The sequence below is a fragment of the Onychostruthus taczanowskii genome, unplaced genomic scaffold (assembly GCF_017590055.1).
Source record: "Onychostruthus taczanowskii isolate IOZ18803 unplaced genomic scaffold, ASM1759005v1 scaffold38, whole genome shotgun sequence".
NCBI lineage: Eukaryota > Metazoa > Chordata > Aves > Passeriformes > Passeridae > Onychostruthus > Onychostruthus taczanowskii.
The window spans coordinates 13,639,834-13,928,191 of NW_024501237.1; the positions used below are offsets into that span (position 1 = coordinate 13,639,834).

Below are 288,358 nucleotides of genomic sequence, written 5' to 3' on the forward strand. Positions count from 1 at the left end.
ATCACTTTTACAAATAGATATGTAAAATTTCAATTACTTTCAATTACTAAGGGGAAACATCACATAATAGATATTTATCACACCTAAAAAAATTATGAGCATCATTCTCTTAAAAAGCTATTGAAATTATTTGAAAATCATTTGAACTCATCTACAAAATACACCCCAAGAAAGCCTTTAAGATTATTTATCGTGGTTCAGTAGAAATAAATGCTCTATTGAGTCCGTGTTTGAAAATATTCAGTCCCAATACACATATTAGAAACATACCACCCTTGAGGTGAGAAATCTATTTTAGGTTTTTCCCGTCACTTTCCAAAAACAGCTTAGAAGACAGTGGTGAAATCAGCGCGAAAGTGACCATCTGGGGTTTGTCTGAGCAAGCAATAAGGTGTAAAAGAGAAAGAGAAAAAAATGCATGGAAACAAGAGGTCCACCTTCCTGTATGCAGCAAACCTCTAGCAAATCTACATCCAAGAAAAGGCAATGTTAAAACAAGGCAAACCTCTGATTTTCACAGACACTGCAAGAGGCTCATTTTAAATAGCTGTTCACCCCTTCCATCTAGTAGGATCAGTCTTGGATATTTTTTAAATGTCCCTCTAAAATTAGATTTACCTAAACTGTGATGGTCCCTACAGTGAGGAAAAAAATACTGGGGAAGTACATGTTGATTCCAGAACTAGATTTTGATTTTACCGTAACTTTTTATCACCCATCTTAGCTTTCCTTTGGTTTTCAACTATTACTGACCAGGACATGAGATTCCCCTGCTAAAACTCTTATTTTCTCTTTACACATCACCACTTTTTTGGGGGCAGGGCCACAGCTCGAAGCCCCGGGAGCTGCCCTGGAGGCTGAGCGCACTTGGCAGCAGCTGGAAAAGTGGGTCACTCGCTGGCAGCTGAGTGACCTGGTTCCAGGCGGGATCGCAGGATGTGTCCAACCTTTGGGGAACGGCAGGGTTTGTTTGCTGTCGGGGAGGTGCGGGTTATCAGCTCGGCGGGGAGCGGAAACAACCCAGCGGGGCAGCTTTCCTGAGGATAAGCAAAGCTCCAGCAGCCCTGGGGCGGCCTCTCCCCTTCCCACGGGAGGCTGTCTCGGCGCAGGTATAAAACCTTATTAACCGGCGGCAAAATTGTGACCAAGCCTTCTGGCCCATCTGGAAATAAATAAGTGAAGTCTGGGGCGCCATCCTCCCCACAGGGACAACGGGGCGGGGGGGGAACACGACTCTGCACATCACCTCAGCCCTGAGCACGGCTGGGCACCGTGACCCCGAAATGGCACGGCAGACAAAGCTGCAGCCGGGCTTTTCACGCCTCCCGGTGTGGTGCCGGCGAAGAAGGCTGCTGGAAAACACCCGATTCCAGCCATTTCAGCTCCGCCAGGCCCTCCGCGGGTCGCCTCAGGCTGCGCGGGCCGTGAGGGAGCCGAGGGGCGGGAACGCCGCCGCCTCCGGCCGCCCCTCAGAGCCCCGGGCCGGGCGGGCGCCGTGAGGGCGCACCTGAGGCGGCGCCCACCGAGATGGAGATGGCGCCAGGGCCCGGCAGCATCGCCCTCCGTGCCCCTCAGCGCCTGCAAGGGCCACCTCCACACCCGTGCCCTGGGAGGGGAGGCGTGAGGGGGAAAACCGCTGTGTCACCTTTGCGTCCCCTTTGCGGTGGGCTCGGCCCTTCAGACAGAAAGCAGGCAAGGAATCCGTCGAGTGCAGCCACTGACTCCAATTTGTGTTATTTCAATACCCACTTTGTTCGCTATGGCATCGCTTTCTGAAAACCGGGACAAAAAGATCTCTCCAAGAGGCTGGCGGGTGCTTTTGGCACATCTAGGCAGTGCCAGGGCTCCATTCCAGCCTCGCACGGCATCAGCCACACAGAAGTGTGCTTCCTACAGACTTCAGTGCATTTAAAATCACCTCAGACCACTTAACTTCACACAGATAAAATCTTCACGCCACAGTGGCACTATGTGCCGCATTAGACATTACTGCCTCGAAAGGGAACTTGAACATGAAAACAAACCCCTTCAACTTATCCTTAAAAAAACCCCCAAAACATTAAAGTCTTTAAAAAGCCCGAAAGTGCAATTCAAGCATCGAGAGATCACCACTTAATGGTCACGCGTGTGCACGCTGTGCTGCAGCCTGTGATACTGGGTTGTGTCCTCAGTGACTCGCAGCATCATTTCAAACCCGTCCGCATGCCAGGAGCTGCTTTAGGGGAGATGCCAACGATTTTCACCATCGTTCTTTCCTCTCTCCCCTTCCCCACCCTGCCCCAAAGAGCCAGCTTTCACACAAACCCCATTTTTCTTCAGGTCGCTCTGAAGAAGACGCTGTTTTGACAGCATCGTGCATTTTCCCTCTTGCGAGTCCATGGAAGCCCTGCCAAAGAAAGTGATACATGGCCAGAAAGAGACCCTCAACCTCACCCTAATTAGAAGCCTTCACTATTCAGCAGGGTTTCAAGAGGACAGAAGCCCGAGGCAGCTGGATGGGAATACGAACCATACCATGCTCCAACAGCTTTCTCATATTCATCCAGTGACCGAGATCCATCTGTTTATCATCAGCTGCAATACAGTCGGAGACAAAGTGCATTGTTAATAGGGTGTGTTTGAGAGAAAAGTCACAAGGAAGTGCCCTAAACTAAGTGATTTCTGAAAGTAATGGCTATGGAGCGCATACCACACAGTAGCTCTGTGCTAATGGATATTTTTCTTCAGTCATGGCCATTAACTGTGTGGTTTTGCCAGAAACATCCAAAAATAAAATAGAAGGTGTGAATATCTTACCGAGATAAGATATTTCAGTTTCTAACTAGTTCTAACTTTGATTCCTTTTTCTTGTGAGGATTTGCCATACATTATCAGTACAACAGCTCCTTTTGGCCACAAGCTTGTCACTGGCAGTAACCCTGGACAATGCTTCAGAGCATGCTGAATGTTCTCCAAGTAACATGATTACATATACCAATTCCAAAGCATTTATTTGGCTTGCTTCATCACCCTCACTCAAGTTCCTGTCTCTAAAATAACAAGTCATATATTATCACATATGACTGTTATATGAGCAACTATTATCACACATGGCATGTTGTTGAGAAGCTGAAGATTGTGCTTTTAAGGCCATAATCCTGTTCTGTTCAGCACTGTATGGAAAGGAGAAGCAACCAAGAGACACCACCACATTTTCACAAAGGCAGCGTGAAAACGCAGCTGACCTGATGCCACTGAGGGACATCCCACTCTGAGTTTGGATATTGGATCTGTGGACACCAACAGATTCTCTGCTGCTGAAAAAGCACTCAATGGCCACCAAAAGTAAGTAATTTTTTTTTAATTAAGTGTAATGTAAGGGTATGTCAGAGTTCTTCCTAGTCCAGGCCTTCATAGAGCTGCTTAGACTTGTATTGATTAGGTATGGTGCCCCTTGGAGATGGGATGAAAAGTTGGACACTGTGGAGCACGCAAAATGCAATCAGCTCTGCAGAAGCTTTCAGTCCTTGAAGCCTCTAAAATTCAGAAATAGAGACACCTTGCAAGCCACACACCCAGGGTTATTTTAAACCCAAAGGTTGCAGGGTGGATCTCTTTTTTTTTTTTTTCCTGTTGCCCTTGCATCAGCTTTCAGAAATTTAACGACGTTCCACACTATCAAAGCATTCATTCATCATCTTGATTTCTTGCCCCTCCCATTGTAAACTTTATTCTACCACCTTTTGCTCGCTTCCATGCAGTCACTGTTCTTAGCAGGCTCACAGAGAAGATTGTCTGGAGGCAAACAGACACACTGGGGTAACTCGAGCAGATTAGTTCATCTGGTACCAGAGGTCCAGAGGTTTTATAGGGATGCTTGTTTTATGAATGTTTGTGTGCTTATTTCATAAAAGGTAACTATAGTAAAAATCAGCAGTTTTCTTTTCTAATAAAAAAAAAAAAAATAAAGATGGTTTTGTTTGCTGAAAGAAGTTTGAGTTTGAAGTCAGGGTAGAAGTAAAAGTTGAGCTGGACCTTTTCCAACAGGACCTAAAACCGGAAGAACTACAGTAGCCTCGTGATCCAGCGAGGAGTTATGTAACACTTGCCAGTGCTGTGTGGAGTTATTTCTAAAGATGATTTTTGCTCTGTGGCTCTGTCCTGTGAGGTGATTTTCACAGCAAGGTTCAGGCTGCCATCTACTATTGGAATGGACTGCGCTCACAATCCTGTACAAGAGGTCATTTAATCACGGTGATCTCTCTGCTCATCCCAGCAGCTCATGTTTGGTTTAAGCACCGCTTCCAAGCAGGGCTGCAGCCCTGACCTGAATAAATCAGGAGCTGGGGAATTTATCACTCTCCTCAGTGGTTTATTATAGTGGTTATTAAACATCCCTGCTAAAGATACATGCCTGTGCTCTGAGTTTTCTGGTTTCAAGTTCAGTCTTGTGACTTAGCCAGCTAAATTGCAGAGCCCTTTAGTGCATATTTCCTCTCCACAAAGGTGTTTAAAAGTGCTGTAATCAACTCACTCCTCAGCCTTTCTTTGTGATAAGCTAAATACATGGAATTCTTCATCTCTTTCTCGCAATGCAAAACACAAGCCTTTAAACCAGCTCACAATCTCTCCTTTCTGCAATCTGCCATCTCTCAGCATCCTCTTAAAAGCACGGGCAGCTAAAGGGAATGCTGTACTCCAGTGCAATAAGTGCACTTGTGTCCCCTCTGAGCTCCAAACCCTTTCCCAGATGTTTTATGAGGTACAGGTCCCCTTTAAGAAGCATTAATCTGCCTCCAGACTATGCACCCCTTAAATCTGTGTATTTTGTTTTCTAACAACCAAGGAGTCTCCTCCACACCCCTTCCAACAGCACAGCACTGCACATGTGTGGCATGGCCCAAAAAGGACCTTTGAGCTCTGTCCCATTGCGACAGTCTTGACACTTTTCCCTTCAGCTTCCACCGGAATTGCCACCAAAACCACCATTAAATGGCAACGCACTTCAGATTAAAGGAAATAATCTCCGATTTAGTTTGTGTTGCAGATGACTTTGGGAGGAAAAGCACATTCTGACAGCTGCTTCCATTTCATTGTGCTTTTTTGTTTTTGAAAGAGAGAAGACCATTTGTTTTCAATTTGTCTATAAATAATAGAGGAAAACACAGCTGAGGGGCCCAGTGTGATTTTTATAGAACATTCATTTTTAGAAATCCGATAAGCTTAACCACATATGTTTGAAATCACACTAATATAAAATAGAGAAATCTAAAAAAAACCCACCCTACTTGTCATGCAATCTATTATTTATTTTATCTAGTACTTAGCAGCATTTGTCAAATATTTGTGTGTTGGGGGCAACTTTGGTCCTAAATTCTGAACACATGGAGAAGTATCTTGCGGATGGAATTAACAGATTAGGACTTAAATCTTTATGAGGTCAGAACTGGGGAGTTTTTCCCTGGATGGAGAGTGACCTCACAAGCCAGCATGACAATTAATTAGCTTCTGTTTTTCCAAATGAGCCAGGAAGGCAATGGACTACACCTGAATTCCACTCATGCTGTGTTGGTGCAGGTCAGATCTCAGAGACTACTGGTGACATTGGTGATGTGTGTTCCTCGGCCAGGGCACAACAACAAACCCCTTATTTCTAGTCCCCTTATTTCCTCAGAAAGACCATATTTATAAACAAATAAATAAATAAATAAAGGAGGTAAATTATGCCACTCGTGTACCAAGAGAAATGCTGATCTATGGTACAGCAATCTCAGGAGTAAAGGGGAGGAGGACATATCTGTAGCTCAAACGTAATATTATGCCTTTGAATGTTAAATTCTCTCTTCCCATTCCCAGCACTATAAAAATTGTTTATGACCCTATTTGTCTTCTGCTTTCCTGAAGTACAATCATGTCATGTCACACCCATGCCATTTAACTGATATATCATGAAGTGTTTGTTACTAATGAGGCATTAAAGAATATCTCTGATCTGACTTGAATTTTTAATGCCAGTGGGTGAAGCCACTGGAAACAGTGTTGTTGGAGAAGGGCTGTTTTCTGCTGGATCATAGCGTGTGAAAGCTGCAGGAAGCCAATAATAAGCAGAAGGGTTTTATTACAGAGGCTCTGGCCACTACCTTGTAAGGTCTCCACAGCATCAGAATCCCAGCCTGTTTGTATCAGCACAGTGCCTGGAAGAGATACAGCAGCCTGGAGAGGCTCCTAAATCTTCACAGGAGGTTGCACTTCTAAGTGCAACTTCCTATTTAAGGAAGCAGGCTCTGTGTTAAAGGAAAAGCGAGGCTTACGGGAAGATTTGAGGACATGAGAACACTTCCCATGAGACCAGTTGGCTGGAGCCATCTGTCCAACGTGGGGAATGCTCATAAGAGCTCATAGGAATGACCAGGCAGTAAAGAGAAGTTTGCCAAGGGGCTCAAGGCGCCACAGCAATCATCCCTGTCCTCTCACCCATGTCAGATCCCTCCTGAAGGAGCAGTGTGGGGTACCAGAGGTGCTTATGAGGGAGTTTGAGGGGAAGAGAAGGGGACTGCAGCCATTCCACAGCTGGCTGTGAAGGGTAAGCTCAGCTTTCAAGCCTTTTAAGAATTCCTTTCTCCTCCGTTCCACAGAAAGGCCTGACAGACTAACAGTGATATACAAAGATTCCTGCTTTTAAAAAAGTGTATTTCCTACAGTTTTAATGAGCTGGTGTTTGCCCAGTACACTCAGCTATGGTGTGTGCTGGCCTGTCTAGCTGATGGCACAAATTGCAGATATATATCACATCCAGACTTTCAGAGAGACAGAAGGGGAATTGCCATGTCCACAGCCTTCTCAGACTTCCCTCCAGGTGCTGTGCTGGCAGCAGGCCCTGCTGCTCCCTGGAGAGGCAAGCAGCGCTCTTGACTCAGAAACTGTTAGCAGACAATAACTACTCATTTCAAGAATATGTTCTGTTTTCAGATAAACACACACACAGAACATGATGAAACAAGACTTTTTTCGCAAAGGAAGCTGCCCTGCTCTCACTGGACTCAGCCCTGACTGTGCTTGCTTAGACATCCAGCCATTACTGGAACCTACGGGGAGTGTTTAGCCAAGTGCATTAGGGCTGGAGGTCGCTTCAAGACCTTGGCTTCAGCCACCAGTGATTTCGGAGCACTGAGTTTAAAACCACCCACCACAATGTCCGTGTTTGTAATATATTGATTCACATTGCCCACGTACACACCCTGGGAGGACATGACAGATTTGTTCCTGTCATCTTTTACCACTCCTTAAGGAAAATATGTAACCAGCATCCCACCTGTCACATACTGAGTCACCTCCCGGTTAAATACATTTCTTACTCGTATTTCTTTCTGTTCAGCAGATAAACATGCTTCATTTGTCAGTACAGTCACTTCCTCAGGAAAGGCACTGAAGGTTATGCTGTAGGAGAATGCAGATCACCCACCAAAACACTTGCTGTAAGACAAATGCTCAGACTTGGGGAACAATAAAGGTGCTGGGACCAATTTCCATCAGGTGCTGCAGGAAGGGGATCCTCTCAGGCTGGAAGGGGAATAGCTGAGCTGGCGTGGAGGCTGGCTTGGTCACCCAGAGTGACCATCCTGCTGTCACGCAGAGAGTGAAGCGTGGTGGTTTTACAGCGCAATGTAAGCCGTGCATGGAAAGCTGTCCGTGAGTCATGGGAGCAGGTAGGCTCCCTGTGGATCTCAGCAGCTCTCAGCATCCCACAGGCACCAGGTCCCCCCCAGGCCAGGAGGTCCAAACCAGGAGCAGGAGTGGGCTTCATGAGTTCCCAGCAGCATTACACAAGTTACTGTTAAATTTTATTTGCAAAGTTAATTTCGCCCCCCCCCCCCCCCCAAGAATCTCCATTCACCAAGCCTTCTCCACACATTACATGGAATTATTGTCAATTCATAGAGGGGTGTAAAGTTTAGGGATTATAAATGGGTTGTTTGCCACAGCTTGTGGGGCAGTCTGGCAGCAGAATCAGAAGCAAGTTTGGCATTCCCACTATCTTGGGTTTGTGCTTTAATCAAACTTTATATAAGATGCAGGAGGCCCAGGAACTCGCCATATTATCTCTAATGTCAGGAACTGATTAAGAAGGCACCAGTGCTTCTTGTTTTGCCAACACAGCTCCAGTCTGATAGAAAATTATTTGACTGAGGGCTGGTTCAGAAAGGAGCCATAAACAGATAATACCCACATGACTACAGGAACCAAGAACTTAATCTCTGATGGTTATTTCCCAAAGTAAATATTTAAATAAACTAACATCTAAAAAATAATAAAATGTAATTGGAGATAAGCAGGTTATAAAAGTTATTTTCCTGTAGGCTGCAGGAAATTTTACTTCCAATCCCCTCAGCATACAACGGGATTAAAAAGTCACTGCGATAGAAATAGACATTTATAACCCAAGAGCAGATTTTCTCTGAATATCAAAAAGCACTTCCTGCAATGGGAAATTGTCAACAGACCCATGTAGCAGCTAAGCAAGTGTTAGTTTATTATATGTGGATATCCTGCCTATAGATTTGCACCTGCTTACGGCCTCTAGACTGATTTACAATCACAAGGGAAGGCTTCAACTCCCTCATCATGAGAGGTGCATCTCTTATCCATTATGAACCTCCATACATCTTTACTCTTGCCTTTTTTGTCTCTTAACGTGAAAAAAAAGTTTTATTTTTCTGCCCTAAAATTTCCAAATCACCATTCTTGTATTTCAAAAGTCACCATTAACCTGTCTGCCGCGTCTTTCCTTTATGTTCTTTAAACCCTCCAAAAACAACACGCCGACAAGGGGAGGAAACAAAAAATAAAAAGAAAAAAAAAAAAGAAAAGAAAAAAGAAATAAATTGGTAGCAAGGCATTTTATCCCCATAACTGGGGAGCAGAGATCGCAGTGAGGTGCAGCCAGGCCGAGCATCAGCCGAGCTCTGCGGGCTGCCCGCTCCGGCGTCTGAGCTCCGGGAGGAAGAGGAGGAGCAGAGGCTGCGGCAGGTGCTGAGCTTGAATTCACAAGCGCAGTGACCCTCCCTAGGAGCATGGCAGGAATTTCAAATGGGATTAGCCACCCGGACAAGGGAAAGGTCATACTTGACATTTCCACTGGAAATTCTAATGCAAATAGACCTCTGATACTCACGACATTTTTTCACACACGTCTAACAGCCATACATATGTAAAAGGAAAATGATAAAATGTGATGACTAATTTATGTAAATCTCATAAAGGCAATAAGACCGAGGGCTGAGCACATAGAAACATTAGTCAGGCGAAGGAGCACATGATTGTATTCCTCTTTTATTTGCTACCATTTTAAATTGGTTTATTTTGATAGGGTTATTATTTATTTAGCTTTCAAAAAGTGTTCAGTGCCTGTGCAAGGAGTATAGGACATAGAACCCCTGCTCATAGTAAGGAGCACAGTGATCCCCTGGCTTTATTTGGAATGGTTTTGGTTATTGCCATGAGGGTGGGAGCTGAGCAAGGCAGAGAGGTTCTCTTTGGAAGCCAGGGATTTTTACAGCCTACCTCAGGCTTCAGTATTTACACACTGAGAAATCCTGGCTGAACACCCAAGGAAAACCTGAATTTTTGGAATTAGATCCCAATGCAATTCAAGTAGGATACTTAAAACATGAAGATTATATGGAAAATAGTGCTACAGCAAAGCTTTTCTCACCTCAAGGAGCCTTAACAAGAGCATGAGCACTGCAACATATTCTCACACTTACAGCTATTTCCACCGTATATCTTGATAAGAAAATTTCCTTATCTGTTGTGTTCTGAGGTCACCAAATTAGACTGAAATAGAGTGTTTTGGCTAATCTACCCAAAGAAGAAAATTAAAGCTATCAGGCTGAACGACAACAGAGTGGCTGGAAATTCTGGCTGTCGAGCTTTTGTTGTTGCTTTACACAGCAGACTACACACTCAGCGAACCTGTGGTCAGCAGAGCTCCGAGGTATCTGCAGGTCCCCCAGTACATGCAGGAAAATAAGTCAAAGCTAAATATAAACGAAGTAGAGAAAACCCAATTCTCTCAGCATCCTATTCAAAGTTTTGCTTTCAACACAACCAGGAGCAGTTTTACCCCATCGTTGCCCATTTTATTTCAATATGTCTATTTCTGCACTTCTGTATTATTCCAAAGGACAGTGCCTCATTTTCCTCAGTTGGGGGGTTGAGGAAAACATTTATTAAACTCCTTAAGCCTTGTTTATTTTTCTTAAGCCTAATTACCTGCTCGCAATGACTTAATTTTGTTTATTACGGGTTTTAAAATGACAAGTTCATCTGCCACCGGAAAGCAGCGCTGCTTTAGTGACAATGAAAGGCCGCAGTCCTGCAAGCACTTATGCATATGCTTCACGTTTTGCATGTAAATAGTCCCATTGACTAAATCCCCGTTCTCTGAAAGGGAAGAAAAGGCTGAAAGGCAATCATTGTTTTCCCAGGCAAACAGTGCTGGAGAAGAAAGGAACAAGTTAGGAATATAGAAAATTAACTCATTTCCCATCGCCCACCACATGCATGCATATCCTGAAACTCCTGAATTTACTTCAAGTGTCTAAAGTCTCTTCTGTATGCAGCCCAGTTTTTCAGCATCGTAATGCTTTGTTAGTTTTCCAAGGCAATTTATTTAAGCAAATCTAACATGGCACAAAAAAAACTTCTAAAAGATAATTAAGGAGAAAACATTATGAGCAAGCAAAGACCAGCTCTGATATTCAACCTCCTCTATAAGTACAAAAAAAAAAAAAGGGGGGGGGGGGTGGAATTCAAACAACAGTCTAGGAAGGAAAAACGTATTTAAGCACTGTAGAAATTAAATAATTCAATGCACTTTTCCCCTGAGCTTCCCAGTTAACTCCATCTCCCTTTCATCTGAGCTGGATAATAGCAGGTGTATTCTTCAAGTCAAAGTCACCCTAGGCTAGACATGGCAGGACTGATCACAGAATCACAGAATGGCTTGGTTTGGAAAGGATCATGTAATTCCAAACCCCTGCCATGGGCAGGGACATCTTCCACTATCCCAGGTTGCTCAGAGCCCCATCCAACCTGGCCTTGAACACTTCCAGGGCTGGGGCATCCACAGGTTCTCTGGTGGATGAGGGCACCCTGTTCCAGGGCCTCAGCAGCCTCACAGGGGAGAATTTCTTCCTTGTGTCCAATCTAAACCCAGCCTCTTTCAGTTTACAGCCATTCCCCCTTGTCCTATCACGTGCTGGGAGTGCTCTCAGACCTGGTAGCATCTTAGAGGATAAGAAATCTCCTGGGTTCCCTCTCTGACCGAGGAGGAGGAGCAGCTCACAGCCTTGACCTGAAGCCCCCCACACAAAAGACAATGGAGAAGACCGAGCCTTTTTTCCCTGTCTCTGCCCTGCAGCAGCCCAGCCAGAAGCACTGAGGTCCATTTGAGAGCCTGACACTTGGGCGCAGCCTGAGAGCCCAGCCCAGCATCCCAGCAGGTGCAGTCTGTGGGCAAAGAGGCGTGGAAATCTGAAATCAACGTTTCTGAGGGCCGTGGGCAGCTCATTAACAGCAGCACTGACAACAGCAAGTGGAAATAGTCCCCTGTTACAGACACACACACACGACACACGTGGGTTCCTACGCCAAAAACCAGATCTGCTGCTCTGCCTCAGACTGGCTCATGTTTTTTCCGCTTGATAAAGAATCATGAGTTACTCTGAAGTTTCTTCTATCACAGACTTCTTTCAAACCTGTCTGAGTAGCTGTCGTACCACCATCACTGAACCCACATGAGAGATGGGGCAAGTGGAAAGAATTAAAATAAATTTGCTAGTATGAATTTTCTTATAGCTGTTCTTCATCAATTCTTATTAAAAAAAAAAAAAAAAAAAGAATCCTTTACTTGCCAAAAGTGAATTTTCCTGTAGCTGTTCTTCATCAATTCTCATTAAAAAAAAAAAAAAGTATCATTTACTTGCACAAATGAAAACCTATATAAAACCAAATTAGGCTGGAACTACTGCTTTGAGGTTCCTTCCAACCTAAAATATTCTAAGATATAAATTGCTTATCACAGCAATGACTTTGGCACAGGGAAGAAGACAGAGCAGCAGTCATTGCTGTGATTACAGCCAACAGTTATGGGTTCAATTAACACAGCCTGTGTTAATTGAAGAGTTCTTGTAGCCCGGAGAGCTACAGCTGATACAACCTTTGCCTCTCAGGTGCCCTCAGGTTACCACCTGACAAATGTTCCAAGCAGTACAACTGAATCTGTACAAATATTTCAGTGTTTCTTACTGCCCAAAGATAACACTTCAGTGGCTAAAATAGGGGCATGAGGGGAACAAATGCATGGAATGAATTAACAATCATAAGCAAACTCTTCCTCACAGAGAAGTCCTGTGACATGTACCAGTGGTGAAACCAACAGGAGTGTGGAACACATTGCTCTGAGAGCCAGGAGAACGCAGATGAGGGTACCTGCTGTGGTGGCCACTTGGCTGGACACCATTCCTCACTGGGCCCAGGATTCCAGCAGCTGGAGCCCAGGCAGGCCGGAACAGAGCTCCCAGGCTGCCTTCGTGACACAGAACGTGTCCAATGCACACCACAGACGTTCGTGCGATTTGCCAGATGAAGGGGTGGCCTTGACGGAATTAAAAGCTGCTGATGAATCCGTGAGGCCAAGAGAGCTGATGCTTATTTTTTTTTTTAAAGGTTACTATTCAAGGAAGCAGTGTAGTGCACAGCAGTAACAAAAGGATTGTGGCAACCAGCAAATTATTCCCTGGAGAAAATTCCTCCAAAATTGGGTAGTGATAGAATCCGATCAGGGTAAAAAAAAAAAAAAAAAAAAAAAAAAAAAAAAACACACCCAGACAAAAAAACCCACCAGACCCAAACACAAAGAATAAAATTCATGCAGAACAAGGATCTTTCTCCTTTCCTGGACTGGAAACCAGATGTACTTTTTTTTTTTTTTTTAACTGATTATTTTTTATTTTTCCAGACTGCCTAAGACTAAGCTGTCTTGAACACTGAAAACCTAACTCCAAAAATATCCCAAAACCAGCTTTCTTGATTTTAGCTTACAGATTATTGAATAACCCACAGGCCACCAGCTTCTCTCCTGCTATTTCTAAGTCAGTCCAGACCAAGCTGGATGGGGAGGGGAAAGGCAGGTTTGCGCTTTGTTTGATTTGGTTTTAGGCTAAAGCTCAAGGTCCGTTTATTTAGGAAAGAGATTCCCACCCCCCAATGCAGTGTATTTTATGTTCAATAGCAAATAATACAGGAGCATATAATCCCTATGCCAAGTGAGGTGTAATGCACACTCAGTTCTAGATTTTGGGGTTAAAATTTCTCACGAAAGAATTTTCTTTTCCTCTTTCACTATATTTTACACAATTTCCATTACTTTCCTTATATACTGACTTTTTTTGTCTAGAGGTAACTAAGATCCCACTTTCTAAAGCTATCAGAGCTGCTTTTTGGAGAAGGATCAGTTATTTCCTCCAGGGCCTGAGAGCCTCTCCCTGAAATAACTCTCCTCCATCCATCCCATGAGTAAAACACTGAGCTGGAAGCTTTGGGGGCAGGTTTCAGCTCACCTGCCTGAGCAGCCAGGCACAAAAACCCCGTAGGAGAGGAACAAGAAGGAGCAGTTTTGCCCCTTTGCCTCCGACGGGGATCCAAGGGCTCGGAGAGGAGCTCACAGCGATTCGCATCAGTGCGCAAGATGAATATAAAACCCAAAGCAAAACACGATTTGTTTTTCAGTTTATTAAAGGAAATGTTTTCATATAATTAATCATGGTCCGCGAGGCCGCTTTATCCAACGCCGTCCCTCCCTACCCCCGCCATCCCACATGGAGCCTTAGCCGGACTAAAATTTTGCAAAGCCTTGCATTGTTCTCCCTGACACCGGATCAGCGGACACAAAAAAGCAACTGCCAGCTCAAAAGCAATCCGGCGATAGAGCCTGGTGCTATCTAATCAAGGGCAAAAGGTCACTTCCGAACAACTGGGCAATAAAAGATTATTTCCAGGCGCAGAACAGAAAGGCCCAGTGGTGGATGCTTGAAAGAGGGGGGTGGAAGGAGGGCAAAAGGGCTCCCGTCTGTGGGAGGAAGTGCATTGAATAAAGCCAGCAGACGGGAACCATCTGGCTTTGTGCGTGGTCTGTTCTTCAGAGGAGAGAGAAAGCCCCCTCAGCGGGGCCAGTGACTCCATGCAATGATTCAAACTTTTCTTCTTCTTCTCCTTTTTTTTTTTTTTCTCTCCCCCATTTCCCCATCAATTTTAAAGCAGCTTTCCCAGGCACCAAAAAATTGGAAATGGGAACTTTCCTAATGGGTGGACGGACATGTCTTATCAAGTGCAAGCTGCAAGATGGAGCCCATGTTTTAATTTGGCCATGAGAGATGGCTCTTATCAGAGAGCAAGGCCTGTGGATGACCAGACAGGGCTTTTTTAATTTGTTTTGGTTTTAAGGATGGCTTAAAGAAGAAGCCTCCCAGGGACCCAGCAGACTCCAATTCCCAACCCATGCAATACACTGGGTTTCGGTTGCATTTTTAAACAGCAAACGGCATTTCCAGCAGCATCACCTTTATTATGTATACTTCATGCATTTCCCCCTTTCCTCTCTCTCCCCACTTGTTATATGGCCTCACTTGAATGAAAGCAAGAAAAGAAAAGGGCCAGATTTCATTCAGTCCAGTTGCCATGGCCTGTGGGAGGGCAGAATTGCAAACACTTCAGTACAAATGGTACAATCCCTCCTCCCGCCTCTCAGCCCCGCAGTTGTCCTCCATGTCCTCACTTTCCCTCGCTCCGTGGCTCGCACCGGAGGCCTTTGGCACTCGGCGGCGAGGAGCTGAATCTATTCAAGCTCCCAGACACCTCCTCCGTTCACCAGTGAATTAACTTTAAGCATGCAAATCACACTAATCCAGAATTCACAGGAGAGGAAGTCAGGAGGGTTCCCAGTGGTCTGGGAAATATTTTTCCTCTCGGGAAGGGAAGGGGAGGGGGGGTCATTGCACTCTTCTTTAGAGCTCGCTGCAGGTCACTCTGGCTCATCTCAAAGAAAGTTTAGTTCAGAGGCTCAGCTTGACATTCATTGGTTTCTAAATCGGAACCTCTTGAGCGATTGTCCCAGCAATGCCAGGGATTGGGGCCTGAGCAAATAGCCCCCGACCAATTCTGCTGTAGTAGGGGGGAAACGAAGCAGTTAAATGTCCAGTTTATCAGCAGAAAACAACAACTGAGCCTTTGTCCTAACAGGGTGCAGGAGGAAACCGTTTTGCCGGGCTCATCTGCATGAGAAACCCGGGCAGCTGGGAAACACCGACATACGGCTCTCTTGGGGGCAGATCCATGCAGACACTGGAGGAGAAAAATAATCCATACATCGGCTGTCTGTACCACCACCTTCAAAAAGGAAGGAAACCTCAGGAATTCTGAGTGAGTCAGATGCAGCTTGACAATTGAGGGGCTTTGTTTTAAAGGCAAAAAAAAAAAAAAAAAAAAAAAAAAAGCCAACACCAAAAAAACCCACAAAGCAAAAGTTAAAACTGAGAACCTACACAGCAGGTCCTCTGCCACAGCCTACTTGTTAGAGAATGAAAAAAAACCCCACTATCAACAGCAAGGTGACCAAATGGCCAAGGCAACTGCTCTGCTATTTCTTCTCTACAGCTCTACAAGCTGAGGCAGTGCAAAGATAGCAGAGTTTCTGCTATAGTCTCACCAGACACAGAAATGCAGGATGCAGTTTGGGAATGCAAAGCCAAAATGCAAAACCACAGAGTTGAAATGGACCTACTATAAAGTGGGTTTAAAAAACCCAATGTCACTCCTCTTGCTCCTCACTTTTTTTTTTTTTTTGCCACTCAGTGCTGATCTATTCTCAGTTTTCTTAGCTAAGGGTTTCTTGGCAGTCACAGGCATTTTTCTCTAAGGATTTTTAGACACCCAGAAGTGGTTGGAAAAGCACAGGCAAAGGACTTGCCCACCACATTCCCTGTCTCTATGAGAGCTGAGCAAAAAGCCTTGCCCTATTACTGCCCAGGGTGAGGCCAATAACCCATATAGCAGACACGGAAACTGCATTCCACTTGCTCATCAAACCCAGTGGGAAAACAGCTTGAAGGTGCAGGGGAAAAAATCCCAAATGTAAAGCAGGTGAGCCCCAGGTTAAGGCAGCTGCTGCTTTAACAGCCACTTTCAACACTTCAGAAAGTGAAACCACTTACTGGAACAACAAAGCTGTGTGCAAGGAGGAGGGGATGGCTGAGAAAATGTGTCCCTGAAACAGACCCTTTAGGGACAGGCCAAGGCGACATGATGAGGTTATCACCAGGAAGATCACAGCCCCAAACTGCAAGGTCACAACCTGCAGGAACTTGGACAAAGCTTTTAAAGAGAAGCAAATCCAGCCTTTTTTGGAGTGCCCCAAAAGAGAAACCCATCCAAAGGGCTCCATGGCCCAGCAGTACAATATTCACATTCCAGCCACAATGGAGCCAAACTGCTTCAACTGCAGTGGGGGCAGCTCCTACTCCCACGTACCATGATTAAAAACCTCGAGACTCACAGTTGTCTCAGAGCTCCACTGGCATTCTTTGAGGCCAGAGCGTGCCCTATGCTGAGCAGCCACCCTGCTTTCCACTCCACTTAGCATTAATTACAAGCCTCTTTCTTGGATAGCTTGGCAGCTTTGTGGTTCAAGGGGGAAAGGGGGGAAGAAAAAAATAAATATCATCCTATTAAGTGTAGCCCAGCGACCAAAAGACTCTGAAAGATAGGAAACCCTTCTCAGCGTGAACAAGCATAAGAACTGCACTTTAAAATACAGGTTTTAATTGCAAGTGGCATTTCCAAGCTACCCTGCTCCTGGGGCCACCTCGATGAGGGCCAGGCGTGCTACCAGACAGTTAATACCCTCAAACAGCTTCCCACTCCCAGCACAAACAGGGCTTTAAACACACCCCATTTGTATCACAAAAGGCAGCCAAAGCCCCTGTCCTTGCAGGAGGCTTAGCTCTAGTTAGGCACCCAACAAAGACTAAGTTGGTAAGAACCTCCATTTGGTGTCTCTGGCTGACTCAAACCCAGTGTTTTGCTGGGAGCAGATTCTGTAATTCTTGTACCAAACCCCTGTAGCTTGATCACGGATCACAGGCCAATTTTAGCTGCTACCCTTAGCACAGACTCACCAAATCCACTGGAGCTCCAGAAGGGATGCAGGAGAACAGCACAGCTCTCCTGTCTTAAACCCTTGGGTTTAAGGCTGCAGGTCCTGGGGCAAGCCAAGGAGATCAAGACCATGCTGTGACCTGCCTCAAGAAGAGCAGGCCTGCTTAAGACCCCTCTGCACAACCAAAGGCTCTTGTCCTGGGTGTCCCTCAGCTATGGGGAGTTTGGGCCTTCTAATTCCGTGGAGCATCCCAGGTGCTCTCAAGGGGCAGAAAGGAGTTTGCCACTAGCTGAGTTGCTCAGAGCTTTCCAGGCAGATTTTTTTCTTTTTACCCTGAATTTACAGACCCTGGAGCATTGGTCTGCCATGTTCTCAGCATCCTAACTGGCTTAGCCAACAACACACACTGCCAGTGTCTTGATGATGTGGGATCCTTTAGGTTTGTAACCTAAGGGAAATATATGCCAGCAATCTACTGTGTGGGTGAGGTAAGCAATCTCTATTCCTTACATCCAGTTGTAAATCAAAGGGTTTCCTGCCTAAGTCTAGATAAGAATATAACCCCCAGGCTATGGACCACCTGACAGCACGAGTCCTTTTGTTAAGAAAATTATTGCAGATGACTCAGTACTTTCTCTTGCTCTTCTTTGCCAAGTAGCATCTCCTCTGGATGGCTGGACTGAGCTGAGGCTTCAGCAGAAACTTGAAGCTGAGACTCCTTAGATGAGAAATTCCATCTGGGGTCTGGCTTTACAGGCCATCCCTGCATTTCCAGCACAGGAGGGCAATGAAGACGGAGCCACCTCCACCATATCCTGGTGAGATCTGGCTCCTTCACTTGGGGTAGTGCTTAACTCCAGGTTTTGCTGAGCCTGCCAGCCTTAAGCCTCCAGCCCTTGCCATGGCCTGTGGCAGTCCTGTTGTGAGAGACTGCTTTGAACACAAGCTGATGGCAGAAGAAGGATGTAGGGAATTTTTAAAAGCATTTTCCGTTCTGACTCTGGTGTATTACTGTACAACCATGTCCAACTCCTCCGTTGCTTTGTGGCTGTTGTCACTCACACTTTTCCTGTCTCACTGCTGCCCTGTCTACCCAGGCAGTGGGCTCGCTCCGTGGGATGCTTCCCACCAGCGCTGCAGGCACAAAACCGAGAACTCTGATGTCATGTCTCGTAAGCCATCAAAAAGCGCCTTGTTTGAAACAGGGAGATGGGATGAGGTCATCAGAAGTTGTAACCATTCTCTTTCTTTGGCACACCACCTCCTTATCTGGGAGGCATTGCAGGGAGGGCATTGTAAAGGTTACATAAAATCAAAACAGAATTGTCAGGCGTTCCTCTCCCCGACATTTGTTTTGGCAAATTTACATCCTCTGAAAAACATGAGGGAGGCATCGTTTTCCCAGCAGAACATCACGTAGGAGCAGGGCTGACACAAAGAACAGCCTGCCCAAGGGCACTGGGGAGGCCTTAGAGGCAGGAGGGGAAAACCTTTGGTGTACACTGAGTGCATGTGCAAATACCCCCAGGTGTCCCTCTGCCCACAGAATGCAGGAGGAGGAAAGGATTATCCATCATACAGCTCCTGTCATGGGAGACATTTTCATTATTGTTTTACTATATTATATAATTGCATCGCCCATAAGCACAGGACAGCCAGAAAAACCCTTTGTGCTGCCATCTCATGGAAGCAGTGCTGCAGACTCACAGGTGGGAAGGGTGGTGGGCACATGCCTTGTTCATTCACATCGCCTCCATCTTCCTAAATTATCTACAAGGAACTGGAGAAAGGGGGAAATAACCATAATCTCCTAACAAACCTACCAGTGAGGCAGTTTTACAGCTTGGCTCCAAGCCTCTGCTCAGAATCTCTTCCTCCTCTTTTTCAGAGCTCAGTGAGGATGAGCAACAGAGGGCATGGGAATCCTCCTATCTCCTCCCACTCTGGAGCAAAGATACCTCCAGAATGCTGCAACTCTGCAATCCTCCTCTCCTTCTGGGATGGTTTCAATGGTAAGATTTACAGCCTAAAAGATATCACTGAAGCCATGGCAGTAAGAGGGGCAGCTACAACAGGAAGGAGGAGAAACAGAAGTATTTTTCTGAGTCCAAGCCTTGCAGATGGTGAGAACAACAAGCAAAAGCCATGCTCGCAGTTAAAGCTAATGAAATTCTGCAATCCCCATGGGAAACTCAGAAACACAGGTATGAAATGAAGTACTGCTTCTTGTTTTCATTTGTTATTTAATACTTTGGTTACACGTTCAAATGCAATACATGGATGGAGTGCAGGGACTGAATTTCCTCAGATGCTGCTGGGCACGTCCCATTTTTGGTTCATAGCCCTGCATCCACATCTGCAGTTCCAGTAGCCACCTACAGTGAGGCGCCTTCAGGCAGGGAGGTTAGGAAGGAGAGCGCCTCTAAGACAGAGAGGCATGAGCATCCCAATTCAGACAGTGTCCATCTGCCCCAAACCATTTTTTGATAAATTTTAACATTGCAAGAGGATCTCTTTGTACCTTCTTGGTAGGCATCCACAGCCCTCCATTAGCAAGATAAGATTAAACAACAGCCACTTCTATCTTTATGTGGTAAAACAAGCTTCTGTATTTAAGATAAACTTTACAGGACAGGTGGTTTCCTAGAATGGAATATCCCCAAGAAAACATTTAACTATCCTACATAAACGTCAACAAGGTATGAGTAGAGCGCACCTAATAAAGGAGATAGAGGCTACAATAAAAAGGGGCCCTAAATCAAAGGGCAGGTTCACACCAGCAAACACTCACACACACTGGGCCGATTGGAACAGGCCCTTCAGCACTGCTGGCAGCCCTTCTGGTGTGGCTTTCCCTGCCTTTGCTTGGAGGTTTGACACACACCATCACCTTGCTGGGGTTGTGGCCGGGACTGCATCCACAAAACTGCCCCTGCGGGTTCTGTGTTGGGAGCTCGGTGCGGACTTCTACCTTTATCAACCCCTAAAAAAAAAAAAAAAAAAAAAAAAAAAAAAAAGGGGGGGGGGCGGCAAACGCAGAGCAAACATTATCTATTGTTAATTACCTGTAAAGTAGAGCTTTTGCCACTTCCCCAGTTTCTAAGAGCTCTGAAGTGAAACCTGAAAGAAGCCACCCATTGTTTCCAATTGTGCAAGAGCCAGGAGCAAATAGGGCTCAAATTGCAGCTCTGAAAGGCAGCAGGAAATTGGCAGCCCGGTAATCTGCTCCCCACCATTCAGGGGAACAAAGGCGACATTCCTCCTCAAGTAGTCACCATTAGAAACCCAAGGCTGATCTATTTAGTAAGGCCCACAGAAGAAATCTGTGGAAATAAAGAGTTTTAATTAGAAGGCCATAGGATATGGCTCCAGTTTCCAGCCCCTCAAGTAACATGTATTATTTAGGCCCTTACCGCTTTTCCCACATAACCAAACGCTGACACCCAGACATCAGCACCGCTGCCATTAAAAAACAGCCCAACAACTAATCAATGTAGAAACTGTTCATTACAGGTGGATCATACCGTACAGTGTGCTGTACCAAGAACATTTCAAATTGGTCCCTGTCTTGGGATTATATATTTTCCCCCTAGAATATTAACAATCCTCCTAAACCACCACACCCCCCCATCTATGGCATGTTTTAAATGTTCTCCAGAAACTGTTCTCCAGTGCTACAGTTTCCAGCGGGATGGGTTTTTTCCCCTCTCTCCCATCCATCCATCTGCACAGAATGACTCAGTAATTAAACACTGCTGGCCAAAGGCTCCTGGCTGTGCCAGCGCCTCACAGCGTGGCTCCACACAGCCCTGCAGCCACAGCTTTCCCAGCAGCCAAAGAGAAGCATTTCCTTCAGAGCTGTTTTATCAGGCACAGTTAATTTAAAAGAATTTAAGTCGAAGTGCAAAATGCTCTGAGATACTTTGCAATTTTTGCCACCTGAACAGATAAAGTTGTCCCAACCCCAGTGTGTTAGAACTGTCAGGAAGGAGAGCAGATGAGGTTAACTTTTCTAGGGGATGTTATCTGCACCTGGCAGCAGTGATGGATGACTCAGGAACTACCATGGCAGGTGCTCCTGCTCCACTACAGGGTAAGGGATGGAAAGTGGGGATACAAGAACACAGGCCCTACAACTCCAGGTTTGAAAGCCCATACAAAAACCTCTGTGGAGACTCCAGAATGGCACCTTCGGTCTCTACCACTTGCTCCAGAGAGACCTTTGGCTATTTAACACAGCAGAACTGGCGCATTTTCAACTCTTAACAGTATTTCCTCACATACTCTTGGCAGTTCAGTAAATTCAAGCCCAGGTACAGCCAAAGTTTGGCAAAGTTCATACATGGAGTTGAATTTCAGAACAAAAATTCATGACATCCAACTATCCTGTATTTCTCACCCTGACTAACCAGGTTTATCCTCACCTTGAATTGGATGAGATACAGGACATGTAAAAATGTATTAAATCAAAAAGTGCCTCAGTGACAGCACAAGTGCTCCTGTAGTCATAGCACATTTCATCCAGAAGAACTTTGCATGCCATGTAGGAAAATTAACAAGTGGACAATTATTCCCAAAAAGAAGGGGTCAGGTAAATGAGATTGGATTTAGATAAGGCTTGGGGATAAAAAGAAGGTACTGTGCAATCGCCCAATATCCAGGTTAGAGGAAAGCTCCAGCACTTCCCCCTTCCTTTCAGGCAACTAGTTTATTCATTTTCATCTGGAAGTGTGCTTCTCCAAGTGCACAGATCAGACATCAGAGAAGAAATGAAGCTTTGGAGAGAGCCTTCACCAGGCCAGGTAAACTCATCTCTTCCTCCTGCTTGGAGTGTGGAAGAGGAATCCTCACAGCACTGCAAGAACTCTCAGGTGGTTTGGAAATTGAAGTATGTGCCAGAAAACAGGAGGTTGCATTTAAAATAGACATTAAGTAGTTAATCAGTTATGTAATTTCAGCCTATTTAGGGAGCTCCAGCTACTTCTCACAGTCACTTTATCCCACAAACTAAGAACATCCTCAAATTTATGAGCACTGGGCATTCCTAAGGCAGTGCAAGCACTGTCGCCTGGCCAGCTCATTCACTGGTGTAAATCCATCAGCTCCATTCAGAAGAAATATTCCATGGAATAAACCCACTCATACTCTGGCAGCGACCCTGCGGGGTCAGGCAGGATGTGCCATTGTGCTCCTTCTTGCACAAACACAATGGGGTTCAGCCCCTGGGGGCAGAGCCTCTGTCAGGCTGTTTGTGCCTCCTGACATCGTGTTCTGCAGGATGTTTGTTTTCAGGTCGGGGCACCCAACCAACGTGTAGACAAAGGTTCACAAAACAGGGCGTGCTTACAAGGCCAGAGCCATGGCTATCAGGCACACCTTCCTCCAAGGACTGACCAAATGGATGCTTCTCTGCTCCAAAATAAAGAGCTACCACACTTACAAGCTAATTTTGGAATATCTACTTCCCCTGGAAGCACACTGTTTCTCTTATAACACTGCCCCACGCATGTATCAGGAATATTACAAAATCCAGGTGAATTTCTGGTTCTTTTTTGATGCTAAAATCAAAATTTATTCATTAAGACTAGTGTCTCACCCATACATACTTAAACTAAAAAGCCAAGCCATGTGTGGTTTGCAGGGACACTTTCCTGAATTTGCATTTATTGGAAAGTAAATGAGGCAATATCTCAAGCTTCACCAGGAGGAGCAGGAATGGCAGCTCCTGAGAAAACCAGCTGCACTGCATTCATTTATCACAAACATAAACCAAGCTGTAAACATCACTCTGGAGATCACAAGGTTTTTTGAGCAGATCCTTCAAGTGACCTTTTTGAGCAGCTCCTTACCACAGGCTCCTCATGGCTGGGCAACTAATGCCAAGGGAAGAAGCCATGCCTTGGCTCCTCCCACCAGCCAGAGGAAGGTGAAAGACAACCACAGGGAAGAACTACGAATGATCAAGAGCTGCCCTAAAAGCAAACTGCCCTGCAAATGAAGGGTCATCAGAACAAGACCTCTGCGGCCCCACGTGCTGTGTAAGGCTGCTAAATCCAGCTGTGTGACAGCACAACAGAATTTTATTCCAGGTTTTTTTCTGAAGCACCACCATGACTGACACAAATGCTCCAGCTGGAAGAAAGCCAACGATTAATCAGGATTCCTTAGAATTTGGAGGTAATTTTAGCAGAACAAGAAATGCAGAAGTATCAGTGAGTCCTGAACATTCCTCCAGGACAAAAATCTATTACTTCATATAAGTCCATTAAAACACTTCATCTAGCCCCTTTAATCCCTCTTAACAGATTTGCTTTATCACAGACAGAAGAGCTAATCCTCTCCCACCTGTCTTTATGATATGGAACTGTAAATAAGAGCAAGCACTTTTTTTTGCTAGGCATTATCCCCCCTTGCATAACGCCCTCACCCACCCCAGCATTGGTGTAAGGGAGCTGTCTTTGGAAACACCCCAACTCTGAGGGCAAATTCTCATTTCAGCCATGGAATCCTCCAGCATGGAACATGGAAACTTTATCTATCCATTGTGTTTGTTGCTAAATTACTGTTTCCTAAACTCATCTCTTACCACAAGTTTCGAGACACTAAGCAAAGTGAGAATTCCAGCTTGCTGGACTTCCCTTTTTCCTTCAACCCAGACCTTACATGTCTGAGGCCTTCGCTGTTGGAACCAGATGGCAGCCTCGGCCAAATCCATCACCCACCCGTGCAATTAGGTCAGTAGGTCAGCTGAACTTACTGCCTAATTACACCATCATTATTTTACACAGAGTGTAAAACATAAATGTAAAATTCTTGGCTTCTCAAAACAAGATTTCAGAAATATCAGGAAAAAAAGTAATTTTTATGAGCCACATTGCAATAGGCTCTGCAGACATGGAGGAGTAACCTCAAGCAGCCCCCCTGATAAATTTGGGGTTGAAGGACTAAAATGTGCACTTCAGTACCCTAATTGCTGGAAATCTCCTCAGCAACCCCCCTTCCAACACAACACAGCATCCTTGGATGGCCATTCCACTGTGGACAGTGGAACAGACACAGCAGCTGACCACTTGGGGCACATTGAAAGCAACCTGTGTCTCTTCAGGCTGTGGAAGCTTCACAGCTTCACTTCCTCCAGCTGTCAGCTTACTCTGCTCTTTCAGGCAGAAAGAGAATTCACATGCTCCCATCCAAGCCTGTGTGGTTCTACACCACAAAATCCAACTGCCTGAACGAATCCCCAGCCCCTTCCATGGCACAGCGCAATGACCTCACGTTCCAGAGAAGTCAGAAGCGAGCTCGGATAGATTTGTGTCGCAGTTGAGACGGCCGCGACACACAGAGTATCACCACACGATTTCAGGCAGCTTTCAGCACTTGCCCAAACAGAATAACACCTTACCTCATCAGAAGGCCTCTGGTGTCTGCCCACACAGAGTAACACCCTGTCACTTCAGAAGGCTGCAAGCATCTGCCCTTCTTGCCCTTCAGCCCAGCCTTTTATCCCCTGATGCTGATGCCCTGCCCCTGTGTGCCCTCTGCTCCCTTTGGTGGTTGGTCAGTGCCCCTGGGCACTCCTTACCCTCACTGCTGCTCACCTGCTCTGCACAGCTGTGGCCCATTGGGGATGAGCTGCAGCCCTACTCCCAATTAACACAAACTGTGCACCCACACATTTGTATGTTAAATACAAAGCATACAGCATCCAACCCTAGAGAAAAACACGTTATTCTCATTTTTCTAACACTGTCTGCTCTACCTGGCAATTAGAAAACCATGTAAGACCCGCAAGGAACTGTTTTCTTCTCCTTGCTGTGTAGGTCCAAGTAAATTTTTTCTCTAGAGGCACTGCAACCTCAAGTTATACCCAAAATCTGATTAGTAAAGGGAGCATTAGTATGACTAACTAGAGTGTAGCTGTTGTTTTAAAACAGAGATCTGAAACAGTGTCACAACATGGCTCCTGATGGAAGACAATCATTAAAGAATGGAGAACACGTGGGTCCTTTGGGATTTCTTCTCTTCTGCTAGGAACCAACCCAAACCCCCAGATAAGTCAGTCACTGGCTGAAAAAGGAGACAGAGGGCAGCACCCTTGGAGCAAAGGCCCTGAGCAGGGGCTGGCTGTGATCCAGCAGTGGAGGCAGTTGGCTCCGCGTTCCCGGGTGTCAGCACGCAGTTACCAGTGGACATCCCTGGCCAGCGTCGGACAAGGCCCCCATTGTGTCGCGGGGCCATTTGCAGCTGTCGCTCTTCGAGACGCGTGGTGACAGCGAAGGAGCGCAAGTCCCTGCTCCTCAGGAACATATCCCTCCTGGAAATTCCTGCTTCCTTTCGGGAAATCTTGGAAAGCAGAATCCGTGTGCATCCGGTGCTGCCCCCCAGCCTGTCACTTCTGTCACACAGAGGAGCAGCACCGCCCTGCAAAGCCCTCCTAGATGTACTCAGATGATGATTTCTCTTTGTTCCTCTCAGGGGTCATCTGTGCTGCTTAATATAAAAGCAGCTTCTCAGTCAGCCCTGTTCCATGACACTGCATCACCTGGGATGGAATTAACTACAAAAAGGCGAGCTTATTCAAATCACCACCGTGCTGGGATTAGAGCAGCTTGAATATGGTAATTCAAAGCAGCAGGACTTCAAAAAAGAGCAAGATATGACACATTTGTCAAGACATTGCTCTGTTCTGAAGTGGAGTTTCCCTAGAACCACTTACTCTGAACACCATGTGAAATTTCATCCATTTAAAACTTTTAAAGTTCAGGAGAATTGTGATGTAACCTTGACCCACATGAGGAAAAGAATGAGGTCTCCCCATTCACTCTTAATGAAAAGCTTTTTCTGTTGAATGTGTGTTAAATGGCCACAAGTAGCTGTGACACTTAGGTCACCCTTAAGAGCCTTTAATTTAAAGACAGAAGACTCAGTTGACATTGGAAAACATATGGGAAAAGACCCAAATAAGTCATAGACATAGGCCCAAACACACACACACATTCCCAGATTTCAAAGCTACCAAACTACAGCAACACAATCACTATTTTTCATCCTGGCTCCAAACTTTTTATTTAGAATCGAGGTGGGGAGATTAAATTCTTCAACTGCCGCACAATTTAACCAGCCATGAAGTTCTATATAGGAAAATTTTCAATGGCTTTGCATGTTAATGTGGTATTCCTTAAAAAAAACCAAAAACAACAAAACAAACACCAAAAAAGAAACCAACTTGGAAGTTGTGGTTTCCTCCTCCACAAATGTATTTCCAAATGCTTTGGTAAATAAATAGAGCCTCCATTTCTTGGCACTGTTAAGCACAACACAAATTCAATTGTATTAAACATCCCTTATTTGATATATAGTTGGCTTGAACTTAAAATTAGGTAAACTAAACTAGAGCACAGACTAGTGGCTTTGAAGTATCAATAGGAGGTTATTTGCCACCTGACAGACCTGAAGGAGGAGGAACAGCCCAGCAATACACACAGGTAGCTCACAACCTGCCAGTTGTAACAAAAGAACTCCAGAGGCGTTTTCATTAATTAATATATTTTCTGCATTATAGTTAACATATGTACTTTCTTCGTGTCATCCTTATTTCGTTAAGTATTGATATTTTGTTATATTCAGACATGAGTACATTTTCGAAGTCTTTTGCAATAAATATCATAAAATAATAGAGATTCACATAATAAATATTCTTTACAATAAAAAAAGTTTTAACAGACTTTTGTCTTAAAAATAGTTGGGATTCAACTTTGTGTTTTATACATAAAATATACAAAAAAGGACCACAATTTGTGGCTAAGGCAATAAAACAGGGACAGAATAAAATTATAAAGTACAGAGCAGAGCTAAACTCACTAAGCCAAAGGATCACAAGAGACTTGAAGGATTCAAGAACATTTAGGTGACTCAATGACACCTGAAGGCTGTTTGGATATATGAACACCACCAACTTTAATATCAACTGATACTGACAGACTATAAAAACTGGATTAGGAGGGTGGAATACGCAATATCCTTCAAAGACTGGACAGCAAAAGAAACAAATGAGTATGTTGCAGCCACAACGTCTCCAATGTGAAGATCTACACAGTGTAGCAAAAACTGAAGTTACATTGAAAATGTAAAAAAAAAAAAAAAAAAAAAAAAAGAAAAAAAAAAAGGCTGGGGAATTCTCAGGTCTGAGAATGTTCCAAAAGTTAAGAGAAAAGGAGAGGGAGAAAAAAAAAAAGATGCAAAAAGAAGCAGGCTGCTTATAGAAGAGTCAGGCCTTTCATTTGGTGAAGCCTTTATTTTACATCCCTCTCCAGAAAGAACACACACAAAAAGTTATTTCACAATCCAGCTCACTCAGGAAAATTATTCTTCCTTGGCACCCAGGAGGTTAAGGAGAAAAAAACCGTAACTTGCTGAGAACAAAAAAAAAACATCTTTGGGAAGATATTCACAGAGCAAGAAGCTTCAAGAGCCCAGTGAGCCCTCACTGTCTCTTTCAGGAGTGGTTCAGTTACAAACTCAAAGACCCTGCCCGAAGGAGCGGCAGGTGCAGATCCCAGGTCCACACTTACCAAAGAGCAGCAGCGACTGCGTGAAACGCTCCACACTCAGCCAAGTCAGTAGGAGGAGGAGAGCAAAGATGCAAGGGGAAGAGCTCATGTGTCTGAAGCTGGGCAGACAGAAAGGAAAGGAAAGCAACAGTCCTCCCAAAATGGGAGAGGAGGGGGGGGAAGAAGAAAAGATGGGGGCAGGGAAAAAAAATCAGCTACAACCTGAAAAACTGAAGTTGGAGGAAGTAAACCTCCCTCCCAAAATCATGAGGGCTTGCCCTGACCCCGGGAGGGGCAGCTCTCCAGTTTACAATAGACCGTGTTGGAGTTCTTGCACCGGCACCCCGGACGATTGACGCGGTCGTAGCACCCCCGGCAGAGTTTTAGGCATCCTTTGGCCGGAGGGTAGCAGAGCAAGCAAGGCAGGAACAAGGACATGGCTCCCATGCACAGGTACCTAGAACAGCAGTGTGACTGGGAGCAGGAGCAGGGATTATCCGCGTACGAGTCCCCTTCATCGTCGTTGGAACAGTGGTAGAAGATCCCTTTGACCAGGCACATGCAGGTGCCGTACTCCACCATGCTCTCGGCCGAGCACAGGCACTGCCGGTTGCAGGCCAGGCAGGAGGGCAGGGCCCGCGGCGCCGTGCACTCCCCGCACTTGCACTTCCCGCACTGCTCGCAGATGAACTTGTGCTGCGTCAAGTCCTCTTTCAAAGGCCCCTTCAGATCGTCCGCGATCAGCGCCGACTGCTTGGGCTGCGCCCGGATTGTCCGGTCGGATCTGTGGCCGGAGCCCGGCCGGGAGGGCGGCGAGCGCCCCAGCAGCCCTTGCTCCGAGGAGGCGCTGCTGTTGCTGCCGGAGCTGGCCGCGCTGCCCGTGCTGGTGGAGCGGCTCAGGACGGGAGCCCTGGTGTTATGCTGATGGACCACGTGCCCCGCGTGGCCGGGCCTGTGCTCGTAGTTATTATTCACATTAATCGGTATAATCTCGTGAGTCCTCTCATGCTTCTCCTGCCTTGGCGCCGTCCGCGGACCCGACTTTTTCACCACCGACGGCCCCTCGGTGTATTCGTTGCTGCCCCTGATGGCCTTGATCTGGTCCAGTGACAAGATGGTCGTGGGCTGGCTGTCCCTGTCATAGTCCAAGCGCTGCCGGCTGTCCAGGGAAGGCTGCTGAATCACCACCAGGGAGCCGCCGCTGCCGTGCTGACTTTGGGGCTCCATCTGTAGTGATCTCTGCTGCTGGCATTCAGCGGGAACCTGGCATGCATCTGAAATCCTGAAACAAGGAAGGAGACAGAAGGTGTAAATAAACACTGCGTGTGTACATATACACACACGAGATCAAGGGCAGCGGAGGGATAAAGCACCGGATACTTTCTGAAAACAGAAATGATCTGGCAAAGCCCAAACTGCCCCAGCCACCTGGTACTGATCACTTTCAGCAGGGGATTACAGCAGTGCTGAGGATCTGGCCAAAGTCCAGTAATGGGGAGAGTCTGGGTATGGCATCATGGATGAGGAATGCAAAGGAGACCCCACGCCATTTAAAAAAAAAATAAAAAATAAAAAATAAAAATCCAGTATTAACTTGTATGCTTTCTTGGCAAGCCATGGGAAGTGCCTCTCCCTTGCTACTGAGCTCAACATCTGTCTCTAGCAACAGCAATTCCGAATGCCCCCGACGCTGAGCTGGAAACAGCCAAGAACACCACTACATTCATGTTTCGTATGGCAGAGTGAGGAATGAGCCCAGTTCTCACTCTTCTGCCTGAATCTGCAGCATCAGAAAGCTCCACAGATTTGCTTCCTAGTGCATTTGGAAAGTCTCCCTCTTAAAGTGACGTATGTGCATTACAGAGTCCTGAACTAAGTGCTGTCAAGTGGCCAAGACATTTTCTGTGAGAAAGTAACTCAGTCTACACATCTAATATGCTCCTTTATAAAATTAAAGCAAGGGTGCAAACAACCTGTTTTCAAATATTGCCTGACCACAGGCCAGAGTGAGAAAGAAAAATGGGGTAGAAAAAGGTTTAGATGAACTAGGCGTCAAACAAAAAGTACCTGAGCATTCAGGAGAATGTTAAGAGCAGATAAAAACCCCTCAACAAGAACCTCAAAACACAAACAGAGAACAAATCCATTTTCACAAGACAGATTAAAAGCTTCTCAAATAAACAGAACATCTGCTCATCTATCTTTTAAATAGTAGGAGAATAGTAGAGATGTTACACATTTCCATCCCTTTCCATCCTGCCTAGCTAGAGCTATGAAGGTTGCCACACTGAGAAAACTGCAGTGACAGTTCTGCACCTACACAAAGATGTAGCTGAGTATCTAAGTGCCACATTTATGCAGGGACCCAAGACAACAAACTGCTTTTCTTTACTGCCAACCAGAGGAAAAGTCCCTTTTCACTCCCCCCCGGGATGCCACAAGTGTTCACCTGAAAGCAAAGAAAGCTAAGTGCTATCAAGCATTTCAAAAACTCATCCAATAATGCTATGAGAGTGTCTTGTGTACCCAGACCACAGCCAGCATGGAGCTGTTCCCCACTCCAGAGAGTAAAAGGCACCGTGGTGTGGAAACACAGGAAGAACAAGAAGAGGAAATGTTTCTTCTAGCAGGCAGTCACCATGGGCAGAAAGTGACAGCTTCTGATGTGACACAAAATCTTTGTCCTCATCCAGTAGTCAAAGATTTCATTTTACATCTAGCATCACCTGTGTGGGCTTTGTGGTCACCAGATTAAACAGAAAACCAAACACTCTCACTTCTAATTTACAGAATAGAATCACAGAATGGCTTGGTTGGAAAGGACCTAACAGACTCTGCAGGCTTTGGGACTGGCCATGGGCAGGGACACCTTCCACTAGACCAGGTGGCTCAGAGCTCCATCTGACCTGGCCTTGGACACTTCCAGGGATGGGGCATTCACAGTTTTTTCCTGTGCCAGTGCCTCACCACTCTCCAGCAAAGAATTTCTTCCTACCCCACACAAGAAGCAGCCTTCTTCACGAGCACTGAATACAAATCCACAACAGACCAAGGGTGAATGAATGCGAAAAGGGAAAGATTTACAGCTGTACCAGCCAGGAGCTGGGCTCCCTAGGGGATGAAAAACAATATCCCAAGAAAATGCGAAAGACATCCAGTGCCATCTTTGGGGGGAAAGCGCAACATCAACGCGGCGCAGACTGACAAGCCCAGCTGCAGACCGGGGCGATAGTTGAACCAGCCACCTCCACCCCCGCGCAGATCGCTCGTAAACTGCTTTCCCCCCGGACAATGAAATAAAAATGAGTAAAGCAAAATAATAAAATAACGTACGGCGCAGGCGGCGAGAGCCCTCACGGTTCTGCACCCGGGGCTGCGCTCCTTCCCCGCACCTCGGGGGTGGGATCCCGCTTCCCTCCCCTTCTCCACACCCGCTCGGACACGCCGCCAGCGCCCCCGTCCCGCCCTGCTCCGCCCCGCTCCCCGCAGCCCCGGGCAGGCGGCGGCGGCGCGGCGCCCTCTGCGCCCCGAGCAGAGCGGAGCGGATCACGGCGCTGACGGAGAGGAAGGAAGAGGAGGGGAAAAGGGGAAGAAAAAAAAGTTATGAATGAAAACACAGGCTTTTTTTTTTTCTCCCTTTCCTTTGCCTCCTTGTCTCTCTTCCTCAGGGGAAGGCAGATCTTAGCCCGGCGCTGCCTCGGGAGGGCGGATTACCTGGCGCTTAAAGAGGCAGCCGAGCGGCCGCTCAGCCCCAGGGTTTCCCCGCGCTGCGGCTCGGCACCCGCCGCCTTAGCCCCTCCGGCCCCCACCTGCGAGGAGCGTTTGGGGCGTGTTTTTGACCTTCTGCTCGTTCGCACCCGGCCACGGTCCCCAGCAAGCCTTCCCGCAGCAGCCCAGTGCCTCTATTCCGGAAGGGGGATGGTGGGAGGGTGGTCGGGGCCGCCCCTCACCGGGCGGGCGCCGCAGCGCCCCGCGGCACCTGCTCGCTGCGGCAGCGCCGGCCCCGGTGTGAGCGCACGGCGGGTCCCAACTTACTGATGTGCAGGGAGCCCCTGGGAACGGCAAATCCAGCGGGCGGGGGGCGGCGGGGCCTCGGCTCCTCGCTCTCCCGGCCCCCGGGACGGGGAAGGCCGGCGGGCTGCGCTCCTCGTCCCCGCACAGCCCTCGCTCGCCGATCTCCACGTCCTACTGGGCCAGCGGAGAAAAGACCCGCTCTCCTGCCCACCGCAGCTCCCCTCTCCCGGGGGTCAGCATGCAGCGGCCCCAGCCGCCCGTGGAAGCGGCACTCTCCTTCGGCCGCAGCTCTCTCGGTCCGGAGGCGACGGGGAGCAAATCCAGCCCTTCCTGCAAAACGGAGTGTCTGGATCGAGCCTCAGGCGGCTGCAGGCTGCGGCAGGCAGCGGGGCTTGTTGCGATGCAGGTCTCCGGGAAGAGGCGGCGGGTGCGCGGCTCCTGCTCCGGCTGTTTGTTATTCCCCTTTGCGAGCGCAGAGTGCAGGGCTGCGGTCCCGCTCGGCTTCACCGCATGGTCCTTGCCGCAAGTCCCGTCTGGCAAAGTGCAACCACAACCTCTGGTGCGAAAGATTTGGTTGGGTTTTTTCTTTTTCGTTTTTTTTTTTTTTTTTTTTTTTTATTTTCTTTTTAAAACGATCAAGAAGCGGCTCTGGCTCTCCAGGCAGAGCTCAGCGAACTGCGAACGAAGCCAGAGGCAGCGCAATGCAATGGCCCTGCGAGCTCCCCGCACACAGCCATGTGCTGGCTGTCGCTGCCGGGGGCCGAGTGACAGGCTCGGGGCAGGGGCAGGACGCGGCGGGGAGAGGCGGCCCCGCACGCCGCAGTCCAGCACCGAGGTCTCTGCAGGCTCGAGAGGGTCGCGCAAAGCTCCGACGCGCCGGAGACCCCGCGTCGGGCGGGACGGGCGAGTACCGACCCGGAGCTTCTCTGTGAGCAGCGAATCGCGCCCAGCTCAGGGCTGCCGGCCCGGGGAGCCGAGCCCCGGCTCTCCCGCCCGCTGCCCCGCGGAGCAGCGAGCGCGGCTCGCCCGCACCTCCCGCACGCCTCGCAGCGCGGCCGCCCCCAGCGCGGCGCGCCGCCCGGGCTTACCTAGGGCCGGGGTGAGCGCCCGCCTCCCGCGGCACATTGGCGGCGCGGATCCAGCCCGGGCAGTGCCGGCAGCCGCTCCGCGCTGCCCCGCCGCCGTTCCGGAGTGACTCGGGCCGCGCCTCGCCGCCTTTCAGCGCGCAGCCCCCGCCCGCCGCCGGCCGCGCCCCCCTGATGTCAGTGTGCCTCCGAAATCCCGGCGTGGATTCCCCGCCCTCCCGCCGGGAGCCGCTCCCGCGCGGGCACCGCCGCTCCCGCGGGCCGCCAGGGAAGGAAGGAGGGAGGGAATGAAGAGGGAAGGAGGGAGGACCTGCCCCTCTCTGGCCCCGGCCCCGCGCTGTCCCGCAGCCGCGGCTTCTCCCGGGGCCCCGCCGGCAGAGGGAGCGCCCCGGGGGCTCGGCCCGGCGGAGCTCATGGAGCTGCCGCGGCACCGCCGGGCACTGGGCTCTGCTGAAGGGCTGAAGTTCTGCCACGCTCCTCTGACAGCGTTACAGAGAGATTCTTGTATGTGTTTTACCGTCAGCGCCCTTCAAGCCAGGTGGAACAGCCCTTGTTTATATTCACAAGATATTTTCTGCTTCCTTCAGACTATTGCAGAGCCAGCTGAGGACCCGAGAACAGCATTCCCTCTTGTCATCCTGCCATGAGGTAGGAAGTGGCTCTTCTCACCGTTTTACGGCTGACATTGCAGCACCAGAGATGATACGGGTTATCGACCCGGCTGTCTCCCTCCCGCCTTTCCAGCCCTGCCTCGGCAAGGTCCCATCCAAAGCTCATCACTGCATCTCTGTCATGGTGCCAAAGAGATACAGGGGTGCTTTCCAAGCCAGTAGTTTTATGGCCAGATATTACCTTTAACATAAGATTTTTTGGGGTTTGGTTTGGTTTTTCTCAGTGAGTGGAGTATTTAAACAGGCCACCAAAATAACATGGGAGAGTGATATAAAACACATCCAAATTCTGAAAATTATTTCATAACAGCATGTAAAGTATTGGAATAGTTGAGACTTCCAGTACTTGGCTAACCACCACTCAGCCTTATCTGAAACATACTAACAATCTCTCACAAAAAAAAAAAAAAAAATATTCTCCCACCTTTTGCCCCCAAGAAAGTTTATCTGAAACATACTAACAATTTCTCACAAAAAAAAAAAAATATTCTCCCACCTTTTGCCCCCAAGAAAAGATGTGCTAAGGATATGTGGAGCTGCTTAGCAGGAACATACATCCAAAAGCAAACAATCCCTACAAACAGGATTGTACCACAAAGGTAGTACTCGGTGATAGTCTGTGCACCCAGCCCACTCTTGTGGATGTAGCACAGTTATTTTCCATCCAAATTCACAAAGCTTGGAAAGAAATCACCTAAACTGCATTTTTGAAATTTTCATAATTTTGTATGCGTTAGAGGTTCTATATTGGATACTAGGATATAGTACTAGTGGTAGTGTGACTCCTAATACTTCTGAGTTTGTAATTAACAGATTGCTGATACAGACAAACCATAAATACCATTCTCCAATGACAGAGGCTCAAAGGACAAGCTACGGCATAAAAATCCTTGGTGTGGAATAAAAGTATTCCAAATCAGCATTAATATTGCTGTGGGATTTAGAAAGTGTGATTGTTCACCAAAAGCATTCTCAGGCACACCTTGAGCACAAAGTATAAAATCACTTTCAATGAAATCCATCTGAAAACTTTGGAACCTATGAAGAGTTAAAAAAACCTATGAAGAGAAAAAAAATCCAACTGAAGAACCAAAATGACTAAGAAAATTTTAAAAAACCATTACTCCTGCAGAGCAGTCTTAGTGGTGCGCGTTCATCTTGGAGACTTTAGCAGGGCTCTGTTCTCACAGAAGTCCGTATGCATTTTTCCTAGGACATGACCACAAAAACACCCTAACACCTCTCCTTTCACATCTCTAAAGCCAATACCACCTTAACAAACCTATGCCAAGTGCAAGAGCTTGATTTTAGAAACATAATACCAGGCTTAAATGGGTCAGTCAAATAACCAGGAGTACTGGCAGGTGTTCACTATCACCTGGCACCTGAATTAATACTTCACTGAAAGAAGGGAAAACCCTCCAGCAATATCCAAAGGCTCTCCCCAGGCTCAAGCAAACATTCCTGCACCTCACAGAGATTCATCTCACTAGATTATTCCTGGAAATTATAGGAGTGAGAAGTTCTGATTAGAAAAAAGAAGAGCTACATCCTGGAGAATGAACTGGCACCTATGGCTACATCCTGGCATGGCCTTAATTTGAGGATTGATGCACAGGCAGGAATCTGATGCAACCAAGTTATTTTCTGTCTCCAAACCATAATCTAGAGGTGGCTCAGCTGACACCAGCAGAGACCAGCCCTCTACGCCTGAAGTAAATTCTTCAGAAAAACCTGCCAGAATGGGGTTCCAGAGACTGAATGATGGCCAAGAGCAGTGATCCAATCCCTGTTTCCAGTTTCACTTTGAGAATCAGGTACTGGACATAATCCCCACCTTCTGCAGTCAGATGCTACTTCTCCCTCACAGCAGCCTGAGTGCCAGAAGGTGCTTTGGACAGAACAAAAGCACAATCCATCCTTAGCTTTTTGTTTGGTTTTCTTCTAATCCACACCTAGAAGCAACTTTTATCTTTAGGTGACTTAAGTGATCTTTGTGAAGATGCACTGGATAAACTGTGATCCTCCCACTGTCAGTTACAACTATTTCCATGGTGCATCCCACCTGGGAATATTATTCTATTTCTCCCTAAGCAACATCTCTTAGCCTTACTAAGGCACAAATCCCAATCCAGAAGGAAGACACACACTCAGCCCCAGCCACAAAGCCAACATGGCTTTGAGGAGACTCAGCAGGGGAAGTGTTTCCCTTTATGCATGTTACTTGTCGCTTCATAACCAATCTTCACAGCTGCAACAACATTTCTAAGGTTACAGAGGAATTCAAAGGCAACTAAACACCCCCTCCATTAGCATTTATAACAAAATTATGAACCAAATTGTTGTGCCACTCTTACCTGTAGCATGTGTAGGTCAGGTACTTCCCTCACCAGTGATGATCTTGCAGAGGTGGCGTCAGGAGAACCAACTGGAAGCTGCAGCTCCCCAAAGCTTTGTGTGTCAGCAACTTTGAGTTTGTGTCAGGTGGAACTTTGTAGTTGTCAGTGCTTGAACAGTCTCAGAAACTCTCAGTGCTTGTTGGGACAAGACCAGCATAACTAATTTTTTAACACACCATTGGGCCTATATATACTACAAGGCAAGAGGAAATGGCCTCAAGCTATGCCAGTGGAGATTTAGATTGGGGATCAGGAAAAATTTCTTCACTGAAGGCACTGGAACAGGCTGCCCAGGGAACTGGCTGAGTCACCAGCCCTGGAGGGATTTAAAAGATATGTAGATGTGGTGCTTAGGGACTGGTCTAGTGGTGACTTGGCAATGTTGGGTTGATGGCTGGACTCAATGCCCTTAAAGGTTTTTTTCCAACCTAAATTATTCCATGATTTTAAAACTCTCCAACAAACCAACAAAAGCTATGGAACACTACTGTAATAACAAGTGCTGTGGGCAGTTTCTCAGCAGCTCTCATGAAATCTTGCTGGCCCTGGCTTAAGCTGGTGCATGACATGAATAAAGCTGCTCCCAAGAGCCAAACACCGGGGGTGCCGTGGTGAAGGCATACCTGAGATGTACAGTGAATCACTTCAGCGTAAGGAAGAGAAAGCGAAGGCTGATGTGGTAGAGTTTCCCATCACACTTTCTACCAGACAGGTTGACCTTTATCGGAGATCAAAGGCACGGGTGCTGGGGATTTCTTCAGCTCCTGTGCAGGGGCTGTTCTCAAAGCTCTCTGAAGGCGCAGCCCGTGCGCCGCTGCCTCTTGCCGTCACTGCTCGGGCTGGGGAAAGGCACACAGGAAATCCTCAGTTACAAATAGAACCTGTAGTTTTCACTTCAGGAGATAACATCAGTTTTTCTTAGAGGCAGAGGAGACAGTAAAAGGCAGCAGCCAGGCAAACCTCCAAGAACAAAGGGACGAACCTCGACGTGAACCTGCCTCATGAATGTGGAATCAAAGCACCGGGGAAACGCTGCAGAGAGATGGGTTTAGTCTGTGCCCAAATTAAACAGGAAGAAAATGCCAAGGTCTGTAAAATAGACTGAGAGTCTGAGAACATACTTTCCCTTCCCCATCTCCTGAATTGTATCAAAGAAACCAGTATTTTCCTTGCTTAACCACAGGCAAAACTTCACTCTCCTAAGGGTAGGCCACAGCAAGTCTCTTCATTTTCCACCACTCCTCTGACATGCAGGCAACTCTCCTTCAGGTACCCATAGTTACTGTTTTCTGATCAAGTTTAATCTTCCTTGGAGAACTGCCTCTGTAGCCTTCATGTGTAGCTGCTACACGTGTTGCCTGCATGTGCACAAGATATTCTAAGCTACTGACCATATCTTCCTTACTTTGTATTGTTTGTTAACTATTTTAGCTAATATGACTTCATCTGTCTAAACAGCTTTGTGAAAAAGTAAAATTGTCATTATTACTGAATACCAATAATAACTTACTCTCATCTACCACAAATTATCTGCAAGTCTTTGTCTCCTGTCCTAGTGCTCAGCAAACTGCCTTTTCGATTCCACTGGGACACAATTCCTTGCACAGACACAAACCTTTCCCATTTCTGCTGGAGAAGTGGCCGCTCCCCAGGAGTGGGCTGCTTTACTGGGGGAAGAGGAGAAGCTCTCTGCTAATTTGAATATATGGCTCTGTGCATGTTTTTATTGTCTAAGCACTTGTGGCGACTCGGGTGTTAGCACAGCTCCAGGAATGCCTCCTGTTTATCAGGTTGTGCAATCCGTCACTGTCAGCTGAAGGAGGTCTCAGGAGCAGCGTTTCTAATTTGATTTGAAAATATACATGGAAACCTGAGCCTGCTTTTAGCAAGAATGATGGGGTTGGCCTAATGAACACAATCTCTCTTGTCGCTCTCGAGAACAGTGTGTCAACAACCAAAGTTTAGGTTCCCTCAGTGGCTGCAGCAGCTTCTGTGGGAAAGCAGGAGCCTCACATCTGTGTCATGTTCTTGGTTCTGCTTTACCATTGAAAGGCATTTCAGTGAAATTTTAACAGGCAAATGCAAACAGGGAGGAAGTTCTTCCATGGATCTCTTGAAGAGAAGTTTGCAACAAGCAATTTTTTTTTCATGGCAGCTTCTTCCCCTGAGCCTTCATACACTTGTGTGGTACCAAATGGTGCTAAAGAAAGCGTGTATCTAGAGAGCCAGCTCTCAGATAGCTCAGAAGCTGTCACTGCTTTCCCACCAGAAACAGGCTACAGGAATAGGAACAGGAGCCACACAGATTTCTGGCCACAGCATCATCCACTTCAATATTTACAGATTTTAACTTCTCAGGGGAAAAAAAAATAAACAGCCCCATACCTTTCTTTTAGTCTTCTATTGCTGAAAAGATAAATCTCTTGCCACAAATCTACAAGACTACAGTGATGTCACTTTGCCACATCCCAACAAGAAAGTGTTAAAATATTATGGGCTATTACCTCTATTTTTTCATCCTTTTCCCATTCTCTGGGTCTTACTTCTCTGACAGATTCACACTTGGCAATTCAAGTATAAAGCGCCATGACACCCCCTGCATGTTTGATGTGGTTTGTTGTACTCTAGAATAGCTTGCCAGGCACATCTTGGAATTTTGCTCCATAGTAACAACGACCTGCCAAGGAATATTCAGTGTCAAGGGCCGGATTCTGTACCTGGAGAAATCAAAGTTAACCTTGGTTCCCTTTGAGATTGAGGAGACTTTGGTATTTTGGAGACAGTGTAAAAAATAATATCCATCAAGAGCCTATGGGTTGAAAAGGTCAGATTTCTCCCACCAAAAAGGACTGGGAAAACCCTTGACAGTGAAGAACAGAAACTACACATGCCCCTACACATACTGTCATGTTGCTGATGAAAGCCCCCCTCATTTCCATCGGGGTGGGAGACAGGCTGCTGTAGTTCCACACAAGCCATGGGGAAAGCTTGCACTGCCTCTCCTGCTGGCTCCCACCCAGGAGGACATGTACAGACACACACTTAACACAGGGAGGTTGTGACATCAGAAACTCTGTGTTTGTGTGTGTTGGGGGGTGATCCCTCTTTTAGATTCCCTCCATGACTCTTTATTTTGAAACCACTTCTGGGATTCTTTCCTGAGAAAGATTCTTTCCCTGATCCATTAAACATGCTGTCTTTGAGAAGCCAGAGAATTTCCATCTACAAAGACTACATCTATTACTGAAACATACCCTGTTTAAAGTATCTTAAAGCCTAGTCAGGATCTGTCTCTATTGCCTCCCAAGGTCAGCAGTTTTGAAATTTATGCAGAAAATGGAATTTCCTCCTAAATTAGCCTGCCCACTAGCCTTCCAAAACACTGCAGTGATGCTGCTGCAAGGTGACATTTCTTGGAGCAGCACTGTAATACCAAAGCATTCCCAAGGGAGGGATTGCACTGTTGCCTACAGCAATCTTTCCATAGATTTCCAGTAGTATAATCCAGCCTAAAAGAAGCATCTGAATAAAGATAAGAATGACAAGTGTGCCCAGTTGAAAAACAGAAAACACACATTTTATATTAGCTTGGAACTGTGGACATCATTGCCTGGCTGAACTCAGTGTTTGCAGCAATTCCTTGTTTATTAAACAAAAGAAAAAAAAAATCCCTGACAACAATTCCCTAGTGGGTTCTAGTCTTTTCTACATGGAAGGCCAGACAGAGACCTCAGAGTATTCCAGAAAGGTCATCTTCAGCACCAGCAGATACTGAGGTCAACTGCTCAGCTATTATTTATGTCCATACCTCTCAGAGTAGTGAAATAGGTGTCACCACCTGGCTGGATTTCAGTTCTGCAGAGGGCAGTTATCAAAACCTAAACATCAATCTGTTAGAACTTCTATACCACTCTGTTCTCATAGCAAACCAACATGACTTTTCTAATTCTCCTCCATGTGTCCCACTTCCAGAAAATTTAAACCTTTATGCACCTAAGATCAGTATTCAATATATTTTACCATATTCTTTGAGTCTTTGCTGCAGGTACTGTATAGGGGGGAAAACAAACAAACCAACACCACACCTTTCTTTTACCCTTTTATGGTTGAAAAGACATGGAAAAGATCTCTCACCACAAGCCTACAAGAGCAAAGCAGCTCAGCAGTAGCACTACTCGTATTTCATCACACACCAACAGTGTGAAACACGGGAAGCAAATGGAAAGCAACATTTTTGGAGCTGGACTGATGTCAAGAATTACCTTTCAAAACCATCTGCTGGCTTTTTAAAAACTTGCCACATGAAAAAACAACAACTTTGAGACAATTACAAACACTCCTGTAGATTCATTAGCTCCTGCAAACTTAAATTTTCCAGGGTGCCAATTGCTATAAAGTGAAAGGGCTCAGCACTTCTTAGGAAGACACAGAAAGATCATTTGCTCAGACTTCTTTCTAAGGCAGGAAGGGACAATTCCTACTGTCAGACCTCTCTGGGTAAAGAAAAGAGAGCCTGAAATGGAGGATCATGTCAGGAGAACCAAGCTGAGATGCTGAAAACTTCCAAGGCATACATTTTCTAAATCACATCCCTCTTTCCACATGCTGTTAGGTATTAGGATACCCATATATATCCTAGTTTCTGTTTATAAAGATTCAAAGTTAATGTGAGAGAGATAGTAAATGTGGAATTATTCACTGTCTGTTCCTTGAGGAACAGCTAAACCAGCCCTACTGGTCCTGTTAAAGGTAGCTTAGACAGGAGACAGTTGGTCCATCAGCTCTGTTTTAAACTTACGTTTCAGACTAACATTTGAAAAGACTGAAAAAGATATTTTCTCAGTGTGTTTCATGACAGGATAGCTCAGCCAAAGCCCACAAATGTAACTGCATTACTTGTTTGTTTGAGGAAATTTGCCATGTTCCAAATCACCTCCACATCATCAATATTTTCAGTGCCAGCAGCTGCTCTGCTGAATTGTGTAGAGAAAAACAATCCTTCCTGGCAGGGAATGGGAATGAAGAAGCACAACAACACCTCTGTCAAGAGAGATGACTTCCAAAGGTGTTACAAGAAGAGCTGACCAGGACAGTAGCTCCCGGGAAGGAGGAAGGTGCAAAGTACAGAGGCTGACAAGAGCTCAGCAGGAGTAGATACAGTCGGACTGATGTTTTGTCAGAAAAGTGTAAAAAGCTTCTTTCTCAATTCACAAGGGGATTTATCACTACAATTCCTCTATTTTCATCAGCTTTTCTCCTGTATTCAAACACCATGCTTGAAAGCACTTTGTTCCAAGTTATTCTCTGCTGGGAGGTAAGTGAACACCATCTATGCTGAGACAGGCAGTGACCGAGCTCCTGGAAAACAAACAGCCCTGTGGCATAGCCCATATCTTATATCCATTACTTATTAGCAGTGATTAAATTAATTGCTGTATCTGTAAGCACCTAAGAGAGGCTGAGAGCATCTGTGCTGAGGGGGTGGCTTGGTGGGAAAGGCCCAGGAAGGAGCAAACTATCGTGTGTCCCTGCTCCGAATGTGCTGTTGCAGAAAGGCTTTGGCCAGGCTACATTCTGTTCCTACTTTGTGTTTCTCTGTTTCCCCACCCAACTTCACACAAATTCTTACAAAGGTTATGTACAGACTTGTACAAAATGGAGACTGACACTGGCTCTTGGAGGGTTTCCCAGAGCAAGTTTAACAGAGATTATATAATACATTACATCTGTGTTGGTTGGGGTTTTTTTATTTTTAATATAGATGTTATTACACTACCAGTTTGTCCTTCCTAGATTAACCCTCCAACCACCCTTTCAAAACAGTTCATTATGTTCTGCAGAGATTAAAAACGTGAGGTTATGATGTGAGTTTTGTTTCCAGCCCTCACTTAAGACAGGACAAGTGTGTTACAACTGGAGGGACTCAGCAAGTCACAACCACCATTATTTTCCTTCCACACACACTCTACTATCAAAGTCATGAGGGGGGGTCCTTAACTGATGGAACAGTGGAATTTTAGAGCTAACACACAACTTTACTTCTATATCCTATTTTTAAATCAGAAGTCTGTACAGCTTGGGCTCAACTTCTGTGGCAGTGACCCTTCCTCCCAAGACAACCCAGCAGGATAAATCCAGCTTAAAATCATAGGGCACTTATTAAGGATATTAAGTATTCCCAAAAAAATCTGGCTAAGTCACATCCTAATAGAACTGACTGCAAGATATAAAGCCCACCTTTGTGCAAAGCTGTCTCCAAGATGCTCTTCCTGTTACTGCTGCTGTCGGTTGTTTTTCTTGTGGAGTTTAAAAATTAACAATGAGCAGACACAGGAAAGGAGGAAATTTTTCACACATGCTTTCTACTAATTTCTTTTCATCCCCACTTCTCCTCAGATTTTTATTCCCCCAACTTTTCTCATTGAGAAAAGGGGCACAAATCCCCTCCTCTCTCTTGATATCATTGCTGAACCCTAAATTTCTGGAAAAATCAGAAGAGGAAGGTCTGTGTCTTACCTTTTTTTTGGTTCTGAAGTAATCTCTGGCACTTCCTATATACCTCAAGTGTCTTAAAGAGTAAAGCTACAGAAACACACCTGCTACTCCAGTGCTGATGGGGTTAATGAGATCAAAGCCAGACTCCACTTTGTGCTTAGCAGTGAGACACTTCCTACCACTGGCTAGGGTGACTGCAGCCCTCCTTCAGCTCACCTAAATCAGCATCAAAATAACACAAATCAGCCCCTACTCTGATTAGAATCAGTATTCCCACTTTCTGTCTCCTTCCAACTGCATCAACCCCCACGCATTTCCACAAAAATCAGTCAGTGAGGAATTCCAGAGTAACTTTTCTAATTCATATGTTTATTTTCAAGCATTTTCTCCATCTATCCCCTCTCCCACCCTCCTCTCAATGTCCTTAATCGATAAGGGCTTCATGTGCTCCAAAGCCAGCTCTTACCTACTCACCCAGCAGACAAAGTGATCCCAAAATTCAGCTCCCCAACAGCCAAGTAGGTAAAGAAGAGCTCTCCCAACATCTTCTCTTAAAGTCTCCCCAGCCAGCCAGTGCAGGAAGGGGCCTAACAAAGCTGTATGCAGCCAATTGTGTTATCAGGGCACTTGGCACTACCAGCTGATCCTTGATTACTATTCATCCCTCGGGAAAATAAAACACCCCTTTGTAGTAAAAGTGTAACCGGTTACTATGAGGCATTACACATTAACAAAAGCAGCTTTTTACCAAAATCACAGATGATGAAAGCCTGGAAGTGGAATCAGACCAAGGTAACTGGTTGTTTCTGAATGTTTCAGATAGAAAGCTGACAGTTTAACCAAGATTTTCACAGTGTTAAGAAGAAAGTAGTGGGCGAGTTGTGTCACGTATTTGTACATAAAGTGGTAGTGAGTTCTGTAAAACAAATTTTAAGGATAAAATTGTAGCAACCTCTGTGGTGTAGCATCCTACATATGCTACTGCCTGCACTGCAGCAACCTCAGTTTTCACAGGGTCTTGAATATTTTTAACAGCTCTTTTTATAATTTTTGTGCTTTTCTTGAAATCCACACAGACACTTTCGATACGCTTTCAGATTTTCCTTTTTTTTTTTTTTTTTTTTTTAACCTAAGAGTACAAATCATTAAAGAGCACAGCTATCTGAAAGGCAGACTTTTCACTAGGCAGAAGGCTTGGTGGAATAATCCCTACTTAGGTGGTGAGGAAGCATTCCAGAATATTAAAGGCTTTGTTTGTTTGCTAATCTACTTAAGCACCCATAGGCTTTAACACCCACAACTTGTGTGCTTTAGGGATCTCTCATGTCCATGGCCACTCTCACTGCCACAGCTCTGCATTAAAGCTGCAGATTCAGACTGCAAGCTGCTGATGGGACACCTGGAAAGAGCTGCATGGCTTTGGTCCACACACCCACAAATCCTGCTCCACATTCTTGTATTTTAGGTGCAGGTCACTCTGCTTCTCATGTCCTGTGCTCCCACATCCCAGCTACCCAACTCTGGGACAGGACAGCAATCCAAGCACCAGGAGCCCCCTCACAGGCCCTGCAAAGGAGGCTGTGTAAGCACTTTTCACACCGTCAGCATGGGGAGAACTCGCTGACAGGGAAGCAGTGTAGCTTTAAAGGCATTAAGTAGAGCAGGCTTGGTGTAAGCAGCTGCCCCTGTGTGAAATCTGAAGCTCTTGCCAGCGGTGGGGAGGAAAGACATGACCTCATTATTCCACAGCCCAGATAATCCGTTCCTGGATAAAGTGAGAGCTGACAAGTGTTTCACCTTGAACGTTATCAAAGCCCTTTCCACACTTGGCTGATGGCAGAGCCATTTTACCAAACAGGGATGTGAATACTCCTCAGTGTTAGCAAAAGAGATTAAAAAAATCCCTGGGGTGCATGGTTAATGCCACACACACACAGGTGTGAGAGGAAGAGACCAGCAGCATTTCCAGAACCATTTAGGCAAACAGGATATATTTGCACAAGTTGATAAAATATTTTTCTCAATATATCGAGGGTTGCTGCTCTCAATTTCTTCCATTTACTTCTAGGCACTTTCTCTAGGTAAGTGTAGGGGGCCTCTCCTGACATCAGCTGCCCCATCAGCACTTCCAGAAAGCTAGTTCACTTTTCAGCTGGGATAAATCACTGTCTGGACTATCTTCTAGTATCTTCCCAGTGGCTGCCAAGAGTGATTCCACTCCCCTAATCTTTTAGTCAGAGGAACCCAAGCTTTAATGTCATGGATTTTACACAGGCACACGCAGACAACACTCCAATTTTGTTGGAAGGGTACCACAGAATCATTTAGGTTGGAAATGAACCATTAAGATCATCCAGTCCAACTGCTGGACCCACAATCAGTTTGAGCAATGGCTCCACGCTAGTCCAAGGGGAAGGAATGTCAGCTGGTTGCCATTGCCTTCTCTCGCAACACCTGTGCTCTCGCTGGAGTCCTGCCACGCAAACACAGAGAGGGGCTCTCCCCCCTCATCCCTCCTGTCCTTGGCAGGCCAGTTAACAGAGAAAACACACATCTCCTTCTCTGTCAGGGCTCTGGAGCTGTTGGACCTAAGTCTGCATGGAAGAATGACGCCATTTAAAATGTTTAACACAGAACACATAAAGCCCTGGTGAAAACGCTCAATGAAGTTTCCAGCAGAGGAGGTTAATAAATGAACAGGTAGCATTTGCAGAAGGAGCAGACACAAACCCCAAGATCAGGAGGAGGTTTCAGCTGAAATATTTGTCTTCCTGATGCTGGCCTGCCAAATGGGCAAAACATGCCCAGCCACAACAGCAATTCTGCCTCTTGCACCTACTACTTTGGAAAAGCTCCTTATCGAACTGCACACATCAATATCACCTGTGGTTTTGTCTTCCATGTCAAGGGAAAAAACCCATCAGCAAAAGATTTTAGGGTCCTAGGAGACAAAAATTACTGTAATTCACTACAACCATAGCAACAATATTAAATACAAATACAAAGGGGTCCCAATGTAAAAATGATTTTCCAAATGTAACTCTGCCCCCCTGCAAACCACTTCCCATGCCCCAGACTGCATCAGCACAGGAGTAATTCCAAGGTTCAGGAGTGTGAATGGAAGCACAATCGGTTTTATCCCGACTGTGGGATCATAGGAAGCAAGGCAAGTTCTTTGTGCCTGCTTTTTACTAATTCTTTTAGGGCCTTTCACCAAGGTTATGACACCTTCTAGTGGGTGATTCTTCATCTTTGAGGTCCAATTCCTCCCAAACTCTAGCACTACATACCACATACCACAGTCCCTGGACACCAGCATTTCTAGTGCTGGCAGTTTTGTTTCACCCAAACATCAGCTGCTTTCTCTGGCAGAACCAGAAACAACCAAAACCCTTTGGGGTCAGGCTCCTTACAGCCCTGACTGCAATAAGCAGAGACAGTTCTCCTACCCACCAACCCATGTCCGTCACTGAACTTCATCTTCCTGGGCACTACAGGGCAAAACGCCACATTTGACTTCCACTTTTCCCCTCTCCACATCCCATCACCAGAATCAGACTCCTGCTTCACCAGGAAACATCACTTCCATGGATGCTCAGTTCCTGGAGCATTGTTTGGAATGTGTCCAGCTTCCAGAGGCGAGTCACCACACTTTGACATTCAAAATGAGTAAATAAGCTGAAAGGAAAGAGCCAGGATACAGAATCCACAAAACTCAGCTTTAAGGACATAATATTTAAAAGGCTTGGCAAGTCTAAATTCAATTATTTTGAATAACCAGCTTTGAAATAAGTGATCTTTATTCTGTCTGTGATGTTTGCCCTTGCACCTGAGCTTGGTAAAACTTCTGTTCTGCTCTCATCTAGAGGCTACAGGAAAATTATCTGTAATAAACCTTATTCTTTCTTCTAGGATTAAGAATTGTATATCATGCTTGTGGTGAAAATCTGTTTTATGCATTAGGTAGAACACAGGACTGAACTTTTTTTCAAGAGAAGTGAAGACAATTTTGCATTTTTATCATATATATTCTCCTGGTCATTTCTGGCCAAACTGTCAAAAGACATTTTATACCATTTTGCAAGAAGTTGTTATTGGAAGAAAAAAGGAAAAAAGGTAGATTTTGTATTTAAACAAAGTGCCTGAAATGTTGAGGAGTTGATTTAATGTTAACAATTCTGCAACTCAAGCAGTGTTTGGGCCAAAAAGCAGCTCCAAAAGATAACAGCAGGCAGGAAAAAGACTGTGTTTCTAAAAAACTTAAAGAAGTAAGCCTAGGAATCTAAGCAGTTACAGAGAGGATGGGACAGAGATATTCTTCTCAGATGCCTTCCCTGTTGACATTCACTGAGCCTCAAATTTTTATTAAAATTAAATCTCATGGAAACACAACAACAAAACCCAGCAGAAGAGAGAGTGCCTCTATCTTTGAGCTGCTCTGCAGCACAGAGGTGTTCAGGCTTTTATGGGCTCACACTGCAAGAGATCTGAGAGGGTGCCAAGGCACGAGGTGTTCAGCAAAACACATTGTGAGGAGTCAGCTCTGAATCAAAGCTTGCTCCTGTAAATGACAGGAGATGCTCCTGGAGTGCTCTGTCCTACAGTGCCCTCATCAGTAAGTTCCAACAAGAGGCTCAGGGTGCAACAGCTCTCAGCAGGCTGCATTATGAAAGGGCTACACTGCCCCTGTGTTTTGATCAAAACCAAATTTTTGGTCATTTTCCAGAATTCTGGTACCTGGGTTTCAATTTGCTCATCCACAGTAGCAGGGATCTTTCTTTAGGAAAGAGACAGGGAATCATCATACTGGCAAAGTTTTACAAACAGAATTTTCTGGGAGCAACAGACACCTCCTGGGAGCTTCACATATTTGTCATTGCATTTTTTTTTTTTTTTAAGAATATCTTACTTTTTTAAAAAATCAAATTCCACAAACCTGAGGATAAAAAGGGGAGCTTCCAACATTTAAAATCACTTCAGGCGTATGGGTGTGCATCCTGAGATTTGGTGCCCTGTGGATAAATGTGGCACCATACAGGTACAAGGATAAATGTTTGCAGGGATGGGATTTTTCCCAAGGCACAAACAGCAGACATGGGCCAGCACTGTCCTAAAATTTGATGTGCAAAATTTCCCTCTGATGGCAGCAAGGTTCCACAAAGGACAGGGCAGCCAGCTCCCACGTGCCTCTCTTCTAGTTTCTCAGTTCACTTTCACTCCTTGGTGCATGTTCCCAATAAGCCTGAGCACTTCCCAAGGAATGGCCATCTAGTTTTAACACTCATCTGGAGCAGCACGTAGTGTTATTTTTAGGCTACAAAATCACAAACATAATTCATTATTGGCAGTGAAAACTGCAGTCTCTCTTTCCTCCCTTCAGGAACAGACACTGGAGTAAAGTGCCAGGGGATAAAGGTATGGCATTTAATTTCTGGAAACTTCAAAAATTTAATGGTTATGATGAATGGTTCACATCCTGAACTCTGAACTGGAGTATGCAGAATTTAGAAAAGAAGGATAAAGTAGTTTCAGATGCAGTCTTGATCCCCAAGGCAACTCTTCCAGTTTATAATTTTCTTAATTCTCTCTGTCTGTTGGACTATTAAAGAGTCAAACAATGAAAAAAAGAAAAAACCTCATACACATCAGCTAAACTAAGTAAAGGACCCCCTTTTCCTCATCCTCTAATCCTTTACAGTAATAATAACATTAAATGCAAATTACAGCAACACTAGGTTAGAATGAGAGTAAAAAAAGCTGTCATTTAAAAATAGTAGATTTTTGTTAAAAAGCTACAAAATGGGTACAGTGTGGAAACAAGTCAAGAGAGAAAAACCATAATCAAGGTGAAGAAATTACCTTTCTGTGGAAGTTTGTGTTGGTTTTGGTTTATCTTTCCCTCAACTCTTTATGTCTGGACTAGAAAAGCTCAGCCTTTCTGTTGTGGGGAAAAAAGCTGAATATTAGTTTGCATAACTGCATTTCATCCTGAGTGCAAGAGCAGAGAGCCCACAAGGACCTGTCATCATTTCAACAGACGATACAACAAAGAAACAACCTTTGGTTGAGGAGATTTTATCTGTCCCTGAAGTATTTTGTGGTCATTTATAACAGTTTTTGCAAGGAGGTTTTCTCATCCATTAATTAGGGTTCATTATGGATTTTAAGCAGCCAGCTTTAAATAATCTACTTTATCAACATTCCCATTTATTTTGATGGAAACAAACATGAACAACAAGAATCTTTTGCTGACACCTGGCAGTGAGCTCAGGTCAGTGAAGGGCTGGACAGTTTTTCAAGGTGCCCACCTGCCAGCATGTCTAAAAAGAAGCTGGTGAAGACCAAAGATAAATGTTTGGCTGTAATCAATCAGGATGCCTTGGCTTTATCTCAGAAAGCCTGTTTGGCAGCTTTGCTGGAGATCATAAATCAAAAAATTCACAATAATTTTATGCATTTTTTGTAATGAGGCCACTCACTGGGATGGTCCCTGGGATCAAACTGTGGTTGAGGCAGGAACAAATCAAAGCAATAACAGCATTTGTTGCTTCTCTCTTTAGGGCTGGGCAAAAATCCACCAAAATTCAGAATTTGATCTTCTGGGGTTTTTTTGCTACATGGATAAACTGACTTACACCAGAAATCTGACTACCGCTAAAAGGCAGGTTATACCACTGAAATGGTAAAATCTAAAGTTTAGGACAATGTCTATGACACTCAAAACTTCCACAGGGACTTTTATTACAGCAATTCCGCATTCAGTTAACTCCAGACACTCCACTCGCTCACAGTACAAAACTCTTTGGCTTCTGACAGCTTCACAAAGGAAATCTTCCATTCACACAGTGAATGGGGTATGTATTAATTTGCCTTTCAGAGCGTGTGCAGTCCACTTTGCTGCTGGTAATCTGCATAAAACTGGATTAACGAATCGGGAATCCTCGGGCTCACGACCGTCAGCGCGCTCTGGAAGTGCCGGCCCATGATAGATTTGGCATGGATGTCTTCCTGAAGAGCTAGGAGGGCTGCTTCCCTGCACACTGCTGTTATCTGCAAAGAAACAACAAAAAACCAAGCACACTGCATTAATTATTATTACTATTATTATTATTATCATTATCATTATTATTTACATTACTTGAAGAAAGAGAACCCAAGAACATCAAATTGTTCCAAATGCCAATGATCACAAGTAGAGTTTTTCCAACTTTTAAATTTTTTTTAAATAAATGAGGTTGTGGGCGATTAGGACATCCAAAAAACAGGATGTAGCTCGAACTTCAAACCACAGTTACATTACATTTCACATAACAGCATGCTGCAAATTAACTCGCTAATCATATTACCTTGTGTTAAACTCCCCACAACACCTGATAAATTCAAATCCCGGCAATACAGTTTTCCATCCCCAAAGTGCAAGAGCAGATATTCCCAGGCTCTGCAGGCACTTTTCTTTCCCAGCCTTGCACTGGTAAAGAAATAAAAACAATTAATTCCAAAAGGAGGCTCGGAGGAGAGGGGTGTGTGGAAGGGGAGGAAGGTTAAGGTCTCATACCCTGCAATGTGTTTTTAAGCTCTCTGGACTTCAGACAGCGGAAACAGACTGATGCCAGTGTCACTCTAAAGACACATTACTGTGGTGAAAGGAGCTTGTGGAATGAAAAGAGATATTGTGATTTCCAGTGCAACAGGGAAAACAGTGATTGATATTGACTGCTCCCTTATATCTGTAAATGAAAGAGCCAACTGAAACACATTTGTCCGGCTATTCAGCATATTTTCTCTGTTTGTTCACTTACTGAAAGGAGTTCCCTCGCTTATGCTCTGCTAATGGTTGCCAAAGCCGTTTAGTAGCTTTTTAGGGGATTTAGCAGCATGTTTAGGAAGCTTTCACAAGAAAACATGCATGGATTTAGATGGCTTTGTCAAGTTACAACAATATTACTATTAGTTCTGTGCTGCTCTAATGAGCACCAAAGCTAAACACTGCTGTTACGCATTTTAATGCTTTTCAGGACTTCAGAGACAGCTGAAAGTGGAAGCGCAGCTGAGATTTAGTGCACCAGCTTCTTGTGGAGATCAGTAATACATCACCCAGAAAGTTAACAGAGAGGCCCTAGTCTTTCTGTACAAGTTTTTCTCTAAGCAGACATTGTGTCCCTATCTCTAACAGGAATATTAAGCTACTTAAAGAAAAAAACCTGCACCAGATCAAACACCCCTTGCACTCCCTGCCTACCACTGACCCCAGAATTCTATCACAAGGGAGAAGACTGGTGATGGAAAAACAGATCCCAAGTATTCTGCACTCAGAACCCGTGTTGGCCTTTGAAACAGGAGTTCATTTCCCCTTGATAAGTACTGCAGTAAGCCCACAAAATGAAGAGACTCTCTGGAAGTTCTCACAGGCATTATTCAAAAAACCCCAAATGCAGTCTAGCAGGTTTTGACTGTCCTGTTCTTCTACAGAGACCATCACCTATCCACAGCACAAAATGCTGAAGTAGGGTGTCACTGACAAGGAGTTCACTTGTCAGCAGCTGGTTTAGTGAAGAAGAAGCTGAAGGAGACGCTGTCAAGCTGTCACATCCAAAACCGAAGGAACACCATTACCAATCCTATTTCTTCCTGTTTCATTTGTACACCAATACACTCAGGAGGAATTCACCCATAGGCAGATAGCTCTGATGAAGCTTTCACCTGTTCTCTATGCTCTGCCAACACTATCAGTAACAGTGATGACAACTCACCTCCAAAGGATTTTTTAAATTTGCTTTAATTTTATTCTTAAACACTGAACCATAAGTTCTGTGATAACTGAAAATCACTAGACATGAGGAAGCACCAGAAAACTCATTATTTTTGGCTTCTTAAAAGCATTTCAGCTGCTTTTAAAGGAAAAGGAAAGGCATAAATTTAAGGCATAAATTATTGTTCTCCCTTTTCCTGGCCGCACTCAGAATTTTCATGGACTAAATATTTTCTATATTATTGAGTAATAAACAGCAGGCGTTACGGCACAGTGTTGAAAATGTAGGCCCTTGTGTCTGGTCACAGAGTCACATGGAGTTGTTTCCATTCCTTGGCTAACCCAGGGGATCAGGTTTCTGAGGTAAGAGATTCAACAAGGCAAGTTTGATTATTTTGCTTTGTTCAGTATGCAAACTTCAAAAAAAAAAGAAGTCCTCACAAGCATTCTCACTAGCTGATAAAGCTAAATCACTCATGGAAAGCAAACACAAGTAGTGGTGTAGCCACAGTGAGAGGAGGGTGAATTCATCTGGTGAATTCAGACCTTATTGGCCTAAGGTCACTGGTCTGTCATGGAGACTCCTTGTCACAGCCACACTAGGACATTTGTTACCAGAAGGAGCAACAGAAGGACTTTTAAATGTAATTTCTGTGGATTGAGGAAAAAAGGGAAGGGCACAGAAGAGGCTGTAACTGACAGCAGAGGAAGGAGACCCTTAGAAGCAAGACATGGATTTTTCCTAGGCTTAGCAACACTCTAAACCCAGAAGCTGCATCCACACCATCAGCTTTAAAACCCTGCAACAGGTCTATTCCCAATGAGCTTCTCCTGGGACTTTCTTAAATCACTTCTTCTTTTGGCCTCTACAAGATGACACTGTATCAAGTGCCACGGTCCAATCATGCTTTACATAATAAAGCACTTTTGTTTGCATTAAAACTGGCAAATTCAGCAAGTCCTCCTATCCCCTATCCTCCTATCCTATCTGTGTTATGAGAATGGTGATTCATCTGCTCTTCCCTGTACCATTGATGATTTTACAGAGCTTTATCTCCTTCCCTCCCAGTCAAGTCTTTGCAAGCTGCAGAGTCCTCAGTGACTCAGACCTTGCTCCTGCTCAACCTGTCCATTCTTCCTCCCATCTGCCATCGCTGCCTTGGCCAGTTCTGCCCTGGCCTCTCACTGCTCAGTGCCTGAAGCTGTGCAGGGCACACAGGGGGCTGTACCAGGCCATAGCTCCATCCTTGGGCTGCTTGCAGTTCCTTTCTTGTCTTGTATTTGTGCTGAGAGGATTTTTCTCAGAAAATTATCCACACTGCCTCCAGCATCTTTTTTCCCAAGTGACAGTACCTAATTTAGGCCAAATTATTTGTGAATTTGAAGCTTGGGTGATATTATTTTTTCTCCATTGCATTTAGTAGGATGAAGAGTATCTGCCTACCTCAATAAATGAACGCTAAGAACCAGCATTACCTACCTGCAAGGCAATTCTTAATGAGTTTCAAATAAAAATACTACAAGGTATCATCATTTTTACCTTTTCAGTATATAAAAAAGGACAAAAGTGCAATCTTTTGGATCTCTTTGTGTTGTGAGGAATAGGAATAACATCCTAGTCCTGTTCCAAAGGCAAAAATACATCTCACTGTATGGAGGGACAAAATAGATATTTTGTAACTGCATCTGAATCCAGAGTGGCTTTCAGCACCCACTCTAGGGTAGTAATGAAGGCATGACGTGATTGCCAGAGACAGCAGTGATTAAACAGCAACACATCAGTCACCAGATAATCAAGCTGTACTGTAACTACATGGGTGCTACTACAGCAGTAAAAAAGCAGCCAGGTGGGATAAAAAGCTGCTGAATCTAAGAGTACCAGAATATCCCCTAGTTTGGTTATTATTAGTATCATTATCAAAGGAAGTTTACCAAACAGAATTCTCATTTTCAATGGAGTAAGAGCAATTTACCGACAAATGAATTCATCTGCTGTCTACAGTCATCACTTATCATGGTAATACTTTTGAATTCATATGTAAAAAACAGTGCATTGATTTTTTGAAAGACTGATTTGTCATCTCAGGAATGATCTTTAAGATCAGAAAATAAACAATTACTTTAGAATTCTGCTTTAAAGTGAAAAAGGCACCAGAATCAAGCATTCCTGGGAGGAAAGAAGAATGAAAATTTGCCGTCTGAGCCACACATACAGGGATCAGTAAGAAACAAAGCCACATACCAGCCTAGAGCTATGCTACAAACAACGATGAGCCCCCCAGCAGAAAAAGATTCACACCTAGTCGTTCCCTCCTGCCCCATTCCACTCCCAGCAACAATAAAATGCCCGGTGCCAGTTACTGTTCCCTGCATAACCAGCATTGAGCCCAGCCCATCTTTCCCCCGAAACCAATGGTTACACTGGCTGCTTCAGCTGGGCCAATTCTCCCCCATTCTGGCATTAAGCACCAATTCTTTACAGCGGACGCGAAGCTCTTTTCAGCTTCTTTGTATTTAAAGTGCTCTAAATAGCTTTAAAGAACCTTAAAAAAAAAAAAAAAAAAAAAAAAGAAAAGCTCTTCTGTGTTAAAGCCTTAGGTATTTTCAAGAAAGTGGTTTTGTTAGGGCCGAGTGTGCAGGGAACACCTGTGAATGTCGGGTTTAATTGGGCTGCAGCTGGTGCGAATTGTGTGCGCCGTAACTGGCAGCACTGCCTGGCCCTACATTGTGTTTCATTTTCCTTTTTCCTTCCTTTTTAACTCGCTCCTCCACCCCACCAGTTAAAGTTGTAAGGGATTGTGCGTGAGAGAGGGATTAGGAGCCTGGAAACAAGAATAGTGCCCTGCGGGTTGTGAATAGCGCAAATTGGGGCGCTTCCTGGCGGAGCAGTACCTGCGAGGCTGAGCGCCCGCCGGGCACCTCAAAGGGAGCCGGGACCAGGTCTGGGGACTCGCCTTTCCCGCTCAGCCAGGGAGGGATAAAAGCTTCACGCACAGCATTTGAAAAAGACATGAATAACCCCCGGGTCTCGACATCTGTGTCTCACTCTGGCGAATTCCTGCCCTACCCCTGTGCCAGGAGCTGCCCTGTGAGAGCAAAGGACTTATCCCCACAAACAGGGATAGCCGGAAAGCTCCCAGGACCCACCTGAGACTAAGGGAAAAGGTGGGCACGGATGCCTTTCCAAGACGAGAAGCTGCTCCGCAAGCAGAAAGCAGATGAGAGGTTGCTGACTGTATTCTTAAAATCCACATAAATAATTCAACGCGGCTTTAGCAGCGCACAACTTCCCCCAAGGGATTTGTAGCTCAAAGCAGTGCTGGGCAGAGATGTAAAAATACCTCGAGGTTTGTGCCACCCCCAGCAGGTCACTCCTGCCCAGTGTGGGACGCCACGGCCCCGCTTTCCCCCCTCTCCTTTGTGCAGGCACCACCCGCTGCCGGCTGCGGGCTCCCGCCCCGCTCTTGTGCTGGCTCCGGTGCTAAGCTGGTCCTTTCATTCACCGATTCAATGCACCACATCATCAGAAAACTAATCCAGAAATAAAATAAAAAGAGCCTCAGCTTGCTGCTGAGGTATTGAGATGGGCTCAGGGGGGATTCGACAAGTCAGCATGGGAGGAGTGGGGAGCACAGCAAGTGGGATGCGTTATGCTCCAGGAGCTGCTGGGGAGACCTGCCCTAGATGAGAATGCTATTTTAAGTCACAAATATAATTTTTTCTTTAAAATTGTCTAAACTGAGAAGGTCTTAGCTGCTGAGAGGCAAAGTTTTTGACGTGTTTCAAAAAGGCTTAAATGTGGTACTTCTCTTGTGTTTCACCTTCCCCTGTTTTATGTATAAACCAAGGAAAGATAAGAAATCAGCTTTTTCCTCTTGTCTGCACAGAGAGATTGTTACAGATTGCTAAAAATCTTGTTCTGTACAGAGGAAAAAGTTTCCAATACTATGGAACTATTGAACACCTTGTGATAAATTTTGACCAATGTTTGAAAGACAAAGAATCACCCTGTATGTGCATCTCTTCATTCTGCTCAGCTCTATGATCTATGTAGATTTAAATGGGATGGGTCACAGAATCAAATAATGGTTTGGGTTGGAAGGGACCTTAAAGATTACCTAGTTCTAACCCCTCTGCCATGGACAGGGAACCTTCCACTAAACCAGGTTGCTCAGAACTTGGCTTTGAACACTTCCACAGATGGGACATCCACAAAATTATACAATTATACATGTGGGCATTTTGCAAAGGGAAAATAATCTGTTCTAACCAGAAAATGATGAAGTGTATTTGCATCATGCTTTTCAGACAGTGTCCATTCACTTCTCAGATTCATGTACTGAACGATGTGATCTATGGAGTGATTTACTTAGGATATGACTGTTGCTCCCTAAAATTTTCCCAGCTGAAGTGTGCAAGGCCCTCACAGGCTGCACAAATGCCTCAGTGAGACAGAGGCTTCTTTGATCTCTAAGCAGCTATGTTGTAAACTGTTATTAGCTTTCCTCAAGTTAAAGCACTTACATCTCTATGGCTCTGTATTTAGGAAGAGTTACTTGGAGTGGATGAGCTCTTACCCTCGGCAATGATAGTCTACAATTAGATATAAAATATAGACTTCTTTATCCCTTGTTTATTAAAGAGACATTCATTATGAGCAGACATTGGGCTGCCTACTTTAAAACAGGTCTGTACTAATGAGGCCACATCTTTGCAATTCTTAAATGGAAAGACAGGTATTACTTTTTGAGCAACCCAGCCTAGTGGAAGGTGTCCCTGGCCATGGCAGGGGTGTGGAGTGAGATTATCTTTAAGGTCCCTTCCACCCCAAACCATAACCCAGGATTATGTGTATCCTGTGTTTCTGAGAGCAAATGATCTCTGCTATTCCTGATTCCTGTAATGAGAAATTGTTAAGCACATGTAATTGAATAAAACCAGCTCCTTTAATGATGTCTGTAAGTGACCTTAGTTCAGAGCAGTCTGCCCCAAATCTACACAACTTAATGTACCATTTGCTTATTTGTGTAATTTTGTGGCTTGATGTACAGGTGACCATGTGTGTGGGTACACCATGTGAATGTCCACAGCTTACCTGAGGTGCTGCACTGGGACACAAAGCCATCCTGCTCCCTGAATACATCTGATTTGACCAGGATGGGGGTTCCCACTCACCCTTTCCACGGTGGCCACAGCAAAGACCAAGTCCTCTTGACCTCTCCTGATCTCAGCCAAGCTTCAGAATCAGCTGAAGGTGAGAGCCAAGAGCTGAGCCAGACAACTGGCCAGCTGCACTTGTGGGACAATAATGGCAACAATTAATGAGGCAAAGTGACCCCAAAATGCTGCCTTTAATTGTTCTTCCAGTACCAGATACTGAGCAGGAGCTGTGCCCGGGCAGCAGACAGCATCACATGTATCAGTAGCTCCTGCTATTCTATAAAGCTCACACACGCCCAGGGAAGGGAAAGATGAGGTATGTAGCCAAAATTAGGTGTATGTATCATAACTCCAGCACATGATGACAGCTAAGGGGAATAAAGCAGAGCTCTCAGTGGTACATGCTAAGTGTCATCACACATACCTCTGCTCATCCCGACATGTTCTAACAGAGCGAAGCCTCGGCTCCATCTGCAAGCTTTCTTTTTTTCTTCCTTCCACTCTCTTAAAAAACATTACTAGATGTGGTATCCTTCCAAGCAATGTATAAAACATGTAAATTCTGATTTCAATTTTGTAACTACAAGCCCAAAACGCAGCTATTTTCCAAGAGGCGCTCCGCCGATATGGCTCCCATCACTTTGGCAGAGACATGGCATAGCTACACCTCTCACAAAGGAATTCCGTAACAGAACGAGTTTTTACATGCTGGGACTAAATATTTTTAAACAGCACTCTCTGCCAACTTCAAGTTTCAGCTATATTTGTGCAACTGAAAAAAAACCCAAAAAAAACAGCCCCCCCCCAAAAAATCACATGCGTGTTTCTATACAAGATTAAGCTGCATTTCTGGTTAACCTCAGAATTATTTCATTTTTATATAAACATTTAATGGGAAAGTTTAACTTCTTCCCTTCAATGAAGAAAAGGAAGCCAAGCCACTAGAAAAACAGAGTCTTTCTATGTGTGTGTGTGCACACGCACTCATTTTAATTAAAAGTAATTAAGAGAATCCTGTGTTCTCACTCACAGTCTGCTGGTGCTGCAGAGGGCCTGGACACAGAGCCAAGGGTATTCTGCCGAACGCCGCCAGCAAGAGAGATTGGATTATGCAACTAAAAATTTAAAATTAGAAGACTTCATCATTAGCTGTGGCTGTCATGAGTTCCTCCCAAGGAAAAAAAAAAAAACCTGTATTAAACAGATTGGGCAGCTCCCACCTTATGAAACCTATCAGGGTGGAGGTGTTAAGTGGTTGCTGTGTTTGCTTTCTTGCTTTTTCAGATTTCTAAGCACTTATGAGGCTGGGTGATATGTTCAGCATATTCCCTATTTCTTGCACTGGAAGAGAATTCTTGCCTTTCCTTTCTCAAGTTTAACCTGAGCAGAGGTCTCAGACTCCTATCAAAACAAAGCAAATAAAAGCAACTCTGCAAAAAGAACTGGGAGAAGTGCTCTCCCTTCCCTAAAAATATTTTTTTTTGGCCAATAGAACAGAGCCAGTCTAGAACTGTCTGTCGTTTCTCCTTTCAGCTCCAGCCACATTTCTATTACATTATATCACTATTTAAGGGTAGCTACAACCCTAAATTTTTGAATCCAACCAGCAAAGAAGGAAGGTAAAAAAAAAATTTCTTTTTTCATGGGTTCATTTAAACTCTGCCTTTTGTCTTGTCTTTGGAGGCATGGCAAATATTGTCCTGATTTGGATCTTATACACCAGGTTAAAAATAGCAAGTGCAGTTACCTGCATATGAGCTATCATAACACAATACAGTAAAAGCAAACTCACTCAGTTAAAAATAATTACAAATCTTCTAGAAATTTAGTTTTTCTGTCAATTTGAACAGAAAACACATAAATGCTACAATAGTAAGAGTTATACTTTCTGGGTGACACATGCATTCACATCCCAGGTTGAGGCAGGAGGTGAGAAAAGGCATTTGGGGAGAACACACATAATGTCCTTAATGGAAGCTCTCTAGCTTTTATTTATTGGGTTCTTCGTTCCTGGAAGGCATGAGATGTCTCCTGTGGAGTATATATTTCCTCAGCGGAAAGCTAAAGGAATTTCAGGCTGTTTCTAAGTTTACCTCTTGGAGCTTCCCATGGCACCAGCTGCTCATGTTTCCCAGGAAAATCAGGGAGGAGGACTACTGCATGCCTGTATTCCAGGGAGGCAGAGTGTGGCTGGGAGGACAGGCAGACCTAGAAAGCAATGCCATTAAGCCCCAGCAAAATGCCTTTGTGTATGGTTATTACTCCTAAAGGAGGAAGCAAAAAATGCTGGAAAAGAACTTAGTCAAGTTTTAGTGCAGGGTTTGCTTGTGCAAGAAAAGAAATAAAGTAAGTACAGCAAGAAAAGGAACCATGAATGATGCAAATACATGGAACAAGAAAAGTGGGGTACTGACAATTACCTTAAGGATTGATGGGCTACATTTTAATGGAACAGAAAGTCAGTTAAGGTGTCTGCTTTTGCACTGTTAACATTACAGCTTGTAATTTGGGTGTCCTCCTGCAACTGAGGAAACTGAATCTATGTAATGTCTGAAAGTCATCCAGATCTGCTTACTCCATGGATAACAGACCTAATTAAAAAAATTCTTCTCTTCCATAGTTGTAAACTCCTTCTCCATTTGTGCCATGTTATTGCAAAAACCTCCTTGGTCTCTTGGGTTTTTTCCCCCTCCTTCCTTGTCTAGGCAAGACAATGTAACGCAAATTTCCAATACTATGAAGACTTAAAAACAGGTCACTTGAATTTCTCTTCACAAAGATGCTTTACGTTCAAAATTTACCCTCAGCATTTCTGCAAATATGCACAGGAGGAAGCAGAGGAGTCTCCCTTCTCCTTCCTCCATGTTGTATGCAGCTTTACTTTTTAATGTTAACAGCATTTCAACTTCCTAGAAGTTGCAGTCTAGCATGATACTCAAACAATTTAAGGCCAGAAAAGTAGCAAATTTATGCTTAACAGTGTTCAAGGAAGGTGGGGATGAAGCCCAAAGGAGGATGCCACAAGAGTGAGCTCAGAAACTGCAACACAACTAAGGACTACAGCTGAAAGAAAGACCATAAAAAGGCCCTAAGAAACATGAATCACTTACAGGACAGTCCTGAAGTGATCCTGACAGACACTTTGAGGGACATTTACAAATTGAAGTCACCATCAGGTTTTTTGCCTCCTATTGTAGGGCTGCTTTGCCTACCAGAGCCTGAGTGAATACACAGGAAAAGACCATCTGCTCCTCTTACCTGCAGTGTTGTGGGTGCATTCCTCTTGCTAGCTACAGCCTGCAGCACACATATACCTTTGCCTGAACTTCCATAAATATTTTACTATGCTGAATTGTGTGGCCAAGTTATATAATGACACAATAAAGCACAACAGCTCTCCCTGAAGCCATTCCAGGCTATCTATCAGGTTCAGGAATCACCCAGCAGCGCACTTTGCATGGCACAGAGGATTCTAAGGAAGACAGCATCCAACAGCTTGTGTCAAATAGACATGAGTCTGTGAGGTGGAAAAAAAAAGGACACCTTAATTGTATCATTGACTTTGTCCTTAGCAGATGCTGCTCTGTCTGCCTCATGTGGGTATCCACAACTGGTATTGTTTCCAGATCTTTGTCAAGAGCTGAGTTCTGATTTGCTCAGGAATTGCCTGTATGCATGAGAAAGTGTGAATTTTCCACTTCCCGCTGCATTGTATTTACTTATTTCACATTAGATGACAGATAGTAGGACAGACAGAAAGTCTTAACGCCTCTGCAAAAACAATAAAAGGTGACCAAAAGAATGAGGACACCACATCCAGGATGCTGCTATAGAAGCACAGTTTTCCATACTGAACCAAAAACCAGATGCTATTTTCTCTCAGCTTTGTAATTATTCAGTACTGCAAAGACCAGATGGTTCTTAACTTGGTGTCATATTTAATACTTTTCATGCTATCTGGAAGATTCTTTGATATCAATCATTTGTTTTTGTGGGGTGAGCAAGTTTTAAATGCATGACATGTCACGGGGAAGCTGGACTTTATTCCTTCCTTTCATTTTGCATGACACCACACAACTGGTACTTTCCTCAGCAGCCCAGAGTGGTGAAGGTGCTTGTTTTAGCTCAAAGGGCTGTGATTGAGAAAGCCTCTCTTGTGCTGCAATGTGCCCCTACCATTTAACAAGTGACTTCCAGATCAAATGGATGATACTAAGATCTGGAATGGGCACAGCACCACAGTGACACTCTGGCACTGATGCCCATTCTCCCCTCACATAACCATGCTGGGAACAGCAGCCATAGCACCAGGGAGCCTGAAACAATGTGAGACTCTAACTCTGCGTCATTAAATGCTATTTTGCTAAATTAAAGGCCATAAGTAAGTCATATTGTATCTATAAGCACATGCATGCCACAGGCCTTTCCCCTTCCTATATTTCCCTCAGCTGTGGATCATGCAAAATCCCATGGAAGACATATTTCAACTTTTTGGTTGGGTTTTTTTTTTTTTTTTTTTTTTTTTTTTTTTTTTTTTTTTTTTTTTTTTTTTTGTTTTTTTGGTGAGAGCAGGACTTTCTACCCCTCAGTGGACACAGCACTCAAACTACACTGCCAAATATTATATGATGTCCTTTCCAGAGTTAATTTTTAATTTCCTGACTCCACTGCATGAGAAATTGAAAATTGTCTTGGTGGTCACTTAGAGGCATGTACAGACCTAACTGCAGGAGTGAATGCAGTGTCAGCCCAAATGCAAACCTCCAGACTTAGTGAGAAATTTCTGCAGAATTAGTTCCTTGGTTGAATTAAGTTCCAGAGAGTCCAAGGATCGACTGCAAACGTAACACAAAGGGTGAGAGCATTTCTTGCCCCAGCCTGCAGCCAGGGGAGGCAAGTGTTTTCAATGTGTCACTCAAAAACCTGGTGATGTTCTACTTCCATTTTTTAATGCCACAATTCATAACCCACAGATGTTGTGCACAGCTATAAAACTTGGCACCCTCTCCTCTGCAAAAAAGTTTCTCCTCTTATTCAATTTTCTTTGCTTTACCTTAAGTCACCCTAATCATGCTGACATCTACTATCGATGATTATATTAGCCCTAAAAGATCCTTAAACAAATGAAAAGGACTGACTTCCACTCCTAAAGTTCTGCTTCCAATTTTCTAAAGGAAATTAAATAATGTATAAATCAAATGCTGGGCACAGGCCCAGGCAGCTGAACATCGCTTTGTCCTTTCAAAGTGAAGACGAAGTGTCTGCTACAGAAGGGACAAGCCAAGAGAAATAAAGCTTAACCTCAGCTCCATGTGAAAGTGATTTGGGATAATTGGGGGAATCTGCAAAAAGGTTAAAACGGGGACCACATACTAACAGGGGCACTTCACACAACAATCAAAAATATATCAAGAGCTGACCTTCACCTGGAGGAGCTGCACAGCCCTGACAGCTTTGTTACACCAGAGCAGAGTGCAAAGGGCAGGAGAAAGAAGAGATGAGCAGGAAGTCAAAAATCTATTTATGGCTGCCTTTTGTCATGTTTTGGTAATCTTATCAGGGTGAATTTTTTTCAGTTTTGCATGATTTATAACTAAGTACTGCCTGACAACCTTGCAGTGAGTGTGCACACTACTTCCCAGTTTTCCTTTAGCTAGTACACGCTACTTAGATTATTAAATCAACCACCAAGGGACTTCCGAATTATGTACTATTGATGGACTGCTGATCCTTCTCTTTAGCACAGTATATGCATCTAGGAGGGGGGAAAAAAATCACTAAAATGTGCTATATTTCTTCCTGGAATTGTTTACTGAGCAAGCAATTGCTTTAATTGCCACAAGGCATTTCTTAGAACTATTGGGGAAGATGTACTTTGTAATATGATTTCTCGATTAAAAGAAGATCCTAATCAAGTCTATACTGCTTCAACATGAGTTCACGCTGACATTTTTGCAAACAAGAGTGGGTCTGAAATCTCTGATCAGCACTAGAGTTCACGGTTAGGGTCAGCTTAACCCTATCCACATAAACCAAACTTCGGTGGAGAGAAAAAATGTGACATACAGCTGTCAGTGCCCCAACTATGTACACTCATATTTCCAAAATATTCCTCTCCTCATCTTTACAAAGAACAGAATATTTCAGATGTGATGCACATGGCCCTTAAGCTCAGATGGTGGAGAAGTCTCATCTTTACACTTTCTTGAGAAACCTGTGAAATTGTTTTCAGCGCTGTCACTTAGCCGTTGTTTGGTCTGTCACCACACAAACTGAGCAGCTGACAAAGCAGGGACAGCCACGTAACACTTACATGTGAATGTGAATTCAACACACATCTTGCTTAGCTGCTGTAAACCTGTCAGGGAATGCTTCACTGTTTAAAAAAAACCCAAACCATAAAACCACAAAGTCCCTATAAATTTATTTTCCTTTTAAAAAGAAGAGTCTATATACACGCTCTTTTATTGTAGAGTTGAAGCACACGATGAGTGCAACTGCCATTTAATGGGATACAAATTCACCTGAACATCAAGCACCCTTGATTCAGAAGAACCAACAGGTTTACTGGGTTCACAGACTTGTAATTTAGCGACAAGTATCCATGTCTTTCACAAAAAGCTGTAAAATATTAGAACACGCTTCAGCAATGTTATTACCTTAAAAGAGGCAATTCAACCAACCTGTGAGCTGGGAGATTGTCCCATCCATCTCCCTGTCTTCTGACAGACCCCCTGCAAATGAAGCACCAGCCCAGCTTCGGCTGTGTTTGAAAAACCAAAGCAAGCCGTGGAACTGAGGGGGATTTCATGGCACCACAGGGCTTCACACAAACACTGCCAGAATAAATTCCTCTGTCAGACCTCCAAGTTTCACATCACTTTGTCTCCACAGGTTCCCAAATATCAATAGCAAGAAGAAAAAAAACAAACCATAAAGAAGGATGGGAAGAAGTAGGAAGTTTTCACAGAGTGTGGTTGTTTGCCACCCTTGGATTTAAACAAAACCAGGCGCACAGTATGTTACTCACACATGAAAAGAAGAGAGCCAAGAAGGGAAGGAGAGGCTTCTCTCTTTTCCTCTCCCCTTGCTTCAAGAAAGCATCCCTGAAAGCACACAGGCATCTGTTTTGGGTTCCTCTGACGTCAGCAAACACCACTGAAGTAAAGCACATGCTAAAATATGTTCCAAACCCCTTATCTGCTTTTAATAATTGGAAGCTAAATGGAAGCGGTAAGTCATTGAGCAGGACAAGTACCATGAACAAACAATACCTTTTTTACCTTTAAGGTGATGGTACTTAGTGGCTCTGCAAAACTTTGGACTCAGTAACATCCACTGTCAGAAGTAGAGATGGATTTTAATGCAGGATTCAGTCAAATTACAAATGCTAAAATTCATGTTCTGGTTACAGAAAGAAGTTGTGATTAATGACAGTGTGTCACATTCCTTTGTTGCTTTATATTTCTACCTATTGTTTATATATTGGTGTCTCCAGTAAAAGGAAAATAGGAAGAAACTCTGGCACAAGGCTACTCATCCCTGCCAGGTCATTTTGCTGTGGTCAGCAGCTCAGGCAGCATGTGGCTGGTGCTCTTGGAGAGTTTGGGAAAGGGATAAGAAATGTGGGAGAGGAGTATGAAACATGGTCTTTTCCACCAGACTATGTGAAACATTACCTGCCAAGGATCCCAGCAGAGTTAGGCAAAAGTCACTCCTAACAGGAGTCAGCCATCTGACAATCCCTGAGAGGGACTGAATGTAGGATTATAGTCTTAGCTCTGTCATGAATTTCATTTGCCACCATCTAGCAAGCTCTGCTGATAGGTGTTCATTCATGTCCCAAACCTCATGGACCATCAGCAGTGGAGGGGTTACAGCCAGTGCCTGGCACAGCAGGGACTGCCATGGGAGTTACTGCAGTGGGATCTAAATCCTTGGTAACAGGCAGGATCAAGTCCTAAATTAGTGATTCCCAGATTTCATTAAGTTTATTCATCCTTAGGCCAATTTACCTGCTGGCATAACTCCCCTGGGTATTGTGCCAGCAAAGACTTGGGCCTAATAATTTCAGATAAATTTCTGTATCATCACCTTCATGTGGCTTTGGGAAAACTATTTGTATATCCAATATAGATTGTGGAAGCAAACACTAATTACGAAGGAAAATTTTTGACTCCACAACTACTCTTTCAAAATTAAAAAAAAAAAAAAAAAAAAAAAAAAGAAGTAGTCTAGACCATGGACAGGAATTCCAGATGGAAATATGTTTAACAAATATGGAAAGGTAATACTTTCCTGTATATTGCTTTGTGAGTTATTAGCACCTTAATAGTCTCCACGGTCAAAAGTGTATTAATGAGCTGGAAGACAAAGTGATGTAATCAGGAGGGATCAGCAGTAATTTCTCCTGCATAAGATTTACATGGAGCGGCCATGTGTGTTTGTTTATGATCTCTACATCTGGTAATGAGCTCTCGACACGATGGAAAGCTGCAGTGGAATAACGCACCCTGTTCCTCTCACGCACTAATTAATGCTCTATTTAATCTGGGAAAAGGCACTTTAAAAATAAACACTAATTTCCAGCAGACCATAAAGGATAGGTAACAACTGAAACACACCACACAGGCCTAAAAACTGGTGTGTAGCAACCTCTCAAGCATTAAAAAAGCTGAGTTTTAACTCCCAGACTACCACAGGAAGAGTGTGTGCACACACCAATCTCTCCAGCACTACAAACGTACACTAAGAAACCCTAGATACTCACAGAGACAATCAAAGCCAGAGTGATAATCTGTAGGAATGACAAAAAACAGTAAGAGAAGGCAGAGCTAAAATATTGCCCATGACAGCAGGTGTTAAACTATGTTTTGTGCTCACAAGACTCCTGTGGTAACGCTGTTGGCCATCACCTCATTCTGACAGTTGATAACATGAGCAATAAATCATGTTTTCTACAATGACAGGAAAAGCAACCATTGCAAAGATGGTTAGATCTTGCATTCCTACTGAAAAAAAAAAAAAAGGCCTGGGAGATGGTGTCCAGCCCGTCCTCTGCCTGCAGGGCTGGCGGCTGAGGGGGGAATGCAGTGGGTGCTCACCATCCTCAGCTGCCACTGGAGTCATTCTACTGCTTTTAGTCACTTCACCAAGGCCTTGTCTCCACAGGATGTTAGGCTGGAACAGCTACTGCATTTACATTCACACCCTATCTCATTCCAGGATAACTTCCTCACACTGACATGCTCTCAGAAGTACAAGAGCATAAGTCTGTGGCTGCATTTAGCCCTAGGCTGGAGTCTCACAAGGTAACAGAGAATAGAGATTTGGCTTTATCTTACAAACTGTGCTAATATATCTCACCACCCTTTGGATTGGAGCCAACTTCTCTCTAATCTCCCAATCATTTCCACAGAAAACTTGTACTTTCTTTAGTCTGTGAAAGAAGACAAAAATCAGGAAAATCACAGGGATTGCAGGGCATGGAAAGCCTGCGTGAGCTGTATCCAAGAGAAAATTTCCCAGTCTGAGAGACCAGAGCTATGAAATGGCCCCTTTCAGTGACAGAGAAATTGCCATGGTGGCTAAAAGAAAGCCTGCTTAGGCTTTCAAGTATGGAGAAGCAACACTTCAGAGACTTGGGATGGCTTTAAAGGTAAGTCAGGTAAAACAGATAAACACAGAGCAAATATATGAGTAGAGATTGAAACTTTTCATGTATATTGAAATGGCAGTGTGAAAACACATTTTCTCCTGCCAGGCAGAACTCCTACCCTCCCATTCACACATCCAGGGTACAGAATTTGCAACTCAGGACTTCTTGTGTGCTCTTCAGCTGCAACAAAAAAAAAGGCATTTTTGCAGTGCTTATAGCTCAGACCCTCATCTATACCCACTGAGACCATCTGACACATCCCTGCCTCCCCTGTTTGGATTTCCCAAAGCAAGCAGAGAGGACCAAGGGAGAAACACATGTCTGACAGGGACAGTCTGACATGAATGGTGAGTTGTCAAAATGGAAATAGCAATCGCCTAAAACTAGTTTGGTTTCAGGAAAAGAATGTGCAGGCTGCAGTCTGCAGAGGCATGCCAGGCTCTGCCACAGCAGTTAGTGTAGGTGGGCAAATAGCAAATCATTTCTAGAGGTGGCCAGTTGACTGCACTTCCACCGAGGCTTTTCTGATAAAAAATGTTGTGGTTTTTTGTCAGTGCCTGAATCTCCATGGGTTCCTAGGTCTGCAGAGCATCTTTGTTCTGTTTAGACTTGCTCTTTTTTTTTTTCCTTCAGAGACAAAACAAGCTAGGGCTTCAAACCATGCAGAGTTTTAATGCTGCAGAATCCCCACATACCCACTTCCTCTCTTTCCTCAGCTCTTCTCTATCTGATTTACTGTTTACTTACAGACCATATGGGAAACATGTCGGGAAAGCACGCATCCGGGTTCACATTCACAGTAAATACTTTTTATGACTATTCCCATGACCTGCAGCAACAGACTAGATTAGTCGCCCACAACTATGTATAATCACACAATCATTTAAATACATTTTCAAAACAGAATACGTTCTGAGATACAGATCAACTAAATATTCCTCTTTCTCAAATCTATTGCCTACAACTTTACCATTGCCACCTGAGACAGAAAGTCTTATCTTTCAACTGTGGAATCAATATAAACAGACGAACATGAACACCTGGGTCCATGTAAAAGTGCAGCCAGCAAATTATCAGTCCGGGCTGCTCAGTTTTCTTAGCAAAAGAATTATAAATTTGCTTTGAGCAAAAGAGACGAAAATAGATGCTGATGCTGAAGTGTATCTATCAAAATGTGAAAAAAAATTCTCCCTTTTTATTCTCTGTTTCATAAAACCAACTCCCTCTAATTTTAAGTTAATCCAAAAGCAGAATTGCAGAAGTATTCTATTCTGCTGAATAGAGTGTAGAATACTTCCCGAGCAGAATATATTATTTAATCCAAAGCCAAATAAACAAAGGGTCAAATTCAACCTCACCCATTCTATTTAGCAACAAAATTGAAAGGAAATCTTGAAAGTCATTTTGAATTGAAATATTTAAAATCTTTTCAAGGTGAAACATTCCGAATTCTGTTTCTAATTAAAAAGTCAATGATACAGAACTAAAGAAATTATTGAATTTAGTGTTTCTGAATAAGTTTTTTTTTATCAGAAGGAAGTTTAAAGGAAAATTTATAGAAGTAAAATGAATATCTACATTTTCCCCAAGTAAGTAATGAGACAGCTATGTTGTGTACCACTTCAGCTTATTCAAAATGTAATTTTTTTTTCATTTCCAATCAACCTGTGGGTTGAAGAAAAATTTGCTGTGTCTCTTTTGCTTTGGGAAATGGTTCTAATAGTCTTTTAATTCACAGCTGGCAGGAGCAAAGAATGCTTGTAGCTCTCCCCCCCCACCTCCTCTCCCTGCGGAAGCTGGCAAGCTCATCTGCTGCAGGATACTTGGAGAACATCTCCTCAGCCAAACTGACTTATTGCATCATGTTCCAACACTTAACCACAACACATGGAAATATTCCTTTTGTTAAATGCATAAAGATTTTAAAAAATAGAGATTTCACAAGGTAATTTGGATTTTTAGAGCTCTATGATTTTATTAAATGGAGGTTGGGTGTTGTTTCTACAGACAGATATTGGGATACTGTTGTAACCTCTGAAAATGAAAAGGGGGTTTGTTTTCCTGCTTTTTAAGGAATGCTTTACCCACAGGTTTTTGAGATTAAATGCAGAGCCTGTCAAGTGTTTTCATCTCACTGCAATGTTGGCATTCAGCAAAGCCCTAAGCCAGGGCTCAGCTGTAAGCACCTGAGTGAGCCTCTGCTGTCAGAGAAGGGTCCTGCAGGAGGAGGGCCCTGGTGAAGCACCTGGGGAGCAGCTTTCCCGGGAAAGCCGAGCACTCGCTGTCAGGCACCGCCAGCCCCGCTACTGACCCTGCTTTGCAGTCAGGCTGTTCCTGGAACAGCCAGCGATCCATCTCTGCCGGCCTCCTCCGCCAGCTCCACTCCAGCTCGGGAAACATCGGATCTGGAAAACGGTTTAAAACTGCACATTTCCGTTCAAAGGGCCCTCTTGTTGTTCTGCTTGTTTGGGGGCAGGAGCGGGAAGGGTCATTACACGGTGGAAAAGCAAAAAAACACATTTTCATGAGCAATTGCTATATTAATATGTATCACTTTACATACACAGTACATCTACATATGGAACCTATTATTACTGAGGAAATGTTTTTTTAATGAGGAAGATTTAACAATACTTATGAGAGAAAATGTTCAAACCAATGTTAATTTGCAGGAGAAGTAACAAAATATTTTAATAAAAAACAGTAACAAGAACTGGCCTTCCCATCCGGGATCAGCCTGCTTCTATGTTCACACCTTGAGAATAGAATTCTACTTTCACAGCTTTTGCAACCTTTGTAAACCTCCTAAAACTGAAGTCTAAACTCTGACTCAAGGACTTTTAAGAGCAAGACCTGCTTCAGCTCTACACAGAGACAGCTCATTATATTTCTCTTTTCCAGATCCCTGGAAGCATTTTTTCCCCCCATGACTTCTTTTTACCAAGCCTGTGCCTGCCCTCCCTTCCTAGCCCCCAAACTCATCCAAAATAAAGAAAAAGGGATTTTTAGGTAATACAATCACTTCTGTATAAATGTTGCTAAATATATTCTCAATTGCTGAGTACTGTTTCCTTTCCCTCTCCCTGCATGCTGGGATTAATTAAGCTTTCATTAAATGTTGCATATGAATTAAGAAGAAACAAACAGCAAAAAGCTCCTCACTATTTTCAAAGTCTGATGCTAAAAAGTCCTGGCAGGCTAAATACTAGTACAATAAAACTGCTGGATTTCAATTGGTAAAAATAAAGTGACTAAAAGCTCTCTGTTTGAAAAATGACAGACATACAAGAAAGACTGTTCCTGTAGGAAACAGACAGTTTCTTTCAAGAATCATCTCAAACCCAAGGATGAATTATTAGTACCAACTACAAACCTCAAAATAGACTCTTCCTGTTATCATAATGCAAATATTAATGTGTATTTGCTATTCCTGCTAAATGTTATCAGCGTTGTTCCAACTCACAGGGAACAACCTGTTCCATGCAGATCCTGACTGGGCTAGGACTGGACTTGGTTTATCATTTCAACACCAGGATCATTGTTTTGTTCACCTTGGGAAACCACAGCAGGAGCAATGATCACAAGGGAATACTGCACAGGTCTCTGCACTGGCTCTGCTGGGAAAGCCTGGAGAGCTCCAGGGCTGTCAGAGGAGCAGAGCAGCTCCTGTGGTCCATGGAGTTATCACTGGTCAGGGGTCCCACCACCACGTTAACTGACCCCTTTATTTAATTTATTTCGTTTGCTTTAAGCCCTTTTTTAATAGGCTGAATGACTTCTGCTGTACAGTACAGGTTCAGAATGGCACCAAAACCAGCACCAGCCATTCCCAAGTGGCTTGATGCAACCTCCTGGAAACACCCCTCAGGAAACAGGTCCCAGAACAAATGGGCAGCCACAAAACATACCATCTGTAATAAAGCCCTACAGGTATTTTGAGTATAGGTCCTCATTTTGAATCTGCGCCCAGAAAAAACAGTCCTACTTTGTATATGGCAAGCAGTAAGGTGAATTGTCATTTGTTCTGCCCCTCAGGTTGCACACAGACACCACTGAACACAACACTGAATGTCAAGTCTTATGTAACAACAGATTTCAAATTATAAATGTCACTCAGGCATCATTTCAGGCTTTGAAATACATTTTCCTTATTACCAAATACAATGTGTCAAGTGATTTATCAAATCCATAAGAAAGAAGAAACCAACAAGACGATCCAACAATCCATCCTATCTCCCAGCAAGTCCAGGACTGTCTCCAGTCAAATGTACACTGGAAGAAGAAAGATTTATTACCACTGTTTCCTAATGCTATGTTTTATATTTAGCAAGTGTTCCTATCATGAACATATGGTACTTTCACCCAGCACAACAAGCCCACCTGGATTTCCACCACCTGCCCAATTCAGTGGGTCACTCGTTGCCTGCACATCTTTCATGCTGTGTCTCTGTGGTAAACTTCCAGAGATGAAGCTGCTAATGAAAAAATTTTGAGAATAATCTCTTTTCCTGCTCCAAAAACATATAAGATTGGCAGATTTTTTCCTAAAGGTGAGGCTGCTCTTTCATATTCTGACACTAGCATTGAGGACACACTTGGGTTTTTCAAGTGCTGATTAAAAGGAGAGGGAATCCTCTGGCCACTGCTCCTCACAAACACATGCCTCTCATCAGCAATCTGTAAAAAGCAATACTAAAAACAACTGGAAATATTTAGAATGGCTTAACTTGGGACTAAGTGACACTGAAAACACACCTTCACTTTGATACCATTAAAATGCAAGAGGTTGTCTTGGGTATGGAAAAATCATTTATACAAGGGAAGGGAAGGGAAGGGAAGGGAATGGTTTGAGTTGGAGCCATTAAAATGCAAGACGTTGTCTTGGATATGGAAAAATCATTTATAGAAGGGAAGGGAAGGGAAGGGAAGGGAAGGGAAGGGAAGGGAAGGGAAGGGAAGGGAAGGGACTGGTTTGAGTTGGAAGGGATCTTAAAGATTGTCTTGTCCTAATGCCCCTGTCATGGGCAGGGACACTTTTTACCAGACCAGGTTGCTCAGAGCCCAATCCAATCTTGCCTTGAACCCTTCCAGAGATGGGGCATCCACAACTTCTCTGGGCAACCTGTGCCAGGGTCTCACCACCCTCTTCTTCCAGATGCCCATTCTAAACCTTACAAGTTATTTATGAAATGCTTTGCACATGCAGAATTGAAAGAAGCTGACTGCTTTAATTCACATCTAGTACCCAGGTAATGAAAATACTTTGGTTTGAAATGCCTACAAAAAGTAGTACATCTCCAGGACGAATTTCTGAAAATACATTATCATACATTTAATATTTCTTGAATATTAAGTATAAAAGATAAAAGCTTCTCCATGGCCGCAAAAGTAAGAAAGGAGATACACAAATATATATATACACATATTCACATTTACACATTTGTAAAGAAAGGGTAAAACAAGTAGGGCACAAATCTCAGATGAGCAGCATCTGAGTGATAATACTACCAATTAATTTCTAAAAAGTCTCTAACAAAAGTTGAAATCTTTTTCCATCACACAAAAGATATGTTTTGGCTGTATTTATACATCATCCTGAGTAAACTGGCTGAACTGCAAAACCAGAACACTATGTAAGAATAATGAAAGGAATGAAAAATACTTCTGCCCAGGCCTGACATTTATCAATATAAAATAGCTACCTTTGCTATTGTTTGAAGTAAGGGAAGCAATTAAAGTGCACAAAACCATTTTGATACAGCACCCTATTTCCTGCACATGTTGGTAACCCAGGGGCTCCCCCTCCCTCCTCTGGTGCTGCTCATTAGCTCTCCACAATAAACACCATCCTCCCATACCACACATTTGAGAGCACTCCGAAACTGGGAGATTGGGCAACAGCACTGCTCTATGCAAAACCAGCCAAGTCCAGTCAGGAAACAGATTAATTTGAAAGCCTTAATTAATGACTGAACGTTTATACAGCCAAGATTTATGAGTTACAAGGAAGTAAGTCCAAAACATAACACTCCCTCCCGCATGCAAGCTCCCTCTTTAATGGTAAACAACTAGCCTAGGGTAAGATACTGTCTCAGTGCTCCAGTTCCCTTTCTTATTTCAACTTCCAAGCACTGACAGAAGACAAATTAATTTCCAACTTCTTTTTAATTTTTTTCCTGCTTCTCTACAAATATTGTTACCAATAAACACGGTTTAATGAAGAAAAACTATAGATTATTTTAATAAATAAACAAATATATTTTTTTAATCTCATGGATGCAAGGATAGTACATAACAAAGAGGAAAAACAGAACCTTTTTTGTATGGGTAAGTTAATGATATTTATTTTCTTGTGAAGAAAATCACAAACAAGAAGAGAAAGGTCTTTATACATATAACCATATGCAAAAAAAATCTCCTAAAATCCCCCCAAACCCCAGGTTTTCAGCTTACTTCACAAATGCTTTTGCAAATTTAGTAGCAACAAATGTTAGAAATGAGCGCAAGTTTTCAGTTTTTAACATTTTGACTATATTCCCTATTCCACTTCTGAGAGCTGACATCTCATTATGATGAGCTCTTGCTATTTGAATATTAAAATGAGACTGCCAGCAACACTTCTAAAGAAGTCCTCAGGCCTTAAAGTAGAAAAATCAAAATCAAGAAAAGTTTTGCTCTCTCCTTTTTACAGAAAACTACTGTACTAATTTTCTTGCCTTGCAAATTCTGTTATGCTAACAAAGGAGCACGGTTTGGTTCACTGCCCCTTGGTTTATACGACAGAGAAATACCCAGAAATGACCACAGAAATGGCAAGATCCCATGAAATGAGGAGCTTGTGATGAACCCTCCAGCCATACTTCACCCTCCCTGGCAAGAGGACTCCCCAAAGCCCCTCTCTCCAGGTACACAGCCATGACCACCACTTGCACAGGTTACCAGAAATACAAGTGGCACGTGGCTTTTGGATTTGGGGTAGGTGTTTTCTGCTTGCCTGTGGCAATGATGAACACTCAAGCCCCTGTTCTTGCCTATGAGAAAACCCCCCAACAACCCATCCTACTGGCTCCTGCTCTTTGGTCCCTCATCCCTGGCTGAACAACAAAATCCATGTGCAGCAAGGGAAATCAGCTGCTTAAGAGACTTAGCAGAAAAAGATCTCCTTATACAGACTCACAAATACAAACACACAGAGTCTGAACTATGAGCTGGGTAAAATTTTTTTTAACCCCTCTTCATTGGTTTATCATCGAATGAGAGCTCACTGGGAGCAGTTCTGGAAAAAGACAGAGTTGGTTTGTCCCAGTGAAAAGTGGGCAAGTGGACAAAACAGAGGACAAATTGCTGCTCTCCCCCTCCTTTCCCTCCAACAGTGTGTTTCACTGTGCAATGTTAACGCAATAGTAATTTCCTAGTTTTATCACAAATTCACTTTGTTTGCTAGGAAATGAAGTAACAAACACTACATTTGTAAGACACCAATTACTTTCAGAAAATAACTCCCATCCCCAGCTTCCCAAAATAAGAAAATAAACCATCAAACAAAACCCAAAGCAGCTCTTTTAAACTGGACAAAATGCTCTTGGTTCTCCTTCCCTGACAATGGGGATGTCAAGACCAATTAGCACTTGCAGTCATCTTGGGGTTTGCTCTGTTTTCTCCCACTGCAAGTGGTCAGGCCATATCCGATGGCTCCCTTCTATACATGTAATGCCATGGACAAATTACAGAAGACTAGGACCTGAAAGGCTTTTTTCCTACCCAGCTATCCTTGACATTTTCATTACTCAAAGACAGGAAACAAAAAGCCTAAGCTGAGAACTAGGTGATAGTTTGAAAAAAGTTTAATTAAAAAGTAAAACAGACCACGGAATTGCTTCTAACATAGCTAATAATTTGCTGCAGAGTTGTTATTGTGCTGCTTCCATTGGCCAGTAACCTTTTAATCCTTTTGCCAAAGGCAATTCAAAGCTTTTCCATATGTATGTGAGGGTAACCATAAAAGATAACTTGGAAATAAAAACTTCCAACTTCTGCTACGCAAAAATCTGAGCTACAGCAGTGCTTGTGCCCATCAGCTTTCCAGCAGGGCTCTGGAAAACAGAAGTTACATGGCAAGAATTGAAACTGCCCTGTTTGACAATGTACGTTTGGCTGCAAGATTCCCTGTTCCCACATTCAGCATCAGTGACTATCTTAATTACCAACAACTTCTCAAATGGTTTCAGAATTAACACTAAGAAGTTTAATCTCACCAAAAAGCCACCAGCTCCAACCATGCCATTGCTAAAGTTTGTGGATAAAAAAAGAAAGTGAAACAAAAGCAGACATTTCAACTATTCTATCCCCCAAAAATCTCACTTATATTAAAAAAATTACACATAACAAAAACCTCTTTGGAAGGAATACAGTAGAGTGCATTTTCGAACCCAAATAACTTTATGGGATGACAAGTGCATAACCCTGTGCCTTATATGCATTTTTAGGGACAGGAAGTATCAAAGCAAATCACAGTCAAAAAGTTAAGGAAGAAACAAAAAAACTCTCCCACTCCAAATGTTTTATCAATAATGATCACCCCCCAGAAAATAAACTCAAAATTCACTTTACACAAGTGAAATTTCCATCATGGGAGAAAGCAATGGAAGGTGAATAGTTGGTGTATGTACTACACAATGGTAGTTTTAATAGTGAGAGGATTTAAGCTTGAAATTAGGTACATTTATTGTTCAAGAAATTCACAGCCTATTGTGATTTGATTTTATTAGATATTATTATTCATTATTAGGTTCCAAATTTTTGCAACAGAAACAATGACTTTTTGCAGATGACTGCCAAAAGCAAACATCCTATTTTCCCTGCACACAAAGATACCAATATATGTTCAAACGTTTTAATTCACACACACAGGCCCAGCTCTCCAATCTTTGCAGTTCAGTGAAGTGTAAACAGTCAGTGTTGCCATTAAAATAACATGTTCTTCATTCACAGCAACAATAGCCAGGTAGATTAACAGGCTTTTACACCTGGGCCCTATTATTCCTCTGCCATTCATTAACATTTCTTCTACCATGACAGCAATTGAACTGGCACAGTCCCAGAAACACAAGTAGGTCAGCACAAGGTGTTCCTCTGGATGCTTTCATCTGGTATAAACATCCTGAATTAGCCTTCAGGTACTACATCTAAATATCCCTAGTGCTAATTAAGATCACAATCAGAACCATTTCAGATCTCACTGACCAAGTTCAACCCATGGTTTTGGAGGGCTGATTTTACGAATGTTGGAAGGTAATTTCACTGCAGAACTGGGGAAACTTTCTGCAGCTCTCCTGGCCAAGCTGATGCTGGACATCGTGGCTTGGTGCTACCTCCTCGAAATCACAGAATCATGTAACGGCCTGGGCTGAAAGAGATCCTAAATATCACCTCTTTCCAATTCCCCTGCCACTGGCAGGGACACCTTCCACTATCCCAGGTTGCTCAGAGCTCCACCAGCCTCGCCTTGGACACTTCTAGGGATGGGGCAGCCACAGCTTCCCTGGGCAAGCTGTGCCAGGGCCTCACTACCCTCAGAAGGAACAATTTATTCATAATAATCTAATCTAAACTTATTTGCTTTCAGTTTGAAGCCATTCCCCCTTGTCCTGTCACTACAAGCCCTGCAAACAATTCTTCTCCCTTCTTGCATGGTCCCTTCAAGTACTGGAAGGCCACGATTAGGTAATCCCAAAGCTTTCTTTTCTCCAGGCTGAACAATTCCAATTCCCTCAGCTGCACCTCATAGGAAAGGTACTCCATCCCTCTAATCAACTTGGTGGCCCTCCTTTTAACACAGCATATCCAAGGGAAAAATGAATATACATGTAAAGAAAGAGAAATTGAACACTGAGGACAGACAGTCAGACATTGCATACTATTAAAATTATTCATAACAGGCACTTAAGCAAGTCAGACACTTGCTAACCTTAAGGGCATGAGAAATGGCAATGAATATGTAAGAATTTACTTACTTTATTTACTTTCCCCACCCACCCCAGTTTATTAAAAAAGTGGATACAAATCAATGAAACAAGAAAACTTCAGACATCACATACCTTTTACTACTGTACTAAGACATACTCAGGATTTACAGCAACTTGTGTATGTTGAGAGGATGTGGCCCTGAACTTGTCATATAAGAGCAGAGGACCAGAAATAAGTTTTCTCTGAACTGCAATAATTTTTTGGTGACTTTGTCCAATTTGTATGCCTTGTCTTATACTTTAGGACTAGAGTTGAGACAAACTCCAAGCAGCAAGTTCACTCCTAACCACATACCCTGTGACACATCATAACTTACGAGATCAATTGCCAGCACTACAGGTTTAAATCAGAAAAACAGGTCAGTGTGAGGAAAAACTTTTTATCTTTTATTTTCCTTTTTTTTTTTAACATAAAAGCCAATTCTTCAGCTCTGAGATGATATAAGCATTTGTATTACACCAATGAAAGTACTTTTAAAGGCAGAAATAAGCCAACACTTTCGATTCCTTTCTGATCACTGCAAATGCAATTTTCACTCTGAACTTTACATACCCCCACTTGTGATCATTGCTACACTGAGAGAGTGTGCTTTAAAATGTTGAAGAACAATCCCCACTGTCTGATTAAAAAAAATTAAATTAGAAGTTGCTAGAAATAACTCACAGGCAAAAAAAAACTCAAAGAAAACAATAGCAGTAGGCTAAAGAGACATATTTTTTCCTTCAGGAATGAATTCCCATCTGCTTTTAAAGAGCAACATGTTTTTCCATTGCTGGGAATTGCAGCCAAACCCAGGACAATAAAGCAGCAAAGCCAGAGGCAAGAGCAGAGGGCAAGTAAAGCTGGCTGACAGAAGCTGGGCCTAGGTCCCTCTTTTATAAGCCTGTGTGACAGTGGCAGCTCAGCAGTGCCCTGCTGCGCTGGCAGCACGCACCCCTCTGCCACCCTCAGCAACTGGGAGCTCCTGGTTACTCTGCCGTGGGTGAGGTTGTGGGAAAACGGGAAGGAGAAGACAGGGAAAGGAGGCAAACAGCACAGTTGGTGCTACTGGCAAAGCCAGGCATCTCCCCTAGCCACAGCTGGTTTGGTGAAACAACAGCTGCTTTGTGCAAGCTCAAGGGAAGGGAGCTTGCTCCTGACACAGGTGATGCTCCTACTCATGTTCATTTTCCAGACACTGGACACAACACAAAACAACGCTGCAAAAGCACAAGAGTGCTCACTTACAGAACCTGGGTGGACGATACCTTTAAAGTCGTTAATGAAGAAAAACGTGTTGAAATCAGCTGTAAAGTTCCTGCATCTGAACTGTTTTGGCATTTAAAGAATCAAAATACCAGTTCTTTGGGCTTTATGGGGGAAAAAAAGAAGCCAGGTTTGAGAAGCAAGCAAAATTTCATACCTCAGCAGTGGCTGGGGCTCATTCAAATTCCACCTGGCTTTTTTCCCCAAGTTCCTGTGAGGATCACTGTTCTTTGAGTTCCTTAGGAAGCAGTGTCCTCCTGAGCTGTTAATGTGTCTGACCTTTTCAGAAACACTAATGTCCCTTCAGCCAGATGCATTAAATCTCCCCTGCTTGATTAAACTATTAGCAAATCATTATCTCACTGAAGGAGAAAATGTTCTTTCCCAGAAGAGCTTGCCATGCATGCATTTCAGTGCCAATGCTCCCCTCTGCACCAAACCTTACGTTTGGCATAAATGTGCTGACTGCCAGCCATGCTCTACACCCTCACTAGGTCAGAGCACACAGCACTTTATCAGGCCTCAGCTGAGACACAACGTGATGAAAATCCACCCACTCTGGGCAGCACCTCTGAAAAATGGGCGGCAGGAACCAGATCTTTCTGAAGTGACTGAAAAGAGCAGGAAGAGGCAGAGTAAAGCCCCCAAGTCCTGCTTTCAGCACTGCCACGCCAATACCATTCCCAGACAACCCCAGGTGCTCACACTGCCCTCACTCCCAGTGTGCCCAAGCACATTCCGCACGTAGGAGCCTCCTGCGAGACCAGCAGCAGACAAAATCCCATGGGAAGTCCTATGTAGTTACTTATTTCCTTTCCAGTGATTCATCTCCTTTATCCCAAACACTAACATTTGGAAAACATTCCCAATGCCAGGTATTTCCTCACCTTCCAGACACCTGTGCCAAACACATCCTTAGCACTGATAAATGTGTGTAGGAAGGAGGTGATCCCATGCTATATTGGATGAAGGCTGAGACTTTTCCTCATCCACCCACACAAAAATGTTCACTTTTCAATGAGTGATATAAATTAACAGATCCTCTGCACCAGTCCAAGAGAAACATTAGTGGTTCATCTGAGGCCTTAATCTTGCTACATTTCAATTTGATGGCATTACTCACCTTGAAAATCACATTTCACTGTAATACTTCAGGCTACTATATAGGATTGAATCCACTGCTCTTAAAAAATGTTAAGCAGAAAGCCTTTTCCTTAAATCTGGAAGATCTTTTCCTTCATGTACAGCTAGATGCAAAGAAGATAACACACCCTTATCTTTTGAATGTCCATTTTTTCCCCTCTATCTAAACCATCTCTCTCCTTTACTGTAGATGCTCTTTACTAAACAGACAAATCTTCCCCAGTCTCTTAAAAGGGTCTTTACCCTCCTGTGAACCTATGGTGGAACACATCCTCATTCCTTTTATACTTAGTATCTTCCTCTGTATGAAACAGAGGATTTTGGAGAGGTTTGGGTGTTTTTAATTAAAGTTACTAGTTCAAATATGTCAATATCTGGTAAACAAGAACAAGCATGTTTTGGAATACATATTTTAGGAGTCAAAGACTTGAGTTGATTTCAGCTACTTTGCTGCTGCACAGATCTTTTTGGCATCACATCTGCTCTTATTTGAGCCAGAGCAAACCTTCATCAGCTTGCTTTTCTTCCCTTTCATTTTCTGGGCTCCCATTGAGAGTTATTGCAAAGTGAGAAAGATATTTTTTACATTAACTGTTCCACTTCGATTCAGAACCAGTGAAAGATTTACAGGTTCCAAGATTCCCACTCTGCTCTTGTGTCCCGTAAGCATGGAAACTGATAATACTATAGAAACCATGCCAGCCTTGGCTTTCACCATGACCTGCTTTCCACCAGTTTAAAAGCAGTCAGTCCCCATTATCTTACTTTTATAAGCACACTCATCTGAGGAATATTGTCATCATACCCAGATTGTTTAATTTTTTTTTACTTCCAACCAACTTTAAACTCAAAACAACTCAACACTTGATTTCAGTTTCTGCCTAAAACCTCCCTCTCTGCCTTTTAAATTGTAACAAAAACTTCATCTGACTGCGGCTCAGACAATAAAAGAACATCTCTCACTCTGCTGAGTTTGTTTTCCTTTTTATCACCTACTTTCTGGAACAAAATATTTCTCCAGTGGGGAAACACTCTCTTTATCCCTTGCTTGTCTAACTCCAAACTGAAAAATGGAGCACCTAAGTTTGTGGAAAGCTCATCTTTCCTAAGGATAGCTGGCTGTGGCAGCACCATGAAAACAAGCAGTGTGAGCTCTTTGGGTCTCATTTGCTTGTACTTTAAAACATGGCTTTCAAATACTTCTGTGGTCAGATCTAATCATCCCTACTTCAGTGGGAAATGAAACAGATAAAACTTCTCAGCATGAAGTACAACAGTGAAAATGCTCTAGGAAAAGCTGTGATCAAACTGTGAACAAGCTCACAGTGCAGATATTCTAATTATGTAAAACCATTAAAAAATTATCAGTTTTATAAAAGTTGGACCTCCTGCAATTTGGCCCAAAATAAAATGCAGTATCCCTGAGGAGGAGCCCAAGTAGTGCTGCTGAGCACTACTTCAGAAAGGTCTGGAAATGAAGATTGCACTCAAATTCAAGTATTTCCAGAAAACTGTGGATTTCTTCAACCTAAAAGTTAACCGTACAAACATTGCTCATCTAATGTCTTTTTTCATATTAAACTTCACTGACACACAAGAGAAGGAAACTGTAATTCACCCTCATAAATTATCTTCCACCTTCCCTCACATGAAACAGTGGGAAGTAATCACCCCATTTTGCTATCTTGATGTATCTTTAAAGGTAGTCATTAAGAGAAACGTACATCCAGCAGGTGAACAGAGATAACTGGTCATAAGCGATGACAGGCAATAATACACAAGTATCTGATCTGAAAAGGGGCCAAGTTGGAAGCCAGACGCACACTGAACTATCCACTTTCCTGGCTGTTTATTCAGCTCATGTCAGGATGATTCAACGCATCTTTACACGCAGCTCCCTATTCATACAGCATCTTCTAGTCACAAAACCAGGCATTTTCCATTTCTTTCTCTGAACAAAGGCTAGAACAGTGGAATGGGAACTTGCCATTCAGCAGCGGAAACTATTTGTAAAGCTGGGAAGCTGGAGACACTGGGAAGAAAAGGCTTTAATGAAACTGGCCGCTGTGTGTGCCAACTATCAAGAGTTTATATATTCTTCCAAGGAACCCTGACTGAGGCTTTTTCTGTATTTACTCTTTACATCCCAGTTATTACAATACTTCACAAGATGCAAAAGAACAAAATTCATGAGAAATGCCATATTAGAAACAGGCAGATTTTTTTTTTCCCCTGAAACCAGCCTGTAGCTGCACTCAATGACCCATTAACTTATTTTTGGTTCTGCACAAAGCCAGCACCAAGACATTTGTGACTCATTATCAACCAGGCACTGGAATTCACTACTAGCTCTTCAGCTGATCCAGATCCAAAGGAAATCCCCATATGCTTGGAATTTCTAAAATACAAGCACTGCAGTTGTTGCCTGGTAAGGCGACAGTTACCATATGCAACAGAGGAGATGTTTATATTTATGTTTTTGGAGGCTTGTAACTCAGCCAGAGGTAGATAAATTTTCCCAAGTTGCATCACTGTCCCCGAAATATAAACATAACACTGTTACAGGTCACTGCTCCAAAACGTGGAAGCAGTAGAGCTGTGACAATCTTCCAGACCAACATTCAAGCATGAAATTCTTTTTATTGTTGCCTTTTTTTTCATTGTGAGAGCCCACATTCTGGGTAGAACGATATGCTACATAAACCAGCTCGGCTCACTACATGGTGTCCAATCATTCATTCACTCATTCATTCATTCCCAGAGTGCAGTCTGCCCTGTGCTGTGGAGGAGGAAAACTCTCGTGGGTTTGGCTTTGCTGTCTACTGTGACACAGCTTCCCAAAATGACCCCACAGCACACACAGCAGTGCCCACACCAGCCAGAAGTTATGAGTAGGCAGCACAGCATTTTCCAGCCCACCAGCATCTAAGTGACAGCTAAATGAGGAAAAGCCTAGCCTGGGAGCACCAGCAGTCCTTTGAGAAGGGCCTTCAAGCAATCACACAAATCCTCCACAGTCACCCAAGACAAAAGTTTAGCTTATTTTCCTGCCCTTGTAAACAGCACACAGACAGATGGGGAGCCAAGGCAAGCACACCACATTTTCCACTCTGCTATGGAAAAAGCAGAAGGTGGCCATGTAATTAGATGGTGTGATAATGGAGACACTAGGGCTGGCTACAGCAAGGTGGAAATTCTGGTATTTCATACCTTTCAAGAGCTCAACTTGGCAATCTTATTAACATTCTTTGAATTTTTGAATTAATATAATTACTCTCAATTAATTAAAATGAGGAAAGAGTGAAACATCCTTTCACGAGACACTGACATGAATAACATTCAGGGAGCAGAATGGTGACCACTAATGTACTGATCCTTCTTATAACTGCCAGGCAGCAACACCTGAGAAAGTTTCTCCTTCTGCCCAGGACAGGAAATAATTGTCTGACATCACTGTCAGAAGCTAAGTAATAGCAATGAGCTATAACAGTAAGTGCTGCTGTGAAGTCTTGATTATATAGAATAGGAAAATACAAGCTTCAAAGAGACTCCTTTCAAATTCCCCTGCATTTCTTACCTCCATCTCTCCTCTCTCCTCCTGAGGCTCTCAGTCACAATATTCCCAGAGATGTGGGGGAACTGTCTGGGAAATCTGGAAGAGCTTGCCTCCACCTCCTCCAGTCCTGGCAGCACATCCTTAATGAGGCTGCCTGCAACTGTATGAAGGCTCAACCCAAAAAAGACCCTTCCCCTGGCATCACTCCTCTGATGGGGACCTTGAAGTAAAAAAGTCCCAGATTGCAAAAACACAGGAATATCTGAAATATTCCCTTTCATAATTCCCACCAGCACTCCAAGAAAGCTCAAGTGACATTTGAATTCAACTTTAAACACCATTTGTGCACCGACTCCAGGAAGTTTTACCTCCGCTCCCGAGTACTTGTGCGTGCGCTCCACGAGCTCGGCCAGGCAGACTTCATTGCTGACTGGCATGGACTGGAAATGAAGCCTGAAGATTTCCTTGCGAGTGGCTGCATCTGGCAGTGGCACGTAGATAATTCTGTCTATTCGCCCCGGCCTCAGCAGGGCCTGCAATGAAAATGTCACAGCAAAAGTTACAGCACATCAAGGAAGTAAAAAAACACAACTCAAAAACAATACCACCACCACGACAAAATAACCAACAGTTTAAACAAAAGCATGAACCTGCACAAGAAAAGACAGTAAGGCTACTCAGCTTGTGAAATACCAGTTTATGGAAAAAAAGAATCATAAAGGAACCACAGTCATTTTCCCAAAACAATACCTCTAGACTTGTTGCAAGGTGTGCAGGAATGTTAGGACTTGGCAGAAGGACAGGTGGCAATGGACACATCCCAAGTTCAGATCTTCCAACAAGACAACAAGCAGAGAAAATAAGGGTTTTGTTGGAGTGAATCTTACACTGTGGATCCACGTTGCTTTATCTCACAGTGTTAGAGCTGCACATGCTTACAAACAAGCAGATTACTCCAACGAGGTTTTTTTATGCAAAATAAGGTAACAACAGAGAAAGGCCAGTGATGCACAGTTTCAGGCACATGTGTTTGGCCTTGCACTTTGGGTGTTCAGTTTATACTGGGGGTGGGAGGGTGGCAGAGCAAACAGACAGAAAATGTAAGACGGGACAATGCCCACGATGGGCAGCATGGAGGGTTCAGACTGGATGGGAGGAAAAAAATTCTACAAGAGAAGCACAGCCTCAGGGCAGGTTACTGGGGAGGCTGTGGAAATTCTGCCTTTGGGGGTTTTATGGCTCAGCAGAGGAACACAACCTCTCTCTGATCTGGTCTGGTGAAAGTCCTGAGCAGGAGGGGGATCACTGGGCCTCTGGAAGCTCCCTTCAAACATCTTTCTGGACAGGGTCAAAAAGTAAACTTTATCTATATATAAAACAATTATATCCAATATAGAGGAGAAGCCAAGCTCTTAAATTTATGGGAAGGGAGGAAGCTCATTTCCCTGTTTATAAAAAAAATCTCCAAGATTTTTGAAAACCATCTACAGTAAAAAAAGTAAAAACCCTCGAACCTCTCTTACTTAACATTTGGAAAAAAGAAAAGCAAAATACAATAATCCTATGCACAGCAAATGCACATAAATAGTATTTAAACTAATTTTTAGAAACGGAACAATGTTTATAAGATTCAGCATGTAACCTAAATTGTTTTTATGTTATGGTTCTCCCTTGGGTAGACTAGTTTGAGTTCCAGATGACTAGAGATATTGCATGGCTGTCCTGGGCTGTCAGCCAATAAGTCTTTTCCCAGCCTGATCATGTCAGTGAAAGTCATGCTGAAAAAAATAGTAGGAAAGAGCTTTCCTTCCTGCACAGCATTGATCAAGTTAACACCCTTCCTAGAGTTTCTTTAAAAAGACTGTTGTGGTGCTTCAGAGTGGAAAAATGTATCCTGAATGTTAAGAGACATCTTGTTATTTTTAAAACAAAACACAAAAATGCTCAGCAGAAAGTGCACGGTCCTGTGGTGCTGCATGGAGCTGTGCAAGGACAGAGCAAGGCTGGGAAGCCCACATGTCCATACCCAGCCCAGCACCCTGTGTCTGCAGCAGCCATTGCTGGATCCCTACAGAAGAGAGCAAGAAATAAGCTGTCCACTGATATTTGCTGAGCAGACTGTGCTGTTTTCCACACCGGGTAAACCCACCCAAGAATTCAGCTCACTGACAATGTCTTGATCAGTGTATACTTCAGTGTCTAAATCGTGTGTGTATGAGGATGTTGCTATTTTTTGCCAACACACTTGAAAGAGAAATGTGCATGTTTCAAGACTAGACTTGGAGAGAGTGGAATTACATTGCAATTGTGTTCTGCATGCTCTTAAGGAAATGCCCATAGCTAATTCTATTATTTAGAAGAAACAAGAAATGTTCACAAGAGTACGGTGGTACCTCTTTCAAAGCAAGACAGGTTTCATCAGGATGCCCAGATAATTAGAACATCTTCTAGAGCCAGCTTAACTTCCCACTGAGGAAGGACCAGGGCTGTGGTGCAGGTGGGACTGGGAAAATGCTCAGTGCCAATCAGCTGGGAGCAAGCACTCATTGCCTGGCTCTCAGTTCCAAGACACAAAAAGCACAACTGCAGATTGAACACAGTGAACATACTTTTTCTGGTCAGTGACTAAAATCTGTGTTTCCTTCAGTTTGTCCCCAGTGCTTTGTGTTTTACATATGTTGGTAGTTGAAGGCCCAAGTTTTAAGCATGCTATCATTACTTTTTTGCTACAATCAGGCCCAGGGACCTTATCCAAGGCGACCAGATGTGCTGGGAACTGTACAAAAAAAGCACAAGTCAGTTGCAGCAATGCATGCTGGCTGTATCAACACAGACAAAAAGGAGAGAAAATATTCCATAAACTCAGCTTGAGAAGAGAGTCAGACTCCCTCCAGCCCCTGCAGACAAAAGCAGATTGAATGGAGAGCTGGTCTCCACCAGCCCTCCCAATGTGATGACCCTGGGAGACCCTGGGCACAGCCAGACTGCCCCTGGCTCTGCTGCCATCACTTTGGCCCCTTGGCAAGCCACCAGTCTCCCCCTCTCCATGCTCCTGAGGAGCTAAAATCAGCACAAGAGGATGAGGAAGGGGCCTGCTTTGACCTGTCCGGTGTTCCTGGAGGAAAAAGGCCTGGTGAGGGGCCAGGGGTGGGCTGCAGAGCTCCTCTGCTGCTGGATGCTCAGAACACAACGGCAAGTCAAGGCTTCTCTCATTTGCAGGACATCACACTGCCCTCCCAGGCTTTTCAACTCTGCACTCTTCTCACAGAGATGCTTTTCTCTTCTGGCCAAAATAATTCAGAATTCAGAACCAAGCTGCATGCAGAGGCTGGCAGTAAGAACAAGACATACCTCATGATGTCTTTGCTCACTGGAGAGAGGTGAACTCTTCTGGGTTGCTTAAGGAAGCCTGCTGGGGCACATGATGTGGGCACCTGCAGCACTTCAAGCCCAAGGCCCAGGTCATGCTAACCAGCAGGGTTGAGTTGGATGGGTGCTGGCACCACATTTCTCCTCAACACCATTTTTTGTACAGACCTAGAAGCTACTGCTTTTCTCAGTGGGATGTTGTGGGATCCAGCCTTCACCATAGGTAGGGCTTTGGAGATGGCAGCTCCAAGCACGCCATGACTTTCACAGGCCATTCCAGAAGATGGAGCTTCAATCTTGCAACAAGCACTTGAAAATGGGGAGAGCAATAAGGACAGCCAGGTCACCTCTGGGCCAGCTCCACTGTCCTAGGCTGGGTGCAATGGGATTAGGTGGTGACCCACCAGCAAGGCACGAGGATGGCTCCATTCTGTAGAACGGGAGCAGGAGGGATTCAGCAGGAGGATGGACCCAAGCTGTGGAGCAGGAGGAGGAGGGATTCAGCAGGAGCAGGCGGTGGCTCAGCTGAACAGGAGCAGAGGTAGCAGGGGGAGGGTGAAGAGTTGAAGCGGGGCTGCAGGCCTGGGCAGATGCAGCTGCCGGGAGCGAGAGATGAACTGCTCGCGACTGGGAGATGCAAACCCGATTCGGGGCAAGCAGCACACAGGAGGTGGGAAGTTGATGGGGCCAAAATTAATTGATGTGTGCACAGAGCTACAGAACTCGCTGATGTTGAGATGCGAGGGCTGCATAATTTACTGCAACCAAGAAGGGCACAAAATTAAGCAATTGGGGTTTTGGTAGAAACCAGAATACCTCGAACCTAGAATACTTCATACCACGGAGCAATTCTTCTGCAGGTTCAAGTGATTATTTTTTTGTTGTTACCACAACAGTTCTGAAAGGGCTCTAAGTACTCATGCATTGAAAGGTTATGAGTGGTACACGGACACAATGCTCCTCTGGGGAAGACTAGGAATGTGGGATAATTCTCATGTAATATAGAGTACCATTGACAGCAAAACCACAGTTTTTAAAGGAGAAACTGCTCACCTTTCAGAAAGAAATATTTCATTTTGCTGTAATTAAAATGGAGTATTTTCTCAAAATATATCATTGGAAAAGACAGCTAGGTCAAAAACATGTATTTTGTGTGCAACTATGAAGACAATTATTTCAGGAAAGAAAACATTAATAGATAAAGCCTGGAAAATATTTGTGGTTCCTGTTAAGAATGGACCAGATTTAACCTTAGGGCTTTGCTAATTTTCCGCCTCTTCTTTCCCCCTTTTTTTTAAGCATCTACCTTTAGTTAGCTTTGTCAAAGGTTACTTGGCCATTTTAAAAATCACACTGTCACAGAATGCAGAACTACAACAATGGCAGAGGCATAACTAACTGAGCTCTCTATGGGATGGGAAAAAAAATTATTTTCCTACTGATAGGAATCTAGCAGCCATGCTGAATTCATCAAAAGCATTCTTAATCTTATAACAAAAACTCACACATGAACTGTGCGAGAGAGTAACCTAACTTTAGCAAAAATAAATACAACTTGAAAACTCCCAAGCAGTAAGTGGGATACTGAGGCAAGAGAAAGCGAATCAGTTCAGGAGGTAGAGAAGCTCATTTGGAGAATCAGTGTTACTGCATATTCTCTGCTGCAATTAATCTCCACAAGTAGGAACAAAGTTTTATACTAAATTTGTTTCCTTTCAAGCAAATACATTGCTTTTAATGCAAAACCTAAACAATGCAACTAAAAGTTGAATTTTGCCTCTGGAGTCTGTTGGGATTAGATCACTGATGAAAATGAGAGAACTGGGAATAGTTTCTTTGTAACTCAATCCTTCCAATTTAGATTAACAATTGCTATTTATGAACTGTGGTAGGGGCTCCTACTTACATGGACTCCTCAATACAAGAGATGCTCTATATCTTGTAACCTTATTGGGTAATTGGGCAGTTTTTTGGTTTTTTTTGACTTTCATCATTACAGTATTTGAACATTTCTAAGTCATTTTAAAGAAACAGAATCATAGAATGTCCTGGATTGGAAGGGACCTTAAAGATCATGCAGTTCTGCCACAGGCAAGGACACCTTCCACTAGACCAGGTAGCTCCAAGTCCCATCCAGGCTGGCTTGGAACACATCCAGGGATGGGGAATCCACAGCTTCTCTAGGAAGCCTGTGCCAGAGCCTCACCACCCCATCACAGCCTTCCTGCAGCCTGTGTAAGCAGTAGCTGTTTGTGAGATGTTTTCCATGGTTTTGCCCACATGTCAGGACAGATGCATTGCAAGTGTGGGAAGTGTTAAGGCCTTCTTGTGCCATCATTTACCTCTGCCAGGAGTGAAGGCAGCTCCCATCAAGGTGCTTCCCCTACGCTTTTGAGGCTCACCTTAGTGCCTGATGTTTCCATTCTCATTCTGTGCCAGAGCAGGTCATGCTCCCAGCCCAACAGATCAGGAAGTGCCTGGCATTTTAGGATCTTTGAAAGTTTCAAGTACAGGAAGCTCATCCATCCTGTTTGAGAGATTACTGGAGGCTTTTTTGCAACCCTGGCTTAATTACCAAAATTAACAGAAGGTGCTGAGGGGAAAAGACATACAGGAGTATTACCATTAAGGACTTTAAAACCATAGTCCAGTGGAGATTAATTTTATTCTCCCACAAAGTTTTTACTCCCGCTCCATCTGGCATGAGCTGCTTCAGGAGGCAACCCCAAATTCCTCTGTTCCAGGTGTCACACTTATTCACTGTGTCACAAAGCTGGAGTCTTGTAATTACAGGCTCCCGAGTCAAGTGATACTGCTTTGTTCCTGCCAAGAGCCCCTTTCCTCACACACTCTTCCACCTCCCCACCTTCTTCCTTCTGTGCCAACGTCTGTCACCACCATCAGTACATGCCAACATCTCTAACCAGTTCCTCTCTTTGATGACTTTTTTTGCTGGTCACCACCCTTGTACATCTCCCAAGATCTGTGCAGATTACTCTCTGCTGTCATTACACAACATCTACTACTCCTCTCAGGGTGGAGCACTTTGGTTCCATAACCTATGGTGCATCCACTACTTCATAAAATGCATTTTTAACAGAATTTTACCAAATATTATTAGAAACCAGCTCCTAGAAAATGCTGCGGTTCCCTATGTGAAGGCTTCGCTTTCCACACAGATTTATAAAAGCCAGGCTGTGCAGCCTTTCCGTAGTGTCAGTCTTGCTCAAGACCTGGAGCGTTGTGCAAGCTGACAAGAAAGGACATGATAGTTTGACAGCAGGTGTTCAGCAGGAACACGCTACCGAGCGGCAGCCGCGCGGCAGGAACCCTCTGCTCAGGCATCCAGCAGGAGCATGAATTAAAGGCAGAGAGCAAACGTATGCTTTGATACCCTGGCAAACAGCAAACCAACTCCAACTGGGAGACAGCTGAGGTGATCCCAGTCCAAAGCAAGATGAAGAGATACAGAGAGTGAACAGTCTCCAAAATAAGAACATGATCTGTCCCTCAGATGCCCCTGCTTGTGTAGCAGCTACTCCCTCTGCCTATCCTCCAGGTACACATCTTCAGTTAATCTTTTCCCTTCAACTACTAATTCATACCTGTTTCCGGTTTGTCACATCAACAGAGAGAAACTTCTCCGTGTAATTCCATGTGTCCTCTGGAACTGCTCTTTACTGGCTACCCACACGAATGGACACCTTCAGCGAGCACCACAGATCAGTCTCTTAGCTATTACAGCAAAACAGTTTACACTACAGTGTGCACGAAAACAGCAAAATCATCCTTCCGTACAAAATGAAACCTGGGGAAAGAACTTGAATCAACTGAAAACACTGTCATCACCTGCTGGAACAACATGCCCTGCTTCTGCATGTTTCACAGCACTGAGTAATTTCTAAGGGTGGTGATTTAAAACAGATACCAGTCTAACTTCAATAACTACAAAGAGGCAGTGCTTTAAATGCTTCAAGAAAGCAAAAATTTCCAGAGTTGATGTGAAAGCACATCAAACCTCAAAAACCTCTAAGAAAGGCCAGGTTTGGCTTTCCAAACCTGCAGAAAGCTGGATGCCACAAAATATTCTCATCTTTTTAATCAGACTAACAGCAGTGCCCTGACCACTGCACACCACCATCCTGCCACTGGAATTTGATTGATACAGCCAATTCACATGGAATCACGGAGAAAGGAGACTTGAGGAGACTTGTTCTGCTGCAATGAGACCGTGCAAACACAACTGTGAGGAACAATGTGCTCCTTGGCCCATGCAGACAATACCAAGGCACGTTTTTATGTAGTTTTGTTCAGATAGGATTAAAATATCTCAAGAAACCGAGTTTCAACCATTTCTCTTGGCAGAAACATCTGCAGGCAGATACTCCCCAGCTGCAGAACCCGTATCTCCATCTGATATTTCAAACAGTTAAATTGGCCAGTTGGCACAAATCACTGCAGTGCTCATTGGGAGCCAAGCTTTGCCCGGGCCTCCATCTATAAAAGTCTAAACCTGTCAGAAACACGGCCCTTTTTCAACGCAGTAAAAGCAGTGCAAACCCAAGCAACCATGCTGATACAAATCCAGTTTGGCATCACAGAAATTCAGCTCCAAATGACGTGAGTTCAAACCCACTGAGGCACTGCCAGGGAATCAAGCTCTCAATCCCCCCTGCTTTGTCAACATGGCCTCAGAAAAGCAAGATACTCTTCACAATCTGCCTGTACCTTCAGGACACTCAACCACATGTTTTAAAGCCACAAACTTCCTTTGCAAAGGGGGTGTCAGACACAAGGTTTTGTCCTCTCCCCATGTCCAGTCTGAGCACAATAGCACAGAGGATGTCCCAATTTCCAGCTGTTTTCCTGCAATTTCAGCAAGGAGCAGGAGCGATCTAGTCCTTCGACACTTTCCGGTTCTCACAGTGAGGTTTGAATGTGGAGAAGACACTGGAAGGTGCCCACTCCATGCAGCCTTTTCTCCCCCATTTCTAATAAAATGACTTTTAGTAAAGTTAAAATTAAGTGAAGGGGAAAAAAAAAATCTATCATCAGCTAATAAACGACATAACACACCCTCTTCACTGTATGTTTACATAAGAGAGTCCTCCATGCTCCTGTCTAAGAGGTGCAAAACCTCAGGAATGTCAGCTCTTTTCTTTCTTTCCCTTCCTTTTTTTTTTTTTTTTTTCTGGTGGGGGTGAGTGGGGGTTTAATGAAAGAACCCCTTTAGAAAAAGATAACAATTACATGTAATGGAACCTGGAACCAGACTCTTTTGGCAATTAATCACCCAGGAGCCGTTGCAATCCTGCAGGCTGTTTCTGACAGATTTTGAGAGCTTTACAGGAATCACTGGGATAAGATGTGCCTGGGCTGGCTTTTGACAGGGACCAATCATGTACAAAGTGTATTGTTGGTTTTGAGTTTTGCACTTTTTTTTATTTGTATATTCATACACACACACACAAATATATATGTGTATATATATATATATATCTATATATATATATCTCTACACACATACACACAGATGTGTGCACCCATATCTACATTTCCACAGGAGTCTTTCTTTACATACATGGAACAACTGCAGAACTCATTTGTTGGCCCAGAGGCAAAATAAGAAAAAAAAAAGAAAATAAAGAAAAAAAGCCTTTTCTTCCTCTCAGCAAAGTAGAGCTATCCATCACTTAACAGAGATACTTCCTGTTTTCAAGCAGTTGGGAAGGCATGACTTCCAACCCAAATACTTCACTTGGCAAACCATTCCTGTGTTGACAGATGCTTTTATAACCACTTCATTCCACCTGAAGTTTCAGTATAAAAGGAGGTGGTTTTCATTGCTGGGCTTTTTTTTTTTTTTTTTTCTGAGGGGAGAGAAAGGGAAAGCAGAAAGGAGAGGAAAGAGAAGGAAAAGGAAGGAAAATACCACAATTATAACAGCTGGATGACAGAGGTTAGCATAGCTCTGACAGATGTTACCATGTAACCTCAAAATGACATGTTAGAGAAAAAACAAACCACCGAACCTGTTCCTTGTAGGAAAGAGAATTTTGAACTCCTGCCAAAATAGCACAATTCTCCTCAGAAGATTTTGAACACTGCAACAATGATCTACCACATAATACATTATTTTCCATACATAAGCTTTACCTTTATATTACCAGTGCTCTGACGGATTAAATTACCAGCATGGGATGAGATGTTTTTCTGAGATACAACTCAGCCTCAAATGACAAAAACTAACAGCACGTCAGCTCCATCAGGACCTGCCTTGTAACAGCTTTTCATCTCCTATTTTCTGTTTTCCTGGGATTCATCCACAGGACATGCTCTGAACACTTCTTGAGGCCACATACTTCAGTGTATGACAAGGAGAAGTTAAACTGTGCTGCAGACAAGAAGATGTATTTCTAAAAGCTGCACGATTCATTTTATATAACCTTTTGTCATACCAGTTTCTGTATTCCTTACACCTGGTTACTTCAGTGACTACCCTACCACAAAATTCTTCATGATTTTTCCTGGCTTGTGACCAAACTTTACAGACCTGTCTGACAAACTACAGATAGACAAACTACAGATAAACAATGTGCAAAAGAAATATTCCCAGAACAAACCATATATGTGAAAGCAGCGGCTTCTAAAGAAAGAAATCAGCAGAGAGGTAGGCAACATCAAGGAAACAATTCAGAAACAGTTTCAAAAGGAAATCAATGACTTTCCGTCATTACTGCCAGCACTGCGGCTGAAAAAAAATAAATTTCTGGTTTTCATTATTTGAAAGATCTTATTTTACTACTGTGGTTCTGGAAGACCATTTAAAGCAATAAAGTAGATACCAGTCACAATAACTGTAAGCCAAAGGAAAAGTCATTCAACTCAGAGAGAGAATAAAGCCACTATACAAAAAATATCACCCACCTGTACTCGAACACCAAGGTGATTATGCGTTTTACAAACCCATCTTGAGGCCTATATTCCAAACAAACAGGGAGCGAAAAAAACAAACCCTGGTTTAAACCCCTCTCTTTGGGAGACACAGCCCTCCTGCCCTTTCACAGCTAACATATACTGGGGACAATGCAGGTGCCAAACCCATTTGAGACTGACTAAGACCAAACTTGGGAACACCTGGCAGCCTTGGGGAGAGATCCAAGGGGTCTTTCTCCCTGCCAAGGGCATAGCTGGTGGCCAGGCATGAGCCTGCTGAGTAGAACAAACAGCACAGGATGCCTCTGTTCATAGGATGCCAACTATGCTTTTGATAAGGGAACAACCAGAAGACATACATGGGTTTTAATTTACTACCTGTTAGTGGAAGAATTGCAGAATGGTTGAGTCGGAAAGGACCTTAAAGATCATCTCATTTCATCTCCTCTGCTATGGGTACACGCCTGAACACCAATGAAGACCTCTTCTTCTTTCAAAAGGTGCATTCTTAACCCATGTTTAAGTTATAAACTGAGCAGAAAAAGAGAAACAGGTGGGTAAGAAGCCTCTAACCAGCACCTGCAAAGTGATGCTCATACAGTGAAGCACTATTTGATATAGAACATCTAGCAGCAGACATGCAGCATGAGTCTTTAAGCAGTTAAAGAACTTTCTCAGGTCCAGATGAGCAAAAAGACTTTGGGAATAGCCAAATGAGGTCAGTGAGGCTGCTGTTGGTACCACAGAGCAGGTGACATGGTTCCAATGACACAGAAAGAGTGCGTAACACTGAAGAATTGCACTGCTGACTCCAGAATCCCAGATAGCTGCATGCCAGGATATTAATGCAGTCAAGACATGGCTAATTAAGAACAGCAGTGCACTGGCTGGGTCAGAAGCCAAGACACTCTGCCTGGAGAAAAGGCCCCACAGACATGCCTCCTCTTATTAGTGCAAGCAGACAATCACTGACTTCCTCCACCCGGATGCAGGAAGACAACCTGGTGGTTTTCTCCCTCATACCGGCAGAAACCACTTTGTGTGTTGATCTTGGAGTCTTGTGGGTGGTGCAGAGTTTACATAAATTACAGAGCTCACTGCAGCTGCCAGTTGCAAGCGACAGAGCTGCAACTCTGGGGTTAAAATACATCCTTTCAGCTCAAGAGGATGCAGGGGTGCTGATAAAAGTCCTGAAATCATTCTGCAGGTCTGCCAAGTGTTTATAGCCCCCAGCAGACACAATATATTAGAGGAAAACATTTGGTGCCACTGAACTCACATTTTTTCCCTACACTGCCAAGAGTTCCATCAAACAAATGCGGGACCCTGCTGATTGTTGTCCATCTGGCTTTCTTCTTGACTGTCCTCCACATTGTGAAGCCACCTGTGATGTTTCTGGCACTAAGTACTTTCCAATAGAGGAATTATTTTGGTCAGTCCCTTTTACATGTTCTACAGTCAGCCTGAAGGCATTCCTGCCATGGCAGACAGTCTGGCATCAGATCTGGCTTCATTCTTACCACATATCCTAGATATTTCCATCTTCATTTCTGGATAATTTAGGAGATTAAGTCTTGTTCAACTCCCCGACGAATCTCAGTATTTGTTATAAATTCATTCCATTTAATACCTACTATTTCCCCAAGGCATTTAATTTCAAAAGCTTTTAGACGTCTGTCTGTACCTTTGGTAGATTTCCAGCTTTCACATCCAACTGTTAAGGTGGAAACAGAATTTCAGTGGAAGACTCCTACATCAGTTTTAGATTGTGGATTATCAACACCTACATCTTCTTCATGCTGGTCAAATACAGCTGCTGCCTCATTGATGCATTGCACAATCTCCTTCTGGACATCCCTTCCATCCCCATCTTACTGTCATGCAAAGTAAGGATGCCTGGCTTGTATCTTGCTTATTTTTGCATCACATTATCAGGGCTGAAAATTACTGTGGTTCTCATTAAGTCCATTTGATTTTTAACTCACCTTCTCTTTCTTCTTTTCTTTCCCCTCCTTTCTTTTGCCCGTGTCTGCTGGAAAACAACTCAGCTGTGGTTTTTGTTAAGTAACATAATGTGTGTTCTACCTAGGTTACCTTTTTATCTCCCACTTTTTCCCATTTAAATGAACAGTGGCTCCAAACAGCAGGGGTGAAAGATTGCACCTCTACTTGTCTGTATGAATGAATATTCATCCAGTCAAGCTGTACTTCAGCCAGCAAAGCTGCACCTTGACCTAAAGCCTCAATGAACTTCCCTTAACATACCCTGTCATTTCAAGATGCTACAGTACCAGTCCGGATGGACAGATTCAAATACCTCTAAAATTATGAGTACAACCTAGATTTTAAAACACTAGGGAAGGTGTTACAAAGAAGGGTTTAGTTGAGTTATGCTCATGATTAAATTTGGTCAGCATATGACCTTCTGTTCTACTGAACTTGAACTCATTCCTTTATCCTTGCTGAAACACTACAGGAGAAGACTTTTCTAGCAACAAAAAAAAAGTACAGAATCAGAATAATTACTACAGCAGGCCATCTTTAATTTCTGTTCTTCTTTTTTGTTGATTTTTTTTCTCCTTAATTACACTTTCTTAACACCTAAAAATTCATTTCTCTGCTGTGAGCTTTATGATAGTCTACTTACAGCTTATTTCTTTGCCAAGATTTAGAGATCATTGCTCTGCTCAGCTCTTTAATATTATCATTGCTTATTTCCTTCTCTTCTTGTTGAAAATATTTAGTTTATTTCCTGAGGAAGTCTCCTGAGGTGTAAGCTATGCTGGTAAAGTGCTTTCCTATCACCTTTTTAACACTTGTTCATGCTCCTTTGATACAGTCAGCAACATATCTCATTTCAGACTGCATTTACTTATAGTATAATTCACAAAAATTGGGGTTTCTCCCTGAAAGGGTCTGTTTGAACAGTTAATTTGCATAATTTCAACAACTTTTACATATATAAACCGACTATGATTTATTAGCCCTTGGCTGTCTGGAAAGCTGCATTCATGTGCCAGCTATGAAGCTGTCAGGCAGAAAGGCCCAAAAGAAGCCACGCTGAGCTCCTGAGGTGAATCTTTTCCTTCAGCTAAGCTTTCTTGTCAAGTGTTGAGGGAGGTTTACTCCCCTTCAGTTTACAGGCGTCCAAATAGGTGTGAGCTTCCTAAATGAACAAGCCTCTTCTCTCCTCATGGAATGCAGATTTTGGAAACCATAAGCAATTTCCAAGCACAAAGAAGCTCTTGCCATAACCCGAGCTGTACATTTTGTCAGCTAACAGAGTAAACAGCTTGTTACATTCCCATCCTGTTGCCAGTGTCACAGAATCCCCCTCTTCAGCACCTGGGAACTGCAATGTATTAGATAAAAACCTCGATCGCCCCATGATTTAAAAGAAACGGTAGGTTTTTCCTACCGAATTCCAGTGGTAAGTTATTGCAACGTGGAAACAGGAAATATCTTCAGTGTTCACGCTAAGGTCTTCCCGGAATTTAGCAGTGTTTGATCCTGAAAGCTTAAGTGACTTGCCAGGGAGTCGCTTTGAACCACCAGCTTTATCTTGGGCTCTAATCACTGTTCAGAGGAAGACTCAAACCGTAGTCAATTTAACATAACTATCTGATTACTCCTCCCGACTACCATTTAAGACAGACAATAGCTCAGTTCAGGATGCAGCTCAGGAATGGCGTGCCCAGAACCTGATGTTGCCCAAGGGCGATGTGGCTCTTAAGGAGACACCTACCTCGATTTTCTATTGATCTGGAGCTTCCCTAAGCATTTGCAAATTGCAGGAACCGCACCGAGACATTTAAAATTTTAATTACTCTAACTTCACAGGGCCATCAGTATTCAAAGCTGCCCTCTAACCAAGAGGAAATACAAATTGCCCTTTGAATAGAGACAACTCTTGGGCTCTAGAGTTAGGATTTATCAAAGGAATTGAAGGGAAAAAAATCCTACTTCACATAGCTACATTTCTAACACAAGACCTTCACAACTACCGACATTTCCTCCCACGTATTATTTAGCTTTCAAAATTATATTCATTCTTCAAGTTTCTGAATTCATAAAGCCATGCTTTGGATGAAGGCCAGAATATGCAGGAGGAAACAGAGAATCTCATTTTGCTCAAGATGCTCTGACGGAAAAATCAAGAGTTTTAGGTTCTTTCTGGGGATGCAAAGATCTTTTTGTACCAATAGCACATGTATGCAAAAATTATTCTATGGGAAATTTGTGCCAGGAAATTCAGTTTCTCTCATGATGAGTGCCATTACAATGGTCACAAACGGTGCTGACAATGAATCAAACCCTATTTTAAACACAAAAAATGAAGACAATTAAAATGTAAGTGGAAATAACTTGCTCCCTGGACAGAGCTGGGGATTATGACTGTCAGATTTTTATAAAACTACAACTTTTTATCTGCTTAAGGCAAGTTAAAATTCACTTAATGCACAATTCAAATCCCCCCTTTGCAAACACACTTAACATCTCTTTTTCACAGGCAGTTATTTCAAAACCAGCGCTTGTATAACAGAGAACAGAGTTTAAAAGCTCAGAAACCTTCCATTCTTCAAGTGTAACTTCAGAACTGCCAGCATTCAAAGGTACGTGAATCAAAAAAATGCCAGACCACAATAATCTACACAGATGGGTGGTGGGATCTGTGCTGGAGACCCACTCAGCAGCAGAGACAGTCTCCAACTGCAGCACTCAGAATCTCTGCAGGTTTTACCCTCACTTCTGGTATACCTGCATACAGCCCAACACGAGTGTTCCATAACTCACAGGGTTTCAAAATTCCTGGAAGACTTATTTGCCAATGTGACAGTTTTTAGCCCCTCTGAGAGTGCAAACATCCACAGACAAAAACTTCAGGGGGGCTGAGAGGGTGGAAACGAACCTCCCAGTTAACATTGCTTTTTCATCCCTCTCTGCTCATAGGAAAAATCCTCCCAGTCCTTGCCCATAATGCAGTGTTGCACACACCTCGATATTTTATTTCCTTATGGCAATGCAGTCCTAGGATGGACAAAAGCCTGTTTGGCCACAGCTGTGCAGAACCGCAGGGCTCTGCTGGGTGAGCATCCCTGGTCCTCTGCCTGCCAAAAATGCCAGCCATTGGCCAGGAAACATTCTATCTGCAGAAATCCAGAGAGTGCTGAAAGCTCTCTCAAGCACTAGGCTTCACCTGTCTACAAATTGCTGGGATTTCATCACAAAGTGTCCATTTCCCTCCTCTCAGTTCTGTATCCACAAACCAGCTCAGCCAGGCTGACAGAAAAAAGCCACATCCCTACCTTCCCTCTCTGTGACTGGAGGAGAGCAAATATAAAAGAAAAAAAATCCCATCACCTTTACAATAATCACTGCAAAACTATACTGAATTTATCAAAAGGAAGGATGATTTCTCACTCATTTTTTAATTACAACTTGGCAAGCCTGGAATAAAATAAAAATGCCTTCTAAATTTCAATTCACTACTGTATAGTAATGCATGCTAAATTATCATAATGCAGCTGATGTTGCTATTCATATTGCTGAAACGAAACTTGACACATCCCAGCTGTATCAGAGACAGTTCCTTTAACTTCCTACTTGTATTTTCTTTTAAATTAAGTCAGACTTTTTTCAATTATGTATTTCCTGCTGTTTTTTTTTTTTTTTTCCAGGTTTTCTTTCTTATTAATTTCAGTGAAGCAGCAGTAAGAGGTAACAATTACAGCAAAAATGTTTAATTACCCAACTACCTTTTAAACAGTACCTGTGGGCATATACACTCCTTACGAGAAGTTACTTAAAAGTAAACCCACAAGAATTATTGTTAAATAATGGCATGATTATCAAAGAAAATTATTCTCTCTGAGTCATTTCACATTAATTACAATGTACATGCAGTTCATTCTGCAGTGTTCCTAGGGGAGTTTAACGAGGAGCTGGTCCTATCAGGAACCAGACTGACAAGGCCCTTGCACAGAATCTCTGCAAATCACCTCACCAACACCAGAGTCTGCAGCACTCTTGGCAGGAATGGACTGGAGCAATAAAACTAATGAAAATCAGTTAGAAGAGGCTACAAGCAGCTGTAACCGATTTAGAGAAAAGCATGGAATTGAAGACCTGATCAGATTTCCAAACCGTGTTTTCTAACACTCTTAAAAACACCCGCTTCGCTTTTGAAAAATCTCTCCAAACGAGTCTGAATTAACAGTGTGCTCTAAAAATCTGACAATTCATTCAGAAAAAAGCTATTCCAACACCATTTATAACTGATGAGAGAATATAATTCAGGTGACTTTTTAAATAAAGTAGAAAAGTAGCTGTTAATCTCTACAATTTTCATTCTTCTAACAGGAAACTGCATCATGGATGGGTTTTGGGTTTTTTTGGAAGACAAAATCTCTTCTACAGCAGCAATCATTTTAATGAGATTTAATAATACAAATAGTGTACATATCACAGGTACTGTCTTTTTATGCATCAAGCTCAGCTGGAGTGCTCATAGTCAGTTCTATAACAGACTAGAAATATGTTTTGTGAGAGCTTGGATTATTATTCACAGTACCCTTCCATTACCTTTCCAAATTTTTCACTGATGAGTGCAGTAAAGGGAGAATCACTGTAACAATGCACACTTGCATTTATTAAGACATTAGAGCCCCAGCCTGCTGCTGTAAACTTCTGCAGCTCCTCTCTCCTGGCACTCTGTTAAGATTTACAGCAGCAAAGGCTGATCCCAGAAATTAAACAGTGGCCAGTGGCTTTCTCATCACATGAATCAGCAAATTTAAATAACCTCAAAATCCTAAAACTTGGGTGGTTCAATCTTGCTCATTATCCTGTCACTGAATCCTCCTGGCCAACAAGAAATTCCAGACTTTGAAAATTATATCCAACTCACTGTGATCAACACCCAAGGATTACAGATGGCTTCACCCTGCTCCAGGGAATTAAAGCCCAGGTTAAAGAGCTTCCTCACGGAGGAATTGTAGCTAAACCAGCATTAATTGTTTCTAGCACAGAGGAAAAGCACCTGGAGCTGGAGCCAGACCACAGAGAAAGGGACGAGAGGAAAGTGGGAGAAACATAGGAGGCAGAAGATAATAGAAAAAGTCAGAAAGAAAGAGTATTTTCCATTAAGGTAAGTCAAGAGAGTCAAAGATGTCAATAGGATTCACACACAAAAGCAGCTCTTGGAAGGATCTGCCCCAATCAGCACTGCAGCTTGACTGTGAATTGGAATGAACACCGGCAGCTAGAGCTGCACAGGTTTTGCAACCTTGCATTTTCTGGGAAAAACTTTAGGCTAAAAATATTTGGGTCAGAAAAGCAAGTTAAAGACTCAGAAATGGTCATATGGTACCTCCCTGGGGCTCTGCCTGGACGCCTTAAACTTGGTGGAAACGTTCTGCAAGCACAACAAGAGCATTTCCAAACCAAAGTATAGCCTCCCATGACCAGATGTCTCTTGTAAAAACCCCAACTGGCTACCAACGAAAACACTAATTTCTGTTAAAAGAAACCAATCTGAAACATTGATTATTCATAGAAAAAGCTCCATTTTTTTTTTTAACCTACAGCAGCACCTTCCAAAAGGTATCTTTTTCTATCCAGGCTAGCCAAAGTCAAACAATTTTAGAAATTATTCTTGCATTTTTTTGAGCATGAAAACTATTTGCTAATATTTTGCTGAAAATTAATCTGAAGGATTGAACACAGTAATAAGTGCCTATTCTTTAAATTTCACTGATAAGCACTTCCTAGATCTCCTCCAGGGAATATGCCCAGCCTTCCCTAGTGCCTGAACATGTCACCCTGAAGTCTCTGCTATCATGCTCACACAGCATACAGGGATGGGTTATCCTTGTATGGTTTGACAGAACAGTAAAAGCAGGACGTGGGAGGGCAGCCAAATACCTGAGGCTAAATTCCTGGCACATTAAAAGCCTATTTACTATTGCCCATAATGCTATTTCATATATAAAAATACAAAAGGAGATCCATGTGGAATTAACTATATTGTTCATTTCTGTGGTTTTCCCTTTGCCTTTTTGTTTTTTTCACATGAAAGAACTAGGTCAATATTTTCCAGAATTACCCAACTTGTTTTATACTATGAGAAAGGAAAACCATTCCTAGTATGAACATTGTTTAGGTGAAAACAACATTATTTATGGGAATTTTTCCCATGTGACATTTTAGAAAAGGAAGTATAGCAGAAAACCCCTTTCACCATATGGAATATTACAGTTTTTTATGTGAAATATCAGTACAGACATCTACCACTGGAACTAATAGAGCAGTAGCAGTCTGTTAGGTGGGCTACTCAGCAGAAGAAAATGAAGATTATACCCTGCCTTTGGGTTTCACATCTCTGTTTTGATTTCGTAAGTGTGCAGAGTAATCTAGATTCTCTGTGACATTTAAAGTGCCCCTTACAAGATCCATCTGCTTGATTTTCCCAGTTTTGACTTCTACATCAGTTGTCTCCAATTTGTTCAGCCACCTGATACCCAGCTACAGGGATGCTGTCTCTCTCCACGCTTCCCCTACACCTCTGGGTGCCCCACTCTCACCTTTCAATCCTCTGAATGATAGGGGTGAGAAAAGCAAAGTGTCAGCCACACCAGAACGGATCACACCCAATGACAACTGTTTAATTTAGCTGCCAGACTCTGTCACGTGTAGAAAAGAAAGTTTACCTGATGTAAAATCCACCCAAATCTGGATAGAACTTTCCAAAAAGGTAGGAAAAGGTACACACATAACAGAAGTTTGAAGTCTCTCCTCTACTGTGCAAGGGGTGAGAGAGTTTATAAACCAAACCACAGTACAAAAACCCAACAATGCTGGTATGGGCAAAACCAACGACTGTAGTAAGAGATAATCTATTAGCTTTTCTTGAGAAAAACAAAAGTCTTTTTTGTTGACCCGCAGAAAGGTTGAAGCAGACAATGGTCCAAATGGTCCAAGAATCATCATTATAAAGATTCCTACAACCAATCCATTTGACCAAGAGTTGGACAACTTTAAGTACAGACGTCACTATCTAGATTACCTAGAATAATTCTACAAAGCAGCTAGGACTTCAGCTTCACTAGGGCAGGCTGCATGGGTGTGCCATTCCACCTTGCCAGCAAAGACAATAATTTCAGAATTTCAGAATTGGCTGCAGTTCTTTTAAGGTACATTTTCTCTCTTTTCCCAGAAAACTGACATTCCAGCTGATAGCTCTGGAAGCATGTTCACATTCCACTATCTCTACTTAAAATATTTAAGAGGGGAAAGGTAGCAGATACAGGTAAGTGTGGTGAGTCACATACTCACCCCAAGGAGAAGTGTTGCTCACCTTTGATGAGGGAAGAAAATAATTAGCTATACTTAGGGCACTTCTCTTCCAGTCTCAGAACAGCACTACACAGGCAAAAGCTTCTGAAGGCTTTAAAAAGGGCAACACTCAAAATTCATAATCTCCTGAAGGCAAAATGTCCCTGCCAAATATCTCGAGATTTGATCTTGAAATATTAAACTGATTAATCATGGTAATGATTTACCTTCATAGACTGACCCAGAAATAAAATCGATAATTTTGCTACACTCAAAAAATACTTCTCAGGAATGTACTCACTTGGATGAAAGACTTCTCCTTTCAGGATTGAGGGTATTTGTCTCTCTGTTGGTGAGAAGCTATGGCATAATCATGTGAGACCAAGGCTTAAAGACACTTCTCTTTAGAATATTCCAGTGCTTTCTTTTCTTCTTGTTTAAGAGGAGGGTAAGTCAGACTTGTGTCATGACCATGAATATTTTAAGTGTCTGATTATGAACCTCAGTGAATGGGGGTTCCACATAGGTGCTTGTCTTAAAGTTAATCACTGCACACACCACTGCACATAGCCAGGGAAGTTCAAGCTCCGGTTCTTTTTTTCATTAAAAGAGATACCGAAATAAAATTATTTTTGCCTTCAAAGTTTTAATTGACTATAAAAGTGCAAAAGACTACACAGGAAAGCACAGAATTACAGTTTGAGTTGGAAGGGACCCTAAAAGACCACATAGTTCCAACCCCCCTGCCATGGGCAGGGACACCTTCCTCAGACCAGGTTGCTCCAAGCCCCATCCAACCTGGCCTTGAGCACTTCCAGGAATGGAGCATCCACCAGTTCCCTGGCCAGCCTGTTCCAACCTCACAGTAAATAAAAAACCAGTTTGGTTAGCTTAGATGAATCCTTGTTTGCTCTTCACTGTTGGAATTTATTTCTACCCTCATCAACACCATTACAAACCCAAGGTAAATATGTAAGAAAACCCAAAAGCATTTAGCATGATGTGCTTTTACACCAAGAAAATTATCATCTTATTTGTGTATCCCTTAACACTTAGCCTACAAAATTATTGTGGCCTCTGGATATTGAATTATTATATATAATCAACAGCAGAACTAAAAAGAAACACTATTTAAAAGATCTGACTAGTGGCAAAATGCTAATGTAACAACAGATATTAAAAACAGGTGCAATATTTTAAATTATTTGGTATGTTCTACATGAAAATAGAGATTATCTTAGTCCAGAAGTACAATGAATATAATTTTGTGTAGTCATAAGATCAATGTATATAATTAAGCTGTCATAAGGGGTTTTTTCTCATTTTATTCAAGTTATTACTGTTCAATCCTCTGGAATGACCATTCTTCTCTGCTTAAAGGTCATTCTCTATAGTGGCTTATTTAGAGAAATTCTACTGAACACAGACACTCCATATAAGGCTACAAAATCTAAAACTCTATGAAAACAAAGGGTGCTCGGAGGATGGGGGAAAATTTGCATCAAGAAATACTGAAAGATGCAGAATAAATCCAAGTTACTGAACACAGTTTGTAAAGCTGGCAGGGCTTTACAAACCCTGTGCCACCTCTTAACCTTTTGCCTTGGGTGGCTCCTGGCTCTCTAGGAGCTACTGAAAGAACTTTTCAGCTCCTATCAACATTTGGTTGCAACTGCAGACCCTAAAGCTGCTAAAGAATTTGCACGCATACTTGTTCTGTGTGTTACTGACTGAGTTTTTGTGTAAAACCCTGGCTTTCACACAGCCTCTCTAAACCTCAAGTAGCATCTCACCAGTCTGCAATATTTTGGTGCAGGCAAAGAAAATTATTTTATATATACTCAAATACTCATAATTAAATGACTAAAAAAAACCCCAAACTCACCCCACCAAACTAATTAACATCAGAGCCTGATTTAAGACCAAGGGAGAAACATCAAAAGACATTACAGCATTGTTTGATGCTCCTCTCTTGGCAATAATTTCACAAACAGCAGGAAAACAAATGTTTCCAGTTACACGTAGGCTCTCACACTCGTTCCTAAGCGAGGCCACAGCTCTCTCTGCTAACTATGTTGGGGTGCCTTAGTTGCCAACTTGCTCCAAATATTTCTCAGAAACACGAAGTTCTTCCTGCAGCAGGGCCTGGATAATGAGGGACAATTATGAGATGAAAACACGCTGACTTCCAAAGGAGAATAATTACCGTACAATACAGTGTGAAGGATTTTATTGCCAAGAAGGCAATCATATAGCATAAAATTAAGGTATTATATAAAATTAAGGGATAGTTGAAAATCTGAGCTTCATTCAGATGAAGGAAAATTCAAGATTGCCTCCCATCATTCATATAAGGGAGAACTACCAATGAAAGACAGAATTTTGTCCTATTTGTTTCTGAGAGACAATAATGACTGCTCCTCAAGAGAGAAACGAAATGGTCAAGGTGTGGAAGGGTGCAGCTGGCTACTCTCTTACCTGGAGGGGTTCTCTCTTTGGAAGGACAAAGATTTTGGCCAGGTGCTGAGGGCTCGGCTCTTCTCCCTCTCTCGCTATCGGATGGGAGACAGGCCACGATCGCTGTGGGGAGAATCTGCCACTACTGTGGGGTTCTGTCTCCTGCTGTCCTCCATCTGAGTGGAGCTTTGCTCATTAGAGCAGCTGCTGAATTGGGACCTTATCAAAACCCAATCTGACTGGAAAGGCCCCTCACCATCCATTAGGGTGCCTCAGGGGAAAACCTGGGACGCCAACCCCTTCCCCCTTCCCAGGGAGCATGGCTCCCAGCTGTGGGCAGCAGCTGCTACAGAGGAGCTGGCTGCCACTGCCTTGGGCTGTGTGTCCACCTGACCTCTGTGGCTCCTGCTACGGCTGTGGACTTCTCTGTTACATTCTGTTTGTCACTATGGGGAGGTGCCTGCCTCTCCCATCCCAGCCATCGCTCCGAGGTTCCCGCTGCAGCCGGCTTCACGCCCACCATTACTGCATGAGGGAGATGCGCTGAGCCATGGCGCCCCCTGGCGGCACACGGGAATCGTGAGAGGCGCGCTGCCCGGCCAGGAGCCACCAGCGCCCCTGCTGGCTGTGCCCGGAACTGCACCGTAGCGTCACCACATCCTCACAAATCTAATCTAATCTAATCTAATCTAATCTAATCTAATCTAATCTAATACAATCCAATCCATCTAATAATGAAAAAAAATGACATTTCAGAGAAGGTGAGACTGCAGCAGGCAATGCCAGAAGAAAAAGGCTCTCAACTGCATCTGGACCAGAGGTGGAGCCATTTGTTTCAAATTAAATAATGGGCACCTTTTGCCGCTAATCAAAGTAACGGTTAATTATTGATAACTTCAGAGCATCAATCAGTTGCTTGAAAAAAATGTTCTCCAATCCAAGTCAAGTGCAATAGCTTCTAGATCTTTCCATGCCCTTGCATGGAGAAAGGAGGTAAAGTATCAGCAGCTTCTTAAGCACCCTGTAGATGTTGGTGCCTTTATTTGCTTTCTAATTTTAAAAAAGTCTGTTGATATATTAAAATAACAACTTGTAAATCATTTAAATTCAAATGAATATTGGATGTGACACACAGGAAATGTTCTACATAGCCTTGTCAAAGAAAATGAACTTCTCACCTGAAGGGAGGCAAAAGTAGGGGGAAAAATATGACAACCAATAGAATTTTGTGCTATTTTATATCTGTTTTCTCTAAAGCATTCCACCAAAAAGCCAGCAGGGATCTTTGGAATAATGACCATAGTTTGCTTAACTAGAATAAATCATAAAACACGAACACTTAAGTCAGCTAGGGAATGTGTATTTGAATTTCATATTCTTGCATTACAAGATTTTTCAAGGTGCTTTAGAAGTGTGAGTCCCAAATATGTGATTCTTTCATATTCCCAGTGACAAGTGAGGCTCTCCACTCTGAAAAAAGACTCGGCGAAGTACTTTTGAGAGTTTCACCTACAGTGAGGTCACATCATACTGAATTAATGATATAGTATTATATAAAATATCTTTATTACCTAGAGAAATGACTACAGCTCAGGCAATTTTCTGAGACACCTTCAGCACAGTTGCTAATAACATTTCTTCAGCTGGAGGGCAAGGGGGAAGAAACAAAAAGAAGAGTCCTTTCAGGAAAAGCAATTTTCAAAAAATTGTTTCAGGAATAAGTCACTCTTGAGTGCCTGCAATCCAGGATGTACCACACATGATCTTATGCTCAAACTGCAACTGAACTCCAAAGAGGAGATGGACACAGGCTGGAGAGATTTATGTGGCAACAAACTTGCTGATTTTACTGCTGGGTGGTGTGCAGCTCTGATTTAAGATGTGCTGAATGGGCCTTTATATAAAATAATAAATGAGTGATACACATGTAGATTTATGTAATGAGTACAGAGTGCAGAATGCACTCTTAATGAGTTTTAGAAATCTGTATCAATAAATATAACGGAAATCACACCATGGATGTCCCTGTCTTGTGTCTCTCAATAGGATCTAAATTAGATGCAGTCTGTTTTCAACATGTATATAAATATGCTCACAGAAACACACTAATTATCAGGCTGCAAAATCAGCCTGGGTTTTGAGAGCCGATTAAGATCCCTGTGGGTTTATTTTTTGTCAGGAAAGTCAGCAGAGACAACTCAAAACATACACAGGAAGTCTATCTGCTGCCTAAGATGAGATTTGTACAATTGCTTTTCTGACCGTAACTACGCTTACTTCATTTCTTTTTGCTAACTTTACATTTCCCATATATGATTCATGGTGTTATGCCAAGGTCACCCAGGTCCCTGGTATTAAAAGGTTACACAAACACATCCCTGGAGGAACTAAAATGAATCAGATATGCAGCAGACAGACTGCAGGCCTGGACTTGGAGAGAGAGGGAGTGTGAAAGCCAGACCCCTGACAAAAAAGCCAAAACAACTTCACTTTCATTTGCAACTTCACACAAAACACACAGAAATGCATCATTACTGGGAAGGAAAATCAGCAGAAAATGTTTCCTCTGGGGGAGGAACAGGAAGGCAAAAAGGTAAAACCCCCAACATCTGCACTTCTAGAAACCACCTGAGAACCTCTCAGTGCTCTGCTTTCTCATGCTGTCCCCAAACCCAGCACCCACACAAATCCATGCCCTCAACTGAGCACTGATAAGGACTCAAAACTACAGCCTTTCTCAACCTGCTGATTTGCAGCTGATATTCAAAAAATCAGAGAAAGCCTCAGGTTAAAGATCACCTGGTTCCAACCCCTGCTATGAGAAGGGATGACATTCACTAGACCAGGTTGCTCAGAGCTCCATCCAGCCTGGCCTTGGGCACTTCCAGGGATGGGGCACCCACAGCTTCTCTGATTTTCTGTCAGGCAAGCAGTATTACATGTTAAGGCTAATAATTTATCACTCTCCATCTTCAAAATACTGTAATAATAACAGCAACAGCTTCTAATTGTTACATTTCTGTGAAACAAAGAATATCAGAGTTTTACAGGTGTGGAAACTGGGGAGAACAGACTTGGAGATAGTTTGCCAGAAGCATCATAGCAATTTTGTGTTCAAATTAGAACTAGCATACGGTTTCTCACTTCTGGTCTTACACTTGTGCAGCTTTTTAACCCTCATAGGTCTCAAGCAATTCCTGAGTTCTTACAATCTTTTATGTCACTGCCACAGAGCAATCTATGATAAAGGCAGGTAGACTGCACTTCAGCAGCAGACTGGACCAAAGAAATCTCAACAATAATTTTCCTGATTTTGTTGCTGTATGCAATTGCAAGGTTCTGAGCACAGCTCCTTGAACTCTATTAACCTGCATTTCTTCTTGCCCCAGTTCTAAAAATCTCTCTCCCTCAATCCTGCTTCACTTCGAATGCCTGTTCTTTCTATTACTCATCAAGTAAGATTTAAAACATAAATGGAACAAGCTGGCAGAAACTTGCTTCCAGCTCTAAATTCCTGACAGTACAACCCAAAGTCTGTAATTTATAGTTGAAAAAAGAAACAATAAGGCAATGACTTCTTGTTATTGTTACCTTTACTTGAGAGGTTACAGCCAAAAACTGTCCAAATTCCAGACAGTGCAGGAACAGTCACACCTTCTCCTGCCAACTCCCAGCATGTTAGGACAGGAATAACTTTTGTAAGAGAACAACACGGTTGAGGCTTTTTCAGAGAAACAATTTTCTAAACAGTAACTTAAGAAACACTATCTATATTCACTGACACACTGATAAGCCAACACCTGGCACGAGGCCTGCATGTTCCCAATACACCAACATCCGTTTGCTCTGCTGCTGTTCTTGTGCTATGGATCATGTGGGCTGGAAGGCTCAAGGTCTGCCTGCTGCCCTCCATTGCACTGTTAGTTTTGCCACAATCCTAGCTCAGTCAGCTCTGTTTCTCTCACTTAAGTAAAAGGAACTTACAAAATCTTAAGTCTTTTTTTCCAACTTTTCATTCGCTGCTCCTCTTTGGCTCTACTTCCTTCCTGCCTATAACCTGGGAATTTTCTTCCATAGAAAATACAAAAATATAATACTTTCAGCTTTCCATTTTTCCATCAACATTTATATCTTCAAGTCTTTCCTCTTGTATTTCTGTCCATGCCGCAATTTCCCTTTGCTCATCCAGCTTCTTCCTTCTCCCTTCAGTCTTCTTCTCGTCCTTTTGAACTCATCCAACTCATCTGCTCATCTCCTTCAAATCCACATCCATCTTTCCTTCTATTCTATTCACTGACCTCTTATTCCATGAAACACACCCCTGATTTCTACCATCCTAAAAATCTCACTCTTCACTCCCTCTGGCCCAGCCTCAACCCTCTTCCCATATCTGCATGACATCTTGATCTGACATTTTCCACCAGTCTCTTTCACACAAGTCTTGTGAAATTAGGTTCCTCACCAATATTCAAACAAATTTTTCCCCATTTTCCAACGATGTTATCTGACATCCATATCAGTATGCATATTTGTCTTCCCAAAACATAGATGGAGATTCTTTACCAACTAATACTGGTAAAACAAATTTTATTCTAAAACTGAGTTATTGAGAATAAAGTCCATAGTACTGAGAATATTCTCAATGAAGTTAGAGGGGAATGAAAAACTTTTGGTTTTAAGGGCAGGCTTATCACTAAGAATTCAACATCACAAGCTGTGCTTGTGCTTTTCCATCTACTAGAAAAAAATGGACCTAGTGGAAATAACTGCACAGAACCCAAGAAAAGTATGAGGCCTCACTTCATACCAGGGACTCCTAAAGCACAAGGTACTGCATCACTGCATGCAGTACTAAGTCCCAGTCACCTCCAGGGTAGGACCTATGTCAACACCATCTTTTGTACAGACAATATAAATTAACGCTTTCCTGTGAAAAGAGTCACCTGCTAAGGCCAGTCCAGGTGAGACTGCCTGGGGTCCACATCACTGGACTGCACACACCTTTAGGCACAGACCTGTCTCTCAAACCAGCTCAGGAAAGGAGCTCAGCTTCTGCCAGGGACCACTGGGCACCTTCCAGTGCCCTCCCCTGATCTGTGCTGTGCCTTAAAGCCAAGCCTGGATTGAAGTCTGTCCCTTCCTGAGGCACACAGAGCCTGGCGTGCACAAAGCCAAGCCAGCCCCAGCTGCAGGCACCGCTGTGGAAAAGCCTCCGGCTGCCTCCTGACAGTGCCATCAGGTGAAGCCGCCTCTCGGAGCCCTGAATTAACACAGCGGGATGAGGGAGGGAATTCCTGACATTTCCGGGTCTGAGGGGAGATCTCCGGAGCCTCGGCTCCTTTCCAGGTCAGACTGGCTGCCGCCACCAACACTGATGGCGAGGGGCTGTGCTGCTGTCCTTAGGGTGAGAGAGAGCTGCGGAGACAGCAACAAGAGAAAAAAATCTTTCCAACAGCTCACAGACTTCTGGGTTAGAGAAACCTGTCAGGGGGTTTTTTTTTTTGGTTTTTTTTTTTGGTTTTTTTTTGGGTTTTTTTGTTGTTATTTTATTGACAGGATTAAGATTCTTATCTCAGTAAGTTATTTTCTTAAAGCTGAAAAATCAAGAAATGGACTGCAAAGCTCATAGCTGTGTGCATGCCCAGGATACCAGCGCAGGGATGCTCTGGTTCGATGGGGGAATCTCCGCTGCAGGCAATTATCAGCTTGGATCAAGTCATTCAGAAAAACTAATGAATGAACAGAAGATCTTATTCTAGCCAATTCCAATTTCTGTACCCAAAAAATGCGGGTTTTACAGGGCAGACAGATGGAAATGGAAAAAAATGAAACAGTTCAGGGCTGTCAGGAAGCCCCCTCCAATCTATCATGCAACTTATTTTAATAGCACTTTCAGACAAAGACCATGGTATCCAAAGCTTTTTCAGTGTTCCTGGGAACCTTCAAGCTGTACTGCCCCCATTTCTCTGGCTACAAGCCTTAGCATGAAGTTGGAGAAGAATAATCCCTGGAAAATATTAGCAGTTCTGATATGCAGAGATACATCCCCCTAGTCCTGGAGTCCTAGACTTCCAGTACAACTTACTCAGAAGATGCAAAGTTTCATCAAGCTATAGAGGATTAAATGGAGATAATTTCACCTTTCCAAACTGCCCTTTTCTCCCTGTTTCATCTGTGATGTCTCTCAGACCGCTCCTTACTCTGGGGACCTGAGCACAAACTACTGTGCTTGAGATGATGGGCACAGGATACCCTGGCCTCTCTCCGTGCTCATGAAAAAATTGTTTAGCAGGAATTTTTGGCCAACTTAAGGTCCTTAAAAAACCAATTATAACCTCTCATCTTCCAGAGAGAGGTTGCCAAACTCAAAATGCACAAAGCATCACGGAACACTTTCAATATATTGAACTACTGAAGTGTTCAGATGTCATTAAAAACAGCCTGTTTATTAATAAACAAGTAAGCAAGAGGCAGCTGTCAGACTCTGCAGAGCTTGTCACAGGCAACAAGGCTGTCCCTGTGCTTAATTAACTCCTTGAACTGCAGTTTCAGCTGAGTATTTCCCTTAAATTCAGATTCTGTTTACATCACCCTAATTGTTACAGCTTTAACTAATGGTCAGGATAGAAACTGTGTGCACATCTCTGTATAATAATGACTTTTTTTTTTTTTTTTTGTCATATTACAGGCACGGAACCAATTCTTTTGTTTGGTTTTGAGCTGTTTTTAACATACCATCACTCATCTATGGTTTTCCCCTCAGAGCTGTCTTGACTTGACAGCAAAAGTAACATTGCAATTTTTTTCAACAACAAAAAAAATCCAATCTCCCATACTCTTTCTCTGACCCAGTGAACCTCTTCTGTAACTTTACACCAGAGAACAGCCCTGCTCTGTGTTTCCATCTTATTAAATGCTTTTAAGATTTTAATCATTCATTCATTGGCTGCTAAGTGAATATTATATCCCTTTCCTGTAGGCAATCAGATACCATAATGCTTTAATGTTAAAACTTGTTGCTGCTGCAAACAAAAAGGTAACAAATAGTTTCTTATTCAGCGCTGAATCAGTACCCAGAACACCACCTCACTAGCTGCAAATACCCTCAGGGCACCTTTATTAATAGAGCTGATCCAACAATATTTGAAAACAAAATAGCCAAAGACAATGTTCATAATGAAAACACAGGCAGAGTTGCAAAACAATAACTTAGGGTTGTGACTTTGCATTTTTATGGGCAAAGCTAAAACTTATCACTGCCATCCAATGATATTTTTAAGTCATAGTGAAAAGCTTCCTTTATGTCTTATTTTGTTTTGCAGTTCTCTTGGTGAAGAAAACATTTGGTTGTGTGTATTTTGTCAATTACTCGAATAAACAAGAGAGTAAAAGTAGTGATATTGCTGATAAATGTTTTGGTGCTGTGTACCTGCAACGAGCAGCAAATTGGGAATTGAAGTCATTCTGTGCTCTTTCTTAGGCATCTGCTAGAGACTGGAAGCTGGACTAGATGAATCCTTAGCCTAGCTACTCTGCCATGCCTGAGATTATTTTAAAACTATCTGATAAACTGGTAGAGTATCTGCGCATGACACAAAGTTTTTCACATCACGGTTATCCAGCAAAGCTTTCTTTTATGAAAAATGTCAAAATTATTTCTCTCTACTCAGGACTAAAATGCTTGCTCTGAACTAACCTATAATTTCACACAGCAATCAAATGACAAATTCTTTTTCAAGCCTCTGGTTTTCTTCTCCTTTCCTGGATTTTTTTTCCAAACTCCAAGGATCTGACCTCAAGCATAATAAAGTCAACAAAAATCTTTCCAATATCTTCATCAGATTCTGGGTCATGACCAAAGCTGACTTCCTCCCTTTCCCTGTTCCTTCCATAACAGTTACAGGCCAAACAGACAGAATAACAACCTGTTGACAGGTAACACTAATTTACAGTCATGTGAGAGGCAGAAGCATCACACACAGCTCTGCTGTAAACTGAGCTCAGTGCTGTTTGCAACTTATATAACTTCATGGCTCAGGTTTCTCCACAATCATAACAACTTTTTTCTTTAAAGGCCAAGTACTCCTCCAAATTGGTATGTCCTTTACATCACTGGGTATCTCCTAGTCTGTCATCAAATAATAAAAACTACAATAGTTGTATATAAGAAGTCAGAAATGGATCCTTTAATAGGCTTTTACAAAGATGATTCTGTCAGTTTTGCAGCTCAGATCGCGCACTAAAAGTTATGAGGCACGTGACAATTTCTGAATTACAATATCTCTAAAAAAATTGTTTGAAAAACTTTCTTGCTATAAAGCCACCTGAGTTTAGAAAACATGAAGGTTGGGGAACAGGGAACAATTCTTGCCCTACCAGCAATCTGGTGAAGGTTTCCTTTCAACACTTTCCCAAGCCTCTTAATTCCTGCACCATTCAATATTCCATGAAAACAAACAAAATAATGCATTAGCTGATTGTAAAGTCTCACATATTTCTTAGCTTTACTGCATATCCCCAACTACCGTTCCTAAATTTCAGTATGCACTACCAAATTACAAAGGAGCTACTGCTATTTATCATTTTATAGTCAAAGATAATGCCTTCATATTAGATGTGTCTTTTTTTTCTTCTGGTAGTGGAGCCCCTTTATCCCTCAACAAACTGTTAAATGATTACAACCAGAAAGGCAGCCATAACTTCGGGGGGTGTCACAGTTTCACCTACAAATACAAGCAGACACCATCAGGCTCCTTCCTTACACCATTATATTACTGGATTTTTTTTGTGTGTGTGAGTATGATACATAGTTCTGCTACTTGGAGAGGGGTACATATGCCACTTGCCATAAAAAAAAGTATTATCATTTGCTTTCACTGAGAAAGTTTGAATATTCTCAGCATAGTGTTTGCCTTTCTGACATCACTGACTGTAATATTTTTAACTTAAACATCAAAATATACAAACATATTTTGGTCCATCAGGAACCATACAAAATCAAAATGAAAATAAATAAATTTGGCAAGATAGTAAGATGGAAGTTCTCACGAACAATTACACCCAGCCTGCAAGATACACCAGTGCAGAATTTCAGGCAGATTTATTATTTATAACTGAAACTCACCTTGAAACAATGCAAGGGAAAAATGCAAACTTAACCTTAAAAACAGATTTTTACTGAAGTACACACTCCACCTCTTCTCTTAGCAAGCAGCTTTTGAAGGACATCCTTGTGTAAAAACTACACTAAACAATCGCAGCAAAAGGGGGCTCAGGAGAATTTTGTGGCTTAATTTTTCTACCTGTAATAGTCATACTGCCAAAGCAATGGGAAAGGTATGAGCAATTCCCGAAACAGTTGCGTTTTAATTCTGATGCCAAGTATTTTGGTTATGAAGAATTTTTTCTGACTGAGTTGAAAGTCTATCGCAAGCACACAGAAAGTCCTAGGGCAAGAACAAAGGTGCAGGGCAGAAGCTAGTTTATTCAGGCTTGTCAAGTTAAATCTTGTAAAATATGTACACATTTAATTGTTTTCATCATTTATATATGTTTCAAGCATGGAGGGTGCCTCCTGAATCTTTTAAGTAGAAGGCAAGTACCAATTCTAGAAGTCCTGTTTGATCAGGGAAGAAGTCACTCATTTCTGAAGCTTTAAAAGATTGGGTTGGTTCGGGTTTTTTTGGTCACACTAAACACAGACAATTTGGAACCATTTCACTTATTTCAAGCAAAAACATCTCAAGAGCAGCCTGACCTTTGCAAGCAACCCTTGCAGTGGGTTAGACACATTATAAAGGATTAAACAAAGCAATAAAGTAATGAGGAAGAAAATGAGGGGCAATGAGTGTGTGGGAGACCCTGTAATTGAGAAAGCGTTATAAAAGGAGGTACCACTTGCAGTAAAACACTCAATGAAAGCACAGCACAAGCCTGGCTTCTCTCTCTTCTTGTCACTTACTTCTCTGAATGACTGGATGTGCTGCCTCTTCTAAAAAAATAGTGAAATATTACAAAAGAGACACCTGGAAAAACACGGATGTGATCCTTTTAGCTCCAGCCTGCCTTCCTGACCCTCCCACCCCCAACACACACTCACCACTGGCCAGGCTCCTCCCCATCTCCATTCTTTCCTCAAAAGCAGTTCTCCTCAGCTGCAGAAATGCCAAGCTATTCTTCCAGGTAGCTCAGCCCCACTACTTCTCCTTTCACATGTCAGGATATGCCATTCAACAGAGCTTTGTAGGTACATGTTGGGAGGGGTTTTTTCAGGATCACTACCAGGAGTGCACACAAATGCTTTTAGAACCAAACAGGGAGATCTCTGTACCAGTTTACCAGGCCCCCTCATTCCATCTTATCACTTTTACAAGTGTTGACTGATTTTAACACTGTAAAAAGTGGTGGGAAAAAATGCACAACACATCCAATATGTCCCTTCTATCAAGACTGTTTTTTATATAAGCCAAAACTCTGCAGCATCCTCACTGACAACAGAATGCATTTTAGGAGTGGATTCTCCTACGAAAGATGAAAACAGTGACCTGACAGAATAATTCTGGGACAAGAGAAACTTCTGTACAACCTTCTGCTCTAGCAAAAAAAATCCCCAGGTGTTTTGGGGAGGTCTGTTTTGATGATGATTGTGAAGCAGCAATTAGGAAAGCATCAAACTTTTCAGGCTATTCTCAGAGTACACTGGAAATCACAACAGCGCACTGGGACAGGTGTTTGAAACAAACCATTCAAAACAATTCCGGCTTTTAAAAAAAATTCCAAGGAGAACTGAAGGTCTCTGAGTCTTTTCCCAAAAACACAACTCATAGGATTATTAGCATGCCATGTTACCCCATAATAAATATCACATGGCAAGCCAACAGCAGCAGCACTCTCCTATTAATTGCTCACCTCGCAAAGAAAAAATGGCTCTGCTTCCTTTTCCAGTTTTAACAAAAGTGTACTGAAAGAGGATCCTCATATCATGCCTCTCTTCCAAAATTCAAAACAATTGCCAAAAATAAAATCTGCATATCGTTAGTGGGGGAAAAGCTTCCTGGGGGAGAAAAGTAATGGGCATGGAGTTCTCACTATCTACCACACGGAATATTTAGGAAACAAACATTCTTTTCCCTGTAATGGCAAAACAAGTAAGGTGAGCAAAAGATGAAATGATCCGCAAGCTTGGGCTTTATTCCAAACCCCCTGTATATGAAACCCAACCATCAGTTGGATCATCCTGCCTGCTTTCTGAAGAATATAATAGATGGAAATCTGCTCCTTAAACTGTTTTTCATGCAACAGGAAACCGACAAAACAGCATCGCAACAGCAGCGCTCACAAGGGCTGCAGAAATACCTGAGCCTGGGATCAGAGCCCTCTCTTGCTCAATCTTTTTCCCTTTAACAAACATTGGAAGTATCTATAAATTAAAGAGAAAAACTTTTTGTCACAACCTGCTACACAAGGCTTTTAAACCGGTCAAAACACACAGATGCAATGTATACACAGGCACCTATGTGCAGGAGCACAGACACACACACAAGGTTTAAAGTTTTAGGATGTTCTAAAATGTGTTTTTAAGTAAAGTAGTTGCTGCCATTTATGATGGAGAAATAGAAATCATTCCTGTATGTTCCCCTGTTTTCTCCACTATTTAAAACTAACTTAAGAAAAGTTAGAACTTTGATATGTAACATTAAAAATAAAAACAGCTTTCCTCAGAAATTTCATTATAATGCAATCAGGTGATCAAAACATGCCTATCACTGAAAAACACAGATCCACTTGTCCCAAAATAAAACCCGACCGTGCAGCAAAGATCAATGAAGCTATCAAACACAATCTGCTAACTTCTTAGCCTCTACATTTAAGCTACCAACACTATTACCCTCTTGAACAAACACAGCTTTTGGAAAGGTTAAACCTGTGAGGTCCTCATCGGAAAGTCCCTAAGTAAATTATAACATGTGATGATGACATTCCTGTGTCTTTTGGAAGCAGCAAGGGGAAGTAAGGGTAGGTCATTATAAGCCACTTGCCTTTACAACCGGCTGTAAAAGACAATGAGGACAGGAAGCTTCCCACCGAGATCAAGGTGCACAATCCCCAGCTAAAAATAAACAAGCCCCGAGAGTCACATCTGCTGGAAAATATCATTGGAGCCTGAATTCCCAGGTGCCGAAGCAACGGGAAGAGAATGCCTTGGTACAGCAGGCTCCCAAAGGATCACAAAATAATAATTGCAGGGATTGGCAACGATTACTATTCGTGCTAAAGCTGTAGATAAAAATATCAGAGTGTGCTAACTTAATAAACCATGGGGAAAAAAGGAAATTAAAATAAAAGTCAGACTAAAATAATTTAAATTTACTTTACATTTACACTTGCCATCATTTAGCTCCCAGACACAAGGCCTAGGATTATTCTATCACTAAACTTTCCTATCAAAAACAATTGGAGCAGTAGAAAAGAAAACTAATTTCCACCCTTTCTCACCAGGCCTCACCCATTAGACATCACCACCTCCTGCACATGTTCCCCGCTCCCAAAGACTCCCAGGCCAATCCCAATTGCTCTGGGGATCAACAGCCATGCCTGTGCCAAGGAACATGTACTCTTTGCAGAGGGAACTGGGTTGCTGGAGCTGCTGAGATCTCTTCCCTTAAAGCAGCCACAGGCATGTACCCAGCATGGGTGGGCAGTTCTAGCACAGCTGATCAGCAGTGGGGAAAAAAAATTGGACAACCTCATTCCTTAGGGACAGGGAAGCTCTCTGTGCTGGCACAGCCATGTTTTGGTTGAGGAATGGAGGAGAGTTTTCTGCCTTCAATATTTATTTTTTTTCTCCCACAGGCAGGCTCCCGTGAACAATGTGACGACAACTTGAGGCATGTAATTCTTTCCTATTCTGATTTTTTGGCAGCTCTGTGTGCACAGAAATGCCTGGTGAGAGACCACAGTCTGGAGACTGCAGTGGGAATAACGGAAACCCAGAAAGCTCCAAAACTTAATGCTGATACCACTAATGAGTAAATTTATTGGACCTGAGACAGTTTAATTTAATTCATAAATAGCCTAGAAAACTTTTAAAAACCATGGATTGGAAACCATTTCTGGCTGTCAGTACTAGGAAAAACTACGCACAGGAACATACCCTGCAACCTGACATAAAGATTACCTAAACAAAAACAAGGCCTGGGACTAAAACACAAAATAAAAAATATTCCAGTTGTGGGAAGGCAGGAGGAACATCTTGTTTTAGGTCTTTATAATGCCTCAATTCCTTACATTTCCTACTGCATGAAGCCTCCTTCTCCAAAGAACTTTTCACACTTCCAGTGCTTCTTCCCTTTATGCTTGGGTGGCTTCACCATTTCTTTTGCTTCTTGAAACAGCTTTTAAAAACCACTCTGTTTTTCAGTGCCACCCAAGGACAGCTACACCTGGTGTGGAAGAACTACTTTAGTGACTGGTGGTAACCAAAACAGTCACTATATAATAATAGAACTGCATAATTATACAGATAAGTTCTTCTTTAAAATAGTGCCCACATTCTAAGAATCAGCAGGAAGGGGTGAAAAATAGAACTGGTGGAGAAAAATAATTAGCCTTCTTTTCTTTTATACCCTTTCCAGTCAGTAACTATTTTTGCAGGACTCATTTCTGTTAAGTGTTAATGGGTAATACATGTTCCTCTCCTGCAGACTCCACTGCACTCTGTAACCTGAGAGCTATCACACACTCATTCTCTTGGACACCTTTTCCACATTATTTGAGTATATCCTTCCCTTAAAACTACTTTGGCATGACATTAAGGAAGTTGTGGCTCAGGTGGTAAATCCAGGACCATCTTGAAAGGCAAGCTGGTGAATTAAGCTATATTCAAATTAAACGGGAAACCACGGGTTGTTAAGATTTTATAAAAATACCCCTAAGAACAAAAGGCATTTAAAATTTTTGTTGACTGCCTAATAGGAGTTATATTCTGGTTCCAAAGCATTCCTATTACAATAGAAGCAGCCCTCACATATTCCCATCTGAGACACAGTTCAAGCTGGTGCAGCTCTAAAGCCCAAACCACCACAATCCAGCCCACTAAAAATGAAGCATTCCAGGTATAGACACAAAATTAAGTTCACTATCTGGATTCTTCCATGGCTTTCCCCCCAGTAACTTTACTTTTGCAGGATTCAAATCTGCTGCATATAAAATGCACAGAGCATCACCTCAACGCTTCCAGCACAGCACAGATCATCATAGCTTGAACCACAAGTGAGGGAAAACAGAGGGGCAGTTTCATGGCCTCCACAAACCAAGATTATCAACCAAAAAAGAAAAAGTTTGTTGTGTGAAAATGCAAATATGGAAAAACAGGTGAAGGTCTTTTTCTAACACTTTTGATTTTTGCAGCAAAAATCTCTGCTGAATAACTTTATGCATGAAAACTCCCATCCCAGAGGTTTTACAGAAAAACCATCAGAATTTATTACAACAGTAATTCATTCCAGTATTTTCATGCAAATCAGATTGGTTGCCTTCAGAGCCCAGTTATCTTCTCAGCTGCTTTTCCCACTTCTCTTTTACCCCCAATTTTAAAACAGATTAATATTAATACATATTAATTAATATTAATGCAGACTAACACAAAGCATGGGCCAGATGCAGGAAGAAACTTCCCTAAGACAGAATGATTAGGAGGACAGGCCCTTGAGTTGGATTGCTGGAGTGATGGAGATCAGACATAGAGCTTTGGGGGAAACATCTAATTTCACGTTTTAAACACCTGCAAGAAAAAAAAATCGCACCGTGATCAGAGGAATCAGGGGACTGGGATTTATGAGTAAGACTGTCAAGATTGTAAGAAACAGAATACTGTGTTTCCAGGTCCCTTGCCAAATATGTATTATGAGTTCAGTTCATTTTACATAGAGTCAAGCAAGCAACAAAAAAGTAAAAAAAGAGAGAAATAAAAAAAAAAGTTCTTTCAGTCTACAGAAACATCAGGGATTAAATGTCAATAGCAAATCTCTCTGTACTTCCTGCCACCACGCCAAATAAAGCCTGCTTCCAAGCCAAACATCTGCTTTGTCTGTCCCAAACAGGAACTCATGAGAAGGAAATGTAGCACCCTGTACACTGTGGTCAGGAGACAACATTTTAAAAATTCTACTCTATTCAAAGATTTACCTGTAAAATCTCTGAAAGACTAAAGTATTAAAAAAAAAAAAAATCCTGCTATTTGCACTCTGTTCCTCAAGGGCTTCATGACCAAGGCATCCTTCATCAATCACACAAATGTGGCATTGGAAAGAATATTCACCGTGCTAATGCCTTTTACAGAAGTTCCAGTCCCACATACATTAATTCTGAAGGAATAAACCAGACTGACATTTATTATGTGCACATGTTTAGAGCACCCTCTCTCTCATTTGCTCTCCAAAATCTGAGATTATACAAAAATCAGGTGTTTCAATGATACTAACACTACTTTGGAAGTACAGTTTTCTCTGTGTCCAATGCTACCAAACCTCCACAAAAGCTAGAGGTTTTACAGAGCGGTCATATTTTCCTGGTCTTGGCTAGAGCTAACAAATAATATTATTGTAAACTGGAGTACCTACTGAAAATTGAGGTGGAAAAATAAAGTATAGAAACATTTTTCTAGGCCAGGATTTCCAGCTGACAGCATCTGAGCTTTTGGATTTCTCAGGTAGTGGAGGCCCCTTGGGAACTGCATTCAAAACTCCCTGCTGAAGGCTGATGACACATTTTGCTGAGACAGGATAAGGCACCAATCTCTATTTTTACAATTTCAGGTAACAAACTGCACTCCTACCTTTCAGAAAAAAAAAGTCCTAGTTGGATTGGATGGCAAAACAGGTGCAGGCAAATTTCAAAATCTGTATTTTGTGTATTTTGAACACTGAGAGACAACAGAAATTGTTCCTCCACATTTTACAGGGCTAAAAACATTTCAGAACTATTTCCATCAGACAGTTACATATTTCTTCAATTTTCTGTTTAGTTCAGTTGAACTGCACCAGCTGAAAAATCTTGGTGAAACATTCCCCAGCACCCATGCAACAATTTGTGTCTGCAGTTAATTAATCCTCACCGCAGCCCTGTGAGAAACTCAGGTCAGCTCTCTCCTTTCACAGGCAGCCTAAACTACAGAGCCAGGAAGGGGTAAAACCCAGATTAGCACTTCTTGTTCCTTAATCCTGTGATGGCTCTTACAGATCACAGTGCACTTAAGAGCCTCAGAGAGGAAGGACACAGGAACTCTCCCACTACTCAGAAGAGAATTAACATTCAGAACAGTTATTTGGCTAGGAACTTTAAACAGAATTCCAAATGGTGCTGAAAACACTGCCATGGCATGAACATTAATATAAGGGAGGGAAACAACACAAAACTGAGATAATCGACACATGCACACAACCACACACACCAACTCCTCTACAATAAATAAACCCAGAGTATTATCAGCAAGTGAACAAAAAAGTTCAGTACATTTGGCATCTGATATGACTGTGAGATCTCTTTTAAAAGCAGATAGTGAATTCTCAACTATTCCCAGCAAGAGACCAGAATTTCACACCACATTATGAGATATGGCTACATCTGTAATTCAGTTTCTTTCAGTTTGGATAAATCAAAAGATTAGCAATGAATAAAGAAACACTGACTTTTCAGAAGAGATAAAAAAACTCAGATTTTTTTTTTTTTTTTTTTGTCTCCCAGAAAATAGTACTGGCATTGTTATTCAGATCCTAGAGAAGTAAACAGCAAAATAGACTCTAATAGGGAAAGGGTTTCCAATAAACAATAATATTTACTTAGTGTGCATTACTTAGAGTATTTTGTTAGGACTTGCTGGAGTTTTCAGGTTTTTTATCTTGTAAATCTCTTGTATCAGTTTCAAGCCAGTCATGTTTCCACATGAAATCCTGATACTCTCATTTTACACTAGTGGGCATAGTGCATTTCAACAAGCTACAACTTGCTGTCACATGGAGCTCACATTGTGGGGAAATGTTACATATTTAGATCAACATTTGAAAGAAAAACAGCCACTGAGCATCTTTTTCCAAAACAGGACCAGCAGATGGTCACCCTCCCTTAAAACATAGCCCCGTTAATCTTTTCACAGATTGAGAATTCAAGGATTATTGGGAGATATTCCTTCTTACTAAGGAACTATAGGCTGTTGGAATTCTTTGCTCTTTATCTAGATAATGAAGAAACAGGTAGGAAATAGAAGCTGGGATTTGTACAAGAGTTGTTAAACGATGAAACACAGAGAAAAAAATTAAATCCTTCAAGCCGTCAGTCCTGTTTCCTCAAATTTGCTGCTACCATGGACATCGGAACATGGGGGACTTAGCTCCAAGTCAGACCACCTGGAAGGCTGCTGAAAAGCCAGGAAAGCCTGGGAACTTCTGTATCTCAGTGAAATGAAAGCCTTTTTCTCATCCAGCCACCCTTAATTGCTCCGTGTATTTCCTGGTGATTGCAAAGGAAATGAGTTGTTGCTCAATTCACTAGAGCCCTGTTCTATAGCTGACTTAAAGAAAAAAAATCAACAGGGAGAGGAAAAAACCGTAAAAGAGTAGTTAAGCAAAATTGGTTACTGGACTTGAAGAAACTTGGATGTAATTCTCAGCTCACCCTGAGTTTCCTATACAGTTTAACCTGCGCTGGCCACAGCTGCTGACTGCTTCACCTGTTTCTTAGATGTACAAACACCATCCATGACTGTATGAATGTGAGCTCCTGAGCCATTTTACTGAAGAGAACCATCTATATTTTTAGGTATCACTCACAGGCTCAATGGTTTGTATCTTTCCAATTGAGATTTATTTTTTCACCAAGGTGTATTCCAGAATACAGCCCCACAGTTAAGACGGCAATATAACAAAAACCACCTGAAGTCTCTTTAAAACCTGCAGGAGAAGTGCACAACACCTACCTGGCATGTGCTGGAATTAAATCAGGGGTTGGCAAGTATAACAAAAACCACCTGCAGTCTCTTTAAAACCTGCAGAAGTGCACAACACCTACCTGGCATGTGCTGGAATTAAATCAGGGGTGTATTTTGTTTTAGAACCCCAATAAAGTTTCCAAGGCTCAAGGGAACAGAAGACCACAAGAAAAATCAAGCAGTTAAATTAACTTACTTTCTGATGTAAGACCAATTTTTATCAACTTACCTTGCCACCAATCAATTCCCATCTTTTATGGGACCTTTTTTATCACAGCTCATTTTTAACTTGGTCTTTGGAATATTTTCCAAGAGTAGCCCCTTGTAATTAAAAGAAAAAAAAAAAAAAAACCAAAAAACCAAAAAAAACCTACCATAAACAAACTTTGACCAAATTGGAAATTAATGAGACACCATTTATCAGTTCACTGCAAGTGAGAACTAAATTTGCAAATGTGAATAATTAGGAAATGTGTACATCTAAAATGAAATTAATTTCTGTGCACCTTTTCACATGGCATATAGTGAAAGACTTCTTTTTAGATGTGCTAAACTCATAGAGAATTCCACTACCACAAACCAAATAAAGAATTTTAATGATACCTGGTTACTCTTCTGAAGTATCTTCACATGATGGCAGGTAGGAAGAATCTATTATTTTCTAATTAATGTAATTATAAGCTAATTTATTGAATCTGTTTGTTGGAGACAAAATAACTTCAGAGGAGCAAATCTTTCAATAGGCCCTTGGCACCATTCACTTGATAATTCCTCAAGTATTTGAGTAAAGTATCAACCACAAAACTGTTGAATCAAATGTGGTCTGTTGGTGAGGGGAGTAAGGAAACGAAGAGGGAGACAATGGAAGAACATTAGGGAATGAGGAGAAGACATAGTGATACCTTAGAAAACATATCAAGAGTAAAATATTCATAAAAGGGGGGAAAAAAATAGAAAATGTGAACGTGCTTAGTTAAAGCTAACATGAACTTAAGCTATGCCACCAATCACATCCCATCCTTTTCAGCAGCAACAGCAAATTCTGATGTTCAGTTTTGAAGGAAGAGCTTTCTCCAACTGCTATAAAAAGCCTGCAACAAATTTAATTTAGGAACACATGATCCTTTCGCAGCTGGAGTATCAAGAACACCATCTACTGACTCCATACACAAGCAAGCTGCCATGGCAGAACATGGGTGACACTGAAGTGCAATAAATAGTTAAATGTTAGGATTAGATTCCTCCCTCCCCTGGTGAGTGGACTATTTCACTATCTCAGTTAACCACCCAGGGCTGAGGGAAAGGGCAGCTTCACATCTTGCACTGTTTAATGACAAGTAATACACATGCAACCTAGGATCATGCAGTGAAGAACAGACATCCTTGCATGGCTGTCTAGAAGTTCTGGATCTGTCTCATTGTCTAAAGGAGAAAGGAAATAGTTTTCCTTTATTTGCATCTGTTATTTTTCAGTTAACTGATTGATGAAATCAGAATTAGACACTTGAACAATGCCTTTCAATTGGTTGGAAAGATTTCCAGCAGAAAACTCTGATTTATTTTGGGCTGCCTCTGTGGTCTGTGTACTGCTGTCAGGAACAAAAGAGATTTTGAAGTGACTATACAGCTAAGAACAGACCCATCCTGTGTGATCCTCTAGTTATAGTAATTTCTGAAATACAAATAGAGCTAATCCAGCAAAACATTAACAGCAGCTTCCATGCATCCTCTTCTCACGCAGAGTTAGGATTACATCAATTAGTTCACATAATTTTAGTACCCACAGAATATTTCATATTTACTTTAATCATCTAATACTGTCTATGATCTAAAGATAGCACTACTGGATTCAACCACTGAGTCAGTTTACCTATATCATAAATTAAAAGTCCCAACACAAAGGATGGGCACATTACGTTATCCACTCTCTCCAACTCCCCTGCTCATATATAGGCTCAAGGAATTCACAGGACAACCAGGAAAAAAGTCAACAAAACTGTGACTAAGGCATGTGGAGCAGGGAAGGAGGAATGATTATCATACACTTCAACAACCTTCTAGTCTTCAGTTTCTTACAGATAAGCCCACCATGGCTGGACAAGCATCTCTCCCTTAGAACCACGAAGTGTATGCTTCTACACTTGGCTACCTGCAATATTACCAAAAGGGTAGTCCAAGCTTATCCCACCCATTTATCAGTATTAATTTTGTCATGCCAAACGAGGATAGCTGTTTTCTTAGGGCAAGAAGCTTGCCTATGCTTGCACTGATAAGAATCTAGCTTAGTTTTAGGCTTTAACAAAACAGGGAAAATATACAGTGACAACACAAAAATACACATGGAAAACGTAAATTCCATTAGTTTACAAGGACTGAAGTGTGTGTCATATTTTCTTTTCTGATGGCACCAGACAGACAATAACAAGAAAAAGACATATTTGTAAAGATTTAGTTAGTATTTCAGAATAATTAAGATTAATGGAAAACTTCCGAAGTAGCTCACTAATGTATCATGCCCAGCCTATTAAGCTTGACACAGCAACCTTTTTCTCATGGCCTCAACTGCAGTGACTATTTAATGTATCTGCTGTGTGCTGTCCCCTAGGACCACAAAATGGACTTTATAAACTGTTAGGACAAACACTGACGTGCATCTAAACTTTGTTTATCGCTGAAGCCAGGCCAAACACTGCTAATTGGAGTTCTTCTGCTAAACAATGTTTACGTGCTAATTAAGTCCACTTCCTAAACTGAATGTTCCAAGAAAAACTAAGAAAATATTGGCGAGCCGCCACTGGGTTGCAGTCTCATCAAGAAGTTACTTCACAGACAAACAAGGACAGGTAATGGTAAATTGCAAAGGTAAATTCAAAGGGATGAACCAACGTACGTGGCTAAACATCCATAAGAAAGGACTCCACTGTCTGAGAGGGAAAGCTGTTCTATGGCTTTTTAATTCAGATGGAACCAAAACATTCAAATGCGCAGGAAAATACAATGCTGTACACAACGAGACAGAACGGCAGTGGTGAGAGTGGCTCCAAGAAAATAACATGCTGTACTTTGATCGCAAACACATCTTACTACTATTACTTATAATTTGGACTGCTAGCAAAAATCTGAAGAGGATCTGTCAGCCACATGATTCAGAAAGCTGTGTCATTCAGACCTTTGAAGCCAGTAAACTGAAGCATTCAATAGACAACCAACATCTGGTGGGGTTTTACAGCCCAACAGCAAGTCCATTTTGCAGGGGAGTGGGGCAAAGAGCCTAAAAAAAGGATTGAAACTCCAATAAGGGCAAATGCTCATGCCCTTGAGGCAGCTCCTGGGCAAGGAGAGGACAAGAGGTGAATAAGAGAAGCCACTGCGAGGGGGACAAGTCTAGAAGAGCACAGTAAAGAGGGAGAAGGAGAATGGTCTCAAGGGGAACATGCCTGTTTTCCTTCCAGCACAGCTTTGGTTATGAGAGAGGGCGCTCTGGAACATACAGGGTTTTGTTCATCCTGCACACGATCCAGGATATTTTTATTAGGTATAATATAGTAATTTCAAAAGAGTAAAAACATAACAATATCATGCTTTTCAGTACATTTTTTTCCTTTAAAATATGCCAGTTTTCTTGCACAAAACCCCAGGGAATATTGTTTTCATGCACCAGTCTCAACCTCAAGAAAGATCTACAGAGCACAGGCAGCAGTGCAAGGCCGAGTACAAAAGGATCTGGATCTCTAGAATACTGCATTATCAGTACCCCTGGTAATCAGAAATGCCTTTTGCTGTGTTTAATAAAAGGAGGAAAAACTTTTGACCTGGAATTTCAAGCTAACTTAGCAATTTTTGTCTTCTGACCCCATAGTCTCTGACCCGCGTTTCATTTGCCTCCAATGCCAGAGGACTTCCTCACACGGCTGCAGCCCAGGGCCAGACATCCAGTCTGATTTGGGCCGGATCTTTGGAAGCCTTATCTCCAGCCAGCAACTTCCCCTGCAACTACAAAGGGGACCTGGGCCATGGCTGACTCCCTGCTGTACCTCCATAAGAGACTACAAGGAGCAAAACCCATGAGCACACCTAACCTGTGCCAGATGGCTCAGGAGCCCTGCAGCTTCCTCCACCTGCGGGGTGGCCTCTTGCCCACACACCTGGGGCTAAAAGGAGCTCCCTCCTGCCAGCCATGACTTCAGAGCCTGTGACCATGCCCAGGAAACATAGACCAGAGTCCCAGGATGGTTTTGTCTCCTTCCTACTCACAACTTCAAAGGCTTTCCCTTTCTACTGCCAGGTACTGTGTGAATTTCTGGTAAGAGCAGCTGGCTCTGAACTGTCCCTCTCCTAAAGAGGGAGATGCAGGGAAGAGGAAAGGGAAAAGGCACATGTCCCTGAGGTGCCATGAGGGAGACACACCCATGTAACACCATCACGCAATGAGATAAAACTCCCTTCAGGGTATGAAAAAGCACAGGGTGGCAAAGGACAAGTGCAGTAGACAGGACAGAAATAATGTCCATTGGCCAACACCTGATTGATTCTAGGACGCATCTGGGAGCTGTGCTTGGTTTCCCTATTTAAATTTTCATGTGGCTGTTGGCCTAACTTGGTTAAGGAGGCTCAGAGACATGGCTGCAAAATATCCATCCTGCAGTGAATCTTTTTATGCCACTCTAGAAAAATGGGTGGTTTCTCCTCCTCACAGCTTGATCTTTTCTAAACCACAGGATCTTCACATGATCGTTCCTAAATCACACATTGCTACTTCTGAAGCTGCCTACTTTTTTACTTCAGTGGTTTCTCAGTTATGAAAAACTGAGGGCACAGTATTCTTTAGAGGTTATAACCATAAAAAAAAACAATCACTCCCAACAACTCAGCACTGTCAAAAGAAAGCCAACACCTCATCAGCTATTAAAACTGAAAAGACCAGTAATTTAACTTATTTATTAACTGGTTTTTGTATCAACCCACACTTTCCCTTTAATTCAATCCTTAATCTCCGGTCTCATTAAAGGAATAAATTGCCTTTCCAACAATGGGGAAACCCAAGTAGAACCCAAGGCTACTTGGTTAATTCACAAACACATCATGCTGCTGGGGGAGGAAAACACAGTGTCTGCAGCTTTGTTTATGCTCCTGCATGCCAGAGGATAGACTCAAAAGGTACATGCAATCCACAACCTGCAGAGTGTAATAAAGAATAAAGGACAGTGCTCCACACATGGAGTATGGATTACAAACAGAATCAGCTTCAGAAGACTCCTTAAAACATGAAAACTTGGAAAAAAAAATTCACACCCTCAATATAACTGAATTTGTCACACAGCTTTTCAGAATGCTCCCATGATTGGCAATTGAGGTCTATTCTGCCAATTCTTTATAAAGCAGGGATATTGTTTGCCTGTATGTGAGTTTGCAAAAATAATTTAAGTTCAAGCTGTTACTGTTAAACATCCAGTATTCCTAAAAAAACTACTAAATGTGCACTACTACTAAATTAGAATGTCAACTGTGAAGCAAAGTGGGGACTATTTCAGAATAATAAATGCTCAAAAAAGTGAACAGTAAATTCTCCATTAGCATAATTTTAGGAGGGAAAAAAGATAAGTAAGAAAGATTTACCAATAAAATACAGCACCTTTTTAACACTCAGGGTATGATTTTCAGAATTCTACTGAACTCCACAGAACTACTTCTCGAAAAGCCACACTGCTCACACAGAATAACAGCAATTAAAAACCAGCAGTAAAGCTGTCAGCAGCTTCCTTCTTATTCAGGCCACTGTGAATTTTGTCCTTAAGAACACGTCTGCACTGATGAGCAAAACAAAAAAAAAAAGCAAGTTGGGAATGACTGTACATGCTAAACAACCCCAAGCTCTGGAAGTGAGGCAGCACAGATCTCATCTTCCCCCACTGAAGCAAACACTCCCTTCTAGCAGGGACTCTGACCGGGGCAGGTGAACAGCCTGCTGCAGATTTTGGGTGTGAAACCTCTTTGTGATACGAAAGGGACAACGGCAGGTACAGAAAAACACTCACAATGAAGCACCTCTCAACTCTGAACTTAGCCTCGGGCACGGCAGGGAGTGTTTTGAGTTTTTATAAAGAAAATAAGGAGAATACCGACTGTTTTAACTCTCTCCTCTCAGGCTTGTCTACGGGCACATTGATGGCTATGCTAATTCTGTCGGGACACTTGTATTCCAGGATTAATGCTCCCTACCCTCTTCTGCTTGTATTTTGTACACAAAGAAAAGGGGAATTTTCATCTTGGAATTCAAGTGTACCTCGTAAAGAGTTACACTGGGATAGCCACCACAGGATCAAAGAACTTCCTTGGAGGATAAAGCCTTTATCTCCACACATTTGTTCTTTTCCTGTTAACTTGAAATGAAAAGGAAAGCCAAGACCAGCAGTTCTCCTGTCTGTTACTTTGGGAACCATTGGACAGCTCAGAGACTATTCAATCTATCATGAAAATTTTCTTTCTCATAAGATAACACAACTTTTTATGATCAAGTCATGTTGTTTCTGGGCCAAATTCACCCACAGTTTCCAGTGTAGACCCAGTAAATGCAAAACATCTGGGTGCATAAAACAAAGATTTGGAATTAGCCTTCTGAGTCTGAGAAATATCATGTTTATCTCCTCATGCTTATGGATTCAAACACTTTCTATAAAATTTTGTAAAACCACAACTTATTTTATAAATTCAGATGGTTGTGGGAAAGAGTTTTTTTTCCCATTAAATAAAAAAAAAAAAAAAAACACCACAAAAAACCCCACCCAATAAATACAACCAAAAAATGTTTTTCACAAATGTATCTCTAATTTGCAGTGGGAAACAGCTACTGTTTCATTCCATTAAAAGAGATGTTTGATTCTACCATAAACTGACAAGATAGAGATTATTTGTCACCGTTGCAGCTTTAATGCTGTAAATGTCATATCCATCAGATTCCTTCTGCAGCATCTGTCAGGAACTAAGACATTTACTAACACAGAACAGGATTTGCTTAGCTGGGCCTTAAGCTAATAGAAGTACTGAATTGTAAACAGGCAGTGCTTTAGGACAAAACATGTCAAAAGAGCAGAATTTAAACAATGACACATAAAGAAAAATGAAAAACCAATCACTTGAAATTAGACTCAAAACGTTTTTAGTCCTTGCTGCCCCCCACCATCAGCTACAATAAACATGAAGCCTAAAACCAATTGCAAAAAGTCACCTTTCATAGAAGGGGAAGCCTCATTTGATGCAATGGGTACAACCAAAGTAAGGGACAAAAGTGTTCCATGACCTAAAAAACAGGTTATTTTCTCAACTGCCAGTGGAATTTAAAAGGGTTTAAACATTAGTTATTTCCATAGGAAACTTGCTCATGGTTTCAAGCTGCCTGTGATTTCAAAGGAGATGACAGACTTGTTTATGTAGCTGTAGTTGCAGGCTTCCATGAAAACTCTTATGTTGGTGCTCCCTGATACCCACTGGTGCAGGCTAAATAATTAATAAGCTTGGTCTAAACTCAAACTTTCTTCAACCATTCAGCTCAAGTTTTAACTTTTTTTATTTCTACGAGCAACAGTAGCAGTCAGCTGGGATCCAATTTTCTTTGGGTTTTTTCTCTGTTTCTTTTTTTTTAATTAAGTACAGCAAATGCTGCACAGTCAAGCAGAAAAAATATCAGGGCTTTAAATAAAAAATATTTAAATATTTAACACTAAAATAAATATTTAATACTCTGACTTGTAGCACAGAAGTAAAAACGAAGAAGTATTCACAAATTGAAAATGCTCCTTCCATTCACATTACTTTCTGAGTAGATCAGATTAGAAAAATCAATGCTTACTTTAATGTTATTATGTTATGACAATATCCAGAAATGCTTCCTCTGCTAGCAAAAATAAGGAGTGTAAATACAAGCAATACAGCTCAATATCTGTAGAAGAAATATTGCCATGAAGAAAACAAAAATTACATTCTGAGAGGATGCACCTTCAAGTACATCTGCAAACAGCACCAAATGTCCACATCAACAAAAAAACGTATTTCAGAAGTCACCCTAACAAATTAATAGCCATCATCTCTGCCGTGGAATACATCCATAATATTCCTACCAGGTTTTTAAATAGCTGAATATCTCAAGTATGACAAATTCCGCAAAAGCTACAGTAGCAGGAAATAAGAAGTAATAAAGTAATTAAGAAATGAGATGCTTTACAAAGTGATTTTCATTCTGTGTTTCATTTTTGAAGCAAGGATTTAGCTGTCATTTTATTCTTCTCCAAGTATACGTATCCTACAGACCAGGAGAGAATCCATATAACTACTAATATAGTTTTCCTGACATTTACTTTTTCTTCTATCTTTTTTCTCCTTTCAGTGAGAGTCTGTGCTTACCCTCTAGAGAGGGGTAGCTGTATTTTCCTCTCCTGACAAATACATTAGTTCCATTAACACTGGCAGAGCAAGCACAACAGTCTTCTGTGTACCTTTATAATACGCATTGTCCCTAAGTACTTGTGGAATTAAACAGTAAACTTTACCCTCGGGGCTGTCTCCGATTGGAAGGCAGCCACTGGATACAGAATGTTTTTGCAAACAGGTCAATCAGGAAGGTTAAGAGAGCAGACAAAAAACCCCCAGATAGCTGAGAATAACCCCGCAGCCCTGCTGCCAACTTGCAGGAAACCCGCACCATATTTTAATGGATGTCATTACTTAAATCTCTTGATACTCTCATGCCAAAATGGGCAACTTCATTGCTATGGCAACCAAAGCAACACTGCTGCCCACTTGTGCCATCACAAGTCCTTTTCCTTGTCTCCCTTTGTTGTAACTTTAATTCACTGGGTATTGCAAGGAGGGGGAAGGAGAATTGGGGTGGCATCACTGCTTTTGTTACTGAAGAAACCACTTGTCCATTTCAGAAAAGGATCTGAATGGTCAAAAGACAGTGATAAAGTGAATTCAAACCATGATAGCTTTGTTTTAGTTAGCACTAGGGAGAAATAAGAAAAAAGAGTAGAAATTATAATATAAGAAAAAAAAAAAAACCAAAGAAACCAAACTCACCAGAAGAGTTTCAGAAAAAAACAGGAAGGTTTGCTATATGTAACATAGCAACCATCAGTTCAACGCAAGAAATACCGGGAAAGGGAAATCTGGGAAAGAAGTGCAGAGGTGAGGAGTGGACAAGAGTCAGTAAAGAAAGAAATGCAACTGAAGAAAATGCTGGAAGTGTGTAAAAGGAATCAGAGGAAAATAAAGCTTAGAAAAACACCTAACAGCTTTTACACTTGGAACAAGATACTAAAAATCAAAACCAAACCAAACAACTACAACAGCAAACAAATACACATCCAACACATATCAGTCCTCAACTTTCTGAATTTTGTTTTGCCAGATCTGAGACCACTGATACATTTTGGTCTGTTTTCACCAGAAATTCAAGTCTGTGCCAAGGCTAACAGAGCCAATATCATCCCCATGTGAATTATCCCGTGTCCACACTGGCAGTAACGCCAGTAAAGTTTTTAGCCCTTGCTTGCTGGGCATACTATTTCTTTCCTGCAGTAGGTTCTGTGGTATTTAATACACCAGAATTTCAGCTGCAGCCCTCCCAAAATTCAGCAGAAGTCTGTCAACAAGCAGAAGTACAAATTTATCAGAAGTTTCATTAGTTTTGCAGCTTCATGGAAGCTCCTGTTTTAGCTCTGGGAGGAAGGGATGTTGATGTGAAAAAGCTGATTCTATTTTGACTCAGTACATCTCTTTTCACTAATCAATTTGTAAAACCTGAGGTAGTAAACGACTACTGGAAATGGGACAGAATCAGAGAAAGCATTTTCAAAGCAAAGAATTGAAAAGGAAAATACAATATAATTGTGGATTTCCTTACCAAGGTGATTGATTTTGCCAGAAGTGACAAAATGAGAGGTAGCTGACATGAACAGGAAGGGTGGGACACACTAAGATGGAGAAATACAGTGCCAAGGAAAAGAAAAGAGAAGAAGAACAAAAAGAGAGGGAGGAAAAGCAGGCAAAATTTGAAAGCATGAAGTCAACAAAATGACGAAAGGTCAAGCTGGGAGCAATGTGAAATTCAGCCTTGAATAGGCCAGTGTTCACAAAAGGAGCAAGTCAGGAAAAAAAAGCATCATTAGTGGTGAAAAAGGGCAAGTTGTGGTTCAGAGAGAAACAATTGAGAAAGATTTGGAGGCAGAGGGGGGGAAACCCACACAGAGTTTGGTAAAGACTGACTCAAGTGAATGAACTGAATGAGTGATCAGCAGACGCCATCGAGGGAACAGCAAGATGGCTCCAAAAGGAAAAAAAGACAGCTTCCAGAGTCACTGCAATCTAGCTGGTTTTGACCTTGGAAATGGAGAATTTGTTTGGCACATTTGAGAAGAGTCTCAGATAACTTTAGGCGTTAGAGTACAACTTGACCTCCTTTAACAGGACATAATGACATAGTCCAATATTTTTTTTCCAAACTTACAAGAAGACAAAGTGCAAAGAAAGACTATGAAAAAAGTTTGTTTTGAAATAAATAAAAATACTTATGAACTTTGTATTATCACCATTATTGCTGCACCTCTAATGTTTCTAAAAACATTTTGCCACTCCACTGTTTTTAGCTTTGCAAGCAAACAATGATACAGACCATAAAGAGAAAAACAAACAGATTTTGAGTGTGTGGGGAAAAGGTGAGCACAATGACAATTATACAAAGTAATTACATTTATACATACATAAAAATGTAGTGTCTGAATTTCAGCATTCTGAGAAATGAAAGAACATGTCCTTCCACCAGTGCACTGAGCATCTGATAGGATGGTTCTGAAAGGACAATGCAATACCAACACAAATCCTTCACTCCCTCAGGTGCTACAGTCATCCAAAACGCAGTTTGTAACTTTCTCTCCAACAGGATACAGAAAAAGCACAATCTTTTATTAATCAGTTGACAAAGGAAAAAAAAGTTCCTGGCAAACACACCACTTTCCAGATGACAGTAACCCGTGCTTGAAACTTCTTCCATTTCTTTCCTCTATTTCTCTACAAGCCTGGCCTCTCTTACAGAGCCAGACCACAATGACCATAATAACATGATTACAGCACAGGACATAACAGTAATTAATCTGCTCCCATAAATTGCCCCAGTCTTCTATTCTGCATTTGGTAATATAGCAATTCTGTGGATTATCACGGGAAACTGCTATCTTCTGGAAGAAAACAAAATAATAAGACTAGTTCACAGCAGTGACTAAGCCATGAGCAATATTTTAGGAAGTGAAACTGCTCTTAAGCACTACTAAGTTCTTTTGAGTGTGTCACCTTACCCTTATTTCACAGAAACCTGATGAACTACATAAACAGGCTCTGGAGACAGGCAAGAAGACTGAGCAATGCTGTGTTATTCCCCAGAACAACATGCTTAGTTAGCTGTAAAAGAGGCAATTGTAAAATTCTAACCCAATTGGTTCAAATGTATCTTTTACTCTGCTTCTGAAGCATTTATTGATGTGCATTGAATACACATATTTAAGACAACCAAAAAGAAAAAAGCAGACAGCAAAATAACAGATGAGTAAAAGGTGGAATAGTTGAGGAGATTCTTAAGAAAGAGCTACAGCAAGAAGTTTGCGGCTAAGATCTAATTAATATTTCTACCTTTTTGTTCGCTTGTGAATTCAACATGGCACCTAAGCGTGTTCGAATTACAACCTGCTGCCATTGAGGTGGGCTTTCATCCCGGTGAGCTGCACTGCAGACACAAAGCCCCGTGAGGATTTCACTTCACTATTAATTAGTGTCTAACACTGAGAACGCCTTTCATCATCGGCTTGTATTGCCTTCAGGTGCCTATAAATTCCTCTCAGTCTTTATGTAGCACTTGTCTATCAGACCATGTCATCAATTTTACTGCAGGCAAGAGGCAGACACACCTCTTCCTGAGACACAGACAACACAACAATTACCACAGCCACTCTTGCATTATCATTTCATATCAGCTCATTGCCAACTGCTAATCACCCACGACTTGCTATGGAATACACGTAGCACTTTCCAGGCTCCCTTCACCTCACTGGTGCTGAGAGCTGCAAGGTTAAGATGGTCTCATCGTTGACTATGCCAAGCCTCCATGAAAAAAAAACAGCAGGCATTGCATGCTGTCTGAATAGAAATGAATAGCTAACAAATACTTATAAAAAAAACAATAGGGACTTCCAACTTTTTTTAACCAAGTCTGTGCTGCACTTGTGTAACTTATTTTGTTAAAGAAGAGGTGAGGTGAAATCATGTCTTCTCTTCTGAACAAAAAAAAAACCCAAAATTAAAAAACATGAGTATACCTATTCCTGCAGAAACCAGGCAGCTGAAAAAGTGGGGTAGGGAGTGCATAATGTTGAGGGTCAGCAACTTATTCTTACCTGTAGTTAAGAGAAATCTAAAGTTGCAACCTCCCCTCACAGCTGTTTGTTTAAACACGATGGTGCAGAGCTAACATGAGTGGCTGTTCACACCATCCCTGCCACCAACCCACTGTGAGATTCCTCACTGAGACACAACAGTCAAAGGAGAGGAACCAGCCAAAGCACTGGCTACCTGAAGGTGAAAATCCTTCACCTAAATTCACATTTCAGGCCTGAGTTCTGCCCCCAGCTAAACTCTGCACGTTGAAACAATGAGTAAAATGAGTTCAGGTAAATCACCTTCATGGCTCAAGTTAAGTTGTTCGGCGCAAGAGAACCACCCACTCATAATTCAGTTACTCCTCAGCAACAACTCCTGTCTCAGTGGTAGGAAAGCCACACAACCTGGGAACTTTGCAGCTTGTGATTGCTGACCCACACTTTCACCACACTGCTGTAGCCACGAGATGCAGCTAATTTGTGCTGCCAAACGATTTTTTAAATGGTATCACAAAGTATTTCAAGGAACTGAGTTCAATGCAATCTCTCACATCTTAGTAGTGATTGTGTCCCCTGCAGAGATGAAGCATCCTGCTGCTTTTCCATTTCCTGAAGAGCACACCCCAGTAGATATTCCCCTCTGGGTTCCCACTGCAAGAGGGAACAAATGCACACCATTGAATTATTCTTACGAAACACTTCAGCCTTCAAACTGCAAAATCTCACCCAAATGTGTATTTTGCTTGTCACTCCTTTTATTCTGTTTTCATAGGAAGGAAGTAATAATAAACAAATTACTGCACAAAAGCATGCGAGCTCTGGCAGGCAGTTTCAAAGCTATTGACAAAAACCAGTCTATTCACTGCAAGAGTCCTACTTTTACAATCTCTCTGATCAGGATGCAGAGGACTAATTCAATAGTTCCTGATGGAAAAATACCTAGTGGGCGTGTTCCATTTCCAGAGACAATGGTTTGCCATGCAGAGCTTTTCTCTTCCTCCATCCCTCTAGTCTCCTGCCTTTAGGTTTCTTTTTTGTTATTCTTAAAGATCTGAGGATTTTGTTCTGAAATACCACAGTAATACTTCACTTCCACAAAACCTACTTAAAAAAAATAAAAAGAAAAAAGGTGTGTGGGGGGAAGAAGCTTTTCAGGAAGGCTAAATTCTATTTAGTCTGGGCAGGCTGCTTCCCACAGACAAATCTACATTATGTGGACCACATATGGTAGTGAATGTCAGAAAGAATCATGTTAATCAGTTCAAAGAGAATGAGGTCTAACACAGGACTCTAAGAATTTCAGATTTTATTCTGGACTAACAGGCTAAACACAGCAGACTGTGCAGTAAGTGCTGCTGAGTCCACAGCCATCCACATGCCAGCTGAGGACTAACTCTCTGACATTAGCAAGTCCATTTGCTCCCTGCTCTTCCAGCTACGACAAGGCTTTTATACAGGAGCCACCAGGCACATAAAAGGAACATGTGAAAACTCATAGCAGAGACCACATCTTCCAGTGTTTGCATCTCACAATAGCACTGACCACAATTACAGTTTCATTACCATTTGCAGGCCTCTGACAAAGCAAAATTTCCATGTTTTATGCAAAGCTATTCCAGTCACGGATTAGAATCTCATTAAAACAACACCCTCATTGTCCTCTCTAGCAGCATTGTTTGTAAGGAATGGAAGAACTATCCATTGCAGTTTATTTATCAATATTTCTCTTTGGCTCCCAAAGGGATGTGCCTGCTCTCCCTTTGCAACTGAACTTAATTGACAAAGTAGTCTGAGTTTTAAGGTCATATTACAGGTCTGAGCCCAAATTAGAAGTCCTCTCTCATATTTCTGAAAGCTGTTCAGTTAATTTGTTTGGTTTGGGGTTTTTTTGGGTTTTTTTCTCTCTTCTTCCTCTTCTCTGGAACTTTAATGCTCTTCCAATTAAAGTATGTTTCTAGCCATAGTCTGTCCTTTCCTTGGCTCTCCAGGACACATTCTCTGGAAGGTGTTCCAGAGCCCTTTCACAGTGACAGGTGTTCTGCACCTGGTGAGCCTCACCTCTCTGGAGAAATGTTTGCAACCACAGCATCTACATATTCAGCCACAGGGGTGGGCAGGCAGAAAAGGCAAACGTAGCAACAACAGAAAATAAAGAATTCTACCAGTACAAAGGCCATGGCAGACCCATCATCCTGGCAATTTTCCTAGCATGTCAGAGTTAGAAACACTGAAGACATAAAAAGGCATTTTCTAAACGGTTGTGCATAATTTTGAGATTGTCTTCTTTCCCAATATCCTCATAGATCACCAGTGAGACTCTAACACAGAGGAGTGGTGGTCATGCAGCTATTTCCATAGCATTACTTGTGGGATTTTAGACAATTTTATGTGGATGGAAAACTGTTTTGGCCATTTGGTCATTTCAGAAAATGGGCCTGAAAAACAGCCCTTATACAACCACATATGCAGTGATTCTAAAGAGGGGAAAACCTGTCCTTCTATTTAAGATTACAGTAATTGGAGCTGGCAAAATTTAATTTATGTTTCTAATGACCTGTGATACAGAAGGAAAAATATGTCATGTGGCAAAATAATACCTGTCAGTGGAGATATCAGCATTAGGTGGATACAGAGTAAGCTACTTGCCACTTGGAACCTGTGGGGACATCCCAACATACTGCACCACCATCAGCTCTTCTCATTAGCTAAATCAGACCCGTGACTTCATTACCAGAAGAAAAACTAATTTACTTCATGCCACACTATTTTCAGATTGATTTTTACATTCCCTTTGCTGAGAAATCCAATGTTCAGAGCTCTCACAATCACATCTCTGCCCTCCAAACATGCACACGTACACACACCATCAGAGGACTTTTTCAGCTTTTCTTTGTTTCAACACCAATCTGGATGGAGAAATAACAAAGCTCACTCCTCCCTCCCTCCCAAAATGATCTGCTTTTAATCACAAGTAACATTTAAAACAGACATTAGAAAGGAGATGCTGTCCCTTTATAATTATGGAGCTTGATAATTACCTGGTGACTTGTAACAGACCCATTCTCAATGCATCTTCCTTCCTCTCTCCCTTGATAATGTAATCTAATCTCTTGGCTATGCTTTCATCTGGCATCCAGTGCTGCACATTGTTTATCAAACAACAATCTTTTCTTAGGTAATGACAGAACAAAGGCAAGGAAGAGCAACTATGGTAATACTACAGCACTTACCACTTCAAAAGTAACTGAACCGGTATAATTTACACTGCCTTCCTGCTTCTTCTCCTCTTTTCCATCCAGTAGTATCTCCTCTGTGCAATACCATGACTTGCCTCCACCCTTTGCTGGACACTCTCTATACCTACAGCTTACAGAAGCTGTTGTGCAGAATGTCAACAGTGGAAGTCAAAACTAAAAACACACACAGAAAGCTGAGATATTCCATGTATGTCTTTATACTTAAAAGCACAGACATTTTCTATGACAAGAAAATAATGTGCCTCAAGTTCCTTTCCTGTCACTAAGTCTTAGCAGTAACATGCAATGACTATTTAAACATAAATTTTAGTCTCTCAATAGCACATTCAGAAATCCTGGTAAGACTCTAAACATAAATTTCTCAAGTTTCTTTTACACCTCAACATTGATGAGAGGCCAGGATGCAGAAGCTTTTGCTTTGGATTTTCTGGGGCCAATGACCCTGTTTTCTAAAGATGCCTGTACTTCATAGTCCCTGTGTGCCTTAACTTCAGTAATTCCTCACATCCACAAACCAAGTCAGGATGAGCCCTGCAACAACCCACCTGTGCAAGGTTCAATACAACAACTATGATGTGGTGAAGAATGAGGACCCCAAAACCCCAATATTTTGACAGTTCACAACTACAAGGACAATCAAGGGCAGCACAGCACTAAAAAAAATAAAATCTGCCAACAGCAATTAGCAGCTTGGAATCAAAGGCAGAAACAGCTGGGTCCAGCTGTATAAATGGTATCTGCATATCTAAAACAGCACTAATCACTGAATCCCAAGCCTGATCACTCTCATCAGGGGTCTTTAACCACAGCAAAATGTAAAACAATTACAAAATGGATTCAAGTAAAGGAAGACGCAGATGACGATAAGGTATGCAGATATAATTAGTACAATATAAAACTAAGCTTTAAGATTTCTATATCAAAAGAAATTGACTACATGCATTATTATAAAAGAAAGCCTTCAAGTATAACCCTCAGAGTCACACCCTTGTATTTATAACTCATTATCAAAGCATGATAGCTTTATGGTGCGTGACACTGACCCAAACTAATACTAAGATAATGATAATGCACTTCCCCTGTGATTTGTACAGGGAACAGGCTCAGGGAGAAAGTCCATCTTCCCTAAGCATAATTTGAAGCACACAGCTCTGGTGATGCTTTCTGAAGACACAGCACAACCACCTACTTAAATAGCTATGAACCAATGAAGGACTGAGGTTAGCAAGTCAAAAACCACAGAAAAATGTGGTTGTGTGGGTGTGAGGATGCTGCCAAGGTGTGATGCTGTTACAGTCTCTGACTGAAAACACTCATCTTTAACAGACAAATCTGGTCAAGGCCAGAGCTAAAGGAAGAGTACATGGGGTAACAGCATGCCAAATCAAGTGTGGGATTGGTATATTCTTCCATAATACATTACAAAATACTCACAATTTTTTTCTTGCTTACTTTGTGACGTGACAAAACAAAGTTGTGAAAAAAGGTAATTATTATCCTTCATCACAGTATGATTTCAGAGGCCTTTGCAGACATGCACATGGCTACATGCATGTTTAGGAGGACAAGCCAAAAAGACTTAGGTGAAAGCTTTGCTGATAGAACAGGATGTAACAAAATGAATACCCAAATAAATAACTCACAGAACTCCCGCCGTGGGCAGGGGAAGTTGCAGTGACACAGAACAGGTGTGGAGCTTCAGCTCAACAGCCACACACGACTTCCCATTAGAGACCCATCGCTTCTGGGACCACTGACACTTCTTCTGTCATGAGGGTCAGGCTGGAGGTGAGGGGAGCTGTGCCACATCCCATCAATCCAGCACACAAAACCTGTCTCTTTACATTTGCTGTAGGAAGAGACCCTACACGTGCTGTCCTTTCCATGCTTTCCTGCTCTGGCCTCTTCTGCTTAAGGCAGGGAGGAAAAAAGGGATAAAATGGGTCACTCTGAGAAGCTTTTAAATAAACAGGATATATCCTAGCCCAAGGATGCTAATCATATAATTTCTTCCCAATCACTTGCATAACAGCAGTGAATACTTAGATGGATTAGGCTGTTCCTAATGGTATTTATTGTTAAGCAGATGCACGACCCAGTCAGGATAGCAACAGGGCTGTAATTTGGCTTTAACATCCTCGCACCTGAACCTTGCAGTACCATCCCATCATAGCAATTCCACCTAGTTTCCCCCTGGCAAAATAGTGGGTCATGACAAGGAATCCAGGATGATTCAAACCCAATTAATTCATGTACCAGTTGGATTAATGTAGCCCTCAGACTAAATACATTTCTCCATACCCCATGGGGAGCAGCTCTGCTGTTTTTGCCACTGTATTGTTTATCAAAGAGAAAAATAAAAATTGCTCACAGCAATCTCTGCCATACAGTGTCATTGCCTGGTGTACCTCACTCAGATCCAGTTTATCTCTCACCATCTCTCAGCCAGGTCAGACAAACACATGGAATGTCTTGCTTTGAAGACAGCTGGCTCTCCAATAGAACTCTAGCTTCTCACACTGCTGCAGATAAAGAAATAGTTTCTACAAGCAGCACTGCCAAACCATCTGTCAATCAGAAATGCCACAGTTCTTACTAAGTACTCACGCCTTGTCCAATGCACTGGTTGGATCAATAATAAGCTCAATTTTGGAGCACTTGCAAGTGTTAAAGTAACTCTGCACCTGTTTTTGCATCTAAATCCATGGCATTTTAGCAGCTCCAGCTTCAGGTCATCCTTGGGCAGAGCTGACAGGGTGGGAAGGCAGCAGACACTCTACAAGGGCTCTGCAGCTGCAGAGGCAAAGGGGAGGGAGGAGAGGTACCCAGAGCACATCTTCAACTCCCTCCCATAATTCCATAATTTAAAAAGTCTCTTAGTGATGAAAAAATTTCCACAAACTCCTCCTATCCAGCAAATCCCCGCTACTCCTTGCAGCCTATATCATTGCCAATAATTCCTGGGAAGCATAAAGGTTAACAAATCTGCAATATTTTTGGACAGCTCTTGGAAAAAGACAAACCAGGAGTAAATCAAAGCTTTATCAGCCACTGACTACCCCACTCTATAAGAAAATGGCATTAATTAATGGTCTCATTGCTGTTTCACACCTTCCTTACCTTCTGTAATGAAATCTTAGCACAATCGCTACCTCTATTTTATTATAAAAGTCATACTATGATTTTACAACAAGAGAACACTTATCAGTTAAAGTGTGTGGTTTTAAAAAATTCAAATTGTAGTTATTTTTTCAGTTTTCTAAGAAAGCACTGTAACAGCTGAATAGGGAAAGGTTATTTTAACCTCCAAAGGCTATTGTTCCCTTTTTTCTCCCAAAAATTGTCTGGAGCCAGACAACACAGGGCTGCTGTGCCCTGGGCTAGAATGGAAGGGGGAGGTATGATAGGAGGGGGGTGCCTGTTTACAATTACTCCATTCCTGTTTTTAATTAATCTTTCTGAATGACCAGTAAGTACTGGTTTTGTTCTTTGGAACAAGGGAGCTATTACTGGAGGACTAAAAAAAGGAAGGAAAAGGGAAAGCAAACGGAAAGCTGCCAAACTCCAGGGCTTTTCAAGCACTTCAGCTGCATGTCCCAGAGGTAATCTGCTCCACAGGCACAAGGCTGTCCCCATACATTTGCAGCCTCTTTTCTTCCTCTCCCTTGACATGCTAAAATGAAACAGCTGAGATAAGGGGGAGACAAGAGATGGAGCTAAAGTAAGAATTAAGAGATAGCTACTAAAATATGAAGAATTACATTATTCCAGTTTGAGTAATTAGAACTTAATCACATTTGGCTACTACTGACACTTGCAAGCCAGAATTCCAGAACCATGTAAGGGGAGTGTCACTCTTGCACCATCATCTGCCTGCCCTGCACACCATCTGATAGTTATCCTCCCCAAGAACCTGCCAGTCCATACAGCTACCACTAAGCCAAAAAAACAGTTCACCATGAAATCTGGATTTCTGAGGGTTTTTTTGTAAGGCTGCAATGCATCAGACCTTCTTCAAGAGCAGGCTGGATGGCACTCTGAGCAACCCAGTCCAGTGGATGGTGTTCCTACCTTGGAACTAGATGATCTTTAAGGTCCCTTCCAACCCAAACTAGGCCATGATTCTATGATTATTTTAGATACCATAAATTATGTATTTTAGATTTACTTCTTACCATATCTTGATGAAGCACTGTCATTTCTTACAAGGACAAGGAGGAGTCAGTTTCAAGATGAACCAAAAAGTATTGTAAGGACAGTCAACATATTTTCATTCAACAAAGTTTTTTCAAAAAATTATATGGCACAGACATAGAAAAATGGCACTACATTGGGGTTTTTTGTGTGGTGTGGTTTAAATATTGTATTGACACAGATTTAAAGAAAGTGCCTTACAGCCACAGTTTGAGTAAGTTTGCAACTACACCAAAATTATGAGTGAAACCATCACATACCTCAGTAAATTACCAAGTTTTTCTACATGCATTACTGAACCTGACATCAATCCACTTTATTGTAAATGTTGCTTAGAAGAAAATAGTTTTCATCTAATCATCAGAAAAAAAAAGAAGTGCAGCCCTCTCTGACTTGCTAAATGGCAGTCCATTTATAAAGCTGGCTGGGGGTGGACAGTTTCAATTAGTTAACTGTTCATCATCTATGACATTTGTTTATTTATAAAAGGCACTGTTCTGCTACTGTGTATGAAACTATCCAAGTTGCACAGGGATGTTTGAAACCATGGCTGGGACTCACCTGTCTGTAGTACTGCTCCTTACTGCACCATTTTTGTATCTTCAAAAGCTGTCAAATAGATCTGGGGGCATAAAAATGCAACTTGTATATGCCTATACTCTGTAGGGGCGTTTGCACCTACAAGTACATGTTAATATTCACCTGCTGTATACAGGGCAAAGAGAGCAACACTTCTGCATTGCTTTTCTGCTTGCCTATTCACACTGAAAGAGTTTTTATTTTTGTTCCAATTAATTGACAGCATGGTGACAAATCAACCAAAAAAACCCCAGTTTACCTTTGGAGTAAAGTGTTGGATTTTTTAAAATGCAACTATAGTATTATTTCTACTTCTGTGATAAGTAGCAGTAGCAAGATGAAGTTTTTCTTGAAAAAAATTAACTGGCATGCACACGTGGGATTCCTACCCTATAAAAGTGAAATAATATGTATTATTTTGCATTTTGATTAATCCCATGTGTTTTTGCTACAGCTCACCATGAAGGATTTGGCAATATTTCCATAGCCAACATGATAAAACCAATAATAAAAATAAAATAATAATAAAAAAGCTTGCAACAACATATTCCCTCATAAAGAACTGTATAAAGCAGAAAACTGCTCCAAATTAGAAAATGAGCAACCACTATTATACAAAAACTACCTATGTTAACGTGTCATTTCACACACACCTTTGTCAGAGAAGAAATATTACTTAGGTCCTCTCCATCCTTCAATCTGAGCATGTACTTATATGTACTTAGAACCACTATGACTCATCTGATGACAGAACTTGCATTATTTACACTTTTATATATAACAACCACATTTTACCTTTCAGGTTCCTTGCCACGGTGACTGGAACACATATTTTCCTTGAGAGGCAGCATATGACTCAAATCCAGATGAGCAAATTACCACACATTTGCTGAGCAAATGAATAATGTGCTGTGCAAAGGAAGAGTTACCACAACTTTGCTGCTGTTTGTGTGTCAAAACCTTCAGCCTCCACTTGGTGAGGACCCTCCAAACTCCAGGAAGCAGAGTGTGAGTAATATAATCAACTTTAAGGACTCAGATTAATTTTAAAACACAGACATGACAACACACATTTATATAACATTTCTTCTTAAAATCTGGATCATTTCTTTACCTGAGGAAACAGAAAATCCCTTGTGTAATCTGGCTAAGATGCTTACCTCAGTGACACTGCATGGCAGCGATTGCTATGAGCCATTTTTCTCTTTCATAGCTTTTTGAAGTCGGTTCTTTCATTAGCCACTTACCACCATTAGTCACCAGGTAGTAGTTTATCCACTCAGTGTAATTATCTCCTTCAACTTACAAGGAATACAAATAGATATTTTTATTCCATCTTTGTTCCCCGTTCACTTTTGCCTTCTTTTTAATTAGCCAAGTTTAAAATTGTAATGATAAAAGCCATGTTCCCTTATCTGAGTGGCAAAACTCCCTGAAGGACTGATGCCGATCTCTGAGCCTCCCCCACAGCTCCATGTGGGCACTGGCCACATTGTTCCATCTCAGAAAAAAGCATCAAACTATTTTTATATCATGCCCATACTGCTCAGCATATATCTTAAAATGCTTTGTTTGGGCTTTGATTGTTGCTGTACTCAGAGCAGATATTTTCACTGGCACTGGGCCATCCATAAGTAATCCCCCAAACAAATACTTTGCACTTGGGAAATCTCTGGCAGGACCCTGTAACACACATACACACGCACACACAGGAGAACAAAACCAAGCTGCAGCTGCTCATGCAGGTCTGGTTAACTCCCAGCATCTGCCTTTACAACCTTAAAGTGTCTTTTACCAGGTTCTGTGCAGGTTTTATTTCTGAAGCTTAAAGGAAGCTATGTGCACGGAAAAGCAGAAAGTCTATCCCATGGCACACTGCTGACAGCAGGGCAACTTCGGGTCCTCATTTCTTGGGGCTGGCAGGGACAGGTTTTTTCCTTTACAGTGCCCAACGTGATGTTGGTCCATCAGTATGGGTCCCAGTAGCCTTTTTGAATTTACCAACATAAATTGCCAATCCCCAGCCTAGACACTTCCCATCTGGATGATGGGAACAATTTGTGGTAGCAGGAGGATGTTATTCTGTGCAGAGAGACCAGCCACCCGAACACCCTACCACAGATAAGTAGCCTGTGGATTGTACTACTATTTGCAAGGCAGCAGTGAAATTATTTCTTTTAAGACTTGGCTTCTTTTTCTGCCCCTGAGGAGGAATGCGGTGCAGTGGTTACCAGCATCACAACCAAACACAGACTTCTCTCAAAGTCTGGGTGACTAAATGGATGCTATTTAAGAGCTCTGGTGCAGCTACAATTAGACCTCTGCTTCTCCACAAGCATCTAATATGACCACAAGCAACATCTCAATCATGTCATTTTGCAAACAGGGTGAGCGCTCCCTGCTTGCCTTCTGTCTGCAGTATTGTGCCATGACAACCATAAAATCCAAAGAGCTAACATCCACTCAGGAAACTAAGATTTTTCTGATCTTTTTGTCCTTTTCTTTGCCACAAAGCACAGCAGGGGGACCTCAGAATTCCCAGCTCTTTCCTCTCCCCAAGCCCAAAGTCCAGCTTCGTGCTTTGCAGACATCATGGACGATGGAGCTGCAGCTACTCAGAAAGCAGTATGTTGTCCAGACTACCCAAAACACAGAGAACATGCCTGCAGAACTTTGTGATAAGATGATTAAATTTGCTGAGCAAATATATTTTCCATAGCCAAATCTAGGTGAATCCTTCCAGGGAAAGCAATCCTCCTGTTTGGATCATCACCAATGCTCCAAAGATAAAGAGCCTGGAGTTTTTCAGAGACTTGATTTAATCTAGACAAATTACGCCCTTATTTTTCTTTTTTTTTTAATTCTCAGAATCATCTGCAACACTGTCATGAAACCTTAAAGAGACAAGAACTAAGAGCAAGCCCAGAATGTTTCAGTCAGGGTGGTTAAGGCTGGACATTATTTCTTTAGGGGTATATAGGTTTGGTACCACAGCAGTCAAAGAATTGGAAAGAACTGAGGCACCTTTTTTTTTTTGGCCTTGCTTGGCTCACATCATTCAGGGAAAAGGTACAGCTACATCAGCAGAAAGTCTCCACCAGAGCCTTCTGCCAACTCAGAGAAATGCAGCTCTTGGACATTCAACTACACCAGCACTGTCACAAATGTGCAAACCTTATCAGCAGATCAGACACGAGCAGAGCTTCAGGCAGGCAAATCAAAACTCATGCACAGGGGAGATGTATTGCCATTTCTGGGAATTTAGGTTTACGTGTCATTTGATTTAATTTCTTCTCAGTTGAGGGCCTGTACATGTAGCATTGCTACTGCTAGCAATTGCCAGCTGACACTTCTCTGGGAAGCGTATCTTGTGTGGAGATTAAAGAGAAGGCAGGAAACAAGGGTATCTTAAAAGGAAATTCCCTACATTTTTTTCCCCCTCTCAGACTATAAAACAGGACAAAGATGATTTCAGGATTAAACACACATTATCTTTGCAGTGTCACTTACAGACCAGGTGAAAACTGAAGTGAAACTGAGAGCACAAAAACAAGACTGGGGTTTTTTCTACAGTACTTGCATCAAATACGTAAATGTTGAAAATGTGTAAAGCTACACCTAGCAGCTTTAATTTGAAGGAGAAAAAATATCCTCCCATTTGTTACTTTTTCTACACATTTTAGAATTCAAGAAACCACTTCACACATCCTGGAGAGCCTACATCACATGATAAAAACTAATTAAAAGGTAAAGAAAATAGAACCAGAGATTCAGCCCAGTGTCAATTTTGTGTAACTTTAAAAAAATAAACATTAAATATAAACATTTTCAGACCCTCTTTAACAGAGGCTAAATATCTTCTATTAATTTCAACATTCATGTAGAAAAAGTTGCTATTACTCTTATCTCTAATATTTTTCTCTTTCTCTAGAGACTCAAAATAAATTTCAGAACTAACCAGATGGTCAGTAAGCATTAGCAAACAACTTTTGATAATAAAACCTAATTAGTTCTGACCTGATCTCCATCATGCATTATCAGCTTTGGCCATCATAAGAACTTTGCAGTCCCACAACCACTACAGACAAAACTTGGACACAAAGTCTGGTGGAAACCTTCACTCCCTGGGCTCCCCATGGCCCCCGGATTTTTTGCAAGTGACTTTAAATGGGACTAAGAGACATATAAGGAAATTTGTACTTGCATTAATAGCTCGTTTGTATGAAGTTTTCACTTCCTTTTAACATTAACACATTCTGCAGATTTGCTATTCCATGTGACAGTATTTCAGGCTTCCTGGCAGAGCACTCCAGGTGCAGACAAGATTCCTTGCTGAAGCCACAATTTTCCCTTTATGCTTTGCTACAGCCAATTCCAGCCAGAATAACATAAAGCAAAGAAACAAAACCATTGCAGAGTTGTCATTTAAAAACACTGATTTTTAAAAGGCTTTAGGGGTATCATTTATGAAACACAAAGAGATTTCCTTCTTTAGCAGTGTTCCAACACATTACTCTTTCGTGCTCACTCCAAGACATGAATACACTTGCCTAAAATGTCAGTGAGGTATTTATACAAAGGCAACTCTTCAGAAACCTATTATTGTGAATACAAAACAGGAAGTACAGTAATTCCACCAGTATATGTTAAATAATGCTCAGTATAAACTGTGCTCTTCAATTAATAGGCAGTGTTAATCCCTCCAGGGAAAAGGGAGATGTGAAGTGTGAACTGAAAATACTGACTCATGATAAAACCTGTGAGTATTTTTCCCACAAAGTGTTTTGTTTTGTTGGTTTGTTTTCCATTAGGGGGATTTTCTCCCTCTCGCCTCCTAATAGCAGACAAGAGAAAACAGACAACAGAATTTGCAATATAAATGGAAAAAAAAAGAAAAAGCAAAGGTTGAAGTTCAATGACATCGTAGAGTGAAAAACATGAAAATATAATAAAGCAATAGTACAATAAATGCATAATGATACCTCAAACCCTACAACTCCTTTCAGTTCTCATGCTTTCCATAACTAAGCTTTGGAATAACTGTGTTACACAGAAGGTACAGCTCTAGAAAACTACTCCATCAACAACTTAAATACTGCTGTACTGGCTTGCAAATGTCAAACTATTTAGAATAGGATGTAAATAAAAAGACCATATAATACTGAAAAATCTTCAGCCACTTAGCTGATATTCCAACAAAAAATAATTAAACTACAAGTAGAAAGCAGGAAAAAATATCTTTCCTTTTAAGCATTAACCACCATGAATTAAAGAAACATGTGATTTTTATTTTTTTAAAAATAAACTAATTAATAAAAAACCCATATTCCATAGTGAGACAGACACTCCAGGTGTAAAATCTAAGCTCTTTCCTTACACATGTTGAATAAGAAAATATTTTTAAATAGACACATCTCTAGAACACTAGTGAGACAAACTAATCAGCAGTTTGCTCTTTTCAAAACACCCACAGAGGCTTTAAAAATATAAATTCAAGAGCTTCCCAAGTCAAATGACCTGAAAACAAATAGCCTCTGCAAATCCCAGACAGAGAGAAATCAAAGCTCCTCTTTTGTAAGGTCTGGCAAACCTGTATCTATTTACACATGTGTAAGAACATCTCTTCTGACACAACTCTGCCACAGAGCCTCTCTTCCCACTTTCTCCTACAGGCACAGGATTTGGAAATCTCCATGCAAGCTAAGAGATGGAACTTTGGTTTGACTGCCATCTGCTGATCCCAAGTTCTGGGAACCTGAAGAGTAATTTAAAAATATGTGCACAAAACTTCCAAAATGTTCAGTGTTTCTTCTTCCAGTTCTTGGTAACAAAGATATTCTCTAACTAGAGAAAACAGGTGTCTTTGTTTAAAGAAATATAACTAGACCAAGTGTCCAGATATATAACATCCTTTAGCTAATTTTCAGACAAGCAGACACAGCAAATTCAATACTTTTATGCACATGAGTAAAATGACTGTTGAAACAAAAGCATGTAATGCCTAGGACCATTGTAACAGTAAGAAACAGAGAATCAGGTGCAACAGCTGCTCCTTAGAGAATAGGGAATCACAGTTGAAGCAACTATTAAAAAACCCAAGGAAAATACAGAATAATAACAGACTACCCTTATATTCTTCCACAAGGGAGAACACCACAACAACCCACTTTACCACAAAAATACTCAAAATTATAAAAAGTCTTTGTTTCATGGTACCCCAATAAAACACATGCACAAAAGAAAGCAAAATCACCTTCAGGACCCTGACATTTGTGATTTTATTTCCTCCAAGATAGCATATACTTGGTGAAGGGCTGAATGATGTGAATACACCAACCACCTCTTTGGAAGAGAACACACTGTGGATGAGGATAGGACTTGAAGTGGGTTTTTTTAAACCCAGAATGTTTATCAGTACAAGCCAACATTTAGACACATCGCTACTGCTCAAAGCTGAAATTGAAGCAACAAGATTTACTCTCATGTTCCATACAAGAACATTTCTTCTGGCAAAACCAGCTTTATCTGGTGCACCTACAAAAGATGGCTGTGCAGCCTGTCCATGTGCAGGAAGTTATTAGTCCAGGGCATCAGGACCATCTGGCTGAGAAAGCATTTTCACTCTCTCCCTCATCTCAGGTGGGGTTGGAAGAACTCTTAGATCCCACAAAAATTTTCTCTTTTTTTTTTTTCCTTCAGCAAAGGTTTGCTCTTTCACTCCATTATTATGTAAGAAAAGTAGAAAACCAAAGGATTTTATTAATGATTTAGGTATACTATATAAATATGTTCTATAAACAGACAATGTTAAAACTCAAAGGGGTTAGAATTGCCAAAACAAGCCTTGTTTCAGCCCTGTTTGTATGCATGGTGTATTTCTGCCTAATCACATACTGACTTTAGTCACCCTTTTCTAGTTTCTATAACTCCAATTCCGCAGACATTCGAATCCACACTGAATATTAGAGTAAGGCATATACATAAATTATTCCAGTGTCAGAAAGAAATGCAATCCTTAGCTTACAGGTAAAGAAAACTGTTAGAGCATGAAGGAGTTCCAGGTTAAGATTGTTTAACATCAGTATTTTTTATATTATTTGCATCAGAATTTTTATGAGAATAAGATCCACATTAATCAAATGTAAACCCATGAAAATCCTACCACAGAATGAAAACAAAAAACCAAAACAAACCAGGCTGCCATTTGAATAATGAGTTTGCATTTCTCTGTGAGCCCAAAACTTCAGGTGGCCAGCCAGGTACACAAATTCTGGAGATTCTGAATCAAACCACAACTTTTCTTCTCTTAGAACAGTACTAATTAAAACCATTTATTTCCAAATATCTTCACTGTCTCAGAAGGTTAATGGTTCCAATTAATATTTCTCCTTTTTTAAGAGCCCACATTATTTATGTTCTGTCACAGCATTGCTGGCAGATGACGTCAAAACATGCCTTTGTTGTGGAAATGTGTCTGTTTAAACAGTTTCTTTATTTGTGATGTGGCATCTCCTGTAAAATGCACTCTGTTTTCACATGAATAACAAAGGCAGGACAGAGTGCTATTATCTACAAAGCCAGTAAATGGTCTTGTACAAGTCTTGCACATGATCTAGAGCCTTCCGTGGTGGCTTCTTTCCTTTCTCTGCTCTGTTTGCTGGAAAGTAATAAAAAAAAAAAGTAACCCAAAAAAGGAGGAAACACAAGACTTCCCCTTCAGCCATAATTCTGAAATCCCTTCACACACAGTGGGGTCGCACAGAGGGAAAACTTTCGAGCACTGTGAATGTTAATCAGCAATTTCTGGAAAAACAGTGACAGAACTGCACGTAACGCCTCAATTACAGTGCCTACAGCAATTACAGCTCTTTCACTTTGTTTCCATCACTCTTGCTCAGGATGCACAGAGGAGACAGAGGCCTTCAATAAGAAGGTGTCAGTCTTCTATAGCCAGTACACTGCCACAACTGCAGCAAGAAGCACAGCCTATTTCCACGTCACTGATTCTTTGCACTCTTCCATCCCTTGACAACACTTTTTTCTGGAGAGCAGGCAGACAGTTGAAGCAACATCATAAAATCCCTCCCTGCTGGTACACAGAATCAAACCATCATTTAAGAGTGACATCCTCTGAAGCCAGTCCTTCTGGGTGAAGAATAAGGATTACACTGCAGCTCCCCTGGGAACTGTATTGTTTCTAAGTACAGGTGGGGCAGCTCAGAGGAGCACAAGGAATAGGAATCAATGGGGAAATCTAGGATGAAGTCAAGTTGCATTTCCTCACACCCACTCAAATGGAATTGTTAGTGCATGGAGACAACAGAGAAGCTCAGATATCAGATCAAACTAGTACTTAAGCACTAAAACAGGTATTTAAAGACTTTAACACACTTCAGTATTAAATGCATGAAAGAACAGTGTTTCAATTTTATATATGTAAAAAAGAGAATTTTGTAAGCTAGCAGAGGGTATTTACATTACTCAATAAAACTAAAATAAATGGCCATTTTATAGGTGCAGGAACATGTTCCAAGGTGTGTGTTTGCCAATTACACACACCCCACATGCTGACTGATGAACACACACACCCTGGCATGTGTTCTTGCTTACATAGCTCACGTGCCTCCCTGTTAAGTAATGGAATAAGACTTGCCTTGCAAACTGGCTAACACTGCCTCTCCTCGCTCAGTGACTTCTGCAGAAAGCATTCACCACTAAGAAAAACAACCTCTGAAGCACAGCAAAGCTCTCTGCAGTCTAAAGAAGATTCACTCTTGTCTGCAAGAACCAATGATGTGATCCCTTCATTTTCTGTGCCACTCTCAGGAATGTTTTCCCCCAGACCGGGCTGGCACACAGCACTTTTCTTGTGCATTGCTGCATACTGTAAAGACATAGCCCTCCTTACAGATTGCTTTTTTCCCTACCACCTAGTAAATCTCAATGACTGCCTGTTTCACTGTTTTCCTCTTTATAAACAGATAGGCAGGTTCAGGCTCTCCATACAACAAGGTACGCAGTTATACAAAGATAAACTTCTTTTAGAATGATCATTCTCTTTAAGACTTTAAAAAAATTTTTTTGCTTTGCTTCTTCTTGTTTATTGTGTACCCAAACTTGCACCAAAACCAGTGCCAGGCTCCTCATTCTTCTCCCTTTAAAACCAATAAACAACAGTGCAAAGGAATACAAACTCCCTCAAGCTCATTATAGTGGGTGATGCTTTATCTCTCATTCCTCTGTTTCTCTGTTTTCAGTAAGAGTCCAACTGTGCTTGTCAGGATCTGTCTGTAGACAACAGCATGCACTGGCAGGGGAGAGGCCTTTCCTGTTACCTCTGTATTGCGACACAATACAGACCCCTTCATCTCCATCTATTTTTCCTGTATAAAATTTACACCTCCTTTATGAGGTTTAATACCAAAGAAATTACATCATATAGGAGCCGTAATTTCTAATGATAGAGTTATTCAAAGAAACAGGGATGAAGGCTGATGGTAAAGAACTGTCCAATATTCTCAGGAGACAGCAATTGGATAATGTTCAATGTAAGTAAAGGCAAAGCACCAAACATGGGAAATTCAACATTCTCTTCATAAATAAACAGATGTGCCACGGATGAATCACTACCACTTCTCATCTTAATAGACAGTGATGAAAACTCTAGTTTGGTTCTTGGCAGCAGTCAAAAAAGCAATTCTGGTGTTAATTCCAGAACTGCTAATAAAAGGGTAAAGAAAACATCATTGTGCACCACACAAAGCCATGTTGCACCTTTGTCCCCCTTCTCTCCAAAAGGATGCAACAGATCTGGAAGAGGCTCAGAGGAGGGCTGCAAGGATGATCAAAGGCATAAACCAGTTTCTGTTTAGGAATACCAGACCCTTCTTTCATTCTGCGTGGAACAATACCACATGATCAAAACTCCCCCAAAAAAGGGCAGTTCCCAAAATTATCTTTTCCAGCGCCTGACTGGGAACAGGATTTCAAGAAGATGCTGTAGACAGTAATCAAATTTTTGCTTTAAAGTGTGTTCAAAGCACATATACCTGGTTTATGCTTCCCTGTAGCACAAAACTTCACTTGCTATGGAGGGAGTATATGTACATTTAAAGCAAAGGAAGAAGTGACTACACTCTCTTGAATTGAATTCCTCAGCTAGGTAAGAATATGTAATATATAACCCCCAAAAGAAGCAGTCACTTTAGATTTCCAGAACTGCTGAGTTTCGCCTGGCACCACTAAATCAAAATACCCATTAAACTTTCAGACCCTTTGCTTTCAATCACCTTGTCATTTACATGTTTTTCTATTTCATCCCAAAAAAACATCACAAATTGTCCTGAATCTGAGCTAACTCTTACAGTTGCCCATACATCAAACCATACATAGCCTACAACACATCCAGAATTTTGTTATTATGCATATCCAATCCAACCCTGAGGCATTCAGTGTTCTAGCAGTCATTCAGCAAGTTTGCCTTGTTCACAGGAGATGTTAACCTCTCACATGGACATGCAGAGCCCTAGCTTTGCACTTTAGTGCACATCAATCCTTCCACACACCTTATGAAATTATACATTATTAATCAGTCACCTTCAGATTGCTCCCTTTCCTCCTGTGCTACATTATTACAGTACCACAATGAGCTTTATGTTAAGAATTTAACTAAGATCTTAGAGAAAGAACATGTCCTTCCTGAACAAACCCAATGTCTTTCAGTGTTATATATACTGCACAGGAATGGTATTTCCATTCATCCCTCAAAGTATGTGCAGCATATGTGCAAGACATCCAGCTTTCATCACGGATGGAGCAAATGAATTTAAAGCTGGATCTCCTGTAACACAATAAAAATTTTCTACAAATCAACTATTGGAAATTCTGACGGTGATCTATTTTTCCTTCTCCTCACAGAAATCTCACAAAGAAATGGTTCTAACCAACTGAAAGGACTAATGATGGCATCTAATATCCATAAAGAACATTACATATTAGTAAAATCCTTACTGAGAAACAAGTGCATAGCACCTAATCCCTAAACTTAGCTGTTCTTTAGAGTCTTTTACTGATGTAAAGAGCTTGATTGTATTTCAGCTTGCTGATTATAAAGCTCTGAGGTTCAGAGGGTTCCTAAACTTAAAATGAGAAACAAAAAGGTCACAATCTTTAAGAGTGCAACCAAATAGAGGCACTGTGTGCCGGCCACCTCATCCTTCCAAGCTGCCCTTGGTTCTGACTGACACTAAACCAGTGATCCATACAAAGCCAGGCCTTCCATTTCACCACAACTTCCCTTTTTACTGGAACAGCTCCCTACCCTATTAGGGGAGAGATAAATATCAACAGTTAATATAGAAGTCACTCAACATTTTATATTATAAAATAATCTATTTAGTAGCTTATGCTATTCCAAGCTTTGACCTTCTTGTCCTTTCCAAGCTGGCTGGCTGCCTTAGACTGATTTGTTTTGTAATGCTCCAGTCAAAACATTTCAGCTGTTGCATGAGAAGGAGACCAGGAAAAATGTCACTTTATTTACAGTTCTTAAAAATTAATAAAAATAAAACTCTTTCACCCTAACCTTTGGAGAGAGGTCTTGAGACCTGACCACATTACAGAGGACTTGAAACATCTCAATTTGAGAAGGCTTTGTGAGGTTTCTTGACATTTTGTAGGTACCTTTTCCAAATTTTGCCCACTCAAAGACTCATCCTACTAAGGCTCAAGGAGTCTGCAGCCCATGCTGGATTTAGGCTCCCAAAATGACAGCAGGGAGTTGTTTGAATACAGTCAAGCAAAAGGAGAAAGAAGGCACCAGAACGAAAAGACTGATATGAAGAGAGAACACATTGAAAACCAAGAGTCTGGACACTGGAGCAAAAACAGTCTTTTGTTGTCAGAAAATATCCTGGGTAACAGGCAAAAGTCCCATGCTTGTACAGTGGATGCCATAAAAAAAAACCAGCAAAGCATTTAGCAAAGGAGCTTAACGTTGTCAATTTATCACCTATTTCAAGCAAACAAGCTTTTTGTGGCAGACCCAGAGAGTCCTGTACTGCTGATAATCACAAAAATCTCCATATGACACAAAATGATGTAATCTGTTATTTCCCCCCCCAGAAACTAGTGATGGTTCATCTGATTGTAAACAGTGTTAATCAGAGCCCTCAAAAGCATGGAAATGTGAGTATTAAGGTAATTAAAGTAGAGGCAATAGTAATGAGTTGCAAAAATAATTTTCAAATGAATGCAATTTAATTAATCATGCACAATGCACACATCTTTAATTAATGTAAATAGAGACTGCATTATGATGCACACACAGAGGATGAATGAATGAAGATTGTAGCCAGTTCTTAACTCATGAGTGCTTGACAAACACAACATCCTCTATAATGCTATTTTAATATAGCATACACAAAAAGCTGGACAAACACTATGCATTTTGCATCCTCTTTGCATTTTGCACAGAGGAAAGCTGGGCAGAAGACCAAGCACAAAGCAAGCTCTAAATGTGTTTGTGGCTACAGCCCAAATACCCTAACTGCAGCCCTTCCTCGAGCTTCTGCAACTCTCAGTATTACACTAACATCCCTTCCAGCGTCACTCCCATAAATATTTAAAACCCAAGGCTGTTTGGAATGTCTCTCCTTTAACTGTTATCACCATCCTAATGGAGCTAATTAAATATAACCAAGATTCAAGCCATCCAGCACACCAACTGTGGAATATGCCTTGCTGAACTTTGCTTCTCTGCCCTCTCTGTACTTTGCTGTACAGGTACATTACATTTAGTCATAAAAATCAATGTTACTTCTCTAGATAAAGTTTTTTGCTTTGTCACTAAATCTACATGAAGAATAGACTTGACCTACCCCAACACTGAGGAATTTACTCCCAGTCTACGTGTACTGCTTACATGCCCTTCATTTTTAGAGGCATTATTCATTTTAACCCCAGATGTTCCCATGTTATCTTAGAAATACAGCATAACTTCCATGTCACTGTTATAAAAACCCCACACACAAAAGTAACAAATCAAAAAACCACAAACCTCCAAAACCACACCTGCTATCGCAGTTACAGACTCATTGAACCAGGATGGCATTTACACAACAGACATGAATCCATGAGCCTTTCCAAGTTCCCACTGTGTCCAGAGGCTTGCTAGCACCCTGTGTACCTTAGCTGGACTCTGTGACCTCCAGGCAGGAGGTCTGAATAAGAACAAACTTTGGCTCATGGCCTTTATCTTTCTGTCTCTGGAATGAAATAAATACACATTGATACCTTGAAGTAAATTTTCTGGCATGTGCTGCAGGGAAGTTTATAAAAGTATAAGTGATGCTAAAACACACGACTGAGCTGACGCAAGGAATGCTTTCCACTATAAACAACAAGAGAAGGGTATTGACTTTTCTGTTCTATTTGAAGTAAAACTATTATATTTTTACATATATTGTTTAAATGTATGTTTTCACAGACAAAATAAAGCTAACTTGTCCTGGCCCTATAGTATATCTGCTAAAGGAGAAAATATGCAGACCAACAAGTTTTCCCTCCAACCTTTCTTTTCAGGCAAGTAATAAATCTTGAGTGAAAAAGTCACTGTGCTCTTCAGCTGTCACCACTAAGATTTTGTTTTTAAAACCATGGCAGCCTTAAGGCTGATTTACTACTTAGCCCTCCACACTCTGACAATCGAATAGTTTGAAACAAAAATCACTTTTGCACACCTGGAAATATTTTATTTGCTGTGCTCATGAGAAAACAAGGTTTCCATCTGTGAGGAAGGAGGCAGGGGGGAAGGGTGACAGGGAGATTCAGGTGCATCTTAAAATCTAGCTCTTGACTTGATGAGATACAAATATATACATATATTTATATATGAATCCCAAAAATTACCTCTGCATAGTAAGAGCGGTCAGGACCTTTAGAAACCATGGATTCTCTGTAATCGAGCCTCAAAGTCTGGGTGGGTCTCAGCCTCTTGAAACTCTCAGCCAGTAAACAACACTGCTCATCAGCTGTATCAATTCAGCCATTTCAGTTTCGTGAAAAGAACATGAGAAAACTTTTCAATAATTTCATTTCGATCTTGAGCTCTTCTTTTTAATAAAAGTAATACGCTTCTTATCACCCCAAAGTGTAAATATCTGCTATTAATAAAGGCAAAGCTGAACCTCTAATAAACTTTCCAGAGCACCTCTTTGCCCCAGTCAGAGTTGCAGCTTTAAGAAAATTAAGAGGAAAAACTCAAACACATACCAAAGAAAACCAATTGATGGAAAATGTGATGGTGCCAAAATTGTGAAAGTATTTTAGAATATCAGATCCTCTTTTCAATGTCATGTAGTTTGATATCATTTTTCCCTAAAGCTTCATTTTCTGAAAATTTATTATATGCTCCAGAACAATCTTGTCTTCAAAAGAAATCCCACATCTTCTGTTATTTCAAAGAGTCATACTTGCACCTGGGCAAGATGATGTAAATGCTCTAGGTGCTGCCTGACTGAAAAGGAGACCTACAAAATCTCACTCACTGCTTTTAATCCCAGGGTTTTACAAGAATATGAGGAGTGTCCTTTGACAAGCAGAGAGGCATTTCAGCATTTAAAGTAAAAAAATAATAATTAATGGTTCAGCAGTGTGGAGAGATATAGTGATTGCATTCCCATACTTCATTTCCTATTCTGAAATACTGCATCACAAGAATACAAGAGTTGGGAAAGTTAAATGTTTCTGCACCATTTCCTTCTAAAAAGCACCCAGTCTTGGGTCCCCTGTCTTCCAAATCTGGGTGAAGTCTGCTGAGAAATGGCAGCAAGAGACTTCTCCCCCTTTCCTTACTCTGCTCATGCCCTTCCACTGCAAGACACATGATGGATTATGTGGTTTCTGACTCTACAGTCCTATACAACATTTGGGAAAACTGAAATCCTACCACGTCAGAATTATAACACAGGAATAACCTTTGGTGAGATGCATCTGGGCAAAACAGAAATCACAAACAGACAAATATGTAAACAGGAGAATATATGAGGTGCTACTGAAGAACGATTGTGCCACTGCATCACCTGCTTTTAACGGCACATACACATTTCCAGACAATAACGAATAAATGTGCAAGATACTTTCCTACTCCTTTTAACCTGTAAAATTGCAAACTTAAATATTTGAATTTCTTCCATGAGTCTTCAGAATGAGTGAAAACTTTGATGTTTTTAAAGAGGAAAGATTATTCACTTTTGCTCCAGGCAAGAAATTATAATTTCTTTACTGATTCTGCCAAATGGTTCTATCATGCATTTTTTATTATCATCAAAACAAGCCACTTGAAATTAAGATTGTCCCATAAGTACATAGTAATCAACATGTTGAGGGGCAGATCAATTTGATAAACCTCTGCTTGATTTCTCTGCCCAGAAGACTCCTTCAAATCCAACTGAAGCAAGGGGGAAGGGAGTTTTATTCCCTTTCCTCATGCTTGGCAGGAAGAATATCAGCTGCAGTTCTATTTTGTCGATGCAACCAGAACAGAAAACTCAGTGTTATTCACGTGACTCTTAAACAAAATAAGCTGAATTCAAAGCCAGCGCTTAATAGAATGAAGTCAACAAAGCTTACATAAGGAGCAGCAAAACTTGCAGGTGATAGAAGAGGAATAAAGTAAGGAGGAAGGCTAGGGAGTAGGAAGTTTTTTAGAAGCAAAATAAACATGCAAAAGGAGGCAGGAAAAATCCCCTGCACTGGCACAATATGCAAAATACATGTTTTTATACCAACAAGCAGGATGGTTGGAAATAGGGAGCCGAGCACTGCCCACCTGTGCTAACAAAGCATTCGCAAAGGTTCAGCTCTTCAGTATTCTGGTACCAGGACAGCTTCCAGTTTAAACTACACTGAAGCCCATGAATGCAGACAAAATCCAGACCATCATCAATCTGGAGACAATGGGCAATGCTGACAGCAGGGCTTCCCATTCGTCTTCATTTGTCCTATCACATCCTGTCATTCTTATGCAAATAGCATATTCGAAGATACTCTTTTCTGCACCCCAAGATAAGGAGAAGTGAAGCTGTCAGGAGCACCAGGATGTCACCCTGGACCACGGGCCATTCCTTCACTCAGGGCCTCGTGTTTTACATCACAGCTAAAGTGCTTGACATTCAAATTTGACCCAGCAGGAGGGAAAACCATCACGTGTATACTGCTTCCTGTGCTAAAACATTCACCAAGGTCCCTGGGGATCTGACAGTCTCCCCTTTTTCCCCACGTACCCTTGCTAGTGGAGTTTGAAATGCTGCTTAAGAGGGGGGGAAAAAAGATATCTGCATGGGTAGGTAATGATATCAATTCACCTTTTTTACACCAGAAGTAAGTCAAGCACTAAAAGACCAGGAAAACAGGTTCCAGTGAGAAAAGGAAAAACAGGGCATACAAATCCTGATGAGTTGGTATAGGTTTTCTTCCATGAAAATATGTCACACCACACCTGAAAACCTGTTCACATGTACATCTGGACAGAACATTTCACTTCAAGCTCAGCAATTTATACACAGGTTTCAAAAAATCTTACACAGGGATGAGTGATCTCTCATTAGGACAACTGATGCATAGGAAAATACAAACAGGCTTTGAATCATAAACAGCTCCATAAAGTTACTGCTACGTATTTTAGGCATGAAAAATCACTCCTGAGTGGGTAAGTCACCAAAACCAAAAGGCAGTTTTTCCAGTTATTGCTCATCAATTCTGCTTATAGAATGAAGAAGAAAAGGAAACATTTTACTATTATTACTGACTCAGAGTGTTTTGTTTCTGTATCACTTTCAAAGAATGTTCAGAACATCTTGTTCCAGAATATTTTCCTTCCAAGAGAAATCACTTTCTGTACCATACATGGCTGAAAACAGTACGTGCTGGGTTTGTATTCTTACAGAAAATAGGAACTATTCCAAAGTCTCCCCAGCATCACATGAATGAGATGCAAAGTAGCTGAGACACAAACACGAGACACAACTTTAAGATGCAGTAATACTTCAATACAATCACGACATCTTAGAGAAACACGTTATTAATAGGCATCCATGACAAGTCCAAACAAGTTTCCCATTACACATAACTTTGTATAAAGTCTGACTCAAATCTATTCACTCTCCAAAAGCAATGTACTGTAGTGTTTGCAGGGATAATGAAATGAAGTCTGCACTAGGCTCTGGGGAATACCCTTACATTTGATAACCCCACGTGCTGTTTGCAAATTACAAGAGATTAATCATCACATCATTGTCAGTTAAGCAGAAGCCACATAAATTAAAATGCTGGATGGATTGTTACCAATTTTGCAGGCATAGAAACCTTAGAAAACACACATTTGTCAAGCATTTCTTGATTTGAAAACTGAAGAATTATCACAAAAAAGTATTCCAGATGTTTTCCCAGTTCTTATAAGTAGAGAACAGAAACTGCATTGCACTTTTATACCATATGTAAAAGTTGTACCTTCAAAAATTAATAGTCACCATACCTACCTATGAAAACAGGACATTCACTTATTGTCATACATAACTATTTCCATATAAAATATTAATTTAACAAATCCTTACCTTCTCAAAGGGATCACCAACTACAGAGTAAACAAAAACCCCTACTGAAAGATTTCCCATTAGTGAAGTACAAATGCTTTCTGGTATCATCTTCTTTCTTCCAGGGAAAGGAAAAAGTACAACTCATGCACTGCAAATATTGCATGGACTCAGGAGAAGATGGTGGCCTGGTACAGCCTGTCTGATCTACATAACAAAACTCTGTTGTTCATTCTTAAAAGTTCACTATTACCATAAAATTCATATGTACAGAAGACATTACATCTTTATGCATCTTATCAAAATGAAAACTTTCATTCCCAGGCTAAGAGGTCTGGATTTGTATCTGGAGTGATATAGGTACAGTACATAGTAACTTAGGTTCTATCCTGAAGTCCTCTGTGTTGCAGGGTGGCACCCTTAACTCATGGCAGTTCTGTTCCAATACTGCCAGTATATCAAGTAAAACCTAATATATGAGAAACCAGCATTCACGGTGTGCCCAGGAGAAATCCAGCAAAAGGGAGAATGACATAGAACTCGTTTTCCAGGTGGTGATGGAGACAACACAGCAGCATGTTGAACTGATACCATAGGAAATTTCCTCACTGTTCAACAATCAGAATGTTTTCAAATCCAGCTTAGTCTTACGCCAAAGAACAGCTACCAAAAAAACTGCAAATCTGTCACAGCACACGTCACAGTTGAGACGGCCACAACACACAGAGAGTCAACCATACAGTATCAGAAGGTTTCAAGTATCTGCCCTTCTTGTTCTTTAGCCTAACCTTTTATCCCCTGATGTTGATGCACTGCACCTGCGTGCCCTCTGCTCCCTTTGGTGGCTGGTCAGTGTCCCTGGACACTCCATGGCTCATTGCTGTCAGTGCTGCTCCCTGCTCCTCACAGCTGTGCCCACTGGGGATGAGGCTCAGCCCCATTCCCAATCACCACAAACTGTGTGCCTATACAAATCAATTTGACAAAAGTGAAATCTTGAAAGTTTCCATCTTCCACAAGCACACTTTTCACTGACGAGTTTTATTACCTTTTACTGAAAACTCTTAGCTAGCTCTGCCTTGCCATGGCAGGCTCACAGATAAATAAATGCACAAGCAAGCTGTCAGGTCTCCATCAGCTGTGTGGCTTCCTTCAGTTCAAAAGGCAAGAGGCTGTGTTCTGGAGCCAAAATGCAAGTTTTTTTCTCAAGACTTCATGTGCATAAAAACCATACCTTAAACATACACATTTCGTATGTATTTTATGCCTCAATGCTCCAAGAAAAAGACTATTCCAGAACCAGTTTAGAATGTGAGAATTATTTAAGAAACTTAAAAGAAGCTCTAAAAGGATAATAAAAACTTAATGAATTAATGTGTCATCAAATTCAATAATGTTGTGAAGGCAAAAAGTTGTGGAATAAAGAATCTCACTAACATTACAAATGATATCTTAAAGGAAATCACTTCAGACTGATCCATCTACTGCACTTAGCTGTAAGAAGACACCACAGCAGTAAACTGTTTTACAGTGGATTTTCTAGATGGCTGCTGGGTTGGGTTTGTGCTTGGATGTTTTCTGCAGTAAGTGTTATAACCCTTCAGATTTTACGAACTTGAAATGTTCTTGCCACACCAGCAGAGCTGCAATGGAATTTGAGGAGAAATTTCCCTGTTTACAGTTGGTAACTGAATTGCTGAGACACTTAATCCTTGAAAGGAAGTAACTAATGAAACCAACAAACTCCAGCAAACTCCTGCATAAACAAATACAACAGAAGCAAAAACCACAGCAGCAGTTTGACAGAAATGTTGCTGCACTAGTTCAATGAGCTTGGCTTAAGGAAAGCTTCTTCTAAGAATCATATATTTAAGGCTACCATAAAACTTTATTTTCTGTTAAAAATTCTGTAGAGAGGGGGAAAAAAAGCGAGGGACATGAACCATTCCTCTGCTTTGTCTTCATTTCTGAACTTCTACTCTTCATCATTAAGTTGATCAGACAACAGTTTGGAGAGTAAAAGAGGATGGAATTATACCAAAATCTGGTATTTTCAAGAGCAACAGGATATAGACAGTGCATCTATTTGTACCTTGTCTATCATGTCCGGTCTGTTCGTAGCTGCCAGAATTGTCACATCCTTCAGCTGTTCTATCCCATCCATTTCTGTCAGCAACTGAGCCAAGACACGGTCTGCTACATTCCCAGCACCTGAAGAGCTGATTTACAGAAAAAAAAAAAAAAGGTCAAAGCATTATCTTTGCCTTCCTAGAAATGGGAGAAAGGAAAAGATACTATTCTTTCCAGCTCACAGGGATGCAACTTTTTGCCTTATTTCTTCATAATATTGATTTTTGCCTTCAACCTCTGACACAGCATCAGTGCAATGAAGTGAGTAAAACCAAATCACAGAATTTGAGTTCCATGGGTTTTCTTGGTATTCAGCAAACCAACTGAGATTTGGGGGTTTTTTTCACTTATTGCCCTGCTATGGAAGTTGTAAAGAATTTAGCACAATGTGGGTATCTGGAAAAAACATTTTTAAGAAAACTGAATTCAAGCCACTTCTTTACTAGTCAGACAAACTTTCATTTTTAGCACCATCCAATTGAGAGCTTACACCACCCTATGCAGTATAAAAAATTAGGCAGTTATGTGTTTTGCAGATCACTCTACATTTTTATATTCTCTCCATCACGTGAGAATAAATGGAGTGTTGACCAACTGCCTCATAATTGCATTGTCAGTCCTTGAACTCAGTTTGTTTTCCAGATACCAGGGAAAAAACCCAACACTAAAAAAACTGAAAACTCCAGTTTTGAAATCAACAATATATGAAAAACCTAAGCAGACAAGCATAAAGTATTCCCTCTGCTGAGAAGGGGCAGGGAAACTGAAGCAGGCTAGGGACAACAGCTGGAGATTGTACCAAAAATGTGAGTTTTATCCTCCTTTGTCAGAAACTGGGAATCCTTCTCTTGGCACACACCAAAACCTCACTGTCTTCCACACAGCCTTCCCCTGTGGATGGCAGGCACATACCTCCATCATCTTTTACTAACAGGACTGCTCTTCCAGGGCTATTCGCTCCTCTGCTGCACAGGGGAAGGTTTCACTTCTCTACCCTTAAATAGTCTCTTTTCAATTCAATTTGAAAAAAATTAATCTCTCCAGTTCTTCTGGATCCCTATAAACTAACAAGCAAAAAGAAGTCTGATATTTAAAACAAGACCAAATCTATAGAGGATTAAGATAATTTTTTAATCTCAAATATTTTGAAAGTCCTTTTCCAAAAGTTCTATTTAAGGCTTATACAGATAAACAGGCATCTACACTCACTGAAGTGCAGTATGATCATCCTGATTGTTTTCATTTTCCAAAAAATAAAAATATTAAATACACTGAAATGTAAGTGCTCTGATTATTTCCATCAGACAGAGAGTGCACAAATACAGTTGTACAGTTATTATACATATATATTGCTGCAGCACTGCCACCCATCACCAGCCTGCCTGTGACCACAGTGACGTCCCAGAGCCAAAGCAACAGTAATGGTTCCATCACTGTTGTACAGCTCCAAATAAATCCCCTAACTTTCCTATCCTACAACCGGTTCTGCAATTTTCCAGAGCAAAACAGTGAACTTATCACACCCAGTCTGGAAAACATCTTAAAGGAGTTATAACAAATGTTGGCTAAGAGAGTAAAATATTTAGGTTGCTAAGAAATATTAGAGAAGGGACTTGGGTTACCTGGTTGTCAGATTCTGGAGTTTCTGCAGCCACACTGGAAATTCCCAAGCCATATTTGAGTATTTCTAACATACCCATGGGTCAGAGTCCCACTGCCTTATAGAGGGCTGAGTGTGATAAAACATTTCAGGTGTTGGACATGGATAGCAAATGCTTTTGGAAAGACACACAGCTTAAAGGAAATTAAAATCAACTTTGTAACATTAGCTAGTCTCATGAGGGATCCACGCCTCCCATCTTGCATGAGTTTCAATTTTACTCCACTTTATACCCAATAGACTGAGCAAAGGAAAAAAAAAAATTGTAAACCTGGGACAAAAATGTTAACATTATTTGAGATGATCTGAAGCTAGAAGACTTTGGAGGAGATGCTAAACTTTTCCTTGTTTCCTTAAGAAAAAAAAAAAATTTCGTTTTAGAGAGAGGTGGCTAGAATGGATATTACATCTTTCCGCAAACATTTCTTACAAGCTTCTAACTACAAAAAAAAACCAAAAAAACAAAAAAACAAAAAACAAACCCCACCCCAAAATCCACAACACATTAAAGAAGTGTTTATTCTAAGAAAAATCCCCACAGGGAAATGCACATTGCAAAGACTTCCATGCAATTAGGACATCATCAGAAAACTGCAGTTAGGCAATCACTCATGGTATTACACAGCTCAAACAATAGCAGGGCTTCTAGGACATTATTAGGGGCTTTATTATCTCTTAAAAGTGAATTAAACAATTTTAAGTCCATGCAAGCAAAAAATATCAATAAAAAAACCAGCATCAAGTGAAGAAGTGCCTGGTTCCTATGACACCACAGACTTCTAATGTCAGTGCTTTTATTTACATAGTTCACTAAGCTATCACACCATTTTAGCACAGCCTACAAGAAATTAGCTTTTGGCTGAACAGAACACCCTATAAAAATCCCAGGCAGGCACAGGGAGAGAACTCTTCCCCAGCTGCTGGGAGCTGCCTCAGAGCCATGGTGTGCTCCGAGAGCCCCGGTGCTTCCCGAGCCGTTAATTCCAGGGGTGACACGCAAGGATGCCATTTTCCATTTTCCCATGGTTTCCCACCAGGTTTCCAAATTAACACAGGCAACGTTCATTAAGGCTGCCCGGAGTTTTGACGCAAACAGCAGCCGGAGAAACAAACCACGATTAACTCTCCAGTCCCACGGAGGCACTGCCAAAACCAACTTCCAGCCAAGGGGCTGCCTTGGCCTCCCCCGCCTCCACCTGACCTCCACACGTTGATGTCATCCTCTCAACTGCCTGGAAATGGTCCTCCAAAGGCACGTCCTGGTACAAACTAATTTCCTGTCAACACGCTGCCTGCAAATCCAGGCAGCCAGAGCTAAGCCCCTCACATAATCCACGCAGGGCCATGTGTGTGCACGGCTGTGTGCACCAGGAGCCGTGCTCCAACCAGAAGTACCTCTGAAATAAAAAATGTGTGAGCAAAGAGGAGCCTGCATAAGAATTTCAGGCAACTGCTGGTGCTGCCCTAATGAAATACATTAGGCTACATGTTGTTTTAATTTTTTGCCAACCCCACTTTATTTACAATCCTCAATGATGTTTTTAAAGGTAGAGAAGGTCATTACAGCAGTTAGAGACAGAAATCCTCCTCTATGTGGTATTCCAGCTAATCCTGGAAGTATCCCACCAGTCTCAGACAAACCACACGTGCACTCCTGCACAGGCACTCAGCTTGACCACCAGAGAAGATTCCTGAAGCCTGTCAGGTAAGACTATCCACACTGAATATGAAAGACAATTGGTATTTTACTTTGGCTAAAGGCATTCCCAATATACATTTTGGCAGAATAAACCATGTAGTCTACAGTTTACCAAAGATTCACAATTAATTTCAATTAATTCTGCCTTTGTCTGATGGATCAGGAGCACCAGCTCCAAAATCAATATAGCAGGAGAGGGCTCTCCACAGCTTTTATTTCTATCTCCTCTGGCTATATCCAATGACCATTCAACCCAGCTGGATTCATATATCAGTGGGCACTGAAATTTCCCCCTGGACACCTTAAACCACTCTCATACTTCTTCCAGGGGATATAAAAGCAACCACAGCCCAATCCTATCACTGCACCAAGGAGTACATACAGTTCACTAGCTTATACAGATCTTCAAGCCAAGAAGATTTTGTTTCCAGACATAACCAGATGTATGAAATCACATCTAAATCTGTTACCCTTCCTGCTATAGGCATTTTTTTGACAGCAACTTCTTATTTTGTACATTTTTACTTATTTAATTTCCTTTCTTCCTCCCCACCCTTTTTCTAACAGATCTTTTAATATTTGAAAACTGAAAACAGTCTGAGAATGCAGTCACTGCGGTTTCACCTCACGACGAAATTTGGTAAGCATCACCACTGTGAGCTAAAGCAAACATACATTTGCATCATCTGACCATCTAGATCACTTCTGAAAAAATACTCATTTCACTGGCTTTCCAACACCAGATGTCATTTTCACTGAAAAATGTACTTAAGTCTCCAGCACCACCTAAATCTCATAAAGGAGAACCAATGACTCTCTATTCCACCACTGACTTCAATGGCACTGAAGCCTGTCGGAACACCTTGGCTTCAGAATCAGGACCTTAATTTAATGACACTGCTAAACTGTAGATGTGGAAATGCAGGAAATCTTCACACAGTAACATTCTGAGAGCTGTTAACCTCACAGTAACTGTGAGGCTGCAAAAGCAGGAGGAAGTCTAGGAGGACCTGTCTCCTGTACAGCTGACCCTATCTCAGGTAGAGCTGAGAGGTCAGAGACTGACCTCGGGAGAAGTACCCAGGATAAATTACAGATGGATTAATCCCCACACAGCTGAAATCTATAATGCAGGTTTTGTGACAAGGGAATCCAGCCCACCTTCTTTTCCAAAACATCCTATCAGGCAAGATTTACACACGGATAAAACCTGGCTTTATAATATCCTCCCACCCAAACAAAAGAATTGCGATCATAATCAAAATTTATAGGTTTTAAAAATACTTGTGGACGCGGTATCATCTCAACCCTTTCACTGAAACCTCTGGAAATAATTTCGTATCAAAACAAATGTAAAACTCATTGACATGACAAAATGTTCGGTATCAAAAAAAAAATTTGAACAGGTTGAAATAGACCCTCCTGGCAGGACTCTCCACCTCTCCGTGAACCACAGAGGCAAAAGGTTCCTGAAATACAGAAGCGCCCTGCCAGCAGACTCCCACGCGAGAGCCACCTCGCTCACACAGCCTGAAGGATTTTTATTGAGTCTGACATTTGTGTGGAGGCTGCACAGGGGGAACCTGTCAGCAAGGAGCACCTGCCAAGCCCAGCTTTTCCATCCGGCTGCCGCGATCGTAATTAACTGTCACGCACTTTTATTGCCCTCCCTCACGAACTCGGGTGAAACATGCCTTTGGCAGGTTAAGGTTTTCCACAGCATTGAAAAGTAAAATATGATCTACTCCAATAGCATTACCAGAAAGACAATAACTGCAGGATGGTCCCAGATATCAAATTTTGTGCAAAAATTCCATCACTGGGGCATTTTGTCCAGCAGAATGGACACTGCCATGCCAGTGAGGAAAAGCAGATCTGCCAAATATTAAAAAATACTGGGCCAAACTTACTTCTGTGAAAGTTATATCACATGAATGGTACAACTTGAATGATCATTATTCAGACCACTACAGATGCTACTCGGATGTTGTTAAAAAGCTTGGATGTTGTTAAAAAGCCTAAGACCAACATGGAGCATGGAAACCTTTAATATTATCACTTAAGGCTTCACTATTCATTGAAAAAAACAAACAGAAAACCAAACCCCAAAACATTCTAGTACACAAGCCCTTTCCGTGCTCAGACAAGAAACATTCCTCATGAGAGGGAATTTTCCTGCCTGTGTGATCAGAAAAACCATGCAAGAAGATGATCCTAAACCCTTCCCTCCATCAGCACCTTACAATTAGATGCTGTTGGGTCCTGTACTCACCTGTATCAACTACTACCCACTACATTGTTTCATATCTTCCCTGTCTTCTCAAGCACAAAATTCAAATACAGAAGGAAAATATCCAGAGGAAACCTAGGCAAAGTCTGGGAAATTCAGTCTGGGTAGAATATTTATGTTCATGGTCACCTCTATGCCAAAATAATGTTTTGCCAACTGTCGATTCACAGATTAAATGCAGTTCATGTAATTTGGTTTGCAAGGCATTAGAAGAGCACAGAAAAATTAAAGAACTCCAAGTACCTCTTGAGTGGTCTCCAGCTTGCAAGCAAGCTTTCCTAAAAAGATGATGAGCTTTGTGAAAACAGGAAACAGTGCTCAGCTGTCAGCAGGTGACTTTGAAACAAACGGCCTGCAGGCAGCTGCAGACACATCCTAATTATCCTTCACGGTTGTGTAAGCAGCGTCTTCCACTCGCCTAAATTTCTCATTATTGCTGCTTCCAAAAGTTAATGAAGTAGGCCCAGAAAAATGAAACACAGTGAAAGGAGAGAAAAGGAGGAAAGGAGCCAGCTTGAAACAGTTTTGGAATCAACAGGCTTTCTTCCAGAGGGCTTTCCCCAAGCACATCTCCAAATGCTCAAGTGCCTAGGTGGTGATCCATCACCCATTTCCATCTGCTTGCAGCTAATTCCAGATGCATATCCATGAAAGAATGGCATTAGCCCACACTTGCAGCTTGCCCTGGCACTGCCAGGCTGACACAGGAAGGATGCTAACATCATGAGTTCTCCTATTCTGCTAACACTGATGTTGCCTTAAAAAAAAAGCAATGAAACAAAATAAAGAAAACAACCCCAAACCAAGTACAAACCTGATGCACAGTAAATTTAATTTCCCACTTCCTTTCATTCTGTTTTTCTCAGCATTTCTCCACTGTGCATTCCTGGAAGTTAATCAAGTTTAAATCTGTAATCAATCACGTCTACCAGGCAAGCAAGCACAGTTTAAGCTGTAAGTATTTGGGACCCAGAAGTAACTAACTAGAGTGGATTTCATTTCATTACAACAATATTTATGTATAATAGGTTCACTGTTCATAAATTTTCGTTACAATTATGTTCCTCCTGCCTGTCATTAAAATGATGACTTCAAGAAAAGGGTTTATCGATACAGTTCTGCTTTCACTGATGTTAATGAAAGTCTCTATTGACTTCAAATATCCAAATTATAATGTAGGCTGGGAAGTTGCAAATTATTGGGGTTTGTAAACAAAAAGGAAGAAACACAGATTCAAAACCACATTATGATAAATATCACATTATGATAAAGGATTCTTGATAGCCAAAAGCACTAACAAGATTACTTTAATTTTAAAGGGACAGACATTTACTGTAGACACACATGAACTAAGAGTAATGCTATTTGTTAATACTGCTCTTCCAAAACCAATTACAAGCTTTACTGTAACATAAAATTGTTTCAAAACTTTCCTCTTTCACCAGTCCTTGCTAGGCCTAGAATAAAAATCTGGCACTAGGCATGCAGCTTTTTTCCCTGGACAATATTTGTTTGGCTACCAAATTCCAAAACTTTAAAGAATTCTACAGCAGTCACAAAAATTTTGAATGCCTCAATTCTCCATCATGTACAAACATAGCTCAGATATTACAGGGAACCAGCTGATGTCCCCCTGTTCAGGGACACCAGTGCCAAGAAAGGCCAGAAACACAAAGTTCTTTGTCTGAGCTGAACAAGAATTCTCTCACAACAATCATGGCAGGAGGAAACTCCGTATCTTCCAGATATACTTTGTTCACATTCTTCTGTCTTTGCATGAGAAATATCAGGGGGACAATACTTCCTCCAGCTTCAGTACTGCTAGTTTACCCTGTGCAAGATGGATTTCTGCCAAGAACCTCTCCCCTTTGCTGCATCCCCACTGAATTCAGCCTGTGGGTTTCATTACTGGATGCAACACACTGACCTCTTTCAATGACAGACACTGCCCATTGCATCAGGGAATCTGCACAGGCACTAAAATACAATGACAAGTTCAAGAGCAGAGGATGAATAAATATGAGCTAAAATATCCCAGAAAGATACATTGATTTAAAAAGAAGATTGATCACTATCCCTGTTCTTCCTTCTCTCAAGGAAGAGAAATTGCTGTTCGTCACAGGTTCTTCTAAAAGCCTGAGAGCCTCAGAACTTGAGACTGCAAAGATTTTAATACCTAAAGTGAAAACAGTGTGTCTTTCCGTGGTTCTAACTATTTTAAATTGTCTTTGGAATCTATCTGTCCTCCCCCCAGCATACAGGATAACATATTTTCCCAAAAAAAGCATCATCATGCTGTGGTTTCAGGGAATTGGTACCAAAGTCCCTTCACTTTGTCACTTCTATACTCATTCTGAAAAGGTTAGCAACATTCATCTACCAACTTTTGGCCTGCATTAGTCAAATGCAATGTACTGATTTTGTCCCTTGTCTTTTTTTTTTTCCTTCCCCTTAGAAAATAGAATTTATCAGTGCCTTTTACAGCAGTCTACAGCACTTCCCATCCTATGTTATAGAGACTTGCAGTTAAAGGGGAAATGCTTTGCTTCTGAAAAACAAGAAAAGGATGTCTCTTGCCGAAAAATCCTAAAAATCCTACTTATATAAACAATGTCCCATTTCCAAAGCACGGAGATTTCTGAAGTTCAGCAAACAGACTGTCTGCACTGCATTTACACAGACCCACATTCATTCATCACTTTCAAGTCTAATTACCAAGCCATTTCCCTCTTGGCAACCCCTAATGGCCAGAAGAATTAGGTTTTACATGGTCAGGATACTGAGGGTAACAAATACCCATAACTCTCAGCAGCTGTGTAATTTGTAAAGTCTCCCAAGCTTTGTGCAGGCACGGGATTACTTCAAGGCAAACTGCAGCTCACACTCTGCTGTATCTGGACCAGTCCTGCTTCAGTGCAATCTGTCCTACAAAAAGTCATAACAGCATCTTTCAAAAGTATGGGGAAAGAAAAGAAAAAATCATCATCTGCTTGTGCAAGCAGATGCTAATTAGAACCACAAAGCAGAGGAAAAGGCTCCATGCATCTCATGGTTCACCTTTCCTGGTGCATGACTGAAGAAGTTTTTTCTTTCTCAATCATTTGTCCTCTTCAAACCTCCATGTGACATCTCTAACTTTCTACTATCTTTTCTGCTGCAGGTTTATAATTTTTTCTTTAGGAACAGTCATGGTGAATGCCTCCCTTTTTCTCTACAGTAAGGACCCTGAGCCACTAATTTTTCATTTTCAGTTCTCTCTAAACTTACTCTAACACCTCAACATAAATCAGAAAGAGATGGAAAAATCTTCCATGAGCATTAGAAGCTCAGAGTAACAGAAAAAAATGCAGAAGTGAACACAGCTCAAAGTACCTTTACGTCTTCACTACCACACTGGAAATTCAAGACCATTCAGAATCACCCTCTCAACTTCTCGCATCAAGGATAATCAGATTTTTATCTCAACCAATTGTTCCTTACATTGAACTATTTTTCTTCGGAGCTGCAGGATTATATTTTCATAAACTGTCTTTAAATCTGGTATGTAACCAGTGCATTTTCTTAATTCCTTGATTAATATGTATTAATCAAGGAAGTGTATGTATTAATATGTACAATTCCTTGATTAATATGTATTAATCAAGTGTCAACTACATGCAAAATACAGAGGGTGTGGACAGTTCAAGAAAAAAATCCAGGAGCTTAGTTCACATTGACAAAACACACAGAACTTCTAAGCAGGCAGGATAAGAAATAATCTCTCCCAAATAAAACATTTTTGACAATTAACAATGGCAATTACTATAATTTTTGCTGACTTCAAAGTGTTGTTAGCTCTAACTAATAAACACACACAGAAAGAGATTCTGTAAAACAAAACTGCTACACGAGACAGTTACATTAGGTAGTGTGTTAGATGTATTACAGTTATGGAATGAGCTATGGCTTGGAAATGTGTCATAAATAAACACTGTGGCACAACTGAGCACAGCCACAGTGTTTGCACAACGGCTTGTGCAGTGACAGAATCCACCACCTGATGCAAAGGAGTTATTGTGAATGGCCCAAACAAGAAAATTCTTAGCTGTCTACCTCTACACTGATTTAATTACAAAATCTATTAGTTCATATGCCCCTGCTGCTGAGAAGGGATTGTTTAGTGAAGGTAGGGAGCAAAACAACCACAAGCTTTAGTCAAATCTAAATAATGGGTTAATGAATACTTGGCAGGGTGCTTTGAAGAACAAAAGCATTAAGTGATTTACTCAAGGTTATTTCACATCTATATTTCTGATCAGAATTACACGTAAAATTACTGCCACAATTTAACAGTTTCACATTCTCTGGATTTCTGGACATATCCTGGCAGGATCAGGAGAGGTTGCCTACCCAGGAGATATGGAATGTAGCACATGCTGCACAAAGCCCACAGCATCCTATCAAGGATTTAAACTCTCACAAAGCTGTATCACAGAGTGTTCTTCACTGCCAAGGCAAAGAAAAGTAATTCAGCCAACAGAGGGAATGGGGAGACAATATAAACAGGTGTTTCCTTGAAAACTTCAGCACGGTCAGTAATAGTACAGGAAATGGATCTCCAGAGGCCACAAATCGTTAGCATCTCTAGTGCATTTGCAAATTCCTACTGTGCAAAGTCAGCCTGTAAAAAAGGGCCATTTCTAATAAGTGCCTTGTCTGGTTTCCTACACCATTTAATTTCAGATGAATTTTATGAGAACTCTGCTACATATTTTACCTCCCATCTGGTTCAGATTTGACAATGAAATATTTGTGTATCCCGCCCTGTACTTTTTAAAGTTCCAAAACCAGATCTCTCCAGCACAACATGACTGCAGCAGGTCACACCACATTCTTCAGCAAGCTGTGCCAGGCCTACTATCCCCAACAGACAGTCCCAGGTAAGGTAAAATCAGGTTGTTTGTTCCCTAAAAAAAGCAAACAAACAAACAAACTCACCACTTCCAGGGCACTATGTGAAAAGACTGTTTAAAATGCATTATGGCTTAACCTTCCAAGGGGTTTGATCTTGATAAAGTGCTGGTTCTGGAAGCTAAACACATTAACAATTGCAGCAGGGGATGATATTTTTTTCCCCTCCACTGGCTTGATTCAAGCAAACAATTTTGTAATTTCTCTGTTGCTTCAATGCATAGCACTTGTAGGAAGCTCACAAATCTCACAGCTGCACACACTGCACATGAGAAGGACTCTGAGGAAAACATCTTCAATCAGATTTTGCATTTTCAACAATAAAAATTGTTCATTTCTTAGCAGCTTCACAAGGCAGCTCTATGATACACGTGATGCCACCTCCTGTGACACAAATAATTTATCTGTGTCACCAAAACATCAAAATGACACCTGTTATCCTTTCCTGTTATCCTACTTGCAATACAAAAGAACCTGTAGGGATGCTGAGGGAACTTTTTTCCCAGAAAAATGTTGAGGTTTTGATGTGCCTTTAAACAGGACAAATACTTTCTAATACACCTATTTGGTAGCTTTTCATGCATAATAAAACAGGATAAATGTAGTTATTGAACAGCAAGTAGCAGTTACATTTATAATGAGGTATCCCCCAAGAAAGTCCACTTACAGAGTCTGTCAAATCTTAAATGCTGTAGTGGCCACTAAAAACTGCAATAATTCTACTTCAGACACGAGCTGAATGTCTCTTGGAACCATCACAAAGCAGGATATTAAAAAAAATACTATTAGCTTTTTGCATAATACTCCCTTCTTAATGTCACACACAAAAAGACACAAGTGTTCCCAAATCTTTTAATGTAGTTTTTCCCAGTCTGGCAAACATTTAAACACAGATGTAAATTTAGTTTTATGAGTATTCTCCTTGGAAATTTGTGTTATATAGCTTATGATCCTACTGTTTCCTTGATGGAGACACCAAATTAGGCCAGGGGAACAACCCTGGAAAAAGAAAGGAGTTTAAGTTTCTAGAAATAAAAGGTAAAACCACAGAAAAGAGCCAAAGAGCATGAGAACCAGTAGATTCATTCCTGCTAATGAGATGAGAAAGGAGGAACTCCATCAGCTAAATACACTTGAGTAAAAGTCACACATTACCCTTCTGTATAAAGAATGAAGATATTTAATAAAATAATTCTGGAAAAATAAATAAATTTGTGATTGTACAGTGTAAGAATAATTTATCAGGAAATAATGTCTATTGTTTTTGCAACACGATTACTTACTTTCCCCTTTCTACTGCCAAGGCATCTATTTCATCAAAGAAGAGAATTGAAGGAGACACTGCTCTGGCTTTCCTGAAGATCTACAAAAACAACAACAACAACAAAAAACACACACAAAAAAACCCAGTTTTAAGTGAATAAAGCTGTTTACAGTACACTATCACTCCCTGCACACATCAAGAGTGACAGAGCCTCATGTAACAGACATCAGCCCGTCTTGTCTTGGGTTTTTTTTTTTTTAAACAGTAGTAAAAGCTGCCACTGGATCCCAAATTCGACATGTATCACTAGGTCAAACACAAGAGAAAGCTAAATATCCCTGCTTCTTCATTTTCTTCTTTTCTTTTTTAAGCTTACACCAGAAGGAGTTTTCAGAAAGTTTAATGGCAACCTTATAAGCAGAGAAGAATTCGAAAGCAAAGGAAGCTTAGTATCTAACATGATCCACAGCCTGCCCTTTCTCACCTCTCTCACTGCTCGTTCAGACTCACCAACGTATTTATTCATCAACTCAGGACCCTGAAAAATAGAAAATTCAAAAGCATCATACATTTGTATACAAAATGACTGAGATAATCTGTCAGTGCTACACTGGTCACACTCTGCTACAAAAAATTCTGAGATTTTGTCATTTGTAAGTCTAATGGGTGCATTTTTACTTATCCTCTACCTGTATTAAGCTTTCTCCATTTATTTTAGTACCTATGCATGTTGGTTAGTCGTCTCATTCTGATACTTCGCCAGTACCTTAATGAGAAATGGAATTAACCAAAAAAACAAACACTGTGAGGTTCTTAAAAGTGCTCAACAACAGCACCAAGGGGCTGCAAATCAGCCAGAAGGACAAATCACAGTAAAGAACCACAGCAGTGACTTAAAACAATGTTTAACAGCACTTCTTTGAACCTGACACTCTGCAGGTGAAGCAAGAAGCTCCGCAGCACACCTGAAACCCATCCCTAGCAAGGGAGCTGTTCAGTGTCTGAGCTCATGCACATTCCTGCTCCTCTGCTGAGGCTGCCAAGCAGGATTATGAGTGCCAGCTGCTGTGGTGCCTGTTTATGCTCACAGCCCTATCCACCAGGAACAGACTGGAGACCACAGGGTCAGCATTCCAGTCTTGAACAAGTACTTAAAATTATAAAAAGTAAAACAATGGCAAATTCTCGGAGTATTTTCTGTTCTGCGTATCCTGTAGGATAGGCTGCTTAAATAATGCTTCCTAATGGGTCTCAGCTTCTCCTGGGATTGGTAATGACTCATTGACTTCAGCCTGGTTTGCATCAACATTGACCTGCAGCCACAAACAAGGCTCATTATCTGCTGCCCTGAATGAGAAGAGCCAGTGGCTCCAATCTATTTTCCAAGCAACAACAGGTGTCCTTGTAATTTCTCCAGAAGAAACAACATCCTTCACAGTCAGAAAGCTGAACCACCTCTTCCCAACTGTGGGTGCCTTCAGGTAACACTCAGCCCAGAGCACAGGGCAGCTTTAACAGCAGGTATGTCACAATTAAGAATGTGTGGCAGACACACATTTATACACTGGCAGTGACAGAGCCTCCGTTACAAGCCCTCTTTGAATGGGACCATCTGGACTTTGTTCCCAGGTCGGAGGAACACAGATTCATCACTCTAAAAATGCAGCACACTGGTTTTTGCAGCCTCCCCTCTCCACGCTCATTTTCATTCCTGCAGTAACAGTTAATGCACTGACTTCACCTTGACACTGGAAAACACCTGTGCTCATGTAGGGGTAAAAAATAATATCCTCTGAAAAGCAAAGGACAGGTTATCTGATATCAGTAAAGCACCCAGACATAGACACCATTTTTATTTCTTTCTTTTCCAAGAGTTGTCCTTTATCCAAAGGACCAGGTGAGTGCAGCAGCCAGACCTAGAGCACCATACAGGCCGAAGCCACAGTGTAAGGGTTGACAGGGACAGCACTGTGTGTCAGGCCTGTAGGAAAGGTAAATTGTACAATTAGCATTGTTTTCTTTCAGCAACATCCACCCTTAAAGCAACTGTTATGGCATCTGGAGGCCTCCAGTGACTGCAAAATTGAAGTCTGGTGGTACCTGCGTGGAAACAGAATTATTCAGACACAAAACTGAGGAACACAGGAGAGAGAGAAGGGAAAAACAAGGTGAGAAGAGAAACACAAAAAGCAAGGTGAGAGAGAGAAGCACAAAGCCTTTTGCTGCTATTGACACCACCCATGAGGAGCATGCAGCAGTTAGTGAGGGCCAGACTGCAGCTCAGAGACAGCCCAGCTGCTCCGGGCCGTCGCAGTTCAGATGAGGAGCAGCCCTCATCGAGGAATTCTGTTCAGGGCAGATGAGGAATCCGATAGCACAGCCCCGACAAATCCTTAAGGAATGAGAGCAGAGTCCTCTCTTTCCATCCAGCTCTCTGTCACAATGCGAAACCAACTACAGACTCTACCCACAATTAGAGATTTCTCTCATTAACTTTTCCTTGGAGCATGTGGACTCTCTCTTTCATGCTCTTATTTCCATAAGTAATCTTCAATCACATCAGCATTCCCATGGAAACCAACATCACACGCATCCGTGCCAACGGTGTGCTCCTCTCCTATGACCCAACATCAAACAGCCTGACATTTTCTTTTGTCTCAGCAAAAAAAACCCTTAAACACAAAACTACCCTATTTGAGCTTTAAGGTACAATATAATTTCAGATGCTTGTAGTTTTATTTTTAATTAAGCATTAAAATATGATGAGGGCAACATCAAAGCAATAAATACCACTTATAATGTTTCAAAGAGAATTATTTTGAATGCAACTTTTTGCTGTAAGCTTTGACATGAAGTTTTTCTCCATTTTTCTCTTCATTTAGCAGCAACTCCAGGTTAAAGACCACTGCATGTGGAGAATTTTCATGAAAATTGGTTTGGAAGTCTCCTAGTTCACCCTTCATGAGGGATACCAGAACGCCATCACGGTTTTTACTGCGAGCAGCTCAGAGTCTTTATTGTCCACGGCAAGAAAAGAAAAGGCTCCAAAGTAAGACAAAGCACACACAAAAGAGGAGAAATTGCTGTGCAATTCAATCATGCAAACACTGAAAACCACAACACAAAAACTAGAAATGTTCAAAGCAGCTGGAGGTAGCAAATGAACTGGGTGAGCTCTGGTCCCATCTGAGCTGAGCCTTTGCCTTACCCTGCCTGCACCTGTGCTGTCCTTCACCTCAGATTGATGGCAGCTCTTATTTGAAAAATAAATCTGCAGGCCAGACAGTCTGCAGGCCACCACAAAGTCACCTGCTGGCAGCTGATACAGTTTCTCATTTTCACAAAGCTCACCTTTAGCAGACTTTGAAGGCCACTGAAGAAATACCAGGAGTGTTTTTTTATTTTATTTTTCAGTGCTTTTCTAAATGCTTTAAAAAACAAATGACATGAGCTTGACTTAGCAAGCTGACATTTGTTGAAAGATCATTTCTGGCCAAGAGGTGAGCATATGGATTCTTTTAAAAAGCTTTTTATAGCTTTGATAGACTGACCAAGAGGTGCTAGTAAAAAATGGGTCAGTTTAATGCTGCACAGTTCTATTCTCATCTGCAACAAGTCATCTTCCATACAAGCAGACATGAAGAAATAAAACCTGTTTCTTGTGGTCATTTGCACAGGGACTCCAAAACCAGCAAAAGATTTGGAGCAGAAAATTGGCAGAAGTAGTTGTAGCTCAGCCATGCATATAAGCATCTGTGAGCTAGAGTCCAGACTCACAATAAAAAATCTGCCAATTCAGGCCCACTGGATACTGCTGAGGTTTCTTTATTCAGCCTCGAAGTAGAGAGAGTTTCCAGGCATGCTCTGCTTAAAGACTATTCCATCCCCACTTACAAGATATATCCCCATGTATCACGAAACCTTCTACTTGCTTATGATCTGGATTGGATGAATTTTAATTTCTTTTTTATTTTAATTTAAAAAAACCCAAAATTTCTTGCATTTAAAATGTTATCAGAATCAACTCTTGAAAGATTAACTGCACAGAAGATAAAACCCTTGTGCACATGCAGCAACATGAGATAAGCTTGTGCCCACATGGTTTTGACAGAAGTTCTCAAAGCATTTTTAAACTGCCAGAGGGATATCTGCTATCCCTGAAGTTAAAGAGTATCAGTCATTTTTCTGAGCAGGGCTTAAGACCACTTGCAGATTTTTTCCACCACTTGGGTAAGAAATTTAGTCAGTGACTTCTCTTACATGGTTTTTGGTTTTTTTTCACTCTTTTGACAATCAGGCAATTTATGTACTTAGGCTTTCTGAGTCACATGGGCATAGCTCCAGATATCTCCAGCACACAGCTCAGTCTAGACTCTTCAGAAATACCCTGATAACCTCACATACAGGTTCTGGGCTCTTACAGACAAATTAAACTGTGTTAGCTACAGACTACAATTCCTATGTCCTAAAAATCCAACTAGAGAGTTTGTATCTCATCCAATAGATTACCACTCTAGTTTATTACTACAAGATAATGCACAATTCCTTCTTTGCCATATTCAAAGCAGAAACAATCAGACATTGAAGTATCAGTCATAATTAACATTTAATTTCAAATGATGTCTCTAGAAACTGAGCTCTGTATTGTGAATCTCAGAAAATAACAACAACAACAACAAAAAAGACAGAAGTGCCAATATTATTTTTCAACTGTTCCCACTGTGTTCCTAGGTCAATGTTCAGTGCCCACAGTCACACACTGGCATCTGAGTTACATATTCACATTAATTGACTTGGCAGACAGATGGTCGCCTCTCAGATGCCATGTGCCAATTTCTCTTAAAACTTCAGGAGAAGCTTAGACATCCAGCTTGGAGGAGCAAAGTTTGATCCCACTCCAGCAATATACCCCTGACAGAGTTAAAACCAGCATCTTTTCTTATTTCTTTCCAGTTTGGACAATGAAGCTGAGATAGTCATGGAACCACAGAATGGCCTGAGTTGGAAGAGTCCTTAAAGATCATTTAGTCCCATCCTCCCTGCCATGGGCAGAGACACCTTCCACCAGACCACATTGCTCAGAGTCTCATCCAACATGACCCAGAGATGGGTAATTCACAACTTCTCTGGGCAACCTGTGCCACTGCCTCACCACCCTCACAGTAAAGAATTTTTCCTAATCTATGTAATCTAAATCTACTCTGTTCCATTTTAAAACCATTCTCCCTTATCCTGTCACTACATTCTCTTGGAAAAAGAGTCTCTCCATCTTTCTTTCAGGCTCTGTTTAGGTTGTGGAAGGCCACAATTAGGTCACTCCTAAGCCTTCTCTTCTCCAGATTGAGCAATCTCAATTCTCTCAGCCTTATGCTCCACTCTAACAACACTGAAGGGACTCAGAAATTAGTTATTGAGTCCTTTAGCACTGTAATCTCCATGGCAAAATGCTATTCCATCCCTCCCACAGTCCAACCAAAGCAGCACATGACTCAGGGTGGCTGCAGGGAAGCGAGTTAACAAGATAAACACTGAAACTTCCTTTATTTTAACAGTAAGGCTCTTTCTAAGGCAGAGGCTGTATGTGTGTGATTTGGTAATTGGTTACGCTGCACAGAAAAATATTTGCTCAGAAAACGCATTCTGTTTTCTCGTTAAGAATAAAGCCTGCTTCTTCTCTTTCAGGGCTGCTTAAAGATTTCATCTGCATCACTCCCAGCTTCTCAGCACATGGAAACCCCAGGCTGAGTGCCATGCAACATTTTAATCACTTCCTTTCCCTCTGCCCTGCATTCCAGAGGACCTTAAAAACCTGCTGACACCTGTCTGGGGTTTGAAAACCTTTAATTTCAGCAGGTGCTTATGGGCTCCAAAGTATTTAAGGCAGCAAACTGGCAAAACCCTGTTATCCCCAATCCATGCAGTGGAGTTGCTATAAGCAGCATGATCAGACTGCAAAGGCAACTATAATATCCAATTTTCTTTATTGTCTTGCCTCAGAGTCCCCTTGTTTGCCATTTGCCTTGACCAGCAAACTCCAGTGACGATCTTCTGAGGCTTCTTTACATAAAACAGAAGCCAGGATTTGTATTGCAGAATGAGCTGACTGGAAACATTGAATTACACTCACTGCATGCACCAGTGCCTTCAGAGTGCCTCTGGCATCATCAGGGCAGGATCCATGCAGGATCAAAAATCACACAGCAAAACCATACAAAATGAGCCACCCCTGCTGCAAAACCTATTTGCTGAGACTTCACACCTCCAGCAACACTCCATTCCTGCACTGGTAACTTGAAGAGAGAGAAAGAAACTAAGTGCTAATAAAAATAAATTTGCAAGGTAATTGAGAAGGGACAAAGAGATGGGGATTTTATTTAACCATGTTCTGCCTGCATAGTCACTTTTGGTATATTTATGGTAAGAATGGATGAATGATTTATTTTTAGTTCAGTAAAATATGCAGGAAGCTTCAGGATTAAAAGAGCTCAAAGTATCTCAACTTGTTATCCCTTGTAAAAAATGTCAAATTTTTCAGAGTTATTTTTACTATCTGTTAATTAACTAACAAGTTATTGTAAATGTGTTACTGTGGATCTTTTTAGAAATTATATCAAATGTTTGCCAAAATTTATCATAAAAGCACAATGCTTCTGCATTTTTCATCTCAAATGCCTTGCTTTTAAACTACTTACAGTCACCAAGCTTTCTTATTTCAGGCTTCTGCTCACTGAAATCCCCATCAAAAGGCTAAGCTATCTCCCCAAAACTCAGTGACAGTTCTTCACAAAGCAAAGCAGTCGACCTTTCCAAGCCTCATTAATCTGTTGGAGCTGCCACAGCCAAGAGCTGAAGGGAAAAGCAGAGGAAACTTGAATTGGAAAATATTTTGACATAATTGACCCAGATGACAAACTAAGCTTAAGCACATGTCAAGCACGGGGAGTGGTACAAAAGCATCGGCTGGGTGATATAGGAAGCTAAACCAAGCCAAGGTGAAGTCAGAGCCCTAGGAACACTGTATATTTTTGTAATTACTGCTCATTGAAAAAAGAAAAGATTCCTTCAGCCCAAACTCTTAAGTAACAGCAAATAAAAAGACAGGAATATTTTATCTTTTTTTTTTTTTTTTTTTAAATCACATTGTAGTTGGATCTCCTAACCAATGTTTCAAATTAAAGTTTAAGAACAGTATAGTTCACATCATCTGTACCAGTGGTACATCTGTACCATCTGTACTCAGTGCTGACATCCTTAAACACTCCTTACTGTCACAGGTGGGTTTGGTTTTCTTTGTTTTGTGTGGTGTGGTTTCTTTCAAGTATTGCTTCATCCTGTTTACAAAAATTACCGTGTCTCCTTAGCTGAACTGCAAGGCATTTAACTTCTTAAAATTTAAACTGGTTTTTGTCACTACCCTTAAGTGAGGCTTTGCCTTACTTTTGATTTTAAACAGACAAATGTTAAAAAGCACTAAACAGCAAGAGGAAAAATGATGTTTCTGAAACCTTCACAAGCATATAGAAGTTGCATAATTTTTCTTGCTATATATCTTATAAACTCAGGTAATCTGCTTGTTGGACAGAAAACAGAACTCCAAGTCCCCATGGATCAGACCATCACAGATACATGATAGAGTTTATCTGGATGGGTATCCTGATGGTGCCTCCCAGCCTGACATCCTAAGAGCACACTCCAGTGTTCATTCTGAAATGGGTTGAAACCAAAAAAAGCTCAATGGTTTTTTTATTTGGTAGTAAAGTTAATGACCTAACTAGCACAATAATAGGAGGAGGAAAGAATTCCACATGGACTCTCTGCAAATTGCTTCCCAGAAAAGCAACAGAAAATCTGTAAGGAAAAGTAATACTCATTTGATTCTTAGCACAATACAATGACACAGAACTTCCTAAAAATAAAATAAACAAAAAAATTTAAAATCCAAGAGGGCAGTCGTAACACATCTAAAGAAACTAAGATTTAAGACAAATGCAGAGATAATTATCTATGCCATACAGCATAATAGGTGAGTTTCTTCCAAAAATATAATATCATCACAAAAATCCTAGTGGTCTCACAAAAAATATAGCTCAAAAACCCAGCTAGTCAAAACTGACCCTAAGTGCAGGATCTGTCAAAACAGTCCACAGAAATGCCTACCACATCAAAAGAGGGAATACAGTGACAAAGGGTTTCATTTCCTTCATGCTCAGTTTCAGAAAGCTAGATGACACCTAAAGCAAAAATGTCAGAGACAGGTTGTATATAACAGCAAGGTGTCATCAGCCTGACACAAGCTGAAAGTTATATCCCCATCATATTCATATGGATAGGTCCAATACCTGTATACAAGGGGTTTTTCTTACTAGCACAAAAAAATGTGTAAAACACATTTGAGAAGAAAATTACTAACTTTGGTACAATCACAAGAGGATTGTGAAAGACAAAAGTGCAGAGAAGGCTGACTGAAACAAGCAGCCAGATCAAAAGTTGTTGATAAGTCAAGACTGATGTTCAATCCTGCAGAATGAAAAAATTATCCTAATCCATTCCTTCACACAGTCTTACACCCGCTTGTATCCATGAGTGCAAAACACTGAAAAATCTCCAAGCAACTGAGAACAATTCAGTTGCCTTTTCTGAAACAGAGGTTTGGAGGGGGGAATAATCCAGATGACCAGTAAAACCCTGAAAAGCCTCGATGCTGCAAGACATTTAGAAAAAGGGGTTGGCGGGAAGGAGCAGGAAGAGCCATCCCCTGGAAAGTAGTTGACAACCTCCTCCCCAGTAAATTTAGCAGATACATTGTATTAGAGACAAAGAAAGTCAAGAGAAGGAACAAAAATAAACTATTCCCCCTAGGAATTATATGCAAGATTGCTTTGTAAAACAAACCAACCAACAAGCTGCTTTGCTCTGGAAAAGCAAAAGGTCACCAATCTTGGTGCAAATACAGCTATAAAAAGTTTTTGGCCAAGTATCAAAGAGCATGTTTACAAAAGGGCAACATTCATTGTAACACTAACCATTCAAACCTCACAATAGATTTCAGGAGAGAACAGGATGCAACGTCAAACATCTGTTATCACGTTATTTTCTTCAACTCCTCTGCCCAGAAATGACATGGAGACTCAGCCCATCTCCCAAACCTCATGAGAGGCCAGTCAGACGCGGGACAGAGGCTGCCTTGTGACAGCTCCCCATGCCCAAGACAGATGGAAAGGTCACATTCAAACAGTTTGCTCATAACCCAGCTGAAACGTCTCACTGGACAGAGTCAGCTGTCCAAACTGCACAGACACATCTGGCAAACAAAGCCTTCCTGGAGGCAGGCAGGGGCTATACCTGCTGCACTGAAACAGGACAACCAGCTCACACAAGGACAGTACATCCAGCACTGATGGGAGCTGGGACTTACTGTGCTCGTGGCTCTTAAATGCAGTGTGCAGACACAATAGGTCCAGCCTTCCAAAAATCACAGAACCGAGCAAGCACTCCATGTAACAGAATTGATCTCAGGCTTCACAGACAAAGGGAGAGGCAGCATCCAGCAGCAGGCTCCCACAGCTAGAGCTGTGCCTCCTGCCTGCAGCCCCTGCTCCAGAAGGGTCCAAGAACCTCTGCCCTCTGCACTATCCCAAGAGAGTATCCTACAAGCTGTACAGCAGACACTTCTCATCAGAATTACTTACTCGAGAGAGACTGGAAGGAAAATGAAAGTCTGAAAAGTAAATCATCAAGAATCGCACTTTCATTTCAAAATGCCTGATGTCAGTTCCAGGGATGGATATCCAAGACATAATGTAGAGAAGGGGAAAATTAATAGGGCTCTAAGCAAGAAAAGAAAAATCGCCTCTCAAAAACACCCCAACAAAACAAACCAAACCCCCACATATTCATCTACTTTGGATTTATTGCAGGAACACTTGCAGTGGAAATTAATTCATGCCTGTTGTGCTTGAAAAAGTGCTACAGACGATGTTTAACACATTTAGTACATGATGGATGTTGCCTTTTTCTGTCCAGGAAACAAATGTGAAGTTAGAGAAAGTGGGCTATGTTCCCTTCCTGGAGTCAACATGTCCAAGGTTGGACATGCTCCAGAGATGTGCTTCTTGAAACATCTGTATATTGAATATTTGACCAGTTCCAGGCCAGGGGATTTAAACCAACTGGGAATCACAGGCAATTTCCTAGAGCCAGACACTTCTGCAGCTTGTCAGTGATAGGGAATGTTGTATGTGCAGAACTCCATCATGGAAAAACACTGCACTTCTGTACACCAGCATTTCCCATCATTGCACCTCTGGATACCTCCTGGTCAGCACGAGCCACCCTTCACTCTCGGACAATTAACTGCATCAGTAAAACTGTCTGACGGTGCCATGATCAAGGGATACAAGATAGCAACAACATCAATTTTCAACCTTTTTTTTTTTCCCCAGACTGCTACCTTCTTTCCCCACCCTCCCAGGCATAGGGCGAGACAAAGAGGAATGTTTTCTTTTAAGCAGAGGTGGAGGAAAAGGTTACCTTGTTTACCAGTAGCTCTGGAGCACAAAGAACTACTTTGTCTTTATGGAAGAGGCAGAAAAGGTAGTGTTTCTTAAGGGCTGAGGTTTCCAAGGCTGCCCTTGTTGATGTGACTGTGACCCAGAGGGCTGCCTGTAATCCCAGGGAGCCCGGGCAGTGAAGGGCTGCTGGCTCCAGGGTCAACACAAATGCCTCTGCTCCCAGAGAGGATCCACAGCTACAGCGTGCCTGAAAGGATGGGAGGAGGAGGAGGAAGCTGTGCGGAAACTAACACAGGAGGCTTTGTGAGTAAAGAGATGGTCAACAGAGAAGGGGACGTGATCTTACTGCTGAGGAGGAGATACTTTCAAAATACTTAAACAAATGTTTTTTCTTGCACTTCATTAACATTCTGACACAGCTGCAAGACTACCCCATGTGGAATCATTCTGCTATCTTTTTTTTTCCTATGCAGTGAAGCTCAGTGTTATTATTAAATAACTTCCATTCATGTGTTTTCCATACAACCCACAGTGATCAATTACACTGATTCATAGGCAACAAAATCCAAAATTTTTCTATACTGTTTCTTAATGCTGAGAGAATATCCCATTTATACAGGAGTATTCAAGATATAACTGATTTTTCAAGCTTTCTGAAAACTGATGAAGTAGAACTATTTCCCCAGAAAAAAAGGCAAATAGGACAAGAAAAATCTGTAATGAAACACAAACAGTGAGATAAAGAAAGTGACCTTCCTGAGGAAGGAAAAGGAATGTAAGAGATTAGATGATATTTCCATGCACGCAGTAATTACAGTAACATCAGCTATCCACTATCCAGAGCCACTTTTCACTTGCATTGCTTTAATTGCAGTACAAATATTGTTGCCACTTTTAGAAAGACTTTAAACAATGCCAATATCACTCCACAGCTTACCCATCCATCCCACATCTGTGCTGTGACAAAATAAATAACAGTTTTTTTAAAAGCATACAAGAAAACACACTTAAACTGATCAAACTTACAAGATATTTACAAGGTCTTTGCAGGAGCATATATAGGGATCAGAAACACTAAGAGCCACTGGATTTTAACACCAGAAATTGGTAAACCATCAGTTGATATGCAGGAGTAAAGAAAATGTGAGTGATGTGAGTGTGAATGGCTTACCTTCACTGCCAAGAAGTTGAGGCCACTTTCATGAGCCAAAGCTTTTGCTATCATGGTTTTTGAGCACCCAGGAGGTCCATAGAGCAGGACACCCTTGGGAGGCTGGATCCCCATTCGGATGAAGGACTCTGGATGTTTGAGAGGCCATTCCACTGCCTGCTTCAATTTCAGCTTGACATCCTCTAGTCCTCCTATGTCTGACCAAGATACCTGCAGAACAGAGCATTTTTGCTGAATTCAGACCATGGGGCAGAACTATTGAAAAAGTAAACAAATCAGATATGCTCTGCAGAATGTGCACTGGTTCTTTAATGAAGTTGTTTTTAATGAGTCACTTCTTCAAAAAGTCTTTATGAAACAAGAAGCATAAGACAGGCTTGTCAGGAATACATAATGGATGTGTGATGTCCTACCAAAAAAGCAGACGGATCTAAAACCTGCCACACCTCTTCCTACATGGCTGTCAACAAGCCTGAGACTTTTCTCCACATATTCCCAGCCTGCTCTTCCTCTGGTCACCATCCACTCCCATTCACTTCAAATATTAAACATGTCAAGGCACACCTAAATCAAATTATCTTCTGCCTTAAAACACTCTTCCAGAAATTTTCTCAATATAAATCATCCTTCAGCTCTGGAAAGTGAGTTGCATGTGAAAAGCAAGCAGAGTGTTGCTGAGAGGTAAGGTATTGCCTTTCCCCCGAGCTGAAATCTGGTGTCACCCTTGGTTTGTCCCTATTTTCTCCTGGTGCCAGAACAAGGAGTGGAAACTAGAAGTAGACAGCCCCTGAGAAAGGTAATTCAGTCTGCTATTGAGGCGCATGAAAAAAAGCATTTGGATGTGGTGCAAGCACTTTTATTTAAGACCAAGAAAACTTCAAATAAAATTTCTCTTAGATTGTCAGACTTTCACGTGGAAGAAAATTACAAAGAGAGCAGAGAGCAAACAGCAAACATAACGAAAGTTTGTGTTTATGAGTCAGACATGAAATAGTATGACTATTCACAGTCACATAGTGTGACTTTAATTTCATTTCAAAAGATGTATTACCTTCCCCTACAACCCTTGATTCTATGTAGGAGCTTTGTAAACTGCACAGAACTAAATTTGACACTCTCAAATGACTTTTTCTGAGGGAAAAAGACAACATAAGCTTGTTCTCCTTTTTTCAGTATCAGTCCTTACTCATACCTGGCAAAGCATGGACTAGTCATTCTATCATCATGTCTTTCTATCCAGACAAAGATTTTGACAAACATGAACAAGACCATCTTGAAATTAATTAGGCCATCATCAATTCCCTATCTCAGCAACAGAAGGCAAGATCTATTAGCAGTACTTTACATGCACGTAAAAAGTCAGGGAGAAAACACTTAAATGTTACTTTTACCCTCTTAAATATTCAGTCATTTACCCTCTGCAAATATTCAGTCTACTGAATATCAGTCAGGCATTGTTCAAGTGATTTTACAGACCCACTACACGGCATTTAAGACCAGCACAAGTGACAAAATTGTACAGAAAAGGTGAAGTAAGGTCACCTTGCTGTAACAATGAAGGTTGTTTTCAGCGATCTGGAGACTTATTCTGACTTTGCCTACATTTTAAATTCTGACAGTACAAGGCGTGGAATTGGTGCAGCAATAATATTAAAAGCAAAAATAGCTAATAAACCATTACCTTCACATTCTGGTGAATTCTAAACAGAACAAACTTGTCCTCATTTCAAAAGGAGAGAGCTAAGTATGGAGGGGGGGAGAGGGGAGGGGAGAGAGATTGGGGAACAGTCCACCAGCAATAGTTTCACTGCCCTCGCCTGCACAGGAACTCAAAGGAGAGATCGTGCAACACCAGCAATGAGGTGTGATGTTCTGTCACTGTGGAAATGGCTCTAAAGATTAGCCTTGAGGTTGGGCTCACACATGGAAAATCAGCTCTCTGCTACAGCATGTACAACACCACCATTTCATTACGGCTGCAATCTTAAGCTCTCCCCAGGTCAACAGAGCTCAGAGTGGGATGCAGAGCAGCAGCTCCCCAGAGGTTATTAAGCACCAGTAATAAAGAAATAAAGCAGATGGGCAAAGGATGTCTTATCCAGAATCTTTTGCCTGCAAAGACACAAATCTGAGTGTTGAATTACAGTAAAGGGAGTGAAAGAGGCAAGCAAAACCCATAGCGCTCTCTGAAAAAAATTTCATAAAGACCCACAGGAGAGGGAGGAATGGCAACTGCAGTGCAACTCTCCAAAGAACTGCAGTATTAACTTCCTGATTTATAATGTGCATCCTCTCTTCCCTAAATCCCTGCTGCAGAAAAAGCAGCCTTCTAAAAAGGTTGTGACACACAGCAAAGTTCAAGAAAGGCTCTGTAAAAATGGAAGGCAAGATGCTACACAGAACTAGGCAGCAAGGATTTTACATTTGCCTTGGTCACAGCCAACACAATTCAGATACAAGAGGAAGGAATTGTGGCTTTATTCAGAAGTTACTTTGAACTCTTGTCATTTGATTGGCACATGGCTACTGCAAAGCAATGAAATATGAAAGAGCCCCACCATCTGAAAAATTAAGCTAAAAATCAAAAAAATCTCATGTATATCAATGGTTTTACTTGGAAGTCACTACATGGGCCAAAGGTTGCATCCACACCAAGGGGGATGCCAAGTGAGTACTATATCTGCAATAAATACCTAAAAAGCTGATATTATTCATGTAGTTCAAATTCCTGTCTTCTCTTTGGACAAAAAAAATCTCACATCTTATAACTTTAGTGTCTGAAGTTATTTTTAGCAAGGTTTTTTTAGATTACAGCATTCACAGAATATTTTGAGATGGCATGGACTGTAAAGACCATTTAGTTCCAAACTCTCTTCCTTTGGTAAGTGACATGGGAGGACACAAAATCTGTTGCACCCAGATCATTTCAGAATCTACTTTAAACTCACCCCAGGCAGCAAGCAGATGGCTTGAAATTTACCCTACATCTTCAGAGAATATGCATTACTTTGTGGAAATGCAGGTCCTGTCAGCACAAAAATAATCTCCACTATGTTGTTAATAAAGGAATGAATTCCAATAGTACTCCAATAACTCAGTGAGCGTTTAACAAATAAAACCAAGTGACAATCAAGGAAGCCACTAGCAGGATGGTTTAGTGGACAAGAGGAGCCTGAGGAGTATATGGACCAGGACTGAGAACAGAATTCCTGCAGTACCTCAAGACCTTGCTTCTACCTGCCTGTATTGTACCATTGGGCAGCATTCCACCTGGCTCCAAAGGGGCTGGAGTGCCTGAGAGGCACAGCAAAGGAATAACAACTTGAGCCCACAAGCCAGCAGCACAACGAGCAAGGCAAGAAACTCTGGCTCTCAGCAGAGCCACTTAGCCTTGAGGATATTGGTGCCATGACACCATTTCCAGGAAAAGCTGTTTGAGGCCAGCCTGCACAGCATGGACTCTTAGCAAGCCAGGTGTGACATCCGAGCTGGCTGCGTGCAGCATCCGGTTCAAGGATTTTATTTCCCATTCCTATAAGTTTGGGAATAATGGTCTACAGTTGTGCAATCTAGTTCCCAAATGACTCATTTTCATGCAATGAAACATAAATGTTTTCTTCTAGGGCTTAGGGAGCTGCTGAGGAACACCAACACAACTGCTCACAGAATCAGGATTTAGTCAGATTAAATAGAAAATTCTTTTGCTCAATCTTCTTAACACAGATCAGAGCTGCCTTAAGCCAGGTCAGTTCCGCAGCACAATTTATGTTGGGTCTGCTACTGAGCTACTATAATATGCAATTAAGAGGGCAGTGGGCATGGTAAAGATTAATCTGGCACCACCAAATGAACTGTTCATATAATGACAGTCACCTGACAAGTGAGTGTTTGGCAGTCATAATCAGCCTACAGCATTGAATTCTGGCTTCATTTAAAACCATATAATAACACTGAAGACATTCAGACCACATTTACATAAAAATCAGAGCATCAAACTGTTCACAGCTTTGTTTCAACACACCTCAGTTACATATGCTAACAGTTGGTTTCTGCTTTAGTTTGTGTCTGCTTCCCAAAAAGCTCCATCTTCCAAGGCTCTTCCAGACCTTCCTTGCACATGCATCTGAAGAGTTTTACCCCATTAATCCACTCAGCATAAAAAACTAAGAGATCAGGAGATACGATGCTGTGCTCCAAACTCTTCCTGGAGCATTAGGAACCATTCTTCAAACAGTTCTTCAAAATCATAAATAAATAAACACCCAAACAGAAAGATGATGCAATAACATTTACCAGTAACCTGAGGCCTCCACTCCATAAAATTCCTCTCTTTACGTGGCCCTGACAATGTTGCCGCAGCACTGCACAAAACAACTTACTTTTGGCACATCAATTGCCACCTCCCTCATGGCGCTGGGCCTGACATCATTCATCCCCTGCAGGAAGTCATTGAAAGCAATCATCACTGACCCAGCCACTGCAGTGTCCCACAGGCCGGGCCTCTTTCCCAGTACTCTCCGCAGCGCGTACAAACCTAGTGAAACAAGAAAACAGGGAAATAGGTAGGCTTCCTCCTGGTTCTCATGAGCAGAGTGCACCACACACACATACTGCAGCACTGGGAAGGAAATGCTGTTCAAAAGAGCGTCTCAGTGCTGGGCCTGAACTACGTCAAAGAACATGCAAGACACTTCTGATAAGAGAGCGCAAAAAAGGGGATTTAACAACCACAGACAGAATATAAGTTGTATCTATTCCAAAAGACAGAATGAAACAACCTTTTTCCCATTTTACTAGAGATGAAACTTACAGGGCAAACCCTTCAAATGTCCATGCATTGATCTGAATACATTTCTAAACCACAGAGGAAGAGGGACAATGAACATTCAAGGACATGTTAAGTGAGCTCACAACATATCTGCAACCTTGCCCACTTCTCTGCTATCAGGACAGTATCTTGAAAAGTTTTTAAAAAAACCCGATGAGATTGCTTTAACATCCATTGGAACCCTATTTTTCCATGTAGTAAGATGCCAGACACCAGCATTTTACTTGATCTGGAACAAACATTCCCTGTGACACTCAATAGGTCTTTGTTCCCTTCAGCAACTACACTTTTCAAATGCAGGCAGAGCTTTTACCCACTCTTTTGTTTGGACAAATCACTCACATACAGTATCTATAAATCTTGATACTAATTCCTAGTTTCCTCCTATAAATCAATCCCTCAAAAGCCACACAAGTCCCACCTACTCACACATCAATACATCAATATTCCTCAGGCAGGACCAAGCGGTACTATTGGCATCTCCCAGGCATTTACAAACTCCTGTTCTGTAAGATACCCAAAAGCAGGATCATTTCCCCTCTATAATTATCCCTTTTAAGGCCTAATAGAATTTAGAGTTTTATTGCTTCTGCTTCCAAACCTGTCCACTTATGTTATCTGAAATTATGTATCTGAAAATGTTAAACTTTTTTTTTTTTTTGTATATTATTACATAATGAGTATCGTTTTATGTGCAGGTAACACACACATCCAGATATGCAGTATCTGTTGCCATGTGTTGCTCCAAAACAAATGAAGCACTTGATACCACACCAGCTCACCTTGCATGACCAAAAAAAGACCAACATTTGTTAAGTCTCTTCTATATTTAACCAAACAAAACATCAATTAGTGCTACATGAACGCACAATAAAAGGGATAAACCGTTTCTGAAAATAGACATGGTTTTAACTTTCAGCAGATTGTTGTCTTTTTTTTCTGCAGAGGCACTGGTAGATGCAGACATGCAAAGTTTCTGACAATGACAGGAATTCTGCATTTCCTACAATATATACAATGTGTGAAGAGATATAATACGTCCCCTGTGAAGCAGTACAGCTGCTGTCTCTCCATAAAGTGCCAATTACAGCAGAGTCAGAGCACCTGCATCCAATACACAGGCTCTTAATACAATAACAGAAAGAAAAAAAGTTTGTATTTCAGGTTTCCCCTTGCACAGAACATCCAAAACTAATAAGATATATAAATAAAAACATTCCATGAGGCCAAGGAAAGAAATTAAAATCTGGTCACCAGAGGACAAGTATAAAATGTAACTGACTCATTTTAACAGCTCAGGCAAATTTCTCACCCACTTCTTCCTTCCTCAAAGAAGTTGATTTAAGCAAAGAAAAACCAAAACAAACAACTTAAATGAGACAACATAGATTCACCCCCCCAGATTTAAGATTTATATCCAAACAAATAACAAATTCAACATATTACTCCAGTGTCATTGCAGCTAAGACTTTATGGGTTGGGAGTGGGCATTGCGGTCCAGTCTCCTAATTTCTTTCAAGAAAAGGAATTCACATGGGAATCTCAGTTTAAAAAAATATAAGTAAATAACATCACATGAAATTAAGGCATAGAGAAAGCAAGTTAATGATAAGGAATATCTATTATTTCTATACCTATCTACTCCACCGAGTGCCAGTGTAGCCCAGCACCCATTTGAGGCATGGTTATTTTCTTTTTTCCATGACATGAGTAAGTCTTAAAACCAAGCACGTTTATATTAAAAATTGAGAGAGAATACCAAATAAAAATGCCCAAGGAGACCACTGCTCTTAAGTTTTGTTACAGCCAGGGCTAAGAGGAGTACAAGTGAAATTTCAGTCCTCAGCAGTGGGTTTGAAAGCCAACAGCCTTGATCCAGAACAGGAATAAAGAGGTCACAGCTTTCCAAACAAAGCCGGAATTCATTTCAGCATGTGCACGCACACGCCACTGCACAGGTCAGCATTTAATTGAAACAATGTTTTACATTAAAACAATAATAAAAAACAGATTGAAAAAGAAAGCATGATTCTTCCTGTTTCCTCCTGTTATCATAATCATTCTTTCCTGCACTTCAGATTGACCTCTAACAAGAGGGGTGGGGGGGGAGCCTCAGTGACAGGAGAAGGATACAGCCAGTGGCTTGCCAGAGGCAGAAAAACTCATCCTCGTCTCGAGACGCTGAAAGATGGATTTAATGTAAGGAAATGCAGGGCAGGATGCAAACTCTGCTGCCAGAAGCAGTGCAGAGGCAAAGGAGGTGGAATCCTACAGCAAAGCCATGTTGATCACAACACAAGTTATAATGCAGATACAAACAGGAACACCTCAGAAAACATCAGGCACCTGGGTGTCTTCCACACGGCAATGTTTTGGGTTGAGCATAATGTCATTGCTGTGAACTGGCTCTGAGCACAGCATTTGTTTCAGCTCTGCTTGCTGCTTCTCAGATGTTACTCCATTCTTCAGGGTTAATGAGTTCCAATAACCCTTTTGGCACTGCCTGAGGGGGCTCAGAAGTGGGCGAGTGGGTTTTCCCTGTTTTATTCCAGTCCTGCATAAGGGGAGGAAGGACTGAAGAGCAGTCAGTTATCCTGCTGAAGGGTCAGTGGGACTTCACACAGGCACGGGATATTTTGAGCAAAGCGATAGTGAGCAACACCGATTCTCAGTGAAGTGGCAATGGAAAATCCCAGTTTAAACAAAAAAAAAATTAAATAAAATAAAAGGAAAAGGGAAAAAAAAAAAAAAAAAAAAGAGCAGCATAATAAGGCATGCACGATTACAAACAATGGAAAATAAACAGTTTGTTCCAGCCCAGCAACTGTGTGCTCTACCTCACCAACTCATCCTGTCTGTCTAGAACAGAGGAAACCAAGTGGACAGAGGGGAAAAACCCAGCAGAACGCCATGTCCTGGTACAGATGATCCTTCTTTGGTACCAGGCTATGCACAAGGTCAATAGCATTGTCTGCCAGTAAGATTTTCTTGCTCATAGCTTGGCTAAGTTTTGGCACATTAGGTCATAATAACAAATATCTGAGCCTAAAAATAGATCCTACGACACTGCTATTATTTGTCAGAGTCTGTGTATAATTACACACCACTGTAAATAATAGGAAGCAGCCACTCAGAATGACCAACGTATATACTTTAGGCTTCCAAAGCAGAATATATACACAGCACTTGAGGAAACAAACTGAGCCTAACAAAATGGTTAATCATGCATCTTTTACAGTCCATCAGCTGTTCCTTTTGCAAATCCATCCTGTCTGGACTTACTCTACTAGAATCCCAATACCAGAAATTTTAAGTAGCTTCAAAGAAATTGCTATCTTCTTGTAAGATTGTTTACAAAAGTAAATGTTTCTTCTTTCTCTGCTGATCTGGCATTTCCCTCCCAAATTCTTCTGGCCAAACCCAGAAGACACACACCCTTTCTCCCTGTCAGATCCAACATGATCCTCTACTACATGGCTGGCAACGGAATGCTCAAGAGAGGGGCACAGATGGGTAAGAACCCAACTTTCTTATGGCACTGGAGGGGGCATCTTCCTCTACTTCCATATCTTTACATACTACACTTCAAAATTTAACAGATTTATGCATAGAAAAAGCATTTCATATAACTTAAAGTCAGTTTAAAAATGTATTTTAAACTTTTTTATTTATTTAACCTGTATATAAAACTGTATGTAGGAAAAAAGTCAGGAAGCAGAAACCTTGACTTTCTGCTCTCAAAACCATATTCTGCAATCTGTCTTTAGCTGCCAGAGCTGTAAGGGAAAAATCCCTGAAGAACTTGCATGTACTGTTTGCACAGGAAAGATAATGCCCTCAAATCCCTTGTAACCATAACATTGCAAATTCACTGGGCTAACCTGAACACTAACCTACTGCAGGGATTATATCCACGATTTATAGCCCGACATTTGCTGGAACATGTCTGTGGAGCTGCCTGAAAGCTGAGAGGTGTGACAGGGGAGGGCAAGGAAGGAAGGAAAGAGGAACTGCATTTTCAGAACTTCTTTCGTAGAGGAAATGGTTTATTCACAGATCAGGTACACACACACACGTCATTTATCCCGACAATGTGACAACAGAGGGAAATAAGGAATACCAGACTGCCTGTTCCTAGCCTGCTCCCAGACATAAATGTACCTAAGGGTGGCCACACGTGTCTGAGGAGAAAAATAAGCACTGCCAGGCTACCAGAACAGCAAGGGCAGAAAGACAATAAGCAACAGCTAATGGCTAACTGCCCAGTCTAACTGTAATTAGGAATGTTGGCAAGGGATACAGCTAAAAATTAAAATCAGGAGACTTTTGAAAACTTTGCCTGAAAATGTTTAAGTTGTGTTAACCAATAGTAACTATCATTCTACATACAAATGCCTACTGCTAACTGCATTGCCACACATGAATAACATAATTTCTTTCCTACCACTCAAGCCGCAGAAGCAAGAACATGGTGACTTATCTGCCAAAAAGGTTCATTTAAAATATTAGTTACAGTTATTGATCAACTCTTCTGAAAAATAATCCCTATTTCCTGCTTATATAAATATCAGAAGGCAGAATGGGATGTGCTTTAAACAGATTATTAAGCACTCAACCAGAACTGTGTGCATGAAGTCAGCAATCCCATCATCCAATTAGCTGCAGATTTTGGATAAACACACACTGAAAATTAGTTATGATGAAAACCAAAAGTTCACATGCCCTGACTGCAGTGAGTGCAATGTTCCTCGTGCAAAACCAAAAATTAAGTACCATTACAAAACTAAACAAAACAAAAAAAACCCAAAACAAAACAAGCAAAGATTTTCTTTAAGAAAAAAAAGAAAAAAAATAACTCCAAAACCCTCCAACACCGGCATTGCTTCAGAAAGGCAGCAGCCACATGTAGCCACTTCTGCAGAAAAGCCATCATTCCAAGCTGCTGCTGAAAGAAACAATCCCAAAATCCATGCTACAGAGGCCAAAAACGCCACATTGCTTTGCCACGTGTGTGTGCAAGCAAGGGCCCGTTTGCTCCTAACCTGCTCAGCTAATTGCTTTGGTTTAGAAACACCCTCTGCTTCAGGGACCCAAGTTAAACACCACGGAACACAGCACCAACTGAACACTGATGAACACCGAAGATGGGCATTGGATTTTCTTGCTCTCCTTACACCATAAATTAGAGTGATGGAGTACAGTGGCAGAAAACTCAGTTGTCCCAGTCCAAAAATTCATTTGTATCTTCACTCTTATATCATGTCTGTGCTTTTCAGTGCATTTCAAAACTCAATATTCTGCCCTTTCTGCAAAAATTTCATAACACCTTTTTTTATATTGACCATCTGACTAGATATGTTATTAATACTCCCCAAACTCCCACATTTTCTACATGACCTTTTCATAAAAAGGCAAGCAGCCTTTCCCACCTCATTTTGTATGTCACATGGGAACCAATACTCAGTTAGACAATGCAATAGCAGATTGTTTGCAACAGCATAGCTTCAATATTTGTCCCTGCTACTAATAAATAAATAACAACACAGACATGGTATTTTCAGTCACTTTCCATAAGGGAATAAAATAATTATAGCATGCCAAGCAGTGCTTCCCTTTTCAAATCTGAAACTGCAGTCAGTTAATTAGAAAGCAAACCAAAAACCACCCCGCAAAACAAACAATCCCATTGCCCCGGTCATCAATTGCCTCTGTCAAAATCTGCATTTTCAACAGCGTCTCAAGCCCACATTCCTACATTTAGCAGCATAATCCAAGAAAAATATCTACATTTGTTGCACACCCCCAGCAGAACCCGGGTCCAGACAGTGCTGGGAAAGGTTCAGAATCTTTATGCCTTAAAGAAAGGAAGGATATTCTTGATGCCCTAACACTGGGCTGTTTCATCAGGGCTGTGCCTGAGCTGAAAGGAAGAGTTCGATTGGAGATAGGAGGCTGGGAAGGCACGGATTGAAGGCAGCGTTTGTCTGGTTGAAAGAGCAGTCAGGGGCTGCTCCTCGGGGTGCACAGAGCCTCACTGTTAATGACATTAGCCCACACGGCTCATGTTTCCTGCAGGTGGCCAGGCTACCACAACTGCAGGAGCTGGGGGGGAAAAGCCACACAGGTCTAACAAAGAGACATTCCTGGGCTTCAGGGGAATTCACTTCCCTGCCAATTACAGGGAAAACCAGAAAAATCCTAAGAGACAGTCTTTCAGTTCATTATTATTTTTTAATTCTTACTTTTAATGCAAGTGGACTGCAGAAACTCTTTTTTGGGGTGTAGAAGATACAGCAGGAAGTTTCTCAGCTCCAACAAAAAGCTAAGTACGCACCTAAATAAATTACACCACATAAAATCAATATACAGAGCTATGGATTAAACAGCACAAAGCCTCTCCATGCTGTATTATTTACTAGAATGCAAGGATAATTAAATGGGCAAATGAACAGCACAGAGAAGATCTCCAAACAACACGACTCAAAATTATGAGCACAAGACTCAACAACTGTTGACCAACAATTGACTCTGTTGACCATTATCACATGCCTATGAAAGCAGCTTCACAGATTCAGCAGAGTAATGCTGATTCATACTGGTCAAAAATGCATCTCAATCTCTTATTTCTCTAAGATTACTTTGTAACAGACAGCTCAAGCCAGTAAACCATTCTAATCCTAAAGGCTAAGTAGGGCGATACCTTTTTTAGGCAGTAAAAAAACTTCTGATGCAAAACAAAGTCACCAGTGCCTCTTTCACAGAAATCTCAAAGTCTCAGCGGTTGCAGCATCCTTACTGGAAGCAAATCAATGTTCTTGCCAGAGTGACCACTATTTAAACAAAGCCATTTGTTCTTCCTCTCCTCATGATGCTATCTTATCACAGCCCAAGTGTTTTATATCAGCACACTGAAATGATGTGTAATGAACAAGGATGTACAAGATAAATTCTGAGAGTCACAAAGCAAATACTTCCTTTCTCTGTAAACAATATGACTGAACCCACTCCTTGAAGAAATCAAGCTATATTTATATTCACCCTCTTGAAATGCTACAGGCAGCCATAGAAGGATAAGTTTATAATAAATTGCTATATTTGGAAACCTTTGTTGCTAAGCATCTTCTAACATTCAGTACAGTTTATACCATTCATGTCCCTGCTACATAATTAACATTTCATATGTTTTGGTTTTTTTTAAAAAGAAGTACAGTGCTTATCTTTGCCAATAAATTAAAACCATTATAATTTCTTAGGGAATTAATAAAAGATCATGTGGCAAATTAAATAAAGGAGAAGCATCAAGATCTTCATACCAAGGTCATACAAACACTGATATTATATGCCAGGACATGGCAGTCTATCTTCTACACACTCTTCTGCTTGAGAAAAAACAATTCAGAAGGCAGCTGTTCACACCAAAAACCAGTCTACTAAATAATTTAGGATACAGTACACCTCTCCCAACCTGAAGAATATGACTTTCTCAGCTACACACAAAAATCAGCCCTCTTCTTGTCAGGAATTCTCTGTGTGTGAATTCCTCGGATGGTACTCAAGTCGTCAGGAGTCTACCAAGAGAAGCCCATTGCAAGCTGATGTCCCCAGGATGTGGCCCAGTGCCCAGCATGGAATCTGCAGGTTTAACACATTTGTGTGGAAATCTCAAGTATGTTGCTAGGCAGTAAAGAATCACAGCAAATCTTAATTTCTCCAGTGTAGCCACTACAGATATTGTAACCCTGGACATGTACATATCCTATAAAAATTAGTTTATTAGTTTTGTGGTTTCATTTTGGTGAGAGGCTAGAACTGTATCTTCAGTGTCTTCTTCACAAAAATAAAACCACTCTTCGCTGATTATTATAAGCACCTCCATATACAGGTGTCATGGGTTTTGGTTACAATACCCTGTTAGGGAAAGATCAGATCACACTGCACAGATTCTCTTAAGTTTCTTGTCCTTGTTTCCTCTTCATGCCCGTCCCAGCATACACCACAATTCTGTACACACCATAGTCACAGGGGCCTAGAAACATTCAACACAAAATGGACATTACAGGCCCCCAAAACTTCTTCTAAATTCTCATGAAAATGCAGAGCTGCTGAACAGAACATGAAACTTGACTGTCTGACCCCAGCAGTACCACTAAGCAAATCTTGCACTGGAGAACAAACAACATCTGCCAAAAAAAACAGTTGGAATATGTTTAATTCTACAATGGTTATTTACTTTCCATTAACAAATGGTCTTTAGAATTATATAGAAGGCAAACATCAAAGCTTCTATAATGAAGTATCTTAGGAAACCTGACTAGAGATGCAAAAGCTCTACAAATACTACATTTACCATGTTACTAATTACTACACTCTTGGTTTATATAAGCAGTACATACACAATACATGTGTTAAAAAAACAGAGTTGAAATAGAAAGATAAGGAAAAATGAGTCCTCTGGAAAATGATCTAAACTTTGTATTAAGAATATAAACATATTTAGCTTGCAAACTTGCAGTCTTTCCAGCCACAAACCCAAGGACATAAATGGGGTATGCAGGACTCAAGAGTCTCCCACAGACCAAAACAGAAATACAACCAGCAAGCAACAGTAATCCTGTGCCAAAAACTGAACATGCATTCCTGAGTTCTGAAATACTTTTTCTAAGCTAGTTTCCACATTTCCCCTGTTCTTAGACATACATCAAGTCTGAAAGTAGCACAAATAACCTTAACATTTGTGAAAGAATTCTTAACTCAGATGTTGTCTTAATACCAAGCATTTTGGAGATTTAGAAATGTGCATTAGACACCTTAACTATATGTTTATACCATGTTTTATGATGTAATATATATATATATGAAATGTTATGTTCAATTCTAAGGCCTACATCACCAAAAAAGTTATTGACAAACTGGAGGCAGTTCAGAGAAAAATCAACACAATTTCTCGGAAGACAGGAAGGGCTTATTTATGAGGAAAGATTAAAAGAGCTAAATATTTATAGTTTGGCTCAGTAATGAATGAGGAGGTAGGGGACATGAGAACAGCCTAGAGATATCTGAAGGGTGTAAACACTAAGGAGGGAGAGCAAACGTGTTATACAAGGATGTAAATAGAAATAATGGGACAAAACTAAACAAGGGAAGCTCAGGCTGAATATCAGAGAGCATTCCTGGACAGCAAACTGGCTTGGCCCACAACAGAGTTTCTGAAGTGAGGCAATAGGAGTCCATGTATCTTGGAACAACACAAAAAACTAGACAAAACACTGGAAAATTTGCCATATGAAGGAATCTTGCTCTGCTGAGGAGAAACAGTATATTATAGAAGTATTTGCTAAGTTTAACTCCAGTGAAAGCAGTACTATTTTACAAGGTGTTGAAAATGTAATATAAAAAACAGATAAAGCGCTTACCTGGGGAAAAAAAAAAAGAAAAAAAAAAAGACTACAACTAAGAACGTTCCTTAATGATGAGCAACTTAAGTTCAGTTTATGTAACAGCTCGACTGACTCACGCTTGTGCAACTTCTTGAAGAGGAAAACTTCACGTGGGCTGCAAGGAGTTAACGGCGCTGGACTGCATTTTCCCCAGCAGAGGTCACCCCACGGTAACAAACGACAGGGAAATCTGACAGCATGGATTCAAACTTGAAGAAAGAGCGAGCAATAGAAAGGAGACATCCTCCTCCCCTCATTCCCACCACTGGCTTTGGATGCAAAGTTCCTGGATAACACCATGTCCTGCAACCAGTCACGGGTAGATGTCTGAAGTTTTTCATCTATGCGATGTTCAACCTGCACAACATTCCAGATTTATTTTCTAAGAGGTCCTCAAGAAGTGGGTAAATATCATCTATTTGCAGCTGGATTATGAATCCATCTGCACATGCGTAAGTAAAAGCCTCAGCTGGGTCATGTTTGGAACTGAAACCACAACACTTCTCACTGAGAACTTGAGATTACATTAGTTAAGTGTTTACTATTTGAGCACTGAGACACAGGCAGACTGACAGGCTTCCAAAAACACAGGGGAAGGAAAATAAAAAGGGAGCTTATCTTTTTTATTAACAAATATATACAAGCAGGGAAAAAAGGATGTTTTCTAATTTAAAACAGAGTTTAAAACACAACTGAAGCCAAGAGGACAGCACTAGAAAATGAATCATCTCATATATTTTTTTCTTCTTGATCCATTAAAAACTCCACAAAATCCTATTTGAGAACTATCCCTTAAAAATTCTGCAAGCTGGCAAGCAAAGACTTTGCTGTTCCAGGTGCCATCACCCCTAATAAAACATCTGTCATCTTCACAGTCAGTTCCGATGCAAGAATTATCCGTGCTCTGTGCCACTGCCAGAGGAAGCTGTCCCGGTGCCAAAGGAAATAAAAGTAACCAGCACATGCAGCAAACTTATTTGTGAACTACAAGGGAGCAAATATGTGTAAGCAGGGCTGGACAGTCGGATTTTGACTCAGCTGTTTTAAAGGGCTGCTCATGGGCAGATTTAAGTTCCAACACTCAAACTGCACAGACGCACTCTAGCAAAACCCAGGAACTGATAGAGTGCACTTGCAATATTTCATCCAATGAAAACAGAAGTGAACTCATGCTGAAGCATTCCCTGGAACATACTGAACCTTGGCATGGATAATTTTCCAGGGCTATGCTTGTTCCCAAGGGCAAGGGCCACGTCCCAGCCCCCAGCTTGGGCCATGCTCTGCAGCTCTCTCAGCTCTGCTGCACAACCTGAGCCAGGTGCACACAGCGCCCTTGCCCCTTCCAGGAGCTCCTCATCTGCAGGAAAATGGAATTAAGGCACAAAATATGGAAGGGAGACACAGGAAACACCCCTGAGGCCCACAGCCTCCACATCCTGGGAACAAGGACCTGCAGGACAAGCTGTGCAGCCAGAGTGACTTAGGATTTTTGTGTGCAAGGGGGTGTCTAGAGAGTAGAAAAACTCTTACTTAACCCCCAAAACCATTGATTTACTGAGAGCAAGCTGTCTAAGATCCTAGAAATGGCACAGGGGATTCCCCAGGGTTATTGATCTTAACATTGCATTTTAAAAGTTATTAATATTCAAAGATTTTTTTTCCCATCTGCCTGGGAAATGCCTGGCTATGTTTTCTTTGGCACAAAAATTAATAAAACTTCGGTGTTTCAAAAGCTATTAGTAGAGACTGTGGATTTTCTTTTTCTTTAATAAAGAGACTAACAGTAAAATAATACCCTAAATAAGATAAACAAAGCCTTACCTGCTTCCTTGCACAAGGCTGCCAAGTCTGCACCCACATAACCATGTGCACTATCAGCCAGATGTGCCAACTGCTCTGCTGTGAGCGAATGGGGAACCTTCTTGAGAAGCTTCTGGAGTATGTCCAGACGGTCCTGAGCATTGGGAATTCCAATTTCTATCTCCTTATCAAAACGCCCCGGCCTGCGCAGTGCTGCATCCAGGGCATGAGGGCGATTGGTGGCCCCAAGGACCAACAGCTGCCCTTCACTGCCTTCCTGAAGGCATCAAACAACACCAAGTATTACTTCTAAAATACAATTAAATGTTAAACAGATAATACAAGAGGCACTCCCACTTTAATCCCCAAGAATCTGCTTTCCTAGATCAGGAAATTAAGAACCAAGGAAAGAAAAAGGAGTGCTTAAGCTAAAATGCAGCGTTGGCCCAAGAACAAAACGGTATCAGCAGACCTTGAATAAACACTGTTGGGAAACAGATCAGTTCAGGTATCAAACCCAAGAGAGACAGGAGGTTATAAAGCTTCCTGTAAGTCCAGCAGGAAAAGCAAGGTCAAAAATCCTAACCAATTCCCTCAAGCTCTGCTTCTTCACTTTTACAGTGAGGCACCATCAGTTAGGAGGTCTCCTGTAATGTCATTCTCTTCTTGTGAATGAAGCACTCTTTCCAGGAAGAATATCCATCAGGCTTTGCCACCAGAAGATATGTTCTGCCTGTGAACAATTCCAGACTGGGCAACTCAAACTGCCATGCAGGAAAATAATGAGAAACTTGCAGATTACATAAACAGAAGAAATTTATTTTCATACTCTAGACAGAGTTCTTTCATCTTTCCTGCTAATAATCATAAAACAATAGATGAGACATTGCCAAACTTTATGGGCTTAATGCATAATTTACTCAAGTCAATTAAATTTACTGTTTCTTTATTAGGCTTTTGTTTATGCCCTACATACTGCTCTGGCACTCTTGAAATAGCTGCTGTTGCCTTTAATCATGCAGCCTACATATCACCAGAAGTATTCTGATGACTTTGATTTCAGAGCAATTAAAAATACCTGGTTTAGCTCAATGATGGGCTATCCCTGAAACTTCAGTTTGATCTCCCAAACTGCAAGAGGGGTAGAAGGCAAAGGAAAGGCAGTGAATGGAAGAAACATTCTTTTAAACTAACAGTTTTCAGGAGACATTCCTCTCCTACGTCCTCTGCTTAGCTCTAAAAAAGTATTAGATTATTCTACAAAGTCTCACCTAAGTCTGTTTCATTTTCCCACAAGTGGTACATCTCAAACTGGCTCCACTGTAGAAGCAATATTATTTTGTTCAGGGAGTCCCCATGTACATTAATCGTCCCATTAGATTCAACTTACTGAGCCAATGCCATCCATTAATGTCAGCAATGAAGCAACAACTCTCTTTTCCACTTCATTCTGAGCCCCTTCTCTCTTTGGACAGAGGGCATCCAACTCATCTATAAATATAATTGAGGGGCGACTGAGGGGAAAAAATAAAAGGAAAAAATGTTAAGGTGCTTAAGAAGATTTAAAACACTAAGGCAGAGGAAAGCTGTTCATGGAAAACATCCAGTTCCTACAAAAACTAACAAGCATCCCACTCAGAGAGAAAACTAAAATTAATAACATATTAGACAACTAATACCTTCAGCATGCAGTAATATTTTGCTAATGTACAATGAGCAGTCACATGGAAGTCTAAAGTCTGCCTTAGCCAGGTCTTACAAACTTGGGCAAGATGCCACCCTACTCCAGAGCAATGCTATATCCAGTACCAACACCAACTCATTTAGAGCTGGCCTCCAAAGATAAAAAACTAGAGGAAAATCTGGATCCTGGTGAAACTCTGGCTCATGCTTCCACATGTTGAAATAAGCACACGATGCACTGATGACATAGGTCAAGCGATTCTGCACCATCCCTAACATCCCCTTAAAGAGGGCAGTGTCCAAAAGGATTTAAGAGGCATCCTGAAATTGGACTGCTTTCCTCCTAGCTAAGCTCTACATAAACAAATTTATTTCCTTTTAAAAAGCACTGGATGAAAAAAGTCACAATTCAAAGCTTCCTGGAAACATTTTTCTTTTAAGAACGCAGGAACCAATAGTGCTAATAAAATTCTCCAAAGGAACATACCAGAGAGAAGCCTCAGCGAATATCTGACGTAACCTCGACTCAGACTCCCCATAAAACCTGTGAGAATAAAAATATTTTAATAAAAATCTTGCAGTTTTTGTCTTTTCCAGGCAACCTGGAAAATTACTGCTTGTGAGTTACAAAAAGCCATAGCGCAGACTTTCAAACTTCTGAAGTCTAGGCAAATCTACAATTGCCTTTATTTCCACAAGGACCAAAAATTAAGGTAAAATGTGGCACAGGAAAAGTTAGAATCATTAGAGATAAAGGGAACTGCTTCCCTTCTGTGTTAGAAATAATTTTACCCATATTTTTTTACCTACAACCAAAAAATTACTTCTCTGGAGACATGAGTCTGTGCAGTGTCACCTTAATTGAAAATACGATTTAAACAAGTTCATCTTCTAATTGCAGAAGTAACCTACAGGCAACTGCAGATGCCGTTTTAATCCCATTTTAATTCAGTCCATGCCTTACACAAATTTCCTGGCCAAGTCCAGTAAACCTCTTTCAATACTAGAAACATAAGCCCTACTTGAAAGAACCCTTTCCCATTTGTTTTTGACTCTTTTGAGCAGGTAAGCCACAGCAAATACGACATCTCTCCACAATGGATAGATGGCAGGGTATATTTTGGGCTACTATATTTACAGAATTAATGCAAATAAAGTGGGTGGACTTACTTGCTTATGATTTCAGGGCCGTTAATGACAGTAACGTGAGCGCCAACCTCGTTTGCGATGGCCTTGGCAATCATGGTCTTCCCAGTTCCTGGAGGGCCATAGAGCAGCACTCCTCGAGGAGGAGGGATCCCTTGGGACAAGCACATGCAGGCAAACAGAGTATAGAAGTTACTGGTGATAAATGCCAGGCCCAGCCTGCACTTGCACATTTCACTGTCCCTGTTACTACCAGCAATAACTTGATCTCGGCATTAATTCATTTAACAGACATGTCATTACAATGAATTAGGCTTTCAGGGAAAAGATCGCTCTTAAATGGGACATACATACACCTTTTGTATTTTAAAAGTCCAAAAGACTCTGTGGAAAAAGCACCTATTTAAATCATTATATTTTTCAGCAGTTCATTATAATCTTCCCTGTCTTTTCTCAAGAAAATTACTCAACTGAGTACGTAACATCCATGAATACACTTTAAGTTATTCATGATTCTTACAGTGTCATTATATCAAATTTCCCACATCAGAAAACCACTTCTCTTCAACACTCCAAAAAGTTCTAGAAATGCTGTGAGGCTTGATTTAAGTATGTTTGCAAGATGATAAAAAACACACATTAAGAGGATGAATCTGCCTATTTAATGGCACATGTTAAGAGCCAAAGAGACAGAAACAAAAGGGACTTTGGAAGAACAAGGTACTGCTGTGTAGAATTGAAGCTGGACAGAAAATACAGGTAAACTGCATGACACACAACTGTGATCCCAGGTAAAGAGCCCATCAAAGAAACTTTAAGACCAGCAAAGCCAAATTAAATAGGCACAAAAAAAACCCAGTAGTTGAAAAATTGGAAAGCAAAAAGCAGAGACAAACGTTTTACGGAGGCCTGACCCCAGCACAAAAGACACTGGTGAAACACAACCGAAGAAACATCAGGTGGGTCTGGGAATCAGACAGGGAATGATGCCTCAAGGGCAGGCCACATGACCAGATTTTATAAACTAGTAAGAAAAACTAAGAAAAAAATATCTGCCCTCTGACAAAGGATAAAAAAAATAAAAGCATCTCTACAGACAGGTTCCTTCACACCAGCCCATTAAAGCACGTGCTGCTCCCTCCTGTGGTGTTTCTGGCACTGGCAATACACGGGGCTGTGGAACCACAGGCTCTCCTCAGCTCCAGCCTCACTGCCCATGAGCAGACAAGGACTCCCAGTGTTTGGATGGGGGCTAATGGATTGTAACTGCTGAGAAAACATCATCATCCATCATGAGATTAGTAGAGAATCTGCCCAAGCTTCAGGGATTAGGTACGAAGAACACTCATGCTGAAGCAAACCCTGCTGCCACAAAGCCAGGTAGTGCTGCTGTGGTTGGACCAAATTGAGCTGGACCACTCGTGATGGAGATGCCTCACACCACCCCACTGACACCTGTGGATCACGGCCAGGAAACAGCCACCTGTGTGCCACGGAAACTGAAATCACCTCCCGTGTGTGTGGGGGGAGAGGTCAGAGAGAGAAATAAAGGGCCTCCAAGACAAGAGAGTAAAGCAATATTTATAGGTAAAAGAGCCCTGTCTCACAGCAATGCATGCCTCAACAAGGTACACAGCCATTTGTGATAAATACACAGCACAGAGACACAAAAATCCTCCAAGTGTTTATATATATTAGCTATAACTTTATGTATGGCCGCAGTAATTGTATTTGGTTTTCCACCCTGTAATTCCACGCTGAACACACTGAGCAGTTTGACTAAACAGCTCAAAAGACCTCCTTAAAATTTTGCAGGAACACACAGCGATAAAAAAGCAGAAGAATTAATCTGAGTTCTTCTCCATTTAGAAGATATAATTAACTGAGTCTACCAACACAAAATCTCGTGACAACACAAACAACTGCCCCTTTTCAAGTGTCCAAGCACAGAACTTTTTCCTATTTGCTATAAATTCTGCTCGTGCGTGCCTGAATTTTGGTGCAGACACATATTTCTTTCCTGCTCAACTGTTTTTCACACAAGCTAACCAGAACATCTTCACATTATCCACACAGTGTAATTATAAAGCAGTTTGACATTGTTTGGCACACAAGTTTACCGTATCAGTTACATAAAATTTGGTGCATAATCCTGGAGTAATTAGTGTTTAAAAATATTAAAAAAAAGTCACATTAAAGAAGAAAGTTAATGAAGAAAGCCAACTCTCAGGCATCATACCGTAGCTCTTAAACAGTTCAGGCTGCTTCAAGGGCAGTTCAACAGTTTCTCTAATGGTTCTGAGCTGGCTGCTTAAGCCTCCTATCATGTCATAGGTGACCCGGGACTGACACTCGCCATCCTCTGCTACACTGGTCCTTGGTTCAATAAAATTGATTTTAGTTCTTGAAGAAATGAAGTAAAAACAATCTGTACTGCTCACTGCTCCGATTCTGCCAGTTAGTGGGAGTCCCTCAGTGCTGCCTTCCCCAGCCAGCTCCAGATCCTGGGTGAGGTCTGCACCATCTCCCCTGCTGGTTTTGTCTCCATGCCCAGAAGCTGGAGCGCTGGGTGTGACTGGTGAGCCTGGATCCACGGCTCTGCTCGGGGTGCTCATGGAGGCAACCTCTGGACTGTTACCAATGTCCATCCTGCCGAGCTGCAAGGACAAGTCTAAGGCACTGCTCTCCAAATCAGATCTCTCAAGATCCGGCTCATTGGAATCACCGGGAATGGCGCTGCCCTGGGCAATCAGCTCTGCGCCGTCAGTCCCCTTCACTTTCATCACCACGATGTTGCAAAGTTTGCCATAGTAAGTGAAAGCCAAGAGGTTTCCTGGCAGAACTATTTTCCCATCTATGAGAAGATTAAAGAAGAAAAAAACACAAAGATGACGCTATTTCAATCTACTTTGGTAGCAATTAACATTCAGACATTCTTGCATCAGAATAGCTCTTTATCAGGAAGCTAAGAAAGTGCTATAAATTAACATAATAAAAGGTAATTATGAGGTAACTTCAGGTTCTCTGAATGATCCTTTTGTGCACAAGCAGACTCTACACATGATACTGACAAATGTTTATCCAGTAATCTCCTAGACTTAAACTCATGATTAATTTCATCTTTTAAAATTTTATACAAAGGGAGGATTTTGGAATTAGTATTGTAGGAAGTAAAAATTTTGTATTCACTACCTTGAGTAACTTACCTTACTTTTTTGCATTCCTTACATATACCTACCAACCAATGAAGAGCAACTTTACTTATTTATCACCAACATAAAAAAAAAAAAGGGATTCAGAGATTGGAATTTCAACTTAATGTTGATCCTTTAACTTAATGTGCAGCAGTGCGCTCTTTTCCCCACAGTGCAAGTAAACTCTGGAGTGCACCACAGCAGAATCAGCCTGAAGGCCATCAGTGGGTGTTGAACACTCCTAACTAACACTCCTAAGCCAGCAATACAAGCAATGAACAGGAGTAATGGAACCACAATTAATGCAAATTAGATATTTGCAACATGATATAATTCGCTAGATCAACGCAGATCCCTGAACAAAGTGTGAACAAAGTAACATCCACTATTTTGCAACAAGCCCTTGATTAAGAACACAAAAGGAAAATGTTTGCTCTTGTATCTAGAACTACAAAAATTGAAGAGTCAAATGAGAAGCAGCAAAACTCATACCAAGGTTTCTCAGCAGACAGACAGACATTTCCTCAGCATTAACAGTGGCATCTTTGTCCCTGTGGAAGGAAGGGAAAAAACTGGTTTTCCAAGAACTTAAAATCAAAACCATAGTCTTCATAGCATATGGACTTAACCCTGAAGATATTAGACACATAGTAACAAAAGAAGAGTACCTATTTAACTTAGTTTTGCCAAACAAAATGGTGTAATTAACAAAATCCTAAGTTGTATTTTTCATTTCTTAGGATCACAAATAAGCAGCACAGGCATCTTAGCTGTCCAGGCAAGCTAATCATTGTTACAGGTACTGAGTAAGTATTACTCAGAAATCGGTATTAAAATTTAGATCAGGCAGGTCTCTCTCAGCCTTGCAAACACACATATGCAACTTTTACTGACTAAAACAGTGCCTTGAGCACTTGCACATCCACTATCAAAACACCCCAAGTTTTTCCACAAAGCATTTTCCAGTCGTTTAGTTAGCTCAGAGCTAAGACTCACTACACCCCCATTTTGCAGACGCAAGTCCACAACCTGTGCAAGCACTCACGCACCTGCAGGAGGCTGGAAAGCAGCGGCACCGAGGGCATTCACAGCAGACGCAGCTGCTGCAACTCCAAGCGCGAACAACGGGGGGAGCCCTAAGCCTGCCAGTGAAAGCCGCATCTCGCTTTTAGCGATCAAGAAAGCAGCTTGATGGAAAACAGGTGTATTAAGGTGATTTAGAGGACACTTCTTAATATATCACAGCCTTTCCTGATGAGCTAACACATAGTTATACGTTGCTGGGGACTGATTCTTTTATGTGGAGGAAAAGCTAAATTATGCATACAAGCACTACCCAGAGGTGTTTAATTTGCAGAGAATGAACTACACCTATAAAGCATCTAGAAACCTAGAAAGTACTTGAGCAATAGGACTTCAATGTATTCTCTTAGTAATTTATGTTAATCAGACTCTACAATGATCCCAATTTATGTTAATCAGACTCTACCATGATCCCAATGCCAACTCTGTGAAATGATAAGAGAATGACAAAATTTTGAAGGGAACTGGTTGAATAAAAACCTCAATAAGGTTATAACAAGTTCCATACCTCAACTTTACATCGATTTCCTCTGCCTGGATGACTGCGCCAGTCACAGGCAGCACAGTGATGGCATCACCTGGATTTACTTTCAGGTTCTTCTGAGTGGTTTCAACCAGCCCAATTTTCCCCCCTGGGAAGCCTGTGGTGGGCCAAGCAGTACAGACCTAGGAAGAGTTTTTCAAAGCAAATGCCTGTCAGTTGAGGTCTTGCCCCTCTCATTTCCAGTCAAGGTTAATATGAAGGATTACATTAAAACCTGGTTCCACTGAGCAAGACACAAAGGGCACTGAGCTCTTAAGATTTGATCTAAGACACTTTCAAAATTAGAAGGTTATATTTTGCCTACAAATGTGATAAGAAATTCCACAAGGACTCTCTACACTTTGGAGATGACTCAAAAGCATACACTGTGCTGATCAGAAAATGCTATGCATCAGTGAAAAAAAGGGTAGCAAATAACTATACACTTTATTTGCAAGTAAAATAGATGTGTCTGCTTATGCAAGACATAATATATAACTCATTTATTCACACGTGACTTATACATTTATAGGAAAAAAATTAGCTGCATGGATTTTTTCCAACACTGAGAATACAGATGCAAGATCAGTGCAGAAAACATGGAAGAGCACATTCACCATCTTTCTCAGTGCATGATCCATGCTGATTCCATTGAATACAACAGGAACAGGCTAACAGCACGGGAAAAGCACTTACAGCATCAAGAAAGGGTCTCACCTCCTGCCGCCCACCAGCAGAGGTGAGCAGGGCCGGCCTTCCTATGCAAAGATCCGCAGATTTCATGCTGCTCAGCGACAGCTGCGCCAGCGCTCGGCGCAGCATCTTCGGGACTTTGTCATCTCCTAAAGTTTTAGGGAGGAAAAAAAAAAAAAAATTTCTTTTTCTCCCCTTCCCCTCAGTAACGCCGGGGTTCCCCGCGCTCCCCGGGAAGCACAGCCTCGCCAGCCCTCACGGCGCCCGCGCTGAGGGCAGTCCCAGGCTGGCTACCGCCGGCACGCTTCCGCGGGGGTAAGAATAGGTTTCATGGGGGCCCGGAGTGAGGGATCTCCCACTCCCGCCTTCCTGGGGCGCCGGGAGAGTGGCTGGGCAGGGACTCGGATTCAAAGGAGGCGCCCTCAGCGCGCCGGGCTGAGGCAGCGGGGCCGGGGCTGCTCGTCCCCGCCTCCCTCACAACGTACCTGCCTCCACCACGTCGGCGACACGCAGCACCAGCGGCCCGCCCGCGGCAGCTCCGAGGGGAGCATCCCGCGGGGAGACGCCGCCTGAGGCCGGGCGCCCCTTGCTCTTCCTTCTGGAAGAGGAGGCAGACATGCTGCCGGCGGCCGGCGCGGAGCTGTTCCGGAGCAGAGGCCGGCACCGCCCCGGGGGCGGCCGCTCCCCGCCCCGCTCAGCGCCATGGCGGGCCCGTGGCGGGGGCTGCGGAGGGCGCGGGGCTGGGCGGCCCTGGCGGGGCTGCGGGCGAGGACGGACAAGTTCGGGGGTGTGAGCGTGGACCTGGGCGAACTGCGCGGCTCCCCGCGGCTGGAGAGGGCCGCCTTCGGGCGGTGGCTGCGGGGCAAGTGCCGGGCGAGGGTCCCGAGTCCCGGGGCGGGCGGAGGGCGGCGTGTGAGGGGCGGCGGGGGGTCCGCCAGGGGGCGCCCTCAGCCGCCGCATTCCCCTCACAGACCCGGAGCAGCGGCCGGGAGGTGAAGGGTGCTGGCAGGAGGGAACAGAGGTCGTTCACGGAACAGTAAAACAGTTAGGGTTGGAAGGGACCTCTAGAGATCATCCAGTCCGATCGCCCGGAGCAGGTGACACAGGAGTGGTAAACCACAGCAGGTGGGTTTGGAATGTCTTCAGAGAAGGAGACTGCGCGCCCCCACTGGGCAGCCTGTTCTAGTGCTGTGCCACTCTCAGTGTGAAGGTGTTCTAACTCGTGTTGAGGTGAAACTTCGGGTGTTTCAGTTTATGGGCATTGCTCCTTGTCCCGTCACTGGGCTCCACTGAAAAGAGTCTGGCATCATTCTCTTGGCACCCACCTTTCAGGTATTTGGATGGATTGATGAAGTCCCATCTGAGACTCATCTTCTCCAGACTGAACAGGTCCAGCTCCCACAGTCTCTCCTCACAGAGAGATAGTCCAGACCCCTCATCCTTTTTGTGGCCTGCACTGGACCCACTCCAGCAGTCCCTTATCTTCCTTGTACTGAGGAGCCCAGAACTTGACACAGCACTCCAGAAGAGTAGTTCCCCTGTTTCCAATGGTAGACCCCAAATGTAAAAGCCATCATCTTGCACATGAACACCGAGTTGTACCACTTAAAATGTCACCCTGGCAGCCTCTGAGACTGCTGGTGAGTTTCTCACAACAATAGTTTTACCCTGTGGTAAATGATGTGAAAATACAGATTTTTCCACATTACCAACAGCTATAGTGTGTGGTAAAGTTTACAGCAACACAGACCAAGGGCAAAGGGGTCCCTGACCCTCCTCACTTCCCTCTCTTGCAGAGTCTGTGTCTCAGTGGCGGGATGAAGGCCGTGTTGCTGTCTGGCTCCATGTCCCCATCCTCCAGAGCAGCCTTGTGGCAGTGGCTGCTTCCCAAGGCTTTGCTTTCCACCACGCTGAGCAGGGCTCGTCCACCCTGACGCTGTGGCTGGGAGAGGGGCCCAGCAGGCTGCCAGGGTTCGCCACACACCAGCTGGGCGTTGCAGGTGAGTTACAGGAGTGGGTGCACTCACAGAAAGTCTTGAAGGAGCCCTTAGGAGCCTGTTCAGTAGGAATTGTTCCTCTGTACAACCAGCGCATGGAAACCAGCTGGCTGCTGCATTTTGGAATGAAAATGCAACCACCAGCTTAGAGAAAAAAGCATTCTCTGCTCTGTGTGCTTAATACGTATATCTGTCTAAACTGTGTTAATGTCTGTAAATGCAGAAAACTTGACCCAACAGGGATTGTTCAGAAGCTGAAACATGTATTAGCCTGAATTGCAATGGTCTGAAAGCTGATCTAAGCTGTGCCTAGAAATCTTTAATCCAAACATATATTTTACAAAAAAACCCACAAACACCATACTCTTATCCATGTAGACCTCCCACAACCAGCTAGAAAGTCGTTCCGTAACAGAAAATTTCTGAGGAGCTAGACAAGACAGTTTCCCCATTTTTCTTTTTTCATGCAGCACAGCACAAGGGACTGATGATGAGCCAAAAATACAGTCATCTTGAAGTTAGTTTCACCAAATTCCAGTGGTTTTGTTCTCACTCAGCAGAGTTCCACAGATAAGCCATTACCTATCCCATCACTCAGTTATCTGTAATTGGGAGATTGGTTTGAACCCCTCATGTACTGGTTAAGGGTTACATTAACACACAGAAATTCCGAGGCTGAGGAGAGCACATCTCTCCAGCTGCAGCCCTGACTTGTTTGTCTTTGGCTCTCAGGGACTCCGTGGGGTGTTACTTCTCCACAAAGTGGTGTTAAAGCCCATAAACAGCAATCTGAAAAATCTGGTTAGGAAGAGCTTACAAAAGATGGTTTGTTCTGTGTAGCAGCAGGTCAGGCGAAAGGAAGCTTGGAAGGGAAAAAGCCTTGAATTACAAAGCGCTGCTGCTGCCATCAGTAGTGGGAGCCTTCGGTTCCCAGGCCAGCAGAGGGCGGGTGGATGCTGAAGACGGCCTCGGAGTTTGTCAATGGACATGTTGGAGCATGTTTTCCTGAGGTGTGGAAACCTCACCATTAAAATATGTGGCATTAAACTGGAGCGGGACAGTGCATTCTTCTCGAGAAAGCACCGGGTACTCCTTGTGAGGAAGCCTAAGTGAAAGAGAGGTTTTCTGAATAGAACTTGCACAGCTGAAAGTGCTGCTTGAAAGGAGATCACATAAAAGATGAGTTGTGACCCTGGTGGGCAGCAGAAAGAGCTATAAGAAAAATCATAACTCTGAAAGACTCCAAATATTTAAAATTAGATTTTCAGAGCATAATTTGCAGCTGTGCTTCAAAACACCTTGCAAGTAGGAAAAAACATTAAAGCAAACTTTGGTAAGTGCAGGTATACAGATTTCCTAATTTCTTGTATTGATTTTAAAATTGCACAGCATATAATGTATGTGTTCTTTGCTACCATTTTTCGAACCTGTACACTTTTAGTAATTTTTGAGATTTTCTTTAAAGGACATAAATACTTCAGGAAAGCATTCTAGGCAGGTAAACCAGTGTGAAATGACTGCTGTGTGGCGTTTTTTTGTCCTTTGTTTTACTCACTGTCAGTGGATCTGGAACACATCTCAAAAATACACTAAGCAGCATTGATACCACCTGGTAGATTTATTCCATTATCTTTCCACTTTAGGAGGGAGACCCTGGACAGTGGAAAGGCTCCATTCTATTTTTAATTCATTTTATTTAAATATTAAAGTATTTAAATGTGGATATTGGGTAGGGGGTCAAACACAAGGCTTTCTTTATTTCCTAATCCAAGAGTATTTTAGAGCATGTCTGCAGTAAATAAAAGCAATTTTCTGGTGAGAGTCTCCATCTCAAAGCTGTAGCCAGTGAGTGAAATGCAGGAGTCAGTCCTGTGAGCATCCTGAAATGGAAAGCAGAGATGTGGAGAGTGGTTGGCTGGCCAGCAGGAAGCCAGCACAGGAGCAGGGAGCAGGTAGCGAGTCTCATTGCCAAGTAGACCAGCAGCTGTTTTTCCTCCTGTCTGGAGTTTCCCACGCAGCAAACGCAGCACAGCCAGGGCTTGTGCCTCAGGACCATGCAGCCAAGGGATGACAAAGGTGTGAATAAGCGGGGTCAGGTCATGTTTCACCAGACTGGATCAGAGTGGCCAAGCAGAGAGTAGCAAATGTTACTCAGTGGGCTTGGCCATTATTGTTCAGAAGTAGTGGAATGTGTGATGTGTCTTCCAGCTGAGTTACTACATCCGTTTGTAGGCGGCAGGATTTTCCACATGTGTAAAGATAGAGAGGAGTCTCCCATGTATGAAGTGATTAACGTGTTTTTAAAAAGCACTTCCAAAATGCTCTACCTCCGAGGAGGATGTGGCCTGCCATCCAGAAAGTGACATGTTTGTAAATATGCAATGTATCCACAAAGTGACATGTTTGTAAATATGACATGTTCGTAAATATGCAACAATGGGATGAGAGGACAAGCTGAGGAAGGAAAGTAAAAGGAGAGGAAGAAAAGTGAAAAGCACTTTCTTCCCCCTCACATGGTCTACAAGCCTTACAACACAGCTGTTGTTTGCATTGCTGCCACCTTAATCCACTTGCTGAAACAAAGTCCTTGGAGCTGAAGGACTCCAGGAAGGAGAGCCTACACACGCATAGGATCATCGGCCTTGGCCAGCCCTGGTACTTAAGGAAACCTAAAGTGAGCAGCTGCATTACTGTGAAACTGCACAGGAAGATGGAGGTGGATAGGTTTGATAGGCCACTTAGGAAAAGTGACTTAAAAGTAATTCCCAAGTTGTTTTACAAATGCTCCTGTCTGCTGATGCTTACATGTAGTGCAAGCAGTGGTGTCTGCACTCATTCTGTGGTTGACAAGTGCTTCTCAGCACTGAACATCTCTGCATGCATTTTTACATCAGTCATAAATAAAACAGGTAGGATAAGGATATTTTTCTCCTCCATTACTCATTATCTGGAGTTATCTAAGGGATTCTTTTTATTTTTTAAATGCTTTTCTTGCCTGTTCCCCAAAAGAGAACATTCTCAGCCAAGTGGTATTGTAATAGTGATTACTTGATTGAATTTCAAGTATAAACCTTTCCAGAAAGTCATCCTGGCATTTTAAAGCTCCAGGTACCACATTTGTTGCAGGAGGGAGAGTTTTAAAAACCACAATTCAGGGCATTCAAACTCTAATCTCACTGATGCCAACCAGGTGTGGCCCAGCAAGAGAACACGAGACCAGGCAGCAAATCCTGTTACTGTGTTTTCTTCCTTTTTGCTCTGGATTTAGGTATCCCCTAGCAGAGATTCTGATCACCTCCCTGGGAATTTCACTGCCAAAAATTACATTCACAGGCTTCAATTTCAGGGGAACAGAGGAAAGCAAACACACTTTCTGCTTGATTCAAGCGGCAGTTTCCTGCCTGCACCAGCCCTCCCTGGTGTCGGCAAACCTTTGGCTGAGGAGTGGCTTTTCTAGAAAACAAATCCTCTAATCACAAAGTTCCTCCTGCTTTCCTTTTGTTGCCTCTTTTAATCATTACAGTAGTTAAACTTGGACACTGCTAAGTATTTACAGGAGGAATGAAATCATAAAGTCACAGGCCACAGGGAGGCTGATATGTGACTACCCTCTTAAAGCATGTCCTTTGACATATCTTGAAGGAAGACTGGTCTTTGAACTATCCTCCTACACGTAACTCTGCCATGTATTATTAAAAACAGGATGTTTTTAGCTGGACACTCACTCCTTAATAATTCCTTCCTGTGGGTATACTTCCCCATAGCATTTTAAATGCACATGTCATCACAGATGTGCCTGTATCCTCCTCCTCCTGCTGTAAAATGACGTGACCATTTTGTTACCGTTAACCTCTAATTTGAAAGCCGTGCATGACTGCTGTGGAAAAGATCCTGGTAAGCTGCACCACAGCACTCGTCCTGCTCACCACAGCGCTCTTTAAAATCTGAGAAAAATACCTGTTGTAAGGGAAAGGCATTTTTAAAGTATGACCAGTGAGTATGACATAATTAAACATGAAAGCACTCGGGTTCCAGAAAGCAGGAAAACTTGTAATCTGTGGGAGAAAGTCATGGGCTGAGCATGAGGACATAAGGAAAAGCTGCACTTCTCAGACAGGATTTTTCATCAAGTGAAAGTGTCACTTTTCCACTTGGAAGCAACACTTTTTGATTAAGAAGTTGACTCAGATTATGGTGCGATTCCTGTCGTGAGTTGTCAGCTGGGTAGTGCAAGTTCAGAGATAGTCACACAGCTGAACATTATCTGTACAGTCAGCCCAGAGTACTAAACCTGGTGTGTTATTAACCCAAAGACACTTAGATCTTCACTACAGCAGATGGGGGCTTTGTCATGAATTTCACTGAAGAAAAATTCATCACCCTTAAGGGTGGCTTCTCAGCCAGAGTCACTGGAAAATTCTCTGTTATTTGAGGAAGATTACAGGCCCGTCTCTCCTGAAGCAAGCAGCTTTGACAGATTGTTTGGGTAACCTCTTGATCTTGCATTCTTTAGTTCTGATATTAACACAAGCAAGTTTTTCTTTTCATTTCTTGTATAATCTGGAACTTAAAAGCTGTTATTATTTATCTTGGTACTGCCAACTTTGAATTTTTCTACAGGATACTTAACCTTTTTGAGATATTTTATTGTGCATCCATTTTCCACTGACAAACCACTTTGTGATTCATCCATACAAACCTTGCTAACTGTACATTAGCAAAACATGTTAAAACATGTTAAATTTATCAAAACATGTTAAATTTTGGTTGTTAGGCTTGAATTACATTGTCCAACACTTTCTCTTTTTCAATATTCTTTCTATACCAGGTGCTGTTCTAGATGAAAGCACTGGAAAGGTGTTGGTTGTACAAGACAGAAATAAGGTAAGTTTGTTACAGGATTATAAAATAGGGAAGTTAATTTAGATAAGCCTATTCTGTAATATAAAACAAAATATATTTTATTTTTATTACAGTCCAAAATTGTAATAGTTAAAAGTTACTTCTTTTTACAAGGGTCTTAAACACATCTAGCAACAGATTGCTGAATTCCATATTAAGGGGAAAAAAACCCCAACTCTAAAAATCAACAGCTTTGTTGTAAATTACAACTGCAGATTGATTCAGCAGAACTAAGTATCCTTCCTGTTTTGAGTTTTCTGTTTTCTCCTGTAACTGACCCAGGAGTCCCTGATCTTGGTTTTGGATCCATGCAGACTTCTGGAAAATCCCCACAGCTTGAAACAGATTTTGAGAGGATTCTGATTTGGTCTGGTTTCCAAAATTCCAGGCATATCTGTGGCTTTAAACGAGTAGCACAGTTTGCCATGACCTGGAGACCACCTTGGTCCAGTAGGTGTAAAGATCTTTAATTCCTCACACCTGGAAGCACCCGCCCTCACTGCAGAGGATGCCAGACCAGAGCAGTGCTGTGGTGAGGGTGGCTGGTGTGATGTGGCTTGAGGTCACCGAGCATCCATCACTGAAATCTCTGCCAGCCCTATCAGACTAACCCCGGTTGTAACTCAGCTGCTGCAGAAAGCTCCCAGGCTCACTGGCAGCTGCCTGAGCTACTCCATTCAAGAGACATTTAGCCTCCATTACGCTTTCATTTGTAAGTTCAAGTTTTAACATGAAACAATCAAAGCTTACACTTTGAAAATAGTGAAATACTGAAATACACCTGGATGCATATTTTTCATTTTATACAGTTAAAACTGTGGAATCTCACTGGCTGCATTCTCCTGTCTTTCCTGAAATAGCTACTAAGACTTTTCTCCTCAGGACCCAAAACATCAGTTCATTAGGACCTACAACACAGTTAATGAACTTCAGTGAAAGAGTGCTTTCATTGGCAGGTTCAATCATACCACATCATGAGTTTCTAACACAAAATACAAGGGTACTTCTCTTCCTCTGAATTTGTTTCCTGTAACTGAAGATGTTTATTTTTAATTTTTGTATTTCATATTTTTACTTATAATAAATTAAAATGCTGAGGACTTGGCTTTAGGAGGACTTTCAGGCTTTCATTCAGCAATTTCCAATTAAAGCATAAACCTGCCTCTCATGCTGTAGACTCCAAAAGTGGTTCCAGCTCCAGAGTGTCTCCAGGGACAGAACAGCACGCTGTAAACATTAGAAACACAACATTCACTTACCCTTTTATACACAAAAATATAAATGTGCATGTTTACCTTTTAGTAAATATCTTGAACAGATATCAGAGTAAAAATAAAATTTAACAGCTGTTGGAATTTTAAGAGCTGTTAATTGTGGCAGGACAATTCCACAGCACACAAAGATTTCCAGGAACTAAAAGTAAATCTGAAAGCCAATAGACAAATATATGTATTTTCCATCTGCACTATTTTTAATCTATTACTTTAAATTCCTATCCAAGCCCTTTAAGAATGCCCAGGAAAAAAAAAATAATTTTCCAATGTAGTCATTAGGGTTTCAAATCACTGGAAAGCATACAGCTTCCCTGCTATGCTGCATAGACAAAAAAAGCTTTTTTTGGGCCAGTGTGCCTTTTTACTGCATTTATTTCTAGGAGAAGGGTAACTTCTTCCTACCTAAACTTTTAACAAGGAGAGAAATAGAAAGTACATAGAAGTAAAGGTAAAGCCTACAAATCTTTGTGCTCTTGCCAGAGGTGCAGGGACTTGGACTCTTCTAGCAGTGTGAGTAACAACACCAAGCCTGCACTTCACATTTTAATACTGAACTTTATTGCAAGTCAATAAATGTTTCTATACATAAATCACACACAAGCCCTCATTTCTTGTATTCCATGAAATGACAAGTTACACTAAATGATCATTACAGACACACAGAGACATCTTAAAGCCAGTGCAGTACAGAACAGTACAATCATAATACCTGTATATAAGATTAAATATATATACAATTTTTAAAAGCCAAAACAATAGAAGTGGAATACAATAGTGATTAAATATAAGATTATATAGTCTATAGCAGCTTTTTAAAAAATATTCAACTACTCTATCTAGCAGCAACATTGTCTAATGACTGTTAGACAGTTTGTATTTTCAATCAGTAGGTGTTTTGTTCCCATAGTTCTTACAGACTGGAGCTGTCTCTAATCATCCTGTCAGCAGGAACAAAAAAGTTCCTACTTACTGATATTTGTAAAATAACAACACTGCAACTTCAACAAAAAAAAAGTTATGTGTTGATTATCTCCTTCGTATTAAAGAGTGCAGCACAGGCTGACTACTTCATTAACGGACTTTTCTTCCAATACAGACTATAAATGCATGGAAATTTCCAGGAGGTCTGTCTAATCCAGGAGAAGACATTGGTAAGTCCTATGACAACAGGTCAGCCATCAACTGAACTATAGGGACATGAACACCACTGAAATACAGCATGACCCACATTGCTCCTGTGGTGGATTGTTTCCTTGAATTTACGGTGAATAGATGAAATGACACAATCCTGGGACCCTAATGGTAACAGGGTAGCATGTACAGGACAAAGAAGTTCTTTGTTTGTAGCATTTACTCTTTTCCACACTTTCTTTTAACTGAGTGCTTGAGGCTAGCTAAGTTTTTGTAGGCTGGTCAGATATGCTGCAATATGAGCCAGAAGTGCAGAGGATTAAGGTAATCCATATATAGCCCAAATAAAACTGAAACAGGGAGCTCTCGGCTCACACTGCAATCCAGGGCAGTGACCTCAGGGATGGACTGAGCAAAAATTTCCATTCCAATACATGCACTTGCTTCCTTCCACCCCCTTCACTTGATTAGTTTGGACCAAGATCTCCTCGGCACAGGGCCAGGGTGAAGTGCAGAGCCTCAGTCTTGTGGGCACCTACTCCCAAGAGAGGCATGAAGCACGCCTGTGGTAGGAAACAATGCTGGTTTGAGGAACCTTCTCATTTCTCTCCAACACAGCTGATGAACACTGCTGCAGTTTATCTTCACAGGTGAATGAACAAGGGTGTTTATGAAGAGAGAGAAAATCTGGGTTTTCTCTCCTTGTATCTCAGCCCTTAAAATCATAATCCATAGGCTCATTACTTCTTAGTCTGGGTGTCGAGCCCAGGCTTCCTGACTGTTCCATACCTTAGAAATACCTACTGTTTTAGCAGACTCCCTACAACACTGTGTGGTCGGGGTGCATTCTAGTTATTATTTCTATACGTGGAGAAAGTTGCTGGTTGTCAGGATATGGCTGAGTTTAGTTTTCGTAACTCATGAGTCATGTTGTAAGTCTTTCTGTCAAACCTGGTGATGGAAATCCAAAATATTTGCTGGACAATGTAATGTAAAAAGGTGAAATGGATCCATGTTTTCAAAAGAAACCCAAATGCCATGGCTGTTGTCTAGCCAGGCTCCTTCTCACTTCTAGTGCCAGCAGCAGCAGGATTTTTGTACTCAAGGGAACAACAAATGACCAGCAGTGGCATTCCAGTGGGACTCCCCAGAGTGATACTGCTACTGAGTACAACAGCAGCCATCCCTCACTTAACAGGTGATTGGAGCCTGGACTGAAAAGTGTCACCCAGGAGAAAAGTGTCTTACAGCTTCCCTCCTGCCACTTCTAAACTACAGAATAATAAAAGTTACGATTCTCTGCATCACATCTTATATTACAAGAAGATATAAATTAGTCAAGCATAAAATATAATAGAGCCTAATTTTCCTTTTTCATTCTTACATCAAACCTTAAAAACACAAGTCACTCAAGGGACTAAACTTTAAATTACAATTAAAAATTGTTTAAAATCCTTTGGTTACATGAAGTGACAACATGCTTGGCTGCCTACTTAAATGAGTGCAAACTGACTCATGCAAGTGACACCAATTATCTTCATAATGCAGATGAAGCAAAGTGCACACATTTTTGTATCTCAGTATTTCTGAAACTCCAGCCCTAGTGTTACTTCTAGTTTAATTGTCATTAGATATTTATATATATACACACTCACATTTAAATAAAAGGGAAACAGAAATGGCACTTCATCTAAAAAGCGAAGCTCAAAGCTTAAATGAAATCCATCATTACTGCAATTTTCTTAACCACAGCCTGCCTCAGCATTCCTCACGATCTCAGTTCGCTTCTGTAGCCCCTTGTGCACTAACAAAACCACCTGCTACAGGGAGTTACTATTTCCCATACCTGAAACTATCCCTGAAACATCTGCTTTGTTCCCCTCTGACTTGGCAAGATGCAAGCTTCCACAGGATGATGAATCTCAACGAGTCTTTTGAAATGCATTTGCTTTTGGAAGCAAGCCAGCATACATTCCTTACTGAAAATAAAGTAACAGGAGCAGGTAACATTGCACAGCAGTTCTGTACATTGACCACTCAAACCAGAGACGACCAGGAGGTTACATTAATTTGGGAAAAGCCAGTATTTAACCTACCAGTACTTACTCCCGGGCAAGTAGGATTTGACTACAAGGAAACTGCAGACTTTGGGGAAATCAGTGGAATATTTAAAAACTTCTTAGGGACTCTTCAGTTTGTTACTGAAGAGAAAAATCTCTCTGGAGGAGTTCTGGATGGATGGGTGGTTCTCTGGCTGTAATTGGAGCACACAGACCCTGTAGACCCTGCTGCGTTTGTGGTGAGGAATGTTAGCACTGATCTCACTCTGGCTGGGGCACACAGAATGCACACATGCAGCACAAATGCAGCATGTTTGCAGCATGTTTCTTGCAAGGGCAGGCTCTGTGCTGCACTGGTGCTGTGGCATATTTGAAATGTCACCTGACTCTTACGGTACATCTTGAAAAGGACCTGGCACCAACTTTCACTTTCTGAAAAGAGTTTTACCCATTTTGTTACCCCTGGGGGTGAAGTGCAGTGAAACTGATCAGATCCGGAGATCTGACATCAATCACTACAGGTGCAGCTGCACAGGGTCTGAACCCGAGACTGGGCAGGGGCGAGGAGAGCGATGGCGATCCAAAGGACTGCAAAGACAGTGCAGTGCTGTCTTGGATTAACGGATCAGTGGAGCCAGCAGCCATCAGTGTCTATTACAAACCACACCCTGCGCAGCATTACCAAAGTAATTCTGTAGGATACACACAGAAAAGGCACATAGCAATTACTGTTGTTTGGGAATCAAAAAATTAGCTTATCCTTATGTTGGAAAAACAGACCTACATTCTTATGAAGCAGAATAGAGAACGTGCTGAGTAAGAGGCTTTCCACCTTTCCAAAAGGTTTAAGGAGTGCTGAGTTACTCTCAGATGTATTGCAAGGATTGCTCTTTCTACCCAGGAGACACAGCAGTTCGAGAGGTTTTTGAAGAGACTGGCATCAAGTCAGAGTTCAAGTCCATCCTAAGCATCAGGCAGCAACACAAGCACCCTGGAGCCTTTGGGAAGTCAGACATGTACATCATCTGCCGCATGGAGCCCTCCTCCTTCCGCATCAGCTTCTGCCAGCACGAGTGCCTCCGGTGCGAGTGGATGGACCTGGAGGAGCTGGCCAGGACGGAAAACGCCACGCCCATCACCAGCAACGTGGCCAAGCTCTTACTGTTCGGGTACCGGGAAGGGTTTGATAGGATTGACATAACCATGAGGGAGTTCCCAGCTGTCTACACAGGCCTGTTCTACAAGCTCTACCACAGGGAGCTGCCCGAGTCCTACAGAAACATGACATGATAGCAATACATTTCACATTTCCTTATAGTAATAATTTAGAACTATTGCAGTGTTGCATATTATAGTTATCGGTGGACTTCTTTTTAGGTAATTATTAGAACATAATTATTCTCTAATAAGCTAAGATATAAATTATTTTTAAAGGTAATTTTTGCTATGAGTGTGCATCAGGTTTGTTCTTCTCTACTCCATAAAGCGAGCACAAGGTAAATAAAATACATTGATACTTAGAAGAAAACAGAAGTGTTACTGATCCCGAAAATATATTCTGCAAGTCATTTTACCTCCACACACACTGGCACAATAGGTTTAAAGAGCAATATAAAGACAGTATGAAACATTCATGGTCTAATCTGGTATCTGCAAAAGTAGTTATAATATCAGCAAATAATTGCTTATATTTGGCTACTTTGGAGAGGAGTAGGAAAGACGACATCTTTAGTGCTGTGTGGCATTGGTGCTCAGAATCTGCCATGGAAGTCAGCTTTTAGCAGACATGGGAAGGAAAAGGATAGCTTTCTGTCCAGGTCCAGTTTTTGGTCCAGGTTTGTACTGTCCAGTTCTTTTCAGTGCCACATACCAATCCGAGTATTTCCGTGACCGGTAAGTGTTATAGTTATTGGATTCCAAACGTTCAAAGAAGAAACATTCTTCTGTTGCGTATTTCTAAAAGGGAAAAGAGAGCATTACTGGTGTAGCACCACAAATCAATTCTTCACATTCAGGGGACTAAATTAGCAAGAATGTGAGCAGTACCTTTGGTTTTAAGAAACAGAGATTAACTGTTTCACAACTGAAGAAAGATACCTACTGTGAAAATATTGTTAAAAACAGTTACAATAAGAGGTTTTTACCTACGGTTCATTTATTGTCTCTGATACAGATTAAGCAGCTTTTAATTTCCTCTTAATTACTGTGTAATTCTTTGTTCTTATCAGAAAATGTATAAAAGAAGCCTTTAAGAACAAAAACTTCAAGCAGAATTCAGTACAATTGCCCACACTGGAAATTCAGGCAGAGGCATATCAAAAAAAGGGTGAAAAAAGTCCTTACTTCTCCCCAAAGCATATGCGACACCAGTGCTTTCCTACAGTCCATTATCAATGTAAACATTTTGACATAAACCCTATCATTAAGGTGACAAATGACAGCTCAGGCTTCATGAACTATGTATTCCTTAACATCCCCCAGAGGTGACATTTCAGGAGCTGGACTGCTGTCAAGGCAGAGTGGGGTGCCAGCCACTGCACTGTCAATGTCAGCACCTAGATATCTGTGGTTTTTCCTTTCAGATACACTGAAAGTCCAGGCTGCATCCAGAGTGCAGATCTGGCAGTAGAAGCTTTCTCAGCACCTCATGAAACACGTGAACTCTGTTCAAACTAAATGCAGGTTATCCTCACAAATATTCTTTGAGAACAATTTGAAGCCATAACATCAAAAGACAAGAATTCCGCTTCGAGTCAAGTCCTTCAAGTCTGGCAAAACCTGGCTGATCACAGCAAAACCACATAATCATGACAGAATGAACAGGTCATATCCCTAAATAACGAATTATTTATCACAAAATACAAGTTAGTCAAAATCCTTCCTTTCAAGGGAAGTTTGGGAAATTTCTTAATGAAATAAATAATCACATTTCATTCCATAATGTGAAAGTACTTCATTCTTATAATTAATCTGGAAAGTCAAAATAAGCCATATCAGATGGGAAATGTTTCCATTTTTTTCATTGAAAATCTGCTGGAACAGATGCATTTCTGCATAAATATTTTCAGTTAAAAGAGCATTTTCCAAGGGGAGGTTTTGACTATCTGCATTCACAACCAGCTATTTCCTCCAGTGGTAGAGATCACTTCTCCCCCGTGACTGATTCTGTTAGTAAAGAACATGAAAATGCTCAGTTAAAAGCTGCATCATCCAGATTTCCAGACAAGAACCACTGCACCCCCACGCAGGTCACCAGGGTGAGCAGTGGTCCACGGGCTGTGCAATAAATCATCCTGCAAAGCCCCGTTCAGAACAAACCCTGCAGCATATCTCAACAAGTAATTACAAAAACATCCAACAAGATGAAAAACAGGCCTGAATAAGAATTTGCAAACATATTTCCAAAAACATTAATTTATTTGTAAAACAAGGACACTACACAAATTGATCCTGGACACTGAAAAGTAATTAAAAACCCCAGATATTAAAGAGGACAGAGTAGTACTTGAGTGACTGATTAGAGGACTAAATTATGTGTTTAGAAATTAAAAGTTCCATAATGTTTTGAAAGAAATTTCAGCAGTGTTTCCCCATGTGCAATTCACCACAGACATTTCTAGTGTACACTCTTTGCAAGTTCTCTTGAAACAGCCCTGCTCTAAATGAACAAGAGACGCTGGCAATTAGAAACAGTTTCTTGAACGTGTTTGGAAGCAGAAAATGGTTAAGGCACAGCCAGCCACAGACTGCTGGAAGTCACAGCACAGAAGTCCTCATGGAAAAACACTGCCAGCGCTACAGAAAACAGCCATGAAATTGCAGCAGCATTTGTTCAGTTGGTTGGAGAAAAAAAGTCTTAAAGAGAAGAGTTTCCACCTATGAATAAGAAAAATGTTGCGTGCAGCAAATATGATTCAAGTAATACCCATTTCCAGAAACAACGCCAAAGAAAAAAAGAGTTTTACAAGCTCAAGTGGGAAGTACAAAGTGACCCAACTTTACATATTCTGAGAGAGTAATTCCGAATGACTGGACGATACTTTACAAGCATTTTGCCTTACAGGAACTAAGCAAACAAAAACTGCTGCAAGGGAAGCATATTCTACAACCAAACCCACCGTGCAGCAGCAGGTCAGAAATCCCAAATATAAACACACCGCTGTGTTTATGTTTATCATTTGACAAACGGTGCTAAACGCCCTATTTTGACCATTCCCTGCCAGTCACTCAGGGTACGGAGTGCTGTTAGAATGGGAAGCTGAATGCCACCGCACCAGCACCACAGGAAATTCCCAATTATACTTAACTCAAGAATAGCACAGTGGACAACTCCTCACATTTTCTTCAACTGAGCTGTCACACAATATCCAAGTAACTTGAAGCAGGTTCTTTAACTGCATTTCCAAGCCCACACAAAACTCCGTGGAGCCAGGACTGAGGAGCATCCTGGGGAGTCCTGCTCCTGTAAAACTACTTTCAGTCTCATTTCATGGAGGCAGAGGAGGAGAATCAGAAAAAATTTCTACATCCCCTGGCATAGGTCTTTCATCAGCTGCAGTTCAGCCAGGGTTAGGAATGCACATTGCTAGCCCCGGCCACGGAGCAGGCTTGCACAGAGGCTGAATGGGGCTGTGTGAATACACAAAGCACCAGGGGCTGTTGCAAACCAAAATTCTGGCAGGGTGGGTGCCCTGGTGCTTCACCAGATACTTCACCAGGCACTGAAGGATATAAATGTGGATGAGGGATTTACAGTGTCTAGGTCTTGTAAGCAAAATTAATGTAACTGCATCTCTTAAAACAAAATTTATCATTTGGCTCAGAGAGACATTAACTCTCCAAGTCTGCTGCACACACTGGCTTTACAACACAGTTAAAAATTCAGCTGATACCAGTAAAATACATAAGAGTTTAAACTAAAACTAGTCTCACTAGAGAGCAGCTGAATTTTACCCACATTTATATAACTTTTAAAATTTTATCATCACATTTGCAAAAATACTTTTCTTGCCAGTTTTCTAGTTAGGAAGTACAAGTGCCCAAAAAAACTTTAGTCTCTACAAAGAGGAAAATGAGAAAATAATTTATACAGATTAGTGCCATGAAAGTAATTTTCTAAAAGAAATCGGCTTTACTTTCCCCTTCAAAGAGGTCTTTTAAAATCATTTTATGTGCAAGTAAAAGAGGAAAAAATTACTCCTGAGGGTAAAAAGGCAGACACTTTACTCTTCATTTGTTTTTATAATTTCCTGATCACTGTGATTTTTTCCCTCTCAGAGAAGCCATTCCTGTTAAATTTTGCAGCTCCTAGGTAGGACAGAAATACCCAACTCCTCCTAATCCCTATTTCAAGTAACTGGCAGAAGCTGTGCAGAGCTCATTTCTCCTGATAAATCCCACACCGAGCAGCTAAGTCCTGCAGGAAGAAAGACCACCCCGCACAGAGCAAGGGCAGGACACAGCAACACAGAGACATCAGGCGAGTGCTGCTTACCAAGGCCAGCAATCTGCCATCCTCCTTCATGGCCAGGAAGCGATTGGCACTGACACCTTTGATGGACACCACTCCTCGCTCCTCCGCCTGAAGCTGCAGCTTGACTGCGAACAAAAAAAAAAAAAAGACAAAAGGTTTCACCGCCATCGTGGGATCGCAGCAGTCAGTGCTTCAAAACCTCCACCACAGAAAGCTTCAGCTTGCAATGAAAATAGTAAATTTTCCACCTTTGGCTTTCTGACCCCATTTTTACAAAGACAGTAGCTACTTTCGAATTTGCAACAGCGAGATTGAGTTATTCCATCGTCATTTTGCATAAAGGCAGCTTAAAACCCATGATATTCCTTGAAAGGCCACTTAGAGCACAGTCAGATACTCCCAAAAAATGGAAGTTTTTCATGGCAATTTTTCCCGAGGTTTGCAGAACACCATCGGACACTGCACGCACACAGCCCTGTACAGGCAGACTGTCAGCGAGCCTGAGACTGTCCCGGTCCCTATCACTCCCTGAGGGTTCTGGCAGTTCCCAACAGCAAATATCCATTAGTTTACCTCATCCATCCAACAAGTGGGTGGAAAAATCAAACAGAACTGCAGCAGTAGATGAAGGCACCAAAGGCACAAGAAACGGTGGTATACAAAGCAGGAACATGTTTTGCATCAATTAAAAGAAATGAAAGGTTTCATAGAAATGAAAACCTGTAAGGTCCTATCACATAGCTTTTATCTACTACCTGTGAATTATTAACACAAAGCCTTAACTGATTTCTGTAGCCATAAATCAAAGCCAGTAGTCTGGATGAACACAAGAAAACTTCCCCTTTTGCCTGCCTTTGCCTGTTGTACACAACATCTCAGACAGGAGCTTCCTTCACCTACCTGCTTTGGTTCAGCAGGTACTTTATTCCATTTGGAGATGCAGTTTTAAATACCTTGAGCTTTTCAGCCATCAGAATAAATGCCTAAAGTGACTGTAAATTTTGGAGAAGCAGCATCTCTTCGGATTCAAGAGCGAGGTTGTTGCTTTTTTGGCTTTTTGTTGAAGGGAAAAAAAGACAGCACTGTAGAAACCAACCGAAACTCCAGCATCAGGAATACAAGGAACATAAAACTGTTGGGATAATTGCAAACCCTTTTTTAGGGTAAAAGTTAAAAGTCAGGCACAATTTCATCTCAGAATCAAGTATCCAAAATATAATGCTCCTAAGTTATGAGGCCAAAATCAGACTTGTGAACAGCTCCAAACACTTTGGTGTAACTCCTTAGCCTCTGGGGAAGCAAGAACGTGGAAAAGTGCTCTGGGCAGGGACTGTGGGAAATAGACTTTTGAGATGTGCCAAGCACACAGCTTTCACCACACACTTAACAAGAAACAGCTGTGGAAAAGCTGAAAATTAATATTAATTACTACAGTACTGACTTATTATGCTTTGTGACTTTCTCTGGACAAAAACACACATGAAATCCTACAGTATCACACCAGGCCAGAAGTTCAAATTTTGTAAAAATAAACTTCTGGTAAAGGTTTCTAAGTCCTGTAAAAATTTGTATAGTTTGTGAAAAGAAAAAAAAAAAAAAAACCCAAAATAAATCCAAGGTATTCCTGCAGAGTTTGAAAAGAGCTGCAATACTGAAAGCTCCAAAAGGAAAATCGGCTTCACTGGGTTTTCCTCTCCAACTCCAAAAACACATGAACAAACAGACCAGAACAGTAGTGTGAGTTTTTCAGGTTTCAGTGTTATTTTACAGCTTTATTAATGCAGTGAGTATTTGCCACATGGTTACACTGAAGTGGAGATGCCAAGATACAACACAGCCTTACTGATCAAACCCATTTTGACCACATGATCATCAGCAGAAGCGACAATTTTAGGTTTAGCTCACTGCAAATAAATTGGTTGTAAGAGAAATGTATCACTTGACATTGATGATCTGCATCTTTTACAGCCTTTGGTCATCAGCAGCAACAGTGCAGACTCCAGTATTTCACATCTACTCCCAATACTTGTTTTCAGCGTAACTGAACCTCAAGATACCATCCATGAAAGTCAAATAATTTGTAGCCCAAAAAAAGTAGCAGATTGCTGTGAAAGAGCTCATTAACCAAGGGCTAAAAAGGCCCATTTTCCCAGATATTCTGGCCCCTCCAGCATGGCAGTGAGTTATTTCCCTGTTCCCATTCATGCCCTGCAATCCACAAGGAACACCAAGCACGAGGCTCTGCTCGATGCCTGCTGGTGTTGTGAGAACACAGAGCTCACCCACTGAGCAAACTTCCCCCGGAGTGGGGCTAAGTCATCATTGGTAAGTTATTAAATTAAACAATAAAATCAACTCACAGGACCCAGGAAATTTACAGTTCCTATTAGAGACTTTCTTGTCTATCGTAATAAGCTTAATAGAATCATTCTGCTGAGTAAGAAGGAATGAATTGCAGGACGTACATTTGCACTTTCACATCAGCTGAGAAACTCTGAGTGATGTAGTTCAAGTGAACCTACAAGCCTTCCAGTCATATAAAAATGGATAGAGAGGGAATGTTTTTTGCCAACAATACACAGAGGTCTGTGAGAGATTCATATTCCCTGATGTTCTGGCTGAAAAACACAAGCTATGCAGTCCAACCCGAATTTCCACAGAAACCAGTACAATCTGTGGCACTAAAGGAAGCTGGAGCACACTGCAGCAGGCACTGAGATGTTCTGTCACAGGGTATGTGGCCAGGACAGATGTACAAGCTGCAGGTTAAACAAAACAGTGTATTTTAGAGAGTTACAAATGGGCATTTATTTCACAGCTTGGAGAGACTTTTCTAAGAATATGGAAGTCGAAAAGTGGTATTTAATAGCATTGTGGTTGGCAAAGTTTCAGATTTCTGTTGAAAAATGGATCTTCCTCGTTTTCTTAGAGACCTCAAAAAAAAATTATTTCCAAGGCAGTTTTGCACAGTCCAGTGGAGAAAATAATTTTAAGGACAAGTAGCTAGACAGGAAAGCCGTTAGCAAATGAAGAGAACAGAGAAAACATGAACATTTTCCAAAAGTACTTTTATTGTCCTGAGCACTAGAACTGGAAAATCACACGTACAATGCAAACTCTCAGGTTCTTTTACAGTTCTAATAAACCAAAGCTTTAGAGTGACCCAGACTCAGGAACTGCACAACTTAAAACGGTCCCAAAAGTTTTCATTGCTATGCATCATAAACAGTTCGGCCAAAAATCTCCTTCAAAATCGGTTCATTTCAAAGACCTGGGCAAAACCTACCAACTTAATACTTGAGAAAAACAGAGCTGCACATTCTGGAAGTTGCTCACTGCTGAGCTGGTACTACCTTTTGACTCCCAGTGGGAATCTGTTGGCAAGCCCTTCACCCGGGGCAATCCCTGTGACCAAAGCCACGTGCTGGTATTTCACTCACAGCAGCTGCACTGGCTAAGATGTTCTGGGGCAGGAGAATGCCACAGGATTAGTAAGGAAAAGGGAAAATAAAGGTCACAGGGAGGAGAGAAAGGGACAGAAACACATTTGGAATAAAATAAAAGGCAAACAAAAAGAGCAGTGAAGATAGGGCAGGGTAAGGGCAGTACAGGAGGGTGCTCTTCTGGAGCAGGAGGCAAACACACATCTGAAGGAGGTGGAATTTGAGGATGTATTAACCAAAGGGATTAATAAAACCCCCATCTTCCTACTCATCCACAAGGAAGTGAGAACTCTAACCACTATATCAGAGAAACCATGAAGTAAAAACCAACAATGAGCTTCTGGCTTTGGATGCATTTACACAGCAAATAAAGGTTTGATTACAGCCTCAGCTGCATTTTCACGGTAACCCTTCTAGCTAACACCCTACAGACAGACTTCAGACTAGAGCTACAAGTACCATCCCCAGTGTCAGGATCACACAAAAGTCAGGTCAGAGGGACTCTCTCTAGTCCAGCCTCCTGCTGAAGAGACTCCATCACTTCACAGTGAGAACCCTGCCTGGCTCACTGCAGCTAAGGGAGCAACTCACTGCCTGGAAAGAGAGGAAAAACTGGACACTATTTCAACCCCCGTTTTCAGTAACATACAGCCGCTTTATTGGAACAAAAAGCAAAACACCTCTCACTCAGTGTACGAGAAGGGAGAGTTTCTGTACCCCCAAAAATCCCAGGCTGCACGTCTCTGGATCAATGACTAGTGTTACTACAGTCTGCTGTGGAAAAGCTCAGCCCCAGCCAAAGGATCAGGGCCCATCTCCAACATATTTGCAGAGGCCCTGTAAGGAAAATCCTTCCACGAGGCCCCCGAGTGACAGTGCGGTGAAGCTGCTGCGCCAGCTCCCATTCCCCATCCTCCCGCACCTCCGTGCCCACGGGAAAGCACAAAGCAGCTATTCTGCAGTCTCACTGCAGAGGTGGATCAGCTCCAGAGGGAATAAGCATCAGAAACGCAAGGAAGTTCACAAAAAAAAGAGGGGGAAAGTAAAACTCAACAACATTTCGCTAAATGCAACACCCTACAGCCGAATTCCCACTCCACCATCCTCTGTGGCTGAAGCTGGCCATTCCTTCATGCTCAGGGGCAACATCTATTCCCAGCCAGGTGTCCAAGCAAAACATAAGGAGTCAGACGTGCTTGCTCCACACCTAACACGACAAACCCAGGGGCTGGTTCAAAGCCACACATGCATTTACAAACACGCATATATTAACACCCCCTTCTGGCTTTTCCTGCCTGCTGGATCAGATCCAAACCCCAGCCTGGTGATGCCTACTGTAACTTTCTCTAAGAATTACAAATACCTTTGTGTCCTTCTGTCCCACTCTGACAGTTTCTGGCATCTCTTTCTCAAAGGTACAATTAGCAATTCAACGTCTTCTGCTATTTGGTAAGTGCTGACATACGAGGCATCCCCAAGTCTTCAGACTGTGAATAAGAGAACAACTCCTCATTCGCTTTCATACACTCATGGTAAAACTGAGCCACTGCTAGAGCCAGTGGCTGATGCACACACTGCCTAAAACCTGGAACACATATGAGGTGGCGAAAGGAGAAACAGAGAGGAGAAACAACCAGCAAACCTTAGCAGGAGAGGTGGGCTGCTAATAAACCAAACCACCAGAATTGCAACAAAAACAATCAAGCCAATGGAGTGTCAGGGTGAGAAACAGTGAGTCACGCTCCCATACAAAGGCACATTTCTTTGCTTTTGCATGACAACATTCTAAGTGTATCTTTTTCCTTTTTGCCAGCCAGAGGCATAAAACCACTCACAGACAGACCCAAGGTGTCCAAAATGTAAACATCTACAACAAAAATACACACTCGTGAAACACAAACACTTCAGGAAGTTCCCATTACACTTAAGAGTAAACCAAGGCTTAAAGCGGAACAGTAACTTGTGTAACTGTTCAAGCATCCAGCCACTATCATAATCAACCACATTAACATGGACATTCTCAGATTTTAAAAGTTTTCACCTTTTTATGTAGTACAGATACTGAATAAAATGGAAATTATTTCCCTTATCAGGTTCTCCACCTATTCTGATTTTTATCTTGATCTCAGTTCCTGCAAGTACCCAGTTCTACCTAACATGCACCTATGACACTGGGAATCCTCCCCATGAAACACTGCTTACCAAACACACAGCATTCTCTGGTGCTCCCTATAAATTTCATATAAAAGACAGTAAAGTCATCATGCAGAACAATAATTTCAGAATAGCGTGACGGACACTGCTCCTTGCCTGTGTGCCCACGTGTAAAACACACACAGCCACACTTCTCCACTTCTCACAGCTTGCATAATCTGGTTGATCAAACCTAGTCAAGCCCTTTAAAGTAAAAATGTCATGCAAAAGCAAATCCAAAGTTTGTGAATTCTGCTTACAAAGCACGATTTGGGCATTTTGTGCTGCCGAGTAAACAGCAATTGCTTCGTATTATGAAAGGACTGTGTACGCCAGAAACTCCAAGTCACCGTCATGTAAAACCCTTCTAAATGCCTTCTGCCACACTGTTTGCTGACTCCTTGGCATTGCAGATGAACTGATGCATCTTTGGAAGTCAAGAGGATAAAAGCAAACAGAAAAAATTCCTAACTTTACCAGAGAAGAACTTCATTCCTTACTAGGTATAGGTAATAAAGCTTAGTCTCCAAATTACCATTATTTTCATCCCATATTCTTGATTTAGAAAAATATTTCAGGGTTTCCTTATCAAAACAATCATGCATGCCTGTTCATATGTAGTTTTTTTAGGACTGTTCCCAAAGGGCTTTTCTTAGCACGGGTAAGGTATCCCCTGTGTTGTTTTCATCTGCTTTCACTTTGTTTCGTTTAGTATTGACTGAAGTAAATCACAGAATAACCACTTTTGGGTGTTTAACTTCAGAACAAAGCCGGTGCAACTGTTCAGCCAACACAGCCATGTCAGAAGACACGTACAGAAGTTGCAGAAATTCAGCTTTATGGTTACTGTGCGTTCACTCATCTCCTTGCAACTATGACCTGTTTTTTACTTGCAGCAAAACAAACACATAAAACCAGGGACAACCCAAGGCAAACACGGGAACAGCATTTCAGAAGACAGAGAAGGTAAAATGTGCAATTTTTAGAAGGTATTTTGTAGTGTTCTTCCTCCAGGTAGAACTCACACAACTACTCAGTAGTACAAAGTATTTCAGGGCTGTGACTGATGTCGGAGCAGTAACACATGAGATGAAAGGCAAAGGCTGCCAGAGCAGTGGTGAGACATTGCTGCCCCATAGGCTCAATAAGCCTCAGTGTCACAGTTGGAAAGGAAAAGCTGGATTTTAGGAATGCCAAGAAGAATAAGTAAATGGGATTTCAGAGAGTCTGGAGCACAGTGGTGAAAAAGGAACTCTGTCAGGCACCCAGGATCCAGAGAGATGGCACAGCAGACAGGGAGGAAGAAGGAACAACCCCATACAGAGGAGCTTGTGTGAATTGAGCTGCCTTTTACAGCTGATTGCTCTTAACCTGGCCAAAAGGTTGAGACAGCAATTATGCTGTGTTTGTACTTTCCTCATCTCCAGTAGCAATGAAACTGAACTGATCATTGAGACTTTAATAAATATTTTTGGAAAAAGTAAAGAAATTTTTGAAAATGTAAAGCCATACACATGCACACACAGTATAGCATTGGTGCCAGCCCAGCTCCTTTATTGCAAGGACAGTGCAAATGCCACAATAAGCTCGAAGTCTTACTTCATCCTGCTATTTCATCCCCTTCCATCAAGCTGTGTAACCACCCTGTGCTGACCTTTAAATAAAGCATGCACAGGGGAACAGCACGAGCTGCAGTGAAGGACAAGAGCTGTCAATCACTGCTGACCCAGCACAGTAATGAATCCCAGTCTTCACAAAAAGGCTCTAATTTGCTTTTGAATGCAGCCCTGCTCGAGTAAAGAATTTTCTTTGTAAGAAATCAAATTCCTTGACTCAAAATAAAACACACAGTGCATATTTGGGTAACACTCCTCAATTTCATTCTGAGTACATTTGAACTATACTAACAAGGGATGTGAGCACTCTCCTGACAACGAAAGAGAGACCTTGGAATCTGCAGCTTGGAAGAACCTACTTGACTCCCTGCTGCTTGAGCCTGACCATTGCCAGTGCCCATACCCTGGTTTAGATCCATGTGATGGTTTCAGTGCCTACACTGCTCCAGACATCTCCTGCAAGAGGGCGCTCCTGCAGTACAGCAGCTACAAGCACTGGCCATCAAACTGTATCACCTTACACCAGATCAAAGCAGCAGCCACGCACCCCACTCCTAGTAGCATTTTCTCCTAATAAAATATCACACTGACAATACTGATCCATGGGACTAGAGCCTGATCACTGGAAAACACCTTACTACTACTGCTACTTGCTCTAGCATCTAGCACAGGTAAGTGCTCCGGAGGATGTTACTGCTTGAAGCTGTAAAGCAAGCAGAAGCTTGGGACTGAAATAAATAACACCTGGCAACATGAACCAGTTCTGTGCACCTCTTCAGTTTTGAGGAATTCCTGCACTTCTAAGGACATGAGCATTGTACATTTTTCCCCTCCATTTTCCTGAATGAACAACATTACTGTCAGCAAAACATCCACAATGAGTCTGTAAACATCTCTAAAACCACAAAACGAATCCTTCCTATTTACATACTCCAGTGAATGGCCAGGAGCACGTTCAGCTATTCACCCTAACTGCTCCGTTACAGGTGGAGAAACCCAAGGAACTGAATCCACATATTGTTTCCCAGGAACTGCTCAGCCCAACAGGTCTGTGCAGCAGGATTCCCTAAGTGACAGCCCCTACGTGGCCATTGGTAGCTGCTTCTCCACACTAACACATGCTCCTGGTTTTGGATCCACCTCTGTTCCCACAGGTACCAGCAGATCCCACAGAGTAACTGCACACAGCCACTCCACCTGGGAATGTTGGTCTCTCCACTGGTCTTCCCAGAGTTGAGGGACTATATGAACTTCCTTTGTAATACAGTCCCAAAATTACTATTCTAACCTGAAATGTAACACAGGTGACTACTGCACAGACTCTGCTCATGCTTTTCAAGACATCCATCTGGGAAGATGTATCCTGTTCTGCATTTTAACAGACGAGATAGTTCAGGACATGGCATCCCAGGTAGGCAGTGACAATCTGCTGTCACTGGAGAGGGACATTGCATTCCACACTACCAGCACTCCTACCACCTCCCTTGTACCAGCTCTGGCACTTTTCTTGGCATCTCAGTGATGAATATGTGGTGAAGAATAAAGATGTCAAGATTTTTTTCCCCAGTACCTAGAAACGCCAAGAAAAGATACCAAAAAATTGATGCGAGTCACCAGAGGTGCTGCAGACTTTCCCCCAAGCACAGATCCAGATGCTGTGATAACTGCACACTTGAGTATGCTAAGGACATCCTTTAACACCAAAAATACCCTAAAGCTTCATGCCCAGAGAACGGCACAGAGTGTCTGGGGATAAGGGGTAAGTCTACATCAGGCATTGTGGGGCAGCCTGAGAGCAGAAAGGAAAGAACCAAGAAAGAGACTACAAATATTTTCAAGCTGTATCACAGCTGAAGTCTCTCCTTGCTCTTACAAAACACCACCATGCAGGATTCCACAGCCACGGCTACAAGGATTTTGTGACTTGCATATTCCAGGAAACCTAATGATTGTCGTTTTATGAGATCCACTAAAACCCTGTCAGAAAGGTAACAGACAAACCCCCGAGCTCTGCAGCACATGAGCAGAATTTCACCACACTGGCACTGCACATGGCCATGGAGTTTGCGCCCCACTTTGCCCTTTCCCAGTACCCTCAGTCTCCTTCTCCTTTGAATCACTCGGTCAATGTGGTTTCCAGCTCTGAAAGTCAAAGATGAGCGACAGGCTCGCCCAGGGTCACTCCAGCAGCAGTGCACCATGACAGCTCCTGCAAGACGACCTCCACCCAACTGCGCAGACATCATCTCATTTGTATTCTCGGCTGATCCTATCGAGCCCCAGTCAAAATCTGGCCCTACCCTGAACAAACAAAAAAACTACGTAAGATAATAACCCTAAAATGCCACCAGCACTCCAGAGAGTCGCCCTCTGAATATTTTTATTGACAAGCCTGGAGGCAGCAGAAGAGGCACAGGCAAAACAGTTGACCCGCACATTGTTACCAAACATTACTGAAAATGATGAAGGGTGAGAGAGCTGCTTTATTTTGAAACGCATAGTCTTAAGCAGGTGCTAACAAAAGCAAAGGCTATTAATTCTCCATCAGGATTGAAACAGTATCTCATTACCAACTTTCAGGCTTCAAAAATCATGCTATAAACATTTCAGATACCACCTGGTATAGATATCCAATTTACAGATGTCATACACTTATGTATGTTCTTCAGCAACAGTAACTTGAGCATTCTCTGGCCTGCACTGGGTCTGGTTCGGTTATATTAGATAATTGCACTAAACACACTGTCACTGACAGTCAAAAGCACCGTTAATTCCAGGGCTGTGAACCAGTTCAGCACAATCCATCACCTCTCAAGTATCCTGGAACAGATGGCCAGTGACCCCAGGGCAATGCTCCCTGAGTGCTAAAAATCATAATGATCAAATAATTATTTATTAGAACTGCCTGCCTTATCTGTAATCCAGGGGAGTTGGGGAAAGCTTACAAAGTGTCACTGAAAAGACAAAGATTTAAAATTCAGGTTGAGTTACTAAAATAATTTACTTTCTGTAAAATTCTGCTAAATATGACTCCACTACAGATAAACTTTTTTGTAGAATCAACTGAACAATTTTCAAGCATTTATGAAACAAATGAAAACCAACAGCAGCCATCTGATCTCACAATGTTATCTGTATTTGTCTTTTCCATCTCTGGGAATGCAGTGGCTAACAGGAGATGGATTATCATTTTCCTGCAAACCAGACTATAGAAGTACCTAAAAGTGCTCCTGATTTCCTGTGTGAGACAATCTAAGGGCTAAATCCTGCCCTCTAGTGTACCTGTGGGTGGTGGTGCCCTTAGAACCTTCCCCACTTCCAAACTGGGTAGAAAACAGCTGGGAGGGACAGGACAGTTCACTGCCCACTGGAAACATCCCTTGTTGCCCTGGTTCACCTCTGGAGTGTACTGCTACTGGATCACACAGCTCTGGGGTGGGCAAGACTCACTAGGAACTGGGATAGAGGAGCAGCAGACACAGTGAGAGATGAGAAGGCATCCTCCCCTGAGCAGATGATGATATTTTGATGATAAAAGAAGCAAAGGAAGCATATTCCCAACTTTTTCACACAGGGGATCTCTGCTACCTCATCCCCTAAAGCAGCTACATCCAGGAGCCAGGAGGAATTTCCATGCTATGCCACAAAGTACTTGGCAAAGCAGTTAAGATCTGTGCAACAGATCAAAAGTAATGCAAAAAGAGTCTTTCCAGAAGGACTTTGGTAGAAGGAACGTATTTGAATATTTAGAAGCAGGGTTTTTTTAAAACAATTCACCTCTCACTTAGTGCTAAGATTTGGAAAAGATCTTGCCCTGTCAACAGCATGTCAATAGCCATGTCTGTGGGACACCAAAATGGGAAAGAAGATAATCCAAGTCCCAAACAACTTACCCATGAAAGCTAAACACCAGGTCCTGAACCTTCATATGGAAACATGTCCTGACATTTGCTCAACTTGAGGATCACCATGAATTTTCTCCCATTGCATGATCAGTGATCAGATTTCCATCATCTTCACTGAGCTGCTCTAAAAGTCAGTCTATACTTCAGCAGTCTTTCCAAAACATTTAGAGTGTAACCATTTTAATGTTGTGAGAGAGACAAGTCAAAATCTTAATATTAACAACTATTTATGAAAGGAACCTTCTTAAGAAATTTTCCTGGACCAGTATTACCCTAATTTACATTTTCTGCAGATATTTATGGAAGAGGAGAGAGGTACTGAGCAGGAAGAAGGTATTTCATACATCTGCAGCGTTGACTGAGCTCACACAGCTGAATCCCTTCCAAGTGAGAGGCTGGAGCCTTGTCACCTCATTAAGGAATGGACAAGAATGGCTCAGGATGCCTTGGATACTGTCTTGGGTTATGCTCATCATGAAACAAAGCTGCCTAAGAAATTATGGAAATACATAAATGCCAACCATTCCTCATTTAGGGAAACTCTGAAAGGAACGAGCTGTGCTACTAGACATGTTCTAAATGTATGGATAAGTGTTCCCTTTCCATTCTCCAGGTTTTTTCCCCCTCACTGTAGCCTCTTTGAGAGAAACACCTCTGGAGAGTTTCTAAGAGCCAAAAACACTGCGTCCTTTGTACAATTTCCAGGGCATGAATCAACAGTTGTTGATCAACAACAACAACAAACCAGCCATGTTTTTTGTTTTGCTTTAGACAACAAAACTCTCAGAAAGTACCTTCTGTTTCTTGTTTGTCTGAAAGTACCTCTTGAAGGGAAAACGCTCTGGACGCAGTCCCCAGAGTGTGTCCAAAGGGGCACTTCGCTGGAGTCCCGGCAGCGGAAGCGTCAGATGTGGCAATAATGGCCATGGAAGACGCCCTGTCCTGGATTTCAGCTGTGTGAATCATACGATCCCAATCCTCCAGCGCGCAGGACGTCAACTTCCATTCTTAATTTCATTAACAACACAATTATGAATAAATGAAGGTGAGTGGGGTGAGTATAAAACCATGCCATGACCTAAAGCAGATGTGTATTTCAAACAGAGGCAGGAGGAGGGGAGCTAAAAAGGACATGGATCATGGAAGTTGTTTATAATATTAAAACTTTGGTCTGAAACATAAGGAGACAGTAACTTGCCTTCTAAAATAAGAACTTCCTTTAAAAGTAAGAAGGATGATGTGCTACTGAAATGTTATTTTGTATAATTAATTCCTAGGAATAGCAGCAACCACAAGCATCTCTACTAACTGGCCTTTAATTATTTCTGAACCAAATTGTGCAGACATACAGTGTGCTGACATACAATTTCTTTTCTCAAAACCACTTTGCAAAACCTTTTGCTTAACTAAGAAAATCACCCTGAACTACTCAAGGTGTCTATTTTCATTGCTAATTTCTTTTTTAAAGTCCTCTCACATTGTCCAAGATTTATTGCCCTCTGCCATGCCAGGAATACCACGAGATTTCACAGGGACTTCCACAGAGCAGCACTCACCAGGTCAGAGTTGAGCAGAGTCGTGTGGAATGACGTATTTACAGCAAGGATGCTAAGGATGTGAACCACGCAATGCCCCTGCAATGAGCCTCGCTGATGCTTCAAGCACTGATTATTCTCTGCTTCTGAGAACTAGGGCTCTTCCAGGAAAAAAAAGAAAGGAAGAAAAAGCAACAAGCCAAGAGCTGTCTGATAATGACAAAAGGAGAGAACTCATTACCAGGAAAGCATGAGATGTCAGTTGAAAATTTTAGTAATGATAAGGCTCAACAGGAAGAGAAAACACACATTCAGTGGACTCAAGAATGAAAAACTAATGTTAGTTTTCCTGAGAGAATATAAAAGGCAGGAGGGAAGAAATTATTATGAGGGAGCTCGATGATGAAAAAGGCAGCAGTGATAAATACCAGCTCCACTCAGGGCAGCCTGGCCCAGCCAGGTGAGTACACAACACCACACACCACTACCTGCACTTTTCAAAAGCAAAGATGGAACGGGGCAAGAACCCAACAGCCATGGCAATGTCTTGGACTCAGCTTCAGCCTTGTACATCCTCCGCTCAACATCACCTCCCTTTGCAGCACATTTCCATAGCTACTTCTAGGGTGAGGTGACATGTCTGATGAATTAATAAGATTTATTTCCTTGAAGGATTCCTGTTACAAGATTTCTTTGGAATTGTTGGGTAAAACTATTTGTTTTGCTAAAGGTGAATGTCCGAAGTGGAAAGTAATATTAAGAATTTTTGTCTGTCTCCTCAATTCCTTTTCCTCCTAGTCCCTGAGTTTAGTCCAGTCCCTGCATCCATCACTCAGAGCACAGGTGCAAAGCAGATGAAGAATCCCAGTAAGGCATTTCACCTGCTCCTCATGCCAAATGCCTGCAGGCAGGACCTGCACAGCGAGCACAGTAACAAATTCCCTCCAACCAGGAATCGCACTGGGATGATCTGACCCAGCAAGTCCGTTACCTGCACTGAAGGAAACACCTCACAGGCGCATCAAAAACTCACCACTACATCCACAAAACCTCCATGCTGAATTCTTCCAAAATATTCTGAGCTCTGCAAAAGGCAATTTGTTTGTGGGACAAAAAGCAGCCTGTGTTGGTAACAGCAACCTGCCACACACTCCATGAAAGCCTGTGATCATTCAGTCCATGGGTGTGTTCCCAGCCCAGGAGCCTTTCCCTCCCTTCAAAAGATCGGGTATTGGGAGGGACAGCCTCCTACTGCTGCTGGAATCCATACATTTTATCCGTATCTGTACCATCATTCATTAAGTTTAAAAAAAAAAACCAAAACAATGCAACATGTAACATTTTAAGCCAAAAAGGTTCTGACAGCAGTGTGTTATAAACCCTGCTTTCCTGGCCAGATTTACCCCTCTGTTCCTAAGAGTACCTGTGTGCCACAAGTGCTCCTACTCATGAGCACCTACCCGCACCGGGAACAAGAACAGCCTCCTCTCTACCTTGATGCATCCAACGCATTCACCGCCGCCGTGTACAGCCCTCAAGTGCCGTCAGACCCGTGTAAGGACCATGCAAACTAGAGACCCCTTCAAGCCCGTAACACAACCTCTGCACCTGACAAACTCTGTACCCAGCAGGTTGAGCGCGGACCGCCACGAGGCTTTGCCCCGGGACATCCCTCGGGTGCTGGTGCGGGACCATCAGCTACGGGATGTCGGTATGCATTAACTCGCTATGAATTAACTCCGTCTGAAAACTCGCGGTTATTCCCGCAGAACATTCGGCACATAGACGGGCGCTTTACAAGCACGGCTCGCTGCCGAAGCTTCGGCAGGGCGGGACGGCCGAGGCGCGGCCCCAGTCGCAGCCCCGCTGCCCGGGCGAAGAGTCGCCCTACCGCCCGGTGCCGCCCGCGGTGGTCCCGGGACAACTCACTGTGCGGATCGCTCTTCTCGCGGACGCCGTCCACCTTCCCGTCGGGGTTGATGCGCAGGAAGAAGCCGCCGTTCTTGCAATACAGGCGCTTGGGGTCCTTGAAGTGCCCCGGGGGAAAGGCGCCGCTGCCGCCGTCGTCGGGCAGCGTGGCGATGCCCCCCGCCGCCGCCGCCGCCATGCGCCGGGCCCCGGCGGCACCGCGCCGCGCCGGGCCTCCGCCGCCCCCCGCCGCCAGCTCCGGGCGGCCTCGGCCCCTGCCCCGGCCGTCCAGCCTCGCCTCGCAAACCCCGAGCCCCGCCGAGCTCCCGACACGTCCCGTCCCGGCCGGTCCGCGGGAGCTGCGCAACGGTGCTGCCGGATCGGGAGAGCGGGAAGCAAGACAGGCGGCAGAGCCCAGCACGCCGGGGACGGGCTCCCCGCCGGCACCGGGCTGCCCCCGCCGCGCCCCGCCCCCGACCGCCCCCGCGCCGCGCCGGGGGCCGCTCCCTGCGCCGGCACAGCCGGGCCGGCCATCTCGGGGTACCGGGCAGGGGCGGCAGCGGGTCCCCGCGCCGAGGAACCCCGGCCTGGAGCGCGGGGCTCTGTCCTGCTGAGCATCGCTGCCGGCAGCGCTGGAAACGGGATGCAGCGAACATCGGTCGGACATCTTTTCCTCTGGCCTTATAAAAAAAGTAACTGGAGAGTTATTTTAGATCAGAAGAAGCTGTGTGGCCTCTGCACCATACTAAATTGTTTAAATCACAATATGATGACACATGTGTTTAAAATAAATCCGTGGTAACCATTTTGTTCCATTGCATTCACCAGAAACCAGTTCTCCTCCCATCCAACAGGAGCAAGTGATAGCAAAAGGCAACAGGTGAAAATTCTGGTACAGGCCTTCCACCTCTATAAACTCTGTACATTTGTTTTACTAAAGTATAGTGACCCATCAAATGCACTTCGTGCCTGAGGCTGACAACAAAACAGAATGAAAAGGTTTGTTTCCCAAAATCTGCTTTGTGCCCCTTATCTCTTGTTCAACAGCAGGCTGGCTGCTCCTGCCTGGAACTTGGGAAGCTCTCTGGTTTCAAAGGCAGCACAAGCAGCCCTGGACAGTCCCAAGTGGGACTGCAGACACTGGGCTTTTCACAGAGCCAATATGCAGCAACCCACAGGAACAAACCAACGCCAAGGCAGACACTGCATCCAGCTCACGCAGTTTGCAATATTCACTTTGCTAGCAAGTACGTCAAGGATATTTTGTTGCCGCTTAACTTCCCTTCCCAGCTTTGACCTCTGGCAAGCCATAAATTTTAGTTCTTTACCAGAATCAGAGGCAATTACGCTGCTTCCCACACCCTCATGATGAAGGGAGCAGGCAGAGCACCGCCCAGCCCAGGCACAGGTTCACCCCGTGTCAGCTGCTCCCCTCAGTGCCACAGGCACAGCCCAGGGACAGCCATCGGCTGCTAAAGTGGCACTGCAGCCCTGCTGCTCCGTGAGCATCCCCCATTCCCTAGGTTCCCCAGCCACCCCTCCACTTCAAACACTCTGCTATTTCTCATGGAAATCCCATATTATCACTGTACCTGAGAGCTCTTGATGGTCATAGCCAACAGTGAAGACCCTCCTTGTTTCCTCTTGCTCCTCCCCTGCAACAGAAGCTCCATTCAGGGAGTTTTGGGTCCTTTCACGGTGGAACCTTCTGAAGTCCTTGTGTCTTTCTTGGAAGAGAGACAAAGAGAAGATGAAGCTGAATTCAAGTAGATGAAGAGAAGGGGTGAAAATGTTATTTAAAAAACTCTAGTAAGTTCTTTAAAAAACAAAAAAGCGATCTCAAAATGCTTAAAACCAAAAAAATCTTTTCTAAAGACTAAACATCCATGGTTCCACTCAGCCACTCCTGGAACTTTACATTCCCTGCACACACGGCAGCCCTTGCAGCTCTCACCTGGATGCCCTGTCACAGAGCTGCAGAGTAGACACCGTGCTTTATAGGACAGGGTCCTGGTATTTCTCAGAGTCTTTAGAGCCCTGATCTCCATGAGGGGGCCAAACCCAGTGGTGGCATGGTAGGTATGCCAGCCAGGATAAATTCCTTGTCCTTTTGAAAATCAGTAAAATCCAGAGCACCAATAAAACTTGAGGGTTGAGAACTATTTAGAAGCTTGTCACTGGGAATTGTGTACATGGGGCCTACAACTAAAAGATAACAGAGCTGAAATGAAAGTCCTATTCCCTAAGCAATCTACACTCACCCCAAGATCTGTCAACCTTCTATATTTTTTAATATATTTTCCTTTCTCTTCTTCAAATGGAAAACACGCCTGTTTTTTTTCTCCACTCTACTTTCTTCTGCAGTCCAGCTTCTTAATATGGTCATTAATACTGCCCTTGAACATTGACTAAAGCAATTCTGGCAGTAGCATTTTCCTTTCTTGTGGTCTCTTCCACCACCCTTCTTCAACTCAGATCTTCCACACAATCACACCCATATGGCTGCTTCCCCTCCACCCAGACCATCAATTATCCAACCCTTTCACAAGCCTTCTCTTGGCCTGTGTAAGACACTCCATGTTACAATGCCTTAGAGCCTACCTTCCTGCTGCTTCCAAAGCACCTCTTAGAGACCTCTTCTCTAACCTGTTCCATTCATCTGAACTGCTGCCATTCTCTGTTTGTTCTGCACTGTTTTGTAACCAGCTACAATTTTTCATAGAATCAGAGACTCTCAAGCTGGAAGGGACCCACGAGGATCATCTGAGTCCAATTCCCTGTTCCTCACAGGGATGCCTTACCTCTTACAGAGAAAAAGCTGTTTTATTCAGTGCTACTCTCATACACAGAGGTCACACTAAACACAAGGCACTCATCTGTCCATCCAATAATTTCATTTATTCAATATATAATTCTTAAATTTCTAGACTCTCAGCAAGAACATCTGGGAAAAAACTCCAGAATAAACACAATTCAAACCTAAATTACATTGTCAGTGTGGTTACAGGAAAACCCTGAAAAATCCAAGAGTAATTTTTGTGATATTTTAAATTAAGAGTAAGAAACTCCATCAGGTCAATCCATCAATTTTTGGTTTTTAATCCAAGGCACAACAACTTTCCTGGCTTTCCAGCAGTTACTACTACAAATCCTGCCATATGACGAGCCCAGAAAATGTCAATCCCCTCTGACAGAAGCTGCTTTTCGAAGGGTTTCAGCCATATGTCCTTGACAGTTTATCAGGATGGTATCTCCAGTTTGCTCACACTGGAGTAATGAAAGTAGTGTTTGAAAAGCACTTACTATAGAATTAAAATCAAACAAACAAACAAAAAGCCCCTCACTTTTGAAAAGCAATTAGAACTACAGGAAAGCAAAGACACCCAGGAATACTCAGGCTCATCCATCTTCTCACCATGAGGACACCTCAGCGGGTGGTTTGTGTCGCTGTGGCAGCAGGGAACGCTTCCAGCTGCTGGAAATGGAACATCAGCCCAGGCCTCCACTCCACCACAGAGCTTCTCCACTCCCTGGGGCTCTTGGCTTCCCAATCCCTCTCTTTGGTGCATATCCAAGAAGCAATTAGCCAAAAAGAGATGGATAAGCTGCGTCCCTTCTGAAGCTGTTCCTGTGTTGTCTAGTGCTCAGCTAACAGTGGAAAAAATCATCCATCTCCTTTCTCCAGCACACATTGACACCAAAGGTCTCCCACATATTCTCATACTCACTTAGAAATGTAAAAAACTTGAAGTATATTAATTGCTTGAGTTTAAATTTGGGAGGAAGATTCCTGCCTTGTATGATGGAAACAAACAGCCATAAATCTGGCTATAACTGAATTTCCCTTCTAAATATTAGTTACTATAGAAAGAAGCTTCAGTTTTTGCCCAGCTGCTTTTGTAGATGCAGTTTTGAGGCAAAGTTTCTTAATGGGTATTAAGTGCCTTGGGAAAGTCTACTTGCGTGGTCACTCTTTTAAAAACACATGTAACAGAAGTTCAGCTTTTCATTTACCATTCTGAAGACTTTAAGACCCTTCATCAATATTTCTTGTAAACAAAAGCTAATTTCTTCCCTCCTCATTTTTTTTCTTTTTCTGGTGCAAATAGTAGAAAGACATTACATCAACAATAGAAAAAAAAAATCTCCTCCCTATTACAAACCTCTTACAGTCTCCATTCCTCTAAAGCACCAGTGGACACTTGTTTATGTCTGTCTAAATAAAAATTTCTCAATATATGCTTAATCTGAGAATGCCACAGATGGCCAGAACTTTGTTTTGGGTTGTCTCTACGAATGTTGGAAACACAACAGCCCAGCATGGCTGAAGATAAGAGAACGAACAATCCAGTGAGGTCTAAATTGGAAGTAAAACAAATTTTCTGTAGTCCAGAATAATTGCACTTGGAAAAAGATCTGAACTGTCTAGAAGCACTGGCAGCTGTTGCAGGTCTAAGAGATGGAGCAGTGACCTCAGCTTATGAGAAATGAGAAATAATGTCTTAAGTACAAATATTTATGGGGGTTAGAGTAATTAGCAAAATCATCCCTCTCCTTCTCTCTAATATACATACAAACATGTATACACACCCTCTCTCTCTGTATCCACATCACATAGAGCAATACATCTAAATTAGCAAAATTACTCCAGGCTAAGAAAAGAAACAATGTCAGTATAAAGATTGATGATATACATTAAAAAAAAAATCAAAAATACTCTGTAATCAAACATCATGAACTCTAACAATTTCAGTTTCAAAGAAATTCAGACTTGTTGAGAGATTCCTTAATGGGAACAATCATAAAATCACATCTCTTTCTCACAGCATTGCATTGTAACCATAAGATCATGGTTTAATTATTTATCTCTCCTGATCCTATGTCACTGGAAGGGTGGCAAAAAGTATACCAAAGTAACTTGGCCCCTGCTCAGGACTCAAGACACATTTTGTTGTATTGCTACAGGGTAAAGCAACTGCTTTTGCACTGGAAGTGCTTGAACACATGTTCAGAGATTAAAGGGAGATCTTTTTCCCTGAGCTTGGGGGAAAATCAGTGTTTGTGGGGCAGATACAGCCAGTGCCTGCCTGTGTGGTTGTTGTCATTTCAGAAACCCATTATCCCATTTGATCGGAGCACACACAAATTGTTAGGAGGCAGATCTTCACATAAACACAGAATAGTTAAGGTTGGAAAGCTCAAGCGGGGCTGCTTGCAACAAGTCTGCCTGCAATAATTTTAACTCTAAATATTTCCACATCAGCTACAAACCCCTCGCGAGTCAAAAATGTCTCTTTCACTGTCTCTCCTAGCAAGTGATGATGAAATAGTGGAAGTTTTGTTAGAGATTTGTCTTTATCTTCTTTTAAATTAGATTCTTATACAGGTCATAGAATTCAAAACTTCCACGTGGGCTAATTCTGGAGAATGTTCCATTATTCACAGGACTGCAGCTGGAAATAGAAATATAGGTGGAAGTGGAGAAAATACTCTTTCCATTCCCTGGTATGTTATAGTACAAAGCCAAAGTAACCTCATGGAGGAATACAGCAAAGACAGACTATTCCCAAGGAACAACCGTTACCACATCATGCAGCTTTCATCATGTCACACTGAAGGACAAGGAGAGATGAGATCAGCGGAACATTACAAAAAAAAAATTGTTTTACTACATCATGAATTTAATTTCTGCCACTTGCACAACCAAAATCTTGCTCTGCGTCATTTCTGTAGGATGTATTAGCTGGCAGGTAGAAAACAGCAAGAATAAAGAAACAACCCCAAACCCCTCTCTCTTGGTAACAATCTGTGCTGATAGTATTCCAGAAGGAATGTCACAACTCTCCCATTTGTTTTCTCTTTGTTTCAGGACTGTTTCCATGGATCTCCAAACCTAGGCCCCACTGAAGGGTTCCCCAGAGCATAATACCCTGCAGCAGCAGGTCACAGACCAAACATCACATGCAGAACACAAAGAGAGTGCCAGTGGCACAGTGAACACATTAAGCCCTTGCAAAGACAGCTCCCTGTACAGGGTATGGGCACAGCAGCATCTGAGAAAGGAGAGACAAGCCCTGGAATGCCTTTGGAAATGCAAAGAAATGATGTGGTCCCTTGTGCTGCGTTAGCTTTTATTTCTAGGGAGGGAGAACTCTCCCAAATGAGCCTGAGGCAGTGTTCAGTGCTGGGGTGGATGCAGTTATTCCTCCACCACACCCCGATGCATCCATCCATGCAGTGACCAGCTTGGGACAAACACGTTCTGCAATCCCCCCCTTTCTCAGCTAGGAAACCATCCCTATATGTCTTTAAGTTCACCATGACTGCATCTCCCACGATATCTGAAGTTACAAGTACTGTAAGTGCAACTGAAGCCAGCTGGCTCTTGTGAAATCTTGTTTGTTTCTTGGAGAGACCAGAGCTTAGCGCAGCTCTTCGTGGTGGTTAAAGGACTGTAATCCACTGTCCACATGCCAAAATGGAATCTGTTATCTGCCAGAAAATTACTTTCCCAACACTGCCCAAGCTATTATCTCAAAGCTGACCTGCAATCATTAACTTCCAAGCATCTGGGAGGTTAAATTGCTGTGTTTTGTCTCCTTTTATGCAAAAGCAATACTCATTACATAAGAATCACTATTTAATTTATGTCCTTTTCCTCCTCAGGAAAAAAATAGAGAACGAATGCCTGCATAAGCCACGTTGTTATACCCTCATTACTTTTATCAACTGCAGTCTTGATTGTTTTTCTCTGTAAAAGCTGAATTACCTGCTCCAAGTGCCCCCAGCAAATGCTGAAAGTTCACTCTGACATTAATGTGGCCAGCTATTGATCTCTGCCTTAACTGCTGAACTCAAACTGCCATGAATTCCAGCCATTGCATACTTCACATGGCATTTGGGAAGACTTTTCTAGGGAAAAACCAGGTGTACCTTAAAAAGAATGATGAAGGTGCAAACTCCAAGCAAGGGAAGAGTGAAAGCACTTAAGAGTGGAAGAAGAGTAGAAGCACTTAAGAGTGAAAGGCAATAGTTATGGGTGTCGTTACAAGCCTGAATGTTTGCTCTGAAACCTTTGTGGGCTGTTCATGTTGTTGATCTAACACTCACAAATTCCCTACCCATCCCCTGTGGCGGCTGTCAGCTGACACTGGAGATAAAGCTGGGCCCACTGGCTTTGCCACAGGCCACAGTGACTCTGTGTCCCAAACAGTGAAAGGTTGTCCCCTGTGGCAGGTTGTCTGCTGTGTAGGAGCCCACGTGTGCACCTTATCAGGGGATGACAGTGTCTCCTGACAGCAGATGAAGGGAAAGGCTGTGTAATGCCAGACCCAGGAGTGAGAACCAGGAGGACACTGAAATAGGCACAGACTCATCTTCCTTTCTCTTGGCTGCCCCACCCTCCACCCCCAGCCTGTCTCGTCTCCTCATCCTTTGTCCCCACCCTGTTCTTTTCCCTTCCCCTGCTGTCAGGCACAGGTTCCTGGCCTGTTTCTAAATCTTTCCCCAGCTCCTCATGCCAAGCTCTGTCCTCTGGACTACTTTTCCTTTGTATCTCACTATGGCTCCTAGCCATGTGCTCCAGAGCTGTGTTTCCTTTCCCCAATGCTTCTTAATCCCTGCCTCCTTTCTTGAAATTCAGAGCCCATGTTCTCCTTCCTCAGCCAATCCTCATAACCCTATAGTTTATTTTTTCCATAGGCTCCTTCATTTTCCTTTCCCCTGGGACTTCCCCATCTCATGGTAGTTCCCAGCTCCCCATTTTACTCCCTGGCAGGGTGGCAGTCTCCCTGAGTCCCATCAGACTGCCCATCACCCGCCTGCCACAAGTTACAAACCTCTTCGGTCTTCTTCAGACAAGGTACCGTGGCATCGATTACCTCAGCAAGTGCAACCAATCCCAAACCCATAGCTTGTCTAGGAGTGCTTCACTGCAGGGAAAAATAACAAAAATATACGTGCCAAACTTTATTGCCATAAGTATTGAGGGCTTATTCTGACTAATCGCACCTTGAGTCATTGCACCACAGCCAACAAGCACCTTGGAAAAACAACAAAAAACTCAGCAAGCAAACAATGATAGAAGCCTTCCCCTCAAAGACCAGCAAGCCAAAGTCATTGCAATTAATGATATTAATGAATTAACTGAAGTCCGGGTGGCCAGACAGCATTTTTAGTGCATCAGCTTGCATACACATATTACACACGCAAGGATGGGTAGAACTCTGAAGTTTATTTTGTAAAATTCATCCTGGCCAAGATGAATGCTGGATTTTAGCTGTTATTTCCATTCACAATTGAATTGCAATTTTTTAGACAGATTAATCTCAGAGTTTTCATATTAAGATGACAGCTGTTTATGAATCAATTTATGGGCTTTGTCATCTAATGATTCATTTGTTTTAAATGACCGAGCTAATATCGATGATTCCTTTCACTAGAAATAGGAGTTACACATCCCATTTTACATCAGTTGCTCCTAGTCTGAAGTTGGGTTTTCCTTTGACTGCTTCCTTGCCCATTGTTGTGTTTGCCACTTTTGCGGCCGACGCGCACACAGAGACAAGGAGAGTCACCCTGAGCTGTTGGCTGCTCTCCTGACAGTGTGTGGGTGCACAGCCAGGGTTAGTCACTCAGCCCAGCTGTGTGGGCCCGCAGGGAGCGCCGTGTCATCTGTCACATCTGGGAGCACACAGCAGCCGTGCGCGTGTCGGGCTGTGCCGGGGGCTGGGATCCCGGGGCAGCTGCAGCCTGCCAGAGCCTGGCTCCCGGGGCTCAGCTCCTGCAGCAGTTCCCTGGGTGTCCACACATGCTCAGAGGGTGCTGCCAAGGCAGGCCATGGAGCAGGCGCTGCTGGCCAAGCCGTGCTTGTATTAAGTAGCACTTGCAGAGTTCAGAGCCAACATCCTTCCTTATTTTTACTGATGTAAAAAAAAGTTACTCTGGGACGATTTGAAGACAGGCAAGAAGAGAGTGATTTTAAGGTTAACATTCCTTGAAGGTTTTTACTTCCCAGTGTCTTCCCTGGCCTACCATGATGCTGTAGCTGCTGTACCTGAAGCTGCTGTCCCTCAAAGAAGGAGAGGTGGGGACACCATGCCAAGGGAAAGGCTGGATGCACAGTTAGCAGGGATATCAATCCCCATGCAGAGTACAGAAGCAAGAACAGGATGTGCACAGGATATATCCCCAGGCTACCTCACCTACTTGTTGGAAGGTATGGGTAACATTACTTTTTACTCACACCCTTCAAATAGCATCTCTCACTGACTTCTTTGGCAGCCACCTCCAGAAGGTATTTTTAGTGCACACAGATATCATATGAAGGTATTGAAATCTTTTTACCTACAGCACTTGTGCATTCCCAAGAAAAGTGTACAACAGCCTTTATGGCCCTGCATCAAATGACTTCAACTCGTGCTGAACAATTCCTGTCATTTTCACTGACAGGTCTCTTGTCACAACCCCACCACCACAGACAATGTACAGTGACACCAGTGCCATGCCAACTGCTTCATTTTTATCAAGGATATTTGTAGAGGTGACTTTCAAGGACAATTATTTCTTCCAACTTCTTACAATGGTTCCAAGTAGCCCATAAGGCATCATTACTTCATTAGTTGCTGAAATATAGCTCTCTTCCTTATAAACTGCCTTCTGCCTTCTTAGACCTTTTTTTTTTTTTTTTTTTTTTTTTTTTTACTATTTAGCTATTTATTTTCAGATTAAGAGTATGACTTCATGCACAAATTTATTATTGAGCAGAGTTATTTTTATGGAACATTGGGGTTTTTCCTAGTGGCCAGATTCACCACAGAGACATGGATGAGAATAAATACCTTTCCCAGCTGTGGCTGTGGAATGGAGAACAGAATGGAGCAGGAGAGAACTGTGATCTTTACAAAACCAAAGTTTCAGAAATTCTGAAGGGGAAGAGGCTGAGTACAACCTGAGTACTGCCCAAAGAATTTACTTAGGGAAATCAAAAAAACACCTTTCCTTATGTTTGTTTGCGTTTTTTTTCTGTATGCACTAGAGCCAATCCCTTTCCTGCTTTTCTCCATCTATATTGTGTGCTCTTTTGTAGTTTCTAGAAGATTCCATGCTCCATAAAGGCAAATAGATGAGACAGTTATAAATATCATAGCAAAACTCAGGAGCTCGGGGCAGGAGAGCAGGAAGAAGTGGCAAGTGCAATATAAGGAATGAGTTACTGCCAATGCATGTTTTCTCCAGAGCCGATTACAAATAATAAGTTAGGTTAATCATCTAATAAACCTGTGATTTTATTAAGCAATTAGTTCAGAACCAACTGTTCTGAACCAACCTGATTCCACGTTTAGTGCAGCCTGGCCAGTGCCACTCGACTGCCAGACACACACAATTAGTGTTTCAGGAGTCAACTGGACCTATTTGGGAGCTCTGTTTGAAACTTTTTTCAAGCTTAGGGTATGCCTGCAATTAAATTCCTGTCACTGGAGTTGTTAGCTTGATGACAAACCTTTTCTGTCATTCTTCATTACACTCTCACTTTCAGTACCCCAAGCATAAGCTTCTAGAGAAATTAATGTTTTAGGGTATCCCTATGTTGCCTGCCATTTCCAACAGTTGATTCCCAGCCATCTCCCATGCTGTCCAAATTAAGTACCAATAAAGCATCTCAGCACTCTGGAGTCAGTTCAGGCATTGATCCAAATCCCTTAAAAATCCATTGGACTCTTTGAAGTGATGATGGCAGCCATTGTTTTTAAGACATTTGAGTTCCCTGCCAGCTCTCACTACAAGTCCTGGCTCCATACATCACATGTGTGAAACTGCCTGGGTCTAGGACGTGCAGTAAGGACAACGGAGTAAAGATGTGACAGAAATAATGATGAAGTGATTTGTGTAAAAAAAAAGTAAAAAGCATAATTTTTAAGTTTATCCAACTTTTTTTTTTTAACAACTGTACTTAGCAGATGGAAGTAATTTTTTTGAAAAGAGGAAGGAAAAGAGGCCCCTGAAAATTATGAGGGGGTAAACAAATGCTTTTTGGGCTGCCACATGCCCAAGACACAACACCAAATTCCTAGGAAAAAAGCTGCAGCTTGTGTGTTGCTATATCCTGTGTTAGGAGCCAACAGAGGTGAATAGGCTTGGTTGTTAGGAGGAGTGAAGTGGGGTACCTTTGTTCTTCCACTCAAATACAAAATAGACCAGCACTGAATAGCCTTTATTCTTATTTCAGTTTCTTAACAGGAGCTTTGTGTACCACCTTCAAAAAAAGAAATTACTTTATATTATGATGTTTGGATTACTCCCACAGAGAATAATTGAAGACACGAGTCTTTTCTCCAGGATGGTTACATGCAAGAAAGGCAAATGTAAGCATTGTAAGCAATGGGGATGAAGAGACTGGAACAAACTGTATGCAATTATCACAGGAGACTGGATGGAACAGGCCAGAATCCAGATGTGGTACAAATGAGTGTGAACAAAGGAGTTGCATTTGCTTACCTCCTGTCTGAATCCAATCTATTGATTTTAGCATATGAAAAGCAGTGGTACTGGGAGAAACTTAGGTGTAATTCCTGCTCTGTTGTGCGGAGCTGATCTCTCATTCATTTCAACCTGTAAAAGATTGAGAACAGAATGTTTAAGAAATTCAAAGCAGAACAGCAGTAAAACAAAGGAGAGACAGGGCCCAGAGGTCTGATCCCAACCACTTTTAAAAGAAAACACAAATATTACTAAGATGTTTGCTATGAAACTTGAGTGGAATCAGGATTAAGGTTCTAGGCCACAAGAGAAAAATCACATGTAATAAAGTAACACTGCACTGTTCCAAAGGGGTATAAGAAAAATGTACCGGAGTGTGATTCTGGTGTTAAAAGACAGGCCAACCAAAATTTGTTGGATAAAACTCCTCACAAATCTGCAGGAATATGAAGCTGCATTCAGCACAGCTCAGAGGAGGGTTACACATAGCAAACAAGTGATGTTCCTGGTGAAATGCACTTTCACTAGAATGTGTTTTATGATTTTCACATAAATTTATTCAAACTAGGAATGACTCCATTTTCTCTAACCATAAAGTATAACCTCACAACATTACTTTTTGTTACTTTTCAAGGGAAATTATTTGTCAGAAATGTTTGCAGACACAGCACCTGCTGCTAGCCCTTTCCCAGGAAGCAGCTGCCAGCAGGGTGAAGATACAGCCCTAACAGCTCATTTTTATCTCCCTTTGCTGCACGATTGCCCTAGTTGATCTTCAACTCCCAGCTGTTAGAGAAAGGAGAGATTTTTGACTCCAGGGACTGCAGCCACAGCCCATGGAAAGCAGAAGTGAGCAAAAGTCAATTTTGGTACACCCAACTGCCTCCCCACAACAGTCAGACCTCATTTTTTCAGATGAGACACATCCCCGTCACGCCACTAAACAAAAAATAATTTTTTAAAGTGCATGACACAATGGAGGAAAGTGGTTAGTGCTGAGGATAAATTCCAAATGGTTGGGATGTTTTCCTAGACTGTCTCTTACGTAACCCCCAAAATTCAGCCTCCCAGCAGCTTGTTGGGAGCAGAGGGGAGTGGGCAGGGAGCTCATTGACAATACCAGGCACATGTGCACATACACACACAGCCACCACACACGAGGCAATGAGAATTAGCTAGTCCACTCCAAATGTCAGCCAATTGGTGTAATATCCTTTTACTCAGCATTTCTTATTCACTGGAGGGGAAAAGAATCTCAATAATTTTGTCAGCAGTCTCCGGAGATTTGAAAATGGGGGAAGTCAGCTGGATTTATAGTGTCTCTCCAGTCATTGCTGTTGTTGTCTGCTTGACAGTCTGTACATCAATTAAATAACCAGTGAGCAAGCAGGTATTCACTTCATATTCACAAACCACCAGTGGACTTGGTTTTAATGAGCTCTAATTGTTATTAACAGCAGCTGTCATTTCAACTTGACTTAGCGTAACAGCTCTGGGCTGCTGCTGCTGCTCATCTTTATCCCACGAGGCACAGAAGGCTTATTCCAGAAAGCACTTTTCCAGGGAATGGTTTCTCAGATGGAAAGCCAGGAAGCACAGATCAGATGACAGCAGTGCTGAGACTTCCTGATTTAACACACCTAGGACATGAGGGAAGAGCTGAGAAGTGGAAGTATGGAGATTAAGAGATTGGATAAAAAGAATGGCAATTATTACCCCATACAAATTCTCTGTGAAAGAAACACGCTGGTGGTAATTACAATTAGAAACAGAAGTTTTTGTGACCAAAGTAAAGCTTACAATGTACATCAAACACATTTCTGAAATTCCCTTCGGAAATCATCTTCCTTCGGAGGTATTGAAAAATCCAAGAAAAATCTAAGGTTGAAGTTCCAGAACTAAGTAAAGAAACTCACAATTAAATACATGGTTTCTATTTCTACAACAGGAAAAACAAGGGAAAAACAAAACATTGGATCAGCAAGCAAAGAAGCTTGAATTTTTACATTTATTGCAGTACTCGTGTTTACCAAGGACATTTTCATTGGTCTCAAATGTCCAAAGGAAACACTGATGGGCCTTCTCTAAAAAGCCATTGGTTTATGCTCCTCTTCAAAGCACAAAATTCAGTTTTTCCTATTCCAAAGATTTTAATAACTGTTTATTTATTTAGAATTATATATATGAGGTAGAGGATTTTTCTTTTTGTTTAAATTAGGAAGGTTCCAAAAACTGTATTGTGTTTGGTGTACTGTTTTGTGCCTGACAGGTCAAACAATTTTCTTGAGCTACTTTCAACTTTCCGGAGAAACAAATTTGTTTATTTAGTCTCAGGATTAATCTGATCTTCATGGAGAAATTTTATTCTGGAGATTTTTGTTTCATTACAGTCATCTTCAGTTCCTAGGAATACTTCTGGTTTCGATGGAGAGGACAGATCTATTTAACAGACAGATCTAACCTCTAAAACTGAGGGTAATGCTTTTCTGTGAAAGGCAGGGCATGCCTAGAAAAAAAAGAGTCTTGTTTAAATGACAAAATTGTTCAGCAATAATTTTAAATATTATGTCATCATCCATTTCATTTATTTACAGAATTCTTCTACTGGCTTTTCTTTTTCAAGGACTAAAGTTTCCATTTGTTCCTCTTGCAAATACAGCAGTAAATGATAACATAAGTTGTCATTACAAATACTTAGACGATTTTGCTGAAAGCACTTTTACCTCAAGTGTGCCCCAAGAGCCATCAGATCCAGTCTGACTTAAGCCAGAAAAATGTTCCTTTAGATAAAAGCAAGAAATGAGAACATATTGGAGAGTGTGTCCTAGTTAAGTGTAAAATTATTATGTCTCAACATAAAATGGCCCTTTATTTCAATGAATCCAGTTGTTATGAGCTGAATAAGCCATCTCCTGGAACAAGAGGCACGATTCTCTTTGCCATGAATACAGAATGTCATCACCTGCCATTATGTCAGAGCTCTAAAAAACACAGCAAGCTCCACACTTGCTCTAAATCCTCCTGAACTCAGTCTCTTGAGTGAAACATGGATTTGAGCAATGGCCCATGAGGTGCTCCCTCCAAAAAACCCCACCTGTGGAGGGCGTGCAGACTCCCCAGACCTTGCAGTTTGCAGGAGGATAGGTGGTAATTTCTACAACTGAGATTATGATGATCCTCTACCACAAAGAAGGAAGCAGAATTCATTTTTATTTTCAATGTGGAATTTGTTTTAGAGATGTTCAATTTGTAATTATATCATGCTGGCTAAATGCTTAATTATGTTGTGGCACTCTTCCCAGAGATCCTCGTGGATGCAGCTTTTAACAATTTCTTTCTGTTTCACAGATGGTTTGTATTTGCCTTTTGCTTTATTTATTATTTTTTTAAGAACACTAATTGCAAGATTTAAAAATGAAAACAAAGAGCAATAATGACAATGGAACAGTTTTAGGCTTCAGGTGGTAACTTGTCTCCAAAATTTCTTGTGGAACTGAGCTGCTTCAGATTACTGCAAAGGCTGCAACATAACACCGATCTCCAATTATGGTTTGAAATTTCAGCAATATGTAATTAATGCCCTCAGAATTATGTCTGAGCAGGTCACAGAGTTCTCACAGGTATCCCTATTATCAACTGCAGCCAACCTCTGCTAATCAACTCATGAAAAAAAAAAACAAACCAAAGCAAACAACAGCAACAAAAAGTGGATTTGTGATATTCTCCAGCCTGGTTTTCCACACTCCAGATAACAGCGGGAAGGGGGTCCCAGCCACAGCTGGTGCTGTGCCCCAGGCAAGCCTCCAGGGTGGCTCTCCGTCATGCACTTCATTCCCAGTGACATTTCTTTGATGGGACTGCAAAGTCCTGATTGATTGCAGCAAATCACAAGCAGCCCTAGTTCTCCTCAGAAGCAAACACTGGGCTCTTGATCCCAAATATTCCGTATTTGAGGATGTTGTGGAGCTTGGCTTTAAGCCCCTTACTTTCCTGCCAATTTCAAATGTGATTCAAATCACAGTTAATTTTCTCATCTGTTGCAGTCATTCTCACAGGACTTTGTTAGAAGCAGAATACAGAGGGGATTGTAAGAAAATTAATTGGAGGAATTTCTAGACCTGGCACTTCCAGAAGGATTTAAGAGGCCAAATCAGATGATGAGGCCATCATCTTAATATTAATCCCTTCCTTCCACGCACATTTTTTACCCCATGAAGAATTCTCTCTTGCCTAGAGTGTAAATACAAAAAGCTGCTCAAGCAGGGACAACCTCCCCTGCAGAGCATGTGCTGTTTGACTGCTCTGTCATTGATGAACAGGAAATTACCAACTAATAAAAGATGGTGACACAGCAAAACAATCCAAGAATAAATCCTAGACCACTTGTGGCTCCTTCCCAGTAAGTTAAATTTCAGTGGAATTTTCACTGCTGTTCTCATCTGACCACAAAGAGAAAGTCAGGCCGTAATCAGCAGTGATTTTAAGGCAAATAAAAAGAAGTAAATAAATGCCACAAGGAATCCTTCTCAGGCTGCTGGCAACAGCACAGCTACAAAATTAGCCTCTGCTTGGGACACTCAAACAGATGGGTGTCACCCAGGTGGAACAGATGACACATTAAACAACAGACAGTCTCTCACTCCATCATATTTGACCCCAAAATGACAAAGCTCATATTTAAGGAACAAATTACCCTGATCTGTTAGGTATGTTATTCTAAGTCATCCATGTGCATTTAGAGACCCAGGTACAGAACAGATTGTGTGATGTAAGGGCTTTATCTTCACTGATTTAACCTACAGGGATTACAGAAAGGTAAGCCTGTAGCTGAGCTTCCTACACAAAACAAAACCTTTTTGCCCTGTCTGCAAAGCAAGTATTTTATTGTCAAAATACCAAGAGGAGAGAAGATCATAGTTAGCTCCATTCCAAACCAAAACACAAATCTGTACACTGCACTTTATTTCTCCATTGTAAGATTTGCTGTGCAGCACAGACAGGCCCCAGAGGATAAAGGACATTTGAAACAGAGCTGGATCAGGTCATGGATCAGGTCAGGTAGAACTGAATTTGAGCCCCATGGAATTCCTGAGATGTCGAGCCAGGTATCCCCCAATAGCTAGAGATGATTGGTGGTTTTAAAGCTTGAATATTTCAAAGAGAATGTTTTCCATCAATATTACAAGAGGGAAAGAAGCAAGACCAAAATAATGTCTCACAGCTTTTATTTTGTGTATGAATCAACTGGTCTAAAGGAAATACTACCTTCTTTGACTGGGAGCGTGGAAGAGTTCAGGGATACAGTATGTATTTTTAAAGGAAAACCTAATACACATGTTTGGAAAGGAAAAGGACAAGACTTAAGCTGCTGGCAGTATTTGCAGACATCCCCAGACATTTTGAATGGAGGTATTCTTCTGGGGGTTTTCACCTTGTCTGAAGGTTTTGTACTTGTTCCAGGTCTTGCACTGTTTATTATATTTTAGAAAGTCAAGTTATTCTTTCCTACTGCACTGCAAACTAGAACATTACTCTTGCTAATTTTGGGGACTGAAAAGCAAACAGAGCAGGGGGGAAGAGGCAGACAGATGAAAGCACAATTCTAAAAAGCATTTTAAGTTTCCACTTAAAAAAATAAACCACAACCAAAACAACTCCAACTAAACCAAAGAGGAGAAGGAAGAAGTTTCCTCTAACCTGCAGCAATAAAGTCTGTCAATTTTTTCTTGCAATATTAAAACCATTGCTACAAATCTGCCTGACCCAGCACTGCACCAGCAATAGAGGAAATGTGACAAGGGGCAACTTCCAACACTTCTGTCAGACCAAGACAAACAGACAGAGACTCAACCCTGGAGATTAATATTAAAGTCATAAATAAAGAGATAGCTTGCAAAGGAAACGATGGCAGATTATGGGGAATTATTTCAAAGAGATGTTAAACAGAATTAGTGAAACTCCAACCCCTCACACAAATACTGTGGTCTCACTTCATTTCTCAGGCATTTGAAAAGATAACATTCCTTTTGTCCTGCCAGCTCAGATGTAGATCTAAATTACTGGAACTGTTCTCCTCCTCTGAGTTTGCACTGTGTGTTGTAGGACTACTCAGAGCTCTGCTCAGCACATTATAACTGCTGTTTAATCTTCACCCTACATTCCAAAAAAGAGCTACTGTGTTCATTGTCAAGTCTACTATTACTCTCCAAGAGCTACTCTGATATTATCCCTATGGAGTTCAGACTTGTGGGAATTGTGTATGGCCAAGTGAGAAGGCTCTTAGAGAAATTCCATCAGCTTCATCAGCTTTGCAAATCAAGGAAATTTCTTTTGAGGTGAAGAAACTGTATCTTTGATGACATCAAACATTCATTCATTCCTAAACAAATCTGACCCCTGATCATTATCCAAGGCCTCCTTTTGCTACATACCATATGAACAGAGCAAAGGGTTTCTTCTCTACAGAGTTTGAGGTTTTAAGATAAGAAACAGATGGACAGACCTGGATATGTCTGTTTACAAAGCTGACTGTTCTTCCTAAGGGACATTCCCTGCTGGAGGCATCCCTTAACCTAGGGATAAGCTGGGCTTCTAAACTTCATCACATTCTTCTGTGGATAGCATGGCTCAGCCTAGTGCATCTCTGAAAGAAATGTTCTCCATGTCATCCCTAACCAATGGTTATTGCTACCAGAGCTTATTAGAGGTTCATCTGAGAGAAATTTTTCATTTGCTGTCTTCAGTTTTGCATTTCTTGCTACTAAGAAACATCCAAAAGCCACCCTTAGCCAGGATTTTGAAGAAGGACAGTCATGGTTTTGCAAACTTCAGTTTGTCAGGGACCGATCCCCAAAACCACGGAAACTTCACTGATGTTTTTAATGAGAAAGGGATTCATCTCTGTATTAATTCAGGACCCAAGTGTGATTTCCCCTTCCCCTCCAGTCTCCTGAGAATAACATATCTGGGAAATTACATCTTGTCACACAGACACATCAGCAAAAGCATCTGGGAATTCCCATTCAAGGTGAGCAAACACAGTTAACTCAAACACGGTTAATTCAAGTGGGACCTCTTAGCACAGACAAAACTCTTTTTAAATCAGCCCCTGTATTTTTGGAAGGCCTTTCTTCAGCACTTTAATAATAAGTCTGTTCAATAATGAGATGTGAACAAACAAGAGACACTGGATTTCCTCCAGCTTCTCCTGGCCTTGAAACTTCTCTCTTCTTCCACAGTTTCACTGGCCTTATGAATGGCTGTGAGAGGAATCTGGGAAGCTGGAGGTCCTCCTCAAGCTCTGCTGGGAAACAGTCCCAAGTATCCAGCACTGGAGATGTGAGAGCAGTTCCCAAATTAGCCACAGTAACTCTGTGTATAGCAATTACTGCTCTGACATTTGGCAATTCTCAGTGCTTTTTACAGCACTGCTCTTGTGTTTGAGATGTCAATTACAAGCCTGAATAATTGCACAGGCAGGGTCACAATAAATGGCCATTTTTCAAGTTAACTGCCTGGTACTTCAGATAAACAAAGAGAGATTTGGGCTTCAGCTCCAGTAAAGTTCCCTTACTGCCAATGACATCCGAAGTTTCCTGGCTTCTGGCAGCCATGAGCAACAGTGTCCCAGCTGAACAGCTCCAGAAAGCACCAGAATTTGGGTGGGATGGTCGGGGTGGTTATTTAAACAGTGCTCACATAAACCAAGAGATGAAGGGCAGTGAGAGGTACTGAGCAATGATTGCCCCTTACCTTGAGCAAGGAATACTCAGGGAGCTGGAATAATATTATATTAGCAGGGCTTTGCCAGTTAATTAACCTGATCTAATCAATATTATCTGTATTGCTGCAGGTGTACCAGTTAATTTTCATCAGTGTACAGAATCAAAGACATACTGATATGGAATTGCCCATGTGGAACTGTGCTCACTTCCCCTAAAACTGGTCCAGGCATGTCTTGGAGCTGTGACTCACAGGTAGAACTGCAAATGCAGGGAGCAGCAGATGGAATACAGGAATTAATGCCCCAAACAAGACACAATTTCTTTCAGTTTACTGGAGGGATCCTTTTTCTACAAGGCTCTTTTGAAAAAAAAAAACAAAAAACAATTACTGATAATAGGTAGCCATTCTAAAAAAGGAGGTATTTGGATTGTTTTCTTTGACATAAACAGGAGGGAAATCAGTTCAGAGTTGTATGACTAAGCTGTAAATTAATGTTGCTGATTGAGAAATTGTTCTGCTCTAGAATGTGTGAATATATGTACATATATATAAATAAAATTTATTTTATATAACTCCTGTGGGGTGATTCTGGCTCTCCAGTCCTAACAAATAAAGCTTTTGTTGTTTGGTTTTGTTTTGTTTTTAAGTGTAGTCAGTGAAAGCAGTGACTCAAATTACACCTTGGAAATAAGTAAATTCACCAACTGTGTTATTTTTAGTCATCCCTCCAAATCTGCAATGCTGGTTAAATATTTGGTCTCACAACACAGTGGACAACAGCTGTGAATAGCACCAAACCCCTTCTACTGATTTCAGCTGGGATAAAACACAGTCAAGGCAAATCTTCCCATTACTTCTAAATCAAAACTGCATGCTATCTTTGCTACTCCTGCAATAACAAAAAAATAATCCTATTGTTTGGAGTAGCACTTGGTCCCCAAGGAAAGAATTCCTTTTGAACTAAACAGTTTTTTGTTTTGAATCTCTGCTAGGCAGGGAAACCAAATACAGCCCTTGGTTTCTCCCCTTTCTCATGAGCTCTTTCACCATCTGTGCGTGATCATGGCCCAGCCTTTCTTTCCAGTCTCTGAGAAAGACTCCTCCCAAACACCATGGGAACGCACGGCTGTCTCACCATGGAACGCATGGCTGCTGGGAACTCCAGGTTCCATTAAATGTGACATGAAGCCATTCCACAGGGGTCGTCCAGGGCCTGATGTAGAAGGAGAAATTGGGGAATACTCTCTCCTTCCATTCTGCATCTCTGCCCCAGACTGCCCTTGTCCCTACAGTTTTCAGGGACACAGTGCAACAAGCTGAATCCCACAGCAAACCAGCATCAAATCAGCAGAAGCACAACTGGGGGTGCTTTTCAAAAATCTACAGAAATGGGTGTTATGAGCAGAATAAACAGGTAGGAAGCCAAAACACACAGAGGGGTGTGTTCTTTTTTTCCTCCCACTATTCAGTATCAACCCCAGTCTCTGGTTTGTGCATGCACCTGAGCTGTTCTCCCTCTTCTCTCACCTGGGCTGGAATAATTCCCGTGGACATTAGTTCTTGGAGCAACATTATCTGTAAAGAAAAAGCCCTTTAAGACTGCAGATCTATTCATTCTTGGTTAGAAAAAAAAGGTCTTGGTCCTGCAGCTTTGCAATAAATGGTTAATTAATGCAATGATGATGGTGGCAGATGGAGGAATTAAATTGTAATTTTTCGATTTTTCCAAATTATGTCATACAAACTATGCTCTGACTGTGCTGGTGAGGAATTATCTCAAAAGAACTGCTGATCTACAGAGAGAGAGGGATAAAACTGGGTAAAACAAATCTTCAGGCTTGTAATGGGTCTCTGTTACCCCCAGAAGTGCCTGTTGTTCACAGCAGTCCTGGCAATTCAGCTGGTTCCAGAACAGCAAGTCCATTCTTGAGGCAGCAGCTCAGCCCCATTTGAGTTTGGCACTTTCATGCATCAGGGAGTTTACACAGGAGTTTTATAGCGATTACACACAAAAAGATACAAAAAAACCCAAACAGTTGCAAGACATTTCATTCATTTGATACCTGGTGATGTTGGTTCAGCTCCTGTAGATGTTGGTTATGGGAAGCCAAGGTGCTTTGCATGGAAGAAGGTTACTTCCCATTCTTCAAAATGATTTTTTGCTGGCAGTGTGACTGATGGGATGACTCAGGCCTGCCACTCGCCTCATCCTTGTGAGCAGAGCTGAAAATCTCTTGTCACTCCATAACTTTTCTCCTAGATTCGACTGCCCTCTCCAACTCTCTCTTCTAAAAAAAAAAGGAAAATGTTCTCCTAATTTCTCCATCAGTCCTGGTCTAGGGTATCTAAGGGAGTTCAGTGCAAACGAACAGTTTTAACAGTTTTCTCCTCACCCTCCCAGAGTCACTCCTTTGCCTACCTGGGGAGCACTATAGGCACACACAGTCTCCTACATTTCCCAGCTCACATTTTCAGCACACCTGGTAGCAGGCAAACTCTCAGGTGCCTCCTGACAGCCACTGATCACTGGACAGAATTTACAGGCGGCTGTGCCCTCCAGGCTGGCTCAGCTTGGGACAAGGGTCTGGTTGCTATGAATTAGGAGACTTCTACTACATGTCAGGAAATCCTCAAGGTGCAGAGGCCTAAAATTTTGTTTTATAAAGAGAAATATCAAATACAATGCCATCAGCCCCAAACAGAAGGTGGAGTGAGATGAGAATGACAATACTGGGATGCAATGGAGAAAAAAGGCACCTGACTGGGACTTGGTTCCAGCGGGGAGCAAGATGTGCCAACTCCTGAAATTTCAGCCATTTCCCAATTTCCCAAGCACATCACATGTGAAAGCTTAGCTCTGCCATCACACCATGCTCTACACAAACAGCCTTTGTGTCCAGAGGAGGAGCCTCTGCCTGGCAGGAGCCGAAATTGCCTGTGGCAGATGTTGAAATCATTTCTGCGCCGAGCGCCATGGCACACAGGCCCAGGATCTCCACTCCATGGTGCAGAAAGCTTTAGGAGATCTGAGGCTGAGGGAGCCACACCAGTATGTTGTATTCCAAATTGCAAGAGAGGATGCGTTGAGGAGAGATTGCATGGTAATCTGTGCATATCAGACACAATTTTAAGTAACCCAGGATACAGGATGTACCTAGTTTATAAATGGTTGTATTTCGTTGGCCTGTAGAAAAACACGCGTTAATTAATCCAAATGTAACATCTGACAGCTTTTTTGAAAACCTCTTGTCCTGGTTTGGCATGACAACATTTAAATATATCATTATGTGCTTTTCAAAAGCCTGATTGGAAAAATTACATCATTTTGGACTTTCTCAACATTTGGTGCGTCAGCTCCCAGTGTCTAAGAGTCCCAGAAATAGATGTTGGACCACCTCAATACAATTCCTGTCTGCAGATTTTCCATAACACACTTCACTCTATTATTCAAATAAAGTCCAAGTGGATCTTTCCCTGGGAACAGGGGTTATGCAATGCTCAGCACAGGAGGCTCGAGAAAAACAGTGTAAAGCCACACATGAGCTGCAAAGTCTTGCAGAGCAGCAGAGTCTGTTTATATTTATTTATATGTTGTGTTTCCATTTCATTCTCACTTAACAGCCCCCAGCTCCTTTTGTCTCTTTTGATCTACCAGACTCTTTCTCACAGCTTGGTACATCAAGAGTACGGCCCAGCAGCTACACATTACATTGCCAACCTTTTAATAATGAAAATAGTAATTGTAAAACTGTAATCTAACGAGATCCTTATGCTGCTCGGAACTACTGCTCCAAATTAAAATTATAAGCCCCTATAGTATTTTGCCAAAATCCACCAAATTCTGGGATCTGACAGAAAACCAGAATATTTAGTTTCAGGTCAGAGATAAAACATGACTTTAGTACAGATACCTCAAATAAGTCTCTAAACCTCATTTGTGGATGAATTTCATTATCTGTGCTGCCAGCCATGAGCATTTTCATGAGAAAGTTCTTGAATGCAAGGATCCTCTTTAGCATCACCATTTCCATTCGTTTTCCATTCTATTTTCACCAGACTGGTGAGACATTTCACTTTCAGTGTGACTCAGAATGCCAAGTTCAGAAAAAAACGTATCTCCATAGCTACACACCTCTCTCTTGCAATGAAGTGCCAGCTCTCCAGTGCCCAGCTTTCAAACTGCCAGTGCTGTAACACAGCAAAAATGCCGTGCCTCAGTCACCAGGAGAGATTTGTTCCCAGTTGTTAGCCAGCACCTCAAACTTACAGCAACATTTTCCTCTCTGCAAGGATAGCTGAAAGACCCCATGGAAATGATCTAAAAATCCAGTTGGCAACGTAAAAGAAAATTTTGTGTAGAGATGTATCCAGTCTGTAATACCAAAAGGAAGGATTCAGCCTGAATTGGTCAAAACCAGAGAAATTCCAGAGGGTCTACCTTGGGAAAGCAAAGATGTATGGACCATATAAATATGCAAAAATAGAATCTATTCATACAACCTCTCAGTATAAAACGTACCACTCACATTATTTCAAGTTTAACTCTTTTAATGTTTTTAATGTTTGTTTTTAATGTTTTTAATGTTTTAATGTTTTTAATGTTTGCAATTTTCAGAAATTAAGAACAAGTCATTAATTAAGAAATAATTACAGAATATTCTTTCATTTAACACAAGTACAGCAATGTAATGTAAGAGATCTCCACCTTTCTTCAGAAAACATTAGGGGGCATCCATACAGGCAGTACCATTAGCTAGAAATGCATGGCCTGGGTTAGTGGGTTTTTGTTTGTTATTTAATTCTCATTTCTAGAAATAAGAAATTACCTTGTGACTGTCTCTCATTCTGACTTCTGCTGTTACATTCTAAAGTCACAATCACATCTCACTGTTTGCTTTATAAAGACATGTAGGTTGCACCCGGGCTTCTCCCATGGACTTACAAATCCTCAAAATCCTACAAAAACATAAATTCACTTGACAGAGGCGAGTTCAGGATCTGATTTCCTCTGGGGCCTGTGATAATTTCGGCATCAGTTTGAAGCACCAGCAGCACCAGGTCCAGAGCTCTCCTCCATGCCTCTGTCTTGGCTGTAACGTTATCACAAACCTTTAAATCTGTGACCTGGTCAGGGAAGGGCTCATAGCCACTCCTGAGCACTCCACCTCTCCTAAACTCTTCCAAAATGTAAGCTGAGGGAGAGCCACAAGCCGCTGCTTTCTGGAGATGATGATCCACGGAGGCACCTGCTTCAAGCTCCGAGCTGGCCTTTGCAGTGTTACACAGGAGCACGGAGAGGTACCGCTTCCAGCCACTTGCCAGTGCCTGGAGCACAATGGATTTACACTCTGCCAGCCAGGGACTGGGAACTTCTCTCACAGCTCCGTCGTTTCCCGGTCGCCCGGGCTGCTCTACGAGCGCCTGGATGTGACTGAGGCACAAGAGCTCCACGGCACCGCCTCCAGGGAAAACCTTCCCGTCCTTTAGAGCGTGATGGAGTCGATACAGCAAAGTCCAGAACTGGTCCTCGAGGAGCTGCGCCTTGGAAGGCAGGGCAGTGGTGAGCACGGCCGTGAGCAGGGGGATGCCTCCCGCGCTGATCCGTGCCGGCAGCAGCTCACCCAAATCCACCGCGCGCCCATCGCCGGTCTTCCACAGCTCCGCCCAGGCCCCATTCCCGACAGAGGAAGCGCTCAGCTGGCTCAGGTACGTCACTGCCTGGGCACCAGTGGCTGCCCCGAAGGCACACAGCACATCCCGAGCCACACAGCCAATTACCAATATCCTGCTGGCCATGCACCTTTCCATGAAGTTTTTGCACACGTTTCCTTTGACCAAAACCAGGTTTACCTCAAAGCTCATCAGAATATCCGACATTCTGCTTAGCCACGCATCTCCTGCGCTGCCTCCCTGTGGAGTGGGACGCTCCGAAATGGTCCTTACGTTAGGTGGTCTGTTAAAACCTAAGTGTCGGTACCCCTCCGTGAGGTCACCGTCCATCAGCAGAACCCGGAGGGGTTTGTCCGCAAAGTGTTTGACGACTGTGGCTTGCTCTGGTGACACCAATGTGACAAAGCCTGGGGAGACACAGGAATAGCTCTCGGGCAGGCCCAGCACACAGCATGTCACAATCTCTGCGACATTAACCTGGGCAGAGCCACCGCACTCTGCTCTCTCTTGCTGATAAGCAGCGATGCTTTGTAGCAGCTTCACGCTGGTCTGGTTTCCATGGCTCAGAGCCACTGCCAGGTGTCCTAAACCACAAGATCCACAGAGATCTGCTGATGGTCCTGAAAGGTGTCCCTGAACATGACGGTCCTGACTTGCAAAACAGCTTTTCCCTAGAGTGCTGAAGTGCCTGCTGTGGGTTAACTTCCGTGTGATCCAGCTGGATGCAGTAAGACCACTTCCAGACAGTGCAGATGAACTTTTGTCACCCACTGCCTTGACAACAGAAGCCACTGAACCAAAGCCAGCCAAGGGTGAAACCAGGAACTTGTGACAATCATCTCCTTGATGGGAACAAGAATTTATTGGAATTACCTCCTCTGCTGCAGAAATATCTCTCTGAAAACACAGCAAATTCCAAGGATTTGTAAGACCATCACGTCCAGCTTGGCCAGTTTTGCTTTCAAAAGCCTTTGGCCTAACTCTGCTAGAACACAGCTCTTTCTTTACACGGTGTATTGGCATTTGAAGACACTGGACTCTCTCACAGCAGGAGTTCAACCCCTCAGACATCACAGACACTATAGCTGGAACAGGAACGCTCTGCTGGAGGCACTCCACCACAGCACTGCTCCACGCTCCAACCAGGAACAACAGGGTACTCATCCCCGTCTTAAACTCCTTGTTCTGAGCCTGAATGGCTTCGTTAAGAAGCTGTCCAACAGCACTTGTCAAATCCAAACTCTCCATCAGCCTAACAGCAGAACAAATCAATGTGCTCTGGTTGGTGATTTCATCCACAATGAATTTATGTGATTTCATTGGCCCCAGGAATGTTCTCCCAGTGGATGCTAAGGCTGAGAGTTGCTGGAGTCCAATGTGTCTCCTGGCATTCACATCCCTGAAAGCCATGGGCAGTGGGCAGCATCTGTGAACAGATGACAAATTACTGCCCCATCCTCACAGGACACCAGAGCACAAATCACCAAAAAATCATTCGACAGTCTACCCCGGAGCACGGCTTTCTTCCATATAAAGCTTTCTTCCTGTGCGCTTATTATGAGAAATCAATGGGCAGAGTGCTGAAATGGGGCACTGTTAAAATACCATGGAATTGTTTCTGGCTGGCTGATAGTAAGGAGCTGTTAATTCCCACGGTTTCTTACACTTCCAGCAGTAGAGGCTGAACTACCACCTCCTCCTGCCCTGATGTCTGGAATTTCAGTTATTTGCCTTACTTAGGGCAAAAGTTCATTAGAGCAGAATGGACAAATTACACGCCAAACTCAAGAGCTCTGTGCGGATCCTTCTTGGTTACAACAGTCACGCCATGCTGAATTTAACCTTCAACTCTGGAAAATCATATTTTACTCCAAATCCTGTTTAGTCCAACTAACATGCATGAATACTTCATTAAGCAAAATAAAAGCAATGCCACTTCTTCATAACTTACAAACTGCCGAGATGTAAAGTTTTGACCAACTATTCCTTCTTAACACACCAAAAAGAAATCTTTCCCTCAAAATCTCTTCCACGCCATGGTCCCATGGCAGAAGACATGGATTAAAATAAAGCTCCCTTTTTGAATAATGAAGTATACACATGAAGAATTGAGAACCCTGAGTCCTGTACCTCTTATGCTCAGATTCAAATCACAGAATCACAGAACGGTCTGGGTGGGAAGGGACCTTAAAGACCACCCAGTTTCAACCCCCCTGCCATGGGCAGGATCATCCACCAGACCAGGTTGCTCAGAGCCACATCCAACCTGGCCTTGGCCACTTCCAGGGATGGGGCATCCACAGCTTCTCTGGGCAACCTGTTCCAGTCCGTCACCTCCCTCACAATAAAGATTTTCTTCCTAATATCCAATCTAAATCGACTATCTGTCAGTTTGAACCCATCCCCCCTTGTCCCATCACTATATGCCCTTGCAAATAGTCCTGCCCCATCTTTCCTCTAAGTTCCCTTCAGGTACTGGAATTTATTCACATCATTTATTCCAGCTCCCTAAAGGCCCCTTTGCGTAGCTATTCCAAATCCAAATTTTTTTTTTTTTTTTCCCATCCCACACAGCGAAAGTCCGCTTGAATGTTATGTCGTAGTATTGCTAGGGAGAGGAAGCGCGTCCCGGCCCGCCTGCTCCACACGGCCGGGGGGAAGCCGCCCGGAGCGGACACACCGGAACTGCATTGGCAGCGGCCTGGCCGCTTCCTGCGGCCCGGAGGGTGCCCGGCGGGCCGGTGCGGGTGTCTCACCGGAGGGGCCGCGCTCCCGGCGCTTCCCTGGACACGGAGTTGCCTGGACACGGCCGCCGCTCCCTCAGGCTCCTTGCGGGCGAGCCCGCCCTCGCTCTCCCTCAGCTGTCCCTCACGGGCACGCCGCGCTGTGATTGGCCGGCGCCGTGAGGGGGGGCGGCTTCCAGCGCTCGTTCCGCCCGCTCATTGGCCGGCTGGGCGGCGCGTGCCGGTTGCGCGCGGCGGTGCGGAGCTCCCGTGCCGTCCCGTTCCGTCCCGTCCGGTCCAGCCCGGAGCGGCATTCCCGGCCGGATGGTGAGCGCGCCCTCCCCGCCGCGGGCTCCCTTCCCACCGCCGCCTCCCCCGAGCCCCTCCGCCCCCTCCCGCCGACACCGTGCGTTGTGCAAACCCCCTTGAGGTTCCACCCCTGCCCAGGCCGTCGCTGCTGCCCGGTTACCTGGTACAGCGCACCGCACTCCAGGGGGAAAAACACGCCCGGAAAAACTCCGGGATTCGCGAAATACGTCACCTGCTCTCGGCGTGCCTGGTTCTTCTTGGCACGGCTCACAGACCTCCGCATCGTTCGGGCCCTCACAGCGCTGTCGGTCAGGCACCGGCCAGGCCCAGAGGTGGAACCTGAAAGGGATTTGCACAAGTCAGATGTGAAATAAATGGAATAATAAGTCTCCGTAGCCCGGAAAAGGTCTCGTGTGTCTTCTCCCCAGAGCAGCATATCAAGAGTAAAAGTCTGATACGCGTGCTAATAGCAGAGGGAAGTCACGGGTGAGCCAGGCAAATGGCTTTGCAGTCCTGCCTAGGAGGGACAAATCACGTTGGAAAACGAAATTTCATTAACAAATAGAAGAAAATGGAATCTTCTGAGTTAAAAGAGAGATCCCAGCCCTAAACACGTTAACATTTCAGCAGAGGCAAATCACTGGTCAGCAGTAACTAGGTAACACATTCCTTGCTTTGTGCTTGTTTTATTTACTTCTGTATAGCCTAGTCACTTGGAGCTGGGGGTGGCAGGGACTGCCTTTCCTTCCACCATTCTGTGCAGATTCAAGACTGCAGCATGAAAATCTGTCTGCTGCTGATTTAAAACCAAAACTATACTTGAGGAAGGTGTTTTCCCCTGCTTTATGGACGGGGTGGAAAACATTCTATACTGCACTGGCTTACACCAGAGGCAGGAAAGGTCTCAGAAGTGTCCCGGATAATGATGCACCAGCTCAGCACAAGCAGGTTAGTTCTCCTTATGGGACAGACTGTGTGCTGATCTCACTGCTCCCACTGGATGTTCCTGCCTGGCTCCACATCTACTCGATGGACAGGCAGCCTGGAGCCACACAGTTCCCTTTAAACTTGTTTCCCACTGGAGTGGCTGATTTTGAGCCTCATTTACAGCCAAGACCCTAAGCAACCACCCTCTTTATGTTCCTTCAATTGATAATCTTTCAGCTTAAAACAGAAAACAGGAAGCCCAAATTCTCATTCCCCGGGAACAAAATCTGGTCTTTTCTTTCTGCAGTATCCTAAGGAAAGTGACATAGAGACTCAATGTCTACCACTTGCAGCAAGGAATGTCTCTCACCTCTGCTACAGTGTTACTGTTGTCATTTATGATTAAGCGTATTTGAAATTCTCCCAGGAAGGTGCTGTTTCTTATCTGTTCTCTCCCTTCACTTTCTGAAGGCATCCAACTATAGAAAACCTGGCTTAGGTACAGCCCAGAGGAAGAAAAGTGGCTTGAAACCTGAACTTACAGAAGAGCAAAAGCAGGAGATCAGAGAAGCTTTTGATTTGTTTGACACTGACGGATCTGGAAGCATCGACATAAAAGAACTGAAGGTTTTAAAACTTTTTTTCTTTTTCCTCTGAGGTGAAAATATCTTTGATCTCAAAATTGTAGCTGCTTTTTCTGTTTGTCCAACCCTATTTTAAAACAGTTTTGGAGTACAAAGAAGAGTAATGACTTGCTGTCATGACTGAATTTGGGGTGCACTCTGCATGTAATGCATGAAGCAGACAGGCTTCTCTACTGTGTTGCTATTTAAATCTGACAGCTTTGAATAGCTGAGCATTAGAGAAACTAAACAGTTTCAGGTTTCATGACTAAGGTGCTTGTTCCTGGGAAGTGGACTTGTGTTGTTCTGGGATGAGTATCAGAGCATCAAATATTTACTTCACCTGAGAAGTAAACACAGATCGTGCACGCATTCAGGCAAGTTACAACCATATTTGCATATATGTCATCCAAAAATTACCTGGTTTTTGATTTAAAAAGAACAAAACAGAGATCTGAGTTGTGTTTCAGTTACAAGTCAGGCAGTGTGTGTGCACTTGCACACATACAGTATTACAAGGGGGAAGATGATTCTCAGTTGTCTCCCTGTGATTTTATGTGTTTGATTTTTTTGTAAGCATGAACACTTTATATTTAGTTATCTCCTTTACCTTGATTTCTCACATACACTCTGCTCAATTTCTGCAGTTGTAACCTGAAAACATGAGTTACCTCTGCCTGATATAAACTATGGATTTCCACTACCATATAGGAAAAACAGCATCTTAAGAATATCAAACCTACACTATTATTGTTCAGCAAGATGAAAGAAGAGGTATTTTCATGGCAGTGAGTTGTGACTAGAGTTCTGGACAAGGAAATAAAACAGGCTTTAGCTCAGCTCTTACACCAAAATTCTGGTGGCCTCCTAACAGAATTGGTTTTGCTATTTTGGCACAGGTTGCAATGCGTGCCTTAGGCTTTGAGCCAAAGAAGGAAGAGATTAAGAAGATGATAGCAGACATTGACAAGGAAGGGAGTGGCACCATCAACTTCGAAGACTTTTTGGCTATGATGACACAAAAAATGGTAGGAATTCTTAGCAGAAGTTCTTGTGGCAGCATAAGAGAAAGGAACATCTCAGTGTCAGGGGTTTTCTGATTAACATATGATTTACTTTTGGTTTAGAGTGAAAAGGATTCAAAAGAAGAAATCCTGAAAGCTTTCAGATTATTTGATGATGATGGCACAGGAAAAATTTCATTCAAAAACTTGAAAAGGGTTGCCAAGGAGCTGGGAGAAAATTTAACAGATGAAGAACTTCAGGTACATTCTGATTTGCCAGAGCTTTTCTAACAGGCACAGACCATTTCTGTAGCTCCTAGGGATTGGGTGGGAATTTCGTCCTATACCAAAAGGGCTGAGAGATCAGAAATATGAAAAGCAGTCAAATACACAGTTGTTTTCACATGATATGCCTCTGATTTACTGTTGTTTTAATGAGTGGAATGTCTTGTGTTTAGAGTCCAGTGCCTGATCATATGTACACTGTGTTTTGTAGGAAATGATTGATGAAGCTGATCGAGATGGAGATGGGGAAGTAAGCGAGCAAGAATTTTTGAGAATCATGAAGAAAACTAGCTTATACTAATATCTGTTGCCTTGCTATACTGCTGGTCCAAAAGATAACCTGGAAAAGGTTTAAAAACTGGGCTTGTGCCTCCTGCATGTTTTTCTGCCATGTGAACAAAGTCTGAAAGGGCAGATTTTTTGGTTTATTTCTCTTTTTCAACAAAGATAATTGAGGAAGGAGGGCTGCAGTACCCAAGACTGCCAAAATGACATACTGCAGAAGTCAAGGAAGATACTGCAAGGCAGGGTCCCTTCCCCTCTACCATAATAACTTCCCTGATTGCCATTTTGCTAAATAAAAACCGCTGTGTTTTACTATTTAACTAAAAAATACTTCACTTCAGATGTGAAGATGCCCACTGCTGTTGGGAAAGGCTACTTTGCCTTTCCTAAGGGTACTGATTGAAGGGACAAGCACAGTATTTTTTATTCCTTTGAAGGTTTTTTAGGTTATCTTTTGGTATTTGTCTCCTGTTGTTTATTTCCATAAAAGACTCTAAAATTAATTGTATATTTGTCTGTATTTCTGTATGAAACACTGTTTTCCTATGGCAAGTTGTTTTTGGATTTAATGGAAAGCAAATGTAGATTTGGTTCTTCCTTTGGAGCTGTGTGCCATCCATAGATGTTGTTGTGTTTATCTGATCACCTGAAACCAGAATGAAACTTGAATGTAACCTGCTTGGGTGACCAAAGTTTATTGTTTATAACCAGGCAACACATTGTGCCATTGTTGTTACTCCCCAGACATCACAGAGGTGCTGTTACTCCAGGATTTCAGGTACCTAAAAAGTTCAGTTCCATGGTGCAGTAGAGTAAATTTTGTCTTGCTGACAGTTACACTGCAGAGAGGATTTGCATCTCAAGTGAAAAAGTCGCTCACCATGGACAGACATCTGTGGAGCTCTGAATATATTTAAATCCATGCAATCCAAATCCATTTCGCACATCACAGGTTTTGGGGTGTTTCTTTTAGGAGTACCTTCATTTTCTTCAGTATTTCTTTCATATACTGTCAATCCAGGACTTACTGGAGAGCCACATTTCCCTCTGAATTCTAGAGCAGTGACACACAGCCTGCTATCTGATTATGTTGCTCTGCAGGAGGGTTTATCCTTTGTAGACAATCAGCTTCAAAACTTTCAAATCCTGTAAAGCTCCAGAGGCCTGAGAAGTCCCCCTGTTAACATGGTGGCTGTAGATGTAATCTGTAGTACTGCAAGTGTTTTAAAATGTCTTACCTTTGTATAAGTGTGAAATAAAACTGTTTTGCAAGTTAAGAAGTTTTTGTGCTTATTCTCTTTTTTCCTTAATTATTTTAAAGTCTTAAATGGTTCACCAAGCACATTTTCACTTTCATTTATCTCTTCTTTCTAAGAGGAATTCTTAGGTGCAGTAGTCTGTCACGTAATTCCTCTTCCACTCTGCTGATTAAAAGTTTCTAGTACTAACCACATATATTCAGAAAGGGAAATTTGAAGTTCTAGTTGATTGTGGGGAATCCCAGAGCCTATCAGAGTGACTGTACGTTTTTTTTATGTTGCCACAGGAAGAGACTGATGACTGTGGTTTACCTATGATGCATGTCACTTCTCTCTTCCTGTTCTAATCCCATTATCTGCCCTGAAGATAGGAAAAAGCCACACAATCATCCCTGCCATGTGTACTACAATGGTGAAATGTTATTTCTGGCTTGCCCATTAATCTCTGAAGTCTGGAATGTCAAGCAGTGTCTGGATGAGCACAAAACTTGCAAGTGTTAACAAGTGTCTCATGATGCTTTATTTTGCAGCCTGGCAGCTGGCTGTGAACCCATCCTTTGCATCCCTCCTGTCCTCAAGCTGACACCGAGTGGGTCCTTACCTGGCACCTGCAGATTCCCCTCAGGTGGCTGCAATTCAGACATTCATTGTGTGCACCCAGCTGAGATCCTCCCTCTGCACCATCAGCAAAGCCTGGTTTTCACTCTGAGTGTTCATTCTAGGCAGACACTGCGCAGAAAGGAAAGTGGAACTGCAGTTTGTGTCTGGCAAACATCTAAATTTCAAAGCATTGGTAAGGGCAATAAACAGCTGCTTGGGAGATAATATTGCAAATGTCTTCTAATGAGATGTGTTTTGAACTGAAAAGGTACCAGGCTTTTAATAAAATACAAAATAGTTCAAGAGGAAAAAAATTGCTTAAAAAGTTATATTCCAAAATATGACAATTGTATGGCAATTTTAATCTCCCACATGCAGCTTCTAACTTCTGCATCATCTCTCAGGCCCATGGTACTGTCTCACAGTCCTGCCAGTCCCACACTAAAGCAAATCTTCAGCTGGCTTTAGGGAAAAAAGACCCAAGGAACTGCCAAGGAGTGCTGTGTTCTCACCTCATTAGGTGTGAGTTTGTTTTCAGAGAAATGAGCACAGAATCAGCTTCTAACAGTGCAGAAGAAAAAAGGCTTCTTTTCAGGTACATCTAATCTTGGCATTTAAAAGAGGATGGGGGGAAGCAACACAGGAAACATTTGTGTACATTCACATGCCAGGAGTCTTACTAACAAAGCCCAAATAGTTCCATAAACTGATGAGGCATTTAATATTAAAATATTTAAATTGGTCATTTACAGTTTTGAAGACGCTCACATCCTGCAAACTGCCGGGTGAAGTCACACTAAGCATTTGAAATGTTCAGTATTAACTCATTGGAAACCTCCTCTCTGAGTTAAATAAATCAAATATTGCCACACTACAGCTGCTTTTAAATGCCCCTAGATAGCATAAGTGGATTTTGAGCAGGGCACAGGGCAGCAAAGTGCTCCGACTAGAGGCTGAGATGAGCCTTGGCCACTTGAGGAAAGGCAGCCTCAGGGGATAACGCTGCAAAGCCAGCTTCCTTTGTGTCACACCTCTCAATACGGCGAGGGCCGATAGACCTGAGAGCGTGGCAGCCTCGCTAGAGGGCATCCACTTACTGACGCGTGAGGTGCGGAGGCTTTGGTGCTTCTCTGCCTCCGCTGTGGCTTTCAATGAGGAGGGAAAGCAGGCACACGAACATCATCCAGACTGGCCTTGAAATACGTGGTTGAATACAGAATTATTTTCTCTGAAAGGAAGAACGCAAGGCTTCTCTCACAACTCATGTGCAAAATGCTGTAATTATTAGTCAGTTGTTCAAAGCTAAACCCCCAAACCACACTTTCTGAAACTCCCACTCTGTATCAATAATTGCAGGCACTCTCTCAGGCGAGCAGAGAACTCAATTTGCTTTTCACACAGTCCCCCCGTGTGCTCTGACCACTCTGTAGAGTTCTTTTCTCTCTTTGGGAATGCTGTTATCAAATGGAACCACTTCCAGCTGAGAGACAGAGCCAGGCTCGCCGCAGGATGCTTGTGGCCCTCCCTTGGGATGTGGGAAAGCTGGAATTGTGGCCTAGCTTCGAGTCAACAGGAACAAGGATTTGACAATTAGACTCTTGTCCCCAAGGTGAGTGTGTTGACCTTTAGGGATGTGGTATAACTCAAATGACCTTGTGGGGTCCCAAACCTATGAACTCTTTGCAGCCCTGGATGCCACTAATTGCAGAACTTGAAATTGCTCAAGGCGTTCTTTTTTTTTCTTTTTTTTGCTTGTCTGAATTAGATTCAATACAGAAAATATTAACAAAGCAAACTGTAAAGCCTGGGCTGCAAAGGTGTAAAATTCCCTTGCTCTCAAGGCCACTTTATTTCCTCTGAAATCCTTGGACTGGTTCTAGCAGTGATGTAAGTTTCACTATGAAATGAACCCCCCACATTAAATAAAGCCATAAAAACCAGGTTTCCATAGGAAGCAAATGGAACAGCTAACCTAGCACATTTCCAACATTATTTTGGACCACTCTCTACCCAAAAACATAGCTTAGTGCAATGAAACAAAACCAACATAATTCACACATCCATGCTATTGTGTGAAATTGCTTCCTAGTATTGTTCCTTCTCCACCTCAATACAGAGAAAACATACTTTCTTCTAAATTGTTTCAGACATCCAAATGAGAAGTATTATAAAAACTCTAAACATCAAGGAAAAAGTGACCACGAACATTGTAGATTGAAGGTATTTCAGTTAAAAAAGCAACATTTAAGCAGCTTCTAAAAACATGGTATTAGATCATCTCAGTGTAAGTCTGTGCTTCTCATGTTTCCTCTTTAGAGAGCTTAGGACATGATTGGCCAAGAAATCCACAGAAGCATGGCTTCCACAAATCTTTTGAATGTTTTGTTTAAATCAGTCCATAAAACACTTGTGAGGTTGAAGAGAATTGCTGCAGAATAGCTCCTTTTGGAAAGGACATAATTTTAACAAAGTTTTTAGGGTTTGTTTGGGTTTTTTTTTTCCTGTCGGGTTAACTAAATTATTGGTGAAGTTATTGATGTTAGTTGTGGAATGACAGGTACCTTTTGCAGAAGTAAAAAGAGATTTTTGCCTAGATGAAAAAAATCCATGTCAGTGACGGTACAGCCCATCTAAAGCAGGCAGCAGGCAAAACAGGAGCTAAAACTGCTACTAATTATTTTCTCTAAGCAGACTATTACCATGGTTGAGACTAGTGTTCAGTAAACATATCCCTTTACATGGCTCCTTCTCATCCTCCTCCTTAACATTAGGAACCAATAAAGTACTCATCAAAATGGCCAAGAGGTTTGAATATTATTTCTGCTTGTGCTGTGAAAGATATATAAATATTTTTTGTTGAATCCTGATAAACTGGGTCACTGTCTGGCTGGGCTAAATGCTTCGGCTCATTCTGCAGAAAACAACTCTATTATTGCCACTGGCATTAAAAATAGCAATATTACAAATCCAAGAGAAAATGTGAGTTGAAAATGCTTATGTATCACAGTTAAAGGAGTTTTTCAGGAAATGAAAGAGATTTTGAAGGCGGGAGGGAAGAAACAGGTACTTTTATTCTTCCTACTATCAACCCAAGATGCAATAGATGAATTAACAGGATATTATTTATTGTGTGGGGATTTTTGCGCCAAGATTCAGAATTCTCCCGGCTCTCAAACGCCTGCAGTGCTGTGACTCACTGAGTCAAGGTCTAGGGTGGTGCAATCCTGACCCCCCCCTTGCCAAGGGCTCAGCATCCTCTATTCCCATTGCCTGCAGTGGGACTAAGCGGTGCTTAAGCACTTCTGCAAAACTGGCCCTTAGACAATGGAGGCTTTAGGTATGGGCTTCCTATTTCCTGCAGTGGATTTGTGTAGGTGGCCTCGTTACCAGAAATCCATACTCCTACACAGCAACTTCTGACTGTGTTTCTGCAGAAATGACTATGATGAAAGGAATGAAATATTTTGAAAATAAAAATCATCTGTTTGTTTCTCCAAACCAGTTGGGGTATCTCCTGCTGGCGATCAATTTCTTCTCTTCTGTGGCAAAATTAGGAGTGGGGTGGAAAACAAAAGGATTAAGGTTTGCAAGGGCACCGTGGCTTGGGCTGCTGCACACACACAGGGGGAGAGCCCGTCTTAACTGTCCTCTGCCCATCACTGGCAGCTGAGTCACTGGCCCAGCCTGCAAAGCTTCTTGCTGCTGCATTTTGCAGCCAGGAAAATCCCACATCCTCCCAGTGGGTGTAGGAAATGCAGCTACAGCCTCTGGATGCATGGGCACCAAAAACAAAGGGGAGATTGTGGTGCGGGTGGTGGCTGCGGGCTCAGGGCCAGCGTGCCAGGACCTTGCCGACAGCATCCCGGGGAGCTGCGAGCAGAGCCCGGGCCAGCACTGCCTGCCCACAGCCCCGCTGCTTTGCCAAGCCCAACGCTGCAAGGTGTGTGACCCATGGGGACATGCCAGGGCCAGCAGCAAACGGCCTCTGCCGTCCCACCTCATCCTGTCTTCCTGCTGTTTGGCGAGGAGCACGTCACACCTTGCCCTTCCTGGTCTGGCCCTGCCAAGGCTGTTTGCCTTCAAGCACAGGGGCTTATGGAAGTCTCGGCTCTTGCCGGGCTGTTGTGGCCAGCACAGCCCTCGTGGCTCCAGTGAGGGTCACCAGAGGTGCTGCTTTCACCTCCCACCCATCTCCATCCCAGCCTTATCCCATGATTGCAGAGCTGGGTGGATTCAGCCAAGGCAGCTTCAAAATCTGAATTTTCCAGTACTGGCTGAATACTGCCAATGCTGCTTCAGATGATGGCTCTGCAAGCATCCTGCTTGGGATGAGCCTTGGGAGAGCAACCCAAGACATGGCTCACAGATCCATCTTGTTCCCTGCCATATATTCCCTGTGGCACCTGCCAAGCTCATGTTGAGGGTGGTGTTATTCTGAGAAGACCGCAAGCATCCTGGGTCAGGCAGCCAATGCCTGGCTCTCCAACCTAGGGCTGGGTATTGCTCTTGGGAAAGGAAACACAGGAACAGACTAGCATGGGTTTGCCTAGCTGTCTGGGCAGTTGCTCCAGACAAAAACTCTTTTGAGCAGCTGCTCCTGTAAAGGGGACAAGAAGAGACCTGGCATCCCTAAGTGTGCCCTTCCACACTGAGGTGGCAACCAAAGAGCTCTGCTGGCACTGGGAAAGGTTGCCTTAGGAAAGCAATCAAACAGTCAGCCCTGGGCAGTACAATCCTTCCCACCCCAAATCTCCAATGGCTTATAGGCCACTTGGCTCAGAACTGGCATCAGTGCCCCAGCCAATCCCACAACCCTAACACAATCCTTCTAGGCCAGTGCAACGCTTCCTTGGAGGCTTCTTGTCCTCCTCCTTGTGCCTCCTTAGCAAAGCTGCTGCCCCTGTGCTTTCTGTTTAGCTACCTGAAACTTCTCCTAGGAAGGTTAAGCAGCAAGACTGTGAGGAAAATAAAGGAGAGGAAACTTCCTCTGACATCCATTCCCCGTCACATTTGTTCCATGCCCATATTGACCAAAACACAGGAAAGGACAGGCAAGAGAAAATAGCTACATGTCAAGGGAAAAACAAACCAGCCTATCCTAGCTTGGTCTAGGCATGCATCCATTTACCAGACCAAGTGCTTTTGGCCAGCCTGATGGGCAGGCCAGAGCCTGCCTCTGTAATCTATGCTAACAAGGGAGGAACAAGACCCCACAATTCCTCTACCATGACTTGGCATGTTTTAATACTGGTGTTCAACACCAACATTTTCTTCTGAGGAGGTGTCACAGGTTGGCTCCATCATGGGCCTGGTTACACCACAGGTGCTCCCTTTACTGGGTTCAGCATTTCCCTTTTCACCCAAACTACTTTATAGTCATAATTCACAGGTCTATCATGGCCATCTGGGACATTTCTAAATATCTACAGCTGCATTCTTGGGCTGAATTTCCTTCTACATGTTGGAGTCAGTCAACGAATTGCATGTGAGCTACTGCCTCATTGTCCTGGAGTTCAAAAGTTTAAGGTGGTTTTTGAATAGCACCTGCAAATGTCAAGGTGGCAGATTAATTACCTTTAAGACACAAAACGATTTGTTTTTAAGAGTCAAGCACTGATTCAAACTGAACCTAGGTATTTAATGGAAAATGGAGTCTAGAACAGTAATTACTTGTGGCATTGTTGCCACCCTGAAACTTTCGCAGTTCAAAAGATGGCATAAGCCTTAGACAAAAAGAAATCATTTCACACTTATTTCAGCAGTTTCCATTGAGAGACTGGCTTGTTCAAGGCCCCATCTCTTTAAAAACGTTACATCAACCTCAGTAGATGTTACTTGATAATGCTGAGTTCCTAGCAATTACCACTGTTTTTTATTTGCATATGAGTTGTTTTAGGGACTATCCAGGCAGAACTGTAATAGCCCCATGCCCTAGAAAGCTTTCAGTCTCAGCAGAAGACAGATAAAACCTAAGACAGTATTGGCTAGAAATCCAGGGAATGTTAACATCTTTCCAATAACAGTTTCTTAGAAAAGCAGCCTGAAGATGACTAAAATTGGGATGCTTTGGAACCACTCAAAAATGTACACTCTTAAATATGTGACAGGAGGGTGGCAGAGCCTTGGAGCACAGGTCAGTGGGAGGTGGAAGGGAATGTACCAACAGCAAGTGAGAGACTATCACGAGGCTGAGAGTACATCACAGCTGACCTTGGAGGAAGAGGCATTTCACTTGCACCTAATCTGGCACAGACTTCACAGAAATTATTTAAGCAGAGAGGCAGGCTTGGAAAATTAGCTTTGCAGTAGCAGGCAAGGATTACATGAAAGCCAAGGAGAATCCTGCAATGACAGAGATACAAGAGGAATGTCTAACCTTGTGAATAAAACCTTCACATTACTGAGTACACACATCCAGAGTTAAGCATCACCTGGATACAGAATAGTCCTAGACTGATGATGCTCTGTCCTCAGTCTAACTCCTAATAGTAAACATTAGTGCCATTTTTCCAGATTTCCTTTTTAAAGATTAAAAACTGAATTCTAAAGGAGATTTGGATGCGTTTTCACCTTTTACTGAAGAATAACACAACAGAGGACCATATCAAGACACAAATGAGAGGCACACACCAGAGAGCAATGGAGGAAGTTCTCCAAGGCTTACAATGAAAGTGCGAGTTCTGTATCCCAATCCCTCCCAACGGGCAGATTGGCACAAAAGTATGAACATCTTTAAACACAAGGATGTGTTGCACAGTGTGATCACAGGTAGCTGCTTGTTTTACATGGCTATGGGAGGGAATAGCTATGAGAGAGATTTTTGGCAGATACAATGTACTGAAACCAGCTTGAGTATCATCTTTACTCCTCCCTGCTTTCTGTAAGGATTATCCCCTAAAGCAGGGCCTCTCCAATGTAATTGCCAATACATTCCCTGCCCACCTGTGCCCAGGGAGCTGTGATTCACTCAGGTATGCACAATCCAGAGCCCAGGGAAACATAGTGCCGTTCTGAAACTAACAGCAGCCATGCGACTTCAGGGACTGGCTTTTGATCTGACAGCGAGCAGAGGGATGGTACAGTTCAGCTCACCCCTTGAACATCTCCAGTGACATGTACCCTTCCTTCTTTATTCATTTATAATAAGCTGACAGCTTTTTCCACGTGCAGTAGTTTGCCTTCAATTATTAAAGGAAAGGGACAGGGAGCAGGCTTTAACAGCAGTGTTAAAGACTAAGCACAAAAATACACACTTGTGTGATAAATTTATCAGTTGTCAAGCTTTCCATTTGAGTTTTTAGACACTAGAACAGCCTCAGTCCAGAAATTGTCCAGAGAATTTAGCAACCCAGGCTCTGATGTTAATAACTCAGCAGCTCATTGGATACTCAGCAAAGTCTTCAGGCACACAGGTCTATGTGGATTTCAGTGGTCATTTTCCATCAATGCTCTTTGCTTCCTTTCTAATTGAAGTCAGTCTCTCACCATTATTGATCAAAAGATAGAAACCCTTAATAATTTCTTCTTCAAATAACCAGACAAGGTTTGACTTATTTACATCACATCATAGCACTTGCTATCAAATACAACTTCTATGCCTTAACTGAGGATGCAAAAGATGAGGAAAACCAGGATGCTGTTGGTACTACACAACTTGCACAACTCAGTCACAGGTAGACTGCTTGTTTCATGTGGCTGTGGAAATGCACCCGAGGGCTTATTTTTGACAGATACTGATCTACTTTAATCAAAGGATTTTAAGTGGTTCAGAAATGCTTTTGTACATAGAAACCCTGTGAAACAGTTCCAAGCACCTCCTCTTAGTCCCTATCTCTCAACACTGAGATTTGCTCTGGTAGAAAAGCATGGGCAGGTGGAGGAAAACACAGGTCAATAGTGAGAGACTAATGCAAAAAATAAGTTTATAAGAGCAGACTGTACAGGCACGGACCACACCTCTGCCTGTGGCTCTCCTGTGAATGAGGTTAGACAGTTGGGAAAGAAAAGCCAGAGATAGAACTGCTTCAACATCAGCCAAATCTGGTTCATTACAGAGACATTTTTACAGCAATGCTGGGTGATGTATCCAGAGGTTTTGGAGGTTTTGTTTTTGCAATGGATGGAAGAACACACAGGCTTTTTCTACCTTCAAAGAGGACAAATCTCATTTCACAGACCTAAGAGGACTCTGGTATGTCTCAATGTCTCAAGCACAATGTCTCAAGTTTTACTTTGTGTGGTTCAAAGGACCCCAAAATGCAGGTTCTGACATGAATGGCAAAATTTGAACAACATAACTGAAAATGAGGGAGAGCTGGGAGAAATTTTTGAGATTTTAGAACTGATCTTGAGAAGAGTGAAAACACACAGTATTTCAAAATTATACTTGCCAATTGGTTAGATCTCAATATGCCATGGTTTAATACATAAGGTTTATGTAAGAGAACAGCACTTTGCTTTTGGAGTAAAACTGGAATCTCAAACCAATCTGTCTGTGAATCCAGGAGAGGCATAATTAATTAATCTCCTGTCCTCAAACAGTGTCCATAGGTCTCTGGAGGAACAGAAAATAGCTAGGGAAAGGCAGCACACTTGAAAAGCCCAATTCTCACAATTAAAAGAGAGCAGCAGCTATATTCACTTGTTCAACCTTCATTCAGCCTGTTGCTGAGTTCCATTATTTATGTAGCCTTTAATTGTATGACCTTATTATTTATAGCCTTTAATTGTATGACCTTACAGATTTTCCCATTGGATTCTTGCTACTGAGAGAAAAGGCACTAAATTTGTTAATCTTTCTCACTGTTTGCATTATTTTGTACACCAGATAAATCCAGCATGAGGTCTTGTAAAAAAATCCACAGTCCTTTATGTGCTGTACTCATCCAAATGCCCTCACATTCCTTACAAATACAAACACATTTGCTTTCAGACAGCTGTTAGGCAATATTGTGCTGTTTCCCCATTTTACTCATAAAGTACAGGAAAATTATTGGAAGTGAAGATTAACAGTAGTGATAATCCCTCTGCTGCATGACATAAAAGCTTTGGCCAGTGTGATCTGCAAACAAAGTGCTTGCATCTCAACTTGTGCTGGCTGCAATCCACACCCTAAAAAACCTCTTCTACCTGCCAAAAGCAAACCCCTTTAATATTTTGTTTAGAATAAATCACTCCAAAACGGGCTTAAGGATTTTAGGAAGAAATATTCCCTGAGGATGATGCCAGTTTTCTCAGCAGGGTCTTTGACTATGAACTCCTTTTCATTTTACATGATACATGCCCTCAGCTACACATCTTCCATTTCAAGAAAATTTGGGGAATTTTAAAGTCTAACATTCAAATTTGAATCCAGAGGAATCAAGCACGGTCTATTTAAGCAGTAAAGTCTCTCACCTGTAGCTGGAGACTTCTGACTTATATCTTGTTGTACTGATATTCTCTATTTTATATATCTAATTTTTTAAGTGTCACATCACACCTTTTAGCAATCTTTGCCCTGAAAAAGTGGGTGTCTCCTGGCTCCTGCAAAAGTTCATTCCAGTAGCAGGTGCTTATGACCTCTGTATGTTTTTCATCTTGAACAGACATTAAAAACTATGTTGCAAATGCCAGTACTATCCTAATGCATTACTCTTTTCAGTCTAATTTAGTTGCCGTGGTAAAGGTTCCATGTGGTTGATCGGATACACAGTAAACAGATGTTCCTGGCAATCTCACTTGAATTCTGAGTAGCAGAAGCCCCCACAAGCCAACAGATGTATTTAATACACAGGCAGAACCAGCTAGGCTGAATTTCTTTTATTTTAAGAAGCCTCTTTGCAGACCTGTTTCTTCTTATACCAAAGAAATGCAGAACTGCAGATACAGGCTTTTGTCTTGAAGCCATTGATGGAGGCAAATTGTTTAATAATCTTTTTTTTTCCCTTGGACATTCTCATGTCAGTATTAGCATTTGCAATTTTATGGATCAGAAATTTGGAAGGAGAATGCACACTAAAAAAAAAAAAAAGGTAAGACTACAGACTAGTGTCTCTAGTTTTGTGAAGACTTTAGCTCTTGTTTAAGGGGATGTTCCTGCTCTGCATTTCTAAGGGTGGAATCTGGATCTGCTGAAGAGCAGATCTTTCTGAATAACTTCATGTGCAGACACATATATTATGAATTAAGTCTGATGGGTGCCCATATAGATTATCCATTTTTATTCTTTCTTGTGGAGGTTACCAAAAGAGAGAAAAAAATCTTGCAGTGGTGAATACTTCTACTAAATATTGGATTTCTAGGATGCATAGACAGACTTTGTCTAGCACAGTAATTCTTTTTGCATATTTCTGACAGAAAAAGTGGTTAATAATCTCCTGCAAGTATTTTTTTTCCCCCAATTTTACTTTGTCTAGATTAAATATTAGACAGTGCTCCGCCTCTCACAAGCCCTTTCAGGAAACCGTTTGCTCCTTCATTATTCAATCAAAAAGATTACATTTGAGAAACTGCAAGGTTGTAGCTAGAGACAGAAATCAAAATTAAGGATCCCTTCCTTAGTCCACTTCGACCAACACTTCAGCACATGTATTGAGTTCTATAATGTCCATCTAAATCCAGTGATTTAAAGGAAACTACTCTTTCTGACAAGAGCTTATCTCTGGAAAAAGAAATATTCTTAATTGGAGCTAACCTGAAGTGAAATCCTAGTGGAGATTAGGCAGGCTTTAGTTATTCCTATAAGCTAGAACTAGGGTTTTTGGGGTGTTGTTTTCATAATACCAATGACAAAATCAAATGTGGTATGGGATATTCATGTTCCCTGACTCCCAGTTTACATCAATCTGCAGCTAGACCCTGTGCAATTTGTAACAGTAGAAATACACAGCCCAAACCCCTCTGATGCCCTAGCTGCCCACACAAGTTCCCTTCTGTGCTCAGCACCCAGGACCTGTGTGCTGCTCACTGACATTGAGAACAGACCCTGTCCCAAGCCTGCAGCCAACAGCAGGAAGTCTGCTTTGGCTCTGCTAAAGTGAAGCTAAAAGAAAGCCAGACCTGGTTTTTTTGGCTGCAGATATGCTGAAAGAAATCAGTGAAAAATCCGAGGGCAACCTCAATCCACGCTGTGGCTGTGGTCTGCAGCAGTCACTACAGCTGCTGTGGTGTGCCATGAATTCCCCCTGCTTTCCTGCTGCTCACTCGCGCTGCGGTGGATTTTCTGCCCCAACCCTGCTCACCCTGGCAAAGCAGCACAGCCAATAAAACCGTCCTGGATCACCTCCAGCTGCTTCTGATCGTTGATTGCAACTGGGCAATTCCACATTGCTTAGAAAGAACATCCCATGCAATGACAGTCAAAGCAAAGGCCAGCAGACAGCCTGAGTATTTCTGGGTCATGGAGGACCCGTAAAGGGCAAATTCTTCCACTTCTAAAAACAAGAATTCTTCTCTTCTTATTCTAGGTCACTTGTGGAACCACACAGATAACAGATCTCAACAATATGTCACTAATGATAAGGTCGGGGGCTTTCAAAAGTGTTTTTGAAGGCAGGCATTTTATTTATGTGTCTAAATGGAGGAGGCAATTTTCACCCACTATTTCCAAGACTCACTTCTGAAAGCACTGGCTCTGCTATCACTGGTACACTTGGCTATTGAAAAATCAAGCAGGCTGCTCTGGGTGTTGCACCAGGGAAAGGAAAAGTGCAGTGGTCATTGTAAACACTGATTTGCTCAATAGGTTGGGACCAGCCACAGCACCCTGCGTGCCACAAACATTGCTATTTTCTGACTGACTGTGACCACACAGGACTGAGTCACCTAATTCGTAGCTGCCAGTACAATGTAGGCAGCTCACAAGCTGGGAGCAGCAGACTGGATTTTATCCCAAAACACACTTCCTTGCTCCCTACTATACAGATTGTTGCAAGCTGTTCAACAGCTTGCAAATAACAAAGTCTAAGAACACACAGGCAAAGGATGATTTTGCAAAATATAGAATTGATCCTTGGCTGTACCGTGGATTCTGGAGCTTGGCACTTGGATGGTGCTTCCCCACAATCTCCTCTGTGGTTCAGCCCTCCCCAGGGGAAAATTCACCAGTCACTATTCCAGATGGTAAAATAATTACTGTTGGCTGCAGAAATTATATGCCACTGAGCCATAATCAAAATATTGTTCTGTTTTCAAATAACACTTCAGCTTGAAGACCACTGAGTCCATCTCTGACTGTGCTGTGTCTTGACACAGGGGAGGAAAAATACATAGCCTTGTTTCCACTTTTCTCTGTTCTCACCTGAATGACTGGATCAAGGTCGCACAACCGCAGACAGAAGGAAAAAGATCACTGAACAAGAATGGAAATGTGAAATACGTCAAATGGCATTCTTTTTTTTTTTTTTCTTGCTGTCAGAAGTGCTCAGGGGTTGTGGCCAGCCAGGCAAGAACAGGCAGGCTGTCTGCAGAACGGGGCATTTGTGACGGTGAAGTCTTATTGGGGTTTTTCGGGACAGTTACATATCAGACAGCAAAGGAATGGCTCAGAACTACGATCCCCACCTACAATGTTTCTTTTCCTTTACGCTTACGGTAACGATGTTTGGGCAACAGTTTGCTTTTTTCAGTTCCCACCTACGATTCATTGTGAAACTTGGTAAGATTGGCCATGTTATAATGTACTCCATGAGTATGTGGATAAAGCCATTTGTCTTCAATACCTTTTTGCCGTATTCATGAACCTGCCCATTGTTTGGGTCATTCCTTACGGGATAGAACATAGGTGGCATTGCTCTGGCAGAAATCTTCTGCTATCCCTCTCGTGTTTATTACTGTGTGTATGAAACAGATGGTTTCTGAATTAATTAGTCTGAAATCAAAGTTTCTACACTAACCCTCAACATGGGTGTAAAGAAAAGAAATTCATTTGGCTATACTAAAGGACAGCTTTCCAAACTGTACAGTGAGTGCTTTTTTTTTTTTTTTTTTTTTTTTTTTTTTTAAATCATAAGCATAAAATTCTTATTTTAGATTGCCTAGGCCTCTGATTCATACAAATGTAAATTTAAATTAACTTCACATTTACTGATGTTAAGTCACTTTATTTTATTCAATTCAGAACTTCATGGAATATCTGAGTCTTAGTCTGCTTAGTGAACCTCAACTTTCTACAGCAGCAACCAAGTAAGAACCTCCCTTATGCCATTCCCAGCTGCAGAAATAATACCTAAGGAAACACCCTCTGACAAAGTCTTCAGGAATAAACATTTCCAGTAGACAGACAATATCATTTTAAAGGCAACCTTGAATGATAACTTTTGACATCTGATAATCTTTTCAGTACCTGTGGATTACCTGCTGCTGGAAAACTCTCACGTGGCTGAAGACTGCTTTGGCAGATGTGTTTATCTTTAATTGTCTGTAATTAAGACCAAACCTACAAAACACCTGTCTATACTACCTTCAGAAATACAAATCTGTGAGCAAATTTGTGTTAGAATAAAAGTTTACCACTATTCAGGTATGGGATTGCAGAATGTAAGGCAAAACAGTAGAAGTGACAAAAGATCAGCCTATGTGTTTATACTTCATTAAAACAAAGGTATCTTTAAATCCCTTATTAGGCTGCCTTGTTCTTTTTAGAACATTGCCTTATTGTCATTCACAGGCTTAATGTTCTTGTGGGTAGTTACAGCCTTGGTCATCTCTTACTCACCATCTGGGTAGAGATGTACATTACCAGGGTACATTTCTAAGCTAAAGACATGGTCATGAAACCCATAGAAAATGTTAGTAAATGTTCTCAGGGTCCCTTTAGCCACAACGCAGCACAAGTTTTCACACACTGACATGTGTTGGCAGGGTACAGACTGACACCCACTTGTGCCCAGGTGTGAGTTCAGTGACCACAGACCCCTGAGGGATTTC

The 288,358-nt window shown here is 42.2% G+C and overlaps 6 protein-coding genes across 9 annotated transcripts; 2 read left to right on the top strand and 4 right to left on the bottom strand.

Annotated features, from left to right (window-relative positions):
• Positions 1 to 21,843: 21,843 nt before the first annotated feature.
• Positions 21,844 to 32,999, bottom strand: SPRY1 (sprouty RTK signaling antagonist 1). 4 transcript variants are annotated; one of them, XM_041411930.1, is made up of 2 exons: positions 32,847 to 32,999; positions 21,844 to 29,026 (listed from the first exon to the last, which is right to left on the bottom strand). In XM_041411930.1, the coding sequence occupies exon 2, from the start codon at positions 28,969 to 28,971 to the stop codon at positions 28,009 to 28,011; it is 963 nt and encodes a 320-aa protein (XP_041267864.1). In that variant the 5' UTR covers positions 28,972 to 29,026; positions 32,847 to 32,999; the 3' UTR covers positions 21,844 to 28,008. The 4 variants fall into 4 exon arrangements, with proteins under 4 accessions (XP_041267864.1, XP_041267865.1, XP_041267867.1 ...); XM_041411931.1 differs by lacking the exon at positions 32,847 to 32,999 and adding an exon at positions 31,780 to 31,911; XM_041411933.1 differs by lacking the exon at positions 32,847 to 32,999 and adding an exon at positions 31,459 to 31,773.
• Positions 33,000 to 48,362: 15,363 nt separating this feature from the next.
• Positions 48,363 to 210,829, bottom strand: SPATA5 (spermatogenesis associated 5). Its single transcript, XM_041412004.1, is given in 17 exon segments — positions 48,363 to 49,458; positions 82,314 to 82,478; positions 162,156 to 162,282; positions 174,076 to 174,155; positions 174,541 to 174,594; positions 185,739 to 185,948; positions 190,118 to 190,272; positions 201,825 to 202,080; positions 203,194 to 203,317; positions 203,974 to 204,030; positions 204,657 to 204,786; positions 206,872 to 207,486; positions 208,319 to 208,377; positions 209,418 to 209,575; positions 210,150 to 210,274; positions 210,611 to 210,743; positions 210,746 to 210,829. Coding segments are annotated over 17 exon segments (2,709 nt in total). The 3' UTR covers positions 48,363 to 49,281.
• On the top strand, positions 210,828 to 223,043 carry NUDT6 (nudix hydrolase 6). The gene is made up of 5 exons (XM_041412006.1): positions 210,828 to 210,987; positions 211,922 to 212,125; positions 216,951 to 217,006; positions 219,395 to 219,449; positions 222,391 to 223,043. The coding sequence occupies exons 1-5, from the start codon at positions 210,828 to 210,830 to the stop codon at positions 222,777 to 222,779; spliced, it is 864 nt and encodes a 287-aa protein (XP_041267940.1). The 3' UTR covers positions 222,780 to 223,043.
• Positions 223,044 to 223,191: 148 nt separating this feature from the next.
• On the bottom strand, positions 223,192 to 241,852 carry FGF2 (fibroblast growth factor 2). Its single transcript, XM_041412007.1, has 3 exons — positions 241,584 to 241,852; positions 226,984 to 227,087; positions 223,192 to 223,445 (listed from the first exon to the last, which is right to left on the bottom strand). The coding sequence occupies exons 1-3, from the start codon at positions 241,759 to 241,761 to the stop codon at positions 223,260 to 223,262; spliced, it is 468 nt and encodes a 155-aa protein (XP_041267941.1). The 5' UTR covers positions 241,762 to 241,852; the 3' UTR covers positions 223,192 to 223,259.
• A 23,531-nt stretch (positions 241,853 to 265,383) lies between these two features.
• On the bottom strand, positions 265,384 to 269,279 carry BBS12 (Bardet-Biedl syndrome 12). Its single transcript, XM_041412163.1, has 2 exons — positions 269,192 to 269,279; positions 265,384 to 267,861 (listed from the first exon to the last, which is right to left on the bottom strand). The coding sequence occupies exon 2, from the start codon at positions 267,843 to 267,845 to the stop codon at positions 265,722 to 265,724; it is 2,124 nt and encodes a 707-aa protein (XP_041268097.1). The 5' UTR covers positions 267,846 to 267,861; positions 269,192 to 269,279; the 3' UTR covers positions 265,384 to 265,721.
• A 120-nt stretch (positions 269,280 to 269,399) lies between these two features.
• On the top strand, positions 269,400 to 273,868 carry LOC121339924 (caltractin). The gene is made up of 5 exons (XM_041412164.1): positions 269,400 to 269,485; positions 270,866 to 271,021; positions 271,917 to 272,045; positions 272,145 to 272,282; positions 272,518 to 273,868. Exons 1-5 carry the CDS (start codon positions 269,483 to 269,485, stop codon positions 272,605 to 272,607), a joined length of 516 nt encoding a protein of 171 aa, XP_041268098.1. The 5' UTR covers positions 269,400 to 269,482; the 3' UTR covers positions 272,608 to 273,868.
• Positions 273,869 to 288,358: the final 14,490 nt, after the last annotated feature.

Excerpts from the sequence above, each read along its gene's own strand:
- SPRY1 (XM_041411930.1), bottom strand. The coding sequence starts at position 28,971 with ATGGAGCCCCAAAGTCAGCACGGCAGCGGCGGCTCCCTGGTGGTGATT.
- LOC121339924 (XM_041412164.1), top strand. Across the intron at positions 272,046-272,144 it reads CTATGATGACACAAAAAATG|AGTGAAAAGGATTCAAAAGA; the intron begins GTAGGAATTCTT and ends CTTTTGGTTTAG. Across the intron at positions 272,283-272,517 it reads TAACAGATGAAGAACTTCAG|GAAATGATTGATGAAGCTGA; the intron begins GTACATTCTGAT and ends TGTGTTTTGTAG.
- BBS12 (XM_041412163.1), bottom strand. The coding sequence starts at position 267,845 with ATGGCTTTCAGGGATGTGAATGCCAGGAGACACATTGGACTCCAGCAA.
- FGF2 (XM_041412007.1), bottom strand. The coding sequence starts at position 241,761 with ATGGCGGCGGCGGCGGCGGGGGGCATCGCCACGCTGCCCGACGACGGC. Across the intron at positions 227,088-241,583 it reads CGAGAAGAGCGATCCGCACA|TCAAGCTGCAGCTTCAGGCG; the intron begins GTGAGTTGTCCC and ends TTTTGTTCGCAG. Across the intron at positions 223,446-226,983 it reads ATGGCAGATTGCTGGCCTTG|AAATACGCAACAGAAGAATG; the intron begins GTAAGCAGCACT and ends TTTCCCTTTTAG.
- NUDT6 (XM_041412006.1), top strand. The coding sequence starts at position 210,828 with ATGGCGGGCCCGTGGCGGGGGCTGCGGAGGGCGCGGGGCTGGGCGGCC. Across the intron at positions 210,988-211,921 it reads CTTCGGGCGGTGGCTGCGGG|AGTCTGTGTCTCAGTGGCGG; the intron begins GCAAGTGCCGGG and ends CCTCTCTTGCAG. Across the intron at positions 212,126-216,950 it reads ACACCAGCTGGGCGTTGCAG|GTGCTGTTCTAGATGAAAGC; the intron begins GTGAGTTACAGG and ends TTTCTATACCAG.